This window comes from Ursus arctos, unplaced genomic scaffold, assembly GCF_023065955.2.
Source record: "Ursus arctos isolate Adak ecotype North America unplaced genomic scaffold, UrsArc2.0 scaffold_5, whole genome shotgun sequence".
NCBI lineage: Eukaryota > Metazoa > Chordata > Mammalia > Carnivora > Ursidae > Ursus > Ursus arctos.
The window spans coordinates 67,107,662-67,355,546 of record NW_026623067.1 but is presented as its reverse complement, the minus strand read 5'-3'; the positions used below and the strand labels follow the sequence as shown (position 1 = coordinate 67,355,546).

The 247,885-nt window shown below is 35.5% G+C and overlaps 1 long non-coding RNA gene across 1 annotated transcript; it reads right to left on the bottom strand.

The window, feature by feature from the left end:
• Positions 1–56,460: 56,460 nt before the first annotated feature.
• Positions 56,461–189,050, bottom strand: LOC130542788 (uncharacterized). Its single transcript, XR_008957603.1, has 3 exons — positions 188,820–189,050; positions 57,119–57,237; positions 56,461–56,666 (listed from the first exon to the last, which is right to left on the bottom strand). It is a non-coding gene; the product is annotated as an uncharacterized LOC130542788 (long non-coding RNA).
• Positions 189,051–247,885: the final 58,835 nt, after the last annotated feature.

Sequence of the window (247,885 nt, the reverse complement as noted above, 5' to 3'; positions counted from 1 at the left end):
GCCTTACATTAAAAAGTTTTGGCTCTGTAGATAGAACTGTAACCAAACTAAATAGTCTAATATTTTATATTAAAGCCGAAATATATTATTTGCTTTATTTTATTTCCAAGTTCTATTCTCCAGTCTTTAAGGATTCTGAGTGCGATTTGAGCTCAGTAGGAAATGGCAGACCAGGGAATAGATGAAGGATGTGGACGTACCAATTATTAGACTAAATCGTGTGGGGACTGTCCCAGGAATTTTCTCCTATCATACCTTGATAAACTCAGAGCCAAACTGAATATATTTGGGTGTAGCTTTCTGAACAAGCAATTTAGAGATAATATTGTACTGGTCAGCATGACCCAGACACTGAAATGTTTTGATCCCCAGCATTTCTAAACTTCATCTTTTTAAGAGAAAAAGTAGTAGGTCTGTAATAAAAATGATACTGTATTTTCTCTGAGTTCTTTGAAGCAAAAGTGCCAATGAATGACAGCCCCTCTTCAAATATAGGAATTTGGGGAGCGAGGTCCCACTGTAAGGAGTAAGCAGTGCAGGGTGGGAGACCTGGTCAGAAAAGGGGGTCTTCAGAATTTTGGAAGTAGGATACAGATAGTTGTATTTTCCCATGGATCATATGTGGACCCAGGCGAAAGTCCAACTAGGTCATTTTGAAAAGAACCATAATACAAGATGATTCTCTTCCCAGGTTAATCAACTTCAGCATAATGAGCTAGAGGCACCATAAGATTCAGAAAGTATGAAAGAAAAGTGGGCAAATTTAAGAGAAGCATTCCCTGTCAAAGAAGAGGATTTTTCAACAACTGAAATGAGACTTTGCTTGGGGATTTTTGTTATCTTGAAACTGACCAAAGCAACCCATTGAAATATCAATATAACCAAAATAAATAAATAAAAGTGTCACTCTTTTAATTTGGTACAAACATCTTACTATAGAATTTGTTGGTATTATTTAATAGTAATTTCATGTTAAATCTTGACTTTTTAGTCATTCCCAATTTTATTTTGTCAACTTTTTGACATCTTAACTCTTTTTACCAATATAGATATGGTTTAGGTCAAACAGTTTATTTTTAATAGCATAATCTAAAGCTCACTGAACCTCAGGTTTATTTTATGTAAGAGTTTATAACTGAACTGGAAAATTCAAAAAATAGATTATTTCCTATAAATAAATGTTTACAGGAATAGGCCATCTGCAGACCAAAAAATATAAAGCTTCAGACTACAGAGGGTCAATATCTGACCTTTTCTACCTAACATGGCTTTGAAAAATCAATATTTTTCATTTTCTTTACCTAAAAGGAAAGCACTATGTTAGTACCCAGAGACGTGCTGTCTAGATCTATTACTGTGGTTGTGGTCCTAAAGTACACTTTCATATTAATAATTTAAAAAACACTCTCAATTCTTTTAGAAATACTTCTCTTTTAAGCAAGAAAAGTAAAATCATGAAAATGATTACATTTTTGGATAAAATAAAAATTCTGCTAAAGATGTGGAATACGAAGCATTTGTTTAACAATTATAACAAGGAAGCCTATAGGAATATTGTACTCTGTTGCTACTGAATGATTGATGGACATCACTTGAAAATATACTATTAGATATTTGGGAACAATCCGACTTAACCCACAAAATGAGAAGTCTTTGGAAAGAATCTTTTCCCAATTTTAGAGAAATTTATCTATCCTGTCTCTCTCTATCTAATCAAATGCCATTCTTCTCGTGGAGTCATCTTTACCAATTAAACAGGAATGGAATACTATGAGAATGTTATTTGTATTATTTGTTAATTCATTGGAGAATCACATGACACAACGTGATGATAAATTCAGAGTACAAAATGGTAAATATGTGTATATAAATTCATATGTGTGTACTTGGGATAAGTGTGCACCAAACATTTACTCTTTGTATCTGGTTTGCAACATAGAATTTTATTTTACATTTTATAATTTTTGTTACATTATAAATTTTCTACAATGAGTTTATGCACGCACACACACACACACACAATTTTATTTCAAAAGCCAATACATTTTCAAGAATAGAACTAGATAGCTTTCAAAAAGAGACAGATCTAAGCCAATTATAATTATCATAATTGAATGAATAATATTATAACTTGTATTTTTACCATATTTTCCAAATATACAATATAGTGCTGTGTTTTTGTAATGTGAACATTTCCTGGATTTGGCAGAAGTCACAGATATGTTTTTATGTATCATCTATATTCTGCCTACAATCCAGGTTCTAATCTCAATAGTAAAGCAAAGGCAAATTGATTAGATTTATCTCAGATATATCAAACTAAGAAAACTAGGGAGGTACTGCTTAATAATAAATACTATTTAGAAATGTGTAACTATGTAGTTAACACAGATTCATTGTCTTCATTTACCACTTCATTCACATTACAAAACATCTAAGCCGTGAAGTATCCCACAAAGAATAACATTAATTCTTTGTAAGTAAAATTTTTGAGTGTTTTTGATACATCCTGAATTATACATTCATTATGACTAGTTTGCTGATTTTTTTGGCATCTGGGAAGTACTGATCATTTTATTTATTAACCATTATCCTGTTTTGACTTAGGTAGCGTTATTAAGCCACATATTTAAACACTGTAATTTGTCAGTTTTTAATCTGTCCCCAAACGGTTTCAAAACAGTGAATTACCCTGGCACAAAGCAAGTGGCTCGCCTACATCTCACTTTTCATCAGACGCTGAACTTCAGCAGCTCTTATTCTTTCCCTTTCCCGTTCTTGCAGTAGTGATGATGACAGAGAAAGAGAGGAAAAAGGAGAAATGACAGAGGAAAAGGAGGAGGAAAAATAAGGAAAGGAGGTGGGGAAGTGGGATAGGAAAAGGGAAAGAAGAAGGAGGAGAAGGAGAATGAAAAGGAAAGGAGAAAAAGAAACAACCATTTAATGCAGTGTGCCTGGCATGATCGTCGGCTGTTTATAGAAATTATATTGTTCAGTCCACATAATAACCACGTACAGATTGTGTTAATTTTTGCATTTTACAGATGATAAAATCAATTCATAGAGAAACTAAATAACTTAGTAAAGTTCACATACATGTTAGCTACAACTGCACTCAGAGCCTAGGTTTTCTGACTCCCAGATGCTTCCCAATTTATTGCCTTTAATTTTCCCTTCTCTTCCCTCCAACCCTCCTATTTTTACCTCCATATTCCCCACTTTCGTTGATGTAAGCTGTCCAGTTACAGGGTCACAGCTCCATAAAATGACTGACCCTTTTCCAACTATTCTGAATTTCCATCTCACACAGATGCTAGAATTGTAAATATTTGTGCATTTTTTGTGCATACTTTAAACAAAATAAAAGATTAAAAAATTCATTTTCAAAATTCATATTTACTTTTTTAAAAATTGTTCATATCTACAAATAAACCTGCCAATATTAAAAAAAGAATTTAACTTTCACTTGACTATGTGAGATAAAATGGCCAATTGAGGTAATTAAAAGTGAAAATTATTTTACTTTTCTGGGGGTCAAGTTTAGGGAACACTTGATTAAATTCATCACCTACTCTGACATTCATATTTTAATGGTAGATTTTTTTTTTTAATTTTAGGCAATTATGAAAAACAGAAATGTTCAAGATAAAATCAGTATGAAATCATACAGGTAATGTAGCTGAAATATTTTCATTTTGAATTATCTTATTAATATTCATTTGAAGAATTATATTAAACATTTGAAGTATCTGATAAAATTGTTAATCATGTATTTTGTATTTTAAATATTTCAGAAAAAAACATGCATACACATAGCTTGAATTAATCTAATTAAATGATTAAATTTATTGCCTCTAAAAGATATTAATTTTTCACTGTGTATATTAAAATATGTCATTTCCACACCAGTCACACCCTTTTATGGTATTTAACATCTACTCTGAGAAGCTGTGACTAAAATGACTAAGTTTGTCTTCCGCCTGATTCTGTTTCAAACCACCAAACTTCTTTGATGGAAATAAACATTACGCATTATAATAACAATATCTTACTTAAATAGAGCGTTCTGCATTGAATTCTGGCCTGTGGTTATAGTGATATGGTAACTATTGCAGTGGTTGGCATATCCTCCTCCTATGCATTAGATTGATTTATCAAACTTTGGTATATCATGTTATCTGACCTATAAAATTTAAGTTTTTTCCCCATAATTATGTATTAAATAAAACTAAAATTTATGTTAATGTTCAATCAAGGCATTTTAGTTGTCAATTAATAATAAAGAAAACTTGAAACAGAACTTATTTTAGCACGATAGAATTTTTTGTTTTAGTTAGTTTACAAAAAGAGTATAGAAAATAAATGTTTGCTTTCCAAATATGCCAGACTTGTTACTTAGACCTGATACTAATATTGAGTAAAGTAAATGGAAACCTTGAACCAAATCTATAATAATTAGCTGACTTCATGAATTACTACCTAATTATTTAATCATCATGAAACTATGCTTTGATTACTTTTTTATTAAGTCAATTGGCAGAATTGTGAAAATCAATGTGTTTAGAGTACGTATCAATAATCAAAATGGAAGATAATAATTCAGGGAAGAAAAACTTCAGTGCATATTCAATCAAGGACTCAAACAGGTTTCTCGCTTTAAAAAAAAAAAAAAAAGATTTATTTATTTATTTATTTATTTGAGAAAGAGACAGGGAGCATATGCGAGTTGGGGGAGGGACAGAGGGAGAGGAAGAGAGAGAATCTCAAGCAGACTCCCAGCTGAGCACAGAGCCTGATACAGGGCTCAGTGTCAGGACCCTGAGATCATAAGCTGAGCCAAAATCATGAGTTGGATGCTTAACCAACTGAGCCACCGAGGTGCCCGCAGGTTTCTTTTTTATAAAGCATTAGTTGCAAAAATTACAAACTAAAACATTTCTTTAATTATGTAAATGTTCTTCTTCAGCTGGGTTCTCTGATACTTTGTATTGTGTTCTAGTTTTTGTTTGGTTTTGGTTTTGGCTACAAAATAATCACCTTCACAGAGTTAACACAAATGACATGAAATATATACATATATATTCATATATCTCTATATATAAATACTCAAACATGCTTATTATTTGTTCAGATTTAGTAAGAGCACAATTTCATCTGGTAACAAATGTCATTTACTTTAGTTTCGTTTTGAAGATTGTATTTATTTATTTGAAAGAGAGAGAGTGAATGAGAGAGAGATCAAGCAAGGGAAGGGGCAGAGGGAGAGGGACAAGCAGACTCCCCACTGAACAGGGATCCTGACTCGAAACTCCATCCCAGGACTCTGGGATCATGACCTGAGCCGAAGGCAGCCGCTTAACCAACTGAGCCATCCAGCACCCCTGCCGTTTAGTTTTGGATGACATTATATCATTAACAAATTATTAAGAAAAGTCAAGGACTTCACCATTTAATATTTCCAGAAATAGAAAAATCTCTAGTACATCAATGAGTGTAAGTCCGAGACAAGGCAATAACCAAGTTACTTTGGTTGTTTGAATTGGCAACTAAAAACAGAGAGCCTTCTTTAGATACTACCAGACAAATAAAAGCTTCTGTAAAACCATTAAAGCTTCACTAGGGAAGAGCTGAGCAGTGGGAGTGTTAGAATCACAGCAGGAGATTCAACTCAGTCCCATTGATCCCCGTGCTTTAAAAATGGCATTGATCTCATGTAGCAGACAGATGTGTTTCTTGGTTATTCTGGGCTTCTCCACTATCAAATGCTTCCCAAACTTAAATGAAAACTTTACCCTTTCACATTGGAAGCCCTGTTGTGATTGACCCTACCTGCCTTTCCAGTGCCTTTTCTGGCACCAGAGTTTCTAGCCTTCCCCGCTTTGGCTGGTTCTACTCCTACTGTGTGTTGTTAATTTCTCGCTCAAGGCATTCCAAGTCTTCAATGTTGTCTTTTCGTTGTGCATTGAAGCTATCATGCCTATTCTCCCTGGTACTTTTAGTTAGAGATTCCTTAAGCATAGACTTTTGTATCCAGCATTTGGAAGTAAAGAATAAAGCAAAACCAGTAAGGAGATGTAAGACTCGCTGGTACGCAATTTCACGTTGGTTAGGCTCATCTCAAAGAAAACTACGAAGAGGATATGTATGTTTGTTTGGGATTTTTTCCTTTTCCTACTATGAAGAAATGTTCTCTAACCTCTGCTCTCCATTCCTCTTCCTGCGTCTTTCTCTCTAGAGCAAGCTGGCAGATGCACACTCTTGTCGAACTCTCTGACTCAAATGTCACAAACCCACAGGTACATCATGAGTGTTATTTTAGCCTTTTGCATATACTTGTATTAGCGTGTGTCTCACTCTTTAACAATTACTTGTATGTATTTCTTCCTCTACCACATGATTTTGAGCTTTTAAAGCATGCGATGCTTTTCTCAGTGGCACAAGTGATTATTAAAACACTGTTAAATGAATGAATGCTCAAATGAATAAATAAGGGTAGAAATTTGGTTTGAAGATGAAAATCTATAAAAGTGATTGTGTCATTACCTTCTGTATGCCCCCATGTATTTGTCATGTGAACAGCACATTTTATCCCTATAGAAGATTGATTTTAGTCAACAGTTATACTCATATGCTTTTATTATTGAGTCTCAAACTGATATTTTGAGTCTGTATATTTAGCAACAATCACATAGTCCTGTTATACTTCTCACTCTGTAATCACTCACTTACCACCTAACACAACTTTGCAATAGGACCAGATTCCATTTTTTTTCAAAATAAGAAATCAAAGAATCAATATTTATTATAGCATTTATGAAGTACAACCCTGTGTCCAGTGAAAAGAAGTATAACCTCATTTTAAACTGCTTCCAGTTTACTAAGGTCCGAAGCAGCTCATGGTTTATTCCACATAGATACATGTGGCATGGTAGAAAGAAGTAACTAGACATCTAAAAGATCAAAACAACCAAGTACCTAATAGATTGCTTTATTATTTGTATCAAATTATTAAGTTGATCAAGTTATTTAACCTTTTAACATCAGTGTCATCACCTGATGACATAACATATCAAATGTGATTACATATGTTAAGTCTAGGGTAAAGTAAAAAGCAAAATATAAATTACCTATTTTTATTTGACATCCAAATTCTTACAGCAGTTATTTAGCTATTATTCATATATTATCTACTAATACTTTATTTTTTTTAAGTTTTACTTTTGATGTGTACTGTGACAGATTTTTTAATTTTTATTTTAATTCGGTTAATTAACATATAACATATTATTGGTTTCAGAGGTACAGGCCTATGATTCATCAGTCTTATATAATACCCAGTGCTCATTATATCACAAGCCCTCCTTAATGTCCATCCCTCAGTTTCCCTATCCCCCCACTCCCCCTCCCCTCCAGCAACCCTCAGTTTGTATTCTATGGTTAAGAGTCTCTTATGGTTTGTCTCCCTCCCTGGTTTAGTCTTGTTTTATTTTTTCCTCTCTTTCTCTATGATCCTCTCTTTTGTTTCTTAAATTATTGATGTGTACTGTGACAGATTTATTGTTGCTTCCCACTCTTATACCACCCTTCCTTGTAGGGAGATTAAATATCACCATTTATTACCCTTTAACAACCAGTACCTTCTTTTTTGTCACCCCCCCCCACAGCTGGTTTGGACATGTGACTTGCCTTAGCCAATAAATGTGAGCAAAAGTGACAGTGTGCCCTTCTCCAGCAGAAGCTTTAAGAGCCACGATGTTCATTTGTTGCCCTCTTGCTCTTTCCCCTTTGTCATTGGAAAATTATACCCTACTGGGAGCTGTTCCTTCAGCCTAGATCTTAGAATAAAGAAAAAACAAGGAGTAGTAGTACAACCGTCAGTAACCCTTACATTTAACATGAGCAAGAAGTAAGTCCTTTTGCTCTAAATCATGGTGACACCATAATTTATCATTCAGACTAGGAATCGTTTGAGAATGAATGGTGTGCTATTAATGATTATACCAAGACTACAGACATATGCATGGGCAGTCCCAGGCAACAGGAAGAATGTGCATTTTAGCTACATGAACAGAATTTAAGGAGTTAAAAGTTCTACAAGGCATATTACAAAAAAGGCTAAGTATCACTCCCAGTCTTGTCTACCATCCCACCCATTCCCAGTAAAGCTCTATTATTATTTTGGTGCTATCAATAATATCTGTTAATATTATGTTAATTCCATAAACTTTTTTACTTTGCATATATCTATACAAATAATATATGCATATATATTAGTTGATTTTCATTTCTTGCATAATTTTTTCCTCTGGAGTGCTTTCTCATTTTTAAGTTTTTGCAGATTTTTCTATGAAAATAACACGAATTCAACTCCCAACTTTATTCCAGTTGTTTAAATCTCTTCTCAGTATTCCAATACATGAAGAATTTGTTGATTTAATTTTCTTGAAGAGTTTGAAAATTCTTGAAGAACTCAAAAATTCTTAAAGAACTCCCAGAAACTTCTGACTTTCTCTAGACCAAACTCTGCCTCCTCTAAGTCTGGTAATTCATTTGTCATTAATCATTTTTCCCTTCACCAACATCTCATGTACTCCTCAGTTTCTTTCTTTCCTGAAATGAAGTCATGTATTATGTAGGTTTTTTTCTGTCTAGGTTTACTCCCTTGTTTTGGTTGATACATATCAAATAGCTTCCAAGAAAAGATAATGGAAGATCATTTCTGACATTTTACATTTCTGAAAATATCTTCATTTTGTCTTTAATCATAATTGATGTTAAGCTAGGTGAATAATTTAGTTATTTTATGTAAAAATGTTTTTTAAAGTATTTTTGCATTATGTTTGCTTGCAGTGTTATATTGAGAACTTTAAAGCTATCATTATTCTTACATTTTGCACGTGGACCATGTTTTTTCTCCTCTCAGAGGTTTGCACAATCTTTGTCCCCAGAAGTGTAAAATTGCACAGTGCTGTGTGTCTGGATGTGTTTTCATTCATTGTACTGGTCTGCTGTTGTCCCTTTTAAATATTTATTTGATTTTTTTTTCCTCTCATCCACTTTCTCTATTTTCTTTGGCTCGGTAAACCAAAGTATAAGGCTTATTCTGAATGCTGGCTTGGTGAATGAAGCTTGGATCTACAGCCAAAATCTGTGATCATTAATTGTCAACCAAGCCTACACCAAATAACTCATCTAAGCTGCTATTCCTTAACAGTCAGGGGAGCCAGAACAGAGAGAGCGTGTGTCTATTCACCTCTTTGTTGGAAAGAGACAATATGTGCCATGGCCTGTGGTTAGGTTTAGGCAACTTATGGAAAGAATATCAAACTTCAGGGGCGCCTGGGTAGCGCAGTCGTTAGGCGTCTGCCTTCGGTTCAGGGCGTGATCCCGGCGTTCCGGGATCGAGTCCCACATCGGGCTCCTCCGCTGGGAGCCTGCTTCTTCCTCTCCCACTCCCCCTGCTTGTGTTCCCTCTCTCTCTGGCTCTCTCTCTCTCTCTCTGCCAAATAAATAAATAAAATCCTTAAAAAAAAAACAAAAAGAGGGTTATTATAAAAGCCCATACCATGCAGCAGATTCGAAGTTTGAAAAGCAATACCAAAATGAAGAAATGTTAAAATAGGGATGAAAGATAAAAAATAATGTTGGTGAATAGGAAATAATGATTAAACCAGAAATCTAGAGCAGAAACTACGTTCCTGAATTTAATAACTAACTTAACTCCAGGGGAATATTTTTATAATATTCTCTGATTTAAGTAAATTATATAATTTTTGTTAGGTGCGATATAAGAAGAAACATATTTCTTGGTAGTCTAGGAGAATTTATCATTTGGCTTTTACGTAGTAGGCATTGACCATTCTAATATAGTTCTATGTCATATTGCAAAGGATAGGAGATATATTATGTGGTTTATCCCTATATAGAACCTTTATACAAGTTTCTTTGATAACGATTCTAACTGATCTCTTGCCGTTGTGAAATGTTCATTGACTAGTTTAGTGAACTTAGAGACCAGTTAAACCTTCACAAGCTCACATGCACATCTTAAGAAGAAAAGAGATGTGTTTATTTTTATGATGTGGACAGATAAATCAAAGGTAAAAATTTCCATCCCATTCTTCTATTCTTTCAGTCCTAGTCCTGATGTAAGAATGTATTTTTCCTAGTTTATTTAATAAGTATTTAGTTTACCCTCAAATTGTGTCAAACATTTTCCTAGGTAGTGAAGGTATAGCAGTGGAACAAAAAAATAGATCTAGACATCATGGGGCTTGTGTGCTGTGGTGAGTAAGATAAACAAAAGGGAAAAAAATTATAAGTGTTTGTGTATCTGTATGGCAGAAAACTGAAGCAGAGCAAAGAGAATAATTCTTTAAGAGGAGTGAGTTGATGTAGGGTTGCTATTTACATTATTTGGTCAGAGTTTCTTTTCATGAACTCAGTTATAAAAGCAGTAGAAGACTGAGATATGTGGATAAAATGGAGAAGAATGTTTGAGTCAGATTAAACAGTAAGTGTAAAAACCGCCAAGTGGGGTGTTGCTTGTCATGTGCAAAGAACAATAAGAAGGGAGATGCCACTGAAGCTCAGGAGAGGACAAGAGTGGTGGGGATGAGGTAAGGAGCAAAAGGGCTCAACCACTTGAGATCAGCTAAGCCTCTGTTGGGACTTTGACTTCTACTGAAATGAGAAGTATAGGGAAGATATTTGAGAAGAGTCATAAAATGATCTGCTTTAGCAATTTTATGGAATCACTTAGAATTAATGTGTTGAGAATAGAGTGTAGAAGGAGCAGACATTGAGGGAGGGAGATCAATTAGGTAGATACTCCCAATAATCCAAATGAAGAATGATAGTAGCTAAGATCAGAGTGGTAGCTATAAAAGAGAAATGAACAAATTTTGTGTGTGTGTGTATGTGTATATATATATGTATATATATATATATATATACATATATATATACACACACACAAATATGTATACACATACACACACACACATATGGTTTAGAAAATTGACATGGCAGGATACATTGATTGTTTGGATGTGAGGTATGTGGGAAAGAGAGTCAAGTTTATCTCCACTTTTGTGACCTAGGCATTTGCAAGGATGGAATTGCCATCCACTGCTTTGGGAAATACTATGGAAAGGGGTTGCAGGGGGAAGAGGGTATTAAGATTCTAAATTAACATCTAAGGTGCCTTTTAAATATCCAAGTGGAAATGTAGGGAAAACAGTATGATATATGTGTCTTGAATTCAGGGAAGAAGTGAATGGGGTATCAGAAATCAACTTAATGAAGAAATTCCAAAAGATAGAAACAAAAAAAAAAAAAAAAAAACATATGCCCTGGAGTCTCAAAACTGTTAGTGTCACCACTGTAGTTGCACAGGTAGGTTATTACTAGTCATGTCAAAGCACAGCAGATAACAAGTCAAAGAAGAGGGGAAAATAAATGACAAAGTAGGACTACTAGGTTCAGTAGGGACATAGAAAGGATGAAGACCAAGATCTTGCCACTTGCATGTGAGAAGGGACAAATTGGTAAAGTGACCTTTCCAAAGACTTCCATTGTAGATGATTGGTATCTGGTCTAACAGTCATTTGACTCAGTTTATAATATCAAAAATATAAAGTAACCCCAAATATTCTAAATCATGTGATAGGCAAGATAAATTATAGTATAACCCAGAAACACAAATACCTTATGATACGTAAAGAGGTTTGTGAGTCTTGATGCCATCACAGAATAACCAGGCCTGATTAAGAAGCGGTTTAAGAACCTCTAGGCATTACTGGAAGTGTTAAGGAAAAGCGATATTAAATGCAGTTGGGTGGCTGATCTCCTCAGAGCAGTGGAGATTTGCCTAGTTAATATTACTACATGAACAGTCATGACGTGATAGGACATATGAGTTACCATTTAAATAGGAAATCATTGTTTCGTCATGATGGTGTAACCGGTATATCATATATTGTTTGGGCCATGGAGTTAGCAGGAATGTCTCCCCTAAAGATATAAGAGTAAAATTGCTTCTTTGGTCCATATAAGATTTCAGAATTGTGGAGGTCATTGCTTTAACTTAAGTTCTTATACCTTGATCTTGAAATTATTCATTTGTGCATAATCAGAAGTACAGAGAAAACAAAAATAAGCAGAACAAATTTAAAGAAATAAAATTTGCTTTTCACATGTGCATTGATTATGAGTAGAGTTGTTTTGCCAAATATTGTCTTCTGTTTTCTGTGCACATAATATGCACTGCTCAAAAGACTGAAATTTGTAAGAGTTATTTGACATTCATGCATATACCTTATAGTCTTTCTTACCAGATTGCTGGCTTATTTTGTCTTGGATTTCCCAGCAATGATTCATTGTATTATAACTAGAAATAGTATGTCTGGCCTACCCATAGAGAAAATGATTTATCATGACTAAAGGGAATGAAATCAAATGCAAGATGAAAGGCATGGTATTATCTGAAAACTATGCAGTTTCCAAAGATAAGACTAAATTTCAATAGAGTAGTCTAATTATGATTAAGCAGAAGGAAAACTCAGTTGGGAAATTCCATTATGCAGAAAGTTCTTGTTTTAAATTCCTTAGAAATGGCCAGTACCCTGCAGAAACACTAGCATACCGATATTTGTCTGCAGTTCTCCTAACAGTGGTGTGCAGAGGACTGCACAGAAACTTCTACAAGCACTCTCCTATTAAAAAGGAATTTTCTTTGGGAGGTTTCATGGCCAGAGCAACTGGCTAGGTTTTGGCTCTTGGAAATCTCTGAAACATAGTAAATATACACACATTAATTGTATCTAATACCACCATTGTTGTGGTTGCTGTTCTATAAGAATGGAAAAGACAAAAGACTTTTATTTGTTCACAGGACTTATGAGAAAATTCAGATGGTTGATTTAATTTATGATGCAGGTGGTATACCAAGACATGATATAAGAGATCGGTGTTACCATTCCAAGAACTCCGGAGAGCTTAATGGGAGAGTAAAACTTATATTTCCTTCTTCAGGATAAGCTTGCTCTACATTCAGTCATATATTCAACCATTCACACACATTCAAAAGATATTATTATACACCAACTAAGTGTTAAGCAACGTGAAATAAAAGGATTCTTTAGAGGGACTGAGGTTAAAACATGTTAGGATGAAATTCCCGCAGAGGGTCTTGGACAGTGAACCAAGGAGAGTTAGAAATCTTTTGCAGAAACATGTATGACTTAATTCCATCTTTCTTCACAAGGCTTTGTACAGCATAAGCAACTGTCCAGCTCCAACCAAACACCACCATCCCCACTGCACCTCTACCATTGCTAATAAACAGTGGCAATAAGATGATATTCAGATGCAAGTGTGTGTTTGTGTTTTTCATGAGGGACCTAAATAAAATAGAAAATATGAGAAATTTTATTTTGTTACTCAGGCCCTTTCCTTTAGAACACCTTTTATATCCTAACTTTTATTTCCCCCTATCCTGAAAATTCCCTTTACCTTCATATTCAACTCAGTATCTCCAAGTACCCACCTTTGTGGTTCTTCTCTTTGGTCCTCCCTTCAGAATTTTACTCTTGCACTCTTATTTATTCCTCCTTGAAAAACATGTCTTTTTCCTCAGAATGACTGCTTTAAATATTCGATCATGTAACTAAATTAAATCATTTTAAATGCAGTAATGTAATAATCTGAATGATTGCTAAGTCAGCTGGAAACTTTAAAATGAATAAAATTATTATATATTCACAGCACCAACCCCAGAAGCTGTTAGCATGAACTTCTGGAAGTGGGGCTTAGGAAATTAGAGTGAAAAAAGGCATTCCCTGGTGCAGCTTGGCCTGTGAATTGGTCTTAGTGAGCATCTGCTTTACCACTGATGCAGAAGCAAGGGTGTTGGAGTGAAGCAGAAGGGCTATGCTAAAGTTTCTGACTGGTTAAAACTAATTATAGAGAGCTAATTTCCCCAATTAAGTGAGGCAGAATTCTCCCTCATGCTTCTGTCACTTCTTCTGACTTCCTGCCTAGCATTTCTTCCTATCTCTTCTCATTTTTCTTTGCACTTAAAATTACAGTTCAAGCCTAACCCTTCCATGAGAACTATACAGGCCATGGCATGCGTATATGACTAGCTTCATTTCCATTTGAATATTTTTTACCTCCTGGAGCCCTTAGAAGAATAAGTATATGAGTTGAGGAAACAGAGAAGAGATCATTAAACTTCTGTAGATAAGAAAGAAGTAGGAATTATGGTGCAAAAGAGAGCAGAGGAAGAAGGAAAGAATTTGTGAACAGCAGAATGAAAGAGGGTCAGGCAGCTTAGATGTCCACAGAAATGTTTCTGAGGACAAGAATGAAAAAATATTCAATTTAAGTTTATTGTTACATTTTCATGTTTTCCCTCCCTCTTCTCAAGTATCGGTAGTGTTGCCTACACACATACACAAATGCTTCCCAAGCCTCCTTTGAAGAAATCAAAGAGAGTAGAGACTGTGTTTTACTTCCTGGGCTATAGACTCGAGGAATCAGAGTTATTGTGGACATATTGACAGACTCTATTCTTCTGTCATAGGATATTGGTCAATTATTAAACCTTAGTCTGCTACCAGTATAGGCACTTGGCTCACTAACAAAATATAAACCTCTATAATCTGCTGATAGATCTTGCCATGCAACATGGAAAATGCTGGAATAATTATGAATGCTTGTGTATGTAGAGTTATGGGGGGTTCCAAGAATGCGTAGGACTATAGTGAGCTGTGGCACCACACATCCCATGATGTAATGAATTATACCACAGGTTTCTGGAGATTTCCCAAGCCCTGGATGAGGAGGGCTTGTTGGAACAAAACCCAGGACTTGAAGAAATTAAAAATGTTCATAATTTTGCTAAAGTTATAAGGAAGCAAGATTTTCTAAACAAGATGCATCCCTGTGCTACCAAGAACTCAGTGGCCCATGGAATATTTTTATTGACTATTGGAAATGTGCCAGTGCAGGGTCAGGAATGCTTATGGGTGTTTAGAAGCAGAAATGCCCATCCTTTAATTATGGTGACTGAGAATCTGAAATTTCCAGATAAAGTGCGACTGTATTATTTTATGGATTTTTTTCAGATTTTAACCTAACTAAATTTGGACAACTTAAAATTATTGTCATCCAGGAGCACGTATGCTGTGGTTGTTATTGCCTGCCCCCATGTACCAAAAATTATAGAATGGTGTCAGCTGCTTGGATAATAATCCTGGAGAATGTAGTACAGCATTTTTTTAGGAAATGATGAATCAGTAATGCTGATGATCAGAGGAGAATTATGTGAAGAAAAAATGAGCACACTGATGATCCCATGTCAGAAAGTTGGACTCTGAATGTAAGAAGTTTTAATTTTAGAATCATTTAATCAATTATATCTCTTACATTTTCTTTCTTATGCTTGCACAAGAGTGATAGGTAAGAAAAGAGGTATTTCAATGAGAATAAAATAAAAACCATAAGTGATATAAAAATATTGAGTCCATGTTAAATTGGCAGAGATTCATACTCCCCTTTCTTTTAATAATACATATAATAGTGGTGCACATATTATAGATGGTATCTTAGATCCAACAGACTTCACAGTTCTGAAAATTTGGTCCTGCAGAGGTTTAAGTTAAAGGACTTGAAGCCCAAACAAGTTAAAGCTTATCTGCAGGTACAGAGGAGGATGGAATGGGAAAGATTAACAACATCAGATTCAAAGAAAGCAAGAACTCCTCCTTTAGAGCCTAAAGCTGTCAGGATAATAATCCAATTTCCTAACATCTGTGTATAGAGCCAAGCCCACATACATTGACTGGAGATTCAGCCTGATTTTCCATCAAGTACAATCCCTTTGCTGAAGGTATCATGGCAGTAACAGCGATTTATCCCCCAATAACCCTAGGCCCACTGGAGACTCTGATGCATAGAAATTTTGCCTGGCACAGTGAACCCAGTTGTAGAGAAGACTGCACTAGTGTTGAGATTTAGTGTGAAGAGTTAATATCCTTTGGGGAAGGATGAGTAGCATTCTCCAGTCTCTTTACCTAAATATAATTCACCGTCAAGGTAGAAAGAATATAGGCCTATGAGTCAGAGATGATAGATGCAGAAAGGAACATTCTAGTGTAAACCACTTCTTCCTTTTCCATTTACCTCAGCCTCTGTTCCAAGTTCAGGATGCCTTAAGCCAGGCAGTCACCTAGAGAGGTCTTCATAGAATTGGAAAACACCTAGGAGAAAGAGATAACATTTTATAGCATAATGTAATGCATAGCGTAACACCACATATAAAACATGTAACACATAATATGTAACATTACATGCATCCCCTCTGAAATATGAAAACATTCAGCTCTTATTTATGTACAATGTCCCTGAGCCACATGGAAAAAATATCATCGTCATTGTTCACCAGTATTTGATATACTGCATCAGCCATACTTGGGAAAATGAGGAGAGGCGTGCCTGGGTGTCTCAGTCAATTAAGTGTCTGCCTTCAGCTTAGGTCATGATCCCAGGCTCCCAGGATCAAGCCGGCAAGGGGAGCCTGCTTCTCTCTCTGTCCCTCCCTCCTGCTCTGCTCTCTTTTACTCTCTCTCAAATAAATAAAATTCTTAAAAAGAAAAAAGAAAACTGAGGAGAATATCTTCCAGTAGCACAATGTTCCAACTACATAATGAAAGTATTTTTCATGACTACATCATATTTGGGGAGCAAACAGATGGTTTTTGCAGAGTCCACAAAATTTTACTGGAAAAAAAGGGATGCTGATTGAAAAAATATTAAATTTTAATAATGATTGTATTATTCTTAATAATTATTATAAAGTGTAAGTATAATAATTATAAAAAACTATTTTTTATTTCACTAGAATTACAGTTCTATTTCTGAAGAATTTTTTTTTCAAGAATATGTTGGGAAAATTCTCTAAAATATATGTGAGACTCTGAGAAGACAAGTTGGAAGCAAATAGAAAGATATTCAATAGCTTTAAAATAAAAGAAACACAAAAACAAAACAAAACCTGGTGATGGAGAAAAGTAGAGAAGGAAAAGGGAATGAGGAACACTGTAGATAAGAGGAACAAATATGGTGGTATCCAAAAATTTGTGAATAGTGGCCAATGAACTTAAAAAAATCAATATTTAAAATGTATGGTTTCATGTTCTTGTGGAAATACCCATAATTGATTTTTTAAGCCTATAATGAAATCAGTTACATAAGCTGGTTTTATTTTTTGTTTGCTTGCTTGTTATTTTGATGTTGGTATATGAATCAAAGAAAGTAGGTCATATTTCACATCTAGAACAACGTGACCCAAAACAGGAGCAAACTATTGGGAATGGTCAGGTGATCCATAAAGCTATAGAAGCCAAAAGTAAACAAGAAGAAAATAACTCCAACCTCTTAACTAGACCCAAAACCATGGAGATGATGGGAAGAAAGTATGCAGATCTCAAATGTGCTATAGAAGGTACTTCAGTTGATATCCAATCCTGAAAAAGTAATATTTCCAAATATGACTTTTAGAAAACAGATTATACATCGAGCATAAAATTTATTAGATTTCAGATGATTTAAGCTTTTTTTTCTAAATCTTTAAGGCAGTTATATATTTTTTTAATCCTGCATTTCTTGGTTTTTTTTTGAAACACTGCATATTTTTAGCATTTTATGGTAGAATTTTACACTTATCATTTACACAAATTACAAGGTTCTGCTTCAAGTCTTTTAATTTAAAAAAAATTCAGCCCATATGCAGCACAAGAATATGAAAAATACTTTACATTATTTATATTTTTTAATCAAAGGAGATACAAAATCCTGGCTATTAGTTTTAGACAAATACAAGAAGCTTCAAACTAGACATAAGGGGCTAACATTAATTCTCTAATATATGTCTGCACTTTGTGTTGTATTTCTCTGAGATGTGAATATCAAATTCCTAAGAGATTTAACTTTTTCTGCAATTGCACTTTTAATGAAAGGAATTCTGAGAAAGTCTCTGAACACAATCCAGCACAATTGACATGCAACTATGAATCTAAATGATACAATAAATACAAATAAATGCCCAGTTTATTTAATAGTGCTCCTTAACATTAGGAAAATAGTTTTAAATTTTGAAACAATAATTCTTTTTTTTTTTAATTTCCCCTATTTTAAACTTAATTCCATTTATTATAGGGTTTTATCATAATTTGGAAATTTTATTCTCACAAAATTTACCCAGAATATTAATTATTATCTGTCTAAAACTTTGACCTTCTGATAAATTCACCATCTTACTGTCTAATAGAAGCATCACAAAGTTCAAGTCTTATTTTAAGATTTTTAAAAATAGAGACTAGAGTTCTATCTACAGAAGCCTAGCTACTTTTCAGTAGCAAAAATTATTGTTTTACACATTCTTTTCATCGGTCATCTCAAGTTTGACAGGTAGACAAAACAACTGAAATAAAATTTTATGAAATTATAAAATTATTCTAATGTCTCATTGCAAAAAGGAATCATTGCAAGTCATTTAAAAGCAATTCAATTATACGTACTGTTTTTCTAATGGAGGATATGCTTTAGTGTTGATAACAATAAAAAGTTTGATTCAAGCAATTTTCAAACATGTTTTTCTCTTCCGCTGAAGTTCATACAATTCCCTTTCCCCTTATTGATACAGTTAAATTACATCTCTTTATTCACTTTCTCTCTTTCGGCAGTACAGAATAAGCCCATCTTCTCCAGTGAAAGCAAGCTCAAGACTGACAGTCCATTTCATACTAATTACTATCACGATTCTAAAACTGATCTGGATGAAAGGTATTCTTTTAAGGCCAATGTTTAGAAACAGTTTATGAATACATGTGAGTGTGACGAGGTGAATTTTACTTTACTTCCAGTAAAGTTCCTGGAACTGGTCACAGAGATGCTTCCTCGTTTGTTTGGTTTAGCTCCATAATGAAGTCAGGCCGTTTAATTTTCTTTGTTTGTTTGTTTATCTAGCAGAAGTAGGGCAAAATCACATCTAAGACATTTGCCATAATTAAACATAAAATTTTGCAGTTTATGAAAAGATAATTATTTTAAGGTAATAAAAGACTCCACTGACCAAAATGTACCTTTCGAAATACTTATAGAATTATGGAAAGAGAGCGAGCTGAATCCTTGGCCTCAGAGAACTGTTCTTCAAGTTCTCACTCCACCATTTACAAGTTCGTGATATCTCTGATATTCAGCATTGACTTATTTTGACTCTGAAAGATAACCACCCAAGCACATACAGGATCCAAGGATATTGAGAAAGGTGCAGATTTGGTGTGTGCTTGGAGCATACTCTGGCCTGAAAGCTAGTACAGGAGGAGCTTGCTTAGCTTTCTGGCCTGAATGGTCCTAGAGCTCTGTGAATCTGCCCAGGAGAAAAAGGATGGAAACTTCTGAGGCCTATAATCTCTTCAAGGAGTTCGGCTTAGGCCTCGATCCTCTATGATTCTTTAACCTCTTTCTTCTTAGAAATGTCCCTGGTCAGCCCTTTAGGCTAACTAGACACGATAGACTGTCTTGGTGACTCCTCTTACCTTCTATCCCTCTAGAATTCCAAAATCAAAATACATTGCTTTACGTGTATCATATTGTGAGGTCAGTGACTATCATGCATTTTGCTGCACAAAGTTGAGGATACTGAGATTAACCTACAGGTTAACCTATAGGACACCGTTACCTAAATGAAAGTGCTTTAGATGTTTCACTCTTCTGGGAACAAGCCAGATGGGGGGGGGGAGTAATTTTCTAACTGGTCTTGCTCATATCTGGAATATTATAAGACTGTTTATGTAATGGGGGGGGAAAAAGAAAAGAAAATGGAAAGCATTTTATTCATCAAAAGATTGACAAACACTTGAGACCAGACTGTATAATGTTAACAGAAACACGTAATCATAAAGATAAGAGAGATGATGACAACAACTTCAATAAAATAATTGAAAATGTGGGCAAGTAACTCCAGGTAAGAAATTTAATAATTAGGAGATGATAGAAATGTAAATAAATATAAATACATCTGATCAAATTCTGCCTGGGTTCAACTGTCCCTAGCATAGTAAGGAATATTTCCTTTCACCTCAATATTCTTCATACACTCAGAACTGCTTAATGAAATTTCTCATGTTTTAATAATTAAGAGCTTGGAAAAGCCCAAATACCACCATGATTGATCATCAAACATTGTTACGCACTTGTGGCTGTAGTCAGAAGGCTGGAACTCAGGAACATTTACATAGTTCAGAGCACAAGGCAGAGGAAACCCATGAATTGCGAAATTAGTGTGTGTTATAATACATATCCAAAATCCCTTATCTTCAATTCCAGTATCCAAAGAATTCTGATCACCGGAAAGTTTTTTTCATATAGTGACAAAACTAGACCTATCTCGATATATGAATATTCATTGTTTTTCATTAAAATTAAATATTCATATATTATATAAATATACTTTTGAAGTATTAACATGTCTGATTAGGAGGTGCCATCCCAAACTACATTGGGTGTTACATAATACAAGATAAATGCAAAATGTTATCTTTTAAAAATTCAAACGAAATCCCAATTCTAGAATACATCTGGCCCCTGGGATTTGGATAAGGAACTGTAGACCTTATCATATCTCATAAGCAATTTATGTCTATCTCTCTAGCTCTCTTTTTTCAGTCATCTGATTCATGTTGGGGAATTTATTCCTTAATATGTGCTTATTTCAATTTCAAGTAATTGAATCAAATTAAATCATAAATGAAATATCTCAATGAATATTTATGTATATAGTAAATTTTTAATAACATCTTTTGGTTTCCTCCTGCCAATCGAAGAGAAGCTCCTCTAGGTTAGTTGCTAATAATTTGATTTTTTTTCTTTATCTCCGAAATCATGTACCCACATGAAAAAATTACACTGAAACCATTATCTAATTCTAAATAATTTTAAGCCCAAGAGATGTTTTAAAAATTTTTGTACTAATCATTTTAACTAAAATGAGAAAATACTATATCTATTTGCATATGCTTATTTAAATATCTTAGGAATGTGCTTCATACACAACATAGAAGTATGTAGACATGAAGTTTTGGTAACTGTTATTATGGTAATGAATTCATATAAAAGCAACAACCTTGCACTCCTTTGTTTTGAATTCAACAGAACATTTTATAAGAAATTTTAAAAGGACTTACATGACAAGTAAGAATGCTCTCAGTTCCAGGGGGATTTTCAAATCACAGATTACATCCAGAAAACCAAAGTGTAGTTATGTGAACAATTCAAGCTTAGAGACCCTCTTTTAGGAAGAACATTACTTTATTGCTTTCCAGAAATATATAGCTTGATTGATTATTTTATCTTTAGTAACAGGAAAACTGGCACCTTCCCACTATTTTGGCCTGTTTGGTGTGTTTGGCTAATCAATGAAGGCATAAACGTGAGTTATCACTTCTATTTCAGATTGACACCTCAGTCCCATGTTTATGAATTACAAATTTGAATTCAGTGTCACAATTACAGTGAATGTAACTAAAGCAAGTGGAAAATAAAAATTGACTTAATTTTCTCAAAAATACCAGGTCAGGAAAATTGACACAGATGTGGCTGTGCTGTCGCATATTTTTAGTGTTCTCTTTATGGTCTCCTGTTCACTGAAACATCTGCTTCATTTTCCAAACTAGTAAAAAGTCTTCAAGCCCTAATAGACTCCACACTGAGTTCTATGGATCATATTAGTTGAATTCTACTTTCCCTTTATTCATCTGAGGAACATCTTTCTCATAAATCAGTGTTTAGACGATTTGGCAGGATGATTGCTGAAATTTTTGTTTATAAATCTCTCAAACTTTTATTTGAAGTGATTCTTTCTTTCTAAATTTACAACTACTTGTACAAGAAGACATCCATTTGTCAGAATAATAAAATATTTAAAACAGCAAACTCTTTAATATTAAAGAATAATTTATAATTGTCAAAGTTCAATCAATTGGCATGCATATGAGTGCTTCTGTGTGTGTTTCATATCTCAAGTGCAGGTGAAAACACGGGCAGCTACATGAAAATATAAGCTGTATATCAATTTATGAATGCTAACTTTTTACAATGACTAGGTGATTGTGGAATTGTATAGTTTGAATTATCATATTACACTAGACTGTAATAAATTGAGTAACTCATGGGTTGTTATTATTTTGGAAAGTACATAATCACCCCAAAGCTTTAAAAAGGCATACAGATGGAATGAAAACAATGAAGAGTGAACAGCCATTAGAAGATTCTCTCTATATATATATCTGTATGTGCATATACAGGTAAGTGTGTGTATACACATACATTTTATCTCTCTAACAAGAAATAAAACAATTAGAACAAGAAAAAGTATTCAAATTTATAATCAAACTTTCCTGAAATGTACAGAGAACTAATTCTATCATTAAAATGTCATGTCCTTGAATGTCAGATTTTTTTAAAGTGGAGATTTAATGATTTCCAGTGAATATAAGGAAACTTTTGTGGATAAACAAAATAACCTATCCAAGTGTCTGCATAAGTCTCCTATAAAGGAAAAAGAAATTTAAACTCACTTCATCTCCCCTTCAGTGTGAGAACTAAATAGATTTATTTATTTATTTATTTATTTATTTATTTATTTATTTATATAGATATTTATATAGATTTATTTATTTATTTCCCATGAAATGTTATACATTTTGAAGAAGTCAGAAATTATTAGTATATTAGTGGTAGTATCTCCATAATGCTATCTGAAAGGTGCCATATAATAATCACTCTTTATATCAACATATTCATTAGGATTTGAAAATCTTTGTCTCTAAAATTACTAGCCACTTAAAATATTTATTAAAATATATACTGATATTTTTCTAATAGTCAAATAATCTTAATTTATTTCTATCAGCACAGCTTTGTATACCTTTGACCTGACCTATTCAATGATAATAAGTATTGGCATTACCTATTCTTGCAAAAAGAATACATGGCATTCACATTTGTACAATTAATAATGTAGAATTACATCACAAATGCATTAGTATGGAAAACTGGGATTTGAAAATGCTACTGGAGGGATGAATTTGTTCAATTTTTTAACTTAAATTTTGGGAGATGGTAATTAATTTAGAAACATCTTTTTTTTTTTTTTTCCTGTCCAAACACTGCTGAATCTATTACCCAAGTGTTTTGAAAAAATGTTATAGTCAAGATAGCAAAGAAAAGCTGTAAGGTGCTCTCTGCTTTCAAGCCTGCCTCACTAAGATTGGAATGTGGCAGTTTGAGACTCAGATAACCACAGTTAAATGTGTTTCAAACTGACTTGACATGTAAGTTGCACAGTTATTGTTTTAGAAAACCTACACTGGCACACAAGCTAACAAGAAAAAAAAAAACCTTCAGAATAAGCATACATTCTTGGTAAAAATCTTAATAGATATTTTCTACATCTATCTCTATGCTTTTATAACAAATATGTAAAACATGTAATATCTATTCCTTCTTATATGTATATGAAAGAGAAAAATGTAGAGAGAAAAAATCGTAGGAAAAATAAGGTTTGAAGAAATCAAATGGTTTTATAAAGTCATAATTTATGCTACACAAAGCTTTGAAATAAACTTTATTAGAATGTTAATTTACTATATTTTAAAATACCATTTTAACAATAATGCCAGACTGGTTTATGAAAATTGAATAATCTGAACTTTTTGGATATGGGTAGTCAGAGTTTTCAATCTCAAAGCATTTTCTAGGTGATTTCTAGGTTTAATATTTGTAAAATACAGGTATATAAATGTATATATAAAAAAACAATGAGTAGTTAAAATGTGGATTCAGGAGTCAAAATCCCAGGGTCTAAATCCAAGTTTTGGTATGTGACTTATTAGTTGCATCACTTTAGTCATGTTGCTTAATCTCTGTAGCCTCATTTTTCCAAATCTGTAAAATGAGGCTCGTAGTGGTACTTATATCATGTTGTTGGTTTTTCTGAGAATTAATTTGAATACATAAGTAACATGCTTCAAAGTGCCTTGTTTTAGTAAGCACTCAGCTGGTTATTATTATTGTTGTTGTTATAAAAGCATATAGAGGTAAAAAAAAAAAGGGGTCTCAAAGGATTTATTTACCCTTGATATTTTAAGATGGGTTGTCTTGTATAGGATGGTGGAGTGATGAATAAAGGGGCTGGGCAAAAGCTAGAGGTAGACAAAAAGAAAAAGACAGAAAGAAAATAAAACCCTCTGCCTACCTGGGTTGCACATAAAATATAAGACACTCAGTTAAATTGGAATTTCAGATAAACAAGGAATGATAATTTTAGTATAAGTATGCCCCATGCAATATTTGGGATGCACATATACTAAAAATGTATTTTTGTTCTTCTGAAATTTAAATTTAACTGAGCATCCTGTATTTATTTTTTAAATTGTTTGTGCTATATCTGACAACTTTGTACCAACTAAGGAAAAATCATACAGCATGTGTAAGGTAATCCAACTTATATCAAATATATTTATATGTGTACATTTTGTATATAGATATGTTATTTAAAAATCTTTATGTAATCTGTAGGGATTTGCATTATGCATGATTAATAAACAGTTTAGTACGATTATGATATTACTTTATTATAGTAAAATCAAACAAACATAAAAATGTATTATGTGTATATATACTTATATATATCTCTTACAACGAAGTAGGTTTAAAGAAAAGGAAACAATCTCTGAGGTGCAAAATCCAGCCATAAAATGGATCTCAGAATTGAAGTTACATTCGTTTAGAGAGTGCAATTGGGAAGAATTGTGTTAAATTTGACATTCCCTAAAGCTCATCATTCAGATTCAATAATAAGGTATTTAACGAGTGCTGCTCTGAAACATACACCTAGATACAGGAATTTGATTATGTAAGCATAGTTGATTTAATGTGATGCCCACATTGATCTGAACCTCCTCTTTACATTTAAAAAAGCATAGGCTGGGGTGCCTGGTGGCTCTGTCAGTTAAGTGTCGGACTGCTGATTCCAGCTCAGTTGATGCCCTCAGTGTGCTGAGATGGAGCCCCATGTCAGGCTACTCACTCACGGGGGAGTCGGTTTAAGATTTTTTCTCTCCCTCTGCCCACCCCCCCCCCCCACCATGTGTGTGCTCTCCGTCTCTAAAATAAGTAAATAAATCTTAAAAAAAAAAAAAAGCATAGACTACTATAGTGATAGAATTTCGGTTCCTTTTTAAACTCAAGTAGTAGGAAAGGAAAACTAATTCACTTAATTATCATCAGTAAACACTCAAGAATTTCACCTATTTACCATTTATTCAAATTGACCCAAAATTATCATCTGAAATCCTCTGAAACCAGCTTTAGGTAAAAAGCCCTGGTGATCAACCACAGCTATTATATGAGAAATTCAGATATTGTCCTGAGATAAGTGGTTCACTAAATTTTTATTTTTGAAGAATACAGGGCTTCCAGTTTTCTCCATGTAACCAGCAATTTTTTGTTTACTAAGTTCTGACTGTAATTCATTGTAATTTCTGCTCTTTTCTGTTATTTTCCTCCACCTTAATATACGAAGTTTACACAAATCAGTGGAGGTAAAAAAAAAAAATCTAATTTTAGTTATCTAATATTTGCTGCCATTAATAATTTCTGCTGGATCTAAGTTTATAACATTAATATAATTATTTTAATTGCATGAGCAGCTTCAGTTGTTAGTTGGTGTCTCTTCTTAGTGTGATTATATGGAAAAGCTATATCAGACAATCAAAACAATTAAAATGGTTGATGAAATTGTTGAGGAATAGAAATTAGTCTTCCGAATTTTAAGCAAAATTAAGTTGTGTTTCAAGATATTTTTTAAAAGAGTCTTCTATATGAATATTCACAGGGACAAGAAAAACAAAAATGAAGAAAGGGCTGTTTTGTGGGTTTTGTGGGTTTTTTTTGTCTCATCATGAAAGATATAAACTATCCCAGTTTTCATACCCAAAGATGAAACTAGTGACCCATAATAAATAAAGAGAAGGTTTGAATTATTTTTCTAAAGTAGTCATCATTTTGCAGATGCAATCTCACACTTTAATTTAGTCCCTATTGCAGTTAATGATACACAGCAGTGGTGACTTATTGAGGTGAGAAGTCAATCTCTGGTCACTTAAAAGGAACCGAGCTAACTATATGATCTGTAACTATAACCTCATTAGTATCCTGCCCTGATAAATTAACCAAATGCAGAAAATATGTAATTATCAGCATCATCAACATGTTAACAAAAACAGTTAATGTTTACTGAATGTTTCCAATGTTCTTTGAGATGGTACACATCTACCAAATAAATGAATAAATGACATTTGCAAATCACTCCTACAATCACTTTGCCTGTAAGATGGCCTCTAACTGCTTTACCTTAATGTTTCTTACTTAGCATCATTTGAACCTATGTAATGGGAAATTAGACTCCACTTACCTAACAAAAAAAGATTTTGTTCTCAGGGAGCCCATGGACTTTACCACAGGTTTTCTGTCTTTAATCTCTCAGCCTACACACTGCTATCTTGGTTTTAATATACAGACTTGTTCAAGTTTCAGAGTAAATGAAAAATAGAGGAAAAATAGAGGAAAAAAAATAATTTTAAGGGCAGCAAGATCTCACTGAACACAAGAAACAAAAGATAGTGGACTTGCTGTTCTGGAAGAGCAAAGTCAGGAACACAAGCTGAGTCCCCTCACCCCTCCGACACAGGAATCCATCTCTACTGTTCTTTTCTGGCTCCTCTGCTTCCTTCAGTGACTATCTTCTATCTTTCCTCAGCTCAACTGACACATTTAGATCCCGGTGATTTTGTTTTGTTTTGTTTTTTAAATTAGAGTGTGAGGTAACTCCATTCTGTTCAAATTAAAGTTTTAGCTGAGCCCATGGAAGCCCTGGGGCTTTACTTTCCCTAGTCTGGTAAGTACAATTAGGGTGATCATGTTGTCTTTGTTCTGTGGGTACAAGTTCTCCCAGTGCAGAGCTGTGGATTGAGGTCAGTATCTTATGATACAGCACTTAAAAATGTTTTGTTCAAGCTAGGATATTCTGTGTTATTGAAGGATATCTGTGGTTGTTCTGGCTTACGTAGCCAAAACATAACTGGTGTCCGCTCTTCAGATAGAATTTAGTTCCCCCCAAATAGCAGATACGTATCTTGTAGAGTTTACAGGCCTAACTGCAATAATAGCATCAGGTTGAAGTTCGGGTAGTGTATTTCTAGGTAAAATGAAGTGAATAGATATTTTTGAATGTTTCTCTAATGAATGCAAGTTTTACTGAGATCTACTTGCATCATTGAAACTCAGGTTGGCAACCATTTGAATTATTAACTGCACATTTCTATTAGCATTACCAGCATAGACCCAGCTCCAACATGCCAAACATGGAAGTGTTGCTCTTCAAACTATGATTCTAAACTATTGTTTTGGGTCTCTTTTAAGTACAATAAGAGTATTAGAAACATATTTTCAATTATTTTTAGGCTCATCACATAGCAGGAGTCAAATTGTGAACATAAAGTATCATAAAATGGTATCTAGAGGGGCGCCTGGGTGGCGCAGTCGTTAAGTGTCTGCCTTCGGCTCAGGGCAAGAACCCAGCGTTCTGGGATCAAGCCCCACATCAGGCTCCTCCGCTAGGAGCCTGCTTCTTCCTCTCCCACCCCCCCGATTGTGTTCCCTCTCTCGCTGGCTGTCTCTCTCTGTCAAATAAATAAATAAAATCTTTAGAAAAAAAAAAAAAAAATGGTATCTAGAATCCCATAGATAACTTAGTTGGTGAGTACCCTGTGAATCAGTAAGACTTTAAACTAATTTTCAGTTGTCAGTCAACAATAGAAGAAAATGGGAAGTGTATTCATATGCAGAAGATGAGTGAAAATAAGCAAATAGCTATTTTTGCTGAACTAATCTGTATGTTCAGAGAGACACTTTTTAAAGGGAATTTTGTCAGCATGGATTCTGTATAAAAAGTAACTAATCATAGAGAACAATTTTAGAAAACATATTGTTAGACTGGATAGGTTCCAAGAGATGTTTATAAGCTGATAAATGATCTAAAACTAGTGGAAGTATTGATGATAATGAAGTCAAGTGTAAAATTTGAGCAGGGATTTCTTGTGTATTCATTTTTCCTTTAAGTTAATAATTAAATAGAAAGCATTTTTCTTTCTATGACATTAGTGAATGCATTTTACTCTTAGTATACCCCAAAGATGTTAGAAGTGGCTGTGGAGGTATGAACAAACTAAAACACTAATGCTGGTTAACAATCACCCAGATACATATAACCGTAATACATCATGAAACTGTTTCTGCCAGTCTGAGATGGAGTAATGCTCTCTATTATCAAATATCCAGGCATTTGAAGGTTTGGCTACTCAGTTCCAAAATGACAATCTCTTCTTTCAAAAATATTCAGTAGAGAATTCGAGATAAAGTAATTGAGGATTGTATACACATAATATTCATATCCAAATTTAAGGAATTTCCTAATTTCTTCTTCATCTTTTTTAAGTTGTAGTACCCTAGCTTTTTTTTTTTATTAGTATAATGATTGGTTTGTTGCTTTTTCATTTAATTTCAGTAAATAAGCCTCAAATGATACCTCTAAAATGGGTGCAGAGGAAGAGAAAGACAGTGGTTGGAGAAAAAAAAATATATATATATATGTAAGTAAATTTCAACATTTTGGGAATCTTAAAGAAGGATATTTGGGAATTCTGTGGACTAGCTTTGTAACTTTTCTGTGTTTCTGAACTTATGTCAGAAAAAAAGAGTTAAAGATAAAAAGTCCCTTTACTTAAAGAGATTAGCAACCTCCCCCAACATTCCTACACATCGCTACTTCTGCTACCATCATCAAAGCTTCACCATGTGCTTCATCACTAGGATTTTTAGTTTTCCCCCTTTTGCAGAAAGCCTTTGTGTTTTCCTTACTGCCCTGACAGCTCAGCTATACTATATCAGCATGTTTTCAATATTTTAGGGAAAATATCTTGTGGTTTCATTGCTAAAGCATTTTCAGCTTTACCTGATTTCCTTTAATGCAAAAGTGGAGGATGTCTCACATTTTTTAATGCACGTATTAGCCCCCAAAATAACTCCATAGATATTTATTATATTTACTTCAGTGATTTCCTTTTTCCTCTATTGACTGTGTTACCTGTGGGTAAGTTCTTCTGTTTCAAATGTTTGGTTCCTATATCTTATGTTTTTTTTTTTTTTTTCCACTTTAAACGATTGGTGATTCTAATTTCTCTCTTTATATTTTCATTTAGGGTCTACACTGAATAGTGCTGGCAACTGGAGAGTTATATGGGTCACAGACATTAAACAATATTGTTCTCTGTTAATATCTCTAGCAAGTCAATGCCTAGTACATAGGAAGTATAAATTTTTAAAAAAGTATAAAAAAGTATTAAGAAAAGAATAAGAGAAAATTAATAGAATTAATGCATAAAATTAATGGAATTAATAAGCAAAATATTAATACAGACTCAAATCAGTAATAATCATCCTTACACAAAAAGAGATACAAAAAAAATTAGTGTATGAAGTCGGGAATATAAGAGCATTAAGATATGAAATTCATAGTGAGGAGTCAGTCATGATAAATTTGGAATATCAAAAAATTAAGAAAATCAATGGACAAGAGTTTTCCAATGAAAAGATTTAGATATAAAAACAAGAAGGCAGAGCAGTTCATGAAAATAAATAGGATAAATTGTAGTTGAGAATAGTCTTTCTTGAGAATTTTTTTGGTTGCAACCTTTGGCAAAACCAGATTAATTTGAGGTATTTGTATGGCACTTACCTCAATGTATGAATAATGCAAGTGTTAATTTTTTTGTTTTGTTTTGTTTTTTATCATTAGATTTATTAGCTACCTCCAGCTACTGCTCTGGGTTCCATGGTACCTCTTTGTATCTCTACAATGAACTTGTAGAGAACTTCTCTTTTACTCAGTTTGAGTTTGTTTCTCTTCTTACAATCAGTAATGTCTCCATCAAGATATAAATCTCTTTTTCTCAGAGAAAGGAAACGGCTTTCATCAATCAGTAATGGCTTTGGAATTGAAGTTCACAGGACTTCTTGTGTGTACTTGTCCTCACCAATTTGGTAGCTCTCAAGATCTTCAGTGACAAGCAAGGAAAAAAATACCCAAATATTACTCTTCCTGAAAATCCCCTCTTTAAAAAAAAATGCATATATATTGATTTGTTTCCTTATGAACTTTATACTTCTAATGTTGCTTATTACATTTTGTTACTCTCATTTTTTATTGCCCCACCACTGCATTATCAGCAACTCAAAGCCCAGAGTATTTTTCAAATTTGAATCTATAATATGTAGCATAATCCTTGGTATGTTGTAAGACATCAAATATAAATTGATGAATGAAATTATTTGGTGATATAGAATTAAAATGAGCCATATTTATTCAACAGATATTAAATGTCCGTTCTTTGTAATACAAACTGCCAGGTGCTAGAGGTAGTGTTCTGATCAACACAGTATTATTGGTAATATTTTAGTAGGGACACATATTCTATATCTGATTGCATCAGTTATTATTTAGTTACGATTACAAAGAAAGTGCTGTGAGTGAGAAGTAAGAGTGCCATGTAAAAGTAAACAAACAGTTAAATTGTCTAGGTGGTCATTGCTTCTTTGAAGAAGAAATATCTTAGAGATTTGATACATAAGTAGGAATTAACTAGTCAATGCCTGGAGAAGGAAACTTTGGACATAAAGAATAGCATTTGCTGGAGTCCTGGGGCAGCAAGCATTCAGTGTGTCAAGGAAATGAAGAATAACTTGTGTGGGAGAGAGACCAGGTAGGAGAATAGCACCAAAAGAAACATATGGGTCAGTTAGATTAGAATTCTATGGAGCAGACTTAAAGAAATGGGCTAATTCTAAAAAGATTTAGAAGATAAAACCAAATGGCTTCAGTGAATACATTGGAAGCAAGCAAAGGTAGATAGATGCAGGGAGATCCGTTAAGAAGTCAATGTGATAGTCCAGGCAAGAAAAATGATAATTTGATCTCAGGTTATGCCAAAGAGATGGAGGGAAGTGGATGCATTTGAGAAATATTTCGAGGTAAAATGAGCCTTACAGAAAATTGGATTTTAGGGTCATAAAACAAGAAAAGAAGGGAAAGGGAAAGAAACTATATCTGCCCAAAGGTAAAACAGACCTTGAAAATACACTAGAGCTATTGCATTTACATGGTCAAACTAACAATAATTTCCTATTGATTTAAAAGATACATAATTACCAGTCTTATTACCCATCTTTGTAAGACTGACTCCTACATCTTTATTGGAATAAAAAAGAAGGTGGGAGGCGAAGATTCATTTGAGATTCTTTGCAAATTTTGAGTACTGTTATGCTGTGTTTTTTCAGACTCTTTTGGAATAGATAAAATCTTAATGTGACATTTATCATTTATGTTCCTGGTTCATCAGATGCAAATAAACCCTGTTTCCTTGTCCTGTATATATGGAATTGAAATTCCCAGGCTTCTTTTTTACCCTTGCTCAGAGCCATGCCATTGAGGTCTAACGTGGGTGGAAATTGTATACCTCTCATAAAACACCCTAAGGAAGCCTCCACACTTTCTTTTCATATGTCTGTCAACTAGCTGAATGCAGAGGATACCTGGGAGACACATCCGGATGAGAGAACCACAGGGCTGAAGCAGCCTGGGTCCCTATTTAACTCCTTTGAGTAGGATTTTTCAGTTTAGTCTCCAAACTCACATGAGATTGTAATAAACAAAATTCCATTAATTTGAACTACTGAGATTTTGTGACTCTTTGTTATAGAAGCTGACTAACACTATATACAATGCTGCCTTTTTTATGTGCTAAGGATTCTCTTAAGCACTTTGTAAATATTAAATCATTTAGTCCTTACAATGACCCCATAAAATAAGTAAAGTTATTATTCATGTTATACAAAAGAGAAAACAAAACATAATTATATAGCTGGTAAATAGCAGAGCCAGTATTCACCCCCAGCTACTCCGGCTTCAGTTCTGCTGTTAGATTCTGACCATACTACCTGAACTTAATTGAGTATTCTTTTAAAGAAAGTTCATTTGTAGGAGCTACACTTTGGTTTTCCCACACATCTGAATATTTTAGGAATTTTGCATCAAGGCTAATTTTAGGAGGAAAGCAAAAAGTACATTTGGCCTACATTTCATATTCAAGAAGAACCTCAAATGTAATGTCATTACATTTAAGTCATTGTATTTTGTGTGTTTTATAGTTGAGCTAATCAAATGTAAAATACTAAAATTTTGTAACTCTGTTTTTACACTTCATTTTCTTTCAAATTACTGGGGGGCATTAATAATTGAAAATGGCCCAGGCAGACTCTTAGTATCTAAGGGCCTAGTTTTGCACACTCACCAGTAATTATCTAAAATAAAAAAAAAAAAAAAAAAAAAAAAAAAAAAAAAAGTTGTATATCCTGTGGAGCTCTAAATGAACACAACATAATGTCTCATTGAGTATTTAAAAGCTTATAGGACTTTAAGAGTTAGAGGCATGTTCCATGGTACCATTTGGTAAGCCTCCAATGAAGCTGTAGTAGACAAAGGTAAGTGGGAAAGAGGGGCCGAATAAGCCAATTCCTTGTCTTGAAATGCATTTCAAGAACCTCTTATGTTTATCTACTTTGGGGAGAAAATACATGGTTTAATCTTTTGTATATCTCATAAGCTATTGTTAGACCACATCTAATTAGAAGTTGTGTTACTGACGATGGAGATAGTTGACTATGGCATCTGTGCCATGCGATCTATAACTTTAACTTGGCTCTACTGAAAAGAAAGGAAAGATCTATGGCTAATGCAGTGTCAAAATGTAACGTCTCTAAGGGCTTGACTTATCCCTTCAAAGTTCACCAGAGAGTCAGCACCATGCTTAAACTTAAGTCCTTATACAAGCTGAGAACTTTGACTTGTGAAGACTATTTGGGTTTCTTTCTCTGTCAGTGTTTTGTTTCTTTTTTTTTTCAGTCTTTTTTTTTCCCCCTCATCCTTTCCCAAACTAAAATCGTTTCTTCCTTTAAAGAATAATTGTATCCATGGGACTTGAGATTAGAGTGACATAATTCTTATGTTGTGCTGTCATTTTTTCCATCTACATAAGCAACGTGCATATGTGGTTTTTGTCAGATAGCTAATATGGTCCTCAGTGGCACTAGTTTAATTGCACGGGCTTGTGTTTATTTTTGTCTGTCATAATTTATTAACTTTAATTATCTAAATTTTTCTTCCATATACAGAACTACTTCTAGTTCAATTTAAACTCTATTTGTGGTTTTATTGGTTTTCTAAAGAGATATAATCAGGGGAAATAATATTCTCTTAAAAATATGTCTTGAGTGGTATAGGGGAGGAAAATTTTTTCCTCTACCCATCTTAGGGCTAAGCTGGAGCTCTGTGACAAAAGACAGGTCAACAGAAGAAAATCATACAAATTCATTTAATGTAAATTTTACATGACATTGGAGTCTCCATTAGGAAGTGAAAATTCAAACAAGCGGCAAACCTAAGTGCTTATATGTTAAGCTGAACAAAGAGAAGCAATTGTGGAAAAGTAACTAAAATATATGGGGACACTAAAGAAAGATAAAAGTCATTTTAACAGTGTCTGTTTGTATAGAGTTCCCTATCTGGATTCGCCAAGTTGTACAGTAAGAATGTTCCTTTTCTCTGGTAAAGAGAGGACATCTTTCACATGGGAGTTTCCACTCCTGCTTTCAGAAAGAAAAGAGGAGTTCCAGTGTTCTTGCACCTATCGCTTTGTAAGTGCCTTTAAATCAAAATAATCCTCATACCAAAGTGGCATATTTGGGGGTGATACATACTGCCACCCTTCAGTGACATGATAAAAGAGAACAAGATATAAGGTTGAATGGTCAGGATTTGAGTTCCAGATTTTTTTCACTAACATTCGGATGAAATTGAAAAATCTCTTAAAATATTTTAAGCCTCGGTTTCACCATCTTTTGTTAAACCAAGGTAAGAATTGCTAGTGAAAGTATCATATAAAGTAAATGAAGTAATAATTTATGTGAAAGCACTTAAAAACACTAAAGTTAAAGGCAAATGTTATTTTTTGAGTTTATTTATAAAATAATAATGAAAAGGGTAATGGTGAAATGAAAATCATTATTATAAAACATGTCCCAGTTTGGCATTTTTATAATACTGCATATTAATATTCTTAGGTGTTCACATTCAATAACTACTAAATATAGATAATAATACAGTAGAGATTTTCAGTGTCTTTTCTAAAATTTCACTAATTTGTTTATGCTAATCTAAGGAAAACATTACAAGGATACATTAAGGTCTAAGTAAATATATACGGCACTGTTCAACTTTATGTATTAGAAATTTCAAATCAGAAGAGAAAACTATTTCTTTGAACATTAGATTCATTATATGCGGCATCCTCGTAAAAATGTAAATTCATCACTGAACAAGACAACTTTGTATTAGGTGTTAATATCTGGCTCAAAAACACCTATTTTATAAGAAATTGATTTGTTATGATTTATTTCTTTATGACAAAAAAATATTTGCTGAATTTCCTTGGTATTCATTGTATTTGTATTTTCTTTTTTATCTTTTTTATTTTTAGGATTTTATTTATTTATTTGACACAGAGAGAGATAAAAAGAGAGAGAGCACAAGCAGGGGGAGCAGCAGGCAGAGTGAGAGGGAGAAGCAGGCTCCCCGCCGAGCAGGGAGCCTGATGTGGGGCTGGGGTCCCAGGATCATGACCTAAGCAGAAGGCAGATGCTTAACAAACTGAGCCACCCAGGAGGTATTTGTATTTTCTCTCTTTGTACTTTTTGAAGCAGTTTTAGCACAACATTCCACGCTAATTATCTATTGTAATACCGATGGAACACACCTCAATTTAGCAGAAAACTCGGTATGAAAAATGTGACCACAGTATTTTTCTTTTGAAAAAAAGAACTTTTCAACAGGTACACACTCTGATATCCATCTATGACCAAGATTTTTGGAAGCGAAGATAACCTCATAAAATGAAAAGGAGAAAAGAAACCATAATAGTATAAATTAAATTATTCAGATAGTTTAAGATTTTGAAATCAGCCAAAATGTAAAAAAAGGGCATAAGGCCTAAGACTTCCATGTCTTCCTATCCCACTGAGTAATCAATCCAGTTGCTGTTTTAAGATTTCTATAATTCTATGATTTTCTTTTGACACATTTCAAATATTAGTGCTATGGTTTTAAAATCATCCTTCATCGTTTATACTTATTCTGGCTTTCATACTTTTGAATGTGATTTACAATGTTCTTTCCAAAAGAATGCTTTTGAATTTCCCAATGAAAAATGAATTATAATATTATAAACCTTATTTTCCCAAAAGTTATAACTTTGATATAAAATTATTGAAATATATTTTCATGTAGACAAAATTGATCCTGAAAATACACAGTACCACTTTCAGGTTTTATTAAAACCAACCACAGAATTAGTCAGAAAAGATTAAATTTTTAATGATCAAATATGTTTATTTGATGTTTCTTCTATAAATACATTTGGAGTTTAGATTCACACACTCAAGTATTGTGGTTTATGGTGGTTGTTTTTTTTTTTTTTTTTTCATAGTACCATGGGTCAGATTTAACTTTTTTATCAGTTACATATAATAATAACTGTGGAGTCAAATAATAATCGGGGAAATTTCTCTCGAAGCTCATAAAATTATATCTGTGTCTTACTTGCAAGCATTGAGGGGTGACAGGTTAAGAAGGTTAAGATCTTTCTAGAGTGGCATCAGAGGTTGTTTAAATTGCAATTACAGTTTATAGTGCAGCTGTTAAAATCCACCAAACCAAATTTTCAAAATGACCTTTTCCATTTATCTAAGGAATTTCGCCAAATGTTTAATTTGTAGGCATCTCAGTCGGGCCCTTTTCCAAATATACATCTTTGAATGAATTATCTCATCTTCAGCTTTCACACATAAAATTGGATGTCTATGTAGGTGACCTATAATATCAGTAGAGTTAACTCTTCATATTGGTGATGCTTTCAGACGTGAAACTTTCATTTAAATAAGATAAAATAATTACTAACTCTCCTGAAAAAAAGAGGACATCTTGAAGAATTTCTTTTTTAATGTCTATTAAAGTTACCTTATAAATATTATGGATTTAATTTCTGTAATCTATGTGTAAGATTGGAGAAAAATATTGAAATGTCAACATCAGTGCACTTATCTGACCCATGCAAATATTAAGTGACAGATGAAGAGAATACATTAATGTGTCTTTAATGATTTTAACTTAGCCATATCTATATTAATAAATTTTCAACCCCTAAGATGTAAAAATTACATTCTTAATTTTCTCACTGAATCAGATAGTTAAAATTAGCCAAAAGAATACTATCTGAAAATCGATTTGGCTGTGGCTTGTCTTGCTATCCAGATGGGCTGGTTTTAAATTATAGCAAGTAAATTGGACAAGGGTAAACAATGTGGTTAATTTAATTGGCCACTCCTCTTTTATAGATCAGGGGAGGTGATGAATACCTTGAAGACCTCTAACACGTCTCATAGGTGAAATGGCCTTGTCTCTGTTACGCTAAATGTTCATGATAACCTGGCCTCTATTTTCTCACTAGCTGCACTGCCAGAATTTTTGAATGCTAAAACCTAAAGTATAGAATCTAAAAGTAAATAGAACTACTCCCAGACTATAAATCCAAACTTTTATACATGATATATGAATGAGCAAGTATCTTTTGTAGTGGTAAAAATAGAGTCTTAGAGGGTCTCAGTTTGAATCTAGGTTCCATTACATAGGAGTTATGAGAACTTAGAAAAATTACTTAACATTTCTAAGCTTAAATTTCTTCATGTGAAAAGTGGAAATAATAACTATCTGCCTGTCAAAGTTTTGGGTAGAATAAAAGGAAATAGTGAAGAAGAAACTCCCAGCACAGAGCCTAGCACTTTGTCAGCACTTTATAAATGATAGTTTTTGTTTTAATGAAATAAAATTAATATAACAGCCAACATTCTTACAAAGCACAATACACACACACACACACACACACACACACACACACACACACACACACATTTGACTCCCAAAAGAAGGGATGTGCCCAGTACCCATACAAGTAGTCTAAATAACCCAGGGAACATTTAGGTTATTATAATTTTATTACCTGCAACGACAACTGTCTGAATAAAGTTGTGGAAATTGCTGTCCTTGGAAAAGAGGGAGAAACACATGGAAGGTAAGTAAATGTGGGGTGAAAGGAAATAAAGCATCATGATATAAATCTTACTAAGCCTCAGGCACTATCCTTGATTTTTGTATGTGTTATCTTAGTTAATGGTCAAACCCAGAGTTAGATTACCATTATGAATTCCTTTTACAAATGAAAAAGCAGACAAGCCAATTATACTACCTCTGGTGAATATTTAGCAAATGAGGGAGAGGGGATTCAGCCCCAGCCCTATCTGTTCTGATGTGACTCATACTTTTTACAGGCATGTTAAATAGCCTCTTGTAAAAAGAATTTCAGACATGTATTTGGATATACTGTGCAGATAAGAGCATGCATCATTAGACTGAAAAGGGAGTCTCATCTAAGCAACTGAGAAGAAGGTGGGAAAAATCATTCTGTTGGATCGCTATCTAAGGCCATGAAGCCTGAGTGGTTGCAAGCCTGCTTGGGCTTTGCATAGCATGAACTTAATTTGCATGCCAGCTCTAACATTTCTTCTTGTATAACATTGTTCTGGGACTTTCACCTCTCTAAACCTTGGTTATCTTTTCCTTAAAACAGAAATAGTACCAAATAAAACAATTTCTTTAAAGCATTTAGCACAGATTCTAATTAATTGTGATGTGGGTATATCATTTATTATTGTTACATTGGTTAAATAACAAGGATAGTCCATGACCTGAAGGATTAGGCACACATAGGTTAAAGATGAAGAACAAAAGTTATACCTTTGTGATCACAGATGTAATCTACAGAGACAAATGAAACCTTGTATGCACAATTAGCAACCAAAAGGTCCTGAGTCCTGGAGTCTGATCAGGATTTCCGTTCTGGCCTACTACTTATAAGCTCCGTGATCTTGTTCAATTAGTCTCTTTAAGCTTCGATTTCTACACATATAAATGATGTTAGTAATAGCAATGTGGAATTATCTGTTTCAAGATTGATTTAGATTATAATATTATAATTGATAACAAACTAGTCTAAATGTCCTTCACTTGTCTAAATTTAATTCCTTCAGTTTATAAAAACTGATTTCACTCTTTATTAGGTTATAAAAACCCCAGGTAGTATTAATTACTAATTAAAAGTATGTTTCTTTGAAGGCACTCAATATATGTTAGCTGTTTCAAAAGCTATAAGATGAAAAAGTTGTACTTTTACTAATTTTTTACATAGAAGCTTAAGAACATATTTAGTTATGAAAGTTGTTTTTCATGGCAAATAGCTCATTTTATTTTTTGGCCTATTTTTATAAATTCAAAGAAGATAAAATCTTGCTTATTTGACTTTTAAAAATCTCAAACTGCAATATCTTTTACAGAAGGAAAAATATAGAGTGCAACTTCAAATACTAGTAAGATTTTAGGGCTATAAATGGAGGAAAAATACTAAAATTATTATACACTGATGCACTCTGGTAATAATCCTTTGAGTTCTAGTCAAGACATTGTTTGGCACTGGAGTACTGAAGGTGATTTATTATAGATATCAATTTTATTTTCTGATATGGCCTTTATTGAAATTTTCCCTAGTATGTCTCCCCTCATGGAAATGTTCCTTCCTCTCAGGAAAGCTATGAAGAAATTGCTGACTGTTTGTCATGTAAAATACTTACATTATTTCATTCTATTGTCTAGGACAAAGTTCTGTATACAACCTAAAATTTAACCCTGAATTTTTACAGCACAGAGAAGCCTCGGAAATGAAATAGAAATGAAAATATAGTATTTTCAATTACATTGGAAAAAAAAAAAGATCCAAGCCAAAAATACAAAGGTCTTTTATAGCCACATACAAACAGAGGGGAAAAGAGAAAGAATGTATTCAAGCCCCAAACTGAAGATAAGGATAAGGAAGTATTATGACTTTCAACTCTCATTTGCAGTGCTTTTACCTCAAAGCCTCATCACATATCATAAGTTCATGTTCTGCAACAGTAATGATGCAGTTTCAGATATAATGATAGAGGAAAGTGAGCCATATGAAACAGCAGCAGGAAATCGTTGTGCCGAAATCTAACTTCTTTTAGGAAAGGGATTTAATGGGAATATCACTGTGCATAAAAACAAGTTATTTAGACATAGGTAAATTGACATTTCAGTCATTTTGACTCTTTGTAGTTTGGGCAGGGATATTCTCTCACATGTGAATTGAGTTCTTATAGCTTCTTGCCTGATTATATGTTGGGATCTATGATTAAACTGAGTCCATGTACTGAATCATACAAAGAGTAACCCAGAAGTATTTAAAATCGCTTTGCCCTGTTTTGGCAGCTTCAAATAAGTGAAAAAGAACAAAATTAAAAGGAACAACTGTTATCAAATATGTTAACCTCAAATATGAGAAAGTTAGTATTCATAACGAACAAAGAACAAATATAATTGTATAGGTATCACCGGACAAAACATACCATAAACATATAACTACATACACAGTAATAGTCAAAGAAATTAGAACGAAGCAATCTTGGAATATAAATTTTATTTTTTAAAATGTATTAAAAATGATGTGGCATGTGATGTAGAGATGTGATGAAGACAGCACATTTAAACACAGGAGGCAATGTAAATATTTGCAGCTATTTTGGAAAATATTCTGGCAATATGTATGAAGAAAAATCATTATACTCATATTTGTGATATTGGAATTGATTTAGGATAATTTATCTGAGGAAAAAAAAAACTAACACTTTTATAAATCCACATCTATACTACTGAAGCAATCTCTAAAAATCTCTAAAAATCAACTTCTAAAAACCTGACCAAAAAAGAGATACAGTGACACCAGTAATGTTATGGCCATTTAAACTTGGAAAAAGCAGTTTAGTAAAAGTATTATGTAAACCTTAATGGATATTAAGACTACGTAGAAAGTGGGTAATAATAACTAACATTATAAAAACTTTACTATTTAAAGAGTGATTTTACTTACTGCGTCTGACCCTCAAGCAACCATACAAATGGTCAAAGAGAATATAATATAGTAGATAAGAGCTTGAATCCTAAATTAGACAGGCAGTATCCCAACCCCAGTTTACACACTGTGTAACTTTCAGCATAATAGTCATCCTCTGATTCTTGGCTTTTTATCTGTAGAAACGAGAGGAATAATTAGACCTACTCCTATGGAGTTCTTTAGAAGATTTAGATAAGGCATTAAATTATAGAAAACGTATTCCATTGTTCAGATAATTCCATCAGAAAAACATGTCTAATACAATTTATTTAGTAAAGTTTTTGCATCAGAATTTGATTATAGGCATCCAGATAGCACATCTGTGAAAAATATGATATGCAACTTTCATCTGCACAGTGTTTATATTTTGCTAACTCAGCAGAAGAAAGTAATCTGAAAAAAACACCCTTGAGTCATATATGTTTTATTTCTTCCGTCCCCTTTCAGTGTGCAATGGACATAATCTGAGTAAATAACCTTAAATGAATATGCTCCTTAAACGAGGGATTCCCTTGGCAATAGTTCTACCAAGATGACCGAGATAGTTTAAAGTGCCCCACTGTGAACTTCCCCAACTTACTTCACTGCTGCATAAACATTTTTGTATTCATTCACCCTCCTTCATTATTTCTTGTAAAGGTAGGTCTTCCACCATTTTCCTGGTGATTTATTTCAGTGTCTCAAAACTAAAAGTGTTCTCATTCGTTCAGTCAGATGATCCAATTATATGCCTTATGATATAATAAAAACGGGAGATACAAAGTTTCAACTACAGAAAATAAAAATGCATGCAGAAAAAAATCTCAAATATAGTAACAAATCAAGTGGTTGCTATTTTAGGGTTATGGGCTAATATGCCAACTTCTAATGTAATCGTTATCATTTTTTTTAGTGCCATAAAATTTTAAGAGAAAAAAATAAAGAAGCATGGGAGAAGATAAGTGCTGGTAAGGAACTCACAATAAATCATTCCTCCTAACTGTCTGTAACAGTCTATGTAGTTTGTCGTACTCTAAGACATTTATTTTTGGCATAATAAAAATCATAGGGCTTGATATACAATTTATTTTAATCCTATGCTGTTCTATGCCCTATAAGTTTTGTCCATTTTACTTTTATCTACATAATTTTCAAAATTTGTGAACATCAAGTTTATGGAATGTCTTAAATTTATTTTTTATTTTTGTCACTATTGTGGAATTGCTACAATATAATATAGAAGTAATCATTGTAGAATAATTTCAAGTGATTCACTTTTCCTTATTGTCTGTGTGGAAAAAAGGTTATGTGTATTTCAAGTAGACCCCTATAATTTATTCCACAACCATAAAAAATGATATTGAAGAAATATTGTAATGATCCATTTAAATTGTTAAGGATAACAAAATTTGTGAATTGCCTCATCTGCATTTGGTTCATTATATGTGGGAAGATATCATCACTGATGGGAGAGTTTGCTTTGGACATAATGTCTTTTTCTAGAAAAAATATCCTGAAGAAAAAAAAATGCTACTTTTTTATATGGAACCTATGTAAGCAAAAGAATAATTCTCAAACTTAAAAATTTATTTTAGTCACACTATGGCCTAGCGATGCTCAATTTTTATACATTCATTGCAATTTCATTCCAGGATCTATGTGATACTAATTACATGGTATGTAGGTTTGTCCTTTACACAACTCCATCACAAAATAAAGTAGGAAAACAAAGAAATGTTCAACTCTACATCAATTTCATAACACTTGGGATACATACAGTTTTAGGTTCTTATCTAAGGTCAAAAGGAATAACTGCATTTATCAGTTGAATATCGTACTCTACAACATATTGTTTTTTTTTTTTTTTACCTTAGACAAGCTAGATTTTATTTTATTTTATTTTATTATAATAATATTTTTTATTATATTATTTTAGTCACCATACAGTACATCCCTGGTTTTTTATGTAAAGCTCGATGATTCATTAGTTGCATATAACACCCAGTGCACCATGCAATATGTGCCCTCCTTACTACCCATCACCAGCCTATCCCATTCCCCCACCCCCTCCCCTCTGAAGCCCTCAGTTTGTTTCTCAGAGTCCATAGTCTCTCATGCTTCATTCCCTCTTCTGATTACCCCCCTTTCTTTATCCCTTTCTTCTCCTACCGATCTTCCTAGTTCTTATGTTCCATAGATGAGAGAAACCATATGATAATTGTCTTTCTCTGCTTGACTTATTTCACTTAGCATTATCTCCTCCAGTGCCGTCTGTGTTGCAGCAAATGTTGAGAAATCGTTCTTTTTGATAGCTGAGTAATATTCCATTGTATATATGGACCACAACTTCTTAATCCAGTCATCTGTTGAAGGGCATCTTGGCTCCTTCCACGATTTAGCTATTGTGGACAATGCTGCTATGAACATTGGGGTGCATATGTCCCTTCTCTTTACTATGTCTGTATCTTTGGGGTAAATACCCAGTAGTGCAATGGCTGGATCATAAGGTAGCTCAACATATTGTTAAGTGGATTTTTTAGTCTTTCTTTGTCTTGCTAACTCTCACAAGTGTTCAATGTCCTTTTCGGGGCATTAATTATTCATGAATATAGTATTAATTTATAAACATGATTTCTCTTTGATAAATTTAGTTTCTTTTTGATATAGTCTATTCTAGAGCTTAGTGGCATAAATATCTTGCTTACATTTTGTATATAATTGTGTCTTACCTGTCATTCCAGTGCCTCTTTTCAGAGAATCTCTTTTTATTGTCACTATTGCCTAGACAATGAGGCACAACACAACTCACAGGTTGGCCACACACTGTATTAAGATGTACAAGAGGTGGGTCAATCTGATAATCTCAGCTAAAACTTTGAAAATAAGACTCAGAACCAGTCACTAGGAGTTAGAGATTTAGATAGGTTGGTAGGTAGGTAGGTAGAAAGATACATGCATGCATACCTGTAGGTAGATATGAATGGTACATGCATATATATACATGCATGCATGCATATATATACATACACTATCGGTAGTTATGAATGATCCCATGATCTGCCATCTGCAGGCTGGAGACCAGAAGAGCCAGTGGTATGATTCAGTGCAAACCTAAGATCTAAGAACCAGTTTAGCTAATGGTATAAATCCCTGTCCAAAGGCAAAAGAAGACCAATGTGCTAACTCAAATAGGCAAGAAAGGAACCAGTCCTCCTTTTTTGTCTGCTTTTTGTTCTATCCAGGTCCTCAACAGATTGGATGAGGCTCACTTGCATTAGAGATAGCCATCTATTATTGAGTCCTCTTGTTCAAAGGCTAATCTTATCTGGAAGCATCCAGGCACACCCAGAAATAATGTTTAATCTAGACACTCTGTGGCCCAGTCAGACTTACACATAAAATGAACCATGATACAGGGAGAAACTACGGGCACAGAAAAGCAGAAAACTGTGCAAATATTCTGTGCCCCTATATTATTCTCTTACTACATTTCATATAATTTGTTTAATAAAATTAAATATCTTCCTGAAAAAATGCATTTTAGGTCTTTATGGATCCAAACAAACAGATCACCATAGAGTAGAGTTTTCCGATGACATTTTAATGATGATCTAAGTTAGTACACAATTTGGCTAAACACAACTAGAGATATCTTATTGTTGGGCCTCAACAAACCTAATATGAAGTGTTTTGTCATGGTTCATTTGATTTTGATGTATGTGCTCATAGAGGATATGAATCCACTAGTAGAGATCCTTTGAAAGAGATCTTACTAAGGCTTTACAAAGAGAAAGGATAGTTTAAAATTTAGACCCCTGACTCTTCAATAGGCTTACCTAATTATTTTTAAGCTTAAGAAAAAGGACAATTCCAGTTTGTGTGTGTGTGTGTGTGTGTGTGTGTGTGTGTGTGTGTGTGACTGATATGGAAGAAAGTCCAGAAAAAAAGAATCCAGTTTCCAATAAATTATGCACAAGGCCAAAAAGAACACTGCACTTAAGACCAACATAATAGTATATTTCTGTAATTACCGGTCCAATGAACTGGGAAAATGCACTTAACTTCTTCCTCAGTCAGATAACAACATCTACTTCACGGGGCTGTTCTTGAATATTAAATGCAGTGATATAAATGATTTTCAAATTATAGAGAATTTTGAGGAAGTATCGCTTTTTCCATTCTTGTATATTTTCATGAGCAATTTCTTTTTCATGACCAGATATATGTACCTGTATTTGTGTAATTGCTAGTATAAACTCAATTATCCACTTTACTTGGTTTATACTGTGACACTGCATAATACTGCATATGCTTAATTCAGTTTATCTCTCCAGGAATGAAAAAGTACAGACATTCTGGTTGCTTCCTCTCCAAAATGGCAAAGAGTTTATTCTTGATACTGAGGGTTTACTGAGCTGGTAGTGGATAACTAAAGTGATTCTGACCCTCACAAATATATACTACTTGAATTTTATAATCTCTAAATACTGAATAAGTAACTGGAAAAAAATTAGTACTAATATCTAATTTAATGTCTATAATTGAAATTATTAACTAGAAGATATTATTTAGAAATTATTACAATATATATTTTAATAGACTTCAGTTCATTACTGAAAATAGGATTTTTGTAAGTGTGTGAGTTTTTTTATATAAACATACGGCTTTTAGACTTAAAAATTGTTTTTTAAGATTTTACTTACTTATTTGAGAGAGAGAGAGTGAGAGAGAGAGCACAAGCAGAGGGAGTAGCAGGCTCCCCACCGAGCAGGGAGCCCGATGCAGGGTTCAATCCCAGGACCCTGGGATCATGACCTGAGCCGAAGGCAAACGCTTAAGCAACTGATCCTCCCAGGCACCGTAGACTTAGAAATTTCGGAGCACAAAATGGTAACGCCACACACGTGTATAAACATATGTATGTGTATACATACACATATACTCACACATTTATATATACATAATAATTTATATAACCAATATATACCATTAAAATACAGTTTATTGGTCAATTGCCATCATAATATGGAAATATTGACCAAATGAAATTCAATTTCACCTCATTAATGAAATAGGAAATGATATTAAACACCAAATGTAACACCAGGAGAAAAAAGCACATGGAGAGATATATAGGAAATATGAATAGTTTTTAACCATTTGAACAATTTAGACATTGTTTTCAGGATGTTAAAAGATTACTGTTCGATAAATTTGGTTCTTTATAGTCATGGTAACAGGGAAGCACATACGTTAAGAACAGTAGTGTAATAATTCCAAGCGTCTTCAGGATTATCTGAATTGCCACTCTATGTCTATATCTTATCTTAAAAAAGTTTGTTGAACAGAACTCCTGCTGAAGTCTGTAAATAATAAACAAAAACCATTGAACAGAAATAATAAAAATTATGGATAGAAGTAGCAGAAACTGAAATAATTTTATAGAATAAGTTTTGAAGTAATATGATTTTGCTACTTCTATGATCTATCAATAAACAATACAGTGCAGCACATTAAATTATGGTGGTATAGTTCCTCTGTTACATTTTCAATTTATTTAAAAACAAACAAATGGCAGAAGTAAAATCATAAAGCACCCCCCCCCACAGGTTACAGACACATATACTGTTTCTTTGCTTTCAATTTATTCCTATCACAGAATTGTTCTACAACATAGAAATTCTTCATCTTAGCTTAGGTGAAACCTAGCCTTGATGAGACATTTCATAGTTCGCCAGGGCTTTTTGTCCAGGCAGTGTTTTCTTTTAAGACTTTTGAAATACTGCCAATTGTTAAATCATTTTTATAGCAAATGCAGACTGAACGTATACTACAAGTTTCTGAAAGTCCCATAAAAAATTAAAGTCAATTAGTAATCCCAGTAATTGTGCACTGACCTCTAGAATACAATAGACCTGTATTTGGCTTGCCCATAAAAAATGGAATAATACTTCTTAAAGACCCGTGCCCAGTAGCAGTAAGGATGAAGTACTTGTGGTAGTTATGAGAAAAAACAAAAAAATAGGAACTAGGAAAAGATTCAGATGTTCCTGAAAGGAAATGCTAATGATGTGCTATACCTTGGCAATAAGGTCATGTGTTGAAGGAGGCAAATATGGTAGAGTAGTAAGAAAATCCCTCCTTTAAATGTTGCACATTTCAGGTGCACCTTGAGTTGGAAGGAAAACAAATAAATCTTGAAATCTTAGATGTACCACACACAGAAATTATCGGTAGTCTCAGAATATTATGTGCGTTAGTGTCCTATTGCTGCTGTAACAAATTACCACAAACTAATGGCTTAAAACAACACAAATTTATTTTCTTACATTTGGGACGGCAGAAGTCTTACACGGTGTTGGCAGGACTGCATTCGTTCTGGAGGCTCCTTGCTCTTTCAAGCTTCTGGAGGCCATCCACATTCCTAGGCTTGTGGCCCCTTCCTCCATTTTCAAGACCAGCAAGATACCATCTTCTCTTCTCTCCAACCTCTGCTTCCCTCTTCACATCTTCTGGCTTTCCAGCCTCCCTCTTACAAGAACCCGTGATCCAGGATAAGCTTACATCACAACCTCCTCAGTTGGGTCACATTAATAAAATCATGTGAAGTAACATATTCGCACGTTCCAGGGATTAGAACCTCAGCGTTTGGGAGGGGCCCCACCACACTACACATAAAAAATAAGTTGAGTTTAACTAAGAGAATGACTTTCCCTTACTTTCCAGCATACATTTTCTATCAGTGACGCTGACTTTTCAGACTTGATATTAATGTCTGTGCAGGTCTGAGGTCTTTAAATGGGCTACAAGTCAGCCTATTGAATTTCTTTCATTTGATGAAGGAACTCTGAACAAAAACCCTTTGCTTCTATTTAGAGTTGTGTTATCTTCAGATCAAGAACATGTGATTTATTTACTACTAAAGGAAAACAATTTCAACTTTCAAACTCAATTTTCTTCAGATCTGTATTATGCAAACATAAGGCGAGGCTTTCCCGCACATCTGGCTGCTGCTGCCATTAGTAGTTTTCCCTTCCTCTCCCTTAACGGTTGTGTACAAAACTCAACTCCCTCATCCAATTTCCATAAGAATACCACACAAGGATTTTAAAACTTGACTGGTAACATAGAGGACCCATCACCCACCTCAAGGCCCAAGGTATCCGTGGTCTCTCAAATTCTTTAGTTTTTATTCTCTTCCCACGTGCCTCCCCATGCCCTCTCAGGAGCAACACAAACCTCTCCCCTGGCCTTTTGTATAGCAGTTTAGGGGCCATTTTTTCCATCAAATCTAGCAAAGATTATCAAAGTTGTGTGTTGGGGTTTTTTTTTTATTCCAAATATTAGCCATGTTCAATAAACTTTTCTCCATGACATTTCACATAATATGTTCAATTTATTTAGTAATGAAAAAAGCAGATAAGAAAAACTATGAAATACTACCTGTTTCTTCAATGCGTAGACTTTGACTATAATACCAACAATAGTAAATGCTAGCAGGGGTGTTAATGGTTTTGAGCCAGGGCATCTCGGAGAGAATTCAAGGCCCTGGTAATTATTCTGAGTGACTGGGAGAGGGATTTTGAAATTACTTGCTATCGGAGAGCTCCACAAGTAGGAACTTTCAGCGATGAACTGTATTGGAAGAAATGGATCATCACTTAGTATTTTCTACACTGTTAAATATTTCACAGTTTCGATCACAACAAAGAAATTAGAGAATCCTTAAAAGTTTTTCAGTAATGAGTTAAGAAACTTCTTTAGCCTAAGTTCTGGTAATTTAGCCAGAACTACTGAAATAATCAAAATAAATACTGTTTTTCTAATTTTCAAGAAGTATACCACAGTCATTTTATATGGTAAATATTAAATGCCTGTTACAAATGCCTTTGAGAATGAGAGTCTCTCTAAATAAAGAAATGTCTTTATTTTCTTCCTTTCATTTAATTTTATTATCCAATATCTGAATTATAGGATATCAGCAAAACTAATATGAGTTTGTTTCACTTCTCCAGAAATAAGTAATGAAACACTTCCATAATTTTGAACAATCCGAGTTACAGATTTACTGTGGCAGGAATGATGATCAGCTGTACAAAGACTGAGTCTCCCTTTGCTTCCTTTATTATGACACTGGGAAACACTAAAACATTAACCGCCCCCTATTTGCATCTGCCATAGCCAAAGACCCAGTTTTAAAAAAGGAAAAGCGTGTGGCGCCTGGGTGGCTCAGTTGTTAAGCGTCTGCCTTTGGCTCAGGGTGTGATGCCAGTGTTCTGGGATTGAGCCCCACATCGGGCTCCCTGCTCCGCTGGGAGCCTGCTTCTTCTTCTCCCACTCCCCCTGCTTCTGTTCCCTCTCTCCCTGGCTGTCTCTGTCTCTGTCAAATGAATAAATAAAATCTTTAAAAAAAAAAAAAAAAAAGGAAAGGAAAAGCATAAGCAGAAATTGCTCGGTTGGGCTCCCAGAAATCACTTTAAAGGTGCATGGGATCAGCAGGATACCCGCCCCCACCCCGCCCCCACACGTTATTTACCTTTCCTACTTTTTTCCCTGGATTAGAGATCTCATCCCTGGAAAGTGGAATGGTCAGGATTAGACCATAAAAATTAAAGTCACATGCCAAAGATAGCAAAATAAGAAAAGGGAAGACCTGGCTTCTAAGAACTTAATCCGCTGTACTAAAACTGAATTTTCTTCATCAGTCTTCTTTTTGTGTGAGATAAATAAATCTATTACTGATTTAAGTTGATGCTTTAAATTTTATTTTGTTTTCATTAGAATGAAATCTTACTGGTTTTAATTTATTCTTCTGTGGCATTCTTCCCAAATTCCATAGGTGTGTGTACTTGTGTTCATATACGTGCATGTTTACATCAATATATGTTATGACTAAAAAAAAATTATAAAAATAAGAAGGTTTTTGCACTTGTAATATTTTTGTGATAACTTTCTAAAAAAGAAAGTCAGAAGCAAAATTACACATAAAGTCATAAAAAAGAAATATGTCCATTCAAATTAAAGTTACCTGTAAACCCAGCACCCCTGAGTGTTTTCCTCATGCTCGCTTCTGTGGGCTTTGAGCTACTTCATCTGAAATCCTAGTGCTAAAATGAACTCTGAAACACTGCCCTGAACAAAGGTAATTATTTCATAAGCATGGCCTACATTTCCAACTTTTGAGTTCAGTCCCCACAGGACATACAGAGGTGTGAATTGAGTTCAACAAAATTTAGTAAATGATTTTATTTTCATTTCATCTGCACTTGTATGTAGAACTAAACTTAGAGTCTCATAGTCATTTGCATTTATTCAGATCACTTAGTAAGAAATGTCTAGAAAGTACACTTTATGATTCAGCTGTAGCAATTACTAAGACAACTGGCTTTTGAATCTTTAGGTAGCATTCTGCATTTGAACCCAAACAGCATTCTGAAATAAAGTTCCTTATATTACAAGGTATTTTAAGATCTTCAAGTATTACTATTTCTTGAAGAACTTCTTTATTTCTTATAAACTCAAAAAGAACACTTTACCACATTACATTTTACTGGTTCCAATGTCACTCTTTCTTTATGGGGGGTCCTTCTACTGGAGAACTGGGATCTGGCTCCAGAAGGAAATTTCTTAAACTCTACACCCTAACAGTTCTGTCTTGTGAAAATTGCTTTCCACTTTCCACAGAAATTCACACATCTTACCATGGCTATATTTCACAGGGTCTGTGCTCTACTTTTTCAGTGATTCAATAAAAACAGTTTCAGTGCTTTAGAGAAATATTGAACTCTTCTTTCCTCAAATTTCTCCATCCAATTTGAAGTTTTACAAAAGAGGGTGCCTTCAATGACTTTCTTTTTGACGTGACCTAATCTTCATAGCTGTTCTGATGCTAAGACAGGCTTGTCAAGCTATGTCTACCCACTCATATCATTTGTGGCAACAGAGAAGTGCACATTAAAATAAATGAAAGTATGATAGCCATAGTAATTTGAAAACTTTCTGCCAACGTGCTTTTTAAGGTTTAGACTTTGGCGTTTTATAATAATATAGTGTTCTTTCAGATATGTTGTCAATTTTTGCTGCTCTCCTGGTTTCATCTTATCTGCAAATTAAATTATTGACAGGTTTTGTGTAAAGTTCCTTGAAATATTTCATATTTTGAAATTGTTGGCAGTGATTATGCTGAGGCTACAGAAAGCAAATGCAAAGATGTTGGAATTCAGAGACCCTTATTTATCATTCAGGAAGTCAAGACCCATGTTTGCTTCTAATTTTTTATGGTTTGGAGGAAAATAACTGTGCATGTTGGTAGTTTTAAAATCATCTGATGGTTCCAAATGTGTCTTTTTATTTTTTCAGAAATAATGCCTGCTCGGTTATTCTCTTGTAATGTTTGGATGATCACATTTTTGAGACTTACAATAACAGTGTCAACAATGCTAAATTAAAATTACATAAACTAAATGTAGGCTAAACTAAAAATAGTCACTTAGGCATATATATTTTTGAAATGTTTACATTTATCCTGCTACATAGATACACACATACACACATGTACCTACACATACATACGTGTGCACATTTGTATATATGTGTGTGCAAATACACAACCACAATCACACATATTACATTTATTTTACTTGAAATTATATGCAAGTGGTGAAGTGTAAGGTACTTTACAAAACAAAGAACGTTGTGTATCTTGCAGCAGTTTCTGATCCATAGAACAAGTCATCCATCTGTCCATCTCCCCCACCCATTCTTGACTTTCAGTGAAATTACACTGTCTGCTTAAAATATATACTGGAAATTTAAATCCTTGACTAATTTTAAACCACTACCTCGCACATCTTGGTGTAAAAAATATCACACTATTAGACACTATAATATAGTGGCTTCAAGGAGATTTTAGAAAGAAGCCACCTGAGTTTGAAATGCCTGTTTGTTGTTTACTGACGAGCTATTCCAATTCACCTGTCTCAGTTTCCTCATATGTAGGAGAGAAACAGAATAAACTTCTCCTTTAAGTAATCTGGATGCTGTGCCCATTACTTTCATCCACAGCCTGTTAGCCAGAGTTCAATCACATGGGCACAGCTTACCACAAGAATTGTCTAGGAAATGTTTTTCATCTTGAGTCCTGTGTGCCTATCTAAAAGTCAGAAGTCTCTGATATTGGGTGATTGCCATCGGTCTATCCTCAGTACTATATAATACTATATCAGAAAATGACTATTTTAAACTATTAGTCAGATCTTGCCATTCCTCTATTCAAAACTTTGTAATAGTTCCCATTTCACCCAAGGTAAAGCCAAAACTCATCAGAAGTCCCTCTATCTGATATCAAGACGTAGTATTTGAGCTGATAAAATTTTGAAAGTGGGTCTGGGGAGAAAAAGTATGTGTATATATATTTATATTAGGTTATTATAAAGTTTTCTTCTATAAGGGACATTTAAAACAATTTACAAATAACAATATAATATGCAGTGTTCTTTTTGAAGAATTCTATGCACTTATAACTTCAAATCAAATTGCTGTTTCTTTCAAAGTCTGCCAAGTAATAATTCTGTTACTAACAGCAGTGTCTCAAAGTCATGAATAAATGTTTAATTAATATTCGACACAACAGAGTAGCCACTTACATCATTGACAAACAAGTGTAATTCTGACATTAAAGCCTGTTGGTATTTTTATGTTCAGAGTAAGACAAAAGTGAAACAATGAAGGCATGTCCATGTTGGAACTTCTCTCATTAGTCAATGGCAAGAGTGACTTCTTTGGTAACTTAGGTGATAGTTTTTAAATACTGTAAGAAAATGTTCTCAATTTTTCATGTTACTTGTGTTATTCACAATATAACAACTGCAGACACGGCATCATTTTAAATTTTATCTCCATTACTATATTTTCCCTATATCTTTTTAAAAACAATGGACAATAATCAATAAATCAATCACTGATTTATAACATTTGACAATTTCTGTGTTGTAGACACTACCAACTATGGCCAGTTTCATGACTCCAATATGACATTTCTGAATGTTTGAGAAGAGATATGCAGTAACTTACCGTTATACAGTATTTTCACCACACTGATGCAATACATGTGAATAACTCCAAGATATATGTAATAGTAAAATGTAGCCAAATAATTAGGAAATGATGAGTTTTAAATATTTTATTTTCTTTTAATATACTTTATCAAGTTTAAGAATATATAATTGAAATTTTTAACCAGGAGTGTAGAAGCAATCAAATTTCTGAGTCATCTCATCAACTCTTGCAGTTGAGGTTGATCATTCTTTATATAAAGAAAAGGGATGGAAATTCTCGTTTTTAGAATCCCTTACTGGAAAATATGCAAAATAAATTTTATATTTCTAAAAAGTACCCCTCAAGAATGATACGGAATCCATGTTTTAGTCATCTCTGTAGCATGTCCATACCGAGTGAAGTTGCCTTTCCATATCCAACATCCGCTAGATGTGTTGAGTAGTTGATGATCATTTTGCACTTCCCGGCTTCAAGTAAGTATAGTGTAGAGGATGTAAGCAGACGTGAGTGGCTGAACAGTTCAAATCTATTTCTCAAAGCAAGTTCATTTTTAGAGATCAAACTCACAAATGAGCATGTATTCATTTTTAAAAGGATGATCTTTCTCACATTAGCTCTTTTGGCCTATAAGTCTTTTAAGTCAGAATGAGGCACTCATTTGTTTTTAGCCTTAAGCAGAGTCTCACATTTTTCACTCTTCTGCTTCATAAACTCCAGCAGATTGGATTATAAATACCAACCTAGTGGGATCTGCTGGCAAATTCTGAAGTCTCTACCTGCTTTTTGGATTTCTGACTCTTTCTTTCCAAAGACTTCAAAACTACTCCTGTCCTTTCATACCACAGGCTGCGGCAAAGTATTCCAGCAGCCACTAGCACTCGTACTTTCTTTCTCTGTCTTTTCCCCAATGGTGCAGATCAAATACAGGGGTTATGCAAATGTCATGATTAATCATAAAACACAAGGACTCGACAGAAATACAGGTACTTCCATTCTTCCATTGCAAGAAGATTCTGAATTGGAAAAGACCCAGTCACTGTAATTTTGCAGGGTATTCTTTTGGTGATAGAATTTGTTTTATTTTATTTTATTTTATTTTATTTTATTTTTTATTTTTTTATTTTATTTTATTTTATTTTATTTTTATTTGGGAGTGTTTTTTTTATTTTTTTATTTTATTTTATTTTATTTGTTAATAATAATTTTTTATTATGTTATGATAGTCACCATACAGTATATCGCTAATTTGTTTTATTTTAACAGGAGTTGGAGAATGGAAGGTAACTAGACCTTAGCAAATCATTGAAATCAGAGCTAGTATGCTAAAATGAATGAAATTTTTGACATTTATTCTGATTGAGAGTATTTATGAGATCATGAGAAAGTTATGAATACTCTCTACTTCAGTTGTTTCATTCATTAAAAAAAAAAGTTTGGAACTAGATGTTCTAGATAATTTCTTCCACTCTGTAATTTTACTAAAGTATATTTAAGTTAATATAAAAATAGGTACTGGTATGATTGGAAATAGCAGGAAGTCTCATGCCTTCCAGAAGAGTGTAGTATCTCAGTCCAGTCTTATTGTTAAATAAGTGAAGCTAATGCAAGGTTGTCCTGCGGTGACATTTTTGTAACCAAAGAAATCCCCTAGAAAATTTTGACCAAGCAAAATTTGCTTTTGTAGTGTTTCTCGTGGCTTTTCAATGGCTTCCTTCCCAGATGACACGATATTTTTGTTGCATTTTAAATGTCTTGCACTCAGCTAATAATTAGTCATTCTAACGTTGTAGTCAGAAACTGACGTCTCTGAATAACTTACATATATGTAGCATATAATTATTAATAGGATAAGTGTTATTAACTTTCTTAACATAGAATGATCACCATTTGCAGATAAGAAATCCCAAGATCAGAAACATTAGGAAAATACACATGCTTATACGACTTCTGAAGGTCAAAACTGGAAATGAACTCAAGGTTTTACAACAACTGCAGTTGGTATTTCTCTTTCTTCTATATCATGCTGTCTCCAGATTCAAAGTGCCTTTGATGGCTTTGATGCAGAGCAGGATGGATCCATGAACGTATTACAGATGCAGGATCTAAACAATGCTAAGTGGGAAATAAGCTTCAGTGGGTTTTATGATGAAGGTTTGGGAAAATACAAGTGGTAATAACAATTGCTCTAAGAATTACTAAAAGATAGGATCTAAGTTTAGGAATATAAGCATCCATCCCATTTTAATGGGGCTGATTAAGTAGTATCAACCAAAAATAAAAAATAAAAAACCCTGTCTAGTTTATTTATATAACTTTTATAGTTCTGGGCAGTTCCCCAGAAATCCTTGTCCCTTGAGTCATATAATAAAAATTAGAAAGAAATATAAAAATGACTATTGAAAATCCTAATGTAAAAAAATGAATACATTTAGCTCTGATATCAATATATTCTAATAACTGGAGAGAAAAGAATCATTATGTTAGACTTTGTTACTTTCAACTCTTTCCATATCTGATAATCTAGGGGGGAAAAGTGTGTGTGTGGGTGTGGGTGTGGGTTTGTGTATGTAGATGCAGGTATGTATCTTCCCATGCCACCATTTAAAATCAAATTAATCATTAATCTTGACAGAAAAAAGAATTCCAGAATGAAACAAGTTATATATTTTAAATTATTTTGCTATCAGTATATTCGATTGATTTGTTTTTGTTCATCAAGCATTCATCAACTCTTTACTGTACTCTAGGGATTAGGTTATTTGGACTAGAGTAGAGAAATAGATAAGGTCACTGCTGTCATGAGGCTTGTGGGTATACAGATATTAGTGAAATAATCACACATTTGAATGTAAAATTATAAATGGGTGGTAAAATTATACAAAAAAACAGAAAAATGGCATGTATTTAAAGAAAAATTAATTTAGAAAACTTGTGCTGCTTATTCATATATGTAACTGTAATGCTTTCTCAAATTTCTTAATCAAGTAGTATTATATAATTACAATTCTTATAAAAACAAAATGTAGAAGAATAATGGAATTTTCTGCTTAGTACAGACTGTAAAAACCAGAGGAAATATACACCAGGCTGTCTAATGATGCTAAGTAAACCATGCCTTCTACCAGAACTATATTATGATATATGAAAGAATTCTGAAACTTAGCTTGAAATTTTTTCTAGTGTTTTTGATTGTGACTTAGATTTTCTTTTCACCTTGGCCTGAAAATAATGTAACAAATGAAACCCAAAGACATGTATCAACCCATGACCCAAAGCAAAGATGTTACAATTATCTAGGAAAATAAATTGAGACATAGTGGTTAGGCTTTTTAATAACTATTTTAGTCAGATCTTGAAATATCTTTAATAGCTTCACTTAGGCATGGCCAGAAATGGTCTTTGGATTAATGATGTTCCTGATGTTCCTTGATGTTTCTTACTCCTTGAATTAATGAGATGGAACAAAGTGCTGGAGTCAGCAAGAGAAGTAAATATTGTACATCAATTCAAGAGGAAACTCAACAAGTTTTCCTATAAGAAAAGGATGCAGGAAAGTTATTGTAGCTATTTTGTGTTTTGTTGTGTTATTATTTTTTCCAGAGGCTTAGAAAATAGGATAACCATATTTTAGCTTTTATTTCAACAGTCAACCAATACAGTTTATTTTATTCATATGTATTACTTTGTATATTCTGATAGTTTTTGTTTTATCATTTGGGGATCTCATTTTTCTTACAATCATATGCACAATTACTAAATACTAGAAAAATAGTTTCAGAGGGACATTTATCATTAAAGTTGTATTAAATTAGATGGTAGAGATTCAGTGATATCTTGTTTAATTAACTCTTTTGCTCTCACATTTGGTGGAATCATACTTGATAAGGATATATATTTTATAATTTTAAGGCTAAATTGAATATTTTAAATAGAATAAATTATCCTTGGTTATATTATTTCTGTAATAAATTTTAATTTGTAGAGAAAAAACATGAGCACCATGAAACAAACTTATTTTTATAGCATTTTATTCATGATAGACGTTTAAAAATATATTTTCATTTGGGCCACATTTTATAAAAATGCTTTTGGGGGCGTCTCGGTGGCTCAGTCATTAAGCGTCTGCCTTCGGCTCAGGGCCTGATCCCAGGGTCCTGGGATTGAGCCCCACATCGGGCTCCTCCACTGGGAGCCTGCTTCTTCCTCTCCCACTCCCCCTGCCTGTGTTCCAACTCTCACTGGCTGTGTCTCTCTCTGTCAAAAAAAAAAAAATTTTTTTTTAAATGCTTTTGTTCTCCTAACTTATCTACATTTAAAAATAAATAGATGACTATAATTTCTTCAACATCAATTATAAGGCTATTTTAGAAATAACAGTAGTAGTTGTGAAAGTCACATATTATAATTCAAAAATATAAAGTGTACTTTGGTATCAAGTGGGATTAATCTAATTTAATCCCAACATGTTTTTACTATAATGTATACTCTGAGAAGAAAATTATATTGCAACTCTAGTTCCATTAGCATTGTTTAAGAGATATGTACTAGAAAACTGTGCATATAGGAAAAACTGGCCATCTGGTCAGTAAATTGTTTCTGTTTTCATCCTAGGCATACAGACGACCTTTTCTAGCCTCCTTTGTAGGTAGAACCATGTGATTAAGTGCTTGCCAATGAAATGTGGTGTATACCACATTTAAAATTACCATAGGAGGGGTGCCTGGGTGGCTCAGTTGGTTAAGTGTTCCGTTCTTGGTTTCAGCTCAGGTCATGATCTCAGGTTTGTGAGATGGAGCCCCATGTCAGGCTCTGTCTCTCTCCCTCTCTAAGAAATGAAAAAGAAAAAAGAAAAAAAAAAGGAAATGTTCATGTAATCTTCCCAACCTTCTCTCTCTTTTTGTCTACAAGATAGATACAGAAGATTCAGCAGAAGACTTCTGGGTTCCAGGGGAAGAGCCACTTGATGGAAGCAGCATAGGTCCCTGAATGACTGCATGGAGCTGAACCACCATGCATCCCCACCCTTTGAATCTGCGTTCGAATCTGAAGCAGACATGAAGTAAATCCTTATTCTAATAAGCCACTGAGATTACTGCAGTTAACGTTAGTTATGCTAAGAAATACAGTGGGAAATATAAGAACATTCTGCTCTGGTCACATGTGTTGGGAAAATTTAGTATATAGGGGTCAAGCTCACATTCTTCTTGCCACTGGTACTGTGTGTCAATTCCTGCTAACTGAATTCCATATGAATTTTCCTTATTTTCCCTTAGTAATTTATATTTCATGTTAAATGTTGTCTAGTAAACGGTGCATAGTAAAATACTACATTGCCAGCATTCCTTTTAGTTGGCTATGGCAATGAGTCTAAGTGTTTGCCAACTGATTTTGAATAGAAAATACATGTCTAACTTTTAGCAGTTCTTAAAAACTTTTCCTAAAATAGCTATACATTTTTCTCTAAGGATAGTTTCAGTTGTATCTCAGTGATTTGATTTGTAGTATTTTCATTATTATTCAGCTCAAAACATTTTCTAATTGCCACTTTGGCTTTATTTTTGAGCCACGTGTTATTTTAAATTATATTTCTTTATTTGTAAATGTATGGGAAATTTGTTTCTAGGCAATGGCAATAAATTTAGAGAATATACTCTGTGTAAATTTAGTCTTTTAAATTTTGCTGAAATATACTAACATATGGTCATTTCTGTACAAAGCCCATATGTGCCTTAACAGAATGTTCATCTTGCTGTTTGGCTCAAAATTGTATATATGTAAATTAATGTATACTATAAAATACACATAATATATGGATATGTAATAATGTATGTAAATTAAGTAATTTATTAATTCTGCTCTTCAACATTTATACATTATTTTCAAATACATATCTACTTGTTCTATTGGTAGGTAAAATCTTCCATTACAATTCTGAGTCTATTTTTCCTTTCAGATCTGCCAGTTTTGCTTTATATATGTGGTACTATATTTTAAAAGGTATATAAAATTTTAATTGTGTTGTATTTTTCTGGATTTAATTATTAAGAGAAAGGTTGTGCTTTTATATGTGATGTATTTTTGTTCACTTTTTGAATTCTATTTTGATAATCACACAACTTCATTGGCTTTCTTTTGGTATTTCTGAGTGTACTATTTCCACCCTTCCACATTTTTAATAATCTTGTGGGTTTTTTTCTTACAAATAGCACATCATTTGATTTCAGTTTTTCATACAGTCTAACAATCTTTATCTTTTCACTGGAGCCTTCACCCATTTATATTTAATTTAATTATTATCATATATTTGAATTAAAACTACCATCTGATGATATGCTGCTATGCATAGCTCTTGGATATGTTATTTGATGTCTACGTGTGTGTGTTTTAAACAAACTCGCAAAATTCTAGTTATAGACTGTACTGTGTTCCACCAAAATTCTTAAGTAGAATAAGACTAGAGTTTTTATAAGAGGAGACCCCAGGGATGCATGAGCACAGTGGAACAGCCATATGAGGATACAGCATAAGAATGATAATCTGCAAACCAAGGAGACCTCAGGACAACCAAACCTACTAGAACCTTGATCTTAGACTTTTGGTCTCCAGAAATGTGAGAAGTGTCTTGGTGTTTAATTCACCCAATCTGTGGTACTTTGTTATGGCAGTCATAGCAGGCACAGTTCCATCCCTTATCTCTTCGATTAATGGCCTTGCCACATTATCTCTCCCTTCGCCTTTTTTTTAGGTCTTCCAATTATAGATATAGTGGATTTTCCAACAGTAACCTTCGTGTCTATCTTATCCTTCGTGTCTATCTTATTATGTGTTCTGTATTTTCTGATTTTTTTTATTCTCTTCAGTCTTCATTCAGTATGTTTTCTACTGACATATTCTAGTTTACTCTTTTTTAATTCAGCTGTATCTCATCTTCCGTCATATACATATGTTTAGTTCTAGTTTTTCTTTACCTCTATAGTTTTCACTTGATCATTTTATCTTAACATTTTGAGGAGTTTGATTAAATTATTAATATATCTTTTATATCCTTGAATATAGTAAGTAGTAACATTAACATCTATGTCTGGCAATACTGAGATCTGTAGTCTCTTTGCACCATTTAAATTATTTTTTCTATTGTGTTTATATATTTTACCTTTTAGAGATGGCATGATTGTCTATATAGAAAATCCCAAAGAATCAACAACAACAACAACAACAACAAACTCCTGGAAGTAATAAGTAAGTATAGCAAAGTCACAGGCTAGATCAGTATTCAAAGGTCAGATGGTTTTCTATAGATTAGCAATGATCAATTGGAATATAAAATTTAAAATTAACACCATTTATGAAATATTTAATTATAAATCTAACAAAATATGTACAGAATCTATATGTGTAAGCTGTAAAACTTTGATGAAAGAAATCCAAGAAGATCCAAATAAATGGAGAGATGGTCCATGTTAATGGAGAGAGGACTTAATATTGTTAAGATGTAAATTCTTTCTGAATTGATCTATAAATTGTTACAATTCCAATCAAAATCCCAGTACAATATTTTCTAGATATTGACAGTACTGTCAGTTTTTATGATGTGCGATGCTACAATAGTCCTGACAGCATGGTATGGGGAAGCTGATAAGACACGTAGATCAATGCAAGAGAAAAGGGAGTCAAGAAAGAGAAAAACAACGTATAGTAAACTAATTCCTCATAAAGGAGCTAATTCTCCATAAATGAATTAATTGGAAAAGGGTAATTTTTTCAACAAACGGCACTGAAGAAAATCAGATGTCCATGTGCAAACAAAACAAAGCAGAACTAGACACTTAGGGTTAGTGTAGGATTTTTTAGATACAACACCAAAACTGTAATCCATGAAAGAAAAAATTGGTAAGTTGGGCAATATTTATTTAAATAAAAATTTCTCCTCCATGGAAGACACTGTTAAGAGAATTGATATATTAGTGAGAGACAGAAGAAAATAGTTAACAAAACACATATATAGTAGAGGACTTATATCCAATATTGACAAGGAACCCTTCCAACTCAACGATAAGAAAAACATCCCAATTTAAAAATAAGCAAATATCTGAACAAACATAAAAGAAGAAACATAGATGGCAAGTGAGTGTATGAAAAGTGATGCTCAACATTATTTGTAATTAGAGAGCTTCAAATCAAAACAAAAATGATATATTATTGTATATCTATTAGAATGGTTAAAATTCAAAACCCTGACAATACCCGTTGCTGGTGAAGATGTGAAATGATGAGAACCCTCATTCATTCCTAGTGGGAATGAAAATGGTACAGACACTTCAGAAGACAAATTAACAGTTTCTTACAAAGTTAAAGAGTTTACCATATGCTCCAACAATCACACTCTTAGGTATTTATCCAACTGATTTGAAAACATGTTCACACAGAAACCTGTTCATGAATGTTTTAGCAACTTTCTTTGCAATCACCAAAAACTGGAAGCAATCAAGATGTCCTTCAATAAGCAAATAGATCTTTTAGAAGTATCATACATCCATAAAATTATATTATATTCTGTGATAAAAAGGAACGAGCTGTTGAGCCATGAAAATGATAGAAGCATTTTAAGTGCATATTCCTAAGTGAAAGAAGCCAGTCTTAAAATGCTGTGGAAATGCATTCTTTGAAAATGCAAAGCTAAAGTGACTATAAAAAAATCAGTTGTTGCCTTTTAGGGGAGGAGGGTTGAACAGATGAAGAATAGACAAATTTTTAGGGTGGTGAAACTTCTGTATGATATTATAATATTGAGTAAAAGAAGACCTTATGCATAGAACTTTTCATCACAGAAATGAAACTTACTGTGTGCTAATTTAAAAAAATATATTGAATAGTTGAGGTGCCCCAAGGATAGAATGCAGAATGTGACAAAATAATCTAACCATATTACTATGTATGAAACAATCTCATTGAATGCATAGGGGAAGGAGGTGCTGACTTCCATAACTTTGGACATGTAAAACTAAAGGGAAATGGAAACTGTGGCTAAGCACTATACTGTAGTTGATACAGATATTTCCCATGAGGTTACAAGCTTAGAATTCTGATACCCTCATATACGTATAAGGGAAGTAAGTGAATAAAGAATTATAGGAGTCAGGTTTCTCACTCTCGGAGTGGGAGGTCATAAATAAACAAGGGACAGGTCAAGAAGGATGCATATGACCATGTGGTAAGTAACAAATTGGAAAATTAGAACTGAGGACATCAGTATGAGCTCATGTTTAGCTTAATATAGATACATATAGGCACATAGAGAAATATATAGAGAAATATATTTCGAGGTATATATATTTATACACACACACACCCATATATATATTAGTATATATATTCCCTTGCTGTGCCAGCTGAGAGGACCTAGAAGTAATATCACCCCACTAACAATTAGCACACATAGCACCCTGATCTTGATTTCTAATACCATTCTTCAGTAAAAGGAACCCGAGCTTCTTGGGAGAAATGGCTGATTCTAGCACTAGGGCAAAAAATATAACGATGAGCTGACCATTTTGTAGTGTCAGAAAGAAAGGAAGCAATTAAAAAACAAAACAAAACTGCATTATTGGGGGTACATCAGAGGGACACAGGAGCCAATTGACAGAGCTCCCAATAGTCAAAGCTGGAATAATTTAGACAAAATTAATAAAATAATATTGAATTGTAGCCCAATATATGAAATATCTATGAGGACACACCAATATACATTGGTGATTGAATAAATAATGAGGGAGAAGAGAAAAATCTTCTATGCAGAAGAATTTCAAATGATATGCATCACTACTATGCCCTCGAGAAAGAGGGCATAGCCCCCCACTCCTTTAGTAAAGCCTGCATGTAGTACTGTCTTCCCAAGAGCACAGTATGGAAACTGGGAAAAATGATCAACATTTTTATGGAGAAATATAGCAAATGCTACCTTATCCCAGTGATTAAGGTCAATGTAACAGTAATGTCATGTTGATAATATGCGTCCTTGATATGATATGATGAGAATAGCACTTCATATCTGTCATCTTTCTCCCAAAAACCCATAATCTCAGTCTATTCGTGACAAAAACATCAGAAGAATCCTAACTGAAGGACATTCTACACAATAGCTGAGCAGCACTCCTCAAAACTGTCAATGTCACCAAAAACAAGAAAAGTCTTAGAAACTGTCACTACCAAGAGTAGCCGAAAGAGACATTAAAACAAAATGTAAGGGGATATCTTAGATGGGATTCCATACAGAAAAAGGACGATATGTAAAAACTAAGAAAATCTGAATATATTATAAACTTCAGTTAATAGTGGTATTTCAGTTATGAATAATTCATAGTAGGTAATATACCATACTAATATAAGCCATTAATAATAAGGTAAACTGGGTGCAGGGTACTTAGGAACCCTTTATCCTGTATTTCCAATTTTTCTGTAAATCTAAAACTGTTCAAAGAAGTTCTTTAAAACTGACAATCTAGAAAGTCAAAATATTATTATAGGAATTGAACTTTTGATGGTGAAGTGACTTGTCCACAATCATACAATTAAGAAGTGAGAAGAATTATATTTGAACTGAAATGAAGTCTGTCTGGCTCTGAAATCTGATCCGTGTAACCACTATAGCATTAATTCTCTGTCATAACTGTGTTATCAGAACCATTTTGGGAATATTTCTTAAGCATGCAATAATTTCCTGGGCATGAGCCAATGAAAAATTCTAGGGATTATGCCTTGACTCAGGATAATTAAAAACAAAACAAGCCACCCCCCACTCCAAAAACAAAACAGAAGATTCTGATGTGCATCCATAACTAAGAATTTGAGGCCTGACATTAAAGGCGGGTAGCTGGAGCATGTATGAGTAAATGGAGGTTCAGATAAAGCAGATAGCATGTCTAAAAATGACAGCATGTCATTAAAAGGGGGAACATAATATTTCAGGTAGCCAAAGGTAGTTTAGGGTGCTTGAACATGGATTACATTTGAAACCATGATGAAAGGTTTGGTTATGATCCCAGGGTCCTAGGATTGAGTCCTGCTTCTGACCTCTATCTGCTGCTCCCCCTGCTTGTGCTCTCTCTCTCTCTGACAAATAAATAAATAAAATATTTTTTAAAAATGAAGCCGTGATGAAAAATGAAGGTGTGGAAATCAGCAAAAGTGACATAGCATGCTCAGGTGGATATGTTAGGATAGGCAAACAGAAATAATGTCTTTGAAAGATTTCTAACAAAGTAGTCATATAACCTGATACACTTTTCAGAGAGATCCTTGATGAGAACTCTGAAGAAAATACAGGGAATGTCTCCTTGGCAGTAATTTTTGGGATAGGACACCAAAATCACAAGCAACTAAAGCAAAAAACCAATAATTGGGACTATATTAAACTAAAAAGCTTCTGAATGGCAAATGAAACTGTCAACAAAATGAAACAATGGGAATGATTCCTATGGGAATATTGGCAAATCATCTATCTGATAAGAGGTTAATATCCAAAGTATATGAGGAACTGCTACAACTTAATAGCAAAAAGAAACAAATACTGTTTTAAAACTGAACAGATTACCTGAATAGATATTTTTCCAAACAAGACGTGCAAATGGCCAACAGGTACATGAGAGGATGCTCAACTTCACTAATCATCAGAAGAATGTGAATCAAAACTACAATGAGTTGTTACCTCACACCTGTTAGAGTGGCTGGTATCAAAAAGTCAAGAGAATAAGTGCTGGAGAGGATGTGGAAAAAAGGGAATTTTTGTGAACCATTGGTGAAAATATAAATTAGTGCAGTCACTATGGAAAACAGTATAGAGTGTTCTCGAGAAATTAAAAATAGAACTATCATATTATTATCCAGCACTCTTACTTCTGGGTATATATCCAAAGGAAACAAAACCACTATCTCAAAAAGATCTGCACCCCCATATTCACTGTAGCATTATTTATAATAGCCGAATCATGGGAAAAAACTAAGTGTCCATCAACAGATGAACGGATAAAGAAAATGTGGTGTGTGTATATATATGTATACATATATGTCTATATATGAATATTAGCCATGTAAAAAATAATCCTTCCATCTGTGGCAATGTGGATGGATCTTGAGGGCATTATGCTAAGTGAAATAAGTAAGGCAGAGGAAGATAAACACTGTATGATCTCACTTACATGTGGAATCTAAAAAACTGAACTCATAGGGGCGCCCGGGTGGTCAGTCATTAAGTGTCTGCCTTCGGCTCAGGGCGTGATCCCAGGATCCTGGGATTGAGCCCTGCATTGAGCCCCGTATCGGGCTCCCTACTCCGCCGGGAGCCTGCTTCTTCCTCTCCCACTCCCCCTGCTTGTGTTCCCTCTCTCTCTGGCTGTCTCTGTCAAATAAATAAATAAAAATCTTAAAAATAAAATAAAATAAAAAATAAAAAACAACTCATAGAAACAGTAAATTGGTAGTTTGGAGGCTGGGGAAAGGAGTGAGGGAAATCAGTAAAGTTGGTCAAAGAGTACAAACTTCCAATTATAAGACAGATAAGTTCTGGGGATGTAACGTACAGCACGGTAACCATAGTTAGCAGTACTGTATTACGTAACTGAAAGTTGCTAAGAGAATAGATGTTAGAAGTCCTTACCACACACACACACACACACACAAATAACTATGTGAGGTAATGGATTTATGGATGTGTTAACTACCCTTATTGTGGTAATCATTCTGCAGTATATATGTATATCAAATCATCATGCTGTACATCTTAAACTTACTCAATGTTATTTGTCAATTATATCTCAATCAAGCAAAAAAAAGCTTTTAGTGATCGAGAGATTCGTTAACAGGTGTTGATAGTAATCTTGTTAAGAGTTGATGAAGCATGAATAGGAATAGACAGGTGTGAATTTGAGGAATATGGAGAAGATTTAATATTATTTATTCTTTTTTTATAATATTTTTTTATTATACTATGTTAGTCACCATACAGTACATCCCTGTTTTTTTTTATGTAAAGTTCGATGATTCATTAGTTTATTCTTAAATGAATATGGGGAATTTAAAAAAAGTAGTTTATTCTTAGATGATTCCCAAGGTTTAGACTGAGAACTCAGATCAGGCTTTAATGATACAGGGAACAAGAAAGAGGTCCAAATGTGAGGGTAAAATTATGACGTCGGGTTTCGTATGCTGCCTTTCAAAATCCTTAAAGATTTCCTAAAAGTAGATACCCATCAGATAAGTGGGCATTCAATGTCAGGAAGTTCTCTGCCTAGTAATACAGATGTGGGGGTTAAACTACCCCAGTTCAGCCACAGACAATATAATCCAATCTTGCTGATTTTTGTAGAAAGGAATTTATTACACAGTATTTTAGATTTATAACTGATCAGTTGCCTAAAGGAGCAGACTTTGGGTTGAACTTCTAGGGATAAGTGGCTCAGCCATAATCAGGAAACTACTCAATCAGGAACCCACTTTTATCAAAGCTAATAACAAAACATCCCTTTCTACGCCAGGGTTCAAGAGCTGCCGTTATGATTACTGACTACAAAACCATGCTAGTATAATCAGTACTTGTGACAGCAAAACAAATGCTTATTACCCAGCTTGTCTCCCACTCACTCTGTTTGTCAAAAGGCTGATCTCCCTATATGGCCACACCCTAATCCTTGGCACCTGTGAATGCATTACCTATCCTGACAAAAGGGTTTTGCTGATTGTGATTAAGATCAAGATGGGCAGATTCTCTTCCTCATCCAGGTGGGCTCAGTTGTTGGAGGAGGTCATCAAGAGGACATGACCCCTGGTTGACCCCGGGGGCTGGGCTTGGGCAATCAGAGGCTCCTCGCCCTCTCCCCTGTCCTGGGAATTTACATTCTGCCCGCTGTGCCCACACTAGGAGCTGTTTCAAGAATTTAGTCTTGAAAGAGTAAGGTGTTACTGTAACTATGTGGACATTATGTATGCTGAGCCCAGGTAAAACCTCTATATAAACTTCTAAGATTCTGTCAAATGGGTGTGAAGATTTACTTGTCTTTCGGCTGCCTAAGACAAACTGCAGATGTAAGTTTCCTTGCTTATTAAAACTGCAGCTACCAGTTTGCAGCGGTCTGCTGCTTTCTTCCGTCTCTCCTCGCTCTCTGTTATGGGAACCAGTTTGGGATTTCACCCCAGGAACTCCCGAGTTTGTGAACCAACGCCAGTTTAACCACCATAGATCCTTAAAAGTGGAGATGCATTTTCAGCTGCAGTCAACCAGAGATTGAATTTAAGAGTATTCCAATCACCTGTTGCTGGCTCTAAGCATGGAGGAAAGCGGCCATAAACTGAAGAATGTGGCAGCTTCAAGAAGCTATTTTTACAGGGAACGGTTTCTCCGCTGGAACCTTCAGAAGACAGACCTGCTGACACCTTGATTTTGCCCAATGAGACCCGTGTTGGATTTCTAACCTACGGAATTCTGAGGTAAAAACACACACACACAAAAACAAACAAAAAAACGTGGGGGTTTGTGTATATTTGAAAAAGCTTTTGATTTTTTAAAGATTTAATTGTGGTAAAATAGACCTAACGTAAAACTTAACCATCTGAACTATTTTTAAGGGTACTGTTTATTAGTATTAAGTATATTCATAGTATAATGTTTTGCAACCAATCTCCAGAATTCTTTCCATCTTGCAAACTGAACCTTCATACCCATTAAGCAACAACTCCGCGTTTTCTCTCTCCCACCAACCCCAACAAGTTATGCTACTGCTGTCTGTGAATTTGACTCCTTAGATAACTCAGGTAAGTGGAATCCTATATTATTTGTAAAATTTTGGTGACTAGCTTATTTCATTTAGAATATTATGTTCAAGGTTTATCCCTGTTATAGCATATGTCAGAATTTTTCTTTTTTTTTGGCTAATCGTATGCATATACCATATTTTGTTTATACATTCATCAGTGAATACTTGGGTTGCTTCTACTTGTGGTTTTTGTGAATGATGTTGCTATGAAATGTGTGTGCAAATTAGTGTTGGTTTAACCTACCAAGTTTGTTGAATTTGGTTTGCTAATACTTTATGGAAGATTTTTGCATCTGTGCTCATCAAGGATATTGGCCTACAATTTTCTTACAGTGTCCTTGTCTGGTTTTTGGTATCAGGGTAATGCTGGTTGTGTAAAATGAGTCTGGGTGTGTTTTCCCTCTGATTTTCGTTTTTTTGGAAGAGTTTGGAAAGGATTGGTATTCATTTATCTTTCACTTGGAGAATTAGCCAGTGAAGCTGTCTGGTCTTGGACTTAAGTTTGTTGGGAGATTTTTGGTTACTGATTCCATTTTTTTTTCAGATTTTCCGTTTTTTCCATGATTTAGTTGTAGTAGTTTGTGTTTCTAGAAATGCATCCATTCTTTCTAGGTTTAAGCTATATCACAAAGGAATCTGATAAATGTAGCTTTTAGTTTGTTAATATTTATAGTCAAGAAGGCTTATTAAAATAGTTGGGATGCTAACGTGCCACTCCACAATAGGAATACAAAAGTTGTTGCTGTAAATGTGATTGGTAACCCCATGGCTGTGGCTTCTAAATAAACAGGAATTTCATCTGTTGCTCTTCATGGATCTAAGATCGAAAGCAATATTGCAAGGTGAGTAGAGGACGAAGATTCAATTCATGTGACAAACGACCATCGTCAGATTAAAAAAAAGGGGGGTAGAATATGTTGTGCAAGTCAAATGCATGATTGTGAGGAAAGTTCAAATAGCTGAAAGGGACACTGGGCATGGATCTGCTCTGGTGAGAGCAGTTTCTGGAACTGGTAAAAATCTAAGAAATTACAGTGAGGTGAGGAATGAAGGATAGAGAATTTTCGTTTTTTCATACATAGTAACATGGATGGATAACTGGGTATTTTTTCCTCGTCAACATTTCTCTATATGTTGGAGAATTTCAAAACAAGATAGACAGTCTGCACATACCTAAATGAAAATCCTAGGCAATCACTAGTGATAGAGCAATAAAACCCAAGCAACACAGAGAGGAGAAATGTTAGTCTCAGTGTTTTCAAAAGGGTGGTGTGTGGTAGAAGAAGATAAGAAATCAGCTCTACACAATAGTGGGAGAGTCTTCAGGTAATAATCCACTTGAAAAAGTTTGTTTTGTTGCCGACTAAGTTAGGGAAAGTCTCAAAAGCCTCTCTGACCCCAGGTGTAGAAGGATTTTTATATGATTCCCTTCTAGGCAGTTTGCTGCAGGCATTTTGAAGAGCACAGAAGGAACTTGAATTCATCACTGCAGTATTGCAGCAGAAAATAGAATAAAATAAAGTGAAATAAATATAAGTGATGGCATTGTGTAGTCAGAGAAAGTCTGTATATTTTAAGAACAACCTTTAAGCAGTATCAGACCATAGGCTGACGAGTATTTTGGTAATTGGCATTTCAGACTGCAATGTACTCCTGGGTAGTGGAAACCGGACTTAAATTTGTTCATCTTCATGGTTCGAAGAAAAAAAAGCACTACAGTAAGGTGAGCGGAGGACAAGAACCCAGTTCACATGACTAAAGAGAATTGTTAGAATTTAAAAACAATAAATCCTTTGTGTGTATACATCTGTTTGATAAATCCTGTGCCGTCTTCATATACATATAGCTGCAAGGGAATAACCATGCCTGACAAATACTCCCACAGCCCAAATGGAGGTGGTAGATCATCTATTCAGGACATGAAAAGAGGAGGTCTAAAATCCTTGGTGCCACTTGATTCCAAATGCCTGGGGTTATAAGAGTTGTATTAGAGAAGAGCATTTCTACCTCTTGCCCTCATGGAGGAGGGGTGGAAGTTTCTGATCTTTTACCTTTGGCCTAATGAGAATTGCTCCCTAGTGATGGAGTGTTCTACAAAAAACAAAACAAAAACAAAATCAGCTTCTAAGTTTATTTCAATCCCACTGATCAGTGCAGCTACTCCAGCCAGTGCGAGTGCAACGGGGATCCTTCCTTACCTTTGTTAAGACTGGAAACAGGAAAAGCTGAGCAGGTCTCCTTTCTCACTTTCCCATTTCCAGACTGCACCAGACTTAGGAGAGAAATTATCTTTGAATGATTTCAAAATTTTGATGACTATACAGGACTGGGAATACCAAATACAGAACTGAAACTTGTTTTTAGCTAAAATAACCTGTGGGTTTCTTGTGCGTGAGCAAATAAGCTTTGGGGATAGGTAGGGATTTTATTCTGGAGCAGGATAAAACCTCACAGAGTAGGTTTCAATAACAGGCGTAGGGAAAATTAGATTGGTTTTGTGATGACAGTGTATGAGTTCTGGTCTTTCAACATATTTTTTTATACTAAGCTTTTTTGTTTTTTCTTTACCCAAGAACATGTGTGTATGCAGAGAAAAAGCTCTTGACCTGTCCTGTTCCTTCAGACTTTTCTCTTAACTCACCTGTTGGTGTTAAATTCTCCAGCTGCTTGCTTTTTTTTTTTTTGATAGACTTCTTACTGTGAACACCTTCTTTTCCCATTGTTCCGATCTTTGCTAATTGAGGCAGGTTCCTAATTAACATAGCCCTTTGGCCACAAGTGTACATAATTGTAAGAGACATTCTTGCCGAGTCATTGTCTGCACTAATCAGCCACCCTCTGCAAGTGGAAAATCCTGTAGATTTTTACGCCCATACATCTAATGGCAAACACCAGTTTAGGAAAACTAATCTGCATATCTACAAAAACTGCATATTGGGCCAATAAATGATGTATACTCCCTTGATGTGGTCGTTTGCCTTTCTTTGCTATAGAGCTAAAAGGAAGGGCTGCCCTTGACACAGTTGCTTCGTTTGTTGGTTGGTTGTATTGGATTTTATCTTCTGACTTAGAAGAAAAAGGACTACGGATTGTGACATTGTAAATCATATGAAGAAGGTATTCGCTCCAATACAAGAAATTTGTTCCTTAAGCGTTTTGTAACATACAGTATTAAACTGTCAAGATTCCCTCCCTTAATTTGTTCAGTTCACCATTTACATCTGTTTTGGGGATGCACTTGGAAGGTATTGCCAGGTAGGGCGCACACAAAAATGATGGTGTCACTTTGGAAACTGAAGTGTCTATTAAATTTGCTGTGGAATTTTTTTTATATTATGCTCAGGAAGCCGGAATTACTGTCTAAGTCTTAAATTTGAAATATTGAATCGGTATTTAGGCAGCTTCAATGCACATTAATACAGTTTTAAAGTGTTACGGAAGGTATTACCTACTCTAAAATGCAAATGTGGAAATTTGATTTCAGTCTGTGCCGGGCAATATTCACACATTCTCAAATCTGGGCACGATGGAACTGGAAGCTTTACCCTTTGTTATGTTGTCAGGGGGTCTTAAATTCTCCAACCACATGGCAAGCCATCTCTAGAGAACTACTCTGATAACTGGTACAGAATAAAGGTTTGGAACGAGTAAAACCATCTATTGCTTCTTGTCAAGAGTTTCTTCTCTTGGATTGTTACCTGCTTTACTCTCTTCATTTTTCACCAAAGGAAGGGAGTCCACATTAAAAAGGAAAAAGTGAGGGGACCAGCTAGGGAGAGAATGGAAGACTGGTTGACTTTCACTCCCCTTTAAAGCCCAGTACTGCTAGCAAAAGTGAACTATATTGTTGTTGGCTATTTTCTTAAATGTACATTTCATTCAGACACACCCCAAAGAATTTCCCTTCTAACATCCATGCTATGAAATCTGTGATGAAACCCTGCTTCCAAAGTAAGCCCTGAACAACTTTAGCCACCTTTAGAGATTGATCTGGTGGAATACCACTTGGCATTGTCTTACATAGTGGAGGTTATGTTCTAACGTTTGTTCATAAGGTGAAAATTCGATGAACCTGGAGAAAGGCCTGCATCTAAGCTGTCTTTTTCTCCCAAATACTTCACAAACAATAGCTGTAGAATAAATGTTCATACTTTCTGGATGTCAGATGTTCGTACTTTCTGGATGTCAGTACGATAGCATTGGAGTTATCCACATTAAAATTTTACTGGAAGTGATTTTAGCCTCAGAATCCTCATTAAAATTAAATCTTACCAGTAAATATGTAAAATATTGGTGAGAGCACCATGGCAAAGGTGGACATAAGAGTGAGGGGAGTTAAGACTGGAGACCAGCATGATTATGTCTGCTCTTCATTTGAAAGCCCTTAAAGGGCCCCTGCAGAAATCTAAATTGGCCAGGACTATAGTCTGAGAGTTACTGTTTAAGGGTACTAACTTACCTATATACTAAGCATGAATGCCTAGCCAGTGTGCAGGGAAACAAAAGGCTGTAAATGCCATGTGAGGAATAAATAAGATGAAAGGGAAATGAGTTTTAAAAATGGGACATAAAAACTGCAGATGGAGTATTAGTGGGTCTTGGTCCAAATTCTAGAACAAATATTCATGCCATATCCTCTACACATAATCCATTTAGAAATGGTGTGTAACTTGAGACATTGAAATAATTTGGAAATGCATTATCAACTGAAAAATGTTTTATAAACAAAATATGTGAGAATTTTCTATAACGTTGTGTTACAAAAACTAGAACCAATAATTGCCGTGACACTGCCGGCAGAGCCGCAGCATGATGTGGGAGAAGGATGAGGCACAGACAGGTTGGCTCGGGAAAGAGAGCGGGGGTGCAGGGGACGACCGCAAGGCGCGCCACCACCAGGAGTGCGATCGCCCTGAACAGCTGCAATCTCGCCTATTTATTGGCAATAAACAATCAGACAGGCACGGGGATGATCCGTATTACATCCTAGTGAATAATAATACAACACGGGGAAGGTCACAGGATTAGATGATGTAACGTTCAGCAAATGAGGCCTGTTCTTAAACGTTTCTATGGACCCCGCCAGCTATTGTCAAGAGCAATCAAGTTTTGGTTGGAGCAGCGTTCTGCCCTTCAGTGGACCGGGGGTTCCTGGCGCTCATTATCTGAGGGCAGGTTCCACCCTGAGCGAGCTGGGTGTTCCCGACTCTCTGCTCTGACGTTTATGCTAAAGCCTGCAAGATCACAAACATGTTTTCCTATTGTATTCTCAGCATAAACTCTCAGCCAGGGGCTGCTGCAAATAATGAAACAATTCTGGGGAAAACTTATACCTACTATAGAAAATATTATTTAATATCTCTAAGCCTCAAGTTTCTTAGAGAAAATGGTACCTATTCGGCAATGTTCCTATAAGCATCATCAATAAATTGCAAAGTAGCTGATCTATCATATAGCACTGTTAAAAGGTAAACTGAGGCATAGTGAAAATTTTAATGTATTTGAGCAAAAATTGATTTGAATTGGGCAACATTCAACCTAGCAGCTAGAAAGGAGCTCTGACGAGCTGTACAAAATGACTTTTATAGACCAAAGAGAAGGGAAAACAAGAAAGTTATACTAGGCAAAAAAAGCGGGTTGCTTATTGCAGAGTTACATCGATGTAGGAAATGGCAAGGGTCCATCAAGCAGGTTACCCAACTAGTGCTGATCAGGCAGTTTCTGACTGACTGGTTTAAAATTCCATACCTGGGAGAGCCACAACTGTAACTAGGTAAACCTTGGTTTCGTGACATGGAACTTAGCATAATCAGCTCTGTTTCGGGCCCGTTGTCCTGTTTTTAACAGTATGCGATCTGTATGTGAATGTGTTTTGCTAATTTTTGGAAGAAAGACTGGTTTTAAAATACCTTAATGTTAGCACCTAAAACTTAAAAAGTCAAGATTAATTTGAAAAAGTACAAATCAAGCTTCAACTTCATATATAACTTAAGTTTCCCTGGAGTATGTGAAATGTGCTAAAATATGTTTACACTATCGTATAATTCTCTGTATGGATAATTATATGTGTGTGTGTATATATATAAAGTCTATCTCGTAATATCCAAAGATTTATGTAGGTGTGCAGGTGATTCATTTTAATGAAATGAAATGGAAACATGTGAAAATGCTGGGAAGCACACCCAAGAATAAAATCAGGACTACTGCGTGCACTAGGATATGGCTGTCCATATTTGTTTGCACATACTTCTACCCTTTGCCTTCCGCAGACTTGATGGGAGCTATACATTATCCACATTGTTTCTCTTTCCCAGAGTAGCCCGTCTGTGGTCAGTGGTCAGCCCCTCCCCTTCTCCCAGGGCTTTCTTCTCAGAATGATCTTCCTTTAGCATGTTTCGAATTAACTTCTTCAGCAGCTAGGAGGAAATACAAGTGCTTTCTCATGGGTTTATCTTTGCTTTTCAAAACAGAAGCATATTGTGCTACTGTGTAGGCTCCATTGTTTCCAATTAGTCACTCAATTCCTAACTGCCCTAAAATGATGGCCTATGACTCAGCAGCACTTCTTTTGTTGTGTAGATTTGAACATTTCCATAATAAAATGAAAATGTGCGATTATAAAAAATAAAGCAAATAGTATAATAAACTGATAATATACTGAACACCTAGTTTTAGCATATCGTTGTTTGCTAGTCTTTCCCCCATTTTTTTGCTTCAGTATTTTAAAGCAAATCTGGACATAACAATTTCTCCCATAAATACCTCATAGTATCTCTTAAAAAAAAAAAAACTTATTAAATCACAATACACAATCACATCCTTAGTCTTTGTCCAGGTATTTCTGATTATCTCAAAATTATTAGGGTTTGATCGAATGAAAGTCTACATCAGGTCCACATACCACATTTGGTTGGTAAGTCCCTTACGTTTCTTCTAATCTATAATATTCTCATCTCTTGTTATTTTTCATAGCATTTATTTGTGGAGGACTTGCTCATTTGCCCTGCAGACTTGTCCACAGTATGGATTTGTCCCATTACTTCTTCATGCAGTCGAAACATGTCTCTTTTGTCCCTGCATTACCTGTAAATGGGTATAGTGATCTGGCATGATAAGATTCAGGTTGAATTTTTCTTGGCAAAAATATATCCTAAGTAGTAGTACCTCCTGGTATGATACAATAACAAGTATACACATGATACTTGATTGTCTTAGACTTAGAAATGTTAAAATGAGTTACTGGGCTTAGGGGTTGTCAGTGTTATCTACCACTGTAATTCTTGTGAATTGTGTTTGTATTTTTTCTCTCCTTTCCTCTACATTTATTAATTGCTTTTTTTTGATGAATAACTTTCCCTTATCAACTATATCTGGTAACTCTAAAATATAGTGCATGTAAGAAAGACAAAGTGCATGTGTTTGTTTGTTTTTTTCATATTTCTTTGTTCTTACTATTTATTTAATCTTGTACTTACTTGTTTTAACCCCTAATAGGGATACCAGGACTAATGTCACCAGTATCATTGGATGCAGTTGAATGTTTCTTTGTTCATATTTTTTCCTTAGGAGTATTTCCCATTCAACAGTCAAAACTTTGTATTTTAAAAGCTATCATAGTAATGATTTCCTGGGCAATTATGCTACAAACAACATTATAGAGTTTAGGTGTTTGCATTTGTCTTGAATTTTTAGGGAATTCTAAAAATTCTTTTAGACCTTTGTAAAACATTTAAATAATTATCATGTCAAAATTATAAAAGAAACCAAAATCAAGGAAGTCTTGTTTCTTGTCCCCATGCTTTTTTTGTTGTTGTTGTTAGTTTCTTATTAGTTTGGGTTTATTCTTTCTTTCTTAGAAATATAAACATGTATGTGTGTGCTTATTCATATTTCTCAGCCTCTTTTTACACAGTGGTACTCGATAGAGGCCTCCGTTCCATATTATTTTAAAAGATGGATAATACTCTATTGTGTGTCTATAACCTAGGTCTCTGTCTTTGTTCCTGTGAATAAGACAAAATGAATAGCCATGTGCATAAGACGGTTCTTTTTTTTTTTTTTTTTTCCATCTTATGTTTGAGTAGACTTCTAGATGTTGGACTCCTACATAATTTAGCCAGACATTGGAACCACAATAGTAATTGTACAATTTTGCATTTGCACCAACAATGTGAGAGTTTACATTTCTCTCGGTAACAGCTTTATAAACATAGTATGCTGTCAAACTTTGGAATGATCTGGGCTTGATAGATGAGAAATGGCACATCAGTGCAGTTTTAATTTGTATTTGTATTATAAATATGAGCTGGATTGTACATCTTTTCTACTCTAGGGTATACTTCGATTTTTTTCTGTGAACTATTTATACATTAAGTCCTTTTTTTTTTTTTTTTGGAGTGTTGGTCTTCTCAATATTAGAATCATTTTGTCTGTTAGGACTATAAAATAATTAGCAATATATATATATATGCAACTTACATTATAAGTTTTCATTCTACTTTAATGAATGCATTTATGTTTGCTTATGTAGCTAAATCTGTCAACCCTTTTTTTTGTGGTTTCAGAACCTTAGTTCCTAGAAAAGTTTTCTGTGTCCCTTGGCTAGAAACCGATATTTGGTGCTTGTATAGTTTCATATTTTAATCTTAAATTTCATTTTTTTTACATTTATACTATTTGCAGTGTATTTCTATTTATCTGATAATTATATAATTTGTACTATTAGATAATATGATTCAATATAGTTTTACATTTTTCCGCCTAGTATATAGTTGTTTCAGCATGGTTTATTAAAATGAGCTTTTCTCCACCTTTATCACAAATTCCCTTATTCATTTCAACCTATTTTTGAAGCTTAACATTTGTTTATGTACCCCGGCGCCTGAGTGGCGCAGTCCTTAAGCGTCTGCCTTCTGCTCACCTGATCCTGGGGTCCTGGGATTGAGTCCCTCATTGGGCTCCCTGCTCAGTGGGAGCCTGCTTCTCCCTCTCCCGCTCCCCCTGCTTGTGTTCTCTCTCTCGCTGTCTCTCTGTGTCAAATAAATAAAATTCTTACAAAAAATAGTATATTTTAATATAACACCCTCCATCCCACTTTCACCGATCATTTTCAGTGCTTCCAAAGCTATTCTTACATCTTTATTCTTCCAAATGAATTTTAAGATCAACTTGTCTAGCTTTCAGAGAAAAAACAATATATCATTTAATATAATAATGGGACCATTGACCTTCTGTGAAGTTTTAATCATTCTGTCCAAGAATATTTTATTTCTTGGAAATACCTTCTTTTTTTTTCAACTACATTCAGGTTCCTTTCAGGAGCCTTGCATTGATTCTGTTGTTGTTCTCTCTTCCTTCCCCGTATTTCCTGTTATGTTTACGTTTAGTTGATTTTTTTTTTCTGTATGCAGAATCTTCTATTATTATATCCTCTAACAGCCTGTTTTCTACATACATAAATATCCTGCATTTTAAAGAAGCCGAATTATCTGTAATCACAAACAATTCCTATTTGATCATAAATTTTTACAGATAATCATAGCCCTTATATGTGATTGCATTTCTTATTCTTCAACATGCATAATCTTTTAAAAATACCCATATGACAATTGTTTGTTTCTTCTTTTAATACACTGGTATACCTTTTACTGGATCTGTTAGGGTAGAAGGTTTTAAAGTCTATGAAAAGAGGCTGAACAAATTCCTTATTGACGTTTTTAATAAAGTTCTAAGTTGATGCAGTATATTAAACTGGATTACTGGCTTGAATTTGATTTTTTGAAAACCTTCCCCTTTCCTTTTTAACAAAGAAGGTAAAATATTCCATAGTTGGACAATTTTCACCGACTAGATAACAGCAGTATTTTCTCACAATAGAGATTCTGTCTAAACAACTTGGACAATAGGGACGCCTGGGTGGCTCAGTCATGTGGTTAAGCATTGGCTTCAGCTAAGATCATGATCCCAGGGTTCTGGGATGGAGCCCCACGTTGGGCTCAGCAGGGAGCCTGCTTGTCCCTCTCCTGCCAACTTGACTCCTGCTCTCTCTCTCTTGCTATCTCTGTCGTTATCTCTGTCTCCCTCTCTCTCAAATAAAATCTTAAAAACAGAACAAAACAAAACTTGGACTACAAATCTGGAAACAAGAACTAAAGAGTTTAACTATAGGTGTTTTATTGTGTTAATTGGTTCTCCAGGCTTGACAATCATTATCAAAAAGAGAGTAAATTTCTGGGTTAGGGCAAACAGTGTTTTTGTTTTATCTTGTTACGTTAGTTTTCTTATCTCCCAATATATGTAGAAATTACCTTTGATACAGATAAAAATCTCTGTCAACACCATATTTTGAAAATTAGTCTTCCCTTTTACCTTGTACTCCGTCTTGCCCCCCATTCATTTAAAATGCTGTCTAAATTTATAAAGGTAGCTTCAAAGAGTTTTATTTGTCCTCATAGGAATATTACCTATGGATTCTTCCTGATACCACACGGCATCTAGAAACAGATGTGACTATGCACTTTAGCTTATGCCAGCAGCCACAAGTTCTGTATGGCTTGATTAGTGTACCTATCCCTGGTCATGTTCACAACTCGATTCCATGGCTGAAATTGAACTTTGTGCTGTACTAGGGACCTAAAATAAGTGAGGTAAGTAGATACCCGTGTTGTATTACAAATGAATTAAGTGCCTGAATTCTTCCAGAAGGTCATTATCTCTGTTTAACAAGGAAAAAAAAATGTACACAGACAGCATATATTTTTGAAATATAAAAACATCCAAAAAAAAAAAAAACCCCTGTAAAAATAAATTACTAAATATATATATACATAACTATAAATGAGGCCATATTAACATGGAATGAATCTTTGCCTTTTGAGTATTCAAAGATTGAAGTCTGTAAAACCTGTAAGACAGAGTATAATTCTGACTATGAAAAATGTCCAAATTTAGTACCTGATTTATGAATAAGATACACTTTAACTATAAATGAAAACTGGACACGATCAGTGCTTTTTTTGGTTTGCTTTGTTTTTTTAAGATTTTATTTTAGGGGTGCCTGGGTGGCTCTGTTCGTTAAGCATTGGACACTTGGTTTCGGCTCAGGTCATGATCTCAGGGTCCTGTGATTGAGCCCTACATCAGGCTCACTGCTCAGCTCAGAGTCTGCTTGTCCCACTCCCTCCCCTGCTCATGCTCTCTCTCTCAAATAAATAAAATCTTAAAAAAAAAAAAGATTTTATTTGAGAGCAAGAGAAAGTGTGTGTGTGTATGAGCTGCGGGATGGAGAGGGGAGCAGAGGAAGGAGAGGAAGAGAAGCTCAAGCAGACTGAGCATGCTGAGCATGGAGCCCGATGTGGGGCTCGATCCCATGACCCTGAGACTATAACCTGAGCCAAAACCAAGAGTTAGACTCTGAATCAACAGAGCCACCCAGACACCCCAGACATCCACAGTTTAGAAGAGAAAGACGGGGTTTTGTATGGAGGTGCAGTAGGAAATAGTACTGTCTGCCCGGAGGCTCCTACTTTCAAAGTACCCTGGTGGTCCCCACGTTGGGAGCTGCATGTAACTATTAGGCATGGAGTTCATTGCGCTGTAGTAAATCATCCCATCCTATAGGTAGAAGAGAGTTGACAATTTAGCTGAAGGGTGTCTCTGCTCGTTTATTCCACAAGAGCCACTGCTTGATAAATTAAGCTAATCCTCTACAGAAATGTTCCAATCACCTCTGTAATTACTTACTATATGGAAACACAATTGATGTGGCCTTAATTACTCTGCTATAAGATATGGAGTCTGCAACACATTATTATCTGCATAAAATGGAAAGGCAGTGTATTCATGAAATCTAAGATTATATTTAGTGTGAAATGGTTTTGAAGGTCATAAGCAAACTTGCAAATTAAAAGTCATTGATAAGACATACTTTCATATATGCCTTCCCATATAATGTCATAAATAGGTTAGATAGAAAAGCCATATCTTCATGGTTAGAATTTGAAATCTGTTAAATTTGACTGTGTTGAAATTCCTAGTCACATGAAAATTTTAAAATTAGGTTATTATCATTAGCATTTCTCCCTTAAACAGTTTACGTGATTCAGTCTATCATAGAAAATGGAGAAGCTCTGAATTAAGGCCAGTAGATTAATAATTCTGACTTAGAGCAGAGGCAATTTTAGCCTGGCTAATTTTTCATATCTGCTCAATTAACCTCATAGTGCTTTAGAACAAAAGGCAGCATGAGGAGTGTCATTTAAATTAAATAAATGCCATTTATCTGCCAAGGTACTGACTTCTATCAGCCACTCCAAGCCAGGACCACAATGTCAAATGGGGTGGACCAGTAGTGGGCCTCTGGGATTTAATTCTCCAGCATTTCAGAAATCCTGCATAGCATATGTGAAGCTTGCCATTTAATGAGCTCTTGGAGATGTAGAGAAGCAGGAGTAGATTATCTATCCCATTGCATTTGTAAAAATACCTAGTTTATATGCTATTGTGACCCCTGTCACTGGGGAGAAGCACCTTCTTCTGGGAGTGATGTCAGAGACTTCCAATTAAGCCTAATACTCCTCATTTTACATTCAAGTCATTTATTTTCAGAGATTGGAAAACTGATATCATTATACTGGCCTTCTGAATAACTTTCTACTTAGCAGGTATAGTCTCCAATGATGCTTTCCCAATAAAGCATTTCAGTTCCAAACAGATAAAAATTTTGAAAAGAAATGAATATCATTATAATTTTTTTTAGAAAAGGGAATTACTACTGCTTAGCATTTATACTCCTTAAGTGTGTAAACAGGTGTTATACATTTTCAAATTGTTATCTATGCTTCTTTAAATCTGATCTGCATTTCAATAATTTAAAGTCTACCAATTCAAATTCAGGATAAGCATTCATTCAATAATTACTTTGTAGAAACCCAACTATATTTTTAATTTTAGCCTGAAATATCAAAAGGTACCTTTGAGACTGAGCCATTTTTGTCCCTGTTCAATAATAGGAAACTTTCTTCAAACAACCTGTATTAAATCTATGAGACCATGCATCCAACCTGTAAGTACCAGACTAAGAGTTGGATGTGCTTAGCGAACATGTCTAATGAACCGGGGGGGGGGGGGGGGGGTCAGTAATGCAAGGGTCCACACAGAAGCAGGACTTAGCAGCTTCCTGAACTTGGTCTAAGCTAGCGAGGCTAGTGTCAGAAGAGGTTGATTATATGTGTCTCAGCATTGCTCCCAAATAGGTCCAAGAGCATTGCATCTCACCCAGTGACAGGATTCTATAAACTACATGATCTCTAAAATTTCTGTGAATATCAAACACCAAGATACATTATAAGTAGAAGGTCTCAGTTATTCTGCTGGTGAGGAACACACTGTTAATCATGGAATTTCAGCTTGTTCCAACCTCAGTGTTTGGAGCCCTGGATACTAGTAGCAACAGGACCACCAGCCATGATCTCCTGGGCGGGGGGGGGGGGGGGGGGGGGATAGGAACTTCTAAGACTCAGAACAGAACTGCCACTTAAAACAGAAGATAAAGTATCAAAATCGTGGGTCCTCATTTATCTAGTTGAGAGCATCATTTACAAATGACAATGATAAGAGAGATAGGAGATTTGTACAGTCAGCATATGTGACCTCCTTGGTATGGGTATTCTTTTACATAAAAATGTAAAACCTATCATAACTTCTATAATTCTGCTTATCAGTATTATGAATACTTTTTATTATAAAAGTCTAATCTTGATTTTTTTTTGCAAGATCTTGTATTTAGATACTCCTTGTGTTCTCAGAGAAAATTAATAAATTGTCTTCGAGAGAGTGGTGGCATAGCCAGGTTTATGAACTAGTCCTCTCCTCTGAACCAGAAATAGAAAAAAAATGCAAAGTGTTGAGTTGTGAGTTAGACCTGTCAGCCTCTAGGTTGTTTTGAAGCAGGTAGAGAGACCAAGCATGAATTTTTTTCAATGTATAAAAATTATTCTGTGCAGGCAGGGGTTTTATGTCAAGCTGATGCTTGAAACAAAGAGTAAGATAGGACTCTAGGATTCAGGAAAGAAGACTGAAGAAAACTGCTGGTCAGGGCTAGACTTCTGTGAGGTGACTGGCCATGAAGGAAAGAAAAAAAAAAAAAAAAGTTTCCTGACAAGAAACAGCTCAGTTGGATCAGTGACCAAGTGAGGAAAATTTCCAGTCTCCTCGTACTGGAGGAGCACTCATCTGTCAATGGAAGATTGGGTTAGGAAATGGGGCCCCCCAAAAATGGGTGAGAAATGATGAAGGTGGTCAAAACATACAAACTTCTAGCTATAAAATAAGTCCTGGGGATATAATGTATTGTATGGTGACTATAGTTATTAGGGTATTGCATACTAACATTAATTCATGTGAAGATGTAAAGAATTTTGTAAAAGGTATCTGCAAAGATTAATGTAAATATCAGATTCAATGTATTTTTCGTTTGCTACTCTTTTTTTCCCTTATATGATTTAAAGGATAAATGCATCAAACAATAAGTATAACTTTGTGTTGATGGGCATACCCTGTATAAAGATGTAACTCGTGATAATAACAACATAAGGAAGTGGTGGAGGAATATAGGAGCACAGTTTTTATATCCTTTTGAATGTAAGTTAGTATTAATCTGAACTAGATTGTTATGAATTAAGGTGATTATTGTGCTGTCCAGGTCACCCACTAAGAAAAAACTAGTAAAACAAATGAGAAACGAATCAAAATAAACTAGAAAATTTGTATCTAACACAGATGGAGGTAGTAAGGAGGAATTGAGAAACAGGAACTAGAGCAAACCGCTGAGGTGACTCCTTTCCTACCCGTAACTCCTCAAAAGCAAATGGATTAAACTCTCCAATTTAAAGGCACTCTGTTGTTAGGGGCATAGATATGATGCAAAAACTGACAGAATTGAAGGGAGAAATAGGCAGTTCACCAACAGCTGGGGATTCCAACACCCCCCTACATGATGGATGTAACAACACAGACAAAAGGGAAACAAGAGAAGGCATATGGAATATTTTCCAGAATAGAATGCATTTTAGGACACAGAAGTCTTAATAATTGTTTTCAATGAAATCATACAAAATATTTTTATAATTACAAAGGAGTGAAATTAAAAAGGAAGTCTGGAAAATCACCAAAATATGAACATTAAACATGTTCTTAACCAATGGGCTATTGTAAAAGCAGTACTCAGAAATTTCTTGCTATAAATTCCTACATTAAAGAAATCTCAAATCAACAACCTAACTTAATCCTTAAGGAGCTAGGAAAAAAAAACTAAACCTAAAACTAACAGAAGAAAATAACAAATATTTAAGTGGAGATAAATCAATTAGCAAATAGAAAAACAAAATCATTGTAACCAAAAGTCGGTTCCTTGGACATACCAATAAAATGACAAATCTTTACTGGAAGGGAGAGGGGAAAAATTACTAAAACCAAGAAAGAATGTGAGCACATTGTAACTGACATAGAAATAAAAAGATTATGAGAGAATACTATGAGCAATTGTGCAACAATAAACTGGATAATCTAGATAAAATGGGCGAATTCCTAGGAACATTAAAACTATAAAATTTGACTCAAGAAGTAGAAAATCTGAAGGCAGGGCACCTGCATGGCTCAGTTGGTTAAGTGTCCGATTTCTCATCTCCGCTCACGTCTTGATCTCAGTTTAAGCCCCATGTTGGGCTCCATGCTGGATGTGGAGCCTACTTAAGAAAAAAGAAAAGAAAAAGGAAAGAAAAGAAGAAAAATCTGAATGCACCCATGACAGGTAAAGAGATTAAATCAGTAATAAAAAAACTCACAACAAAGGAAAATGCTGGACAAGATTGCTGCTGCTTTTGCAAATTCTACCAAATGTTTAAAAATAATTATCACAATCCTCAAATTCTTACAAAAAATAGGAAACCCTTCCTAACTCATTCTGTGAAACCAGTATTAATCTGATACTAAAACCAAGACAAAGACCTCACAAGAAAACTGCAGACCAGCATTTCTTAGGACTACATGAAAAAAATACTCAACAAAATAATAGAAACCTGAATCCAATAGCATATTAAAATGACTAAGTGGGATTTACCCCAAGAATGCAGGAGTGGTACAACATGAAAATATGGTTTCTAGAATAAAGGGGAAAAAATCCTTTCAACTGATAGAGAAAAGCATTTGGCTTTTTAAAAATAAAATATTCAAAGTAACCAAGAATAGAATTCTGTTTGTCTTGGATTTCCAGAGAAAGACAGACTTAGCAATCAATGACAGATGAGCACTAATTCTCATTTACTATAAGACTAAGACTATAGCAAATGGGGCATTATGATTCCAAGGAACATGAGTGCTATAAATGCAGACTATCAACCTTGTAAGTAGAAAACTAAGAGACTGGGGAGGAAAGATAGAACTAGCCATAAAGTTTAAACAGCTGATACTATTTATATATTTTAACTCCTTAATGTCCAATGTTATATGCTGTTAACTGAAGTCATGAGCTACAAGTATATTTAAAATTATAAAGGTAAACTCTGAAAAATACAATCAAATAAAATAGAGGGAAAGGGAGTTTGGAAGTGAAGTTGGGGAGAATGCACTATGTTCAGTATTATAGAAGCAGTCAGATGCACTCCAAATATATATAGTATGGCTGCAAAGGTAGCCTCAAGATTTCCATGCCCTCTTTCCCTTGTGGGCTATTACAAATTTGTTAAAATGTATTAAGTACCTCTCTATGTATGGGTAGTGAAAGTCCTTTGAGCAACTGTACAAAATTTTCTGTAAAGGGCCAGATAATATTTTAGTCTTTTGAGATTATCAGGTCCTTGTAGTAACAAAATTCAACTCCTCTGTTGAAGCATGAAGGCAAAAATAAGTAGTACAGCAGTGAACAAGTAAGTGACTCTCTTTCACCAAGAGATGGAATAGATTTTACTTGTGGAATGCAGTTTGCCAACCTCTGTTATGGATAAAATAAGAGGAGAAAAAAAATGCAGCAGAATAGTGTATATAAATATTGATGCCATTGCATAAAAAAAATATGTGTCTGCTGGCATGTGTATTAAATAAGTGTGTAAAGATAAACATGAAGGTAACAGTGATTGCTTCTAGAGAAGAGAACCCAGTAGCTGGGGGACAGAGTGATAAGAGGCCTACATTTCACTGATACTGATGTGTATCCTTCGAATCTTAACTTGCATGTGTTATATATTTTAAATAGCAAAGAAAACATTTTTAAATATAATAGAAATAGAAGTAATACAAGCTATGAAAAAAAATCCAAGAGTAGATTTTAGAGAAACTGGTAAAATAAATTTCTATCAGAAAGATTGGATCTGGAAGAGGTAATAAAAAGGGCTCATAGAATTTATAATGTTTTTATGCATTAAAATTTTCTTTAAAGATTTTATTTTTTAGAGAGAGTGAGTGGGGCGGGGGGAGAAGAGGAAGAAGGACAAGGAGACTCTGCACTAAGTGCAGAGCCTGATGGGGGCTCGATCCCACGACCCTGAGATCATGACCTGAGCCAAAATCAAGAGTTGGACTTAACGGATTGAGCCACCTAGGTGCTTCTAAAAATATTTTAAGTACATGCACATTTTCATATAATTAGTAGGGCTGCACTGATGAAGTTTTTTTGTTTTTTTGTTTTTTTTGTTTGTTTTTTTAAAGATTTTATTTATTTTTTTGACAGAGACAGCCAGCGAGAGAGGGAACACAAGCAGGGGGAGTGGGAGAGGAAGAAGCAGGCTCCCAGTGTTGGAAACTGATGTGGGCTCGATCCCAGAATGCCGGGATCACGCCCTGATCCGAAGGCAGACGCTTAACGACTACGCCACCCAGGAGCCCCTGTTTGTTTGTTTTTTTTAAGATTTTTGTTTATCTGAGAGAGAAGAGAGCAAGCACAGTTGGGGGGCAGAGGGAGAAGGAGAAGCAGACTCCCCACTGAGTGGGGAGCCCGATATTGGGCTCAGTCCTAGGACCTGGGGCTCACTACCCAAGGCAGATGCCCAACCGACTGAGCCACTCAGGCACCCTGCATTGATAAAGAGTAGAAGGTATATTAGCCATAAAAGTTGACAAGATCCTCACTGTGGAATCATTTTTCATATTCCATTATTTATCCATAGAATCAGTCTTATTATGTATTGTAGGCACCTATGCAAATGACATAATGAAGAATCTCAAGTTCAGTGTTAGGTTATCCTATCTTAAAGTTTTTGTTTTTGTTTTTTTAACATAATACAGTATATCACTGAGAAGCATTAATATAATCCATCAGCAACCAATGTCAGAAATTGGAGAATATTTCCCATATTCTTTCCAACCCAAAAGAACGTCTGTGAACTATTCAGTGCTATTTTTAGCCATGTATGGCATTATATCTCTGTATAAGGAGTGGTTAACAAGCAGGCAGATTTATCATTTTTATTTATTACTTTAGAATATACATTATATTCACACTTTATTTCATCCTCAAAAATACTTGAAGATGGTCACACATTTTAATGTTGCACATTTTCGGAGAGAACAAACTGAGAGGTAGTTACTCAAGTCATGCAGCAAGTCATTGCTATAATTTATTGGAGTTCTTTATTCCATTGAGGACAGCTGTAATTACAAGCCTGTAGGCCTGGCACTTGGAGATAGACTGTGACTTATATCAGTGATCAAGGTAAATTCCTCTGCCTCATCATTGGATCTCCCTCTCACTGTTTTAGAAGCTCCTGCTTAGGAAAAAGATCGTGTACACTGAAGTTGTAAAAGCCTGCAGGTCCTCAGTGAGGTCAAAGGCCAGGCAGCTCTTAATTCTTCATTCCATTTGTTCCCAGGCGTGCTGAACCTGGACTCAGCCTAACCAACTATGGCTGTCCTTCCATGCTTCCCACTCCCCTTTGTGATATGATCTGCATTTTAAGAATAGGAATCATAAAGGTAATTCCATCTATAGTGATAGATTTGGAAGTCTTCCGAATTGTTCATTAGCCAAAATCTTGTATCCCACCCCACTTCTTTTTAAATCAGTAACTCCAGTTAGAAATTAGGTAATCTTACTACAGTGTTATGTGGGCCATATGCTAGTATTAGCTTATCAGTCTACTTTATCTCCTTCCTGGGCACAAGTAAAGTATTTTGGACAAAATGGCCCCACAGAAATACTGATCGAATACTATGGCTTTTTGTTTTCAAATTGAAAAGCACACAAAACAAGAAGTTTATCATTTTGTAAAGTCGAAGTCACCTTCAACAGAAAGTTATTTTAAGTAAATAGCAGAGAACATCCATTAGCCTACTAATTAACATGAAACATTATTGAAATGCTTTGTTGGAACACCGCTTGACAATAGTGTTTGTTTCCTCTGAAACAATATTTCATCAGGCTGATAATATGAGCCTAAACTAAACAGAATAGTATCTTTTTCAAGATCTATTATATGTCATTTTATACAACTGAAGTTGTATTGCAAAATATTATTTAATTTAACACTTTTCTTGTAGAAATGACGTCTGTATTAAGTACCATGTTCTAATATTTTAAATTTTTTAAAAAAAATTTCATTTATTTGAGAGAATGAACATGCACAAGTAGGGGGAGCAGCAGACAAAGGGAGAGGGAGAAGCCGACTTCCTGCTGAGCAGGGAGCTTAACCTGGGTCTCTATCCTAGGACCCCGGGATCATGACCTGAGCTTAAGGCAGATGCCTAACCAACTGAGTCACCCAGGCACCCCATGTTCTAGTATTTTTAGAACTGTGCCCAGAACGTGCAAGGAATAGTCTTCAAACTGTTAAATAGTTAATTAACAATGCCTTAATGGCATTAGTTCAAACGAAACCATTCAGATGTGACACACAAGAGGTTTCCATTGACAAGCTACCCTTATAAAGACATGCAAAGACTTTGGATGACATCTATCTCTGCATCTCTCTTCTTCCATAGACCGCCGTTTCAAGCGCAGGAACTAACATTTTATTAATTGTGGTAGTGGCTAACACAAAGAATTTTTTTAACTGATAGTGTTGAATTTAGTTTTTATTTTAGCAAAATACCAATGGTTCTAAGTTTTTACTTTGATTTTATGGCAGTTGAAAAATAAGTGCTTACTAAGGAGACAGTTGATGTGTTTTAAGGTTTATTTCTATGAATACAGTAATCTGCCCTTCGTGTGTTTGTGTGTGTGTGTGTGTGTGTGTGTGTGTGTGTGTGTGTGTGTGTCTTTATCTCTCCCTGGTATATGTAAAAATAAAGACCTATTTTCAAACGCTACTATAATCCATGTACAATCTGCATAATTAACCAGAGAATGCTAAAAACCTCTTCATCACTCAAGTATATACTTCATTTTGGTGTATATGTATGGTATAGACACACGTGTATAGTGATCACCGTTTTTCAAGAGCATTTTTTCCCATGCCAACTACTACTTATGATGTGAAAATCTGAACATTTTAAATGGGTGTGTATGTGTCTAGTTTTCCCAAATGATCTAGAAGTTCTTTTGTTTTGCAACTTATATAAACTAATGCATGATATTCTGCATACCATTTAAACAATTATCTTTGCATTTTTTCCTTTGAATATGGTATACCGTACCCATGTTTTAACCATTTCATTAATTTAAAGCCTGCTTACTTGCAGAAGAATTAGAGAGGGAACTCTGGTAGGTTATTCACTCTCTTGATGAGCAGACTAATATTAAAACCGAAAAAAAAAAAAAAGAAAAGAAAAATCAATTCCATAGACAATTGACTCTGTATCTATGCTAATGGGAGACATTATCTTTGTAATTTATCTGTGCTAATGGAACAGTCACACAAATAACATAAAATACTAGCCTTAATAATGGCAACATCCTTTATGTTTGGAATTGCAAGGTATTTATGTTTACATTTGAACATGGGCTTATTTAATATCTGGGAATTCCTGTTACTTCAAACAAAAATAATGAGATTATTCAGTCTCCAGTTACTTCTCCTTATTAGCTGTACGTTCTAACCAAACTCCATTACTTGGTATTCTTCAAACATTCATTCAACTCTCACCTTCTAATTCTGAGCTTGCATTTTCTATTTCTTAGAATACTGTGTTCCCTTCTTTACTACTTATATTGGAAAAATTTTCAAGGATTAATTCCCTCCCAGAATCTTGTTTTAGCTAGATGTGAACCCAACCCCTGTCTGAACTCATAAAATACTTGAGGCAGGGCCGATAGATGAAAAATACAATTACATATGTATTTGCTAAATAAGCTAAAATTACATATGTTACATAAGTAATTTTAAATTTTGTAGAAGCCACATTACAAAAGAAGAAACAAGTAAAAAAGCTTTCATATATTTTAATCCAACATGTAAAATATTTCAACATGTAGTAATATTACTGATGGAATTTTTTGTACTAAAATTTCAAAATGCCATGTGTGTATAGCACATAACAGTTTTGAGTAGCTTCAGTTGAAGTGCCCAGTAGCCACAGGTAGCTAGTTCCTACTATATTAGACAGCAGAGCCTTAGAACTGTACATGCAAAACATATTTTCTATGCAGAATTTTTCAGTGTATTTGGAAATTAGCTTAATTGAGGTATAATTTACATACAATTAAATACTCAGGTTCTGATTACACACTCCAGCGAGTTTTGACAAATTCATACACCCATGTAACAATCACCTTGTATTAGTTTCTTCTTGATGCTGTGATAAATTGGCACACTTGGTAGCTTAACAGAAGATAAACTTATTAACTCCAAGTTCTGGAGTTCAGAAACCTGAAATATGTCTTACGGTATCCAATCAAGATGTGAGCAGGGTTGCTTCCTTCTGGAGGTTCCAGGGAAGAATCCATTTTCTGAACTTTGCCAGCTTCTAGAGGCCATTGGCATTCCTTGTTATCTGTCTTCAGAGCACAGTATGCCAACCTCTCTGTTTTTTTTTTTTTTTTAAAGATTTTATTTATTTATATGACAGAGAGACAGCCAGCGAGAGAGGGAAAACAGCAGGGGAGTGGGAGAGGAAGAAGCAGGCTCCCAGCGGAGGAGCCAGATGTGGGACTCGATCCCGGAACGCCGGGATCACGCCCTGAGCCGAAGGCAGATGCTTAACGACTGTGCTACCCAGGTGCCCCCAACCTCTCTTTCTTTCAACATCTCTACTTTCTTGGGTTTGACCCTGTTGCCTCCCTCTCTAAACACCCTTTTGATTTCAGAAGGCTCACTTGGATAATCCAGCATAATCCTGGTTTAAGGTTCTTAATCTAATCACATCTGCAATGTCAGCTCTACCAAGTTAGGAAACGTAATCACAGATTCTGGGCAATAGATGTAGACATCTTTGGATGGCCAGTGTTGTACCACACAGCAGTAGGGAACTTAGTGTCATCACAAAAAGTTCCTTCTTGTGTCTTTGCAATAAATCCTCACCAACTCCTACCCCCACCCGCGTATCACTATTAAGATTTCTGTCAACTTAGCGTTCCCTATCCCATAACCTCATAAATAGAATCCTGTATACTTGTTTGTGTCTAGCTTCTTATACCCAGAATAACGTTTTTGAAGTTTATCTGTAACTTTGTGTATATTAGCAATTTCTCAAACTTTATTATTTAGTAAGAATCAATTGTATGAATATATCATTGTTTGGTTTGTCTATTCATGTGATGGATATACAGATTGTTTCCAGTCTATGTCCGTTTCCCTTCAGTTAATATTTAGGATTAGGATTTTTGGATAATAGATACATGTTTAACTTTATAAGAAACCATGAAATATTTTCCAACATGGGTTTTGTCATTTTATACTCCTAACAGTAACCTGTTTTGCCACATCCTTGTCAACAATAGGTACTTTCAATCTTTAGTTGAGCTATTCAGGTGAGTTTGAATTGGAATATCATTATAGTCTTAATTGCATTTCCTAATAATTAATGACTTTGAGCATCTTTTCAAGTACTTATGGGCCTATTGTAGACGTACTTCTGTTGAATGTCAGAGATTTCATTGTTTTTTAGTTGTATTGTTTTCTTATTAGAGTATATTTGAAAGATTTCTCAGATATGTGTATTGGGAATATTTGCTCCTTTTGTGCTCTCAGTTATTCAGTGTCTTTTGAATACCAGATGTTTTTAAATTTGAAGGATAGTTTAAGATTTTTGTTCTTTATCTTACCCTCATGTTATGAATATTTTATGTTTTGTTATAATTTTAGCTTTTATGATTAAGTCTGTGATCATTTTTAAATCAGCGTTTTTGACGGGAGGAGGTAGGGATAAAGATTTATTTTTTCCCATAGGTATATGCCATTAGGTCAGCACCACTTGATGGGAAGATTTTCGTTTTCTCATTGAACGAACTGTTGGGTAACTTGGCAAATTTGTCAATCAACTCATAGTCTTTATTTCTTGTTACAGATCTGTTTCCACTTGGTACCCTTTTCAGAAGGTTAACAGCCTCTTTTAGTATTTTTTGTGGTATAGTTCTGCTGGCAATATATTCATTCTTCTAAATGTTTGATTATATGAAAATATCATCCCCTCTCATTTTTGAAAAATATTTATACTGACTACAGACTTGCAAATTGAAATTTTTATATTCCTTTCAGTATTTCATACAGGTTATTAAATTGCTTTCTGTCCAATAGTGCATCTACTGAGAAAAATCATCATTATATACAACATACAGTAATAAGGAAGAATGTAGTGTTTTCTGACTGCTTCCAAGATTTTCTTTTCCTGTGCATTCCTCATTTTGAGTATAATGGCCTAGGTGTAGTTCTCTTTGTATTTATTCCACTTTGGTTTCACTGAGCTTCTGAGATTTATAGCTTGAAGTTTTCACAGATTTGAAAAATCGATTACCGTTGTTTTTTTCAGTTATTTTCTGCACATCTTTACTTTCCTCTAACCTCCTCTAACCTCCTTTACTTTCCTGTAACCTCCACACGGTTACACGTGTGTTAGACTGACTGAGGTTTCCCCATGGTCATTAAAACTTGATCATTTTTCATTCCAGTCTTTTTTGTCTCTTATTCAAATTGGAGAACATGTTTTCAAGTTTATAGACTGTTTTTCTATCACCTCCAATCTGTTATTAGTCCAATACAGTGATTTTTTTTCACTTTAGGTATATTACTTTTTATTCTAGAATTGCTTTTTTTTTAAGTCTCCATTTCTCTGTTGAGAATTCTGTCTGTTCATTCCTTAATACTATATCCTCCTAAAAGTCAATGAATACATTAAACAAATTCTTCTATTTCCAGTGAGTTTTTGGGGTCTCTTCCTACTGATTGGCTTTTTTTTTCCTTTATAGAACACATTTTTTTTTTTTCTTGAATGTCTTATATATTGCTTTTTGTTGATGTTAAAGGAGTCATCTTTTAAAGAGATTTAAATATTTTTCTGGAAATCTTTACTTCGGTAAAGTGATAAATATGCATTTATGACTTCACTGAAGACTACCTTTGCTCTAGCCAAAGACTGGCTGTAAACTTTGCAAAGCTTAGCATTAGAGTAGCACTTACTCTAGGGCATAGTCACCATTTCTGTGCTGTGGCCTTTTTGGTTATTTGCTAAATGACAGAATATTAACAAGGTTTCTGTAATTTGGTTGGAAGAGAACTATGTAGTTTCCCAGTACTGTGTAATCTCTAGTGTTTCTATTGTATTCTTAATCTTGAAGCAGCTGCTATTTTCTTGGGCTCAAAGAGTCCTCCTGAGCACATGTAGGTCAGCCCTCAATCAAAATCTCAGGGAAACCACCAACACAAGTTCCTAGGCTTGTCCTCTGTGTGGCCCCCTTCTCTGTCATACTCTGCCCAACAAGTTCCAACTGCTATGAAAGCCCCAAACCTTAATCTCTGCCTTTACAGCTCAGCGAGATTCTTCTTTGGTTCTGCCTCTCTGTGCCACAGTTCAGGAAGCTGTCACCAGATAGAGATCTAGAAGGAAAATAGAGGTCATCTCACGTGTTTCCCTTCACCCAGCAATTACAGTTCTGTGTTCCTTATCTGGTGTCTAGAAACGGTTACCTAATATATTTCATCCAGTTTTATCATTGTGGTAGAAAGGCAAACCCCCTTCGAATTACTTTATCACGGGGAGAAGTGGAAATCTCTCCATGAAGAAATGTGCAAATATATGTAATCTTGCCTTCTAAGTGTACTTCTAAGAGTAGCAATAGTATTTGGCAGGACTGTGCAAAGTGTAAAGGTATACTATAAATTATACTTAGATGATACATTGAATATTTAATAAGTGAAAAATGAATGACTTAAGATTAATATGTAGCTAGGGCACCTGGGTGGCTCAGTCAGGTAAGCATCTGCCTTCTGCTCAGGTCATGATCTCAGGGTCCTGGGATAGAGCCCAATGTCAGGCTCCATGCTCAGGTGGGAGCCTGCTTCTCCCTCTTCCTCTTCCTATGCCCCTCCCCCACCCCCACTCATGTGTATACACTTTAGTTCGCTCTCTCAAATAAATAAAATCTTTATAAAAAAAATTAATATGTAGGCTATTTAATTTTCTTTTCTGCTCTTTGGCTAATTTCTGATCTTTGTTCTGTCCCATGATGACATTTATCACATCTCAAGCTAATAAAAAGTAGCTGTCAGTATATTGATCATTTTATTGTCTTGTTTCAAACTTTCCTTCAGTGGAAAGTATACAAGTTAATTTTTTAAAGATCTTGTCTGATTCTGGTGTGTTAAAAAAAAATACTGTGCTGATTAGTTGATAAAACTTTTTGTTTTAAATAACCAAGAATTTGCCCCATACATCCTTTTTCTTTTTCCAAAGGTACTATTTAAATTTATTCCCTTAAAGTTGTAGCTTTATATGAAAATTTCATGTTATAAAACTAGATTTACTTTGAGAGCTATATTTATAAAATATCATTTACATATTCATAGTGTTTCTAGAAAGTAGATTTTCTATTTTCTACGTTCTATTCAAATGTACCATATAAAGCTAAGTTTGATTTATGCATCCTGTATTTGAAAATATAACCACATGGAATACCTAGGCTCTCAAAAGCATTTGTCTTGCTGCCTTTTTAGAAAGCAGCTGTACTATAAATGATATATATCAAGATTTTACAGGTATTGTCCCTATTTGTTGTTTGTGATTTCCTTCCTAAAATTTTCCATCAGTCCCATTTGTTTCATTTCTTAAAAGAGGTTTATTGTTGTGGCCTACAATCTAATGTGAAATTGCAAAATTCTGGCTCATTGCCCCTCAGAATAAATCACCACATTGTATCTTTTATTCAGGACACAACATGGCATGTGCACTGTTAAGGTCTATGGTTTTTCACAAACCAAATAAACTGAATAAGTCCCAGGGTTCTTTAAAAACTTACATCAAATCTGTCAATATTTCACAGAAAATTCCTAGGAATCATTGTAATATAAGGGCATCTCTTGAAAAAAATATAAGGGGGAGATCCAAATTGAAGTGAAAATTTAACTCTTTTGAGCAATTCAGTAGAAGAGCCATTTTATATTACAGTGGTTACATTAGAAATAGCACTAAGCATGAACTCTGAAACTTGCTTTTACAAGTCAAGCTACATTTTTTTTTTTTTTTTTTTTTTTTTTTTAGAGCTCTTTGGTATTTGAAGGCCATTTCTTAAAAAATAATACAGCACTCATTCAGTGGGGCTTTCAAATAAGTGGTTGGCTGTGTTATCTCTCAAAAGGAGAAAAAACTCTCTTCCTTAAATTTTTTTCTCTTGAAATCCATAAAGCATGAAATGCCAACATTTGAGATGAGTACCCTTAGGTCTTAAAAGATTCTATCAATCTGTGTCTTTGTGTATTTTAGAATTTTTTAAATCAGTTAACCAAATGTTTATTAAGCATCAGCCTTGTACCAGAGCGTACTAAGTGATATGCCAAAAGGTAAGGCAGGGCTGTGGGAGAGAGGATAGAGGTGTTATTTTATATGAAATGGTGACAGAGGTCTCAGTTGAGGTGATATATAACCAAAGGCCTGAATGATACTGTGGAATAAGCCACATGAATAACTCAGGAAAGTGAATTCCAAGCCATAGGAAATACAAAGACCTTGAGATGGAAGTGTGTTTGAGAAGTAACTAGCTAGTGTAGCCAGAATGGAGTGGCTAAGGAGATTAAGAAATGAAACCAGAGAGCCTGCCAAAAACACAGAAGGACTTACACATTTTGGAAGAATTCCCAACTCCTATCCCCATTTTCCTCATTACTTTAATCAATTCCATCAAATCAGATGTCAGTTCTGAGATTGCATCTCCAGACCAGCATTTGACAGGAGTCCCATTTTGCATATCCACTTTCACTGTTATAATTTGCTCACTCTCTCACCTAGCTATTAAAAATACCTCCTAACTCCATGTTTTTCAGAAGTGGGTGCCCATAAGAAAAACTTAAATTCTAGATCTTGTGGCCCCACTGAGTCATAGACTTTAAGGTAGAGCCCTGAGCAGCCATTTCTTAAACACTTGATTTAGCTGAATCTTACGGTCAGAGATGTTTGAAAATTATTCTTAAAATGTTCTACCCGCTTCTTGTTTTCTAGAACTTGTCTTTTTTCTACATTCCTGCCAGACGTACCATCCCCTCCCCACCAACATAACAAAACAACCCTTCCCCCTCAAAACCCTCAAATCTTACAAATGTCTGGTATTAACTTCTTGAAAACAAGGATGTATTTCCTTAATCTTTGATTTGCAATTATAGCAAAATTGGTGAACCAGCTATACTATCATGAAATGTTTGCTACGTGAAAGAATGAGTTCAATAGGTTAAATAGGCAAAAATATGGGGTGCCAAAATTCATACACAATCTTCAGGAGTTCATAAGCATTTTAAATTAATAATAATTTGGACTCTTAAATTTTAATTTTTAAAATTTAACATTTTTGGAAAAATATATCAAATCTCTGTACAAGTATAGTTATATCCTGGATTAGTTTATTATACTGTTTTGACCTGTACTGATATTCACCAACTTAAAAAAAAAAAAAAAACCTGTGTTCTATATTGATGGGTTCCACCTACTATTTGAAATCCAGGCATAGCTTTACAAATCCTTCACCATCTGTTTGGGAATAATTTTGTGTATTTGGTTTATTTCCAAAGTACTTGGTTTAATGACAAATTGAGTAATGGAGGAGGGGAAGCTGAGGAGAAATGGAAGGAGATATAAGGAAGCCTAGAAGAAAGGGAAGTCTTCTACCCGAAGGAGAAAAATAGTGTTTGGAAATAGAATGAGGGCAGCTGATTATGTAGACCATAGGAATGAATATGAATTGATACTACAAGAAACATTGTGGGGAGGGAAGAGATAAGCAGTAAATTAAGGACATATTAATATTAAGAGAGATTCGTTTTTTTGTTTTACTTTTGTTTTCTTTCTAAGCAAGCCTGATCTAAACATGTTTCCATACAAAGAACAGAAAAGAGATGATGTGGGAGATTGAAGATGGACTTGTGAGAGGGGAAACCTAAACTTACCAGGCTTTGGGGGAATGAGTGTGTGTGTGTGTGTGTGTGTGTGTGTGTGTGTGTGTGTGTATGCATGCATGCATGCATGTAGAAATAGGGGCTAGGGAAGGGTGCCTACATGGCTCAGTCAGTTGAGTGCCTGACTCTTAATTTTGGCTCAGGCATGATCTCAGTGTTGTGGGGCTGAGCCCTGCATCAGGCTCCACCCTCAGCAGGGAGTCAGCTTGAGATTCTCTCCCTCTCCCATTTCCCTCCCCTTGCTCACTCATGTGCGTGCTCTCTCTCTCAATCGTTCTGTCTCAAATAAATCTTAAAAAAAAAAAAAGAAAAAGAAAAAGAAGTAGGGGCCAGGGAAGAGAACCATTTTAGAACAGAGAATGAGGGAATCACCTTGGGTAAGAGATGTGAGAAACAAGACTAAAAAAACCTTTTTATTCATCTTCCAACAATTACTTTTGCTATAAGTAACTGATGAAATAGAATCTTCTTGGTTCCATTCCATTATGATTACTCAAACATTTGCCTATAATTCAACCATACATGAATCTAATCGGTGTACTTCTCTTTGGACCAGTCCAAATCTTTTATTGGAACTATTTTATTCTCCTTAAATTTTAAAATCCTTTCATATAGTCAGGATTTCAAGGATAACCACCAAAAATGATGATCCAAGAGACATTGAGGTCTACGATGTAGTGACAATGGATTTGGAATCAATAAACTTGGGGCATGTACGTTTATTAATAGCAAGATACAGTATCTAATTTTAAGACATATTATAAAGATACAAAACTCAAGAGTGTGTGAAATTTCTTTAAGAAGAGACAATAAGACGAAGGTAACAGACAGTGCAGAAATAGCCTGACGCATAGTCAGTAAATTGATTTATAACAAAGGCGTCAACATAATTTAAAGATTAAGGAAATTATTTTACACTTTCATACCTGGATATCCCTAAAGATACAAATGAACCTTAACCCCTACTTCACACCATATACTTTAATTTGAGATGACTCATAGACAGAAATGTGAAGAATACAACTGTGAAGTTTCTAAAAGAAACAAAAAACATATCTTTACAAACCTCAAATTAGGAAAGATTTCTTAGAAACAGCATAAAAGAAAAAGCGATTACTTTTTAAATTTCTGTTCATAAAGAGCCTTATTGGGGAAATGAAAATGCAAACTACAAATGGAAGAAAATAACCATTGTACATATATCTGACATTGTAAGAGTTCTATCAGGATATATAAGGAACTCTTACAAATCCTTAATAAAAAGCTTAACAATCCCCCAGAAAGGGCAAGAGATGTAAAAAGACACTTCAAAAAAGATATACAAATGATCCACAAACACATGAAAAAGTTCGCAGCATCATTAGTCATCAAGAAAATGCAAGTTAAAACCACAAGGTAGAACTTTGTGAAATGATTTTGAGATTTTTTGAAATAAATGTAAACATACTTATGACTCAGCAATTATACTTATTATTTATCTGAGAAATGGGGAAAAATTCACACAAGAAAGTTCATAGCAGCCTTATTAGTAAAGTCCAAGTACAGGAAACAACCCCAATGTCTAGTAACAGGAGAATGATCAACTGATCTGTAGTTTTGTTATATAATTTAATAATTCTATCAATAAAAAAGAATAAACTACATACAAGAACATGGAATGATATTAAAAGCATTGTGTTGACAAAAGCTAGAAACAAAGTTTATAATGTATGATTTTGTATTTATGAAGTTCTAGAAGAATAGGAACTAATGTATGCTGTATGAAAAGAAAAATGATGGTTTAGGGAGTGGAGGTTGTGGGTTGTGGGGATTGACTGGAAAAAAAAAAGCAGGAAAGCACTTTCTAGGATTATGGAAATAGGCTATACCGTGAGTGGGAAATTGAGGCATAGACTTTTGAATTCCACATGCATTTGCTGGAATGAAAATTAAGGGAGATTTGATCTCTTTTCTGTTGGTATGATGCATTAGTAAACCCTTTGAGATTAAAGCCATATCTAATCTTGCTGTAGAAACGGTATCACTTCATAAGGGTTTGTGACAGAATATTGCAGGTGAAAACAGTTACTTTTTTTTTAAATGTGGGTACTTTTTGAGAATAAAAATAGGCTTTGAAAAAATTATAATTATATATGAACGTCTATATAGTTCATATACCAAACTCTTCATATGCATTTACATATACATACAGATATTTTCATATGAATATTGAGAGAGAGAGAGAAAGATATACATATACATGAAACTATGTTGAATCAAGGAACCTCTTCAAGTCTGAGGTGTGATGATAATGTGGAAGTATAACCAAAAATGCATCAGGGTTGTCAATTAATACAATGAACTAAGACTAATGACACTAAATTGAAAATATACATAGAATTTACTCATTGATGAAAACATGTCCAAACATACACTGAAGACCTTTACGGAGAGGGTCAACTATTGATCTGAGTAAGAACTTAGTGGGTAAATTAAAGATTTGAGATGTGTCTGGGAAGTGGGCTGCTGCTTTTATCTGAATGGAAGTCTTCCTTGCTTTTTTATTTACCCATATTGCTTCTTAAAATGCATTTTGTCGTATATGAAATTTTTAAGTCTATTCTTTAGGCCCTTTTCTTCCTAAATCAAGAAAATTATTGTCTATCATTCAAACCCATATCTATCTGCTTTAAGTAATCATTTAAAGTATTATCTAGTTGAAGTATTTTGCAGTAATGAACTATTGTGAAAGGATAGTTTAAAAAACAACCTCTCTTTAAGGTCATCCATTGAGGTTTATTTTCACACTCACCAAATTAAACCACTTCCTCCCAGCTTTCCATTAGCAAGCAATATATAATGCTTTGTAGCAATTACCTTTTCACATGAAAGAAAAGAATCCTTTTAGTGACAAAAGTAAATATAATAGTAGTTAATCATTTAGATTAATTTTTGTCGTCATCTTAAATGGTATTTTGACAGCAGTACAAGGTTTATCAACAAAAAGAATAAAGTTTTGTTCCCACTATGCAGCAAATCCTATACTATATTGTTCAAATCACAAGAGGTAATAGGATTAAAAGTATAAAACTCCATATAAAGAAAGATGGAGTGGAATCTCTCCTAATGCTTTAAACCCAAAATTAAGCACGGTCAATCCTCTAGGAAAGTCTCCTCCTTTCTAAGCTAAAATTGGACCACAGTCCAAAATTCGGCATGCCATTTGAGGTGTAGCAACAAAACTTAGGCAATGTTTAGATGGTTTAAATTATTTTAATTCCCTAGGTGTAAATAGTCTCACCTTCTTATGGAGTTTCATACTACTTCTTTTAGATAGTTCTCCACCTTTTTTTTAAGTTCTGCTTTGCCTTGTTGCTATTATGTTACTGGTTTCAGACCCCCTTCTTGTTTACAGTGGATTAATGAGCGTCCATTTCTGTTTGAGTTATCTTTGTTTTTCAGTCCTCACATAGTCACTTAATAAATGTTTAATAAACCTTGAAAACAAGATAGGCAACAAAAATCTAACTCACTACATTCCCAGGACCACAGACACATATACTATTTGGAACTAATAGGAATGGCTGCCTAAAAATTATGAACAGAACTTAGAACGGAGAGGGGAATTACCTCATGGTTTATGTTCTGTGGAGATTAGCTAGTTTAGTTTTATGGAGATTAGCTAGTGGACTTTTGGCATTTGATAGATATGCAGACACATGAACATACATAGTACTTGGTGTAGTCTGTGTAAATGAATATTTATAAGGAAGGCCTTGGAGATTTATTCCACTTCTTCATAGATCTGACTGGATTTCACTACTTTATGCATTGCTTGGGCTTGTCTGAATATTACTCAATTACTCAAATGTTTTGTTTTTATCTGCCTCGGGTCCTCCAAACCTTAACTTAGATTAAAACTATAAAAAAGTCTATTTTTAAAGCTTTGCAAAGAAAACACTACATCAAAACTGTTAGTATATACCTCAAACAGAAAACATGCATATCTTCATTTGTCTTTCACCTCATTTATGTCAGCCTATATCTTACCAGCAAAAATTGCTTTCCAGCTCTAGACAATCTAATTTGACTGTGATGCTCTCTGGCACTTGAGTATTACAGTGTTGCTTTGGTTAAAGTAAAAGATTTGCAAAACCAGTCCAAAAACTTTATTATCAGGGCAGAGCATCAATGAATTTCTTGAACATTCATCACAAACAGAATGTGTGAGAGCAGGAGGAGAATGAATCATCCTAGATTACCTATCTAGTACTTGAGAGGCCTACCACAAAACAGCAACAGCAGAGATTAACTTGCTGGAGTTCCTAGGAAATTTACAGAGGCTGTTCTGTGGAGAAATAGAAACCCCATTTGCAAGATCCTTACCTGTGAAAGGTATCTTAAATCACAGGAAGCCCAGACATAAAAATTCTGTGAAGGTGCCCCATAGGTCAAGGCAATCTTGATAATCTTTCCAACCATCTCCCTTTTCATTGGATGTTTTTAATCTTGGAAAATGTATGTGCATTCAAATGCAGAATAGTTTGATGTAGGAAAAAAATTTAAAACTGATGCTACCCATGAGAGTTTTTCATTGTCCTGGAAGGGTACCCAGATAGGGACCCTAAATCGCATGTTTTTGCCCAGAGAAGTGAGCCATGATCAGAGAGATATGTGCATCCTCTTTCTAGTAACCAATTTTCTGCAGTCACTACTGGCAAACTGGTCTTTCTAGACACTTTAATCTATCTGTCATGGCCTATGAGTTTATACAGTAGAACTCTCAACTGGTTATAATATCTTTCTCCTTGCTGGCCATCTTTCCACTTTCTACTTAGTGACTTTCCTCATGACCATACTGCATTGACCTTGGAAGAACCCAAAGCAGCTAGCTACTCTTCAGGAGAAGATTTTGGAGTTTCTGTCTCCATATAAGCGGAATAGGCACCGAAAACATAGCCTTCCTCCTCTACCCACCCCCAAAGATAGGCCTCTGCATCTACCATCCTCATTTGAGAGCTTCAGTTATACTGAGGACCCTGACAAAATAATACTGGATCTAATCTTAAAATCCACATTTATTAAAATTGAAAGGCAGTCCCCCACCAGAGTGGTATATTTGTTACACTTGATGAACCTGCATTGACAAATCATAATCACCCAAAGTCCAAAGTTGGTCTTAGGGTCTTAGGGTTCACTCTTGGTGGTGTTTATTCTGAGTTCAGATAAATATATAATGACATGTATCGACTTGCCATAAAAATTTTCTATACTCCTCAATTTATTTCTCTCTCCAAACTCTACCGAAAACTGATCTTTTTATTGTTATCATAATTTTGCCTTTTGCAGGATATTATATAGTTGGAATCCTACAATATGGAGACTTTACAGATTGGCTTCTTTCACTTGATATGCATTTAAGGCTCCTATGTGTTTTTTCATGGCTTGATATCTCATTCCTTTTTAGCACTGACCCACATTCCATTCTCTGATGTACCACAGTCTAGTTATTCATCCACCTACTAAAGGCCATCTTTGTTGCTTTCAATGTTTGACAATTATGAATAAAGCTGTTATAAACGTCCATGTGCACATTTTTGTGTGCCCATAACTTTAACTCCTTTGGGTGACTAGGAAGGAGCATGATTACTGACCAGTTGTTTGATAAGAACATGTTTAGTTTTGTAAGAAATTGCCAAACTGTCTTCCAAAGTGGCAGTACCATGTTTCATTCCCACCAGCAGTGAATGAGGGTTACTGTTGCTTCATATCCTCACTAGTGCTTGGGGTTGTCAGTGTCCCAGATTATGGTCATTCTCCTAGGTTTGTAGTAGTATCTCATTTTAATTGTCATTTCCCTAACGATATAGGATTTGGAACATCTTTTCATATGCTTATTTGCCATTTGTATATCTTTTTTGGTGAGGTGTCATTTAAAGTCTTTGGCCTGTTTTGTAATCAAGTTGTTTCTTGAGTTTTAATTTCTTTATACATTTTGGATAGTAATTCTTTATCATACATGTCTGTTACAAATACTTTCTCCCAATTGGTAGCTTGTCTATTCTTTCCATTACTTTTTTTTTTTTTTTTTTGACAGTGTCTTTTGCAGAGTGGAAAATTTTAATTATAACAGAGTTCAACATATCAATTCTTTCTTTCATGGATTGTGCCTTCGGTGTCATATCTAAAAAGTCATTACCAAATGCAAGGTCATCTAGGTTTCCCCTTATGTTATCTTCTAGAAGTTTTATAGATTTACATTTTATATCTTGGTCTGTGCTCTATTTTAATTTTTGTTTTGGGTGTTAAACCTGTGTTTAGATTCTTTTTTTTTTTTTTTTTTTGCATGTGGATGACAGTTATTTCAGCACCATTTGTTGAAATGATTATTTCATTGTGTTGCCTTTTCTTCTTAGACATAGTCAACTGTTACTTGACTATTACTGGGCTCTCTGTTTTAGTTTATTGATCTATTTGTCTATTCTTCAGCCAGTTTTGTAATTGCAGATGACTGTAGCATTACAGTAAGTCTTGAAGTCAGGTATGTGCACTCCTCCTACGTTGTTTTTTCTTTCCATATTGTGGTGGCTATTCTGGGTCTTTTGCCTCTCCATATAAACTTTAGAATCACTTTGTTGATATCCATAAAAAAAACTTCCTAGAATTTTGATTGGGAATGAATTGAATCTGTAGATAATATTAGGAAGAACTGGTATATTGACAATATTGTGTCTTCCTAGTTGTGAATATGGAGTATCTCTGCATTTCTTTAGTTCTTCATTCATTTCCTTTATCAGAGATTTATAGCTTTTCTTAGGTAGAACTTCTATGTATTTGCTATATTTATACATTTATTTTAGGAGGTGCTAATGTAAGTTGTGTCTTAAATTTCAAATCCCATTCGTTCATTGCTGGTCTATAGGGAAAAAAATATTGACTTTTGTATACTGACCTGTATCTCAAAATCATGCTGCAATCACTTCTTCCTGGAGGTTTTTTTGTTTGTTTGTTTGTTTGTTTTTTTGTCTTGTTTTGTCAATTCTTTTAGACATACCCTGAATATAGTCAGTCATGTCATCTGTGAACAAAGAGTTTTATTTCCTTTTTCCCAGCTGTGTATCTCCCCTTACACACAACGTTTTCTTGTCTTGTATTAACTAGCATTTACAATACTATGCTGAGCTTGAATTATGGGACAGGACATCCTTGCCTTGTTTCTGACCTTAGTGGGAAAGTGGCTATCTTTATCAAGGGTGTTAGCTGTAGGTTTTTGTAGATAGTCTTGATCAAATTGAAAAGTCCCTCTCTATTTCTAATTTACAGAGAGTGTTTCTCATGAATGGATGTTGAATTTTGTCAAATGATTTTTATGGTACTAGTGATAGGATCATGTGATTTCTTATTTAACCTGTTGATATAACTTTTAATGATTTTTTTTTTTTTTTTTGAAAGTTGAACCAGCCTTGCATGCATGGACAAATCTATTTGGTCATGGTGTATAATTCTTTTTATATTATGTTGTATTCAATTTTCTAATATTTTGTTGATTTTTGCATCTATGATTGTAAGAGAGGTTGGCCTGTTCTTACAGTGTCTTTGACTGGCTTTGGTAATAGGATAATACTGGCCTCATAGCATGAGTTAGGAAGTATTCTCTCTGCTTCTGTCTTATGAAAGTGATTATAGAGTATTGGTAGAATATCTTCCTTTAATGTTAGAATTCACCAATAAACCCATCCAGGCCAGGTACTTTTTAATTTGGAAGGTTATTGATTTTTTTTATTCAATTTCTTTAGCAGATACAGGCCAATTCAGATTATTTCTTCCTATGTGAGTTTGGCATATTTTGTCTTTAAAGGAAGTGGTCCATTTCATCTAGGTAACAAATTTGTGGGCTGGAGTTGATCCTGGTGTTTCTTTTCTATCCTAATGTCCATGGGATCTATAAACATGTCCCATCTTGCATTTCTGTTATTAGTAATTTGTGTGATTTCTTTTTTTTTCTTAGTGTGGCTAAAGTCTCATTGATTTTTATTGATGTTTTACAATAATTAATTTTAGGTTTTGTTGACTTTTCTCTACTGATGACTTGTTTTCAGTTTCATTGATGTCTACTCTAATTCTTCTCTTTTTTTCTAGTTTTCTAAGGTGGAAGTTTGGTTGATTAATTTTAGATATGTTTCCTAATATATGCATTTAAAGCTATAAATCTCCCTCAAAGCACTGCTCTCACTGCATCCCTCAAGTTTTGATTTATCTTTCATTTTTATTCAAAATATTTCATTTTTTTCTTCATTTCTTCCTTAACCCATGTATTAAATAGAAGTTGTTTATTCTCTAAGAATTCTGGGATTTTCCACCTGTCTTTCTGTACTGATTCCAAGTTTAATTCCATTATGGTTTGATAGCAGATGTTACATGATTTCTTTTCTTTTCTTTTTTTTTTTTTTTTAAAGATTTTTTTATTTATTTATGTGACAGAAGACAGCCAGCAAGAGAGGGAACACAGCAGGGGGAGTGGGAGAGGAAGAAGCAGGCTCATAGCGGAGAAGCCCGATGCGGGACTCGATCCCGGTACGCCAGGATCACGCCCTGAGCCAAAGGCAGACGCTTTAACGACTGCGCTACCCAGGCGCCCCTGATTTCTTTTCTTTTAAACTTGTTACAAAAGTATCTTTTATGGCCCAGAATGTGGTCTATTTTGGTGAATGTGAGCTTGAATGTTTATTTCTGGTTTTGGAAGATGTGGTCTATAGATGTCCACTATATTCAACTGATAGATGGTATTGTTGAGTTGAACTATGTTCTGATTATTTTTTTTCCCCTGCCTGGTAGTTGTGTCCATTTTAAATAGAGGATCATTGAAATCTCCAAGTACAATAATGGATTCATTTAATTCTCTTTTCAGTTCAGTTTTTTCCTCAAATACTTGGCTCTATTTTTAGACACATACATGTTAAAAATTACCTCTTAGAGAATTGATCCCTTTATCATGCAATGCTCTTCTTTCTTCCTGATAATCTTCCTTACTTTGAAGTCTGTTCTTTCGGAAATTAATATAGCTATTTGTGGTTTATTTTGATTAGTGTTGGCATGGTATAAATTTATCCACCCTTTTTTTAAACAATATTATTAATTATATTCCCTATGCTGTACCTATCATGTCCCTTTACTTAGTCATTTTATAACTGAAAGTTTGTACCTCTTAATCCCTTTATCTGTTTCACCTATCCCTCACTCCCTTCCCCTCTGGCAACCACTAATTCTCTGTATTTGTCTGTTTTTAGTTTCTGTTTTTATTTTCCATTATAATTAACATACAGTGTTATATTAGTTTCAGGTGTACAGTATAGTGATTTAGCAATTATATACGTTACTCAGTGGTTATCATGAAAAGTGTACTCTGAATTCCCTTCACATATATCACCCATCCCTCCACCCATACCTCCCCTCTGGTCACCATAAGATTGTTAAGAGTCTGTTTCTTGGTTTATCTTTTTTTTTTCTTTTCTCATTTGTTTTGTTTCTTAAATTCCACATATGAGTAGTATTATGGGTATTTTTCTTTCTCTGACTTATTTCACTCAGCATTAGCTTCATCCATGTTGTTGAAAATTGGAAGACTTCATGTTTTATAGCTGAATTGTATGTATGTATCTGTGTGTGTCTGTGGGTGCACACACACACCCACAGACACCCACACACCCACACACACACCACGTCTCCTTTATCCATCAATTGATGGACACTTGGGCTACTTCCATATCTTGGCTATTGTAAATAACGCTGCTTTAAACATGGGTGCATGTATCCCTTTGAATTAGTGCTTTTGTATATTTTGAGAAAATACACAGTAGTGTTATTGCTGGATCATAGGGTAGTTCTATTTTTTTTTTTTTTTTTAAGATTTTATTTATTTATTTGACAGAGAGAGAGACAGCCAGCGAGAGAGGGAACACAGCAGGGGAGTGGGAGAGGAAGAAGCAGGCTCCCAGCCGAGGAGCCTGACGTGGGGCTCGATCCCAGAACACCGGGATCACGCCCTGAGCCGAAGGCAGACGCTTAACGACTGCGCCACCCAGGCGCCCCAGGGTAGTTCTATTTTTAACTTTGAGGAACCCCTGTACTGTTTTCTTGAGTGGCTGTAGTACTTTGCAATCCTACCAACAGTGCATGAGGGTTCCTTTTTCTCCATATCCTCATTAAAACTTGCTGTTTCTTGTGTTTTTGATTCTTACAGGTGTGAGGTGATATCTCATTGTGGTTTTGATGTGCAGTTCTCTGATGATTATAATGAGACTCTTTTCATGTGTTTGGTCATCTGTATGTTGTCTTTGTAGAAATGTCTGTTCATGTCTTCTGCCCATTTTTAAATTGGATTTTTTGTTTTTTGGATGCTGAGTTGTATAAACATCTTGATATATTGTGGATGCTAACCTCTTATCATATATGTCATTTGCAGATATCTTCTCTCATTCACTATGCTGCCTGTTCATTTTGTGGATGGTTTCCTTTGCTTTGAAAAACCTTTTTTTATTTTTATGTAGCCCCGATAGCTTATTTTTGCCTTTCTTTCCCTTGCCTCTGGAGACCTATCCCTAAATTATGTTGCTTAGGATGATGTCCAAGAAATTACTTCTTATGTTTCCTTTTAGGAGTTTTATGGTTTCACGTCTCACATTTAGGACCTTAATCCATTTTGAGTTTATTCTGGGGTTCAGTATAAGAAATTGGTCCAGTTTCATGCTTTTGCATGTAGCTATTTAGTTTTCCCAGTACCCATAATTGAAAAATACTCTTTTTCCTATTGTGTATTCTCGTCTTCTTTGTCATAGATTAATTGACCAGATAAACATAGGTTTATTTCTGCATTCTCTATCCTGTTCCATTGATCTATGTGTCTAATTTTGTGCCAGGACCATACTAATTGGATACTATCCCTTTATTTTTAATCAATATGTCTTTATATTTAAAGTGACTTTCTTACAGATAACATATAATTGTGTCTTTTTTGAGCCTTTCTGACAATCTGACTTTTAATTTGTATGTGTAGATCATTACTCTACAGTAGTTATAGTTGGATTACTGCCTATCAGTTTTCTAGGATTCTGTTGATAAATCCTCCCAGATTCTTTGCTCAGCTCTGTCCAGTATACTAATTAACCCTTCAAAGGCATTCATTTCTAGTAGTGTTTTTGATCTCTACAATGTTTTAAAAATTTTCTTAGAATTTCCAGCTCTCCACTTACGTTGCCAGTCTGTTCTTGCATGCTGTCAGCTTTATCCTTTAGAGCCCTTAGCATATTAATCATAGTTTTTTTTTTTTTAAAGATTTTATTTATTTATTTGACAGAGATAGAGACAGCCGGCAAGAGAGGGAACATAGGCAGGGGGAGTGGGAGAGGAAGAAGCAGGCTCATAGCGGAGGAGTCTGATGTGGGGCTCGATCCCATAACGCCAGGATCACGCTCTGAGCCGAAGGCAGACGCTTAACCGCTGTGCCACCCAGGCGCCCCTAATCATAGTTGTTTTAAATTCCCAGTCTGATAAATCAGTATCCCTGCCATATCTGGTTCAAATGCTTGCTCTGATTTTTGTTTGTTTTTTGTTGTTGTTTTTCTTTTTGGTATGCCTTGTAATTTTTTCTTAGCCAGACAGGATGTACTGGGTAAACGAACTGAAACTAGGCTTTGGTGGTGAGGTGTGGGGCAAAGGCTAAGCATTCCATAGTCCTAGGATTAGGTTTCAGTCTTTTAGTGAGCCTGTACCTCTAGACTGTGAACTTCACAAGTGTTTCTCAGTCAAGTCACCACTTAAACAGAAAGAATATCTAGAATGGGCTTCAGTTGGGCATTTCCCTTCTCCTGGTTTAGGCTCTGATAAAACTCCAGTAGGTTAGGTAAGGCTAGACCTTACTAAGAAGAACAAAATGTTATAGTATTTTTCAAAATGGCTGCTTTTTTTCTCTGCTGCTGGAAGCGTCAGTGAATTTCTCTCTCCTACCCACTGTGAGAAATAGGTCATATTCCTACACAAAGGTGGGGATGGCTCCTTATGACTAGATCCCCCTGGAGTTTTTACTCTTGAAGTTGGTTATACTGAGTCTCCAGGGACTGGTCAGTTACAGTTTAGATTTTCTTAACCTGTACTGGTTCCTAGGGAGGCTTCTGCTCATGTATTCCGTCCTGATAATTTGTGATTGTCTCTATTTGTCTGCCTTGACTCTCTGATTTTGGGGTAGTAGTGTTCCCTGTGACCTCACTTTTCTTAAAGATATAAGAAGAGTTGCTGATTTTTTTTTTTTTTAGTTTAATTTTTTAGTTGTTGCTAGAATGGAATAGCAAGTTTAAAGCTTCTTACGTGCCAGAAAGGAAACCAAAAATCTTTCTGATAATTTTCTTAATATGAAGACAATTGACAGTGATAAACTATGCTTTAAAAGGAATTACTTAAAATTCTTCTCTGTGTCTTTACTTATGATAATAGAAAGCCTAAGAAATCTGATGAAGAATTTGATTTTTACAGTTATTTCTCTGAATTTGAATACCAAGTTTTACAAAATAATGAATTTGTAGGTATATGAGACTATTTTGGTAAGTTAGAAAACATCACTGCAAATACGCTTTACTCTCAATCCAAAAATTAATATATAAAATCTTGACTGAAATATTTTGTTTATTACTTATTGCCTTTCAAACAGTACATAATAATTTTGATCCAAAGTTAGTTTAATATCAATGAACAGGTAAATACTTGTAATTTGGGTGAGGAGAATATTAATTTTAATTTTAAGGAGTTGGGTTTGATAGGACTTTTGATAGTAATAAAAGAAATCTGTAGAATAATATGAACTTCTTTTAGTCTTTCTCTGTATACATCATAAAGGAAAAATGTTCTACATAGTACCTGTACTAACATTTTTCTGTTAAACTAAATTATGTGTCTATTTTATACAGTTCATTCTAATGTTTTCATACTGTATTTCCTCTTTCTTATTTATTTTTCTGAGTGACTTTAGGTTTTACCTAGCTTTTAATAACATTAGGATTTGAAATGAATCTCTCTAATCAGTATTTCCTAAAGGGAATATTGGTGTATTCCCAGACTTTTTAATTCTTAAATTTCTTCAAAGTTATCTTTATTTTAATCTGTTGCTATTTTTAGCTCCTCAGTGCATAAAGGCATTCTTGTTCCTTCTCTCTGTCATGCTAATGTAAGGTGTTGCATACACAGAAAGAAATCAGCCTTGTTACAGCATTCTATTCATGCACTCTGAACTAAAACAGCCAGGTAGAATCCACCCAATTCATATGTTTATGAATAACCATGTCTAGAGCGTTCTTTTTGCACTTGTAGCTTTATTAAACATGCTCCCTAATTAACATCAGATGACTAAAAACACTGTAAAATGAGTTTCCTAAACCTTTGGCACCATAATGCACCATGATTTGCAGTATCAGTAGATAGTTTATTTTTTTCCATTGAATTCTTGATTAACATAAATCAGATGAGGGAGGGATAGTTTGATTATTTTTCCAGGGACTGGGGATCAATAACCTTGTCTTCCTTAGAAACCACATATTCTGGATATTTGTTTCTTTTCTTTGAACATTTATCACTTAGCTCATGGGTTTAATGCAGTTTCTCAAAGTTTTGTTTTTGAAAGTGGAGTCATTACTCTGAAAATGTTGCTTTCTTGCAAAAAAAAAAAAAAAAAGTTGCAAATATTGGCTCCTTTCTTCACCAGTTATTCCTAGAATGATTGAACAGTGCTGGTCCTCTTTGTATACTCAAATCTAAGCTCTTTGGGCCTCTTGGCCTCTTTCACTAAAGCAATCTCTTGGCCACATTTTGGGTTTTGGTGCCAAGTGGGACAATGTAAACCCCTTTTGAATTACTTACAGGACAAGCTATTGTAGTTAATAGAAAGGCACTTAGTACCTCAAATGATTAACTATTTTCTCAGAAGAAATAGGTGATAAGCATTAATATTTAATTGTCCCTTTCCCCATAATGTGAAGGCTACATTTCAACAGCTTTATTTAAAAAAAGTGAAGCTTCTGTCTTTTAATATCTGCCAAATGCTTCTATCATTAGTTCACTTCAAATTTTATTACTGGATCTTTGAATCTTTCTAGATCTGAATATATCTAGAGCAGTGGTATTCTAGTGGTTCTGGAACAGTGGTTCTCAAACTTGAGAATATACTTTTCTAACAAACTCTCTGATAATGTAAATGGTGCTCTATCTGGGGGCCCATTTACAAAACTACACCTTGAAGAAGAGGCAAGGCATTTCTCTCTCTCTCTTTTTTTTCTTTTTATTTGCAGAGAAAAGTCTCCACCAACATGTAATTAATGGCTCTTTCTTATACTTAACTTGTTAAACTTATTCACAAATACAAATATTCATAGGCTCATACATTTAAAAAGTCTTAGGCAAAACAAAATGTATAAATAAGAAAACATGAAATAAAAGGCTAGAACATTTAAGTAACCACTTACAAAGCTGAGATTAAAATGAAGGTTTCTAAACTCTCAGTTCATTGGCCTTTTCTCCCATAAAATTTTCTTCATTTAACAGTATTTAATATCAATAGTATATGAAATGCTAATTTTAATTTGATATCTTGATTTTCCAGAGTCACAGAATGCAGTTTACTATTGGGTGTTTTTAGTGTATGAGGTTTATCATAACTCTCATGCTTTCTTTGAATGATAAAATTAGATTTATGAAAATATGTAGGTTTACACTGAAAATGGCATGGTTTAAAAAAAAAAAAACATTGCACAGGGAGTCAGGAAACTGTTGCCAATTGGCTGTAATTCTTGAGTAATTAAATCCCTTAACCAAGGCAGTTTTGTCTTTAGACCCTCCCCTTGAGCCACTAATATCAGAGGATATTAAATGCTTCAAAGAAGCCCAGAAAACACTTCGGATCTCTTGCCCTGTGTCTTTAACACGAGGCAGTAACACTCAGATGAGGTGGAGCCGGGCAGGTGGTGCCCTAGCCAAGGGGGGAGATAGATGGACTCTGCTTCAGAGTACCTCAGAGTACAGGGAGAACTGGGGTGGGAGGGGTGTATAGACAAAAGACAAATTAACTTGTCAGATTCCTCCTTTGAGAGAGTATGAATGCAGTAGCCTTTTCCATAAAGAAGTGTCATTTTCTGTTAGTGCTAAGTGTCCATTTTTCTTGCTGCTTTTATGGTTCTAGAGATAAAACAAATTAATGCATATTCTCAATGGTAGCGATGATGGCTAAGGAATGTTTGATATTATTAAATAATTTACATGCTGTGTATATATTTAGGCCTAGGTGCACATGAATGTAGAAACTTCAAAAACATAGTATTTAAAAGAATCTAAAATGTTAAGCACAAACTTAGGACAATGGAATTGACTTTGGCCCCAACTCTCGAAGTGTATTTTGTGTGTGTGCCTGTGCCATTTATAGCATTTAATTTGCTTGTAGGGGTCATGGCCTCAGTTGTGCTTACAATGATGACATTTTTGGTAACAATTCATGGTTTGAATATAGTATATTCTGAATCTACCCCCAAATAAAATATCTTGGTGAATGAAACATAGGTCAGACTTGACCTTACAGGCACTCTCAAACACAAAAGATGAATGTCAACTAAATGTGTTGAAGTAATTTGATTAAGTTTATCAATATGCATAAGAAAAGCTACTGAAATGACAATTTTTAAGAGCAAATTATGGTTTCTGTAGACTAAATTCGACTCATTTTATTCTACACATAGTTGTGTCAAGGGCGAGTCCTGGCCTCTGTTCTTGAGGTTGGACAAGAAAGAATCCAGAGCCGCATTCTGAAGCAAGCAGGGGTCTGATAGTTTCAGTGGAAGTGAGCTCTGGAGCCAGGAGAGCGGGTGGGCCTAGAGGGTCCCTGCAGCAGGGAGTCAGCGCTGTCTGTGTTTCAGGAGGTTATGGGACATAGCAGGGGGCAGTTCGTGACTAAGGGAGTCTTGGGCCCTATATGGTCCTTGTGGAAACAGTCATGGCAGTCTTCCTCTGCCAGGGGGGTTAAAACCACAGTGAAAACGTATCGTAATAAAGCTATAGGTTGCTGTAGGACGGTGGTCATAGGGAAAAATGCATGCATATCTCCTTGGGTCTATTCCTGCTGTTCAAGCTTGGTTTCCGCCCTTTTATCTGTCAGAAAGCACTTGTTCCCTGCTCATATCTAACTGCCTACTCTATCATTTGGATATAAACTTCTACTTGCTGTTAATATTAGTAAAAACGTAGAAAACTGACAATTGTATTTAAAATAATTGTTTAAATAATTATAAAATGTTTACAGAAAACAGATTTTCTAGATGACTACATGACAAAATTGATTTTCTAATATAGGGAAAATAGGGCAAGGAAACAAACATTTCTGTGACTATGGAAGCTTATATAAGGAATGCTGAAATTAATGGCACCATACACCATTATTGGTGCCTTTTTAAGTTATAAAGAGAAAAAAAAAAAAAAAACTTGTTGTTCCTTTCTCCCAGACATGTGCAGTAATCATTAAATTCAATTGTTTAGACTATTTTGCCAAGTTTAAGAGTATTACAAACATAGTTTTTTTAAAATATTATTTTGATACTTGTAGATTGTCAAGGAAGGAGGAGAAAACATGTTTTACTTAAAATCTGTGGTTTGATTCATAACTCTTAAGATTTAGATATGTACGTTGGCCTCTATGTACATTCTTGCACAAGTCCCAACAGATGCTAAAGATAAACCTGCCCTTACATCTCAATTTCCTCAGTAAGAGTTGTGAGTTAGATCTCTAACTGCATCGTATGTAAGTTTTGTTTTTTGAGTCATCTCTGCACCCAATGTGGGGCTTGAACTCACAACCCCGAGATCAGGAGTCACATGTTCCACTGACTGAGCCAGCCAGGCACCCCCATATATGTTTTTGTGTTTACAAAGAGACAAGAATTACCACTGGCCTTTCGTGGAGAGGCCAACTGACTGACTGGGCTTCAGGCTTCCCATGGGCTTAGTAGAATTTTGATTAGCACCAACTACGCAATAACGTAATGATGATGAAGCCTCTTAGTCTTGCACGTCTCTGGTTCTGCAAAACAGCTTTCGGTACAACTGTCATCCTCCCTGACAACCATAGAGTTAATCGAAAAAATGTGATTGCAGCTCATACTTTTTCTTCCTAGAAAGAGTGTGGTAAATACTCTGATTTTTTGTCTTGGTGTTGACTCTTTATCTGCATTGGAATTATCTCAGATTATTCCTTTAAATCCGTTAAGTATTCTCAAATCATTTGTCTTTGAGTTATTTTAGGTTCAATAAATAGTTTCAGATTTCGGCCTCATTCTATGCCTGCTGATAATGAATATAGAGAACAGAGTATGTTTCACATAAGTAGTTTACTTCAAATGGTCATGACAAATACAAAACTTTTGTGGCTCAGGGATGAGTGGAAAAAGGCTTTAAAGGGCTTGTTTTCTACTGAAGACTGAGTCTCCTTCTCTAGCTTCTGAGTCTGGAAACAAGCAAATTCTTTATTCAGAGTTACCGGTTTCTCCTGGCTATATTTGCATAGTTGTACTAGCAAGTGAATTTCAGGAATAAGCCATTTTCTTTGAGAATGTCCGTAGAGAGAGAAGGAACTTTTCATGGTGAGATAGTTTCAGGACTCTTGACACAAGTGGAAGTTTATGATTTGCTGCCAAGTACAGCAACCCAAATTAATGTCACCCACTGACTGGATCCAGTAGTTGCAAATGTTTCCGTTTATATTTCCTCTATTTTTAAAAGCGTCAAGAGACTACAGGCATATTTTATTTCTTTTTTGAGATTAGTGCAGTGTTCTGATGATTGAAATCATTTGCACTTCAGCCTTAACTCTTGTAAATTTCTATGGAGATAGAGGAAGGCATTTGTTGTCCATGTCTTATTATTGCACAATTATGAAGCACAGAAAAGTTTCCTTCGTTGGTATCACAATAACAAAACAGGCTCATACATAATAAATCAGAAAACGACCCTGTCTAGTGTTGGTAAAATTCATGCATAAAAGAGAAATCACAGACTTTTTTTTTTTTTTTTTTTTTTTTAGGGAATCTGAACTTTTCATTAATCACTTTTGAAAATGAGAAAAATCTGTATTGGTACTAAAACACTGATAGATGTATCACTTAGTAAAATAAAGCTTAAATTAAGAATTATGTTCACTGAAGAATCCTATTAAGAAAGAAAAAATATCTAAAAAGATGAATTCACATATCACTTTATTTAATTACAATGAATGATATCACAAGTACAGCCAGACTCTCCATAGAAGAGCAGTAATCTAAAATCTGAAATTCTGCTTTGCAAACTACCTAGGAGAAAAGTTCTGGAATATAGTCATCTTTCAGTGAGTTCTTTCCATGAACTCATATAAAGTCTTATTTATTACCTTATTATTGCCTGTTTGGCCTGAAGCAACCTCTAAGAGAACAATTTCAGCTGATTTTTTTTCTATCATACTCCAAGAGATAAAGTCTCTTTTCTAGTAATGCAAATTACCAGAGTCCTGCAACGGTTTTGGCCTGAACAAAATTAGGCTTAGCCTGAAATGAATTATAAGCTAGAAAAGCTCCTGTTACAACTGACATCATGACTCAGGAATCTTTATTCAAGTTATCAGTTGCTTTGCTGACATATCCTTCAATATCGTAATGTTAAGTTCAGCTAGCTGTACCAATAATCAGCATTTTTCCCTGTAGCCATTGTCAGGATCATGTTTATTTTTTGTTTGTTTTTGACTGACCCCTCCAATAAAATGTAAACTTAATGTGCTATTCATACCAGAATCATGGCATTTGGCACGATGCCTGGCAGTGATATACTGAATAAAGAAGGAAATGATTAAGTTTGTTAAATATTAAGCCACAGTATTTCCCTTAATTTCCAACACTTTCATTATACTAAGATTTACATCTGAGTCCATACTTTATTTTTGACACTATTCCTCGATCTTATATGTTTGTCAGAGTATTTACAGTTGGGTTGTTTGGGCATTTTCCAGGGAGAGTTGCCCAGGCACTGCATGATAATGAGGCTACATGAGGAGACTAGCTTCTTCCTACTTCCTGAGACGGTACCTCCTTTTATATTGGTGAAAGCAGGTGAACTATTAGAAATGTTCATATTTCTTAGAGTTTGGAAGAACAGGAACTTGGGAGTTTTTCATTTACAGAATGAAGTTTTTATGTTCCACACAAATGAAGCATTAATGACATGATGAATCAATAATGACAGTATATCCCCAAGCACTGGGAGAATCTTTCCCATGAGAAGAAATTTGCGCGGACTCTAGTGACACACCTCTAGACTCGGTTAGCTCATGCATTCCACTTGACAATCTCAACTTTACCCTGGGATCAGGCGAAAGCATTAAAGAGCGTTGGCTTTGGATTGTACCATTTGGGTTTTTCATCTAATTGCTTTTATGAAATTGAGTTCTGGTTTTATGCTACCAGCTGACACTGAAGGGCATGGAAAATAATAAATACTATAAACTTGTAATTATTTTTATTGTGGAGATGCTGTTAAGAACATGCTGCCGCGTATCATACAGTGGCTTTTTTAAGAAGACTCTGAGGAGAAGCTTTTCTCGGCTATTTTCGAGAATGTTCATTCTTCATAGTTATTTGCTTTTTTCTCTTTGGGTTTAGAATCTGGCAGCTGACTGCCTTTTCCTCTTTTCAATTAGGATATTGGGAGTCATTCAGTTGTCTGCCTTTAGCTCATGCATATTGGGAATCATTCAGTTGTCTGCCTTTTTTTCTCTACTTGGCATTCAGGAAGCTCAAAATCAAATTTGGCCCTTCGTGCTAATTGTATACAGTAGACATGCTGTGCATTGTAGGTTTGCTAGCTTGGCCCAGGCTCTGTTATCTTCCTACTTTCTTGTCGACTCCCTCAATTATTAATCTCATTCTTTTTCACCATCTTTATTTTCCCAAGCCATCTCAAATCCTTTGCTTCCAGAGAGATCTGTATGAATCTACTCATGACATTCTTTCTTGACAATGTTTTTGTTTATGAGACAAAGTCCAAATAACTTTCTAGCCTATAAGACCTTCACAGACTTGTCATCTGAGTCTACCTCATCCTCCCCTTTCATCCCAGGACCCTCTGTTCCAAGACAATCCATTTCTCCAGCAAATCATGTTGTTCCATTCCTCTGTGCCTTCATTCCTATCTCAGTACTAAGATACTATTACCATTTCTTTTCATCTTCTTACCTCCCATCCCCCCATCAAGTAGCACTGACATATCTTTTGTTCTACTGTATGCTTTATAAATCTCTATCTTAAAATTAAAGCAGATGCTTTGATATATTTCTTTCACCAAATCTGTCTCTGTCACTAGACAATATAAACTCTTTGAAGGCAGAAGTTTGTGTTTTAAAATGAAGAAGCTTTGCATATTTCCTGGCATATTATGCATATTTTACATGTTTGTCATATGAATAATAGGTGGATGAAGTAATATATGAATGTATTATTGAATACTGAGTCCATTGTAGGCATTACAGTTCTAAAATGGTAGTTGGTACATGATTGCCCATGCTGTGCTCATTCTTTCAATCTCTGGACCTATATTATATGAAAAAAAAATGATGATAAAAATAATGGAATATGGGGGTCATATACTGAGAGAATGAATTTATGTGCAAAATTTTCAAATTTAAAATGTGAAATAAAGTACAGACACTATATTTGTGAATATATACATGTAGGAGTATTCAGTTTTTATAAATATGCCAGAATTTATGTAAATGTAGACAGAATCCTCCTGTTGCTAATGTTGTTTTGATTTCCTGGGAGCTCACCACCATCATATTTACTTTTTCTTTAATTTACAATAATAATTAGGAATGATGCTTTAACTCCTATGTTACTGAATAAAACTTTGGGTCATGAAACCCAAATTAAATACATTGGGTCAAATCATTATTTCAATAGAAAGAAATGATACATGTAAAATAGACCTGAAGGTTTCATTTTGTAGGCAGTCAATTTCTATTCAATGATTCCAATTTCCCAAAGCTTCTAGGACTTCCGTTTTCAGATACAAGTAGATGAGACCATGAATAGGAATTTTTCAGTAAGTTCTTATTTTAAAAGCATTTCAGAAAGCTTTGGAATGAAACTTAGTATTACTATATGCTGAAAAACAATGAACTCTTATTATTTGATTATATACTTGTGTTCTATCATGTGTGGTTTTTTTTAAGATTCATTTTGTTTGTTTTAGAGAGTACGAGTAATACACGTGCACACAGGGAGGAGCAGAGGGAGAAGGAAAGAGGCAGACTCCCCGCTGAGTGTGGAGCCCAGTACAGGGCTAGAGCCCAGGACCCTGAGATCATAACCTGAGCCAAAATCAGGAGTCATAAGCCTAACTGACTGAGCCACCTAGGCACCCCAGATGTGATTTTTATGAAATGTATGTAGCCTGTCAGACTCCTTCAGTATAACTAAGAGTAGATGACCCTTAAGCTCTTTACTCATGAGTTACGAGATTACATAACCTTACATATTGTTACATATTGAAGGGATCTTATGACTCACTTTAGTTTAACCCCTTTCATTAATACTGATTTAACTAAGGCCCAGATAATTTAAACAATTGGCCAAAGCTTTCACAGGATTTATGGTATTGGGGGAAGAAAAAATAAATTTCTAACCATAGATAAATGCTTTACTTTTGCTCAGATGGTAGTATATTAATAAAACTGTATTACATATATAAAGCACAGATAGATTGAATGTATAATTGGGACCATAGACATAAGAGTGCTGTTCTCACTGATAAAGAATTTCCATTTTACAGACTTGGCAATTCACATTAATTCATGCAAGGTATATATGCAGTGACTGGCTTAGTTTTGTCAGCTTTAAAGTTGTTTAGTCTTTTTTCTTAGTTGTCCTTTGAAAATTGTGAATTCTAGGAAATGTGATTCAAAATGTCAGTAATTATTAAGAATACACACTGAAACATTACTTTGGGTAATAATTACAAAAAGCATAATTAAGGAAGTTAATAGACTAGTGGATCAGTCCTATATAGGGTGCTTGAAACTGGAAAGCAATTATATAGACCAGCTCACCAATATTAGTGATGATCTTATATTTCCAAGTATATTTTTCTCCTATTCTTAGACCTGATAGGGCTATTGCAGTTATATTACAGAATGTAACAAATGTGAAAATCATGAAGTTTTACATTTTATGTTAAAGAATACCATCTTAGTGATGCCTGGGTGGCTCAGTAGTTTAAGCGTCTGCCTTCAGCTCAGGTCATGATCCCAGGGTCCTGGGAACTAGTCCCACGCAGGGTTCCTTGCTCAGCGGGGAGCCTGCTTCTTCCTCTGCCTGCCACTCCCCCTGCTTGTGCCCTCTCTCTCTCTCTCTCTCTGACAAATAAATAAAATCTTAAAAAAATATATATCATTTTAGAAAGAAGCAAAATTTGTAGATGACAGTATCTTGTATTTAGAAAATCCTAAAGACTTGACAAAAAGCTACTAATAAATTCAACAAAGTTGCAGGATATAAAATCACGCAAAAATCAATTGCATTTCTATATACTGAAAATGAACAACCTCAACAGAAAATTAGGAAAGTCCATCTATACTAGCATGATAAAGAATAAGGTACTAAGGAAATGTAACCAAGGACATGACAGACTTGTACACTGAAGACTAAAACAATGCTGAAAGAAACTAAAGAAGATACCAGTGAATGGAAAGACAACGCATGTACATGGATTGGAATAGTTAGTATTGTTAAGATGTCAGTATTACCCAAAGTGATCTGCAGGTTTAACTTCATTTCTATTCAACTCCCATTGGCATTTTTTTTTGTAGAAACATAAAAATTCATCTTAAAATAAATATGGAGTCTCAAAGACCAGAATAGCCAAACCAACAATAATCAAACAATAGTAATCAAAACAGTATGGTACTCGTATAAAGACAGACAAATAGACTATTGGAATATAATAGAGAGCCCAGAAATCAACCCACACATATATGGTCAAATGATCTTCGACAAGGATGCCATATCACTCAATAGGAAAAGGACAGTGTTTTCAAAAAATGTTGCTGGGGAAACTGGATCTCCACACACGAAAGACTGAAGTTGGACCCTTACCAGACACAAAAATTATCTCAAATTAAGACCTAAATGTAAGACCTAAAACTATAAAACTCCTAGAAGAAATTACAGAGAAGAAGCTTTATGACATTGGAATTGGCAACAATTTCTTGGAAATGACAGGCAACAGGAAAGTACAGGCAACAACAGAAAAAATAGACAAATGGGACTATATCAGACCTAAAATTGTGCTTCAAAAACACAATTGAGTTAAAAGACAACCTATGAATACGGAGTCGGACAAAAATTTGCAAATCATATATCCGAAAAGGAGTTAATATCCAAAACCTATAAAGAACTTCTATACTCAACAAGAAAATTAAAAACTTGATTAAAAAATGGCCAAAGGACTTGAATAGACATTTCACCCAAGGTGATATACAAATGGCCCACAAGCATATGAAAAAGATATTCAACCTCACTAATGGTCAGAGAAATGCAAATCAAAACCACAGTGCAATCCCTCATACCTGTTAGAATGGCTACTGTCAACAAAACAACAAACAAAACATAATAAATGTTGACAGGGACATGGAGAAATTGAAGACTTGAGTACTCTTAGTGAGGTTATAAAATGATATAACTGCTATGGAAAGTAGTGTGGAGTTTCTTCAAAAAATTTAAATGAGAACTACCACATGATCCAGTAATCCTACTTCTGGGTATCTATACAAAAGCATTTTTGAAAGCTGGGTCTTGATGAGATAGCTGCATTCCCATGTTTATAGAGCACTGTTCACACTTCCTGAGAGGTGGAAACAACCCAAATGTCCATTGATGAGTGAGTACCCAAAGTGGTACATACGCATAATAGAATGTTATTCAACCTTAAAAAGAGAAATTTTGTCGCATGACACAAAATGGATCAATCTTGAGATAACACACTAAATGAAACAAGCCACTCACAAAAAAATATATGATTCCATTTAGGTGAACTTTTTTCTAAAGTAATGAAATTTATAGAAATAGAAAGTGCTTCTACAGTGTTTGCTAGAGGTTAAGGGGTGGGGGGGAGGAGTTCTTTACTGGGTATAGAGTTTAATTTATAAGATAAAGAAATTCTGGAGCTTTGTTTCACAACAATATACTTAACATTCCTGAATTTTACACCTAAAAATGGTTAAGATGGTAAATTTCATATTATGTGGTTTTACCATACATTTTAGAATTAAATTCCCTTGATTCAAATTCATTACGTTATCTTGAAATATCTGATAATTAAAGTGAAAATACAACTTTGCTCTCTGTATAGAGATGTAATAATGTAAAAACATATGGTACAAAGCTCAACATCTGAAGGAAGCTCAGATAGGAAGGAAATAGCTGCATAGTAAATTTTACATTTCATCGATGGCAGTTCCAAAATTCTTATACTGTTTAGTTGCTTAGAAAAACCCTGAACCAGTTCTTAGCCTTAACACTTCACGTATAAAATAGGGATGACTAATAATCTGGAAATAAGATGAAACTATATATAAAACCATATGAAATAGAGAAGTAGTTTAATTTTACACACATGCACACGATTTTAGAATATGTCAGCATCAAGTACAGAAAATAAAAATGTAAATGAAAAGGAGCAAATTGTTGAAAACTGGACAGTATCAAATTTCTGAAGGATAAAATCTTTTAAGTTTTTATCTGAATTCCTGTATAGCTAATATACACTGTTATATTAGTTTAAGGTGTACAGATAATGTACACCTACAAATTTACATCTATACATTGCTCACTAGTCATCATTTTAAGCATACTCTTTAATCCCAATCACCTACTTCACAATCCCCACCCCCCCACCTCCCCTCTGGGAACCATCAGTTTGTTTTCTATAGTTAAGAGTTGGTTTCTTGGTTTGTTTCTCTCATTGTTTTTCCTTTGTTTTGTTTTTTAAAATTCCACATATGAGTGCAATCATTTTGTATTTGTTTTCCTCTGACTGCATCATTTCACTTAGCATAGCTCCACCCATGTCATTGCAAATGGCAAGTTTCATTCTTTTCTGTGGCTGAATAATATTCCATTGTATACACACACCACATCTTCTTTATCCATTCATCTGTCAGTGGACACATGGGCTGCTGCCATAATCTGGCTATTATAAATAATGCTGCAGTAAACATAGGGGTACATATATCCTTTCAATTGAGAGTTTGTTGTATTCCTTGGGTGAATACTGAGTAGCGTGATGACTGGATGGTAGGGTAGTTCTATTTTTAATTTTTTGAGGAACCTCCGAAATGTTTTTCACAATGGCTGCACCAGTTTGCATTCCCACCACCAGTGCACGAGGGTGCGTTTTTCTCCACATCCTTGCCAACACTTGTTGTTTCTTGTATTTTTTTAATTTTAGCTGTTCTGAGAGGTGTGTGGTGATATTGTAGTTTTGATTTGCACTTCACGGTGATGAGTGATGTTGAGCATCTTTTCATGTGTCTGTTCACCACCTGTATGGTTTCTTTGGAGAAATGTCTGTTCATGTCTTCTGCCCATTTATTAATTGGATTGTTTTTTGAGTGTTGTACAAGTTCTATATATATTTTGGATACTATCTGTTTATCAGATATGTCATTTGTAAATATTTTCTCCCATTCAGTAGGCTGTCTTTTAGGTTTTTTGATGGTTTCCTTTGCTGTGCAGAAGCTTTTCATCCTCGTGAAATCACAATAGCTCATTTTTGCTTTTGTATCCCTTGCCTCCGGAGACATGTCTAGTAAGAAGTTGCTATGGCCCATATCAAAGAAGTTGCTGCCTGTGCTCTCTTCTGGGATTTTTATGGTTCCCTGTCTCACATTTAGATCTTCAATCCATTTTGAGTTTATTTTTGTGTATGGTGAAGGAAGGTGGTCCAGTTTCATTCTTTTGCATGTAGCTATCCTATTTTCCCAACACCATTTGTTGAAAACTATCTTTTTCCCATTGCATGTTCTTGCCTCTTTTGTGGAAGATTAATTGACCATACATAATCATGTGTTTGTTTCTGGGGTCTCTGTTTTGTTCCCTTAAACTCTGTGTTTATTTTTGTGCCAACACCATACTGTTTTGGTTACTACAGCTTTGTAGTAGAACTTGAAATCTCCAGCTTTGATTTTCTTTTTCAAGATTGTTTAGGCTATTTGGGGTCTTTTGTGATTCCACACAAATTTGGGATTGTTTGTTGTAATTAGTTGAAAATGCTGTTGATATTTTCATAAGGATTACATTAAATCTATTGTTTGCTTTGGTTAGTTTGGACATTTTAACAGTATTCTTCTAATACCTGAGCATGGAATAGCTTTCCATTTGTTTGTGTGATCTTTAATTTCCTTCATCAATGTTTTATAGTTTTCAGAGTAAAGATCTTGCACTTCTTTGGTGAGGTTCATTCCTAGTTATCTTGTTATTTTTGGTGTAATTATAAGTGGGATTGCTTTTTAAATTTCTCTTTCTGTTGCTTCATTATTGGTGTATAGAAATGCGATGGATTGATTGCATTGATTTTGTATCCTGCAATATTACTGAATTCATTTATTAGTTCTAGTCATTTCTTGGTGGAATCTTTAAGGTTTCCTACGTATTTATCATGCCATCTGCAAGTAGCGACAGTTTTACTTCTTCTTTATCAATTTGTATGTCTTCTTTACCTTTTTCTTGTTTGATTGATATGGCTAGGAATTCTAGTACTATGCTAAATAAAAGTGGTGAGAGTGGACATCCTTGTCCTCTTCCTAATCTTAGAGGAAAACTCTGTTTTTCACTGTTGAGTATGATGTTACCTATGGGTATTTATATATGGTCTTTATTATGTTGAGGTATGTTTTCTTTAAACCTACTTCATTGAGGGTTTTTATCATGAATTGATATTGTACTTTCTCAAATGCCTTTTCTGCATCTATTGAAATGATCACATGGATTTTATTTTTTTCTCTTACTGATGTGATGTATCCCAGTGATTGATTTCCGAATATTGAACCACAAGTACATCCAGGAGTAAATCCCACTGGATTGTGGTAAATGATTTTTTTAAAATCTGTTGTTGGATTAAGTTTGCTGATATTTTGTTGAGGATTGTTGCATCTGTCTTCATCAGAGAGTTTGGCCTGTAATGTTCCTTTGTGCTCTCTCTCCCTCTTCTTCTTTTCTTCTTCTTCTTCTTCTTCTTTTTTTTTTTTTTTTGGTGTTTGTATCTAGTTTTGGTAACAGAGTTATTCAGGCCTTGTAGATGAATTTGGAAGTTCTTCTTCCTCTTCTATTTTTTTTGGAATAGTTTGAGAAGAATAAGTATTAACTCTTCTTTACATGTTTGGTAGAATTAACCTGTGAAACCATCTGATCCTGGACTTTTGCTTTTGAGAGTTTTTTTTGATTACTGAATCCATTTCATTGCTGGTTATTGGCCAGTTCTAATTTTCTATTCCTGATTCCATTTTGGGAGGTAATATGTTTCTGGGAATGTATCCATTTCTTCTAGGTTGTCCAGTTTGTTGACATAGAAGTTTTCATAATATTCTTATAATCCTTTGATTTTCTATGCTGTCAGTTGTAATTTCTCTCATTTCTGATTTTGTTTTGACTCCTTTTTGTTGTTGTTGGCTCTGGATGAGTGTTTATCAATGTTGAACTTTTCAAAGAACCAGCTCCTGGTTTCATTGATCTGTTCTATTTTTTAGTTTCTATTTAATTTCTTTCTTTTTTTTTTTTAGATTTTATTTGTCAGTGAGAGAGTGAGCACACAAGCAGGTGGAGCAGCAGGCAGAGGCAGAGGGAGAAGCAGGCTCCCTGCTGAGCAGGGAGCCCGATGTGAGCTCTATCCCAGGGTCCTGGGATCATGACCTGAGCTGAAGGCAGACTCGACCAACTGAACCACCCAGGCGTCCCTATTTCATTTATTTTTGCTCTAACTTTTAATATTTCCTTCCTTCTACTGGTTCTGGGTTTTGTTGTTCTTTTTCTAGCTCCTTTACGTGTACAATTAGGTTGCTTGAGATTTTTCTTGTTCTCTTGGGGTACATCTGTATTGCTGTAATCCTTCCTCTTAAAATGACTTTTGAGACACACCAGAGGTTTTGGACCATTTTGTTTTCATTTTTATTTTTCTACATATATTTTTTTAAATTTTCTTTTTGATTTCGTGGTTGACCCATTCATTGTTTAGTAACATGTTACTTAATCTCCACGTATTTGTGTTCTTCCCAGATTTTTTCTGGTGGATGATTTCTAGTTTCATGGTGTCGTGGTCAGAAAAGATATATGGAAAGACTTTAATATTTTTAATTTGTTGAGAGTTGTTTTATGGCCTAGTATGTGGTCTACTCTGGAGAGTGTTCTGTGTGCCCTTGAAAAGAATGTGTATTCTGCTGTTTTAGGATGGAATTTTCTGAATGTATCTGTTAAGTCCATCTGGTCCAATGTGTCATTCAAAACTAATGTTTCCTTGTTGATTTTCTGTTTGAATGGTCTGTCCATTAATGTAAGTGAGGTTTTAAAGTACTCTACTATCAATTATTTCCTTTATGTTTGTTACTAAATGTTTTGTCTATTTGGGTACTCACATGTTGGGTGCATAAATATATACAATTGCTTTATATTCTTGTATTGTCTCCGATGATTATATAGTGTTTTTGTTTTTGTTTTTGTTTTGTTTTGTCTCTTGTTACAGTCTTCAAAGTCTATTTTGTCTGATACAGTTATTGCTACCCTGGTTTTCTTTTGACATGTTGTTTGTCCATCTCTTCAATTTCAATCTGCATGTGTCTTTAGGCCTGTAATCAATTTTTTAAAAGATTTTATTTATTTATTTGAGAGAGAGAGAGATCTTGAGCAGGGGGAGGGGTAGAGGGAGAAGCAGACTCCCCACTGAGCTGAAAGCCTGACACAGGGCTTGATCCCAGGACCCTGAGACCATGACCTGAGCTGAAGGCAGACGCTCAACCAGCTGAGCCACCTGGTGCCCCAAGAAATGAATTTCTTGTAGGCAATGTATAGATGTGTCTTGTTTTTTACCCATTCTGATGTCTTGTGCATTTTGATTGGAGCACTTAGTCCATTTACACTCAAAGTAATTATTGATAGGTATTTATTTATTGCCATTTTGTTGTTTTATGGTGAAATACTGTTTTTTTGTGAAATCTTCTCTGTTCCTTCTTCCCTTGCTCTCTACTCTCATGATAAGTTGGCCTTTTTTTAGTAATATGCTTGGACTCCTTTCTCTTTATTTTTTGCATATCTATTACTGTTTTTTGAATTGTGGTTACCATTTGGTTTGTACACAACCTTTTCTGTATGCAGCAATCTATATTAAGTTAATGGTCATTTAAGGTTGAACCCATTCTTTATTCCTCTCCTCCCCACATTTTAGGTATATTGTGTCATATTTCACATCCTTTTAATTTGTTAGTCCCTTGTCTGATATTTACAGATACACTTACTTGTACTGCTTTTGTGCTTCCTACTTTCCTTACTCTTGCTTATGGTCTTTATTTCCACTTAGAGTCCCCTGATTAATAGTTATTTTGTGTAGGGCTGGTTTAGTAGTCGTGAACTCCCTTAGCTTTTGTTTTCTGGGAAACTCTTTACCTTTCCTTCTATTCTGAATGATAGCTCTCTGAATAAAGTATTCTTGGTGCAGATTTTTTTTTTTCCTTTCAGCACTTTGAATAGATCATGTCACTCCCTTCTTGCCTATAAATCTGCTGAAAAATCAGTTTATAGCCTTATGGGGTTTCTTCCCTTGTATGTAATGGCTTTCCTTTCTCTTGCTGCTTTTAAAATTCTCTTTATCACTACTTTTTACCATCTTAATTAGTGTGTGTCTTGGTGTAGACCTCCTTAGTTTGATTTTATTGGGGCATCTTTGTGACTCCTGGATCTGGATTTCTATTTCTTTCTTTAGATTCAGGAAGTTTTCAGCTGTTACCTCTTCAAATAAATTTTCTCCCCCTCCCCCTTTTCTTTCTTCTCTTTCTGAGATCCATATAATGCAATTGTTATTATGTTTGATGGTGTTCCTGAGTTCTCTAAGTCTATTCTCAATTTGTGTGTGTGTGTGTGTGTGTGTGTATTTTTCTCTCACCTACCCAACTTGATTGCTTTCTAGTAATCTGTCCTCAAGGTTGCTGATTCATTCATCTGCTTTTTCAAGTCTATTATTTATTTCACCTAGTGTACTTTTATTTCATTTATCTTGTTCTTCCTCTCTAATTGGTTCTTTTTTATTTTATTAATTGTCTCCCTGATGTCATCCACTCTCTTCTCAAGTCCATTGAATATCTTTATGATTATTACTTTAAATTCTCTATGAGGCATATTACTTATCTCCATTTCATTTAGGTCTCTTGCTGTGATTTTGTCCTGTTCTTTCATTTGTGATATGTTTTTCTGTCTCCTCATTTTGTCTAGCTTGCTGTGTTTCTGTATGTTAGGGAAGACAGCTACACTTCCTGCACTTGAAAGTAATGGCCTTACGAAGAAGAAGGCCTGTAGTTCCCTTCTGTGAAGTGTTCTCTGTTCATGTGAACCTGGTGCTCAGGAGTGTCTCCTATGTGTGATGTGTGTTCCCTGCTGTTGTGGCTGAGCCACTTTTTCCTTCAGTCCAGTTTTCCGCAGTAACTCTCTTTGCTTGTTGTCGGCAGTGTTTGGTCCCTGTGGTGTTAGTAGCCCAGTCTAACGATGCCTTGGGCTTGAGTTGAGTCAGACCAGGTGTTTGCCAGAGATGGAGTAGCACCAGACAGCAGGACACTTTCCCTGTGTTGTCCCCTGAGAAACTTTCATTGGTGGGTAGGGCCTGCAATCAGACCAGTTGTCTGCCTCCAGCCCACTGCGAGGTCTTTGTCTGACTATTGTATGTAGTTATCTTTCCCTCTCTCTGGGGTAGGAACCACTTTGGAGCAGTAATGGCCACTGTGGGGGCTGCTTGCCCTCCACCATGCCTCTGGCACCACCCTATCTGGGCTGTGATCAAGAGCATATGGAGGGGGCACATCTGCTGACGCACAGTGCAAATGCGGTGTGTGGCGGGTGGTGCAGTGGTGCTAGCAAGCTTTGCACACTGAGATTCCTCAGTGGGAGGGAACTGAGGTGGGCTGTCCAGAGGAGTGGGTTAGTGGAAGCACACAGTAGGGCACAGTGGGCTGCAATACTGGCAAATTAGGTAGTGAGTCTGCAGGTGGCTGTGTTTGTGCTGGGGAATGGGAGAGGAAAATGGTGCCTGCCAGTTCCTTTATTTCTGGAGTTGCCCAGAAATTTCTGTTCCTCTGGGATAGGCTGAGATTAGTAAATAATTCTACCTCGTGTATGTCTCAGGCCCCTTACTTAGCTGCTGCTTCTGTGCTGTATCTCTGAGGGCTCTTCGTTGTGTTGTCTCTTTAAGGGTAGGGGTCTCAGTTTCCTCTTGGCCCCTTGGCTCTCCCAGAGCCCAGACTGCTGATTTTTTTTTTTTTTTTAATTCCAGTTTTTAAGTCCTCCTGGTTGTAAGAACTCACAAAATGTGGCTTCTCTGATTTTCAAAGCCAAATGTTATGGGGATTCATCTTCTCAATGCAGGTGCCCCAGTGTGGGGATCTGTTTCTCTCCCCTCTCCGTGCCCATGGTATCTGTTTCTCCTGCAAATAGTACCATGAGTCCCCTGAATTCCTGACCATGTGTCCACCTTTCCTACTCTCTTTGATGTTGCCTCTTCTCTGCATTTAATTGTGGAGTTTATTCTGCCAGTCATTAGATCATTTTTTGGGTTATTTACATTCAAGTGAGTATTACCTAGTTGTATCCATGGGATAAGATGAGTCAAGGATCCCCCTACTCTGCCCCAGAAGTCTCCAAAGAATAAAACCTTTATAAACTTCTATTTCAAACTTGAAATTTTATGTGTTTCCAGCTTCCCCAGAGATATGTAGAAAATTGTTATTAAAACAGTCAAATTTTGAATTACATTAATTTTCTTCCTGAGAAGGATTTTACTTTAGAACCAGGAACTCTGAAAACAATATAGATCATGAAAGACCTCCTGCCTTTCTAATGTTCTTGGCAAGAATCAAAGCTCCTTTAACAGTACTTAGAACCTCCTCCTCACACACACTTCCAGCCATTTAAAAAAATAATAAATCCATTTGCAAATAGATTTAATGCAAAATATGTGCCATAAAAGTGAAATTCCTGATGGTCCTAGTGGAGGTCATTGCTCCTGAGAAAATCTTTCATATTTAAGTTTTCCAGTGTGAGTGTCCTCTGCTTGATGACTTGACTGATGCTAGTACTTATCAGTAAGTTGAATTGTGTCACATTAATCCAGTTTTCATGTTGTGGTCCATTTATTTTCTGTAAAAATAAATAAATAAATAAATAAATAAATAAATAAATAAATAAATTTTAAACTAAAAGGAAGTCCACACCACATTTTTGCTGATCTTTGATTTCTTTTAAAGTGCATCCTCAGGACTTGGCTACTTAGAAAGCAGTGTAGAGAAAGGAAGTGCTATTGTAAGCAGGTAAACTTGGACACCTGAGTAAAGGTTGCAGAAGAGCTCCCACTTCCCAGAGCTTTTTCTTTCCCATATTCTCAGAATGCAAATTGGAGGAATCCAAACTTTGTTTCTTGGTTAATCAGTCATTCCCTCAAGAAATATTTAAAGCAATCCTTTACCTCCATTATCAAGTCATTAGAGAGGGCTTAAAATTCCCAAGCCTTCAAATAATAAGCCACAGGCCGCATAAAGGTACTACAGAGAGTAGAAGTTTGGCATTAGAATATTTAGTCACAGATGGTAAATGGAATTTCCACTGTCTGTTGCATCCCAGATACAGAGATTAAATTTCTCTCACACATTTGTGTCCACATCTTTTAAACTATTTTTTGTTCTACAAAGTTTATTTTGTTCTGGAGCATTTTAAGTTCGAGCTTCTGAAGAGATTGATACTTTCTCATTTTCTGGGGAGGAAAAGTGATAGATTGCCTTTGTAAATGAAGACTCATGCTGTTATTGTCTACAGTTCGTAGTAGTCATGTTAGATTAAACAGCATTCTTTTGTGGGCTCCTTATTAATTATGATGCTTCCCGCTGCCATGCTGATTCTTTTTTTCTGATGGCTTCACTGTGGAGAAGCACAGCTTCTTTCAAAGAAGCCCATCACAATGCAAGCAGCTCATTAACTTCAGCCTTCCTCCCAGTTTCCTGTGACAAGCTGAAGAACCTTCCCTAACTAACTTTAGAGACTCTAGAGATAATAAAGTTTTATTTCCTTTTCACAGAATTTCAAGGGCAGTTTATCATGTTCTTTTCTTCCAGACAGAATTTTGAACAGAAACAGAGGGACTCAGAACTTTATTTTTTACTGTCTGGATGTCACGAAATTGGAAGTTCCTGTAAGTGACACCTCCTTAGATTTGGTAGTTACTTTATCTTATTAAAAAAAAAAAAAAAAAAGTGAGCATATCTTTGTGTGCATTTGTTTCAGAGAATAATGAACCGAAATGGAAATCCTGTGACTGTCTTTCCAGATTCAAGTTCTATGGCTATTTTTCTGTAGTTTTTATTTTTTGTTTGCTAGCAAGCAGGAAAGTACTTGACTACTATAGAACCCTTCAAATATGAAGACTCCTTAGGTCTCTTAAATTCTAAAGTTCACCATTATATATTCTTTCCTTTGGTGTGTTTCTCCACATATTTTCTAACACTATAAATTCTTTGGAAAGGATACATACCTATATACCCTGGTGATTGAATCATTGATTCAGTCTGAATTGGCTATATTATGCTATAATAACATATAACCTTCCAAAATCTGAGTAGCCAAATACCATAAAAAATGGTGTTTCTCTCATGCTACAAGCGCAATGTGGGTTGGCATTATATTCCCTCAAGGATGAAGGTTCATGGAAATTCCATTTCCTTGCATGTCTCCAAGATTGCTGGAGCAGAAAAAGGAAAGACATTGGATTAAAAGCTAGCTTTCAGAATTCCTCAGAAAGGTGGCATATGCCAAAGTGCGTCCCATGACCATGCCTAACTCCCAGATGGTAAGAAAGTACAGTCCTACTCAGAGAAGGAATAGAATATTTATGAACAGCCCCAGTGATCAACAGCACTCTGTAGTAAATTAGTTTCTTAGACCACACCCTAGCAGACAGCTACTTAGGTTAAAGAATAGGAATTTGTATGTGAGGGGTAAAAGAAAAATAGGCTTTTAGAGTATAAAAGACAAACCTAACAGACACAGAGGAAATGTGAGTCTGGGCACCTATGCCAGTGACAGGAGGGGTTATGCAGAATCAATATTCCAGCTCACCAGCCTTTGGTGTTCTTCACTAAAAATAGTAATTCTTAGGTAAATACTTTTCTGAATAATAAAATAATAAAATTTTCTGAATAATAAAATTGCAGCAAAATGAACACAGTCAATTAGTACATAATAAATGATATTTACATGACTTCTTAAACTATAACTTTCTTGAGTGGGAACCTTAAATTGTTGATGATAAAATGGTTGGGAACTACTGACCTACAGTAGAAGACTACAGCTCGCTGGGAACAAGTGCTGTGTCGTACACCTCCCCGTGTCTCCAGTTGCTAAGTTAAACTGACTATATTTGTTATAGAGCATAAAAAGAAGAGTGTGGGAACTGAAAGACCTAAGTTTGAGCCCTTGCCTGACCACTTACTTGCTGAATAACTATGAGCAGGTAGCTATTGCTTTTGCCTACTTAGCATTCATTTCTCCTTTTGCCGATGGTGTCCTATTCCCCCTCCCCCACCTCTTGGATGACTATAAATGTTAATTCAGTCCATGTGGTTCCATTCGGGTTCCATCTGCTTTTTAGGATAATACATTTCTCAACATAGCCTATCCTAGTGGTCACAGCGATTGTTTCAGAAAGGGGTGCATGGTCAACATTTTCCATTGGAGATTTTTTTAACCCTTAGGAAAGGAAAACTCATATTTGTATCTGATGGCTGCTGAAGGGGTATTATACAAATCTAAAGTGGTCAGCTGCCATATTGCCCCAAAAAAGGGGAAACCCTGTCTGAGAAAGGAAACAATGAAGAAAAACTAAATGGAATTGGGGGTGGTGATACATGAAAGTGCCCTGTCAGAATGTATGTATACTAAAAGAAGAAGAAAGCAATACTGTATATTTTAAGTTTGATAGAGCATAAACAGCAGTGAGGCCTGGGACAGAGGTATGTTTTTTTTTTCGGAGATTGGCAAGAGAATTCATTGGCCAGTTTATGTAGGGTCTGGACCTGAAGAAAGTTGCTAAGGAATTTCTCATTTATCACTTAGGCCAATGAATGGAAGTCGAAGAAAGTTTTCAAGCAAGACAGAATAGCACTTCTGCTTTTATTCAGATCACTCTTGTGGAAGAAGAGAAGATAGATTATAAGTCGAAGTGAATGATGTCAAAGATACTAATTGATTATTCTAATTATTTAAGCAAAAGATAACAAGGACCTAAATTAAGGCAATAGCAGAAAGAATTAAGATGAGGATATGGTCGGAAGGAGATTTAGGAGAGAATCTTGCATGATTAAAGGTATTTGAGGGCTGAGGGAGAGGAATAATTGCAGTATACGGATTTTTACTAGAGTAATAGAATAGTGACAATTCAATTAAAAGAGGCAATACAAAATGAAGAATAAAGTTGGAGCATATTTTAGTTTTGCATGGGATGGTATTAAAATGTGAAGTGAAAGGAAAAATATGGAGCTGATTTGCCCACAAATGGGTATTAAAACCTGTGATGTAAGTTTTTGTTTTTCTTATAAATCTAAGAGGTGATACGGTCTGACAAAAGGATGAACTCTGAGGCTGGAGCCCTAGAAAGGCCAGGGCTCTGAGAAGACTTAAGAATGGAAGAACCTAACAGTAGAAGGAGAAAAATAAGACTTTGGATCCCCCCAACAAGAAGAGATTATTAAGCCTGAGATAGTGGCTCCTGGACCACCATACATTCTGAAAAAGATAAAAACTAGAGAAAAACTTGAGAAAGTGTTAACGAGTAAGATAGTTCTCCTCTGTGGAAGACCTGAATTATCATTCTCAAGTACAATTTATTCACTGTTTACACAAATTTCTTCGGTTTTAATTATTTCTGCCTGGCAATAAGAAAGGACTACACATTTCCTCTTGAAACCCCCTTCTTCTTCCATTATTATTATTATTATTATTATTATTATTATTATTATTATTAACAACATATAGTGTATTATTTCTTTCACGGGTACTGGTCTGTGATTCATCAGTCTTAGACAATACACAGCACTCACCACAACACATGCCCTCCCCAGTGTCCATCACCCAGCCACCCCATCCCTCCGACCGCCCTCCGCTCTACCAGCCCTCAGTTTGTTTCCTGAGATTAAGAGTCTCTTATGGTTTGTCTCCCTCCCTCGTTTCATCTTGTTTCATTTTTTCCTCTTTCCTTGTGATCCTCTGCCTCGTTTCTCAAATTCCACATATCAGTGAGATCATGTGATAATTGTCTTTCTCTGATTGACTCTAGTTCAATCCATGTCATTGCAAATGGCAAGATTTCATTTTTTGATGGCTGCATAATCTTTGGGATAAATACCCAGTAGTGCAATTGCTGGGTCATAGGGTAGCTCTATTTCAACTTTTTGAGGAACCTCCATACTGTTTTCCAGAGTGGCTGTACCAGCTTACATTCCAGCCAACAGTGTAGGAGGGTTCCCCTTTCTCTGCATCTTTGCCAACATCTGTTGTCTCCTGACTTGTTAATTTTAGCCGTTCTGACTGGTGTGAGGTGATATCTCATTGTGTTTTGATTTGTATTTCCCTGATGCCGAGTGATGTTGAGCACTTTTTCATGTGTCTGTTGGCCATTTGGATGTCGTCTTTGCAGAAATGTCTGTACATGTCTTCTGCCCATTTCTTGATTGGATTATTTGTTCTTTGGGTGTTGAGTTTGAGAAGTTCTTTGTGGATTTTGGATGCTAGTCCTTTATCTGATATGTCATTTGCAAATATCTTCTCCCATTCTGTCGGTTGTCCTTTGGCTTTGTTGTCTATTTCCTTTGCTGTGGAAAAGCTTTTTATCTTGATGAAGTCCCAATAGTTCATTTTTGCCTTTGTTTCTCTTGCCTTTGGAGACATGTCTAGCAAGAAGTTGCTGCAGCTGAGGTCGAAGAGATTCCTGTCTGTGTTCACCTCAAGGATTTTAATGGATTCCTGTCTCACATTTAGGTCTTTCATCCATTTTGAGTCTGTTTTTGTGTATGGTGTAAAGAAAGTGGTCCAGTTTCATTCTTCTGCATGTGGCTGTCCAATTTTCCCAGCACCATTTGTTGAAGAGACTGTCTTTTTTCCACTGGATATTCTTTTCTTCTTTGTTGAAGATAAGTTGCCCATAGAGTTGAGGGTCCATTTCTGAGTTCTCTATTCTGTTCCATTGATCAGTGTGTCTGTTTTTTATGCCAGTACCATACTGCCTTGATGAAAAAGCCACAGCAAATATCATTCTCAATGGGGAAAAACTGAGAGCTTTCCCCCTTAGGTCAGGAACACAGTGGGGATGTCCACTATCACCACTGCTGTTCAAATTGTACTAGAAGTCTTAGCCTCATCAATCAGACAACAAAAAGAAATAAAAAGCATCCAAATCAGCAGAGAAGAAGTCCAGTTCTCACTCTTTGTAGATGATATGATACTTAATGTGGAAAACCCAAAAGACTCCACCCCAAAACTGCTAGAACTCATACAGGAATTCAGTAAAGTACCAGGACATAAAATCAATGCACAGAAATCAGTTGCATTTCTATATACCAACAAGACAGAAGAAGGAGAAATTAAGGAGTCAATCCCATTTACGGTTGCATCCAAAACCATAGGATACCTAGGAATAAATCTAACCAAAGAGGCAAAGAACCTCTACTCAGAAAACTATAGAACACTCATTAAAGAAATTGAGAAAGACACAAAGAAATGGAAAAATGTTCCATGCTCATGGATTGGAAGAACAAATACTGTTAAAATGTCTATGCTACCCAGAGCAATCTACACATTTAAAGCAATCCCTATCAAAATGCCATCAACTTTTTTCACAGAGCTGGAACAAATAAACCTAAAATTTATATGGAACAAGAAAAGACCCTGAATAGCCAGAGAAATGTTGAAAAAGAAAACCAAAGCTGGTGGCATCACAATGCCGGACTTCAAGCTCTTTTATGAAGCTGAAACCGCCTTCTGCTATTCCTGCCCACGAGAGGTTAAACGTCCCATTCTCTGGGCTCTTATAATAACCTTACTCTGTGCATACCTTCTTCACACTTACGACTCTCCATTTTAATTACTGATATATTATTTTACTTTCCTGAAAACCCTAAGGTCTTTGAGTATAGGATTTCTTTTGTTTCTTCATTCATACCACTAACCACCTGGCCTGGGCTCAGAAGAACATTTATTGAATGTATCTCCCTAATACCTGCCATTCCCTTTTCTAAGTGCGGTTTATCTTAACATACCAGTTAGAAGGCTTAATTTTCCTGTTTCTCCTACATGGTTGCCCTCTAATGTTTGCCATGTCTTAAGTTGGCCCCATCACTAATGAGAGCCACTAGTCCTCATGTAGTAGACCACTGAATATGTCAACACCCCTTCTTCCATTGAACCCTGAAGGATATTGGATGGAGCATAGCCAAACCATTTTATTATGTCAACTTTCAAAAGACCAGTGATTGGACTGCAATTCAGATGTAAAAGTCAAGACTCATAAATAGACAACTACAAAATACTAGGAACTAGGAGGAAATTCTAGTTAACTTAAACAAGAAAACACAAGAAGAATGGACCTTGCAAATTCTCTGTTAGGTCTGCATGCCTCAACTGATGCATCCATTTTTAAAAATCTCTCTGTCTAATAGAACACACTCACTTCCTTTGGGAAAATACGTACCTGATTCACAGGAAAATATATTGGGTCTTTTCTGAATCCTTCTTCCAGGCAATATGGGCAATGAGAGCTCCCTCTACTCATATTATAAATTCTCAGGAGATTTCAGACTATAAGCAAGCATTAACTAGGATCTCAGATTCTAGTCTACCTTTTCTATCAACAAGAGTCATGTCACTGATTTCTTTGGTAAATAATTCACTGTCTCCAAAATACACTATCTTCCTCTGAGACATCACAATCTAAATGCATTTTTTAAGGAAGAGCTTTTTGAAGAATAACAAAACTCTGGACATGTCATTATGGAACAGGGCTTCTTGTCTGCTTTACCTGGGACATCAGTAACATTTATTGCCTATTCTATTTATTGGTTAATTCCTCATGAAAATTGATTCCAACTAGTTTGATTCAGCCCTTAGTTCAGATTTTGATTTGTATCTTGCTGTGATATGGAGGTCAGTTGCCAAATCTGTCACCTAAGAATGAATGAGTGAATGAATGAATGAATGGATCTTGTTTATATTAGATATATTTTACTACATTGAATTCTTAAATAATACATCCACTGCTCTTTTTAATGCTTTCATATGATATTGGCGCACCTATAACTCGACTATAAATAACCTGTTGATAATAAAATTGGGCTTGGTTCCTTATAGACAGTAATTTAAAGGGAGGGGGCATTTAGTACACACAAAAGCCCACTTGCCTGCTGGGATTAAGTATTTAAAAAGATGAAGCAGCTGTAATTGTTTGCATGCTAATTTACCATGAAATCTTTTCCCAGCCCTAAGGACACAAAAGCTTTATGTTTAATGTTTTAGTCCAGTGTAACAGATAATTTAAAAAATCATTAGGACCAAAAAGTTTTTTTTTTTTCCTTTCAGTAACTTCTCTGTATTTATTAACTACCATCATTGCACCCATTCTTAACTATGAGACAGAAACCTAGGTTTTCTCCTTTGCTGTTTTCTTTGCTTTCTACCTCTGCCCATCATTTATGTCCAGTTTGTTTTACTTTCTCGATGTCTCTAGAATTGGTAGCCATGTTCATCATCACTGGTTCTATTTAAGTCCACGTCCTTACTAATCATACATGAATTATTACATCATTCTTAACTGACCTCCTTGTTTCTAATCATACATTTCAAGGCATTTTCCATAAAACAACCTGGTGTTACTTTCAGATAAATCCTTCAATTGCTTACGATTATTGCCTTATGAAGTAAAATCCACAGACTTTCATTATCTGGTTCCTTTCAAACTCTCCAGTCTCTTTTGTAGCAATCCTTTACTCCCCAACTTTGACCTTCTTTTCTAGCCATACTAAACTATTCACATTTATCACCTTTGTGTGTCTTTACAAACCCCATTCCCCTGATTAACTCACGTTCCTCCATCCTCTGTGCTTGGTTAACTAGTTCTCCATCTCCAAAACACTTGAGTGTCCTCGTTGAGAAGCTATATTGCACATCCTGCTTTGGCTTTGCCCATTATAGTGCATGGGCTTATATCTTCATTTTTTTCACCAATATTGTACTTGCTTCTTTACTCCTTTGCCTAAGCAAAGTACTAGTAAATTCCTGTTCCATTGTAAATCCGGACATTAGAAGAGAACTGGGTATTCAAGAATGCTTATGCATTAATTCATGAGTTAAAGAAATAATACTTCAGGTACATTTTACTTTTTATTTAATTTTTCCATTTTAATTGAAGTTTAGTTGACATACAATATCTTACCAATTTTGGGTGCATAATATAGTGATTTGATAATTCTATACATTATGCAATGCTTACCACAAGTTTAGATACCATCTGCCACCATACAGTGTTATTTACAGTGTTGTTAACTACATTCCCTATGTTGTACTTCTCATCCCCATGACTTATTTTATAGCTGGAGATTTGTGTGTTTTTTTTGTTTTTTTGTTTTTTTTTTAAGATTTTGTTTATTTATTTGACAGGGAGAGAGAGACAGCCAGTGAGAGAGGGAACACAAGCAGGGGAAGTGGGAGAGGAAGAAGCAGGCTCCCAGTGGAAGAGCCTGACATGGGGCTTGATCCTGGAACACCAGGATCACGCCCTGAGCTGAAGGCAGACGCCCAATGACTGAGCCACCCAGGCGCCCCTATAGCTGGATATTTGTACCTCTTAATCCCCTTCACGCGTTTTACCCTACTTGCCTCCCCTCTGGCAATCATCAATTTGTTCTCTGTGTTTATGATCTGCTTCTGTGTTTCATTTTTTTTTTTTTTTAGATTCCACATATAGATGAATCATGTGGTATTTGTCTTTTTCAGACTTATTTCACTTAGCCTAATACCCTGTAGGTCCATCCATGTCCCAAATGACAATATTTCATTCTTTTTTTTTTTTTTTAACAGTTGAGTAAGATTTCATTGTGTATGTGTGTGTGTGTATGTATACGTATCTCCTTTATCCATTCATCTGTTGATGGACAAATGGATTACTTCCATATCTGGGCTGTGGTAAATGCTACACTAAACATAGAGGTTCATATATCCTTTCAAATTAGTGTTTTCATTTTTCTTAAAATACTTGTTAAACAATTTGTTGTTTTTAATTTATGAGTGTTAGGAAAATGGAATATTTGGCTTAAGCACTTTATTTTTTCTCACTGGAAGATTTCTTTGAAGATCTTTATTCAGGGAAAACAGAGCAGAAGAAAATACAATAGACAAAATTTCCCTAATTTTATGGTGCTTCCTAATATTTATGTATATACCCTTCCTGGATTTATCTTTCTTTATGCTATGGAAGTTCAAACTTTCTCTAAGATTTCTATAAATTGCTGGGGAGAGGAGGCTGTATTCTGTTAATTACTTCTAGTTCAAAATTCCACTTAAAATTACCTTAAATAGTTGATGTATTACTTTCAATCTTGACTGTTCTGTCTTTGCTTCATTCTTTGTCAACCAAGGTATAAAACTTAAGCTTTGTCTCAATTTTCTGAGAAAGTTCAGGCTCACAGGGCATCCGTGAATAGAATAGACTTCACTGAAGTTTTTGTATTTGTTTTTGTTTCAGGATAGTAGGTAAGTAAGAGGGTTCAGGAAAGTTTTTTTAAAACCTATCCATGCTGGTAGTAAACATGCCTCTTGTGTAAGTTCCTTCAGTTTTCCCTCCACTATAAATATTTACTCTGCAGTTCATTTCACTCTAAATTGTTACCCTATCATCATGCCATTTCAGTCCCTCATTTCTTATTTATCAGTAGTTGTTGTTATCCCTTGGGAATCACTCTGGCTTTTGGTACTAAGACCCCTAAGCCAGAAAATTCCCAAATCACAGAGACAAAATATGAAAAATTTTGTGAAAAGATCCTGAGGTATAATACTATGAGAAGACATAGTTACATTCACCTATATATTGCAAAATCACTTATCCCCCATAGCTGTATTGATACCATTCTGGTTTGTTTCTTGTTATAGTAACTATTGCAGAAATCACATGTACATATCCCCTGATGGTTAAGCTGCCACTTCAGATATTCTAGACTCTGTCATCCCCATTGAAATAGAGATGCATACTTCAGTGGTAACATTGTTTACCTAAATCCCTGACTGATAGAGGACTGATGCTATGGTGCTTTTCAAGGATGTTGGTGCACCTCTCTCCAGTGTATTTTTCAGTGCATTGACAAAATAAATGTCCTTTTTACCTTCTCAGAAAACAGAAAATGTGAAAGTAGGTTGTGTTCTTACCTCCCTAAGATTTTATACTCCTTTACCCACACTAAACACAGAATTTTTTAGAATCTCAGATTCATACATTACAAATTTCAGTTAAACTACCAATTAAAGTTAGACTCCAGGGTGCTCAAACCATATTTTAAAAGCTAGATTTTCTGTGAATCTCATCCATTTAGATACAGTAGACTAAACCCAACATTGTTTTTTTTTTGTTTGTTTGTTTGTTTTCCCTAGAGCATCATTGTTTTCCCCCAGAATAACTCAGGGAAGGTAAATACAGAATTTACATCAGGCTACTCATTTGGGCAAAAATGCTTTATAACATTTATTTAAAAATATATTTGATTGAATACATATAACAACTAATATTGGGGCGCCTGGGTGGCACAGCGGTTAAGCGTCTGCCTTCGGCTCAGGGCGTGATCCCGGCGTTGTGGGATCGAGCCCCACATCAGGCTCCTCTGCTATGAGCCTGCTTCTTCCTCTCCCACTCCCCCTGCTTGTGTTCCCTCTCTCGCTGGCTGTCTCTCTCTCTGTCAAATAAATAAATAAAAAAATCTTTAAAAAAAAAAAACAACTAATGTAAAACAGGTCTGTTGGTCTCATATTTTTTGTGCACAAGTAAATCTGGAAGGTGCTCTCTGCTTTCATGCTCCCCACCACCATCACTTTTTAAAAATTAAATTAGTTAACACATAGTGTATTATTAGTTTCAGGATTAGAATTTTGTGATTGATCAGTTGAATATAACACCCAGTGCTCATTACATCGAGTGCCCTCCTTAATGCCCATGACCCAGTTACCTAATCCCCCACAGCTCTCCTCCAGCAACCCTCAGTTTGTTTCCTATAGTTCCACATTATTTTCCAGAGTGGCTGCATCAGCTTGCATTCCTACCAACAGTGTAAGAGGGTTCCCCTTTCTCCGCATCCTCGCCAGCATCTGTTGTTTCCTGACTTGTTAATTTTAGCCATTCTGTCTGGTGTAAGGTGGTATCTCATTGTGGTTTTGATTTGTATTTCCCTGATGCCGAGTACTTTTTCATGTATCTGTTGGCCGTTTGTATGTCGTCTTTGCAGAAATGTCTGCTGATATTCTCTGCCCATTTCTTGACTGGATTTTCTGTTTTTTGGGATGTTGAGTTTGATAAGCTCTTTATAGATTTTGGATTCTAGCCCTTTATCTGATATGTCATTTACAAATATCTTCTGCCGTTCCATAGGTTGCCTTTTCATTTTGTTAATAGTTTTGCTGTGCAAAAGCATTTTATCCTGACAAAGTCCCGATAGTTCATTTTTGCTTTTGTTTCCCTTACCTTTGAAGACATGTCTAGCAAGAAGTTGCTACAGCCAAGGTGAGAGAGGTTGCTGCCTGTGTTCTCCTGTAGGATTTTCATGGATTGCTTTCTCACATTTAGGTCTGTCATCTATTTTGAGTCTATTTCTGTGTGTGGTGTAAAGAAAGTGGTCCAGTTTCATTCTTCTGCATGTGGCTGTCCAATTTTCCCAACACCATTTGCTGAAGAGATTGTTCTTTTTTCCACTGGATATTCTTTCCTGCTTTGTTGAAGATTAGTTGACCATAGAGTTGAGGGTCCATTTGTGGGTTCTCTCTTCTATTTGTTTCATGGATCTATGTCTGTTTTTGTGCCAGTACCCTACTGTCTTGATGATTACAGCTTTGAAATACAGCTTCAAGTCTGGCATTGTAATGCCTCCAGCTTTGGTTTTCTTTTTCTTTTTCTTTATTCTTTCTTTTTTAAGATTTTATTTATTTGAGAGAAAGAAGGAGAGCACGAGCAGGGCAAAAGGGCAGAGGGAGAAGCAGACTCCGTGCTGAGCAGGGAGCCTGATGCTGGACTCAATCCCAAGACCTGGAATCATGGCCTAAGCCGAAAGCACATTCTTAACCAACTGAGCCACCCAAGCTCCTGCTTTTCTTTTCCAATATTACTTAGGCTATTCAGGGTCTTTCGTGGTTGCATTCAAATTCTAGTATAGTTTCTTCCAACTCTGTGAAAAATGCTGATTGTATTTTGATAGGGATTGCACTAAATGTGTAGATTGCTTTGGGTAGCATAGACATTTTAACAATATTTGTTTTTCCAATCCGTGAGCATGGAATGTTTTCCCCTTTCTTTGTGTCTTCCTCAATTTCTTTCATGAGTGTTCTATAGTTTTCTGAGTAGAGGTTCTTTGCCTCTTTGATTAGGTTTGTTCCTAGGTATCTCATGGTTTTTGGTGCAGTTGTAAATGGGATTGATTCCTTGATTTCTCTTCCTGCCACTTCATTGTTGGTGTATAGAAATGCAACAGACTTCTGTGCATTTGTTTTATATCCTTTGATTTTGCTGAATTCACTTCTAGCAGTTCTAGCAATGTTGGGGTGGAGTCTTTTGGGTTTTCCACATAGATTATATCATCTGTGAAGAGTAAAAGTTTGACTTCTTTGCCATTTTGGATGCTTTTTATTTCTTTTTGTTGTCTGATTGCTGAGGCTAGGACTTTTAGTACTATGTTGAACAACAGTGGTGAGAGTGGAAATCCCTGGCGTGTTCCTGACCTTAGGGGAAAAGCTTTCAGTTTTTTCCCATTGAGGATGATATCTGCTGTGGGTCTTTGCATATGGCTTTTATGATGTTGAGGTATGTTCCCTCTATCCTTACATGACAGAGAGTTTCTTCAAGAAAGAATGCTTCGTCAAATGTGTTTTCTGCATCTATTGAGAGGATTATATGGTTCTTATCCTTTCTTTTTCTTACTGTGGTGTATCATGTTGATTGATCTGTGGATGTTGAACCGCCCTGCAGCCCAGGAATACATTCCACCTGATTATGGTGAATAATCCTTTTAATGTATTGTTGGATCCTATTAGCTATTATCTTGGTGAGAATTTTTGTATCTGTGTTCATGAGTCATATTGGTCTCTAATTCTCCTTTTTAGTGGGGTCTTTGTTTGGTTTTGGGGTCAAGGTAATGCTGGCCTCATAGAATGAGTTTTGAAGTTTTCCCTCTATTTCTATTTTTGGAACAGTTTCAGAAGAATAGGTATTAATTCTTCATATATTTAGTAGAATTCTGCTGGGAGGCCATCTTGCCTGGACTCTTCTTTGTTGGGAGATTTTTGATTACCAATTCAATTTCTTTGCTGGTTATGGGTCTGTTCAGGTTTTTTATTTCTTCCTGTTTCAGTTTTCATAGTATATATGTTTTTAGCAATTTATTAATTTCTTCCAGATTTCCTAATTTGTTGGTATATAGTTGCTCATAATATGTTCTTATAATTGTTTGTATTTCTTCAGTGTTGGTTTTTAACTCTTTTATTCATGATTTCCTTTATTTGGGTCATTTTTCTTTTCTTTTTGAAAGTCTGGCCAGGGGTTTATCGATCTTCTTAATTCTTTCAGAGAACCAGTTCTTAGTTTCATTAATCTGTTCTGTTTTTTTAGTTTTTATTTCATTGATTTCTGCTCTAATCTTTATTATTTCTCTTCTCCCACTGGGTTTAGGCTTTATTTGCTGTTCTTTCTCCAGCTCCTTTAGGTGTAAGGTCAGGCTGTGTATTTAAGCCTTTTCTTGCATCTTGAGGAAGTCCTGCATTGCTACATACTTCCTTCTAAGGACCACCTTTGCTGCATCCAGAAGGTTGTGAGCTGTCATGTATTCATTTTGATTTGCTTCCATGTATTTTTTAAATCCTTCTTTAATTTCCGGGTTGACCTATTCATTCGTTAGTAGGATGTTCTTTAACCTCCATGTATTTGTGGTCCTTCCCAACTTCTTTCTCTGGTTAGCTTCAAGTTTCATAGCATTGTGGTCTGAAAATAAGCGTGGTATGATCTCAGTCTTTTTGTACCAGTCGAGACCTAATTTGTGATCCAGTACATGATCTATTCTGGAAGATGTTCTATGTGCATGTGAAAAGAATATGTATTCTGGTACTTTAGGATAAAATGCTCCGAATATATCTGTTAAGTTCATCTAGTCCAGTGTGTCATTCAAAGCCCTTGTTTCCCTGTTGATCTACATAGATGATCTGTCCATTGCTGTGAGTGGGATGTTAAAGTCCCTTACTATATTATTGTCAATGAGTTTCTTTAATTTTTTTATTAATTGTTTTATATAATTGGTTGCTCCCACTTTAGGGGCATAAATATTTACAATTATTAGATCTCCTTTTTTGAAAGATCCCTTTATTATGATGTAATGTCCTTCTTCATCTCTTCTTACAGTCTTTGGTTTAAAATCAAGTTTGTCTAATATAAGGATGGCTGCCTCTGCTTTCTTTTGATGTCCATTAGCATGATAAATAGTTCTCCACTCCCTCACTTTTAATCTTGAATTGCCTTTGGGTCTACAATGAGTCTCTTGTAAGCAACAGATTTATGGGTCTTGCATTTTTATCCATTCTGATACCTGTGTCTTTGATTAGAACATTTAGTCCATTTACATTCAGAGTTATCATTGAAAGATAAGAATTTAGTGCCATTATATTACCTGTAAAGTTGCTGTTCTTGTAGATTGTTTCTGTTCCTTCCAGTCTTTGTTGCTTTTGTTTTCTCTTTTCTGCTCAAAGGGTCCACTTTAGTATTTCTTTCAGGGCTGGTTTAGTGTTCACAAATTCATTTAGTTTTTGTTTGTCCTGGAAACTCTTTATCTTTCCTTCTATCCTGAATGAGAGCCTTGCTAGATAAAGTATTCTTGGCTGCATATTTTTCCCAGTTAGTACATTGAATATAGTATCCCAGTCTTTTCTGGCTGCCAGGTCTCTGTGGACACGTCTGCTGCCAGCCTTAGGTGTCTACCCTTTAAGTTAAGGACCTCTTTTCCCCGATCTGCATTCAGAATTCTCTCTTTATCCTTATAATTTGCAAGCTTCACTAAATATGTCATGGTTTTGACCTATTTTTTGTTGATTTTTGAGGGGGTTCTCTGTTCCTCTTGCACTTACATGCCTGGTTACTTCCCCACATTAGGGATGTTCTCCAGCTACATTTTAAAAATAATCTGCCCCTTTTACCCACTCTTCTTCTTCTGGGACTCCTATAATACAGATATTATTTCACTTTATGGATTCTCTGTGTTCCTTAAGTCTACCTAAGTGATCTAATAGTTTTCTTTGCCTCTTCTTTTCAGCTTCCTTATTTTCCATCATTTTATTTTCTATATCACTGATTCGCTCTTCTGTTTTGTTCATCCTCATTTTTATGGCCTCCACTGGGACTGCATTGTGGTAATTACATTTTTAATTACAGCCTGACTAGATTTTAGTTCTTTTATCTCCACATAGGGATTCTCTAGTGTCTTCTATGCTTTTTTTTTTTTTTTCAAGCCCAGTTAGCATCCTTATAATCATTGTTTTAAATTGTAGTTCAGACATCTTACTTACCATATTGATTAAATCACTGGCAGTGAGTACTACCTCCTCTTCTTTCTTTTGGGGTGAATTTCTGTGTCTAGTAATTTTGTCCAGAAAAGAACAGAACGAAAGAGAATACAACAAAAACAACCGTAACATCAAAAACAACAGAAAACAAAAACAGCAACAACAAAAATACCTAGATCCTGGATGTGTTTTGGTGTACTTATTAAAAGAAACTAGATCCCAAAATAAGAAAGAAAAAAATAAAATAATGGAAAAAATAATACTCAAAGACTAAAGAATGAAAATACAAAGAATGCTATATACGGTTGTCCCCAAGGGCTAAAGCTTTGTAGTCCTCTATGATCAGTACACTTGGTGAGAGTGAGTTGTTTGTGCTGGTCTTCTGAGGGAGTGGCCTGCTGGGCTGAGTCTCACGTGGACTTGCCCTATTAGAAATGTGCCTCCAGTGCTCACAGTGGCAGGGCTCAGTGTAAGTGTAAGCACTATTCTCCCTGAAGGCTTTCATTGCTGATGGGCAGGGTGAATATGGCTGTGCTCCATTCTCTGGCCCCAGAGCTGAAAATTCACATTCCCGTCTCTTCAGTGAGCCCTCACAGAAAGAGATGAATCACTCTTTTCTCCCTGATTTCCATCAGAAATCTGTGCTCACCCAGGCTGAGACTGAGCATTTTTATCTCAGGCATGCAATTCAGTTTCAAAACTCCAGATTTTAGGGACTCCTGTGGTGCAGACCCATGCTGTTCCTTCCAGGGAAGGGGGAATCTCACCAGACTTCTGCCTTTTGCTGGACCCCTGCCAGGAAAGCAGTTGCACAAGCATGCAGTGGTTCACAGTTTATGGCAATACAGAGTAGAAAGCTGGCACCTAGACTTGCTGTTATCAGTCGGCTTCCCTGCTCCTATGCCTGGGAACTCTGCCACGCTCAGGCACCCCCATTCTTCTTGTGACCTCGGGGATCTTAATAGCATGCTGTCATATATGGGGTTCTGCCCCACTTCACCACCTGAGGACCTTTAAGCCGGGCACATCTCCCACTGTGGCAGACTTCTAAAAGTTCCTAATTTGCCCTCCACAGCTTATAATACTTTGCAATAGTCACCTTAAGCAGACTCCCTCTCCTCTGCCATAGCCTCAGCTGTGTCACAGCAGACTCAAGTCTCCGCACCTCCTACCTGCCAAATGTTGGTCTCTTTTCTATTTATAGACTTAAACAGTCTTTGTTTTCTCAGATTGATTTCTGAGTTGTTCAGAATGGTTTGATAACTATCTAGTTGTATCCAAGGGACAAGACGAACTTTGGGTCCCCCTGCTCCTCCACCATCTTAACTCTTCCTCTAGGCATCATTTTTGGAGCCTATAACTATATGTCTTCTCCAGCATTCTACTAATGCATTATAGTTTTTCAACTCTTTGAACATGTAAGCTTTGGCGGCTTTTACCAGATAGTATCTGATTTTAGTTAAAAATATGGAAGAAATGAAAGACAGTAGAGAAGGAGCATAAAGGAAAATGGAATTTGCTTACAAGCTAGTTATCTCAGGCACAATCATGGGATCTTCAAGCAAGGCAAGCCCAGCCTCAGTAGATGGAGGCGCGAGGGATAGCGAGAGCCTGCTTCTGTTGTCAAGAGAACTCATTAGTTTTGGGATATCAGACTGTGTATGTTCATCTGATTTTTATCCAGTGTTTCATTCATTTTGTTTCTCAGAGCTTTGGTCATTCCAGATAAATACGTTAAATTTCACAGAAAAATATGGAAAGCTATGAATTCAACTTGTACCTGATTTCCACTACATCACCCTCTGTGATCATAGAAACAAAGGATTATATTAGCAGAGTCATAGGAGCTACTTGGCCCTCTGTGTATTTCTCAAGCCAGGAATTTAAAGCCTGATCAAGCCATTTTCTTTCTGTGCTTTCCAGTGCAGTCAGAGTTGCTGGCCCATCCTAGCACTTGAAGTCCTTATTCGTCCTCCGTTGATTTCTTGCAACAGCCACTTCAGTCACCAATGGTTAATATTTAGTTGGCAGTTTACTTGAGTTGACAACATAAGAGAAGTTAAGAAACTCATTAGCCATCTTACGCTGCAGACTTGTAGTAAGCCTTTTCTCCTGGAAAACAATTCAGCACTATGTGCTGCTAGAAAACTTGTCTAGTCCCAAACACTGAATCAATCAGATTTTAGTAAAGAAAATAGGGGTCACTGCATACGTTTTAAAGGGGAGACAGATTTAATGTAGGACTTGTATATTTACAAACTTATTAGGAGGGCTGGAAAAATGACTTCTAGCCTGAGTGTTACACTCACTATTTACCACAACTCTTTTTAAGGCATTTAGGTCTTTTAAGTACTGGGTTTCTCTCCTCCCTAAGTTGTACATTTTAACATTTCCAGAACTGTGACACAGAACTTCTGAAAGGTTGTTATCAAATGGATGGCATGTTAGAGTTGTGGAAATATAGCATTTATTATATAGTCATCACTTAATTTCCATTCTGTCCTCAGCAAGGTTCTCTTAAGTGGCATTCATTTCCTTTTCTCTAGTAACCTCTTAGGATGGTTAACTTCTCCATCCCAGCCACAGCCCTAATCCCCTTAGTCTTTAAATGCCCTCTTTCTTCAGGCATATACCTTTCAGCGTCTTGTTAGACTCTATTCCACATATATATGAACGTAGAAATGAATAATTCTTTAAATATCCACCAAATATTGGAAGAGTTTTATTGTCGATGAAGCAACAAGTTACATTTTAATTATGAAATATCGGATGCCCTTTGTACATCTCTAATGTCATCCTCCATGAAAGATTTATTTCCTTTTCTTTCTTTCTCTTTCTTTTTTTTTTTTTTTCTCTTTATATTTTATTTAAATTCAAGTTAGTTAACATAGAGTATATTAGTTTCAGGGATAGAATTTACTGATTCATCAGTTTCCTGTAACACCCACAGCTCATTACTGAAAGTGCCCTCCTTAATGTCCATCACCCAGTTAACTTCTCCCCCCAAACCACCTCCCCTCCAGTAACCCTATAGTTTTTTCCCCTATAGTTAAGACTCTCTTATGGTTTGTCTTCCTCTCTTTTTTTTCTTTCCCTTCCCCGTGTTCAGCTGTTTTGTTTCTAAAATTCCACGAGTGAAATCATACTGTATTTGTCTTTCTCTGACTGACTTATTTCCCTTAACAAATTACACTCTAGTTCTATCCACATCATTGCAAATGGCAAGATTTCATTCTTTTGATGGCTGAGTAATAGTCCATTGTGTATATATACAACATCTGTTTATCCATTCATCTGTCAATGGACATCTGGGCTCTTTCCATACTTCAGTTATTGTGGACATTGCTGCTCTAAATATTGGGGTGCATGTGCCCCTTTGAATCACTATGTTTGTATCCTTTGGATAAATACCTAGTAGTGCAATTGCTGGATCATAGGGTAGCTCTATTTTTAACTTTTTGAGGAAGCTCCATACTGTTTTCCAGAGTGGCTGCACCAGTTTTCATTCCCACCAGCAGGGTAAAATGATTCCCCATTCTCCACATCCTCACAAGTATCTGTTGTTTCCTGAGTTGTTAATTTTAAGAACTTATGAAACTCAACATCCAAAAACCAAAAAATCTAGTCAAGGAATGGGCAGAACACATGAACACACATTTCTCCAAAGAAGACATACAAATGACCAACAGTCATATGAAAAATGCTCGGCATCACTTGTCACCAGGAAAATACAAATCAAAGCCACAATGCGATACTACCTCACACTGGTCAGAATGAAAAGTTTATTTTTATAAATATATTCAAAGAAGACCTGTAAATCTCATTATATTACTGTGTTGTGAATTTCTGATATAGATATCCAACTGTGTTGTGAACTTCTGATGGAGATATTGTTGCTCTTATTTTCATGGCTTTTTCCATGTAATAAAGGGCAATGGCAATAAAAAGTTTTAAAGCTTTATTAAGAGGAGTAGCCAGGGATATTATTGAGGCAAATACAAATGTAGAGGAAGGGTTATAATTAAACACTACTTTGATCGTAATGTTCTTTATTTGGAAGCCATCAGTGGATCCCATTATTTTTGGTGTTTTGGAAGGAATTTGAGTCTGTAGACAGAAGAGTCAAGCTCAGAGCCTGAAAGTGCTGCCTTAGGATGATCATAAAACTCCTTTCACCTTCACATTTCTCTTCAATAAAAGTGGCAGTAGAATTACCCAACTCTGAGGATTGTTATAAAGATTAAAAGCAATAAAGTAGTTGTAGAGGCTGACACTGTGTCACCTGGTAAGCTTGAGAATACAGAATACCTGTGTTCTTTTAGCCTACATTTCTAATACACAGCCCTCTCTATATAAATGTGGGGAAGAGGACAAATATTCCCTGCTGATAAGAGCAAGATATTTAATATTGGTGAGTTCTAAAAGTAGTATGTATTTGTTTGAATAATCTAATTTCCCTCTGATGTACTTTTTGTTTGTGCTTGCACAGCATGAATTTAAATTCCACATACAATAAGAAGGGATAAAAGGACAGAGATGATATTGCCTGAGAATTTGCTTCTTGACATTGTTCAATTAATAAACAGGGTGAAGTCCATAACCTTCAAAAGACTGACACGGGGACATCTCCTTTCTATGCAAATTTATATCATGAAAGAATGATTGGTATAGCTTTCCTACTGTGCAACAAATTTGTTAAGTGGAACTGATTGAAAATATCATGGCTTTTCCCACAGACATAGGGCATGTAAATCAGCTTGCAAATTGAATGGGATCACAAAGAATCATTTGAAAATGACTCTAAGATTGAAGGTTTCAGGACAGTGTATGAAGGGCTAGGTAGAAAGTAGGTGCCAGCTAGGACTCAAGGAAATGGTACACGGACCCCAAGAAAGGATCTGTGCCCAGTAGGTCAGGTGCATGTGGTGTGCGAGGGTCTGTAGTGCCTGCATATTACGTTTGAAGATAACATATTAAATTATTTCATATTCAGTGTTGAATTAGAGAATTGTGTAAAGAGATATTTGTAAAGTATATTGAACCAACATACTGAATCCACTAATCATGTTCAGCGAATTTAATTTGAAGATGGAGATAAATGCTGGGAATGAATTCCTAATTTCATCACCAAGTGAAATAAATGGTTAGCACTGGGTTTATCATTCTGTTAAAGCCAGATTCACAAGATATTAGAGTCAGGGTGGCCCTCATGGCAAAGGGACCATGATATTTGACTGCAGGTCTGAAGAGCTGTGGGTTCATCTCCTGACTTGACTGAGAAGAGGAAAGAATGAGAGCCTGCCTCAAGGGAGGTTGCATCTCTGATTTAATAGGGGATAAAAGAGAGAAGAGCTGGAGGTACTAGATTTTATGGTAGGATGGTTGGTTACTATGTGTATATAATTCACAAAATCTTTTAATTCAAATGGATTGTGGAGGTCATTGATTCCAACCCTCTTTAAGTGCATGACTCCCTTCAACAAAATCACCAGTAAGTGGTAATTTGATCCTGCTTGACTGCCTCTGCTAATAAAAACTCACTAAATTTGTGGGGAAACCTGTTCAATAATTAGAGCTTTGTAATTATTCAGAATCGCTGCTTTATATATGACTAGCTTCTTCAATATACCTTTTACTCTCTCTCTCTCTCTTTCAGACACACACGCTCACACTCTTGCCTTTTATCTATAGGCAAAAGAGAGACTTTCAAAAGATACAGTTATTATATTCTTTGTAATCCTCTTTTCATCAGACGAAACTCTCTCTGAATTAGTGAAATGACACTTTTCCCTAATGACGGCAGCAGTGGCAACGTAAAATATGTCCAGCAATTGGTGTTGTGCTTTGTTGCCACATACAATTCCTACAATCTCATTTTTACCAGATAATGAAAATGAAGCAGAGAGAGGCAGCAACCTGCCTCGGTTCACACAGCTGAATTTTGGTGCCAAGATTTAATTCCAGGCATACTATATGCAGGGCCATTGTTCTTAACTACTTACTTTTGCTGACAGCAACAACCACAAAATTATCTGTTTTAACACTTTTCATTTTCCAAGAAACTAACTTAAACTTAAAAAAAAAGAAAATATGAAAAGAGTCTATAATAAAGAAATGATTAAGAAGGTATAACTGGTATACATAATAATAAAATTCTGTTGTTCATCAGTGGATCAGTATTTTATTAATGGATTCCTCAAAATTTGGTTGAACTCAAAAATTAAAAGCAAATTTAGGGAACTGTCAATCCAGGCAAAGGGTAAGGAAGTGATTAAATTTTTACTTCTTCATATATAATTAATAAAGTGATTCAGAAGCTAGTGACATAGTCAACCATCAAAATATTCACTTTATGTAGAAAACTACCAAAACTGAAAATTACATGGATTTTACTAGTAAGACTAGCTTAATTAAGCTTTTGACTTTGAGGCATTGCAGCTTTCTCGCAGGGGCTCCTTATTAGAGACACAGAGTGGGAAAATTTCTCAACTCTGTATTCATTACATACTATGTAATGAGCCCAGTGTCCAAGCAGTTGCCACTGTCAAGAATCTGGATATCATTAATAGATGTTCTTCTAGATCTTCTTGCCATGTACAGGTACTTCAGAATTTACCAATCAAGATTTCATAATGGAATAAACCTAGATATCACTCTAACAGCAAATTTAATCAGCTACTAAATGTTACTTTTATATTCTTTTAATGAACTTTTCACTTCTGAAAATCTTGTAAATAACTTTATAATTACCTTTCTATAAAATGAATGGTCCTCTGGCTTCATAACATATGTAAAATAGTTCATATTAATAACCACAAACGTATGTTACACCTAAAAATTGGTTTTAAAAATGAAAAGAGAGTATATGCCAGAGTTTTCCCCTGATGAATCGTATTACCTATTATTCTCTCTTTTGACACTCAATCAGTAATTATGTTAAATAGCACTTCTTCTGGTGACTAAATTTCTCTCAGATTATAAAATGTCTTTGAAAACTGCATTAATATTTTCATGCGATCACGTCACTGATTAAGAGGAAGTTCCACCTGATCATTTTACCATCCGTAAAAAGGGTTCTTTAAAAAATTTTCTTTATCTTCCTTATCCCTCTCTACCTTAATTCTGTCAGTAACATCAGCATTCTAAAGCACCATCCATGGGTTCCAAATATCAGAACCATCTCTGCCTCTTCTCTTTCACTTATAATTTCCCTCCACAATATCTATCCCTCTGCATGCTCACTAAGCCTTACTCAGTTACGCTTTCATCATAGCTCTCACAAATGACCTTCTGTTCTATTTCCAGTGGGGCCAACCCACTCCAGTTCATTTCCAGACTATTCTAATAGCTGTTTCATGTTCTTCCTGACCAACCAGCCAACTCCCTATTCAGAAAAACTCACAAGAAAAACTCGCCTTGGCTTCTATTATTGACAGGCATGGTACTGATAATAAAAACTTTAAACTCATCTAATGAATCATTCAACATTATATCAGAAACTAATGGGGGCGCCTGGGTGGCACAGCAGTTAAGCGTCTGCCTTCGGCTCAGGGCGTGATCCTGACGTTAAGGGATCGAGCCCCACATCAGGCTCCTCTGCTATGAGCCTGCTTCTTCCTCTCCCACTCCTCCTGCTTGTGTTCCCTCTCTCGCTGGCTGTCTCTATCTCTGTCGAATAAATAAGACCTTTAAAAAAAAAAATCTTAAAAAAAAAAGAAAAAAAAAAGAAACTAATGATGTACTACAAAACAAAACCTTTAAACTCTGCAAGAAACAAAACAAAAAGTGCTTCCCATTGTATCTACATTTTACTGTATGTTAATTATTCATTTATTTCAGAGACAGAGGGAAAGAGAGAGAGCATAGGTGGGGGGAGGAGCAGAGGGAGAGGGACAAAAAGACTCCAAACAGAGCTCGATGCAGGGCTCATTCTCCTGACCATGAAATCATGACCTGAGCCGAAATTAAGACTCAAATGCTTAACTGACTGAGCCACCCAGGCACCACTGGTTTGTTATTTAAATACTTGACATATTTTCTTTTTTTCTCGTTTGTTTATAATCACTGAATTATATTTCCCTAAAACTGGTTTGCTGGATAAGTAAATTGCATGAGATCACCATACCTTTATTTATGGTTCAATTTCTTCATCTTAAATTAAGAACAGGAATAGTACCTACCTCATAGTGTTACTGTAAGAATTAAGTGAGCTACTATATGTAAAACATTAAAACAGTGCATGGCACATGGTAAGGGCTTAGTAAGTGTTAGCTCTATTATTTTATTTGCTTTTCTTCTAACTTACTATAAATTTGGTCTAGTCGTGGAATCTTGTCCATTCCCTGTAAGTACCACCAATAGCACACCTGTTAAATCCACACATGGATTTAAGGCACCAGATTACTAGTGACAGGATGTCTGTCAGCCAGAGCTAAGGATTCCAATTGCCTATATACATGCCTAACCCAAAACGTAAATTGGATTACAGTCTTCCGTCAACTGATTGAACTAGAGACATAACTTATTCCAGAGTGTCTCGATAGCATAAGTCAAGTAAAGGAACTTACAGAGCTGTCTGCGTTAAAATAAGAGAAGGATTTTGGATCTGGGAAAATTTTGTTTTTTTCCCTTTTGGCAAAACATGCCAGTTACCTGTGGAAAGACAGGAAATAAAGGGACGATTAACATTTTTTAAGAATTGCTTATCACTTCTAGATAAGATCGAGCAATATGCACTGAATTCACTGCCTGAAACCACTAAAACAAACACATTTTATGACACAATAGTTTTCTAGACACAGCATCAGGCAACAAAGGATAGTGATCTGTGAACGATAATAAAACAGGTGAATCCTAGAAATGGTCCAGCAATGTTATGTGCAGCTTCATGCTTTGAAAAATTTTCCAGGACATGGCAGGGGTGGAGAGACCTATGTGGAATCTGATGGGCTCCAAACCTTAAGACAGAGATAAGATGGAGAAAGTTGAAGAGGTGTTCATTGGCAGGTCAGGGTACCAGAGAAAGAGCTTTGCTCTGGAGATCTGCAAAGGGTCTCCTTCTAGTGTTCAGCTTCATGCTGATCAGAGCATGTGTGAGGGAACTACCTACAGTAGGAGATAACTACGCAAAGGTTTATAGCTAACTGTGCTAGCTACTCACACAGGGTTGAAAACTTTGATTCACAGTCATTAGCAATGGGGAGAATGTACAGAACAGTCTTTTCTGAGAAGTGGGGAACAATTAGCTCTAGATTGGGCACTATTCCAGTCTCATGGAACACATTTTAAAGGCAAATTCTGAAAGAGTCAAACTGCCTCCAAATAACTTTCCCGGAACATAGCTCCTCAATATTTATAGAAATACAAAATTATCTAGGACTCAGTAAGGTAAAATTTACAGTATCTCACACTAATCAAAAATTATCAAGTATGTAAAACACAGGAGAATAAAACTAATAATGAGACAAATCAGTCCAACTGAACTGACCCAGAACTGACACGAATGTTAAAATTAGCAGACAAGAACATTAAAACAACCCTAACTGCATTAGAAATGTATAAATATTTAAATAAAGCCATAGAGGATATGGACAAAAAGACCGAAGTAGAACTTCTAGAAATGGTAATTACGATGTGGAGGATAAAGAATGAACTGAAGGGATTTGCAGCAGATTAAACAATACAGAAGAAAAATGTCAAGAACTTGAATACATAATGAGAAATAAGACAAGTATATCTTCTTGTTACTACCACTATTCAACATTGTACTGGAAGTAAAGTAGAAAAAAGAAATTAAGGTAATCCAGATTAGAAGAAAAGAAGTACAGCTGCCTTTATTCATAGACATGACAGTCTATGTAGAAAAGGTGATAAGAATCTATACTCAAATTAGTGATTAATACCCATTGGGGATTATTCATTGCTAGTATACTGTATTTTTATAATAATATCAAACACATGAATTTGAATAAAGATATGTATCACCTTTACCCTGAAAACTACAAAGCACTGCTGAGACAAGTTAAAGAATACATTAATAAATGGAATGATATACCATATTCATGGGGTGAAGGACTCCATATTGTTAAGGTGTCCATTCTCCCAAAAATGATTTGTAGATTGAACATAGTGACAATCTCCAGAAGACTGATGTAGGAATTGACAAACTGATTCTAAAATTCATATGGAAATGCAAATGACCTATAATAGTCCAAACAACTTGGGGAAAAGTACCAGTATGAAAAACTCACACCAAGTGATCAGACAGATTATAAAACTACAATAATCAAGATGGTGTGACATTGGGGCAAAGAGAAACAAGTAGATCAATAGAACATAGTAGTATAGAAGTCAACCCACACAAATATAGCAAACTAATTTTCGATGATGCAAAGACATGGTTGAAAGGACCGATTTTTTTCAAAAAATAATGCTGGAACAACTAGAAATTGATTTGCAAAAAAAACCCCAAACCAAAAAAACAACCCTATACCATACCTCTAACTGCATACAAAAGTGAACTCAAAATGGATCACAGACCTTCAGGTAAAACCTAGAAAGTATAAAGCTTCCAGAAGAAAATATCAACAGAAAGCCTCGTGATCTTGAGCAAAGATTTCATAGAAAGGACATTAAATGTGCAACCTATGAAAGAATAAACTGATACTTTTTTCTTCATCAAAATGTAAAACTTCTCTTTGAAAGACACTGTTAAGAGAATGAAAAGATCTGCAAAATCCTGGGGAAAAAGTATTTGCAAATCCTGTTATCTGGTAAAGGACCTGTTTTTAGTTATAAACTCTAGAAATATACTAAGGAAACAAATAACCCAACTAAAAATAAATGAAGGGACAAGATTTGAATAACCACGTTACCAAAGAAGATATATAGATGAAAAGCAAATGGAAAGATGGCTCTGTGTCGTCATTATGGAACCACAAATTTGAACCACAATGAGATTTTACTACACAGACATATTGGAATTGTTAAAATCAAAAAGATCCAACATACCAAGTGTTTGGTTAGAGTACAGGAAAGCTGGAACACTCAGATACCGTTGGTGAAAATGCAAAATAGTGCAACAGCTTTGAAAAATAGTTTGGCAGTTTGTTGAAAAGTTGAACATACACCTACTATGTGATCCAGCCATTCCACTTAAGTATATACCAATAAAAGGAAAGCATATATCCATACAAAGAGGTGTACATAAATGTTCCTAAGATAGCTTTATTGTAATAGCCAAAAGCTGGCAGCAACACAGATGTTCATGAACCAGTGAATAAGCAAACAAATTGTAGTTCATCTCTATAGTGGGATGCTGCTTCCAACAAAGTAATGAAATGTTGACCTACACAACAACATGGATAAATCTTAAAATGTGCTGAGTGAAAGAAACCAGACAGAAAAACTGTACATGCAGTATAATTATGCTTACATAAACTTCTATAAATGCACACTCATGTATAGTGATACCAGCCGATCAGTGGTTACCTGGGGATAGGGGTGTAAAGTAGGGAGAAAACGGGTGGGGAATTAAAAAGGGAACTTTTTGAGGAAATTTTGGGGAATGATATGTTTAGCATCTTGATGGTGATGATGATTTCACAGGTGTATACATATGTTAAATTTTATCATTGTACACTATAAATGTATATAATTTATTGTTTGTCAGTTACACCTCAATAGGTAAAAACCTGGAACAACAAAGAAAAATCATGAAAATCATATGCTGTTGTAATACAGTAAATGATTGCTGCAGGCATGGAATGTGTTGTATGTTGATGTGTGAATCAAACCTTTTTTTTGGAGGAAAGGACTTCGGCATTAGAGGAAAAAAAAAAGATACCCAAACATTTTTCATCTAAAATTTTTAGAAGATAACTGATTCCCCAAAATAACCCCAGCCTGAATTACTTTTTTCTAATTAAAGGTGAAAAATATGTTGTAAATGCCACAGACATTACTATGTTTTACATGTTCTCAATTTCAACATCCTTTATTATATTCTTATTTAGTAGACAAAATGGTATCATCTGAGGGAGTTGAAAAAGACTTCAACTACCCAAAAGTATTATTTTCAATTGAATTTGAAATACATTTTTTTGTGCCACTAAATATTAGCATAGTGCGTGGTTATATTTTAGCCCATTCTGGGAGCAGAGGGTCTGAGTTTCATGGCATGTGGGGCAGTGTTGAAAGGTATAATGGAGAACTTGGTGTTTGGCAAAGAAAAGGAATTGAAGCAACTCATCGTGCTGGGCTGGGCAGCTACAAAGCAGCAAAACGGTAGAGGACAACTGGGGCAGTTGACATGGGAGGCAGGGCAAGCAGAGGGAGAAAAGGCAAAATATGCAAAAGGTCCAGCTCTAATTTTGAAGTCACACCATTGTTCTTTTGTCCTGGATCATTCTGACGAGAGCTGATATACTGCATATTTGCAGATATGGCTCCTGGAAGTGAGATATATAAGCAATAGAACTGTACTTGTATCATCCCTCTGAAGATAGAATACATTTTTGACTGAAAAGCTGGAGAAATTTTAATCTGTAAATGTCATAGTCTATTTTTATCAGCAGGCTATGACCTAGTGTTTAGATTTATGTTGTAATATCTGTCATAACTCCTTGTAAATGTATCAAGTCTCAGAAGATTCTAAAATAATAATGCTTGAATCTCATATAGGAATGGCCATTCTGCTCAATCTATTCACCTCAATAGTATAGTGTCAAGTCATTGCCTTTAACTACGAGAGAGACGTACCTTAAGTTTATGTTTTAGTAAAATGTGTTATTGGTCATTTCTTAGCAGAGGTTGAGCAGGATAAACAGTGAAAAGTAGGAAATTGATATTCTGTTTAGAGAAATGAGGGTCAGTATCAAGTAGAATGTTTACATTGCTCATGCTGTTGTAATATGGTCACAGATACTCTCTTTATGATAGGTGTTCAGTGAGTGGTGTCTTGTAAGTCACATTTATGGGCCCATGAAGGTCCTGTGGGTCTTGTTCTATGAAATGGACTCTTACTAACCTCTTCCAACCTCCCTCAGGCTCCCTAAAGTGTTTCCACAGTAGGTTACTAGAGAAGTCCCCTTACCCTAAAAAGTTATTATTATTATTTTTTTTAAGATTTTATTCATTCATCTGACAGAGATAGAGACAGCCAGAGAGAGAGGGAACACAAGCAGGGGGAGTGGGAGAGGAAGAAGCAGGCTCCCAGCGGAGGAGCCCGACGTGGGGCTTGATCCCAGAACGCTGGGATCACGCCCGGAGCCGAAGGCAGACACCCAACGACTGAGCCACTCAGGCGCCCCTAAAAAGTTATTTTTTTTGAGTGGGGTAATTTTAACATGACCTCGAGCCTGGCTTCCTTTCAGACCACCTACTTAGCCCCATGGAAAAATCCCTTCGTGGGAGTGCAGCCTGCTCCACTTCTGCAGTTTCCTCTTTGCCTTTCCTTTAAGGACTACTCCAGGTAGTCTCAGACTTTAACAATTTCCAGGAGGAAAAAAAAAAAGGTGTTAGTCTCTACATTAATATATATTCCCCCAGCTCCAGGCTCGCAGTTCTTCCATTGTGCTCCACGCCTGTGGGAGCCCTGCAGTGTGCTTTTGCATGTCGGCACTGTGGGGAGCACAGAGCGCCCAGCCCGTCTCCCAGGGCTGGCACCAGCAGTCCCACTCTTTGGTTCTTTTGGAGGCTTCCTCTCTCGCCTACCTACTCTCTGAACATGTGTTCTCCTGAAATATAACACTAGCTACCCTCTCTACAAAACAGTGCCCCTAAAAATCCCCTACTTGAGAGAACTGCCTTCTTGGGGTCTGTTTTATAGACTGGTTTGCATAATATCCCCCAGACCAGTCAGTCCCCTTATATGAGGATAAGGATAAGAGGATTGGTGGGATCTTGATAAACCTCAGAAAGAGTAAGTGACAATCCCTTGGAGCTGTCTTTAGAATAATGGTCATAGGACAATATATACTATTTTCCTTATCTCTTTAAGGAAATCACGAAAACAGAAAAATCCTTTCAACATCCTGTTCCAAGTGCTCGTCACTATTTGAATTTTTTTCTCTGTTTACATTTTTTCATAATCATGAGACAATGTTTAGAAATATATTGTTTTACTTGTTTACAATATTCATTTAAAAAAAAGAAATAGGCATTTTTTTTCACATAGCCTCATTTTTCAGAGATAAAAAAACCACAATTATAAAACTAGCAGACTGTGACTTGGTCATGACAAATTGTTCATGCAAGTCAACAGAAGAAACAGTAGAAAAGCACTAAGCACAACAACAGCAACCGATATGATTTTTAACTTCTATGCGTGGATAGTAGCTGACCTTGACAGAATGAATGTGGTGTTGGATACTGGAAACCACTGTATGTGTACTGGAATGCCGCAGTAGATTGAAAACATGGCTGCATTGTTTCATAGCTTCCCTCATTCAAAGATGATGTCGGTGTCCCCACCCGTTAAGTCTGGGCTTGCTTTGTGACTTGCTTTGACCCACTGCATGTGGCAGAAGTGACACTGTGTGTAAGTTTCATGAACCTAGGCTCTCAGAGTCTTTGTGGCCTTTATTTTGTCTTGGAACACTACCCTGACATGTCTGTGTAAGGAAGACACTCTGTCCTCCCGGAAGCTGACTGGCCACATGGAGTAGCCATACATGTTCACGTGCATGAACCGAGGAGAAACCGAAAGACAAACTGTCCAAACAACCCAAGGAATCATGAGAAACAATAAAACATAGTTGTTCTAAGTAACTAAGTGGTAAAGTGGCTTGTTACACAACAATAGATAACCTAAAAAAGAGAAACAAATCTCAGATAACTCTAGTCTCTTAATGTGAGTTTACAAATGTACATTTCACCATGTGGTAGAAAACACATTGCCCTGCATGAGAGAGACTGAGGAGTGCGTGTTCTTGGGTAAGTCATAATTTCTATGGGCCAAATTTCTCATCTTTTTATTATTCTGTACACAGTGCATACACTGGCCTCTTACTCATCCTTTCACCACCAGCAGTGACTGAATCGATCTCCCAGAGAAGGGAAAAGAAAGTCAAGACAAACAGCACTATTGTTTCTCTGGCCAAGTAGTCTCCAGGAGTCCAAACCTTCACAGCCCTGTTGATCACAGACCTTGGTGAGGGTCCTGGGTGTGGGAAGGGTGAGAAATACTATTTCTGTACGTAGGCAAAGAAGCACACAAATGTACATCGGGAGATGTGCCTCAGAACACTGTTTCAGGACTATAGGGAATCAGTCCCAGCCCATATGGGTTTAAACTTGGTGATGGTTCAGAAAAGCATAGTTTGGTTTCTTAAGGCAAGCATCATAATCATTGACCCTGGTGCTATGATGAGATCAGAGACCGTTTTCTGCGACTCACAATTTTGAGATGACACTCCTCAGAGGACAGAATGAGTGGCTCTACTAATATCTGTTCATGATCTACACCGTCCATTTGATCATCCTTTCATGCACGTGCGAAATTTGAGTAGCAGATACTCTTCCTATCCATGGGGTTAACTGTCTAGTGAGAAGGCAGATATTGAAAACAAATTGCAGTATTGTGCAAGTGTTATTTTAGAGGGGGACAAAATGCTTTGTGAGCACAGAGAATGAATTAATAAACCCTGAGACATTAAAGATTCCAGAAAATGTGGTTTGTAGGATTAGTCTTGAAGAGTGACTATGACCTTGGTAAGTGGAGAAAGGGAATGTATGGCATCCATCTTCTAGCCTATCAGTCCATGATTGTGGGAGAGATTAATCAAGTTCAGTGTATTTGATATAAAATAAAGTCAGATGTAGATTCTATTATGGTTTTCACTATCAAACTAAACACGTTCAAATAGCATAGATATCTGGTCTTAAATCCTATTAAAATGTCTTGGCCTAAGACTCAGTAAATCCTGTGGCCTTTAGATAACATCAAAAACTATTAGAATGCTAAATCTGAACATTTAATATACAATATGGTATTTAATGTATCTTTATGCTTTTCATTGGACAAAATCAAGTGTCTATCTTTGTATCATGAAGGATTGCTCATGGTAGCTAGGCAGGCTCTATGTATAAACTAAATAGATTAGGTAACACATATTTGTTACATGTGTCTCAAAATAGCTAAACCATTATCAATTTTGCTAATTACTGTAACATATTTGCCCATATGTATTAACTCAAAAGAATGGGGGAAAAAAAAACTTTGAATGATGTCAAAGTTCATATCCACAGAAATTGTTTAGTTATGGAAACTCATTCAGTATTTATAACTTAAAGTATTTCTGCACATATCCTGTTGACTTACACTTTAAACGTACTGAAATTTGCCAAGAGATTGTCAGATTTTAATTAAAATTTTCCATTATAAAATGCTCCAAAAATTCCTAGACTTTCTTCTCTTTACTAGGAATCAATGAGTTGGAAATTACATGAGCAAGACTGGTACAAGTATTCAGATTCTCAGCCTTGTATTGTCATGCTCCATTAACAACTTCAGAGAGCTCACTGAATTTTCTAAAATGAAGTTTTCAGAACATTTTTTGTATTAGTCAACCTGTCCCTCAAGCAGATCATTCAAATTATTCATGCAAGTAAAAAACTGACCCTTGTTAAGACCCGAAGTACATAAACTTTTGGCATACTTTGAACTGAAACTATTTTTCTGTTCAAGAAATGATTGTTTCTCTTCTTCCAATGATATTATAGGACTTAGAAGCTGGGTCGTGTCTCCCTTTTCACCCGCTTGCATTTTCTTTTTTCCCTTTTTTCTTTCTTTTTTCCTTTTTCTATATTTCATCCTTCTCTCTATTAATACACGCACATGCATGCACACAATTAGGTTCAAAATTTTATAATATCTTTGTTTTAGTCTTTTATCTTCTAAAGCCTCTGTAATATATTTTAATGTATTTATTTAATAGGATGTATGCACACTTACAAAATCATATCGTTAAGACAAAAATTTGACTTGGAATCTAATCTTCTAATTTATTTATTTATTTTTAAAGATTTTATTTATTTATTAGACAGAGATAGAGACAGCCAGCGAGAGAGGGAACACAAGCAGGGGGAGTGGGAGAGGAAGAAGCAGGCTCATAGCGGAGGAGCCTGACGTGGGGCTCGATCCCATAACACCGGGATCACGCCCTGAGCCGAAGGCAGACGCTTAACCGCTGTGCCACCCAGGCGCCCCAATCTTCTAATTTATTTTAATATTAGAAAATATCCTCTGTAAAATAGCATCAGCACCATACCAATTTCATATATAAATTTAACAGTATTGATATTGAAAATATTCTAAAATGAAAAGGTGAAATACTCTGAGGAACTGAGAATTTGAAGTCATATTAATCATAATATGTATATTACATATATAATATTTATATATAACTATATATAGCTACATATCCATTACATATATAATATGTAACCTATTAAATACATATTTATGACAATATGTAACAGAGTCATATGTGTTATGTATGTAATAACTATATATAACCATATGTAGTTATATAATAATGGGAGGAAATAGAAGACAGTGTCCAAAAATGCAGAAAATGCTAAAAATTATTAGCAGTGCATAGCTGGTTAGCCTGGCTGTATTTCAAGGCTCTTCTGGGTAAGTTTCAACTCAAGTGAATGTAGTCCTGTTTCTCCACACTGCCTCCCCAAATGACTGTGTCTGATTTTGCATTTAAAATATTAAAAAAAAGAAAAAAATAAAAGATAAAAAATAAAACAAAAAAGAGGACAACGACAAAAAGCTGTTGGAAAACTTCGTGAAACGCTAACTTCTTTGTGTAAAGTGAGATGGCAATGGCCTGTTTAGAATTCTGTCATATCTCCTCAGATTTCTCTTGCATCTTGCATCTCTCACCTTTAACCTTTCAGGTCAAACCAGGCCTGTCATTTCTTCTCTCTGATTTTTCTTTTCCTTTCTGGGAAGTAATCTTTCTTCTCCCAGCTACGGTCCAAAGCCCAATTTTACTTACTATGAACAATCATTTTATGAAGATTCTAAATCATGATTAGGTTATTTTACACACGCAGCTTTATCACCAGTGACCCAAATGGTACAGCTTCTGGGAAGAGGTTAGAAAGAGAATTCAAAATAAGAAAGATTGTTTTTGTTAAAATTGAAACTATTTTTGTAATGCTTTCCTTTATCTAGAGTCTCATTTATTTTCTATGTCCTATTTAATTTGTAAGTTTATTGGGCATAAAACATCTCCTATTTTAGAAGACCAGTTTTGTCTTCCAGAAGACAAAAAATACTGAGATCAAATATTTCCCAATTCTAAGGCCATTTAATTACAGTTAGGTGAGGTTGAAGGAAAGCAACAATTTTCATTCTCCAAACACATTTTATTTACTTTTTGGAATTAAATTTCAGATAAAAAGAAATCTCTCTCTAGTTTCTCTGTAGGCAGTTTTTTAGAGAAGAAATAGTAAGTGTTCCTATCTTAAAACAGAAACTATTATAGTGGATCAAGTATTCTGTTATTTATGGGCATGAAGTAGAAAACTCTTGGTGAAGAAAGGAACAGGAAAGGCTCAGATGTCTTTCTCCCCTATAAATTATAGAAATAAATTCACCGTATAACAAGTGATGAATGCCATGTTATTCCTCCAGTTGAAGTACCTAATATTTTCCAAAGAATATACACAACAAGGAAACCAAAGAGGTATACACTTAACTATGTGGCCTGAAAACTCTATTGCCAACTTTAACCCCGGAGAGGAGTATTAAAGCTATTGTCACTTGCAGATTACCTTAATGACAGTAGCCGTTATTGTTATCAGTAGCCTAAATACAAAATGAGTCTAAAATCTTTCAGTAATGGAAGCTCTAGTGCCCCAAACGAAAAGCACTCAGCAGAGCATCATTGTCTAAACACATGCTTTCAGCACAACTCTGTAAAGCATTGAGAATAATTGCATCTGATTCCCATTTATTATGCTTAAAATCATAGCTCGCTACACATTGCACTCATTACAGCCATGTGTGTAGTTTAAATAATAGGTAAGGAGCATAGCAAGAGGCTTTTCACATTTCATAATAATTACACACTTCTTGTGGATACTTGATCCACTAATTAACCATCAAAATTTCAGATCAATGCCTGCTGCCTGGATTATTTTGATACCTACTCTTGGCATTTTCCTGTCAGGAAGAAAACAAAACATCAACAAACCACAAAGGAAACAAATTTTCAGGTGTTTTGAGTTGCCATTTAATACTTCCTTATAGCTTCAGAGAAAGGAAATTATGGTAGAGGGTGACAGTATTTTTTGAATTTGAAATCAGAAAGGGAAAGAGATTGAGAGAAAAGGAGAGGGAAGGAGAGAAGAGGGGAGGGAAGGGAAGGAAGGAGGAAGGATGGGAGGAAGGAAGGAAACTATAAAAATAATAGGAAAAAAAGTCTTATTATAATACTGTATCATAAATATTGGCAAGATACGTCTTCTACCATTTAAAAAATATTCTTTCATTATTCAAAGATATTTCTCTCCTTGATTGATCAGCATTGGCCATTAGGGCAAAACCTAATTTTAATAATTTTAAATCTGTCCACTTGACACAAGTCAGTGTAGTAACTGGTTTGCTGCCTGTAGAAGACAGCATGATTTTAAACCAGTGTTTTCAACCAGCTGTTAAGTTACACGGAAGGTCTGATCAAGGAAAAAAAAGCCTAAAGGGGATTCCTCAGTAAACAGGGAAGTTATTTAATAACTGCAGAAAATCAAGCAGTTGCCCTACACTCACAACAAAACAGTAAAAGAAAGAAAAAAAAAAACTTTTAAGTCTATGCTTATTGTATTTTTTTAATTTTGAAGATATAAATTGACTTCAGTCTCCTTTCTTCAATATTACAAAAATCAATGCCACTTGGTTCGCATTGCCTTCCTATGATTATATATACTTAAATTTATTAGAAATTTAGGAAGAAAGTGTTAACAGAGATATTTCAATTTTCAAACTTTTTAAAAATTACATGATGGAAGGGTTGCCCTGTTGAAGGATTCCAAAATTTAATTAGGATAAAGGGGTGCATTTTAGGTAGTCACGTGTTTTTCCTGTGATTCCTGGATTGCTCTCATAAAGACAACCACATGCTAGTGGAAGGTCACGTACTAATCAGCTATAATTAGTTATAACCATGGGATTATTCTCCATATCTGGAATTGTTCCTCAAGCAGCAGAAAAGTCATTGTTGACCTAGCATCCATGAGCAGGAGAGCCACAAAAACTATGAGGCAGGTGCTTGTTAGAACAGGGCTGTGCCAACGCAAAAAGGAAAAAGGATGGGAAAGAGGGAGCCATCTTTCCTCCTCCACTAATTTGCAGGATATACCTCCCTAAATTCTGTTATGTATACCTTCTTCACTTGTGCCCCAAATGACAGAAACAATAGCTCGTCGGTAAAATAAATGACAACTTCAGTATCACACAAACCTCTATGGGAAGGAAAAATGACAAAGGAATAGTATTTGCCTCATCTGCTTGAGGGATGTCCATATCAACAATTCAGAAACCAAGATAATCTGAACCCTGTTCTGTTTTTATCAGTGAATCCAGAGCATATGTTGCTGCATTTTCTCTTTACTGACAAAACCTGTTTATAAAAGAGCTATTAAATACTGCAGTGCTCTTAGAGTAGATAGCCTGATTATGTCCATTGCATTTTCTCCTCACCTGGGAACTGCAGGAATCATACTCTGCTCTGACAGATAGTACTCTGTGCTATAAAGTCTATAGGATACCATGGATTATCACCAGCATTATCTAAATATTTTAGTCCCTGAGACATACTATGAAAACCTCTGAGAAAACAAATGAAACAGGCAGATTTTTAAATTGTGAACCCCAAACTACCAAAGCTGATCATAATGTTTTAAACTATGTAAATAAAGGAAATTTGATGAGTTAAATCACATGATCTCAATAAATCTGAAAATAAGTAGATAATATATAGTGCACTGGATAAAATGCCAATGTCCTTTAGATTAGAGAATAAGTAAATGATTAATAAAACTGTCACTTTTTAAAGGAATTTATGCCAATTATATTGATATGATTATAGTGTTGCTTAAGGCACCATTGCCCACACCAGAGAAAATAGTTATTTTTCTGAAATACTTACATTATTTATTTTCTGACACTCAAGGAAGGCCTACCACCAGGAACTTTGAGAATTTATCACTTTAGAATAGTTCCACAGGGAAAAAAAAAAAAATGTTCCCCAAATATTGAAGTCTAATTCAATTATAAATTAACAAAACTGACTTACTAGAGACAATTAAATTTGACATGCATTTTATCCTTCAATTAGTTGCCAGTATTTATTACATTTGAATGCAACTCACTGTAAGAATTCCATTAAATTTTAAATTACAAAATATGCATTTTCAACTTCTGGGTTTTTACTATTTACTTCTTAAGGGAACCTTCTTTCATGTATATCCAGGGCAAAACTTTGCTAAGAGGCAATTTTTTTTTATTAGCTTAGATTTAAATAAAGAACTCATTGAAGAGTTTAAAGACAAATCTCATTAGACATTAAAACTATTCACCATGACTTTTTCTTGTCATAACATATTATTTTTGTGATTCTTGGTTATTTAAACATAGATTCCCTATGTACTTTGGAAACAGCCACTAGGGTTGTAAATAATGGTCAAAGGCAGAACATACTGAATGTAAGAGAATCCAATTTCATATTTTTGTCCCAGACGGTTGTACCAAGACCATATTTAGATTAAGGCAATTTCTTTTTCTACTCTGATGCACACAACCTTTTAAAATGCCTGCAACAGAGATATGGGCTTCAATATGAATTGCAAATGACCTTTTAAGGCTTTAAACTATTGCTTATATGTCTTAAGCCATTGCAGAGTTTCACAATAGGGAAACTTTGTGCTTTCCAATGTTCTCTGCGTTTACATTCATGTATTACTTTGCATTCTTAATATTCACCTCCGCACATGTGGCACATGTTCATTACCATTCAAGGATACAAACATGATGTGCAAGGAAACAAACTACAGAGTATTCTTCAGAGTAACTTGGGTGCCCAAAAGAATCTGCTAACTCGAAATCACCCCTATAAGGTCCCTTCTGAACACCATCGCCAGTTAGTAATAGCAACCGAGAGACATAGAGCTGAGTAACATCTGCCTGGTTGGAAGTGACAGACAAGCTCATATGCTTTGATTAGGATTCAAGAGTGAATGTGTTTTATCCTCGGCAGAACAGGGGAATATAAAATTTGAATAGCTAAAAGGAAAGAGCAAAAAATGGAAGACGTAGGAATGTTTATAGGTATATTTAATATATGTGATTTTTTTTTTTTTTTAAGATTTTGTTTATTTGACAGAGATAGAGACAGCCAGCGAGAGAGGGAACACAAGCAGGGGGAGTGGGAGAGGAAGAAGCAGGCTCATAGCGGAGGAGCCTGATGTGGGGCTCGATCCTGTAACGCCGGGATCACGCCCTCAGCCGAAGACAGACGCTCAACTGCTGTGCCACCCAGGCGCCCCGTGAATGTTTTTTAATAGTATCTTAACATCACAGTCTCAAGAGGTAGACTTTATAGATCTACCCATTATAAGTAAGATGAAATAAGTATGCTGTCAACTTAAAGTATTTTAAGCACTAATTTCTGTATATTGATTGGAAAATACAGCATCCTACAAGTGTGATGCTAAATCCAAAAGAGTAAGCGCACAAGTCTTGTTAAGTCAAATATTGTGTGACAAGTCATTTCATTTCAGTTATGTTTGCCAATTAGGGAGAGCTTTATTTTAAAATGAGTAATCTGACCATTTTAATACATTGTGGTAAAGGAGCTGGCCGAGTACAAATATCAATGGTGCTGAAATTGGGGAAAATATTTTTGTAATAGAAAATGCTGTGCTCACCACTGATCTAAGCATTTTAAAAATATCACATTTATTACAAAAACCCCATGAGAAATATCATTATTATCATTTGCCTTGTACAGATGAGGAAGCTGATACAAATGTTATATAACTGCACTTTGTGGTTACTAGATGGCAGCGTGAGAACTTGACCCAGACAGCCTGTGCTGGAGCCCGTTCTCTTCACCGCTGTACCCAGTTTATCCCGGAAAATGTCGCGTTAAAGCTTACAGGGGAAAAGAGAGTCACAGGGGAGGAGGCATACAGATAAGACCACGGAAGGCAGAGGAATGTCAACTTCTCTTTGGAAAGGAGATAAGAAATAATTGACGAAACAGATATTGTATGGAAGGGGTTCTGATTTGGGGGGTTGATGAAAGCATGCTGTCAATCATCTCGTTCTCTTAAAAAAAATGAAAGAATAAGAAAGAGAGAGAATACAGGGCCCCCCAGTTCCACTTACATACTGTCAGAAAAGATTTGAAACAGCCGTTGCAGGGAATACATTTGGGGGAAAACAAGAAATAACTAAGTCCCTACTCCCTCTCAGCTGTTCTTTTATTTTTGGGCTCTTTAGCATTGCAGAAGAGAGAGAGTGCAGTAAGGATGTTCATATGACTGAAGAGCTGGGGGTGACCCGTCACTTTGAAAAGGAGACATTTGATAATTTAAGAATGTTCTAAAAAATCGAGGAATGGTTTTAGTAGTAAACAATAGATTTTGTGGGGGCGCCTGGGTGGCTCAGTCGTTAAGCTTCTGCCTTCGGCTCAGGGCGTGATCCCAGAGTCCTGTAGGAAAGTGCTATTTTGGAAGAGATTGTGGATTGCAGACAAAGAAATGTGGTGAAATAGACAATTAGGGAGAATATTTCTGGAAAAGAAATGTTGTTCCACTAGGGTAGGAAGTAAAGTGGAGAGAATTTGCTCATTTACAATAAGGAGCTCCCTGGTTTGCAGAAGAGTAAAGAGGTTGAGAGATTCATAGGGAAGGAATGACGATTCAGGGAAAAGAACAAAGGACAAGAATTGTGCCCAAGGGCAGGTTAGCCAATAGTGAAGGAGCACACCTAAAAGTTGGGACTTGGCTGCAGAATAGAGAAGGGAAACATAGCCTAACCAAAACGTGTTCGTGAAAGAAAGTGCAAGGGTGAGTGGTTTCTATTTAACACAAATATTTGGGTGCTAGAATGTTGGAGAAGCTGAGACAGTGAAGAGTAGCAGTTTGGAAGACTAAGTTACAATTGCCCTGGGACATAGCTTACCTCAAGTATGTGAGTAGAGAGAGGAAGGTTGGCTGAATATATAGTAAGAGTCCAGTGAGATGCAGAACTTGAGCTTCCTGTATTTCCAAAACCCCAAAGAGAAGCATTAGCCAGTAGTAATTTTAAAGTTGTTTGAAATTATCATTTTTCACATTCATTAGTGTTTTAAATATTTTAGGTCTAGGGGACCTTCTGATGTTTAGGTTCTGAAAACTTCATTTCTCCCCAAAATAGTTAGTGGCACTGTATCTTATATGTGGTATCAGTAAATCTGACTCCATGATAAGACATTTGCTACACAAATCTTGTTACCTTTCACCTCACACAGTATGTAATCCTATAGAAAAATAGTTTCATGCAACTGCAAAAGAAAATTTATTTTGAGCAACATTATTTCTGCATTTTATTTGCCTCTGTGAAACATCAAAGGAGGAATTTTTCATCATTGGTTCAATTTTTCCATGTGGGTTGTTTCTATGTTTGCCCCCAAGGCTCTTTAAAGATTTTTTTTCTGTCTCCGCTAATCTTTTGAAATTCTGTGATTTCTGTCACCTAATCCATGTCTTCATGACAGCAAACAAATGTTTCAACAAGAATAATTGGTTCCTGGAGGAATGGGAGGCAGCATCTGATGTCCAAACAGAATCATTAAAGTAGTTCTTTGCATTTGGAAACACGGAAGGGAATGTTTCTGAACCAAATATTTTTATAACGTTTCAATAGTCAAAAATATTATATAACCTTACCATGAAGTTAAAAAAATAAAAGTAAATTGTGTGCACCATTGTGAACTCTCTGGGACTGCCCACACCTAACTCTCCTTTCTACATGTTCTGCAGAACTGTTCCGGAGACACCTATCCTTCTCTCTCCCACTCCACATCTTTCCTTATGAGCCACATACTAAACTCTGTCTCGGAGACTGAATTAACATTTTACATTTAGTTGGTAAGAACAAATATCATGAATTCTCCATTATTTTGACAGAATTGAAATTGCTCTGGTGATTCATTAATCAACTTTTCAAATATGGAGTGGGATAGTGAATATACTAATTGAAAGTCAAGGAATAAAGCTTAATTGTTTAATGTCAAAAGCTCAGGGACAGATTTCAGGTAATTGCTAGGAAGCCTATTCACATGTGTTTTAAAATATAAGCACTTGATCTGGGTTAAACTAAAGACACTTTTTAATTATTTGGAAAGGGCTTCTCAGGCACACACTTCAATTTGAATTAAATAAGTAACAAATAAAATGATGTGCTTGATTGTGAATAAAATTTTAATCGAAGGCTGCTGTAAAACTATAAAAGTGAAAACAAATTACATGTATGCGGAAAGGAAATCGCCCTGTTAAAAACACGCATTAAAAAGAAATTTTCAAAAGAAAGCAGTGCCTGTCACCTATCTTGAGGACATAACTTGCTTTTAATAAATACCTTAGAGGAACTATTTATTGTTACGTTGGTAACTCATTTGAAAATGTTAATGTCTCTAAACTTTCAAATTGAGCAGAGGAATTTTAAAATTTAGTATCAACTTAAGGAGACCCTAATTTTTATTAAAACACATTAAAATGGCCTACATATATCAAGGGGATTTTACCTATTTTCATTTGATTTTTTTCAGTCATAAGTCTAGGGAAAGAAATGCCTGGACAACTTGGAGTTTGAGTAAGTAGTTTTTTGTTTTTTTGTTTTTTTTTTAAGATTTTATTTATTTATTCGACAGAGATAGAGACAGCCAGCGAGAGAGGGAACACAAGCAGGGGGAGTGGGAGAGAAAGAAGCAGGCTCATAGCGGAAGAGCCCGATGTGGGGCTCGATCCCATAACGCTGGGATCACGCCCTGAGCCGAAGGCAGACGCTTAACCACTGTGCCACCCAGGCGTCCCTGAGTAAGTAGTTTTAAAATACAGAATTCTAAATGGCTTCAGGAGTTTCTTCTCTTGAGAATAACTTCAACCTTCCTTACGCGCCCTTCCACCAAGATGTGTTGCCAGCACGTTGATTTCAACACAACCCCCAGTGAACTTTCAACACATCTCCTCATCCAAACATGACCCTTTTCTCTCCTTTTTGACCATATTTCTGCTGATTGTACCATCTCTCAGTAATCAAAACTCAAAACCTGGCATTGTGTGTGTGTGTCTGTGTGTCTGTGTTGTTTTTAATAGACTTTATTGTTTAAAGCGGCTTTTGGTTCGTAGCAATATTTACCAGAAGATAGAGATTTCCCATCTGCTTTCCGCCTCCGCACATGCATAGCCTCACCCATTATCAGCGTCCTCCACCACGTGGTACGTTTGTTATAATCAGTGAACCTACTCTCACACATCATTTTATCCAATGTCTGTAGTTTATATTGAGTTCACTCTTGGTGTTGTAAATAATACGGGTTTGGACAAATGTGTAAATGATCTGTATCCCCCACCATAGTATTACCCGGAGTAGTTTCATTGCCTTAAAATCCCTGTGTTCCATTTATATGTCCTCTCTGCCCCCAGCCCCTGGCAGCTACTGATCTATTTTGCTGTCTTCATGGTTCTCCTTTCCCAGAATGTTATACAGGTAGAATTTTACAATCTGTATCCAGTTCAGATTGGCGTCTTTCACTTAGTAATGTGCATTTAAGTTTTCTCCATATCCTTTTATGGCTTAGTAGCTCATTCTTTTTTTCGGTGCTGAGTAATACTCCACCGTCCAGCTAGTGTGTGCCAGTTTATCAATTCACCTACTGAAGGGCATCTTGATTGCTCCCAAGTGTTCATAGTCCTTAATGAAGCTGCTATAAACATATGTCTGCCGGCTTCTGCATGGAGAGAAGTTTTCATCTTTCTTTAGTTACATACCAAGAAGCCCCATTACTAGATCATAGACATCGTTTCCGTAATTTGGTTTGCTGTTAAATGTTGAGTGAAAAAACAAGATGTAGATGATTCTTTGTGTGTGGATGTAAATGTACATTAGAAATATATTAAAGATGCAGATATCAACATAATTTATATACCTCAAACTCAGGATAATTGCAATGAGGAGGGTGATGAATAATACAACTTTCAGTTTTTGTTTATTTTAAGATTAAAAATGAAACCAGGGGCGCCTGGGTGGCACAGCGCTTAAGCGTCTGCCTTCGGCTCAGGGCGTGATCCCGGCGTTACGGGATCGAGCCCCACATCAGGCTCCTCCACTGTGAGCCTGCTTCTCCCTCTCCCACTCCCCCTGCTTGTGTTCCCTCTCTCGCTGGCTGTCTCTATCTCTGTCGAATAAATAAATAAAATCTTTAAAAAAAAAGGAATAAAAAATAAAAATGAAACCAAATTTTTAGTTCTGTGTGATGGGAATGTAGATGTTTAATATATTGTGCATCATTACACTTTTAAAATCCTTTCCCCCAAACTAAAAAGATTATATGTATAAGACATCAGTGTCAAAGACTAAAGGATGGAAAAGGAAATAGATGAATGGGAAAATATAATTAATCCAGGACACAGTGAGTACAGAATGTATATAATAAAAGACTCTATAGTTCACACCATACAGTTACCAGCTTCTTTCTCTATAATGTGTTTCACTTTAGCCTGGTCTCACCATTCCCATTTCCCCATCCTGTTTTCCAACCTCATTATCTTTGTTGTCTGGACAGTGGCACAAAGCTTTCCAATGGATCATCCTCATTATAAACTTTCTTCAATGCAAGTTTCATATGATGCTAGATCGTATTCTTTTATTATAAGCCCTGATTATAAAAGAAATGAACATCTTTTTTGTTTTTTTTTTAAGATTTTTGAAATCTTTTTAAAGAGGGAGAGAGAGAGAGCACAAGCAGGGGGAGCGGCAGGCAGAGGGAGAAGCAGGCTCCCGCTGAACAAGGAGCCTGAGGTGGGACTCAATCCCAGGACCCTGGGATCCTGACCTGAGCTGAAGGCAGATGCTTAACCGACTAAGCCACCCAGGCATCCCAAGAAATGAACATCTTAATTTTAAATGATATTCAAGGTCTATTGTGATCTGGTACATGTCTGTCTTGATAAAAAATACTACCATTTCTACCCAGATCTATCCTGTTTTTCTTTTCTCCCTTCTTATCTACTGTCTTGAAGGATAAAAGCCTTGCTCTGTGTCTCTATACTATGCTAATCCATCCACATTTTACATTTTAAGGTTCTATTCAAATGCATCTCATCTGTAGAATCCCAGTTTTAAATAGTAGAAGTGTTATTTCCACCTTCTGCTTTTTTACTAAAATAAGTCTAATTTTGTTGCTTATTAGTTACTGCTTCATAACATAATTAACATCTATAACTTACCTTCTTTATAACATGTGAGATCTTGGAGGATGGTATGTGTGTGTATTTACTTATCACCTAAAATGCATAGTACAGTATGTGTACTCACTAAACAATCAAAAATATACATTAGTTAAATGTAAGAAATGTTTCAGGATTCAGCCAAATGTCATGCTTCTCATAATGTCATTTCTCTTGATAATCCAAGCGGCACAGTGAGTTCTGGTCACCAGCAAAGTCCACTTGCAGCCTTTGGCAGGGTGGAACTTTGTATCTTTTTTGCTCATCAGTGTCAGTAAAACCCTTTCTTGCCAATCACTAAAAAAATGTATCAATAGTGAAATTGAAGAAAGAAAATTGGCAACTGTCAACCCTTTTCTCTCAAAAGGCACTTGGACCACCATAATTATTTGCCCATATTGTCCCTAATGACCACTGGACTCTTCATCCCAGGAGTTGTGAGATGGTGCAATTTTACTAAGACAAAAAAACCCTATCTAGTTACATGTGATTTTAGAAAATAGATAAATAGTTTTCAAGTACTTAAACTGATCCTTTAATCTCATCCAGTCTCCTTTGTAATAAAAAAAACCAACAACATTCAAGATAGCCGTTTGAAATTAGACTTTAGATTATGAACAGAAAACAGAATAAGACTGCCTGTAAGTTGTCTATTGTCTTTTTCACATGTGTTTATAAGGTGTTTTGTTCTGTTTTGTTTTTAAGAGTAATGTAACTGTAAGGGCTCAGGTTTATTCTCTGAGAGAAAAAGCAACATGTAACTAAACTCCCTTCTTTTCCAGAATAGTGTTAATAATGCATCCACGTACGCAGTTTTGACTTTTATAAGGCCTATTTTGTGAATGACCAAGTTTTATCTCACAGCAACACCATGAATTAGGTAAGACAGTAATGACAGAGACAAATTAGAAAGATCACAAAAAAAGAGTTTAACTGACTTATCTATATTCATTAGTTGTAGCAGGATTTAGAGAAAATACAGCCTCACCCCTAAATGACAGTCCTAACATCCACTCAGTGTTTTACTCTATTTTCTTTTTGGTATATGTCATCTTGTCACTAGACTGTAAACTCACTAAGAGTGGAGATCATTTTTATCTTCCCCAAAACACTATGTACATAGGATGATTCATTGATTTATTGTATTAAGGGTAATACATATTATATTAAGCACATATATTTCTCCCGTGTTATCTCCATTTGACTACGGAAAGTAAATGCTGCTTTAGTAGTTAACATAGAAATCTGGTATCCATCGTCCTGACATTCTGTCAAAAATATTGCAGAAAGGAATTTAGAAGAAAGGCTTATATAGTTAATTGTTTTTTTTTTTGCAAATAAAAATATGTAAAATTACATAGAAATCTGTACATTAGAAAGTGAAAATCATCTTTACACCAAGGTATAGTTTTGGTATACACAGGATAGTTATGTTTTACATACATACGTATTTCCACGTTAAATTTTAATCACAATCTGCATATCACTTTGCAGCTTCCCTTTTTACTTGTTCACTTAATAACTTATTCTTTTCATACGTTTTTAATTATAGCAATATACTAACAAAGTATTTAAGGGTACCTATTAGACTATGGTTTCAGATTTATACTTTTCTGACCAGTAGTTAAGTATTCATTCTACTTTATTTAATAGATGAGTTTTCTGTTTCCTTAGTCCAATGGTACAACATTTTAGGCAAGAATTCAAAGTCTGGGATACATAACACAAAATAAATTTGTCAGTATTTTTAAATAATGAAGGTGATCAAAATAAGCTTTAAAAATTATGAAACAAAGATTTGAAAACATATATATGTGCTTAGAAATTTAGAAGATTTTTGGAACAGCTCACAGGAAAATTAGTGAACTGTAAAACCTGAAGAATTAATCAGCATACAGCTCCAAAACCAGCATTAAAAAAATAGAAGGTTTATGAACCTTGTCAGAGTGATATCTAGTAAATGAAGGAAAAGTATTTTAGAAGTAATGGCTCAGTATTTTCTGCTGAGAGACATACACACTCAAAATCAACCAACATGGTGAATGCAAAAAAATCAATGTGTATCTAAGTATATCATTTTAAAACTAAATACCAAAGATAAAATATGTTAAGAGACTAGAGGCAAAAGATAAATTACCTAATAAGACTTGACTGTTTAGTTCATAATAACAAAAACAGAATTGAGAAGGCAGTGGGTTATTTTTTTTTTCAAAATGTTAAGAGAAACAGTCCCTTGAAAAAATATTTTCAAAAATCTCAAAAATTTGGACTGATATATAGTTTTAGTCATACCAGAACTTGGGAAAGTGTAGTAGTAATAAATCTCAGTAAAGAATCTTTAAAGCATGTTTTTTAAGGAGTAAGAAAATAGTATAAATGCAAGTTCTGAATACAAGAAAAATTTGGCAAGTAAAGAAAGTGGTCATAACTTGGGTAAATCTGAACTTGTATTGACTACGAAATATAAGAATGACTAATAATTAGAATCAAAAGGAAAGAAAAGCTAGAACTATGATATTTGATTAAAATACCATGTGAGCCAGAATAAGAAGAATGAGCAGAGACCACCTTTTATAGTCCTTGGATTATTTTAAAAAGATAGTGTTAATAAAGTTTATCCTGTATTAAATCATGGTGGAATTAAAATACCAAAGAAAACCATTAAAAGAATAGAAACAGAATGTGTACCTAATAAATGAATGTGGGAGCAATATTATATAAGAAAATATTTTGGTCAATCATACCTCAAAAAGTGTTTTTAAAAAAAAATATTTTCAAAACAGGGAAAGAAAGCATGAAGTTGTGATTAAAAATCACACTTGAGGTTATAGGTGATAGAATAGATGGCATCAAATTAATCTTCCCACAGAAGACAGTAAATTATACCAGGTGAATGTTGGAAGAAGGATAGATAGTAGAGACCAATTTATACACATATGAAACAAATGTACATATAAATATGTTTATAGACACATGTTTATAGATACATCTTATGTATTATATATCTGTATACTTTGTAAGCATTAGATATCATGCATACCTATATAGAAATGTTTAAAAATTATTAGGAGGCAACCATGACAACCAGACTTGAGAGGCGAAGAACAGGGAAAAGAGCACATTGATGTGAGCCTTGATTTCTCCCTGAGTTTTCCCCTTTGGAGTATCTGAGTATTTGAGCTAAGGACATAAAACCCAAATGAAAGGATCACGGTAGTGTCACCAGTCTGAGGTAACTAAAAATTAGATTTCAAGCATTTGGTATTTGAAGAATTAAAAACCCTGAGAGAATTAAAAAAAAGGTAAAAAAATAAAAACCCCAAGAATTTATGTTGTTTCTCTTCAAGATATTTGTTAACTTCCAAACCAAATGATAACTTTTTAAAAAGTCATAAAAGTTAAAAATCTCCAGCTAGATAATGGTCATAACAAATCACAGTAAATAGTACAAAATTCTTAAAGTTGAATGATAAAGCTTTATGTATAAAAGTTCATAAGATGCAGCAAAAATGGTACTTTGGAAAAAACACTAATTTAGGTGTTATTTAGGGAAAAAAAGAAATAATAAGTTTAGAGGAGAGATTGATGAAACTGAAAATAAAGAAAAATAGAATTAACAAACCAGAAAACTGGTTCTCTGCAAAGACAAAGTACAACAGCAATGAGAGTGAACCTCAGAGACCTCCATCTAGCGGGAACATAATTTACCAACAGTCACAGCTGCTGCTTTCTGAAATCCATTGTCTTGTCTGCACCAAGGTTAGGTGTCCCATGGGCTTCTCGCAGTCAGTAAATAAGTCTACCAGAGATCACAATGCAAGCCTGATCCTGGGAGACCTGGGACTCCCCTCATGTCAGACTTAAGCTCAAGGACCCCCCCAATGGCTTTGCATATCTTTTTTTCGGACTGCATAGCAGTTTAGGGTGCTTCGACCCAGACTTTCCTCCTTCTCTTCATTTCTTGGGTTCATACTTGCACCGTGGTCTGACAGCTTTCTCAGATCTTCACATACCTTTCCTATTTTCTCTTATAAAGACACTTCCTTTAATAAAATCCTTGTACATTTAATTCCATCTTTGTATCTGCTTCAAGTAGAACCTGAGCTAATATGTAAACAGTAGACATTTAAAAATTAATAATGAGAAAAAAAGCAGAAATAAATATTGGTAGGAATTAAATATAATATAAATAAATATAATATAAATAAATATAATGGTTGATATAGCACATTCTTAGAAGATAAGTAAATTGTGAACAGATTTGTACAAGTAAAATTAAGATTCTGGAAAAAAAATGACAATGTCCTAGGGAAATATAACAATAATACTGGCTGAAGGGTGGTGGACGGAAAGCCTGATTATCTATAAGCAGTTAAGAAGTTAAATGATTTTTGCTGAAATGATAGACAAAATCCAAATAATTGTACTGAGAGTCCTGTCAGACGTTGAAGAGCATGATAATCTCAGTGTTAAAAAAAAATATTCTGAAGATTTGAGGGTAGGGAGACAGGGGGGCACAGAATCTGCCAGGCACATTTAAGGAGATCAAAATTATCTTGATGATAATTCCACTGTAAATTTTAGCCTAAAATCTATTTTGAGTTAATCTTTGTGAAGAGTGTGAATTCTGTGTCTAGACTGATTTTTTTTTTTTTTTTTTTTTGCTGTGGATATCTAGTTGTTCCAGCACTATTTGTTGAGAAGATTGTTATCTCTGCGTCGTATTGCCATTGTCCATCAGTTGACTCTACTTAAATGGGTCTATTTCCAGTTTCTCCATTCTGTTCTACTGATCTCTTTATCTATGCTTATGCCAGGATCACAGTACATTGATTACTGTCACTTTATAGTAATTCTTGAAGTCAGGTAGTGTCAGTCTTCTGACTTGGTTGTTCTCAGAACTGTGTTTGCTAGTCTGGGTCTTTAGCAAAACTATGAAACTTCTAGAAGATAACATAGGAGAAAATCTAGATAACCTTTGGTATGGCAATGACTTTTAGATATATGACCAAGGGCATGACCCACGAAAGAAAGAATTGATATGTGGACTTCATTAAAATTAAAAACTTCTATGCTGTGAAAGACACCATCAAGAGAAGGAAAAGAGAAGACAAAGACTGGAAAGAAATATTTGCAAAAGGTATATATCCAGTAAGGGGCTGTTAATCAAAATATACAAAGAACTGTTAAAGTTCAGCAATTAAAAAAAAATATGATTAAAAAAGAGGCAAAAGACCTGAACAGCCATCTCACCAAAAAAATGTACAGATGCCAGATAAGCCTATGAAAAGTTGTTCATCCTTTGTCGTCAAGCAATGTACATTAAAACATCAAGATACAAATACATACTAAAATGCTCAAAATCCAGAATGCTGACACCACCAAATGCTGGTGAGAATATAGAGCAACAGGAACTCTCATTCATTGCTAAAGAGAACTGCAGAACTCTCGACACATAACAACTTGCTGTAAACCTTTGCACTAAAAAATAACTAAAACCTCTCAAGGCTTCTAATGGCACAAGGCTGTGGGTTTCTATGATGACCTGAGCTCTCCATTAAATACCTGCCTGAAAAAGCTCAACACTACCAGGAGAATTTGCTGCGCCTTCTAGCCAACACCTACCTTTCTTCCAGTGTTCCTGAAAGTGATTTACAATTGTGAATCTGTGTCTCGTAGAATTCAGAAGAATCTTTAAGAACCTGAGACCCATTCCTTTGAAATGTAATCAGGAGGAAAGACAGGGCCTCTTTCTCCCAGTCTCTGTGGGAGGACAGAATCCTAACTTTGATAACTGACAATTTAACAAACGCAGCTGGCCTATTCTCATCTACACTTTGTAATTTTTCATTTGTCTGACCCTGCTGAACTCCTGCACAGCAAACCTACGCCATTCTCCCTTTAAAACTCCCAGTCACGGGTTGCCTGGGTGGCTCAGTCAGTTAAGCATCTGACTCTTGGTTTTGGCTCAGGTCACGATCTCAGGGTCATGAGATCCAGCTCCATCTCTGGCTCTCAGTCAGTGTGGAGTCTGCTTGAGATTCTCTCTCCGTCTCCCTCTGCCCCTCCCGCTTGTGTACGTGCGCTCTCTCACTCTCTCTCATAAATAAATAAATTGTTAAAACAACAACAAAAACCAAAACCAAACTTCCAGTCACGTCTGCACAAATGGGAATGAGGCTTAGCTCTTAACCCCGCTGTCAGTACTTACCAAATAAGATCTGTCTTCACCACTTTAATGTCTAGGTGTGTTTATCTTTCATAATGGTGGAAATGCAAAATGGTACAGCCACTTTGGAAGACAGTGTGGCAATTTCTTGCAACACCAGACTAACTTTCACCATATGATCTGGCAATCATGCTACTTGGTATTTACCCAAGTAAGTTAAAAACTTAGGTCCATGCAAAAACCAGCATATGGGTGTGTACAGCAGCTTTATTATTGGCAAAACTTGGGAACAGCTAACATGTCCTTCACCGAAAAGTGGATAAATAAACTGATACTTGAAGATAATGGAATGTTTCTCAGAACAAAGAAGAAACAAACTAACAAGCCATGAAAAGACATGGAGGAACCTTAAATTTATATTACTACGGGAAAGAAGCCAATCTGAAAAGTCTACATATTGTATGTTCCAACAATAAGACATTCTGGAAAAGGTAAAGCTATAAAGACGATAAAAAGATCAGTGGCTGCCTTTGGTTAGAGGAGAGGAAGGGTTGAATAGGAGGAGCACAGAGGAGTTTTAGGGCAGTGAAGCTATTCTGTATGATGCTATAATGGTGGATACATGCCATTATGCATTTGTCCAAACCCATGGAATGTACAACACCATTTATCTGTGTGAAAGTCGCCAAGGCTAGTTTGTAGAATTGAAATTCATCTGGTTAGGTTTGCCATATTTCAGTATATCATGATTTTCAATTTTTCTCCAAAGTGTTCTCAACGGGCAACAATTAAACTAACCCAGAACAAATTAACTTTAAAATGTTAAAATAAATAAAAATAGAGTAAGACAAATAAAAATTACTGTTTTAAGTTTTCTAAAGTAAGCCATAGTATGTGTACACCAAAATATAAAGGAAATGGAACAGGACTAAACATATGATTGGACCATATTCCCTCTTTATCCTCTCCATGTAATTGAACTTTAGCATTTTTAAAAATAGTTCTATCATTGATATTTCCCTAAACAGTGTGCTGCTTAAAATCAAGGCAGCATAATTTTCATTTAATATAAGTGTCCCTTAACACTTGATATAATGCACTTAAAAATATGTTTTACTCAAGTTTAGAGGCACAATAAATGCATGTTCTAGCATCTTACTCAGCTACTGGCAAGAATAGATGGAAAGAGATGTGGGAAAGCCCTGCTATTAGAGTCGAGTCCTCAACAAGGCTTTTTACTAAATGCTCAGCTTCCAGCCCGGATACATGTTAAAAAGATTCAGTGTGTATTTGGCCAATCAAGGTTATCTTCCATTTAAAGTGTTAGGTTGTATAAAGTATTTGTTTATAGCAGTTACTGCTCTGGCAGACTAAATGGTCCTCTAATCTAATCTATTTAAATTTAAAAATTTATTTTTCTAATGGGTTTGTTATTAGCTACCTTTTTTCTTAGAATATTCTATGAATTATATGGTAATCACCTCTAGACCTAGGGCAAAGACAGTAAAGGTACTTAAAACACACACACACATAAAAATATGGAGATGTAGTGTTCTTCCAAATTTGATCCATTAAATCATTCACATTCTCCCACCTGATGGTCTTTGAAGTTCACAAAATATATTTTTTGAAGTTACGTGGTAAACAAGAAACAGCAACTGTTTATGTAAAATTCTCTTCAAACACCTGATCCATCTGGCAGATTTTTTTTTTTTTTTTCAATCTGGCTGGTCTTGTACATATGGATTCGGCTTCCCTCCAAATTATATTGTTCTGAGGACCACAGAATTGTTAAAACCACCAATAGATTTCTTAACATTTACTTGACCATAAGATAAAATCAAAATGAAGGACATAGATGAAGTTAGAGAAACAAAGATATCAATGCCTTCCCTTTCTTTTCCTTTGGCAAGCATGCCCTAGAACGAGAGATCCAATATCTTTCTACACATTGACCCACACAGCCGTGCTACCTTGAAGGCAGCCACACAACATTCAGAACTGTTGAGAATATGTTGCCAAAAGTACAGAAGGCCTTGGCAGTGAAGAGCAACATTTTGAGTATTTGTACTATGCCCATTGCAGTGACAGCTGCTGAGACAGATTTCAGTCTTTTACATCGCCAGTTACCCACGAACCTCTATCCTCAGCACCTCTTTCAAGAATAGCAAATGCCAGCTGTTCCTTCTGGCCACCAAGACAATGCATAGGATAGCTTTCCACCCCTAAAATAAATAAATAAGGAATAAATAACAGTGACAGGAAGTAAAATCTAAGCTGAGATGGGGGATAACCAACCAAGAGAAGTTTCTGTTTGTACTTCCAACTAACACATCACTACTTTTGGCTCACACTTTATCCAAAACATCATGCCGTTCCTAATCTTTCCTGAAAATACAAACAAAACTGAAAAAAAATATTCTAATAGCCTGGATAATGTGTTATCTGAGGACTTGGAGGGAATTCAGTATGCTTCTTAAAGAGTGCCAGAAAATATCAATATCCTATAAATCTCAGTAGAAATGCACTGGTTCCTATCCAAACCTTGTTGGTTTCATAAAATAGTTTAATACTGTGCTATTATTTAATAATTAAAGTCCAGTTAATGGGGGGAAAAACAGCTTTTTGAAAAAAATAGGAGCTTGCGGGAAAGACCTAGATAAAGGAGCCCGTGTATATATAGGTTCTTTCTTACTCAACATAAACATGGCGCTGATAAAAATACGGGATGGCATCATGTTTAGTTAAACCTTAAAATACTTATCTATTATTATAAGACCTCCATAAATATTTAATAAGCTTCCTGGTTCTCCTTTTATAAATATTATTCTTCATACTTTTTATCTTTTTGATTTAAAATAGACTCATAAATACATTAGCATAACATTGAAAAGAGTCTATTTTTACCAAACTCCTACAGTCTGTCAGTAAAAAAAGGAAAAATTAAGTTAAACTTCCATGTTGGTTTTAAGTTCTACATTGGAAGTGTGTACTCTTTTAATTATTTTGATAAAATTTCATAATGCACATTGCAATATTTATTCAAATTAACATTTGAACTGATAAACATTTTGAAGTTGTCCTGTCTCTCATTATATAAGATTTTGGTAGCATGCCTATCATTAAATGTCAGTCTTAAACTGACTGAAGAAAAGGAGAATATGATTTTCATTTTTTCCAATTCTTGGTTACATTTCAGTGCCACTTAATATACTAAAGGAGTATTTTGTAAAGTGTGCAGATACATCTAAACAAATAGCCAGTGGCCCCGTAAAATGAACAGCCCCTTAAGGAACTGTTTTCCTCATTTAATACATTTTAAACTTCACTCTAATTTAATATTTATTCAGGAAAATGAGAATGTATCAAAATTCTTGTTGCACATACGGGATTAAAATTAGACTGTGCATTTAAAAATCTGCATAATATCTGAGTCTTAACAAATGTGTGTTTTTCACTATTTTCTACCAGATTGTTATTCTTTCTTATTGTTTTATTTTCTTAGAAATTATCCAGTTATTTCATTTCAAGGGAGCCAAGCGTGTATTCATCCAATACCCTGTTCATTCTTCAAGAAATTTATTCATCTCCTATGTAAGGCCCTCTCTCTTTCCTTCAGAGTTAAAAGCTTGGCTATTTCTGAGTTTGGTTTTACAAAAGCTATCAGACTACATTTGGAAAGTAAAGGATTCTCTTGTTAAGCCCTTTTTATTCCCATCAGTGATGTTTTATAGACATTCAAATAATTCCTCCTTAATCCTGTGTCCACCCCCTCAACCAAGCCACCTCTCAGAATAGTAACATTTCTAAAACTTGTATTCTTTAAATTTGCAAGCATATAAGCTTCAAAAGTTGAAGCAATTGGTTTAAAGTGTCTCTAATATTACAAATGTGAAAGTAATACTCACATATTTGGTATTTTAAGGAATACCAACTGTCAGATGGCGCTCTGGCTGAACATCATACAAACCTTACCCAGGAAAGTTCCATTCATGGTTTTAAGACACTCGAGCCACATCCTGCCTTCAAAGAAGTTTATGTGACCTTTTTTAAAAATCATTTGGGGTGTATTTTTATAATCAGTTTCTCCTTAGCAAAAATATTTTGAAAATGAAGCAGTCAATATAGGATTGACTTGAGTTCATTAAATCCATATAGTTTTGAATCCTGATTCCTTTTTTTTTTTTTCCTGGAATGATGGATTAAGACCAGAAGTCCTATTTTGTTAATAGCTCAAAACTTACCCTTTGAAAACTGGGAAGTCCGGTTTGGTTTTGTTTTGTTTTTCGTAGGTAACATTTTTGTTTTTCACAGTGTTCCTGACTTTTGTTCCTGAGCTTCACTGTCAGAGTGATAACACCCGTACACCTGAGAAAAGTGGTTTATCACCTCTGAAATGCGTTCTGTACATAAGATAAAAACAACAACAACAACAAAACTACTCTCTAGGTTCTTGGTTGAGAATGTCAAAATAATTTTACTGTCTATGGTTTTGCAGTACTTCTGTATGTATTTTTTTAAGTAATTTAACAAGTATTTATTTAGTACCTACTACATAGCAGGCATATTACACACATTATCTCAAAATTTATAACTGTCCTGCTTTATGCATTCAAGCACACTGAAACTCAGATGACCTAACATGTTTGCCCTAGAATGCCCTAGAACACACAGCTAATAATAGAAAGACAAGGCTTTGAATTCACACCTGGTTTTAAAGAGTATATTTTTTCTCAACCTTTCCACTTTGCTTTCTGGTTTATTATATTTTTTTAAACCTAAATTTAGTATGGAGACACGACTGGATTTCAAGGTAGGTAGTTGTAGAGACCTCATCCATACCAGTAGCAATTAAGACTAAAAAGGACCTAGATTCATGCTTTAGTATTTATTAAAAATAACATAAAGACTTTGAAATGTAGTTAAAATATAGTTTATGAAAAGTTTCTCTTTTAGTAGCAGAGGTAGAAAAAAATATTTTACCATAAAATTCTGGAAGTAGAATTAAATATTTTGTGGTAAATCCTGGGCTAGGTAAGTTATAATTATCTGTTTGTGGCAAATCTGAGGGTCTGGCTTTTAGTTTTTTGCAAGAGGAGTTTCTTCCTTAAAAGGGAATTTTCGGAAGACAGTGGGTTTTCTTAATTTGAGAAATAGATGTGAATAATCAGTCTTTATTTTTTTCCTTAGAAAGATATAACTTGAGACTAAAGTGTTTTACTGGTATTTTCTCTTGTATTGGAACCCCAAGAGAAAATGGGGTTACTTAATTAGCCCAACCATTTCATGTATTTATCAGAAGTTTCTTTGTCTTACATATAATTTCTTGGATATCATTTTCTGAGCTCTTGGGGCAATCTAGGCCAACAAATGCTCACGTGTGCATGCCCATGTGTGCGTGTCTATGTATTTCATAATGGACTCTGGGTCTTATTTTTTGGTGTATCATGGAATTATACTCAGTTATAAGATGTTTCATACAGGAAACCTTACACTGTGGTACATACTAAAATCAGGTTAATAAAGAGGAAATTATTTGCAGCATTCTATGGAATAACTGTTAGGGCCCAACAATACTCAGCCTCTTACCAAGAATATTCAATGGCAAAGGTTGACTCAGAAAAGATTAATAATACACATTTTTTTTGGAGGAAGAAAGCTTAGATAAAAGCATATGCCTGTCATATTGGCAAGTAATTCTATATCAGACCCCTTATGGGGGAATGATGAGAGCATCAGTCCATGAAATCCTATCAGGACAAAGCAAATTACCACATACGATAGATTTTGTCATGTCAGATCAGCAGGTAATAGACAAAATAGACAAATTTGGTAACCAACAGGGGGACATACGATGGATTCTTGACCTCCTTATAAGCTTCCTCTGATGATCATTAACGCTCATTGATTTGGTATGTTCCCTGGGACTGGAATACATATCCACAATCAGTACAGGAATTTTAGGTACAATTAGTTGACTCAAGAAAATAAAGTTAGTCCAAATAAGACTAAAGAACACCAAGACAATATTAACTGTATTTCTAAGCTAGAATTTTTAAGCATGTCATGAGACTTTTTATTCTTAATGTTATTCAAAAAAAGTTTGAAACATTCAGTCTTTTGTGCATATATATATGTATATGTGTGTATATATATATATATATATATATATGAATATGAAAAGTTCTTTAGGTTTATATTTCAAGGAAATTTGAGTTTTGTCATAAATAATAAATCGCACATTGGCTTTAATGTGACTACATGAAAACAAAGATTATCCTGTATCTAAATAAAATTTGAAATTTAATGCATTAGAAAATAGAGCCAAAATTTGAAACTTTGGGACTACGTTTTCATTTCTCATCCCAGTATGCTAATTGTATCTTGTAAATAATTTATTTGTGGCTTTTCATTTAAGGATGTGTCTTACATTTCAAAAATCATGAGCTTTTGTTTGAAATGTCATCACCAGCACGTGGATTACTGAAACTCAGTTCACAAGCCATGATCGTGCCATTTGTTAAAGGATGTAGAAAGAAGACAGCTTGATTTTGTAAAGCTAGACTGCTGAGCAGTAAAATAGCTATGCTTTAGCTCATGATTGTATCTCAATGGAACCAGAGGTTAGAGAATAAGCAAATCAAACTATTTCCAAAAGGACGACCTCAAAAATGTTCACTTCCGGGCACCCTTAGAATACCATGTGAAGTCATTTCTATAAAAGGCCTGGTTTATATCCTTAGGAGCAAGCTATTGTTGATTGTCCTTTCCGATTGCATATGGTGATGTAAGGAACTTGCAACATGTTAATCGAGCTGCATGTGTGGGACGTCTCAAAGGTTAATGTGGTAAGATTAAAAGCAGCCTGGGAATAAAAGTAAATCAGAGGGCTTTAAGACCTGTGACTTTACAGTCTCACAATATAGCATCGGAAAATCAAAGCTGCTGTCACCCATGTTTTGGCATACTTGCATATTTAATAGGAACATTTTCACCTATTACATATCACATTAACTATTATTCATCAGCTAGTCTAATTTAGCATTACCTTGCTTACTGGTGATTTATTAACTACAGAAAAAAAAATTGATATATTTAGAATGTTTCAAGGAACATTTGAGGTTAACTCAATTTACATTGATTACATCTTACCCACTCTAAGCAACTGAAGGCCCATAGTAGGAGTGGATTCAGTGAAACCTGGAATGAACTTTGTTTTTATAGAAATAAAGTATACAGAAGGGTGGTAGAGGGAATTGAAGTCATAGATTAAACATGTCACATCTTCAAGTTAGCAGGAATTGAGAATCTTTTTAAGTATAAAAATCCTACTTGTATATATAATAGAGTACATGGAAGAATTACCTGGAAAAAAAAAAAATGACCTGACCAGTATTTGGTATTTTTGGTGTTTTAAATTTTAGTCATTCATAGGTATGTAGTGGTATGTCATTGCTGTTTTAATTTACAATACCATAATGACCTATGATATGGACCATCTGTTCATATGCTTATTGCCATCCATTTGTATGCCGCCTTTCCCATGCAATCTTGAAGAAGTCAGTGACCTACTCTGGATCATGAAAATTTGGACAAGCAAGGTAATTCCTATATAGAAAAGAGAGATGCCAAGACATTCATGAAGATAATAAAGGATGCTTAAAATTATTTTCATATATAAAAGTCAAATTGTAAATCTTTACATGATTGGGATTACTAAGCCCAGAATGTGTGGAAAATTGATTGCAATCAGTAATTGAAATTTATTAGATCAATTCTTTGAAAACATGGGGCCCTGTGTCTTTTCACTATACCTTGTGTATGATATTATCCACACGTCCCTTGCTCATTTGTATAACTGGATCCAGCTCAGGATTTTCCCCTCCTTTTCTCGTATTTGGACCTTATATTCCATTGTCTTTTTTCATAGTCTCAAAATTCTTGGTTACGGGAAATGTATATTACGATCACACAGTTAACCTTCTTGTATATAAAAAGGAAGATAAACATTTCCATTTTCTACAGTAAAAATAGTCCACATTGGAGCAGCTGATGATGCTGCCACATGCTGGGAAAAATATTTCCCTGACAGACTCTGTCATCTGGATTATTGCAAATGACAATGAGGCGATTGGTCTGGTAAGTTTCCAAATACATTTCTGACAAAGTCAATCATGTGAATATGTCAAATCAGTTGTGCCACTATTTTAACTTAGAACCCAATCCTAAAATATATTTTTACCGTTAGGATTTTGTAGTGCGTACGAACATAGTGTATAAAAGTTCTGAATAAAGATTCATGGAACCATTGGGAAAACTTATTCACAATAATGTGCTATTATTTATTGATGAACTTTGGTCAACTTACCTTCTGCCAACTATTAGTGAAATTGCTCTTCAGTGAAATTTATTACCCAAATCACTTTTTTTTGTTTCAGTTTAATTTCTCTTTCTGTGTCATAATATTAATGTTTGGTCCCTTTAAGGGATGTTTTCTCAGTTCTTTGTCCTGATTTACTGCCATTGAGGTTAGGTTCATTTTCCACTTACAGTCTTTTTCCAGACAACACAGACATGGGAGTTATTGACAAGACAATGGTGTATTCATGGTGGTAAACAGTACCTCTGGGAATCGGGAAGGGGAATGTAACAACTGATTTATTCTTGCACCTATAAAATATGTCAATTAAAGATACATGGTGTAGCTGCATCAGTAGAGAAAATAAAACTTAACTAAGTTTGAAGTACAGGGAACCACAGAACTGAACAGTAGAAAAATAAAGAGGCCTATAAAATGTTGAAATAAATAAACCCTAAAGACCTATTTTTTAACAGGATGTTGAAAATTTAATGCATAAGACACAAATCAAGTAAATCACTGAACTCAAATTCCAAGTGGGTTTAAGGTCAGTTTGTCTAATAGTTATGTATCCATGTGCTATAACCTAACTTTACCACCTGCCTTAGAAAATACACTTTGTATGTTTCGTATTTCAGTGTTTTTTTTTTTTTCCTCTTAAAAAGGAATAACTCCTCTCCTCTTTATTCTGAGAGCTCTCCCTAAATTTTTTTCTACTTAATCCAGAATTGTTCCTTTCTTGCATAGGAGCATGTTCTGACGTCTGTTTGAATACCTTTCATAGTGTATCATGGCGTGTGCCTTTCTCTCTCATTTGGCTGTTAATTTCTCAAGAGCCAGTCCCTGTCCTATTTATATTTACATTCCATTTTTTTCCTCTAACACCTAATGTAAGTCTGACAGAAAAAATCCTCCAGTAATTTAGTTCCACTCCTTCCGTAAGGGGAGAAAATTGTGAATCTTTATCTTTCAGAAGAATAGCCTTTATCTTTCTGAGGATATTTTAATTCTCTATCGTGTCTAAACACAGACAAATGAGTGGGTGGAGTCAGAAGTAACTGTGCCTTTCCTCTCTTGGCCTCAGCCTTTACAGAAATTTTAACTGTGTTATATAATATACAGTGAAACCATTTAGAAAATATCCATGGTATGATTTCCAACCACAACCTTCAACTCAAGGCAACATGCCCAGGACCTGCTTTGAATTAACAGTGAGTCAACTCAGTACTGTACTATTAGGGAACACATTTTTAGGATCTGAGCAGAAAGACTTCTCAGAAATTCTAATTCCTTACTAAGTGGAAAAAAATAAGGAGAAAAATATTTTAAATAAATTAAAGTCTTGTGAAAGGAGATGAATATTGACTAACCTAATTCTCCTAGCAAGACTTCTGTGAGTCCCAAACATATTTTGGAAAAGCTAAATCGTTCCAGTGACTTAGCATAAGCAAATGAAAACAGTATAATTAATATGTCTTGGTTTAGAAAACAGTATTATTAATTTGATACTGTTTAAGACTAAAAAAGCTAATATGATAGTAGGGACTTCTTTTAGGGAAGTTCAAATGGATAGTGGAAAATAAACTGTGGAAAGAGTGAAGAGCAGAAAGTTTCCAACACTTCTGCTTGCCACCTTCAAAACTGAGATGATTTAATTGAACAATTAATTATGGCAATGTCCCAAGTTTTACTGGAAATAAATCTTATGTGGCTAGTTTCTTTATTTTACTTTATTTTCATAGCTTATATTGTCTTAAGTGCTGCCTGCAAAAAACAGATGTTAATAACATTATAAAAGAAAACAATGATTTTGACCACTGAACCATTTGTATATTTAGCATTAGAGCCTTCATATCCTCTAGAAAACAATCAACATACAAACTAAGAAATAGTTCCTTACCTTTTTCTTTGTGTCTTCTGAGTAGAAATCTTGGTATCGGTTGTTAAATTTTAAGTTCTCACAAAAGGGTTTCTAAGTCCTGTATAGCTGTCACTGAGAGACATGATAGAAACCCATTGGACTAATAATTGGGTGAGGTTACAACTCCATTTTGTCTACTGAAGAGACTGCCACTCTATCAGTTAGAAGGATTGGGTGTTGGCTCGCATTTCCTGCATGCTAACTGACTCCAGAGAGGAAGAGCTAAGATGATTAGATCCTTCTCAGCCTGCTGGGTATACAAAGAGGGCCCAGTAATATGAGGGAAAGAGAGGGGCATGGGGTAGGAGGGGGCAGGAAGGAAGGTACAAAGTGATTAATACGCCCTTCCCCCAAACCACAGCATCTTTTGCTTTTGAGCATTTTGGTTTCGTTCTATTAATATATCTTTTGGAGAGAGGCAAAGTAATTGAAGGCTTACTGTACTGGCATGATTATTTAGCTACCATGGCTTAAAACAGATGAAAGAAAATTGTAAGCTGATTCATTAAAGCAATATCAAATGACTGTTCTAGTTCTCTATTGTTAGGTTACAAACTGTTCTAAAACTTAGTGGCTTAAAACAACTATAATCATTTATTTTTCTCATGAAATCTGCAATTTGGGCAGGTCTCAGTGGGGAAAGGTCATCTCTGATCCATTCAGCATTAGCCAGGATTGCTTAACTGAAAAGCAAAAGATCCACTTCCAAGATGATTGACAGATATGTTGCCAAGTTGGTGTAGGATGTTGCTGAGAATTCAGCTTGGACTGAGGGATGAGGGTCTCACTTATTCTTATATGGGTCATGCTCTGTGGTCTAGGCTTTCCCACAGTATCCTATTTGGATTTCAAGGTCTACCATCCTAAGAGAGAGTTGACAGAAGCTCAATCACTTTCTCTGACTTAATCTCAGAAGTCTGAATAGTCACTACCTGGCCTGCTTGATTAGTTGAAGAAATTCTAAGGACTCTTCCAATTTCAGGAAGGGGGGAGATAGAATCCAGTAACAAGATTCTGGAAGAGTCTCTGGAATGGGAAATATTGTTCAGGTTATTTTTAGAAACATTTTTAGAAAAATTTTTAGTTTGATCTAGAACCACTAGTAATGATGTAAAGGATAGAGATTAGAATTTAAATAATCATGGTACCCGATTAAGCAGTCTGGGTCCCCAAGTCCAGTGGTGGACCTGAAGTCTGGCAGGGAAGTTGGAATTGAAGTAGAGGAGTGTAGATACAAACTAAAATTTACAAGGATGACCTGGAACTCACATCAGTCTCTCTCCAGAACTTGCATCTGTCTCTCACTGCTGCCAGGCCTCCAAGTTTGATGATGCAGGTGAAATGCAGAAATGGTGATATACTTTGCCAAAGACCAGTACCCAGACTGGTCCAGGAATTATTAGCAAAACTGAAGAAGGCAGCATAACCGGCGTGAATTAGAACAGTTAATGACCCAGCTGCTACCTCACTACAGCAAAGTAGCCAGCGCATCCCAGAGGAGCTGCTTCAGCAACAGCCTCCTTCTGAGTGAAAATATGGCTGCTGTTTCAGTTCTACATTCCACGTCTTACAATAGTGTTCTTTCGGCCAACTCTTACTTAGAACCATCCAGGGAAGGGAATTGTAGTTCCAGCTTGGCTAAAATGACAAAATACAAAGCTGTTATAGCCTAAAATATGGTCCACTTTCATGAGTGTGCCGTGTGCACTCAAAAACAGGCTTTGTTTCTTCAATTCCACATATGAGTGAAATCATGTGGTATTTGTCTTTCCCTGATTTATTTCACTTAGCTTTATACTATCCCGCTCTATGATGTTCTAATATAGCAACTGAACATGGAAAAAAAGACAAATCAAGAAAGAGACCCTTAACTATAGAGAACAAACTGATGGTTACTAGAGGGGGGGTGGGGGGAATGAGTGAAATAGGGAAGGGGATTAAGAGTACACTCATAATGATGACCACTGATTAATACATAGAATTGTTGAATCACTATATTGTACACCTGAAACTAATACAACACTGTGTTAACTATACTGGAGTTAAAATTTTAAAAACTTAAATAAAAATAAGACTGTATTATTTGTATTCAGAATTAATTATATATCTATAAATTTACTTTATTGGTTATGTCTTTAGGTCTATAAGCTTACACTTCACTTGCTCAAACTTGGGTTAAGAGAATGTGTCATGTCCATGTATTCCTGTTTCTGCTTGCATAGTTCGTTTTCTGCTTTAAGAAAGTTACTAGTATGTTATTGAATATAAACATATCTCTATTGTGATTGTAGTCTTTAGTATTATAATGTGTCCTTCTTTGTTTCTTTTAACACTTTTTGTCTGATTTCTGTTTTATCAGATAGCAGTTTTGTCTTTCTCTTTGCATTTCCCTTGTATGTTTTTCCATCTTTTACATTTGTAACCCTCATATATGTCATTAAGTGAGACTCACATAAATAAAATGTTGAGTTAGCTTTGTTAAACAATCACCGGAGTTTCTCTTTTTTTCCCCCTTAGCTGAGTGAAGCCAACTCACATTGTTATACATCGTCACTTATATCGTATTTTCTTTTGTTTCTCTCCTTTGTCTCCCCAGGATCTAAGTTGAAGTAATAGCCTTATTATTCCAGTTAATACCTGTATATTCTCCCTGTTCTTCCTCCAATTCTAACAAATTCGGCATATGCACATTGGCAGAGTATACGGTATTGCTAGCTATAATTGACTCTTAAGTAAGCAGGTAAAAATATATTTAATGCTCACCCTCTCTTTTTATGTCAGTGTATCATTTTTGTTTGTTTGTTTACCTTAAGTTTGTAGGTTTTTCAGTATGTCTTTATGGATGGCTCACATTTTCTTTCATTAATTATCATAGATGTTACTTCAATAACCTCAAGTATAAAGCGTTGCTGCTGAAAAATAGAACAGTCTGAAGTTCTTTTAGTTAAAAATGATGTACTCTTTATACTTGAAATCCCTAGGGATTTTTTTTCTTTCTTTCTTTCTTTCCCACCCCCCCCCCCCCATCTCATAGTTTGTCTTGTCATTCTTGGTTGATTTTAGCAACGCTCTCTGAGTATGTAGCCTCAGGTTGTCTCTATGTCAGGAAGTTTTCCTGGAGTTCTAGTTCCTTTTGTTATGTTTCATTGTTTGAGTGTTGGTTTTCTTCTTGAGGATCAATCTCTCTCTCTACACACACACACACACACACACACACACACACACACACACACACAACACACAGAGAGAGAGAGAGAGAGAGAGAGAGATGTCTGGAATTGTGATGCCTCCAGCTTTGCTTTTCTTTTTCAAGATTGCTTTGGTTATTCAGGGTCTTTTGTGGTTTCATACAAATTTTAGTGTTGTTTGTTCTCATTCTGAAAAAAATGCTGTTTTTATTTTGATAGGAATTACATTAAATGTGTAGATTGCTTTGAGTAGTATAGATATTTTAACAACATTTGTTCCTCCAATCCATGAGCATGGATTTCCATTTCTTGGTGTCTTCTTCAAACTCTTGCATCAGGTTTCATAGTTTTCAGAGTATGGGTCTTTCATCTCTCTGTTTAGGTGTATTCCTAGGTATCCTATTATTTTTGGTGCAGATTAAATGGGATTGTTTTCTTAATATCTTTCTGCTGTTTGATTATTGGTGTGTAGAAATGCAACAGATTTTTGTAGACTGATTTTCTATCCTGCCACTTCAATGAATTCGTTTATCAGTTATAGCCATTTTTTTGTTCGAGGTTTTCTGGTTTTCTTTATATCTTGTCATCTGCAAATAGTAGAGGTTTTATTTCTTCCTTGCCAAGTTGGATGCCTTTTATTTCTTGTCTGATTGCTGTGGCTGGGCCTTCAAGTACTATGTTGAATAAAAATGATGAGAGTGGACATCCTTGTCTTCCTGACCTTGGGAGAAATGCTCTGTTTTTCCCCATTGAGGATGGGGAAATATTGCCTTTATTATGACATATGTTCCTCTAAACCTAATTTGTTGAGGGTTTTTAACATGAATGGATGTTGTACTTTATCACATGCTTTTCCTGCCTCTGTTGAAATGATCATGGGTTGTTATCCTTTCTCTTAAGAATGTGATGTATCATACTGATTGATTTGTGAATATCGAACCACTCTTGCAAGCCTAGAGTAAATCCCAATTGATTATGGTAGGTGATTTTCTAAAATGTATAATTGGATTCAGTTTGCTTGTACTTTGTTGAGGATTATTGCATCTGTGTTCATCAGAGATATTGGCGTGTAGTTTTCTTTTTTGTGGTGTCTTTATTTGGTTTTGATTCAGGGTAATGCTGGCCTCATAGAATGAATTTGGAAGTTTTCTTTCCTTTTCTATTTTTTCGAATATTTTGAAAATAATAGGTATTAACTCTTCTTTAAATGTTTGATGAAATAAACCTGTGAAGCCATCTGGTCCATAGGCTTTTGGTTTGGGGGAGATTTCTTATTACTTATTTAATTTCCTTGCTGGTTATCAGTCTATTAAAGTTTTCTGTTTCTTCCTGCTTCAGTTTTGGTAATTGAAAAGTTTCTAGGAATGTATCCATTTCTTTTAGGTTGTCCAATTTGTTGGGTTAGACTTTTTCATAATATTCTCTTAAAATTGTTTGTATTTCTGTGGTGGTTGCTATTATTCCTCTCTCATTTGTGGTTTTATTAGGGTCCTTTCTCTCTCTCTCTCTGTCGCTCTTTTTTGTTGTTTTGTTTTTGTTTTGTTGTTGTTGTTGTTGTTAAGTCTGGCTAGATGTTTAACAGTTTTATTGATATGTTTTAAAAAACCAGTTCCTGGTTTCCTTGATCTGTTCTATTATTTCTTTCATTTTTATATCATTTATTTCTGCTCTAATCTTTATTACTTATTTCTTGGTGCTGGTTTTAGGTTTTTTGTGTTATTATTTGTCTAGCTCCTTTAGATGTCAGGTTAGGTTGTTTGAGATTTTTCTTGCTTCTTGAGGTAGGTCTGTATTGCTGTAAACTTTCTCAGAACCACTTTAGTTGCTTCCCAAAGGTTTTGAACTATCGTCTTTTCATTTTCATATGTGTACATCTACTTTTTTATTTCTTCTTTGATTTCCTGGTCGACCCATTCATTATTTAGTATCATGTAATATAACCACCATGTATTTGTGCTCTTTCCAGATTTTTTCTCATGATTGACTTCTAGTTTTATAGTGTTGTGGTCAGGAAAGATACATGGTATGACTTCAATCTTACTGAATTTCTTGAGATTTATTGTGTGGCCTGTATGTGATCTATCTAGATAATATCGTGTGTGCACTTGAAAAAAATGTGTATCCTGTTGCTTTAGGATGGAATGATCTGAATATATATATGTTAAATCTATTTGGTCCAATGCGTCATTCAAAGCCGTTGTTTCTTTGTTGATTTTCTCTTTGAATGATCTATTGCTGTAAGTGGATTCTTAAAGTCCCCTACTATTATTGTATTATTATTGATTAGTTCCTTTTTGTTCGTAATTGTTATATCTTCTTGTTGGATTGTCACCTTTATTATGATATAATGTCTTTATTTGTCTCACGTTACAGTCTTTGTTTTAAAATCTAGTTTGTCGAAGGTGCCTGGGTGGCTCAGTCATTAAGTGGCTGCCTTTGGTTCAGGTTGTGATCTCAGGGTCCTGGGATCAAGCCCCACATTGGGCTCCTTGCTCAGGGGGAAGCCTGCTTCTCCCTCTCCCGCTCCCCATGCTTGTGTTCCCTCTCTTGCTGTCTCTCTCTCCATCAAATAAATGAATAAAATCTTTAAAATCTAGTTTGTCCAGTATGAGTATTGCTACTCTCACTTTCTTTCGACATTCATTTTCATGATAGAGGTTTCTTTGTTCCCCACTTTTGATCTGCAGGTGTCTTTAGATCTAAAATGAGTCTCTTGTAGGCAGTATATAGATGGGTCTTGGGTTTTTTTTTTTCTTGTCTTTTGTTTGTTTGTTTGTTTTAATCCATTCTATCACCCTATGTGTTCTTTTTTTTTTTTTTTTTAAAGATTTTATTTATTTACTTGACAGAGAGAGAGAGACAGCCAGCGAGAGAGGGAACACAAGCAGGGGGAGTGGGAGAGGAAGAAACAGGCTTCCTGCAGAGGAGCCTGATGTGGGGCTCGATCCCAGAACTCCGGGATCACGCCCTGAGCCGAAGGCAGATGCTTAACAACTGAGCCACCCAGGCGCCCCGCACCCTATGTGTTCTGATGGGAGCATTTAGTCCATTTACATTCAAAGTAATTATCAATAGATACTATTTATTGTCATTTTATTACCTACTTTGTGGTGGTTTCTGGAGATTTTCTCTGATCCTTTCTTGTCCTTCTGTCTTTCATGGTTTGCTGGCTTTCTTTAGTGATATATTTAGATTTCTTTCTCTATTCTTTGCATATTTATTAGTGGTTTTTTATTTATGGTTACCATTAAGTTTGTATGTATGTAACAGTCTATATTAAGTTGATGGTCATTTAAATTTGAACACATTATTTACTCCTTTCTTCTGCAAGTTTTAGAAATATGGTGTCATATTTTATATCCTGTTGTTTTGTGTGTTCCTTGACTGATTTTTTGCAGAAATATTCATTTTCACTGCCTTTATGTTTCCTACCTCCATACTGTCACTTTTTGTCTTTGCTTTTCACCTAGAGTCACCTTTAATATTTCTTTCAGGGCTGGTTTAGTGATCACAAATTCCTTTAGTTTTTGTTTGTCTGGGAAACTTTTTATCTCTCCTTCTGTTCTGAATGATAGCCTTGCTGGATAGAGTATTCTTGGCTGCAGGTTTTTCTCATTCAGTACTTTAAATATATCATGCTACTCCTTTCTAGTTAGAAAAATGCTGAGAAATCCGCTTATAACCTTATGAGGTTTCCTTTGTATGTAACTGTCTTCTTTTGCATTGTTGCTTTTAATATTTTTTCTTTATCACTATATTTTGCCATTTTAATTAATTTAATTAATATGTCTTAGTATGGGTCTGCTTTTGTTGATTTTGATGAGCATTCTCTGTTCCTCCTACATCTGGATATCTGGGTCTGGCTATCTATTTTCTTCCCCAAATGAAGAAAGTTTTCAGAGAAGTTACTCCTTCAAACACATTTTCTGTCCTGTTTTCTCTTCTTTTGGGACTCCCATAATATGAATGTTACTATGTTTGAAGTTGTCACTGAATTGTCTAAGTGTATTTTCATTTTGTATAATACTTTTTTTTCTCTCTTTTGTTCAGCTTGATTACTTTCCATTACTCTATCTTCTAGGTCATTAATTTGTTTTTCTGCTTCTTCCAGCCTGTTATTTCTTTTTTTATTTTAATGTGTTTTTATTATATTATGTTAGTCACCATACGGTACATCCCTGGTTTCTGATGTAAAGTTCGATGATTCATTACTTGCGTGTAACACCCAGTGCACCATGCAATACGTGTCCTCCTTACTACCCATCAGCAGTCTATCCCATTCCTTCACCCCCTCCCCTCTGAAGCCCTCAGTTTGTTTCTCAGAGTCCATAGTCTCTCATGTTTCATTCCCCCTTCTGATTATCCCCCCTTTCTTTATCCCTTTCTTCCCCTACCGATCTTCCTAGTTCTTATGTTCCATAGATGAGAGAAATCATATGATAATTGTCTTTCTCTGCTGGACTTATTTCACTTAGCATTATCTCCTCCAGTGCCGTCTATGTTGCAGCAAATGTTGAGAACTCATTCTTTCTGATAGCTGAGTAATATTCCATTGTACATATGGACCACAACTTTTTTTTTTTTTTAAATTTTTTTTTAAAGATTTTATTTATTTATTCGACAGAGATAGAGACAGCCAGCGAGAGGGGGAACACAAGCAGGGGGAGTGGGAGAGGAAGAAGCAGGCTCATAGCGGAGGAGCCTGATGTGGGGCTCGATCCCGTAACGCCGGGATCACGCCCTGAGCCGAAGGCAGACGCTTAACCGCTGTGCCACCCAGGCGCCCCTTTGGACCACAACTTCTTAATCCAGTCATTTGTTGAAGGGCATCTCGGTTCCTTCCACGATTTAGCTATTGTGGACAATGCTGCTATGAACATTGGGGTGCATATGGCCATTCTCTTCACTACGTCTGTATCTTTGGGGTAAATACCCAGTAGTGCAATGGCTGGGTCATAGGGTAGCTCAATTTTTAACTTTTTAAGGGACCTCCACACTGTTTTCCAGAGTGGCTGTACCAACTTGCATTCCCACCAGCAATGTAGGAGGGATCCCCTTTCTCCACATCCTCTCCAGCAATTGTTGTTTCTTGCCTTGTCAATTTTTGCCATTCTAACTGGCGTAAGGTGGTATCTTAGTGTGGTTTTGATTTGAATTTCCCTGATGGCTAATGACTTTGAACATTTTTTCATGTGTCTGTTAGCCATTTGTATGTCATCATTGGAAAAGTGTCTGTTCATATCTTCTGCCCATTTTATGATTTGTTTATTTGTTTCTCGCATATTGACTTTGAGAAGTTCTTTGTAGATCTTGGATACCAGTCTTTTATCTGTAGTATCATTTGCAAATATATTCTCCCATTCCGTGGGCTGCCTCTTAGTTTTTTTGACTGTTTCCTTGGCTATGCAGAAGATTTTTATCTTGATGAAGTCCCACAAGTTCATTTTATCTTTTGTTTCTCTTGCCTTTGAAGATGTGTCATGAAAAAGGTTGCTTTGGCCGATGTCGTAGAGGTTGCTGCCTATGTTCTCCTCTAGGATTTTGATGGATTCCTGTCTCACATCGAGGTCTTTCATCCATTTGGAGTTTATCTTTGTGTGTGGTGTGAGAGAGCGGTAAAGTTTTATTCTTTTGCATGTAGCTGTCCAATTTTCCCAGCACCATTTTTTTGAAGAGACTGTCTTTTTTCCACCGGATGTTTTTTTCCTGCTTTATCAAAGATTAGTTGCCCAAAGAGCCGAGGGTCCATTTCTGGGCTCTCTATTCTGTTCCATTGGTCTATGTGTCTGTTTTTGTGCCAGTACCATGCTGTCTTTGTGATCACAGCTTTGTAGTACAGCTGTAAATCCGGCATTGTGATGCCCCTAGCTTTGTTTTTCCTTTTCAACAGTTCCTTGGCAATTTGTGGCCTTTTCTGGTTCTATACAAATTTAAGGACTATTTGTTCCAGTTCTTTGAAAAATGTCCTCGGTATTTTGATCGGGATAGCATTGAAAGTGTAGATTGCTCTGGGTAGCATGGATATTTTAATTATGTTAATTCTTCTGATCCATGAGCATGGGATATTTTTCCATCTTTTTGTGTCTTCCTCAATGTCTTTCAAGAGTGACTTATAGTTTCTAGAATATAGATCCTTTACGTCTCTGGTTAAGTTAATTCCAAGGTAACGTATGGTTTTTGGTGCTATTGTAAATGGGATGGATTCCCTAATTTCTCTTTCTTCAGTCTCATTATTCATGTATAGAAATGCAACTGATTTCTGAGCATTGATTTTGTATCCCGCCACATTACTGAATTGCTCTATAACTTCTAATAGTTTGGGAGTGGATTCTTTTGGGTTTTCCATATAGAGTATCATGTCATCTGCGAAGAGAGACAGTTTGACTTCTTCTTTGCCGATTTGGATACCTTTTATCCCTTTTTGTTGTCTGATTGCTGTTTCAAGGACTTCTAGTACTATGTTGAATAATAGTGGTGAGAGTGGGCATCCTTGTCGTGTTCCTGATCTTAAGGGAAAGGCTTCCAGCTTTCCCCATTGAGAATGATATTTGCTGTAGGCTTTTCATAGATGGTTTTTATGAGATTGAGGAATGTACCCTCTATCCTTACACTCTGAAGGGTTTTAATCAGAAAAGGCTGTATTTTGTCAAATGCTTTTTCTGCATCTATTGAGAGAATCATATGATTTTTGAATTTTTCTTTCTGGATAAAATCTAAGACACTGATTGATTTGCGAATGTTGAACCACCCTTGCATCCCAGGGATGAATCCCACTTGGTCATGATGGATAATCCTTTTAATGTACTGTTGGATTCTATTAGCCAGGATCTTGTTGAGGATTGGCGTCCATTATCATTAGGGAAATCGGTCTGTAATTCTCCTTTTTGATGGGGTCTTTGCCTGGTTTGGGGATCAAGGTAACATTGGCCTCATAGAATGAGTTTGGTAGCTTTCCTTCTGTTTCTATATATATACAATATAATGGAGCCTCTTGAATCAGACTGACTCAGTTTGATTCTTTTCTTTAACACATAATAGATGTGTAACCACATCGGTGTCTGTTTTCACATATATAAATTGGTGGTAACAAAAGTACTTATCTCTTGGGATTTCTGTGAGGAGTACATAGGGTAAAATATATGTAGAGTACCTGGAACTGAGTACATACTCAATAAATGATCATTGTTATTGCTGTTATTTTTGTTTCGTTGTTGCTTGGGAATATTATAGACCAAAAATTAGAGAAAGCCTGCCTGCATTTAGAGAACATGAATCAAGATAACTAAATTTACAGCACTGGAGTCCTTGACTTGTCTTCTATGTGTAGCAAATTCCTCTCCTTCATTTGCATGAGCTGTTCTGTTAATCTCATAATAAGACTTCTTTGTGTGCTTAAGATTATTTGAAATAGATCTTATCAAGCAGAAGAAACATGCCTAATATGAGAAACCTACATACACCCACAATATTATCTACATTATTAATTCACTTTTTATAGAAAAACAGCAAATAGTCTGTGACTTCTTAGAAAGTTTTATCATATTTAAGGAAGATAAAACTATGAAACTATAAGTAACAACTCTTCATCGCATTGGTTGCTTTCCCTTAGATAATAAATGTGCACTTTATATTTAGACACTAGAGTTACTTATCATTCTATCTGTCCACCTTCAAATTTTATCGACCCTGTCTCAGTGAAGCAGCTAATGAATGGACACTTGTGATGGTGAGAAATTATTTGGCAGCCTACATGATTTCAATAAACACATCATTTTAAATCTTTACCATCTGTCCTTTGTTCTAATTATAGTTGTAAGATGAGTATAATTATGAATTATGTCACAAAATAAGACATAGTCATTTAGATGTTCAATGTTTTTAATCAGTGGTTTTCAACTAGTATTATTTTGTTCATTTTTTAAATAAGTAAACAGGCACATACAAATGAAAAATGTGTTCAGTTTCTCACAAAAAAGGATGCTTAAACATATCGAGACATTTAAATAATAGAATACTGTAGAGTGACTTATACTGTATAGAGAGATTTGGGGGAAATTTTCAAAATATGTTGATAGTAAAAAAAAATAAACTTGTTACTAAATGACTCGTATATATAAGAAAGCTACATTTACCCAGAATATTATCTACATTATGTAGATATTTATGTGTTAGTGTGTGTGTTTATATTCCTCCAGAAGTTGATCCTGAGAAAAGAACTTGAGTCTATGTGGTCAATTTAAGGGTGTATTACTTACCTGTTTGTGATACATTACCTAAAACCATAGTATCTTAAAACAAACATTATCTCACACAGTTTCTGGGAGTTGGGAGTATGAAAATGGTTTAATTGGGCAGTAATGATTCAGGATCTGTCCTGAGGTTGCAATCAAGATGCCAGCCCATCATCCGATGCCTTAACTGAGGGGCTCTGTTTGCATCAGGGCTCACATACATAGCTATTGGCAGGAGGCCTTAGTTCCTTGCTGGCTATCAGCTGAACATACAATCACTTCTGTTATGTTCTCTTTATTAGACTTGTGTGATTAATTCCAGCTCACACTTGAGGGGTGAGGGATTAGGCTCTACCTCTTGAAAGAAGTATCAAAACCTGGGTGACTTATTTTAAAACTACCACATCAATTTAATCTCAGGAAAGATTGGTATATGAATAGGAAAATGAAACATGGAAGGGAAAGTATTCAAAACAGGATATGCTAATGTGCAAGTTAATAATGTGTACAACTGGGCTTAGATCCTCCTGGGAACCTCTAGGCGATGGTGTGAAACATGCCTGTGTTAGTTTGAGTGCTCTGAGAAGCAGATAACAAGTTGAAATGAGATGAGCAACAAATTGGGGGAAATTCTTGTGAAGGAATTTTTAAAAAGCAAGAAAAAGTAGGTATGGAGAGCATGTGGAATACAATGCAGGCATGACACCTGTGAACGGAGAGGAGTGTGGAAAGAGGATTTGATAGGAAGAGTCTAAAACAGCAATGCATCTAAAAGTTTCAATCAGACCAAAGGGTTGGGGGGGGGGGTTTACCCATTAGAGTTGTCCTAGCTACTGCAGAAAGGGCTGACATTAGTAATCCCCCATGCTTGGTCATTCACTGAGAGTAGCCGTGGGGAAGTGTGAGTACAGCACAAACGCAGTATTGGGTCCAGAAAGGTGGCAGTTACAATTGCCAGTCAGTTATGATCCCTGCAGAAAAAGATCTGAGCAGAGTATTTTCTGCAGTCCACCCATTGTACTGCATACATCTAAGTTTCAATGGAGCTTTAAAGAATAGCACCAGTACTGTTGCTATAGCCCTTTCTTCTTGAGCAGAATCTTGGAAGAGAGCCATCGAGGACACCATCTATAACACCCGCCATTAGAGTTGGTTTTGGAGTCATAAGTCCTGCTCGTTGTCTTTTCCACACTGTTCTAAAAATCTCCTCACCCTCAGCTATCACCTTGGCAGGTTTTGATGACTGACCTTGTGTTGGTGACCCAAACCTTCATTCCTAAGGGCCGAAGCCCTTGACAATTATGGCTTCTTGGGTTTTGGTTCTTATTAATGTCCATTCACAGTTACAATAGTCAGAAGCATACTGAGGAGCACATCGAGATCACCAGGTTCCATAAATATGTGTACCTGCCACAGTTGTATAAAAGCAGCTCCACCACCTTCTGCTTATGAGGGTCCATTACTCTGGCCAGGATGACTCCATTTTTCACTGGGAGTCCAAAGTGTCCTTGTCCCCGGAGAGGTGGTTGTAGCTTATTGTTAATGTTCTCCTTATCTTGCCAATGGCATCTTTGCCCTTTGAATGATCAGTTGGCCAGTCCCAAAACTTACCTGTTATTTTCTCTAACTACTCCTGGCACTACCTTTGTTGGTTTTGATTTCTTAAAAAGTAGTCAAGATAGGATTAGATAGAAAAGATATTTACTGGGGAAACACCTGTGAAGAATATAGGAGAGGAAGAGGAGTTAGTCTTCAGACCATAGTGCAGGTCTATGAAAAGAAGAGGGAAGGGAAGAGGATTGGGCAGGAAGAGACTCTGTGAGCTTTGGCAAGCTCATGGCAGATTCTCCAGCCCTAGTTGTTCTTTGGGGGAGTCCCAGGGCTCATAGGAGTGGGCCACCCCAATATATTAGACTCATCCCACCTGAATTTCAAAAAAGCTAAGCTTGTTTTCTTTAAATTTGTATCATCATTGGCCAAGGACTGCTCCCTGGGGAAAAAAGTTCTCAGGTAGAGCCTCATGGGTGCTTTCAAGAAAATATCACCAACACATTTCAGTGAGGCTGTAGCAGACATTTGGGGAGAAGCAATGGAATTTCTTACAAATATGCATATATTCACATATTTTTAGAGAACGGAAAATCTGAAAACTAAAAGAAGTTAATGATAATATTTGAGTGGTTAGATTTTAGGTTAATGCTTAGCTTTTCACTGTTTTTTGGCTTCTCTGATAATCTAATGTAGTCGTAAGACTTAGTTAACATCTACAGAGCAGAATGGAAACTGTTTATGATATATTACTGGAAATCAGGACAGTAGAGAAGGCATAGATTATATCTATGGAAAATATATTTAAGCAAACACATAAGGAGGAAACAGATACAATAGTTATATTTATTGTTAGTTATTTTTATTATCACAAGTGGGAAATTTAGTAGCACAGGCAAAGAATCGGTTTTTAAAAGCTTGCTCATTTAGCACCTTGAAGGTAGTCCTAAAGTTTTGCTGACGTTACTACAAAAATTCTGTATTAAACTACAACTGAATTAGCATTTCAATAGCCACAGAAGAAAAACACCAGTCTGGGGTAGTACAGACATAACCCTCCTGTGGAATATCATCAAAGTTTCTATTTCTAACCGCATCGTAGTCAAACTTCTCTGCAGGAAGATCAGAAAGTTAAGGCCCTTCCTTCTCCTGCAAGGCAGCTCCTTTTCTGTTGACAAAAACAGGGAAAATGTTTCTGCTTCATGATACTAAAAATAAGAAGATAAAATTTAAAAAGAAAATCATTTCAAGTTTAGGTAGAAGTCAATTTACAAAGGACAGTTTATCAAAGGACAGAGATCTGGCTGCCAAACAAAACTAAATCTCCAAAAAAAAAAAAGAGTTTTGAACATATTTGACCTTTTCTTCCCACTTGAGTTTGTTTTGGCTTCTGAATCCACTAGAAGTAGGTTGGACGCTCTCTGAGTGCTGGTAGTTCTACATTCTGTTCTAACCCCAGCCCACCTTCAGTTTGACTCCACCTTCCTTCCAGCATTATTCTGCAAATGAACTCTTTTTATCTTTCTTTTGTAGAAAGATTAAAAAAAAATAAAAGGACCTGCATTGAACCTGCTACTGCTTAGTTTCATTTTTATAAGTTCAGTTTGCTTTTGTTCTTATACATTTTTTGCTTAAATTTCTCTTGTTTTGGTACTCTAAGATCATGTTTGGAGAATTTTCCATTTTGTTCTTATACTTTGTATGTTGTCACATTGTCTACTGATATGTGTACTGACAGAATAACTGATGGGTGGTAGTTTTCAGGTGTTTTTTTTTTTTTTTTTCCCTGTATTGTGTTTATAATTGATTTAATATACCCCTACTGAGTTCTGTGGCTTTCTGAGAATTTCCAAACATATCCTAGGAGATCCCTCAGTACTCAGCAATAGAACCCTAAAATTTTTTTTTAAGTGTCTGTTGGATCATCTAGATAGCTAAGACCAAATACACTGCATTTCAGTGGCTACATTTGTGTTTATTATATGATTGAGTTGGCAGTAGTGCTACTTTGTCACAAGCTAATGGGGAAAACAGACTGGACACAATAACACAATTCATACTAAGAGAACAGTAAATGGTATCACTGTTCTACACATAAATATCTCAGTATACTTTGAAATTGAAAATTTTATGACAGTTGGAAGAGCCTATGCCTAAGAAGGAACTATTCATATCATGAAAGGCAATTTAGTTTCAGCAAAGCATTATTTGTCAAACAAAATTGATATTGTTAATTTGAATTTTATTGTTTTTTATAGTTTAATTTGTAAAATTGTTTGACTTCACAATTTTGCCAGAACTATAAGCATAAGGGACTGCTATCTCGGTTTATTTTCCTATGATTTTAAATACCATTATAATTAAAATATTTTAGGTCATCACCATGAATTCATGATATTTTTCCTTTAAAAGTGATGTTTATTTTTCAAGGATAAGAGACAATGAATTAAAATGTAGCTGGAAGTGAAAAATTCTGAAAACCCAAAATGGAAATTAAATAATGTACCTAATAGTGCACACACGCAGCTTTCCGATGTTTCTTTGTACTCTCCATATGAAATCCGTGTACCCAGATTTCTCAACTCTGTGCTTTTCTCTAATCCATCTCAGAGATTCTGGAGAGCGCATATTAGCTAACTAGCTATTCTTATAATATTGCCGTCTTTTTTTTTCCAATTAATGACTGCAGTTAAACTTTATTCCCTTTATTTCTAAGATGTTTGGAGAGTATTTCCCAGAAATTATTTCATATACTTTTTTTATGCCCTTATTCTGTTACTATTGCCTCTTTGGATAAGAATGGTTGGTGATGAAGGTAGTCACACCTTGAAGATATCCATGCTCATTGTATTTATTCCTGTTATGGCTCAAGGATATAAGGTTGTTTCATGACTCATAGAAACATTTTACAGTATAATTGGCCCTCACATTTTCTCTGGAAAATAAAAAAGAAAGGATTATTCTTATTAAAAAAGTTGACACATTACAGAATTATTATTTTCCAGAGATTGCATACTGGATATATATCCTCTTTGGAGGAAATGATACTTTAAAATGGTAGCATTTTTATATCAGCAGAACATGATAAGAATGATGTGGTGTGAGTAGATTAATATAAAAGAGTGTGATCATTGTAAACTCATTAGGTTGAGTCAGGGGGAAAAATGCCATTTATTTTCTGAGAATATTTCCATCTTCATGAGCTCACCTTGTAGAATTTCTCTTGATTAAGCACAGGACATACAGCTCTCCTGAAAAACTTCAGCATTATTTGTTCTGTAAATCATATGATTCAACAACATAAAACAGAAATAGAAAAGCTGCATCATTACCTAACCCACTCATTGGTGAATAATGCTTTTATTCTCATAATCAATTTTGGGTATAGAGAAAAATTAAAACCAATAAAGAAAGTTCAGTAACAAGAACCTTGTCTATTTGAAAGCATGCAGTACATGTCTGAATATAAAATCTGCCCCATGTTAAAAAATCTATAAAATAACTAAATCATTTATAAAACATGCAATTATAAAAGTAAAAAATATAAAACTTCTTAAATATTAGATAAATGCAATAAATATCGGTACATACAAAAAGCAAAGATTTAACTATTTCCCTGATTTTTTTTTCTTGTTTCACTCCAGAGACATAAGAATAAAAGTAAATGACTTTCTATTTAATTCCAATAAGGTAAATCTTTACATGCTGTCTGTCTGATAATGAGAGTTCAATAAATGTTCTTGGCTACTTGAATTATAATAGGATAATTGATGTTTATAATGATAATCCATCAAGCACTCCAAGAGCTTAAACTGTAGTTCCCTTTGATGCAGTTTGACCTTTCATTCCTATAATTTTAATTCTAAATGGGTTTTGTTTTATATTTAGTATGTGGAGAAGCATTAATATATAGCAAGTACTCAGATGTATACTGAAATAATTGACTAACATAAAGGTCCTACTTCTAATACATCTGATAAATTTACCTTGCAAGTGTCTTACTCTATTTGTGGTCCTGGGGAGGTAAATGGCAAATAACACTGTTTTACTAAGAAAATAAAATTTCCAGAAAATCTTTCCAAATAGGACCTTCTCCAGAACTTGTGGAAAGCTAGAATTTCTCCAATTCGGTCAGTATATCTCTGGCTTTCACTACTCACAATGCATCGTTTTTTGTGTGTGTGTTAAAGGGAATAAGACAGTGAAGTCTTCTCTCCAGAGGGCTGTTGTTTAATGGGTGCAACTGACTACCTATATGTGACTTGGTTGAACCTAGGAATCTTACCTACTGCCCATCTTTCCAAGCTGCGCTTGGCACCTGCTGCCCCATCACTGTCTCAGTGATTTATGATTTCAATTATTATACTCTAGTAGGACTTACAGGAAGTTTACAATTAATAATTTTTGTTTATGTTAGAAGCTTATGTTACCAAAAACCTAAAAAGAGAACAAAAAGACAGAGTCAGATGACCAACACATCAAGTACATGGTATAAGGCAGATTTTTATCTAATAGTATTAGATTGGTTACTAGAATGATTAGCTAATATTGCTGTTAGTTCAGTTTTTTTATACTCTAATTAGAGAGCCATGCACAACACACCAGGCCGTCAGAAGTCATCACTGGCTATAGAAACACAGGGCTCAGGCACTATTACTCGTGTCTTGGATATACTTAAAATAGACATTACTTCGACCTTGTTCCACAGAAGATTATCATTGTCTTGTTACCAAATAAACCATAGAACTAAGAGATTCTGATACATGATGATAAGTGGCAGATAAACATGAGAAATGCCAGATTTCATTTCTTAATTATGGGGGAATGTGGAAAATATCCATTTCACTTACTACATAAGTTGACATCTGCAGGTTAGAGATCTTGACACTTTTTTCTTCAGGTTAGTGAAAGGACCATTGTTTATATATTCATCAGCAGAAGTGGTAGAAAACATAAAAGATAAGGACATTCCAATATCATATGTTCTTTTAAGAAAATAAAAATCAAAACAAAAGTCAGATTCTGTGATACCATGCTATTTTAGAAAATTCAGATATTTGCCATTAGTCCGTGCTACACCTGCAAATTTTCTTATCTATTAATGATGTAAAGGTAACTGTGATGCCTTTGGCAACAAGTCACATTTTTCTGTCTCTGGGAAACTGATTCACATTTTAAAAGAAATGCTGGCTCTGCCAATATCAATACTCCACATGTGTCCATTTTTTTTTCTCTTTCGCAATATTTTAAAGATAGCTATTTGCTGATTTTATGCCTCAAATTTCTCAAATACGTTCTTTTCCTCTATGTTACCACCATGTTCTAAGTAACATTTGTCTTCAAAAAATAACAAGTTAAAAATGAGTTATAATACAAAGGAATGGAACCAGTGCAAAATGAGACAGATGGAGTAAATGAGATTCTTTTCCCATTTCGTTGCCATTATTTCAGACAGGAGCAAAGCCACAACTATTTTGAAAAGCTACTATAATGATATCAGCTTTCCAGTAATGAATACTTGATAAATTTGTAATATTTTAAATCCTCTTCCATCTAATGGAATTACAGGCATATCCTTTTCTAGTGATGCCTATATAACAAATATACTTTAACTGACAACTCAACACATTCATGAAATACAGGCTGCTGAGCATGGAGAAAATGGCTCAACAAAAGCATATTGAAAGGCTGTCTCTCAGAGTCAGAAGAGGCTGGGAGGCATCAGGGCCACAGAAGCCGAATGCTTTGGATCACTGCTGGAAATGTGCAGTGGCCATGGGAAACATAATTCCCAAAGAGCCGTGCAAGGCATGCACATGGATGGTGATCTTCCAACAGAGATCTCTTACCTAGCCACGAAAATGGGTGCACGTGCAATTAGAGTTTGCTGGTTCCATGGTTCTTTTACAATCAACGAATCGGTCTTTTCTTTTTAAAATTAATTTATAGTAGATGCTAAACATATGTAGTCAAATCATCATGAGCAGAAATCAATCATTGAAAAATGACTTTTTTTTAAGGATTTCTTCCCTTTAATATAAACATAAACAGGGAACATGGCTGATCTCTTTTTGGAAAAACAAAGGCAGAAAGGAGCAGGGGAAAGAGAAGGAAAGAAAGAAGAAAGCAGGAGAGCAAGGGAGGCAGAGGAAACAAAAGAGAAAATTCATTTTCGAAAGCCTTGTTTTTCCTGAGCCTATAAGCCTCACATATAGTGCAGTTATATTTCAGAAGCAGAATAAAATGAATGTAGCTCATTCGCAACCTTCACCCAATTCAGGCAGTCAGTATTCAGTCACTAACGTGAGTGCTAAAAACAGTAATGCTCACGAAATTAATTAACCTTCTATCAAGTTTCCTATCCTGAGGGAAGCAATGCCAGGGATATGTCTGCATTTTGATTCACTACCACTAAAAAGCAAATTTTATTATCGAGAAGAAACTTTTTAAAGGGCAGTGTAAAACGAAAATAGGTGCATGTTCTATCTTCATCCCAAGTGCTCTAGGATGGTTTTCCTTTGTTTTCGTCTGGACAGAAAAGTCATTTCAAACTTTCCTAAAGTTGGAGAGTCTGATAGGAAATAAATGACAATTAAAGGAAAAAGCTCAAATTATTTTCCTTAGTGTTTACCGTATTCTTCACATCAAAGGCTCCTTTGCTTTGAAACGAAGCCTCAAGTCTAGAACACAGTAATAAGCATAATTTTTATCCTCTGCATACTTTTACAATTTGCCTCTAACCCTATTACTCTGCCATTTATTTAGCCACACGGTCGCACAACCTTTCAGGAAATAGTTTCACTTCACTGTATGTATCATAAACTTACCTGCTTCTTTTTGCCTCGCCAACTTGCCTTTGCCTCATTACCTATTTATGAGTCTTTTTTCCTCCAGTTTGACCCATCTGTAAAGATGATAGAAATTAAATCATGACAAAATAGAAAAAATAATTTTTCCTTAACTTAGACCGCAGTGAATTTTTTTTTCCTGTGAGTTTTTAGAATATGCTAAGCATTTTATTCTCACGTTACTACCTGAGCTAGGTGCTTTATTGGTCCACTTTTACAGCTAGGAAGACAGGCTAAACATGAGGATGCAAATACTCTTGTTTGCTCATTTCCTGATGTATGGAGCTGCCTTCAAGCCTATGTGACAACGGCATTTTTGCTCAGAGCACCATGCCTGTGCTTCCTGCAGCATTTAAGAGTTACGGATCAAATGCAGCTAAACGTGTGTCAAATGCAGGGATCGTATCCTCTTTCTCTTTGCCCACGTTCCACGGTACTTGACGTGTGCTGTGCAGTAACATTCATGTGGTTGTAGGATTAGATGGATAGCTCGAATACACCCACTTTGTACACTTAGCAGCAGCGCTTTAGAGAAGCTTGGTTACCACTCTCAAATGTCTTCAGAAAATTGCCTTTTTAGATTTTCATCAGGCATGTTGTAATACCTCTTAGAATACGTGCCCCTTGCATAGAGAACTTGTTTCAATACAGGTTTTACAAATAAGGCTGTAAGCCTCAGACAACAGCAGCAAATGACTCCGAGCAATATTTGGTATGTTACATCTCCTTACTTAGGAAATGATAACAGATTTTTGCTTCCCACTTTGTTGTATAAATTTGAGTCATAATTTAAATGATCTTAAAAATATTAAAGACCACATTTCTACAAATTAGGTGTTTATGCATAGCCATAAGGGGTTAATTGAGCATAGACAGCACACACTTGAGATTCCAAATTGAATAATTTGATTTGTAAACAGGTACTTAGAGTACAAGAAGCCATTACACATGCAATTATCTGTCTTCAATTAATTGTGTGCATCTCTAAGGAGCAACTTAAGAATGTTTGTTTCAATTTCACTGGCTGTAAGGCCTGATATCTATAAACATTTATTTTACTTATGCTATAGCTTTGAACTTTAGAAAAATACATTGCCAACAGCAATTATTATGTGCCTGTGAGGAGACATTGGCACTGGAATAATCATACCTAGGTTGAAGTCCCCCTCTTCTAATCAGTTCCTCTCCCCGCTCACAAACACACGTGCCTAGAAAGAAATCAAGTTCAGGCTTCTCACTAGGATGGCAAGCCATGTGTTAAGAGATCTATATTTGTAAATATGGAGTTGCCCTCAGTTTAAAAATTCTTCATACTGAATGCATTCTCCATCTAACTGCAGGATAACAGAGGCCTTGTTAAGGTTGTTTGATCACCTGTGTTATTACTCCTATGATGAACTGGATATTGATTATGTCAAAACTAGAACAAAAGTAAGCCACAATATGACTCTTCCAAGAATGCTTCAGAGCATCATTTTAGGGAGTACTCCCCTCTCTCCTATCCCTTCTGTCATGAAAAGATGTTTCTCACTTAATTGCTAAGAGAACAATTATTTTCTATGTTTCTGTTTGCTTAGAAATTTAATTCTAATGTGTGACTGACTGGTCCTCCTCTTCCTTGTTCTCCTCATCTTCTTCCATCTCTACCTTCTCCTCCTCCTCCTCCTTCCTTGCAACCCCACACAGCTGGAAATTAAAACTTCGACATAGGAAGAAGAAAAGCTCCCTCTGGACTCTATAGCCCTCCTAGGCAGAGCCCAGACCTCACTTATCTTTCTACCTCCAGCTTTTAAATGAGTGATTGGCACATTCGTAATAAGGGATCATGGCTAAACGAATGTGTATTTTCCCCTTTAAACATCAAAAAGGTGACGCCATTCTGGAAATCTTCCTGAAGCTGCCCATCTGGGTGTGCTGCTCACCCATCTACTATTTTCCTATATTTTCATCTATTGTATAAGATACAGTGGATGAAATTCACCTTTGACTTTAGGTTATAACAGAATAGGCAGAGTCTATATCACATATTGAAGACAAAAACTGTTACAAAACTATAGCAAAGATATGCACAGAAGGCTCTGTAATACTCAGACAAATCACTGTTACTTCAAATTCTTGTAACGATGATTTTATGGTATGCTGAGGAAAACCATTCATCCCCTCGACCAATGCTTCTCGAACGCTTGCTATGCTGCAGGCATGGTTCTAGGTGCTGGTATATCAAGAGAGAGAAAAAAAAAAAGACAAATTCTAGCCTTCATAAAGCTTATATTCTAGTGAGGCAGAAAATAATCCATATAAACATGTAAAATATATATTCTAGAAGATGATAAGTGCTGAAGAGAAGAAAAAAGGAAAGAAGCAAGGAAGTAGGACGTGAAGCATCAGAGAGGAGTTGCTATTTTAGATGCAGTGCCCAGGAAAGGCCTCTCTTAGGTGAGTTTTGAATAAAGACCTGACGAGAGGAAGAGAGAGCCGTGGAGATGTCACAGGGACTATCATTTTACGTAAAGGAAACGGCATTTGGAGGCCCTAATGTGGGAATAGCCAAGCTTGCTCAAAAATCAGCGAGGAATCGGTACGGTTGGAGGAGTGTGACAGAGGGGGAGTGTAATAGAATACGATGCCGTGAAGGCAAGGAGTCGGAGCAGTGTAGACGGTGGCGGTCATAGGATTTTATTCTACGTCAGTTGGGAGGCCAGTAAAGGGTTTTGAGTAGAGATTCAGTGAGATAACTTTGGCCGACACGTTGAGAATTGACTGCAGGAAGGAAAAGGGCAGTAGGGCAGACAGTTAGGAGGCTATTGATTTTCCAGGCAGAAAAGATAATGGCTTTGACTAAACTGGGGTCAGTAGGTGTTGGCTCACTCTTATGGACTGAACTGAATCCCCCAGAAATTCATATGTTGAATCCCTGACCGCTAGTACTTCAGAATGTGATTCTGTTTGCAGATAGGACCTTTAAAGAGGCAGTTAAGTTAAAATAAGGCCATTAGGGTGGATTCTAATCCAACGTGACTGGTATCCTTATAAGAAAAGGCGATTAGGGCACGCAAAGAGACACCAGGGATGTACACACACAGAAGAGGCTGTGTGAGGACACAGGAAGAAGGCAAGCCAAGGAGAGAGACTTCAGAAGAAGCCAAACCCACTGGTCCCTTGGTCTCAGACTTCCAGCCTCCACACCTGAGAGAAACCAAATGTTCATTTGTTGAGGCTACTCTATGGTATTTTGTTACGGTTCTCTGAGCAGATGAACAAAGTCACTAAGAATGGAGATGATTGGTCAAACTCTAGGTATATCTGAAATAGATTCTACAAGATTTTCTGATAAAGCTAGTGTGAGGTGTGGAAAAAAAAAAAAAAGCAAGAATGACACCTTGGATTTTAGTTCAGCAGCTGGTAGAAATGGACTTTTCACTGACTGACCTAGGAAAGACTCCAAGAAGATTGAGTTTGTAGGGGATCTCAGTTTGGGTTCTGTTCAAACATAAGGATTTGAGTGCAACAGTGAATTTGGGAAGTTGAAGGAATGTGAGTAGGGAAGTGTGGAGGTAAAATAGGGTAGCCTGCCCATACAGATGCTCTCTGTCAGTCATCGGACCAGCAAGGGTCCGAGGCTTACTCCTGGGTGAAAACTCTGGGAGAGAGCTCCACAGATAGCTCCAGATTGTCCCGCCTTGGCAGTGAGAGAGTCAAGATGCTTGTCCACTCCCAGTTGCTGGTCAGATGATGTTAATTCCACAGCATTTTTAGCATCAGAGTGGTTTTCTAAATGTTGGGGTAAGAGTCCATAGGCACAGCAATGCAAACACAGTTTGCAGTTGAGTGGAAGTCAGGCAGAGCTTTTAAATGAGTGAGTTGAAGCAAGTTTGAGTGAATGGAGGCACATGGAGGAGGCAATGCCAGAAATTACTTCAAGGAATAAGAAGGAGTTCCCGTGGACCATGTGAAATCTGAGATTCTGTTAGACACCCAGTTTGAAATGTCAGTCTGGCCTTCATCCATAACTGCTACAAGGGTGAGTGCAAGCATTGTCACCATGGTACATAGTGTGGCAGCTTTAATCCAAGGAGTAGAGAAAAGAAAGTAGAGAAAAGTAGTCTCCTTCGGAGGCAGCTGAATTTGAGTCATAATGCATAGTGTTTAACTTAAGGTAAATAAAAGTATTTGTTCCACAGTCACCAAAAAATTAAAATATTATTTTCTGCAGTAATATAAAAAAAAAAAACAAAATCTGTCATCTTAATTCAAGATTCAGAATGATAGTCATGGTCTGCTTTCAACTGTTAGGATTTAAAAATTACAGCCTATAATTTCAAAAGGATTTTGTTAAAAATTTATTTTAAAAAATTTTAATAGATTTATTTATCTGACAGAGAGCACAAGCAGGGGGAGTGGCAGGCAGAAGGAGAGGGAGAAGCAGGCTCCCCACTGAGCAGGGACCCTGATGAGGAGCTCGATTCCAGGTCCCTGGGATCATGACCTGAGCCAAAGGCAGACACTTACCCGACTGAGCCACCCAGGGGTCCCAAGACTTTATTTTTTAAAGTTTTTTTTAGATTTATCTATTTGAGAGAGAGTGTGTGCACATGTGCACGCACGGGTGCAAGCGTTGGGGAGGGACAGGAGGAGAGGGAGAGAGAGAAGCAGACTCCTAGCTGAGTAGGGAGCCCCACAGGTCTCAATCTCCGGACCTCGAGATCATGACTTGAGCTGAAGGCAGTTGCTTAACCGACTGAGCCATCCAGGTGCCCCTGTTTATTATTTTATTGGAAGGTCACTTGTTTAAAAATGGATTGATATTAATGACTCAAATTTTATGTAAATCCCTACCATCAGTACTCATAAAAGCTTGACCAGAAAAGAAAATCTGAACCATTATATGGATAATTCTATTAAATATAAATCTTGCTCCAGATGGGCTCGGAAGACTTCATCTCACCTTGTTTATTTATTTTTTAAATTTTATTATTTTTCATTAACATATAATGTATTATTTGTTTCAGGGGTACAGGTCTGTGATTCATCAGTCTTACACAGTTTACAGCACTCACCATAGCACATGCCCTCCCCAATGTCCATCACCCAGCTTCCTCATCCCTCCTACCCCCCTGCACTCCAGCAACCCTTAGTTTGTTTCCTGAGATTAAGAGTCTCTTATGGTTTATCTCCCTCTCTGGTGTCATCTTGTTTCATTTTATCCTCTCTTCCCCTATGATCTTCTGCCATGTTTGTCCGCAGAATTATTTCATAAACATCATCAGGACAGAATTTTGCTTTTAAAGATAGTCTTCTTTCTTATTCATTGCAAACAAAACTTTCCTAGAATTAGAGATTTCTGGAACAAGGTACTCACAAATACCTAAAATACAATATGTTTAAATATTAAACCCAATCTATCCCATAGAAAACCTGTTCTTCTCTATGGATTACATATTTATAATGCTTATTACCATCCACTCAATCTTCCAAACAAGAATACATCCTCCTAATCAGCCCCCTTACTTCAGCCTACGGTCTATTGTATACATCCGAATGATGTTTTTTAGATATCGGCTAATGTTGGACTCCCTCATTACAACTCTGTAATGGTTCTTCATGATTTAAGAATAAAATACAAACTTACTAGCCCAGTTTACAAAACTCCACATAATCTGGCTCCTGACTACCTCTCTGATATTCTGACATCATCTCATATCACTGTACCCCACCCCCAGTGCTCAGATACACTGATCTTTTTATTATTGTAACCCATCTAATTCATTTATGTTATAAAGAATAAGGAGAACTTTACCAAGTAAAGTGTAGGAATGTGAGATCAAAAAGCATTTTGGTGAATGTGGCTGTAATGAACCCAGCCGCAGGTTGTCCTGGGGACCATGAGCAGTTTCATGCTGCTGCAGCATAAATAGGGAATGATGAGAAGCAAGGCTGGAAGGGTAGCAGGAATGAGATGATGAAAGGTCTTCTAGGATTTGCTAAAGACCTTGGATTTTAAATTTTTGGCAAGGATATATGATCAAGACTCACTGCATTATGACAGAAACCTGTATGTCTTCTCCTAGGGGGAGGGAGACACAGTTTAGCGACATTTTAACATTTTGCATACAGTTTCATGGGGTCCCAATCCCTGAACAGTATTCTTGGACCAGGCTTAAAAATCCTTGCTAGAGTCCTTTGGAGTCATTGAATTATGTTAATCAGGATGGCAGTTTAAATAATGTATCATGATGGACTTGGTCAATAGAATGGATGTGAGAAAGGCAATACTGGAGATGGGAAGAATGGCAAGGAAGTTATTAAAAACATTCAGAAGTGATGATAGAAGAAATGATGGATTATAGAGACGTATCATTTATCCAATGATGTCCAAAGGAAATTGTGATGGGTTATATATGGGTAGTGACGGGGAACAAGTGGTAAATGTCTGTCCCCAGGTTTCTGGTCTGGGTTCCTCCTATACCACTGCCATTTTGATTTCCTCTGGTTCCCTTTAACTCTTTTGTGTAATGCCACCTACATAATAATCCTGTGAGGATTTACATTATATTCTTACTACTCAGTTTGAAATTTCTTGAGTGGAGAAGTTTTCTAAGCACTTAACAAATACAGTCAATCCTCATTATTCGCAGTAGTTATATTCTATAAATTCACTGTGAACACTAAATCAGCTAATACTGAATGATTGTTCCTAGGGGAAAAACAGGGTTAGGGCTCTACAAACCACATGTTTCCTCAATAGACCAATACATAACCTTGTTTTATGTGTGTTTCTGTTTAAAGACACCTTATTTAATATAATTTGTTTCTCAATACTGAATTCACTATGAAAAGCACTGTAACTCATGCTGGAACAAAGCTTATCTAGTATGTTTTCTCCGTACGGCACACCACAGCCTTCTTGAGCTTAGGAGCGCTAGCCAGCACTTCAGTACTATACTTGGCGGAGGGGGGTGGGGTGGGCGGGGACTTTAAACAGCAAAATCGTCAATAACAAGCACAAAAATGCACAAAATATAACACTAAATAGACTGCAAAAAGGACATTTGTTTACATATGAAAGCTGAATCATGATGGCGGAGTGTAGCCTTGTTTAACCTTAGCTGGGAAAATACGCTTTTGGAGGACTCAGATTATTCAACACTCTGTCCATGTTTGCAAATGACCACAAAAACACCATAAGCATTGATTTTGGTGTTACTAATAAATTTCAGCAAGTGCGCAAACTCACAAATTCAGAATCTGAAAATGAGGATCAAATGTATATTGTTCTGTGTTTGAATATTTTAAAATATACAGAGAACAAAATACACCAATCCAAGACGCCCAACACCCAGACTCACCACTTGTCAAGATCTTGCCACATTTCCTTTACTGATCACTTTTTTCTTCCCTGTTGTTTTTTTTTTTTTTGCTGTAATGTTTTAGGAATTAATTCCAAATGCGAAGTTATTTCAGTCCTACATACTCTTAAAAAAAAAAAAAAACGGACATTTTATTTTATAATCACAATGCTATGATCACACCTTCTAAAATTAACATTCTTTTGAATCTCCTAATAAAGATTAAATATATCTGTTGTTTACAAAAGGATAAACTGGGGGTGCCTGGGTGGCTCAGTTGGTTAAACATCTACCTTCAGCTCAGGTCATGATCCTGGGGCCCTGGGATCGAGCCCCACGTGGGGCTCCCTGCTCAGTGGGGAGTCTGCTTCTCCCTTTACCTCTGCTGCTACCCCTGCTTATGCTCTCTTTCTGTCAAATAAATAAAATCTTAAAAAAAAAAAGATAAGCTATACACCAGTGTTTATAACAACATTATTCACAATAGCCAAAAGGTAAAAACAACCCAAATGTCTATCAGTGGGTGAATGGATGACCAAAATGTGGTATACACATAACATTGGGATATTATTCAGCCTTAAGAAGGGTGAAATTCTGATGCATGCTATAACGTGGAAGAATCTTGAAGACAACCATGCTAAGTAATACAAGCCAAACACAAAAGGATAAATATTGTATGATTCGACTTATATGAGGTACCCAGAATATTGAAATTCAGAGAGACCGTAACCTAGTGGTTAGCAGAGGCTGGTGGGAAGGAAGAATCAGAAGTTATTATTTAATGAGTAGAGAGTTTCAGTTTGAAATGATGAAAAAGTTCCAGAAATGGAGAGTAGTGATGATTGTACAAAAATGTGAATGTGCTTAATGCCACTGAATGGTACACTTAAAAATAGTCAAAATGGTAAATTTTGTGATAGTTTATCATAATAAAAGAAGTTTATCTGACAGAACAATGACAGTAAAAATAAATATTCCCAGAAGGATCTAAAAAAGGTTAAAATTTTCCTTTGCCAAATCTTACATTTTTGCTTTGTCTGTTGATGCTTCCTAGTGTCATCTGACACGTCTTCTGTCCCAGTGCTAATTAAAGTATGGAGGCCAATCAGCAGTATGGATTTCCAGACAGCTGAGAGCCTGAGAGCTATTATAAATGCAGAATCTTGGGCTAGTCCCTAGACCACAATTAGAATCCTCATTTTAACAAGATCCTTAGGTGATTTTTTTATACACATTGAAATTTGAAAAGCTCTTGTCTCTCACCTGAATTCCCTTCTGTAAATGGCAGTTATCTCCATAGACTTGATGGTATTCAAATTTGGCTAACTTGGTTCTTAACCTTGCACACTAGCATCACCTGGGAGAGTTAACCACCCCACCTTCCCAAGGATAAGTCTCACCTCCAGAGATAGATGTAATTGGTCTGAAGTGTGGATTGGGCATTCTTTATTGCTCCTGTTGTTGTTTTCTCAAAGCTCCTCAGGCAGCTCTCATGTACAGCCAAGTCTGAGAACAACTGTCCTATTAGGAACATGCAATGTCAGGTTTCCCCACAGCTGGTGATGCTAAGGATTCTGATGAGGACAGCATATCCATCCTTTGCAGTGCTCACCAGCCACCTTTGATGGTGTATCTTTTGAATTCAGTTGATTTTAGGACATTATATCAGAACTCTATGATGCCAGTAACAAAAGTGTTTTATTAGCTATCCCTTAGTGCCTTACAGGGCTTTTTTTCCTCCGAAAACATTTACCTTCATACCCAATACATTTGAAAAATCAAATTGAACATTTAAAACATACATAATATCCTTTTTGAAAGAAACTTAGAAGTGTTTTCTAATTTCCCCTAAAACTTGTAAGAAATAAAATACCTGCACATTAATATAAAAAAAGTTTTTAAACAACTTAACAGAATGATTTATGTAAGATAACATGTGAGTTCCAGTGCTTGAGTAAATGGGCTCCAAACAGATGGGATTATTGTGACCCTAAAAATAGTAAAGCCATCAAGCAGATATTAATGCTAAATTCATAAAAAAACAACTTAGAAAAGAGTACAAAGTTTAAAATATATAGATGAAAATCTGAGAAAATTAAAATACAACATCTTTAATGTACACGGTAAAGTTTTGCATTATTTGCAACAATCTGACTGAAAACAAACTTTTATATTTTTACTTAACTTGATAAGTTAAAAATTGAGGTAGAATGTTGACCATCATCTCTGAGCTCTATGCTGCCATTTTCTTGAGTAAAAGAGAAGGTTTATCGTTGGTGAACAGACCCTTGTCTGTGCTACTACTTTCTGCCTGTGACTTAGTGAATAATGACCTAATGATAGCTCATTTCATTGTATCTCTTTATCTATTACAAGTTGCTTTCCACTGAATATATAATTTGAGCCTCATAATAATTTATGGATTAGATGGGGCAGTATTGTTATCCCTAAAGAAATTGCAGTTTAAATGTTTGACTTGCCCAAGGTAACAAAGCTTATACATTTTAAGATTCGTGCCACTTGTAGATCAAGAGATTTGCAATGTGATGGGCATGCAGATGAATGGAGCCAGGCTTATTGTTGGGAGAACTGTGTTTGTACCTTTTTAAAATTCAGAGACAAGCTATGAATAGCTCTTGCTAATGCTCTCAGGGATCTCTATATAAAGGTTCCACAGAGTGGAAGACTCACAATACAAAACTAAAGAAAAAGAAAAAAACATAAAACGACCTATGAATGAGAGGTTAGAAATAGACGTAGAGGCATATTATTCTTTAGGAACAAAGAAATATAAAAAGAAAGCAGAATGAATGTGGGTTATAGACTTGTACATGGTAATAAGCAATACAATTTAATAAAACCATAAATAAAAACAGCGAGACCTGTGGATGCAATTATCTGTGTCTTGGAACTCTAGAACCATTACCTATTCTGATGAAATGCAGTTCTCTTTAGTTTAATTGAATGAACCTGCCTAGTTGGAAACATTCTCTGACAGTTATTTTGTTGAAGTCTCAACATTCTTGAGTTAACTAAAAGATGTGCCCTAGGAAGAAGAAACAATGAGACAAGGACAGGAGGGGAGTGGGAAAGTGTGGTGATCAGGAAGGACGCCAAATACGATTTACTGAGTGTATTAACAAGTATTAAGCCGAAGGGGAAAATATGTATGTACGTATTTTTTATTTTTATATATTTGAATTAATTTTAGAAAGGAATGTGATTATAAAAATTCTGCCTGTTTGATCACTCGGAGTGGAGAGAGATTCAACCTGAAAGCTGCCTTCCTGTCTCCTTATATTTCTTTTATAAATTCCTTTCTGGAACTCTTGGGGCAACAGTTCAATCGACAGATCTGATCTTCTCTCCAGCCTTCAGTCAAGAACTAAATACAGTTTAGTAAGTTTAAAGTGATAGCTAAATTAGGCTCCCTTAGTATCAGTGTGTGCATGAGTAAGCAAGTATCCGTTGTATAGGAAGACCTCTGTGAGGAGCACGAAGGAAGAGAACTGAATACAGTAGTCCCCCTTTATCTACAGTTTCACTTTCAGCAGATTCAGTTAGGGTCAGCTGGTCATCAGAAGCAGATGATCCTCCTGACATATTGTCACTCGGCATCACAGTGCCTATGTCATCACCTCCCTTCATCTTATCACCATCATCATGAGAAAAAGGGCAAGTACAATGCAGTAAGGTATTTTGAGAAAGACTACATTCACATAACTTTTATTACTTTATATGCTGTTATATTGTTATATTTGTTGTATTCTACATATTGTTATATTCTAGTCTGTATATTATTATAATTGTTCTATTTTATTTTTACTTATGGTTGTTAATATCTTACTGTGCCTGACTTATAAACTTTATCATGGGTATATATGTATAGGAAATAAACATAGTATGTATAGGGTGGGATACAATCTGCACTTTAAGGCATCCGCTGGGGGAGGGGGTCTTCGAATGTATCCCCCATGAATCAGGGGAGATTCCTGTACTACAGATGTCTCAGGTTCAGTGGAAACCAACTATAGCAAAGCGACACTGAGTTCCATTGAGCTGGAAAGTATTAATTTGTATTTCCCTGATGGCTCATGATGCTGCACATATTTTCTTGTGTCTGTTAGTCATTTGTATGTCTTCTTTGGAGAAGTGTCTGTTCATGTCTTCTGCCCATTTTTTGACTGAGTTATTTGTTTTTTGAGTGTTGAGTTTAAGAAGTTCTTTATAGATCTTGGATTATCAACCCTTTATCTGTAATGTCATTTGCAAATACCTTCTCCCATTATGTGGGCTGCCTCTTAGTTTTGTTGACTATTTCCTTGGCTGTGTGGAAGCTTTTTATCTTGATGAAACCCCACAAGTTCATTTTTTCTTTTGTTTCTCTTGCCTTTGGAGATATGTCTTGAAAGAAGTTATTGTGGCCTGTGTTAAAGAGGTTACTGCCTATGTTCTCCTCGAGGATTTTGATGGATTCCTGTCTCACTTGAGGTCTTTCATCCATTTTGAGTTTATCTTTGTGTATAGTGTAATGGAATGGTCCAGTTTCATTCTTCTATATGTAGCTGTCCAATTTTCCCAGCACCACTTATTGAAGAGACAGTCTTTTTTCCACTGGATATTTTTTCCTGATTTGTCAAAGATTAGTTGACCATAGAATTGAGGGTCCATTTCTGGAGTCTCTATTCTGTTCCATTGGTCTATGTGTCTGTTTTTGTGCCAGTACCATGCTGTCTTGTTGATCACAGCTTTGTAATACAGCTTGAAGTCAGGCAATGTGGTGCCTCCAGTGTTGTTTTTCTTTTTCATCATTCCCTTGGGTCTTTTCTGGTTCCATACAAATTTTAGGATTTTTTGTTCCATCTCTTTGAGAAATGCCAACGGTATTTTAATAGGGGTGGCATTGAAAGTGTAAATTGCTCTGGGCAGGGTAGACATTTTAACAATGATTATTCTTCCAATCCATGAGCATGGAATGTTTTTCCATCTTTTTGTGTCTTCCTCAATTTCTTTCATAAGTGTTCTGTAGTTTCTAGAGTATAGATCCTTTACTTATTTAGTTAGGTTTATTCCTAGGTATCTTATGGTTTTTGTTGCTATTGTGAATGGAATCAATTCCTTAATTTCTCTTTCTGCAGCTACATTGTTAGTGTATAGGAAAGCAACAGATTTCTATGCACTGATTTTGTATCCTGCCACATTGCTGAATTGCTGTATGGTTCTAGTAATTTGGGGGTGGAGTCTTTTGGGTTCTCATCTGTGTTCTTCATCTGTGAAGAGGGATAGTTTGACTTCATTGCCACTTTCGATGCATTTTATTTCTTTTTGTTGTCTGATTGCTGAGGCTAGGACTTCTAGCACTGTGTTGAACAGTGGTGGTGAGAGTGGGCATCCCTGTCATGTTCCTGATCTTAAGGAAAAGCTTTCAGCTTTTCCCCATTGATAATGATATTCACTGTGGGCTTTTCATAGATGGTTTTTATGATATTGAGTAATGTTCCCTCTATCCCCCTATACTCTGAAGAGTTTTAATCAGGAACTATGTTGTATTTTGTCAAATGCTTTTTCTGCATCAAGAAGATCATATGGTTCTTGTCTTGTCTTTTATTGATGTACTCTATCACGTTGATTGATTTGCAAATGTTGAACCACCCTTGCATCCCAGGCATGGGATGGTCATGGTGAATAATCGTTTTAATATACTGTTGAATCTTATTAGCTAGGATCATGTTAAGTATTTTTGCATCCATGTTGTTCAGGGATATTGGTCTGTAATTCTCCTTTTTGATGGGTTCTTTGCCTGGTTTTGGGATCAGGGTAATGCTGGCCTCTAGAAGGAGTTTGGAAGTTTTCCTTCTGTTTCTATTTTTGGAACATCTTCAGTAGAATAAGTATTATTTCTTCTTTAAATGTTTGGTAAAATTCCCCTGGGAAGCCATCTGGCCCTGGACTTTTGTTTTTGGGGAGGTTTTTGATTACTGCTTCAATTTCATTTCTGGTTATTGTTCTATTCAGATTGTCTGTTTCTTCCTGGTTCAGTCCTGGTAGTTTGTAAGTTTCCAGGAAGGCATCTGTTTCTTTTGCTTATTTTGTTGGCATATAGTTGCTGGGAATAGTGTCTAATAATTGTTTCTATTTCCTTGGTGTTAGTCATGATCTCTCCCCTCTCATTCATGATTTTATTAATTTGGGTCCTTTCTCTTTTCTTTTGGATAAGTTTGGCCAGTGGTTTATCAATCTTATATTTCTTTCAAAGAACCAGCTTCTAATTTCGTTGTTCTGTTGTACTGTTTTTCTGGTTTCTATTTCATTAATCTCTGCTCTAATCTTTATTATTTCTCTTCTGCTTGATTTAGGTTTTATTTGCTATTCTTCCTCCAGCTCCTTTAGGTGTAAGGTTAGCTTGTGCATTTGGCATTTTTCTAATTTTTTGAGAGAGGCTTGGATGGCTATGTATTTCCCCCTTAGGATCGCCTATGCAGTATCCCATAGGTTTTGGACTGACGTGTTTCTGTTCTTATTGCTTTCCATGAATTGTTTAAGTTCTTCTCTAATTTCCTGGTTGACCCATTCATTCTTTAGCAGGGTGCTCTTTAACTTCCAAGTGTTTGAATTCCTTCCAGATTTTTTCTTGTGATTGAGTTCCAGTTTCAAGGCATTGTGGTCATGCAGGGAATAATCTCAGTCTTTTGGTATTGGCTGAGACCTGATTTGTGACCCAGTACGTGGTCTGTTTTGGAGAAAGTTCTGTGTGCATTTGAGAAGAATGAGTATTCTGTTGTTTTAGGGTGGAATGTTTGTATATACCTACAAAGTCCATCTGGTCCAATGTGTCATTCAAGGCTCCTGTTTCTTTGTTGATCTTCTGTTCAGATAATCTGTCCAATGCTGACAGTGGAGTGTTAAAATCTCCTACTATTAATGTGTTATTGTCAATCTGATTCTTTATTTTGGTTAACAGCTGGCTTATGTAGTTGGCTGCTCCCATGTTGGGGGCATAGATATTCACAATTGTTAGAGCTTGTTGTTGGCTAGACCCTTTAAGAATGATATAATGTCCCTCTGGATCAGTTATTACAGACTTTGGTTTAAATTCTAATTTGTCTGGTATAAGAATTGCTACCCCAGCTTTCTTTTGAGGTCCATTGGCATGAAAAATGGTTCTCCATCCCCTCACTTTCAGTCTGGAGGTGTCTTTAGGTTCAAAATGAGTCCCTTGTAGACAGCATATGGATGGTCCTGTCCTTGTATCCAATCTGAAACCCTGTGCCATTTCATGGGAGCATTTAGGCCATTCACACTGAGGGTTACTACTGAAAGATATGTGTTTATTGCCATCCTATTGTCTGTACAGTCCCTGTTTCTATTGATTGTCTCTGTAAATTTCTGGTCTGTATTACTCTTGGGGTCTTTCTTCTTTTATAGAATCTCCCTTAGTATTTCTTGCAGGGCTGACTTGGTGGTCACAGATTCTTTCAGTTTCTGCTGGTCCTGGAAACTCTTTATCTCTCCATCCATTCTGAATGACAGCCTTGCCAGATAAAGTATTCTTGGCTGCATGTCCTTCTCATTCAGTACCCTGAATATGTCTTTCCAACCCTTTCTGGCTTGCCAGGTCTCTGTAGACAGCTCTGATGTTATTCTGATGATCCTTCCTCTGTACATAAGTAATCTCTTCCCTCTATTCACTACAGTTTTTAAAAAGGAAGATGAAAGATATACGTTTAGATCCTGGTGGCATTTCTGCTACTTACTAGTTATGTACCATTTAGAGATTCCTTTAAATTTTGTAGCACTGTTTCTACCTCTGTATAATAAGGTTGGATTAGAACCATATGATATATTCACTTCTTTCTGGCTATTAAATATACAAAAATCAGTGAATGCACAGTTAGATCTGTATTGGAGAAGTGAAGTACACCTCATTGTATTAGAAGCAAATCACATATTGACAGAATATTTTCTGAAAAACCTGTTAATCCATTGGTGATCTAAGAAATTCTAATGGATTCTTTCTCTGGTTATGTATTGGCATTAAACTATAATGTTCTCAAGTTACTATATTTGCTGGGTAACAGCATGCTTCATTGAATGATTTATACATTTAACCAATATTTATGGAGCAATGTCTATGTTCCAAGTACTGTGCTATGCATTGGGCATATAACGATGCTTCTCACTACTGCAAGAACTGGAGAGTGAGCAAGAAAAAAAATACAAAAATGCAGTTATACGTGGTGAAAACTAATAGAAGAACAAGGTGATCTAAGAGGTAATGATGGTGAATCTACTTTAGATTTGGAAAGAGGGAGGGCCTACCTGGAAATGAGAAGAGGCTTTCCAGCATTCTAAATGCAGGAGTGAAAGAAGATCTGAGATGAGGTAAGAAAGAGCTTGCTGTGTTTGAGGAAGTGAAAGGACTTTGTGGAGTAAGTGTGCTGAAGGGGAAGGCAGCCTAAGAGAAGAAGCAGCAGCAGATGAACAGGCTGGGTAATGTCAAGTTTTAAACTTCGTAAGAGGTTTTAGGCTACTACTTAAGGACCACTGAAGGCCATTACAGGCTTTGAAGTTGTAAATGGTGGGAAGCAATTTACACTTTACAAAGATCACTGTGAAAGTTGGTGAAAGATTAGATAGTAGGGAGGTCAAAAGCAAAGGTTGGAGACTAGTATAGAGCAAGACATCAGGAACAAGGAGTTGGTGGCAATGGGAGAGAAGATGGAAGGAAACTTGACTAATATGTAGGAGGTAATCATGCATTTAAAGTGAAACCAACCTCCCTAGTTGTGGGATTTTATTTAGTTTTGGATTGGATTTCTTTTGTGTTTATTGGAATTATTCAGTTAATGGGCCAAGCATGAAGAAAATAGATAGCACGCAAGTTTATCATAAATCATGAAATATAGGTGTGGCGAGGAGAGCAACGAAGGAAGGACTTGACAGAAAGCAGTGGGATTCATGAGCTGGCAGTCTCGAAATGTTGTAGAGTTATATATAAGATGGGGAAAAGGCATTCTTTAGCACGTGAATGGAAAGGATACAATAATGTGCTCAGAACGTAGAGTATTTCAGTGAGAGATTTTAGAGGTGTGCATTACTTACGCTGTGGAAGTCACCAAGTGGTGAATGGCATTAAAAGAAACTAGAAGAATGAAGCATGACTGAATCAGTAGATGAGTGAATGGAACATGGCACTTACGTGTGTCAGTCTTTGTAGCTCAGCTGTGTGCTTTATTGATAACTGAGCAATTTATAGAAATGTCTGTTAGTCAGCAGGCTTAGGGCTTTTTAAATAACATTGAGGTGTGTGTTATATTAATTTTATACCATCATCGTGTTACTACTAAAACGCTGTCAAAATCAGTATAAATGAGTGTTAATACAGAGTGAATCTCAGAATTTTAATAACATCTTTCCAACAACTTTTTAAGTTGAACAAGTTGTTAGCAATGTACTGGCCTGTCATTTTTTTAAAAAATATCATTTCCTTGATTATTTAAAAGAAATAACTTAATGACTTGAAAATACGGTGCGATGAAATAATGTTTGTGAGAAAAATCCGTCATTCAGATAATTAAGTTCAGAAGGGAATGAAGCCCCACTCCGTAATCAAAATATGCTGGTCTGTGCTGATCTATAAATTTCTATGCACAAAAGTTAGTGCCATCAAAATTCTTCCGCCCATCAATCACCACCTCTTAAATATAAATAATATGTAACAATTATCTTTGACCACATTTTAGAATCTACATACATGCAGATGTTTAAGGTTTCAATGTATATGTAATATTTACGTGCTATGTTTGATAAGAAATATATACAGTATAATAGCTGTGACGTGGTTATTTAAGGATCATCATCAAAAATGTAAAAAAAAAAAAAACCCTATGTTTAATGTGAGACTGAGATTTAAATCAGAATTATTTTAAAATCAAGATAAAAAAACCACAAAATGTTTTTGAGTGTCCTCCATGTGTTAGGTTTCCTGTTACCAATAAGTAAAACCAGGTATTAGCCTCAGGGAACCCAGAGTCTGTTACAGATTTTTTCCCTTAATTTTTAAAATCTCTATTCACTTGACATTTTAAAATTTACAAGAATATAATATTGTGATGTTTACAGTGAAGCAGTGACCTGCCTTTTCATTTTAAACCTGGACGGAGTAGACGAGTTTTGCTTAATATAGAATTTTCTTTAAAATGGTATTCTCTCATGAAATCAATAAATTGTTTTTCAAATTCATTTTCAAACACAGTACTATAATATTATAAATATTGTCCACACTAAGTAAAAGTTACACATCAGTCCTCTGAGAAAGCAACACTAGCATCTTTTTAAGAGTAGCAAACTGCTATACTAATCTCAGAGCAAGAAGAGCAGGGACACCACTTAAAGGTATGAATGTTGTTGTTCCTCATTGTCTCCTCTATCCGAACTAGCCACCGGGTATCAACTTCAGTCTCATATCTCAAATGTCTCAGTCTTCCTGGGCAACTCCAGGTCATTCAGAGAGATCCTTGTTGTGAACGCATAGCTCTTTCTTGACTCACTAAGCATAAAATACCGTGGGTCATGTGTTATGTTTGTTATTTAGCTCCGCATGGCTTCCAATATATTTCTATAATTAAATCACAGATTTTATAAGGACACATACCATGTATTATAGTTTCCTTGGTGATAATTTTTCTTTGGTAAGACTTTATTTTTTAAAAAGAAATTTAATGTTCACAAGAAAATTAAGGGGAAGTTGCATATACATATACTCCCTGTTCCCACACATGCATAAACTCTCCAATTATCAACATTCCCCACCAGAGTGCTACAGTAATTACAACTGAAGTACTTACATGGACATATCATAATTACTCAAAGTCCATAGTTTACATTTGGATTCAGTCTTGGTTTTGTACAGTCTGTAAGTTTGGGAAAATGTATAATACATATCAATCATTATAATTTTATACAGAGTATTTTCACTGCCCTAAAATCCACTGTGCTCTGATTATTCATCCCTCCCCCCAACAACTAGCAACTAATAATCTTTTTATTGTCTCCATAGTTTTACCTTTTCCAGAAGGTCATATAGTTGGAATCATACAATAACCTTCTCAAATTAGCTTCTTTCACTTACTAATACACATTCAAATTTTCTCTGTGTCTTTTTGTGGCTTGATTTGTATATATATATTTGTGTGTGTGTGTGTGTGTATTTTTTTTAAGACCTTAGTAATATTCCATTGTCTGAAGGTAACACACTATCCACTGGTTACTTACTAAAGGAATCTTGGTTCCTTCTAAGTTTTGGCAACTATAGGTAAAGCTGCTTTAAACATCTAAGTGCATTTTTTTTTTCAGACGTAAGTTTTCAACTCTTGTGGGTAAATACCAAGGAGTGCAAATTGTTGGATGATATGGTATGTTAAGGATATACTTACTATTATAAGAAACCACCAAACTGTCCTCGTCCAAAGTGACTATACAATTTTGCATTCTCACAATAACGAATAAGAGTTCTTACTGCTTCATTCACCAGCATTTGGTGGTGTCAGTGTTCCAGAATTTGGCCACTCTAATAGGTGTGTAGTGATATCTTTCTTATTTTAATTTGCAGTCTCCTGGTAACATACGATGTGGAGCACCATTTCATATGCTGCTTTGCCTTCCATATGTCTTTTTGGTGGGGTGTCTGTTCAAGTTTTTTGCCCATTTTGAAATCAGATTGGTTGCTTTCTTACTATTGAATTTTTAAATTTCTTTGTATATTTTGAAAATATACCTGTCTTTTATCATGTGTATTTTGAAAATTTGTTTTCATAGTCTATGTGTTCTTGTTCTATTGAAAATGCCTTTTGCAGATCAGAAGTTTTAATTTTAATGAAGTCCAGATTATAAACTATTTCTTTCATGAATTGTGTCTTTGATATTATGTTTTAAGCCTTGCACATATCCAAGGTCTTCCAGGATTTCTCCTATGGTGTCTTCTAGGACGTGTTTTTGTTTTTGATTTCTGCATTTTACATTTTGGTCTGTGATCCATTTAGAGTTGATTTTTGTGAAGGATGTAAGGTCTGTGTCTTGATTTATTTTCTTTGTATGTGGATATCCATTCGTTCCAGCACCATTTGTGGAAAAGACCATCTTGGCCTCATTGTATTGTCTTTGTTTGTCACAGATCAGTTGGCTATGTTTATTGGAGTCTATTTCTGGGATCTCTATTCTGTTCCACTAATCCATGTGTTCTTTCTTTCACCAATACCACACTATCTTGATTGCTGTAGCTTAATAGTAAATATTAAAGTCAATTTTTGTCAATCCTCTGACTTTGTATTTTTCCTTCAAATGTGTTGGCAATTTTGAGTCTTTTGCCTCTCCAATAAACTTTAGGATCAGTTTGTTGATATCCATAAAATAACTTGCTAGAATTTTATTGAAATTATTTGAATTTATAGATCAAGTTAGGAAGAACTGGTATCTTGCAAGTATTGAGACTTTGTATGTGTGAACATGAGATAGTTCTTTATTTAGTTGGTTTTTTTTTTAATTTCATTTATCAGAGTTTTGTAGCTTTCCTCACATAGATTTTGTACATGTTTTGTTATATTTAAATCTAAGTATTTCATTTTGGCAAGTTGATAATGTAAATGGTATTGTGTTTTTAATTTCAAATTCTGCCTTTTCTGATATATAAGAAAGAAATTGACTTTTGTATATTAACCCTGTATCCCTTGTATCCTGCAATCTTGTTCTCATTGCTTACTAATTCCAGGTGATTTTTTTTTTTTTTTTTGGGTCAGTTCTTCTAGATTTTTTTGTGTAAATGATCATGTTACCTATAAAAAATAGTGTTGCTTCTGTCTTTCCAATCTGTATACCCTTTTCCTTTTGTTTCCTTTTTGTTGTTGTTGTTCGGGTTTTGGTGGGGGGAGGTTTGTGTGTTTTTTGTTTGTTTTGTTGTTTTTGTTGTTGTTTTGACCTTACTGAATTAGCAAGAACTTCCTGTATGATGTTGAACAGGAGGGCTGAGGGAGTCATTTTTGTCTTCTACCTGATCTAATGGGAAAGCTTGGAATGTCTCATCATGAACTATGATGTGAGCTGTAGGTTTTTGTTAGATATCCTTTATGAAGTTGAGAAAGTTTCTCTCTAGCCCTACTTTACTGAGAGTTTTTTGTATGCATGGTTGTTGGATTTTGTCAAATGTTTTCCTACATTTATTTATATAATCATGAGATTTTTTTTTTAGTTGGTTGATGGATTATGTTAATAGATTCTCAAATTTTAAACCAGCCTTGCATACCTGGTATGAATTCTACTTGGTCATGGTGTGTAATTCTTTTTATATATTTTTGGATTGGACTTGCTAATATTTTTGTTGAGGATTTTTGTGTCTCTGTGAATGAAAGATACTGATCTGTAGTTTTCTTTTCTTGTGATGTGTTTGCCTGGTTTTGGTGTTACGGTAATTCTGGGCTCATAGAAGGAATTAGGAAGTATTCCCTCTGCATATATCTCTAAAAGTGATTGTAGAGAATTGGTATAATTTCTTCCTTAAGCATTTGGTAGAATTCACCAGTGACCTCATCTAGACCTTGTGCTTTCTACTTTCAGAGGTTTTAACTATTGATTAAATTTCTTTAATAGATAGGCAAATTCAAACTACTCTTGTGTGAGTTTGGCAGATTAGGGTTTTCAAAAAATTGACCCATTTATTTAGATTATTTATGTCTATAAAGTTTGTAATTACAATCCTTTATTATCCTTTTAATGTCCATGGGCTCTGTAGTAATGTCTTATTTCTGATGTTAGTAATTATGTCCTCTTTTTTTTCTTAGCCTGGTTACATAGAAGCATCTTGATTTTAATGATCTTTTCAAAGAACGAGCTCTTGGTGTTATTCATTTTCTCTATTGATTTCTTATTTTCAATTTCAATGATTTCTGCTGTAATTCTTGTTTCTTTTTCTCAATTTAGTTTGGATTTAACTTGCTCTTTTTTTTTCTAGTTTACTAAAGTGAAAACTTAAATTATCATTTTTAGATTTTTATTATTTTCTTATATATGTATTCTGTTATTAATTTCCCTCTCAGCACAGTTTTCATAGCATCCAATAAATTTTTATGCTTTCATTTTCATTTAAATAAAAATATTCAAAAATTTTAGTAAGATTTCTGCTTTGATCCATGTGTTATTTAAAAGTATATTGTTAAATCTCCATGTATTTGGGGATTTTTCCAGTTACCTTCTGTTTTTGAATTCTGGTGTAATTTCATTGTGGTGTCAGGGCAGGCACTGCGTGATTTCTGTTCTTTTCAATTTGTTAAGGTGTATTTTATCACCTATAATGTGATCCATCTTGGTGAATATTCCATCTGAGCTTAAAAAGAATATTAATTGTGCTTTTGTTGGATGAAGTAGCTTATGGATGTCAATTACATCCAGTTAATTTTTGGTGTTCTTGGGTTCAGCTATGTTCTTCCTGTCTTTTGGATCTGTCCATTTCTAACAGAAGAGTGTTGAAGTCTTCAACTATGATAGTGGATTTATCTAGTTTTCCTTGTAGCTATAACAGATTTTGCCTCACAGAATTTGACTTTCTATTATTAGTCTCACCCACATTAAGAATTGTTATGACTTGTTGGAGAATAGAACCCTCTGTCATCATGTAATGCTCTCTTGTTCCTGATATCTTTCCTTGCTTTGTCTGTAATTTAATATTAACTACTCCCGTTTTCTTTTGATTAGTATAGGTATCATATATTTTTGTCCATTTTCTTTTAATCTATATGTGTCTTTGTATTTAAGATGGGTGTCTTGTGTACAACATATGATTAGATATTGTTTTTTGATCTACTCTGACATCTTTGGCTTTTATGCACTTAGACCATTGACATTCAGAGCAATTCTTGGTATAGTTGGATTAATATCCACCATGTGTGGGTTTTGTTGTTGTTATTGCCCTTGTTCTTTGTGCTGTCCTTGTTTTCCATTCCTTTTCTGTGTTGTGGTTTTAATTGAGCACTTTATATTCCATTTTCTTTCCTCCCCCCACCCCTGTTACACATATATTTTTTTAACTTTAGTGGTTCCCCTAGAGTTCACAATAAGTTCTTTCTTTCTTTTTTTTTTTCTTAGATTTATTTATTTATTTATTTTAGAGAGAGAGAGAGAGAGAGGCACGAGTGAGGGGAAGGACAGAAGAAGAGGGAGAGTCTCCTTGAGCAGACTCCTGGCTGAGCATGGAACCTGAGACAGGGCTCGATCTCACAGCACCTGAGACCAGTCTCAGCTAAAAACAGGAGCTAGACTCTCAACAGGCTGAGCCACGCAGGTGCCCCAGCAATAAGTTCTAGCAGCTAATCCAATTCCACTTTCAAATAACACTGCACCACTTCACAGGTAATGTAATTTGCAATAACAAAATAATGCTAATTATTTCCTCTTATTTTTTATGTTATTTCTGCCTTTCATTTCTTTTACATATAAGCATACATAAGCATATATATATATTTCAGTTATATATAAGCATGTATATTTAAGCATGAGGATGGCTAGAGTGGGCTGGAGTTGGGTAGTTAACATACCCCAGGTTATTTAGGCTCTGATAATACAGAAGTAGTTTAGTAAAATCTATTTAACTAGTTTTCTCTGAGGCAGGCTTTAGAAAAATGGAGTGCTCTAGAGTATTTCAGGATGATTCCTTCCCCACCACTCCCCCACTCCCATGGCTAGCAGGAGGGTATTTTTCTCCAGTATTTACTGTGGGAAACTGGTTGAGCTTCTGGAGGTAAATTTCATAATATTTTGGCAAGCTCGTCTATGTCTGGGTCCCCCCTGGAGTTTTTAATTCTCAGTGTCCACATTGCATCTCCATCAATCCAGTAATTACAGTTCAGTTTTCTTCCCCAGATTCTGGTTCCTAAGACTGTTTCTGCTAGTAGGTCTCTACTCTGGTAAGCTGTGACTCCTTGTATTTGCCTGTTTGTCTCTCTACTCTTGGGGGGCAGTGTTTTGCCCTGTATTCTTCCATCTCTTCATTTTGTCCTTCTCTTCCTTCTTTCACTTAAAGAGCAGTTGTTATTTTTCAGTCTTTTCAGCTTTTTACTTTTAAACATGAAATGGACTTATAAGCTCCTTTCTTGTTGAACTGGAAGCTGGAAGTTCATCATAATTTTATAAAAATATTGTGGTGTGTGTAGGGGAATTGAATAACTAGCATGGAATAATGATGAACTCATAATTTTAGATTCTATTCCCCTTCTCCCACTACAGTTCATCTTCCATCTTTCTACTCAACCAGGTGGTAGAAAAAAAGTGGCATATATAACAAATAGAAGGCATGATTATCATGATAATTAACTTTTGAATAGTATATACATTTTGTTTATATTTTTATCATTTTGTCTTTACAGTTACTTACGAGGTAGGTCTTTTAATTCTTAAAGATATGAAAATGGAGGTTTAGATGGTTAAGTATTTAACTTAATTATACCCTGCTAGTAAAGAATCAGCCTTCTAACCCTAACTCTGTTCTTGCTTCTCCAGTTACATCTACTAGTTTCACCAAGTAATTTTCTGTTTTTATCAATAAATTTAAAATTCTCATTGAAATTAATCAAATCCTCATCCTGATGGACCATGGTGGCACAGCACTTTAATCTCAGCCTCTGGGAGAAATTAGATTTTTACAGTGATTTCAATTTTTTTTTTTACCAGTTGCATTTAATTCCTCTCTAATTCCATAATAATTTTATCAAAGCTATAAAATTTAAATTTTGCTTGAAATATTCTAACTCTGTTTTAACAGTGGTGACTTTATTTTAAATCACACAGTTCTATTATCATAGCAAGAATTCAAGTTGGATTTCACTTTAAATGTACTATTAAAAGATGTATTTAAAATTTTTATAAATAATTGGATAACATTTCAGGAGACATTCCTCCATTCTTCTTCTTCAAGTGTAACTCTTTATCTTATTTATCATCAGTTGTGGCAGGTATTGTTCTGCTGTTCCTTACTCTCTTCATCTTCCATAGGAATAGAATCCTTCAATTTTTATCTTGCAGACTACATTGCCCCAATTCCTTTGCAGCTAGACATGTCCATGTACTATGGTCTGGATAGTGAGTCATTAAAAACAAAGTGTTCTTGCTTTTACAGTATGGTGACTTCCAGAAACTGTTCTCAGGGGACAGCTAGCACACACCCATAACTTGCTTTCACTGTTTCTTCTATCCCTAAAATGCAGATGCTATTGTCTTTGACCCGAGGTTAAGATCATACAATGGAATAATAGGGGTGTTTGAGTCCCTGACACTGTAGTGCAACCTACAAGCCCTAAGTGTGCTTATTTGACTTTTTTTTCTTTAAGATTTTATTTATTTGACAGAGAGAGAGAGACAGCCAGCGAGAGAGGGAACACAAGCAGGGGGAGTGGGAGCTGAAGAAGCAGGCTCTCAGCAGAGGAGCCTGATGTGGGGCTCGATCCCATGACACCGGGATCACGCCCAGAGCCGAAGGCAGACGCTTAACGACTGAGCCACCCAGGCGCCCCTGCTTATTTGACTTTTAACTGAGGAGGGGAAAAGAGTATTTATACTTCTCTTATGTTAGATTTTTAAAGTTTTATTTCATTTTATCACAGATTAGCATAATATAAAGTGATTTAAAGTAAAAATGCTTCCTCTGCTCTCACCATCTACCTCATCCATATTAGCCCTTTCTAGTTAAAGACTCTATGTATTCTTTCATTACATTGTGGAATAACTTCATAAAATATGCCATCAAACTACATTTTTATTTTTAACTAGTGGAATCTTGGGAAAGTTCCTTTCTTTCTAAATTATAATTTTTTTGTGTAGTCATTGAGCTTGGAGGTACTTGCCTTTGTCTTGTCTGGTGGCTTTCTTCCTTTGCCAACAAACACTTAACCACTCTTGATCAAGAACTTACTACACAACATCAGGATACTCTGAGAAAAATGCCAAATAACTGTGGAATCACTCATGTTGGAAGATAATCTCTCAAAACTCCTTCAGATTTTAAGGACTTGCTGTAAAAATGTTGACCAAGCAACCTCTGCACAGGTGGATTGGTGGGTTAAATGAGGCTGTTTTGTTTTGTTGTTGTTTTTTAAAGATTTTATTTATTTGAGAGAGAGTGAGAGAGAGAACAGGAGGGGGGGGCGCGGGAGGTGTAGAGAGAGAGGAGAAACAGACTCCCTGCTGAACAGGGAGCCTGATACAGGGCATGATCCTAGGACCCCGCTATCATGACCTGAACTGAAGGCAGAAGCTTAATTGAGTCACCCAGGCGCCTCTCAGTGAGGCTGTATTAAAGGATTGAATCTTAGTCCTATATCTACTTTGGGCTCAAGTATGCTAGGTTCCTTTAGAATTCACAGGACATTAATTAGGCTACAGGTCTCTACATTAAGAAAAAAAACCAAAATGCCAAAAAATGGTATCTTGATTATTAGCTTGGAGGTATTATAAAGAAGGTGAAAATTAAGTTTAAAATCAAGACATCTTAACTTTTCCTTAAATATATGCAATGCTAACTGGTGATTGTAGAAGCCTCACTGCAAGGAGACAGTTTTATGTGTCTTTAAATTCAAAACTCCCTATGAATTGAAGGGGAATGTCAGGAGAATGCATCTGCTCAGCAACTTGCAGTTTGGGGAATATTCTTTAGGAATACCGCATTAGCATCAAAATGGCAGTGCACAGATTGGAAGGATGTTATAATGGTTCGCAAAGTCTCACCCTCCTTCTCTTAGGAACATGAAAGCAGCACCAGAAGCCATCTGGGTTGGAAGCTGTTGGTTGTCTATGTCCTGATAATACTGGTGCTGACTGCAAAGCAGAAAGGAAAAAAAAGAAAAAGAAAAAAAAAAAAAAGGAGGTTCCCTTTATATGCCCTCCAGCTGAAGGAAACACCAAACTTGACAAGTCAAAAGAGATAGCATTGAATTATAAGCGTTCAAAGCCTACTTAATAAGTAACTGGGATTAGTGTTCTCTCTTCGATATATTGCCTTGAGTTCAGGGCTCCATTTGTGGAAGAGAAATGAAGAATAACAGAAGCTGCTCAGTAAATGATAAAGAAATAGAAAATAAGAAAAAAAGCCTAAAGCCCAAGGCAGGGAAGTTGGCTTAAGGCTAAATCATAACTTCGCTTTCATAACCAGTGAAATGTATAAAAGCCATTTCTCAGTGTCTCTATGTATAAAATGGACCAATGTTATGCCAAGCTATACGTTTATAATCAAAGGTCAATGTGCTGATAACATGATGGTACTGAGGCCTATGGCACTTTGCATAGCAGCGAACCACCTTTAATTAAGAGCACTGTTTAACAAATTAGATTAGTCTGGAATATTGGCCATCTACAAATTCACTGTTCTCTTTCCAAGTCAGTCCATTTATTCAGGGGCGAGCAAGGACCCTTTCTCTTGCTAATTACATAGTGAAAATAACATCATCATGGGGATACTTTTTGAAGAATCTGACTTGCTTTCTATTAACCATTTATTTTTACAGTTTTCATAAGTATAATCGACATATATCATTTATAACTTTAAGGTGTACAGAATAATGTTTTGACCCTCAAATATTGTGATTACTGCAATAAATGTAATTAGCATCCTTCACTGTTAACCTTCTGATCCAGCTCCCAGTATGCTTTGTTTTAACCAACATATACTTCAGTCCAGATAATTCTGGGTCACTCTCAACAGAATAAAAGCACTGTCCTCCCACTTGGAGGTCAGGCTACAAAATAGTACAAATATAAGTTATATTATTTTAAATAATTGTAACTGACATTTTAATGGAGATGGACAGTTTACCGTGTGCTATCCGTTTGCGTTGTCTCCTCTGATTATAGGCTGCTGCGCCACTGTGTGTCTTGCATTTAATAAGAATTCAGAAAGTATTTGCGGATTGATTAACCATATTATCTTCTTGCTAATGCAAGCAAGGAAATGTTCAGTAACCCTGGTTACATTATTACCTCAGCTGTCTGGTCCATCGTGATCACTTCCACAGGGAAACTGCCTCCAAGTGCAAACACTACAGCTTGACTGAAAAGGAGGGAAGAGTTAGCCAGGCAATTAGACAAGGGTGTGGTTTTTCTGTGTGGTGCGAAGGCAAAAACCGCTGCTTTGTTTACCTGGTGTACCAAATTCCACACGCACAGCCACTTTGAAGCCATGGTGTGTCCCATTAATATCCCAGTCACAGGGATTTGTTCTTACAACATTTTTCATCATGCTAAGCAATACTTAAGTGTGCTTTGGCATCAGATTGCTTTTGGGTTTTGTTCCATAATGTTTTCATTAAATGTGTATGCTAAAAGAGGAATGAGTCAGGGAATAGAAATTACCATTGGAAAATTGTAGCCAGGCAGGCTTCATAAATAATGCTTTGTTTTTGCTACTGGTGTCAATCCAGCCAAGCCTTTCAATGCCTATCTTTGTTATTCTGAATGCTGCAGTTGCTGGAACGGAAGCTTGATCTCTCTCACTCTCCCTTTTTGTAAGAAAACACAAATAGGATTGCAGATGAAACCATTACAGAAAATCAGAAATATGTTTTGCTGCAAGAAGAGAAAACCGCTAGATATGAATACATGTAAAATGGAACAAATTATAAGTTTATTTATTATTCCCCTAATAAAAAAAGAAGAAGAGAAAATACAGAAGTATAAGCTAAGTGCAATGTTACTCTTACAAAATAACAGTAAAATGAGTTGGTAGTCATTGTATTCATATAGTTAAGAAACACTACTGACAACAAAAGGTCTTTAATATATCTTTTAGGGATGCATCCTTCCATACAAACAACCAACCAAACAAGCAACAAAACATCTTTACAAGCAGTATGGGGAAATACATTAAATAACATGTGCCTAGTTTTCAGGTACTTGCACTATGCCTTTTAATCACGATACTGGGAAAACATTCAATAGGCCCCCTGACAGACACACCTAAGGTGGATCCCTGAGTGAGTCATACCCTTGGATGAGTCCTTTAACTACAGTCCAGGCTTCTAGACAATAGAATGTGGCAAAATACATGTAAATATATATATATAAATAAAGCATATATAAAATACAATATATATAAAGTATATATCAAAATAAATATATATATTTATATATGTATATAAATATATACATATATATATATATATATGTATGTATACACACACCCACACATACACATGTATAAGACACTGTCTTAGCTGACTGGAGCAAGCTACTCCACTGGCCTTCAAGAAACAAACAGCCATGTTAGGAACTCTGTCAAAAGAAGAGCCATGGCCTGGGACTATGGGCAGCTTCTAGGACTGGAGGGAGTCACAGTCAATAGCCAATAAGAAACTGGAGTCTTCAGTCTTAGAGAAGCAAGGAAATTAATTTTACCGACAACCTCAATGAGCTTGAGAACGGATTCTTCACAAGTTGAGCCTCTAGATGAGAATATAATCTGGTAAAAATCTTGATTGTAGCCTTCGGAGAGAGCAGAGGACTCAGCTAGCCCATGCCTGACTCAACCTACAGAAGCTTAGATAATAAATGTATGTGTTTTTAAGCACCTAACTGTGTGGCAATTAGCAAAGGGCCGGTAGAAACTAAGTCATCATAGTTGACTATATATCATACAAAACTATAGTCCTACATTAGATTTTCTGACCTTATTCACCTTATAGCTTAAAGTCGATACCCTTTATTAACCTTTCTGTATTTCCGTATCCCTCCCCACCCCTTGCCAGCTCCTGACAACCACTTCTCTACTCTCTGTTTTTCTGAAGTTTTTGGTTTTTTGTTTTTGTTTTTTTTTTTTTAATTGCACTTGTAAGTGATACCTTGCAGTATTTGTCTTTCTCTGGCTCACTTTCCCTAGCATAATACCTTCAAGATTCATCTATGTTGGCTCAAATGACAGAATTTCCTTCTTTCTCATGGTTCAATATTAATCCATTGTATAAATACACCACATCATTTTTTAATCCTCTCATCCATCCGTGGATACTTAGGTTGTTTCCATATCTTGGCTAGTGTGAATAATGCTGTAATAAACATGGGATTGCAAATATCACAATATCCTGTGTTCATTTCCTTTGGATGTATATCAAGAGGTTAAATTGCTGGGGGCGCCTGGGTGGCACAGCGGTTAAGCGTCTGCCTTCAGCTCAGGGCGTGATCCCGGCGTTCTGGGATCGAGCCCCACATCAGGCTCCTCCGCTATGAGCCTGCTTCTTCCTCTCCCACTCCCCCTGCTTGTGATCTCTCTCTCGCTGGCTGTCTCTATCTCTGTCGAATGAATAAATAAAATCTTTAAAAAAAAAAAAAAAAGAGGTGAAATTGCTGGATCATATCATTGTTCTATTTTTAATTTTTTGAGCAACCTCCATACTGATTCCCATAGTGGATGCACAAATCTACATTTTCACAACAGTGTACAAGGATTTCCTTTTCTCCACATTCTCTACAGCACTTATTAACTCTTTTGGATTTTAGCCATTCTGTCAGGTGTGAGGTGATATCTGATTGTGGTTTTGATTTGCATTTCCCTGATTATTAGTGATGTTTATCAACTTTTCATGTACCTGTTGGACATGTGTATGTCATCTTTGGGAAAGTGTCAATTCCATTCTGCCCATTCTTAATTGGATTTTATTTTCCTATCGAGTCATAAGAATTCTTTATATATTTTGGATGTAACCCTTAAATATGATTTTCAAATATTTTCTCCTGTTTGGGTGGCTGTCTGCTCATTTTGTTGATTGCTTCCTTTACTCCGGAGAAGCTTTTTAGTTGGATGTAGTTCTACTTTTTCTTTTCTTTTCTTTCTTCTTTTGTTGCCTTTGCTTTTGGTTTCAAATCTAAAAATCATTGCCAAGACCAATGTCAAGGAGCTTATCCCTGTGTTTTCTACTAGGAGGTTTATGGTTTCAGGACTCACGTTAAAGTCTTTAATCCATTTTGAGTTGATTTTTGCGTAGGGTATAAAATAGTTCAGTTCCACTTCTTTGCATGTGTCTGTCCAGTTTTCTGAACATCATTTATTAAGAGACTATCCTTTTCTCATTTTATATCTTCAGCTCCTTTGTCATAAATGAATGGACCATGTAGCATGGTTAATTGCTGGACTTTCTGTTCTGTTTAATTAGCTCTGTGTCTGTTTTCATACAACTATTAGACTGATTATTGTAACTTCGTAATATAGTTTGAAATCAAGAAGTGTGATGTCTCCAGCTTCATTCTTCTTCTTCAAGATTGCTTTGGCTATTCAGGGTCTTTCGTGGTTCTGCAGAATTGTGACATTTGTAGTACACGTGTAGCTCTGCTGCTGCGAAGCAGTGAAATTTGGTGGATGGTCTTTCCAGAGCAAGTTGACTTCTACAGAATAAAATGAATGGCATCATCTTTGAGATGAAAGAGGATACATTTAAAGATGTGGAATTACTTATTAGTTTCCAGCAAAATTAGACTAATGTATTAGCAGTTATATATTAAATAATTGTGATATTAGTATTCTGAAACTATATAATATAAATTTATATTATTGGAAAGAAGAAAGTAATAGGAACTACCAGTTGTTTGAAAAGCCTGACTAAAATTAAAAGCTGCAGAATCTTAAGACTAAATACAGATGCATAATAACTAAGGAAAAACTAAATTTTCTTCAGTATGCATTGTATATGAAAGAGTCAGAAAAACTCACTGAGCAAATACTCTCAGTTTCTGTGAAGAATAGGTATTAAGGATTTTGCTTTAAATTTTCATGAAACAGAATTTGGCTGGACATGGGGAGGAAACCCATATTTGCTAAAAATTGTAGAGCTGCTCAAGAGGTTGAAGAATTACTGCTTGTTGAATGAAAAAACAAGTCAGTTACCGTGTATCTTAGATGATACACGAATCCCCTTCAGCAGCTCTGGGGACCTGGAAGCTCTTTGGCTTCTTCACTGGAAGTTCTGCCGACAGAAGCTGGAGCATCAGTGGAGGCTGGTTGTGGAGCACGAGTCCCAGTGTTTGAGGTCTCGGCTGTGTCTGGAGGTCTTTGTTGCTGCCACCAAAGCAGTGCTCATGCCGTGGCCATCCTTGCTGAACAACCAAGGGCTGTAGTTGGACAGGTTCTCCTACTGGGGCTGGGCTGGAGACTGGCCCCAGCTGCAGGTTCAGGGAGAACGGGTGGAAATGGAGTGCTCATCCTGGAAGCAGGGGAGTCTCCTGGTTGACAACGTACCTTGGATGACCTTATATAGTAGGGTGGGGGCTATGGTGCCAAGGCCTGGAAACATCGGGCTCCTGTGTACCTTGGGTCTGCTGAACATAATAAACATGAGCTGGTATCTCACTGCTTTAACTCCTCACAAAGTAAAAAGAAATAAAACTTTTTGGTGACAGATTTCAAAACATACTTAGAGAAAATGGTCTTTCTGAAAGACTTGAAATTTTCAATTGCCTTTTTAATGAAGGTGTTTCTTTCATGGAACTTTTGTGTTTATCTGTTAAGAACACTCATGCCTTTGAATGACCTGGATGAGTTTCTCTTTCACAGCCTCCTTATCCTCCTCACCATCTTGGTTTCAGACTCTGTCTCATGTTTTCTTAGCTCTGTTATCTTGGATAAATTACCTACCCCATTTCTCTTTTCTCAAGTACTTCATCTGAAAATGGGGATAACATCTCATAGAAATGTCAGGATGAGACAGGATCATAAATACATACTACTCAACTTTTTCATTCTATTTCTCACATAAATACACAGTTTTAAATTATGATTGTGTTCAACAAAAAAGGTCCGAATTTTAAACCCTAAAACTTCTGTGAGAGGGACTCCGGTTTTCCTTCAGGAGTAAAGGTCTTACTGTACTAGAGTAAATGCAATAAAATATGAACTCACATATTTTTCACACTGACATCTTTTTAACTTTTCAAGTATTACCTATAAGCCTAAGGAAACTGCTGTTGACTTTGCTTGTACCTTAAATTTGCAGGGAAAGTTTTGGAAGGTCCTATTTGGCCAGAGAACAATGTAGGGACCTAAAAGTGGTAAAATATCAGAGTGGATTGAAGTGTCTGATATTGCTCTGATGTGCTCATTTTCACAAAGTTAATTTATGAAGCACTGTATTTAGTTGAAAAGCTAACTACATCCTCTCTTCTCACTGTCCTTCTGAACACCTTTCATTCTCTTAAACAGGAGTTTGTGTAAGTATATCTTTTAGTAGTATTTGAGTTTACTATACTTTGTTTTAATCTTTCCGTTTTCATCATAATGCTGGAATTGAGATGGCTAGACAGTAAAAATTTTTTCTCCAAAAAGTATAAAGATAAGTAGACTGTCATCAACCAACTAAGTTATAATGAATATAGGAGAAGTTAATGTCCTATGTCAGTGGAAAGTTTTACATTATGACTTCAGATAATGAAGATTAGCAAAGCACTTTTCTAAGATGTAATTCTGATTAGAGAAGATGAGTAAAAATTAGTGTTTGAATCACACTGGAGTTTCCTGAGAACAGCCATCCCCAAAACTCTAATAAAACTCACTTTGCACAGTGGCTCAGGAACTTTTCCATAACCTCACCCCATGAAGTTTGATTGACTTTTTGTGGGTTTTATCTGGCTATGAAGATATGCCAACATAATTTCTGTAGTATAGAAGAAAGAAAAAGAATGCAGTTTGGAAATATCTTTCTTTCATATAATTTAGAAGTAATCTGTTTCTTACTCTTCAATATGGCCTCTCTAATATTGGAGCTTGGCATGGACCAGAAGCACAGACAGGGAATGACAGAGAATAAATTGCTCTTTGCATCGGACATGGCTATGATTTGGATAAGGAGGAAATGAAACATCCTGGAAGTACTTCAAGACTAGAATGACAAGGGCTAAAATGACAAGGCTAAAATTCTGACTGGTGATACCACTTCCCCCAAATCAAAACTTGCTTCATTGTCAGAACCTTCATTCTATAAATTCATTTTTTTTATAAATATATTGAGCCCATCTGTTTTCCTGGCATTGATTTGGCCTTTTTTTTTCTTTCTGCAGAGTAAGCATGTTGAAATTTAAAAAACATTTTCAAGCTCCTTAAATCTTTTGTTCAGTACATCTTTCAATCCTTTATTCATTTTCTTATATGTGTTGCATATTCTTTGGTAGCTTCATTAGTTTCAAATTTGTCTTTTTATGTACAAACCTTATTTCCTAATTAAAGGGAATGTAAAAGAGGAAAGGCAGAAGGAAAGAAGGACATAGACTTTGTGGTTAAGGAGATGGGCAAAGAAATGGAAGATAAGGTCTCTCGTTTTTAGTTTTGTATCCTATTTGTAGTAAATATTTAATTCAAATTCTATTTAGAGGGGAATGGCAGTGAATAATAGAACGGCCATCGAACCCAAGGAAGAAGAAAGAAAACATGAAAGAAATAAGAATAAGAGAAAATAGGGGTGCCTAGGTGGCTCAGTCGTTAAGCGTCTGCCTTCAGCTCAGGGCATGATCCCAGGACCCTGGGATTGAGCCCCGCATCGGGCTCCCTGCTCCACTGGGAGCCTGCTTCTTCCTCTCCCACTCCCCCTGCTTGTGTTACCTCTCTCACTGGCTGTTTCTCTCTCTGTCAAATAAATAAATAAAATCTTTAAAAAACAAAAAGAATAAGAGAAAATAAAAGGCAGATTGGCAAAGAAGAGAGAGAGAGGAAAAAACCTAGACAGTAAATTTAGTAACAACATCCAACATTTGTACTGATCATTTAATGATCAAAACAGTCCTGCGAGTGCTGCATCTTTAATTTTGTAGATCAAGATATTGAGTCTCAGAGGTTTAAATAACTTTGTGGTGAAACCAGGATCTGCAAATATGACTGTCTGACCTCAACGTATCAGAATGCTGTCATTAATTACAATATATTGACTCTTCCTGGCCTGTTAGTTTCTGTTTTCTCAAGAATATTTCCCTGATTTTCATGATAAATACAATCATGATAAATAAAATTTGGTCAGAGTAAAGAACCACATAGATTCCAGGAGTAACTGCCAAGGCACATTAATGTATGGTTGACCTTTCATGGCAACCCTGGGTATAAGTTTATGTAGAGTAACAGCTTTAAGTTTGAGAAACATTAATGCCCTTTCACACCTAAACATATGTCACTAATTCTAGTAAAGAGAATTACATTTTAATAATCTGAATCTGATAGACCTGAAAATTAAATTATCTAAATCTAGAGTTTATTATAATTAATATTAAGACAATTTAAATGTGATGGGCCTTTTCTAGGCATTCAGAAAGCATACTTGATAAACCTTTAAACCACACAACAAAATTAAAGCATGCAATTGGAAATAGATATTTCAGAAGTCCATAATAAATTCAGCTTTTGAGATTCACACAGCTGTCTCTATGTGTATTAAGCAATGAAGAACAGATTAGGCAAGAATTTAGATTTATCAATTAGGTGATAAGTGAATCTCTAAAGATTTCATGGAAGGAGTTTTGATAAGCATCCAAGGTTTCTGGAAGTTATTAGAATTTTATCTCAAACCAAATAAATTTTTAGTCCAAAAATAAATCAGTGTGTCCCATGAGACTAAACTTTTATATATAAATTGGGGTAAGTCTTACTGATAGTTGGGATAACAAATGTCTGTTTGTATTGGTAATCATTCATTTGCTCATTAACTACTAAGTGTCTATAATGTGAGTAGCATAAGGCTCAGGCAATGAAGGCAGAGATAGTAATAAGATACGGCTACTTCCTCCCAGATAGCATAAATCTCGTAAGAGACATGGCCATGTGAAAAACAATTACACTTCTGAGAAGTAAGTGCTAATAGAGGATATGAATAAGATCGAATTTAGAAGATGGAAATTTCTGCCAGGAGTTATGTTTGAGGAAAAAGCGTTAGCCAGGAAATACTCTTCAGAAGAAATGGCATTTTAGCAGAGTTTTGAGTATATTAATTAGATAAAATAAGTTTTATCCAAATTTCTAATTCAAGGATCCTTGATTGCTTGGTGGCAATTCTTAAAATAGATTCTTAAAAGTCCTAACTCCTATTTCCCTCAAGTATTGCAACTTGGTATTCTGGGAAGTACTTAAAAATCTGTTTTATTGTTCGCTTTTTTTTTTTTTTTTAAATGAGGTGATCTAATGCTTGCTTTACTTTCCATGAAAAAGCCATTGTTTTCTTCAAATGAGATTTCCTTTTGTTAATAATCAAAAACCTTAAATGATGGGATTATGCATTCACTATAAATTGAACCTCTGAGACAAGAGGTACTCAGAAACCCTCAGAAAGCACACAAGGAATTTCTGACCCTAGGATTTGCAAGCAGTTATTCACTTTCCCAAGAAAGAAGCATGCTGACCTGCCCTGGTATCTATTCAGCCTTACTTAGCTTTCCAAATATCTCTACTTCGTTCTTTCCACTAAAGCTCATCTTGACTTCCTCAGCCTCCATGCCTGCCTAGTCCACAGCGTATTTTTTTGTCTCTTGAAGCTTATTTCAGCTAAAAGACTAATGGAACTTTTTCTGAAATGGCTCTCATAACTTTATGCAGTTTCTGCTTCATATAAATTCAGCCAGACTGTCTGAGCTTGTAGGCGTGATTCTGGAGCCTTGAACTTCCAGAGATGTTTTCCCCTCCTTTTATTGATTGTAGACGCATGCAAAATAGTCTTTAGCATAGCTACGATTGCATCCCAGATTTTATTCTTCTGTAGAATTATGTCTTTTAGCTCTATTTTTATTTCATTTTATTGCTACAGGGACACTATAACAAAGACACATTGAAGAATTTGTTCAAGCTGTGAAGAATGAGTTAAAGGAGTTCATTTTTTCAGCATATTAGATTGTCAGAAGAATAAACTGATTAGCAATGGTGGGATTTCAGAATGTGATTAAGCTCAGTATCATTCTTTCCAACCTTTATTATATAAATAGGGAAACTGAAGTTCAAAGAGTCTCGCTACCCAAATTTTTATTCAGTGTAACTTCTTTTTATTTTAAACTTGGTAATTCTGTTTAAAGGATGCTTTTTACACTTTCATTGAATATGTTTAATTTTGTAATTGAAATTTTTATGATAGAGTTGGTATATTTTCCCCTGAAATTTTTTAAGGTTTTCAGTTACTGGCCAAAAACAAAAGCAAAATGAAAAAAAAAAAAAAAAAAAAAAAAAAAAAAACCCACAAAAAACAAAAACAAAACAAAGCAAAACAACCCTCCCAAAATACCTGATCTAAAATTTCAAATAGAATTATTTTTTTTTCCTTTTTATAATAAATTGCTTGAGTGGGGCACCTGGGTAGCTCAATCAGTTAAGTGTCTGCCTTTGGCTCAGGTCATGATCTCAGGGTCCTGGGATCCAGCCTTGCCTTGGGCTCTCTGCTCAGCAGGGAGTCTGCTTCTCCCTTGCCCCTTGCTTGTGCGCTGGCGCGCGCTCTCTCTCTCACTCTCTCTCTCTACCTATCCATCAAATAAATAAATAAAATAAAGCATAAATGTGAATATGTTAAAAAAATAAATTGCTTGAGTATTTTTAATCTAAGTTAATAGGTAGATAACTCATTAACAACAACCCCATAGAGAAAAAATGTGTAAGCAAAATGTTGAAAGTTTCTAAATATTGTTAGTCTGATACTTGAGGTGTCTCCCCATTAGTTTATTATTGCTTACCCGGGAAGAGTAAAGACTGTGCTCCTTTTACCTCTTCCAAAAAGGCATTTAAAGTAGTTTGCAAAAAGATACAGAGAAGAGAACATGCATGAAGAGAGGAAACAGGATTCCAGGGAAGGTGAAGAAGGGAAAAATACAGTGAAGTCAGGATTAAGCTCACGTAATGCGTATCTTAACATGACTTACTGCTGTAGTGGAAAGCAAGACCTCTGACCTTCCTTTTTTCCACTTTTTGTAACATTTATCCACTCACAGGTAAAATCACATCAGATTACGGTACAGTCATGCAAACAATATTCTTTGAGTGAGCCTTCTGCTACATTTGTTTTTTTAATTTAATTTTATTTAACTTTAATTAACATAGTGTATCATTGGTTTCAGAGGTAGAGGTCAGTGATTCATCAGTCATATATAATACCCAGCGCTCATTACAACACATGGCCTCCTTAATGTCTATTACCCAGTTACCCCATCTCCCATCCCCTCCCCTCCAGGACTCCTCAGTTTGTTTCCTATAGTTAAGAGTCTCTTATGTTTTGTCTTCCTCTCTGATTTTGACTTATTTTATTTTTCCCTCCCTTCCCCTATGATCTTCTGTTTTGTTTCTTAAATTCCAGATATGAGTGAGATTATATGACAGTTGTCTTTTCTGTGATTGACTTATTTCATTTAGAATAATACCCTCTAGTTCCATCCACATGGTTGCAGATGGTAAGATTTCATTTTTTTTTTGATGGCTAAGTAGTATTCTATTTTATGTATTTGCCACATCTTTATCCATTCATCTGTTGATGGACATCTCAGCTCTTCCCATAATTTGGCTATTGTGGACATCGCTGCTATAAACATTAGGGTGCAGATGCCCCTTCAGATCACTATGTTTTTATCCTTTGGGTAAATATCTAGTAGTGCAATTGCTGGATCATAGGGTAGCTCTATTTTTAACTTTTTAAGGAACCTCCATACCATTTTCCAGAGTGGCTGTACCAGCTTGCATTCCCACGAACAGTGTAAGAGGGTTCCCCTTTCTCCACATCCTTGCCACCATCTGTTTTCTCCTGACTTATTAATTTTAGCCATTCTGACTGGTGTGAAGTGGTATCATAGTTATCGTGGTTTTGATTTGTATTTCCCTGATGCCAAGTGATGTGTAGCACTTTTTCATGTCTGTTGGCTGTTTGTATGTCTTCTTTGGAGAAATGTCTTTTAATGTATTCTGCCCATTTCTTGACTGGATTTTTAGGTCTTTCATCCATTTTGAGTTTATCTTTGTGTATAGTGTGAGAGAATGGTCCAGTTTCATTCTCCTACATGTGGCTGTCCAGTTTTCACAAAACCATTTGTTGAAGAGACTGTCTTTTTTCCATTGGGTATTTTTTCCTGCTTTGTTGAAGATTAGTTGGCCATAGAGTTGAGGGTCCATTTCTGGGTTCTCTATTCTGTTCCGTTGATCGATGTGTCTGTTTTTGTGCTAGTACCATACTGTCTTGATGATCACAGCTTTGTAATACAGCTTGAAGTTCAGCATTGTGAACTTGATGCCACCAGCTTTGGTTTTCCTTTTCAATATTTCTCTGGCTGTTTGGGGTCTTTTCTGGTTCTATACAAATTTTAGGACTATTTGTTCCAGCTCTGTGAAAAACGTCAATGGTATTTTGATAGGGATTGCACTGAATGTGTAGATTGCTCTAGGTTGCATAGATATTTTAACAATATTTATTCTTCCAATCCATGAGCATGGGATGTTTTTCCATTTCTTTGTGTCTTCCTCAATTTCTTTCATAAGTGTTCGGTAGTTTTTAGAATACAGATCCTTTACTTCTTTGATTAAGTTTACTCCTAAGTATCTTATGGTTTTGGTGCAATTTTAAACGGGATCGATTCTGTAATTTCTCTTTCTTCTGTCTCATTAGTGTATAGAAATGCCACTAATTTCTGTGCATTGATTTTATATCCTGCCACACTGCTAAATACCTGTATGAGTTCTAGAAATTTTGGGGTAGAGTCTTTTGGGTTTTCCACATAAAGTAATATGTCATCTGCGAAGAGTGAGAGTTCGACTTCTTCTTTGCCAATTTGAATGCCTTTTATTTCTTTTTATTTGAGAGAGTCTTTAAGCAGACTCCCCGCTGAGCGTGGAGCCTGACATGGGGCTTTATCCATGACTCATGAGATCATGACCTGAGC